The 288,358-nt window shown below is 35.9% G+C and overlaps 1 protein-coding gene across 5 annotated transcripts; it reads right to left on the minus strand.

Moving 5' to 3' along the window:
• Positions 1-908: 908 nt before the first annotated feature.
• Positions 909-123,555, minus strand: CABCOCO1 (ciliary associated calcium binding coiled-coil 1). Of its 5 annotated transcripts, none has more exons than XM_045842118.1 (8): positions 123,360-123,555; positions 110,877-110,983; positions 104,956-105,125; positions 92,930-93,074; positions 88,153-88,225; positions 16,197-16,319; positions 15,635-15,775; positions 909-1,004 (listed from the first exon to the last, which is right to left on the minus strand). In XM_045842118.1, the coding sequence occupies exons 1-8, from the start codon at positions 123,438-123,440 to the stop codon at positions 990-992; spliced, it is 855 nt and encodes a 284-aa protein (XP_045698074.1). In that variant the 5' UTR covers positions 123,441-123,555; the 3' UTR covers positions 909-989. The 5 variants fall into 5 exon arrangements, with proteins under 5 accessions (XP_045698074.1, XP_045698070.1, XP_045698072.1 ...); XM_045842114.1 differs by lacking the exon at positions 909-1,004 and adding an exon at positions 3,472-4,811; XM_045842119.1 differs by lacking the exon at positions 909-1,004 and adding an exon at positions 6,755-6,929.
• Positions 123,556-288,358: the final 164,803 nt, after the last annotated feature.

Consider the following 288,358-nt stretch of genomic DNA (forward strand, 5'->3'; position numbering starts at 1 on the left):
GGTAAATAATTTTTACTTTTAAAGATTTTATTTATTTATTTTTTAGACAGAGGGGAAGGGAGGGAGAAAGAGAGGGAGAGAAACATCAATGTGTGGTTGCCTCTCACACGCCCCACACCAGGGAACCTGGCTCGCAACCCAGGCATGTGCCCCAACTGGGAATTGAACCAGCCACTTTTGGTTTGCAGGCCAGCGCAATCCACTAAGCCACACCAGCCGGGGCTAAATAATTTTTATTGAATTAAGGAATATTTCAGCTGAGGAAATAGCCTTGGCCTAAGGGAAAAACTATTAGCAAATTAATTATTTAGAACATTGTTTATACTTTTCTTATTATATTAGAGAAGCCCCAAACCAACCACAGACATTTAAAAAATTACTAGCCTCATTTGAAGTAGAAAGTATGTAAGGTGTGTCCTCTCATGGGAAATCCCTGAGTGTACAATTCATCATACTTACATGGCTCAGTCAATTATTTCATAGAATGTCAGTTTAGGAGGGACTGTAGGCTTATATAAACTAAGAAGTAATTACCTTATGCAATAAAACTATAAGTAGGTCCCTAGTAAATGAATTTGCTAGTTGTTTTCCAAGTTTATAGACATTGACCCACATGGGACATGTTACATATGCATAAACACAGACAGACATATTCTTGCATTAATTAGGGCAGGCTAAATTGCGGTAACAGACAGACCCAAAGATGATGTCACCCCAAGAAATGGAAGCTCATTTCCCCCTCATAAGACAATCTGGAAGAGTCATCCAGGTTGGTAAGTGTCTCCTGACACGTGGTTATACAGGAACCATGGCAGACAATTGTTCTATTGTCCTCAGATTGCCACTCTCCTTCCTGCTGTCCAGTCCCCAGAAAGGAAGAGGAGAGAACAGGAAAGAGGTGCTGTATAGTCTTGAGCAACACCCTCCAAGCAGCACATTTCACTTCTGCTCATATTCCACTGGCTGAACCTTGGTCATATGGTCACACATCATTGCAAAGGGATCTGTGAAATAAAATCCAGGCATGTGCTCAGGAATAATGGGAGCCTGGATTTTGATGGACAGCTTCTGACACATGTGCAGTGTAACAGAAAGAGAATCAAGCTGGAAAAATCTCCTAACTGGGGTGATCCCTCCTCTCTGGTCCCTTTTCCCTTCTCCCCACTGCAATTAGAGTCATCTCTGTCCAGTGCGCATGTGCCTGTCCTTCAGCAATCACCTCCATGTCTCTGCTTAAAGCTTTTCAATAACTTTTCACTGTATTTAGGACAAGGATAAAACGCTTTATCCTGACATGCAAGTCTCTGCATAATCTAGTATTCATTTACCTATTCATTTTCAATTTTGGAAAGTGCTCCTTCTCTCTTTTGAGGCTCCACACCCCTACACCCCCTTTCCTCATTCTCTGCTTTCCACCTTTTCTCTCCATAGGCACTTTGCACTTGCTGCTCCTGTGCCTGAAAACTCTTTTCTCCCCTCTCTGCCTAGTTGGCACCTATTCATCCTTTAAGTATGACTCTCCCAGTGGAACCTTCTTCGATTTAGTCAGGTTCTTCTAAATAAGCTCTCACTGTAGAGCATAATTTTTCTTTTATCATAGCACTAGTTGCACTTACTCTTTTATAATTGTGTGATTGATTAAAACCTGACTCTCCCACTAGACTCCTACGATGTCAGTGATTGTTTTTGCTTATGAACATTAGCATAGCTTCTGATCCACAAAAGATGCTCAGTAAACATTTGTTAAATCTAAGCATGTTTGAAGGAAGGAAGGAAGGAAGGAAGGAAGGAAGGAAGGAAGGAAGGAAGGAAGGAAAAGAAAGAAGGAAGGAAGGAAGGGAGGGAGGGAGGGTGGCAGGGACAGAGGGAGGCGGGGAGGGAGGGAGGCAGGGAGGGAGGAAAGGAGGAAGGAAAGGAGGAAGGGAGGGAGGACAATCTGGGTTCTATTTCTTGCCACAAAAAAGCAGAGTGATCACAAAGTCTTCATTTTCTTGGGCCTCAGTTCCTTCATCATGAAAGGATTCAATTAAATGATATTTCAGACTTTTAGCACCATGATTCTATGCTATTACTATTTTAGAATTGAATCTTCTGGGTCATTATGTTTGTTCACTCACTCATTTGTTTTCTAAGCAGAAGTAACAAGTTGTGGATCAAACAAGGTTGAGTGAGAACACTTTTCGTTCTTTAATTTTGAATTTTTTACTATTACATTCAGTGCAGACTTTAACTTAATCTTAATCCATAGGTCCAGTAACAACCCAAAAGGAGATTGGATGAAAAATAATGACATCAATTATTATACGGCAAAAGATAAAAAATAAAATCCAGAACCATTTTTGTTGGTCATTGTATGGGACTGGAAGATAAGGATTATGTTCATTTTATTCTGGTTAAATTTGGGCCCTGGTATTATGAGAACCATGTACTGACAGTGCATTAACATAAAATTTCACCAGTGAAAGAACAGGGGCTATATTTTCCCCATTTAATTTTGAGATTTATATTGAGTTAAAAGATTAATAACCAGGCTATTTTAACTTTTTTTTTTTCATAATAGGATGGCAGGTAATCACTACCAAGCCTAATTTCAAGTTTCTGGATCTCTCTTTCTCTCTCTCAGTCTATCCATCCACCCACCCGCCCACTTATCAATTTAAGAAGCAACTTTGATGTAATATAAGACAAGGAATGCTTGTTTAGAGAAGTCTTAGTAGGATCCCAAGGAGACTTACCTCACTGAGAGCAGCTTCATAGACCATTCTACCACACAGTGATTGGTCTTGTTTCTTTAGCTGATAGACCATATTATCATGTTATATTGAGAGAGTTAGGTATTTAAAGGAAACCATCTACTCTCTGCTTTTATGAGCTATACAGGCTCATAGAAAGCTCAAATTTCTACCATGGAACTGAGAAAATAAGGAGTGGCCCAGGACTGATGAGGTTAGCAATTTCCTCTTTTAAAAGGTGAAGGGAGTAGCCAAAGAACACGTGTGCATGACCCACGGCCATGGACAATGCTGTGGGGATTGCCTGAGGGAGTAGGGGGGCTGGGTGGAGGGGGCAAAAGGAAAAAAAGGACAATTATAATAGTGTAAACAGTAAAATACAATTTAAATAAATAAATAAATAAATAAATGGAATTATTTATCACTTTATCCTTCTTCATAAGCATATCTTTTCTACTCTAGTGTTCAAAATGGCTATATCTGATTTTTCATGTGTCGTTTATAAGGGGGTGGCATTCCATCAATGGCAAAATCTGATGGTGGGTATCTTCCCTTCTAACTAATTTTGGTTTGTTTTCATCAAGATATTTAGAAATTCATAACTATTTTTAGAACAGTTTTAGATTTACAAAAGGATTGAATAGATGGTACAGAATTCACATTTATTGTCCCCCTCCCCCCCACTACAGTTTCCCCTATTATTACTAATTGCTACTATTACTATTCTTATATTAATATAGTACATTTGGTATAGCTAATGAACCAGTTTGAATGCATTTTTATTAACATTTATAATTTATACATATTTCTTTAGATTTCCTTTTTTTCTTCCAGAATTACACCCAGGATTTTTTATTCCATTAGTTGTCATGTCTCTTTAAGCTTCTCTTGGCTGCAACACATTCTCATCCTTGATTTGTTTTTGATGACCTTGACAGTTTTGAGGAGTGCTGATCTGGTATATATTAGGATGCTCCTCCACTGGAATTTGCCAGATGTTTTTCCTCATGATTAGACTGGGGGTATGATTTCTGGTAGGAAGATCACAGAGCTAAAGCACTATTTTCATGATCTCATATCAAGTGGACATGCCATCAACATGATTTATGACTATTGATATTGACCTTGATCATCTGGCAGTAGTAGTGTTGATCAGGTTTCTTAACTGTGAAGGCACTCTTCCCCTCCGCCTTCCCATACTGTATTTGGTGAGAAGTCGCTATGCACAGCCCACATATAATGAGTGGGAGTTATTTTCCTCCTTTTCTGGAGTGGAGTACCTACATAATTTGTTTGGAATTCTCCTGTAAAAGAGATTTGGACCAAGATTCTCTTTTAAGCAGGTGGGCTTATTTAGGATTGGGAGTTATACTGATAAGCATTTTATTGCTATAATTCTGCATTTTTCTGGGGGGGAAAAGGCAATATGACCATGCCAAAACAATAGAATGGCAACAGCACTAGATTAGGAATGTGAAGGTCTGGAGATAAAAACCTGTCTGGTTATTTTCCAGGAGTCAGGCCCTTTTCCCTGAAAGCTGCTTTGAGTGATCACAAGCTCTACTTGGCAACGTCACTTTACTTGCCATTTTCATTAGCTGGAACATGGTGTACCATGGTGTGGCCCATGGCTAGTTCCTTCCATTCTGGTCAACTTGAAGTCATCTCTTACAAGAAGGGTTCTTGGAGGACCCTAGGTAAAGTAGCCCTTCCACATCCCAGAACCTTTTACCCCATTGGCTTTGTGTTGATCATTGGCATTATTTGTTATCTAAGATCACATTATTGATTCACTTGCTTATCATCTGACCCTAGACTATGAACTTTATCAATTCCATGAGCTTCATGAAGTCAAGAACCATATCTTATTTCATCTCACTGCCTAGAAAATATCCAGAATAAACTGCACACTAGATTAAAAAGGAGATACAAACATCAAAATGACCATTGGAGATATATACACTGAACATTGTCTGGAGCCAAATATAAAATAAAATAACACAACATTCTTTGGCAGTTCTGACAAAAAATGTTAAGCTGATGTCCACTGCTGGTATTTCCATGAAAACGGGTGGAATCCTAAAAGCAAAAGAGATTTTTAGTATTCTCTCTCTGTTTCAGAATTGGATTTCCAACAAGATGGTATTATTCGGGTCTAGAATATTTTTTGCTTAAGAAACTTGAATTAAGAGGTATTTTGGCTGCCACAGACGGGTCATGACTTTTCTTATTTAACAAATCAATATCCAGAAAAAAAAAGACTTTGATGTCTAGAAGAGGGACGTCTTCTTGAAACTCTGAAATTTGAGATGTCAGAAGCATTTCTCCTCTACAATTGTTGGAAAAGGAGCGAGTTTATTCTCTAGGGGAACTGAAGCATAATGAAATGCAATCTAAGAACATGCAAACTTATTATCTACCAGGATGGTTGAATGGTTCCAATCAAATGGAGGATAGAAATAGGGGTTTTATATTTGGATTTTGGGAAAATGACTCCTTAGCTATATTTAGGTGCAATAGTGCCTGCAAATACCTGTAATGGTGGCAGGCTGTGGCTTGTTCATAACATAATGAATATACTTACTCTTTGAAATTTACCCTGAGGGTGAGAACAAAAAACACCCTAAATTATTCCTGCAAATGGAAGAAAGATGTCTTACTGTGGATGATAAGTGAAAGGTTGCTACTTGTCTAGGAGATAGGTTGGTATTGTTTTTTAATCGGCCCTTCAGAGGGCTGTCTTTGTGCCAGAGACCCGATCCTGTGACTTTAACAAAGTCAACATTTTTCTTTATTTCTCCTGCTCTTGGAATTGCTAAGGTGTACAACTATAGCACCATTAACAGTAGAAATCCTTTAATGGGAATATTTTTTCCCACATCTCTATGGATAGACATCCTGGCACCAGGGAGATGGCCTTTTTAAAAATGCTAATCTGGTGTCACTTGCTACTTAAAATTCACCAACAAATTCCCATTGTTTTTAGGGTAAAAATAAAACCTGTGTGTGGTCTACAACACCTTACAAAAGCTCTGGCCGTGGGCAATTGTTCGGACTCATTTTGTGTCCCAGGGACTTTGCACATGCTCTTCTTGCTGCCTGAAATCCATCTTCCTTCACCTTTTTCTGTCTAAATTTTACCTATCCCTCAGATCACAGCCCCGTTTCAAAACTCATAGGCTGCTTCCCTGATATTCTAGACCAGATCCATCTTCTTTGTTCAACACTTAAATTCCCTGAAACTTGTGCTGTCACTCCCACTAGATTAGTAGGTAGAGATCATTTCTATTGGGCTCACTACTAAATGCCATGGAACATAGTAGGTATTCAATGAATACATAGTGTAAAAATAAATAAATGAATGAGTGAAGTTGGGTGATACATTCCATCCTTGCACACATTTTCTGAATAATATGTTAACAATTTAAATAAGTTTGTTCCCTTATTATAACTAATAACAAAAAGGTCAGTTTTCACTTTGTTTCATATTGACTATGAGGTAGCTAGATGAAGATAAAAGTTAAGTAAGTGGATTTTGTGATCATACAGATCTAAATTCCAAATCTGGTTCCACTATTTACTGGCTTTGTGATCATGGACAAATTACTTAAATTTCTGGGTTCCAGTTTCCTCATCTGTAAAATGGGTCAGACCTGGCTTTCAAGACCTGATCCATCAATTAGTAATTGTGTAACTTGGTCCAAGTTAATAATCTCTTTAAGCTTAAGGCTCCATAATTTATAAATAAAATGAATCTAATAATATCTATCTCTTAGGGTTATTAGGAAAATTAATATATATAATTTAAGTATACATATAAATGATTTGCTTATAAACATATGAAAGGTGCTCAGTCCATGTACAGTAAAACAATAAAAGCAAATTAAAACAACAGTGTGACATTATTTTTATCTATCTGAACATTAAATATAAAAAACTGAGTAATGCATGAAATTGGTAACAATGTAGACAAAGAAGGATTTTTTTCACAAATTATTGGTAAAGCAACTTTGGAAGGCACTTTGACAATATCTATCAAAATTGGAAACACAAATAAAATTTGACCTAGAAATTTATTCCTCTGGGAATTCATCATACAGGTATAATCATGCTCACAAAAGTGGCAATGTAGCATTGTGAGAGCGAAGTACTGGAAACGATGAAATTTTCATCAATAGGACTGGCTAGTTAAGAAAGCTGTGGGAGTTAAAAAATACATGGTCATTAATATATTGATGGAGAATTATCTCTAAGGTGCATTATTTGATTTTAAAAAGGCAATGTAAATAATAATTTAAGTTGTGTTAAAAAGAAATAGACCATGATGTACAAGCATCCACTTGTTTAAACAGGCAAAAAATACTTTTCTAAGAACTTACAGGAAGCTATAGGTGCCTTGTAGGGAGAGAAATGAGGGTAGCTAGCTAGGGTAAGTTATTTTCCATTGTATACACTTTTTAAAAAATTTAATTGTTGTTCAAGTACAGTTGCTTCCATTTTAACCCCACCACTCCCCCCACCCCAGCCACCCCCACTCCCCACCCTGATCCTACCCCTCTTTGGTTTTGTCCATGGGTCCTTTATAGTTGTTCCTGAAAACCCTTCCCATTATCCCGTCCCACCCCTTCTCTGGTTACTGTCAGTTTGTCCTTAATTTCAAAGTCTTTGGTTATATTTTGCTTGCCTGTTTGTTTTTTTGATTAGTTTCCACTTGTAGGTGAGAGAACTTTTTTAACCCAGCAATTCCACCGTGTACACTCTTTTTTTACATAAATGAGAGGAGGTGCATACATTTCTTTATCAATTTGAAATTAATTTAAAAGAGCAAAGACTGTGAATTAAAACTTGTAGCTACTGCCACTATGATTATTCTTTCCCTTTTTATTATTAGATATTAAAGTTAGGCTCCCACAGTCAGCCCTGGGCTGCGCCAACGTGAAAGGTGAAGGCCAGCTGGGTGGCCATGTGGGTACTGTGGGAAGTCATGGAGAAGCCAGTGGAGCAACAGGGAAGACCAGGAATTCTGGCACAGAGGCTGTTCAACAACTGGGCAGTGGGTATTAGAGATGCACAGTGGCTTTTTAGGTATCCTAGGAGGTAAATAGAAACCAAACCTTACGAGAAAACATCAGTTCAATTATAGTTATTGGATCCTCATAACTATCACAAAAATAAGTATTATGCCCATTTCCTAGATGAGCAAATAGAGGCTCAGTAGCCTGTCCAAAGACACAGCCTAGTCACAGGGAAAGCCAGTATCAGACTTGGAGGCATGCCTTAGGCATGATCATGTGCTTCAGGCACACATATATTGTCTCTGTGTAGTGTTTAGGGATTCTACTGTATTTCTTATTCAGTTTTGGACTATTGGTACCTTTGTTCACAATAAGCACTCTTTATTAGAAATGCAGGTCCACTCTGTGCCAATGACTTCATTTGAAGTCACTGTTTGGTGATTTCTAGAAGCTCTTTTATTCCGGTTTGTGGTTTCTCTAATTTCACCTGCTTTCCCTGGAGAACAGACTGATGGAATCAGGACAAGAGAGCCCTCCTAGTGCTCTCCTATGGCCATGAGCATTTTCAATTAGCAGGACAGTTCAAGGGAAAAACCCATCTCGGCACAACTCCAGACATTCCAGACTTGAAACTGCGTGACCAATAAACACGGTTTTATCTTAAGAGCCCCTCTTACATTGCTGATCAGTGTAGTCCGAAAATCACCAAATGCTGTCATATCTGTCTGTGCCCCAAATAAACACATTTTGGGTAATCTCTTTGGCACTGATGGAGAGGGTAAGGTTATAGCCGGAGGTTAGCACATAGACACGACATATTCGATCAAGTGTCTCCAAGATGCAAGTGCATTTGGTTCCAGTATGAACTGGAAACTTTTTGAAGGAACTGTCCCTTCTAGCAACACTCTCCCTTGTAGAATACTCTGAAGTCTAAGACATTTGGAAAGGGCCTAAGTTGTAATTGGTTTAATTTTTCCAACTAGGGACAATCCGTTAGTAAATGGTTATTTTTCTTTTGAAATTGTATTTTAATAAATGTACTTAAGGGCTTGAGATGTTTTCAACCACTCTACTGCAATACAATGGTTAACTTTAAGAGCTCTGTGAGTTTGATTTATATTTAAGATTTTTACAATCTATATATAGGTTGGTCTTTAATAACCATTTATACACTGCTTCTTTTTATATAGGTCATGTATTCTCCTGGGAGAGTAACAAGATTAGAAATAACAAATACAGTGCAGAATAAATTAAAGTGCTTCAAACTGCATTATATAATTTCAGAAAATTGGTTTCACACTGAAACGTTTAAATAAGAAAACCAAACGATTTAAGGAAAAAACCCTAATATATGCATTTGAATAGCTGTTGTTTAGCAAGTTTTATCCTCAGTGATGTGGTTAGTGGTATCTGTTCATGGTGCTCCATTAACATGGCAGTTCATTTGGGTCAATATGGATAAAATCATTATTATTTTTTCTTTATTTAAAAATGTTGGCTTCATTCTCCTTGAAGATGGATAACATTTATTAGTCAAAATGTCAAAGGAGGATTGTAAAAGTAATTGTGTTTTTATATATAATTCTCCAAACTCTTGTAGACAAAATGTTCTTATTACACTCAGTGCAATAAATTCAGAGGCTGTTATGAGACAGGAGATAGCAAAATTGGGGCCAATACTTTTCTAATTACTTAGGATAATAAAAAGTGGGGTTTGGTTTTCCTCTCTAAACTAAATATAGGAGATACGATGCTCTAGAGGGTCTATTATTCTGACTGGTTTTGTTTGTTTCTGTGAAGTTTAGCATCACTCTCTTTGTACCGAGTCCTCAGGCCTTTTTCAATTTTTCTATTCGTGCATTAAAGGCCTCTTCCTGTATTTGCAGCTTTTCGTTTATCTCGGTCTGTGAAGACAATCATAAAAAAGTGGTTATGATGGAGCTATCTTTTGCTGCACATTGTCTTTGTGGTTTTGACATACTATAGTGCCTAAAGACAGACATTATCCCTCACACACCTTCCTGTTTTGCAGACATAGCTGTGTTTCAGCCTGTAGTGATGTGATAACACTTTATCATATTTCTCTGCACATTCCCAATGTATAGCATGTCTGCTATGAACAGGAAGTGGTATTTGGACAGCCATTTTTCACATAGGCTTGTGTTGGAAGATAGGATAATTTATCTGTATTTTCAGACAGACTTTACCAATAGGCACCGAGTCAGAATAACTGCTCAGGGCTCAGTTATTGCAATGTTGTTGGTCTCCCCACCCCTTTGCAATAAATGTTTTTGTCTCCTGTGTAATGCATTCTAAATGGGGTCCCAGACAGCTTCTGTTGTGAAATAACAACACAAATAATCTTACAATTAGAACAATTTTCATAATTAAAAGTATTCATCAAACAATATAACTCCTGGAATTATGCCACTTTGTAGTACAGATTTGGTAAAAAAAAAAAAGTAAGTGATTGCTGACAGGTTTTAGTGTTTGCTACAGCTGCGATAGTGTTTAGCTTCTGGCAGTGATGATCTGTGGGCTAACATTGCTACCTGCACAGCTCCTGAAATATTTTCACATTAACTGAACGTACTAGCTCTGGAAATGTCTTCTCTTCTTCATGATGGATAATAGAATTATGTATAGAGAAACCAGTTGTGAGTGATGTGGTAAAATTGATGTTTTTGTTTAGATGATTTTTAAAAAATCTACAAATATATGTAGAGTAGTTTATACATATATGTTTATAACTAATTTGAAATTTAGAATGTGCATGTCTATAACATAATTTGAAGTGTTCAGGGTAACTGTATTTGGAAAAAGTTATTTTAATTTATACAGAAGAAATTTAAAAAATCAAATACTGTTTTGGTCTAGATATAACTTTTCATTCTTATTTATTTCTTTATGACTGTAATAGATAGTTTTGAAATTTTCATCCTAGTTGCTCAATCTGATGAGATTTTGTTTTACCTTCACAGTAAGAATTGATATTTTTGAAAAGATCACATTGGTGTAAATAATTCTGGATTCTCATTTCAGTACCAGGTTTTTTGTTTGTTTGTTTGTTTAAGTTTTATGAAGCCTTGGATCAAACTCTGTCCTCTGGTTTTTCATTTTTTCCTTTCTTTGGTGGTTGGGTGGAGGAGGCAAGGAGGGATGAACATGCTTTTCCAGGTTACAAAGAAACTGTCATTTTTTAGGAATCTCTAATCCCTCGGGCATGATTCTGGGAGAGCTGAAAAGAGTGCACCCGTCTAGGAGTATGGAGACCTCGGGATTGGGTTAGCTCTGCAGCCGTGGGCGAGACACTTAACTGCCTAGGGTCTTAGTTCTTACCTGAAACAGGAAGCAGTTAAAAATTATTTGGTTAATATTACATGCTAGCTTTTAAACTCATAATTCCAACTCCTACTTTTGTGATATATTCACCAATGTTATATTTCAGTGGTATGATGTTGTGAAGTATTTTAAAAGTATGCTTTACAAGGATTTAAGATCACACCGTCCCATGCCATGAAGACTGCCTATGCTGAGAAATAACATTGGGGATAGTTGTCTTTAAAGGACTTGATGTATTTATAGTGTTTGTTTTGATAACATTTGGTCAGACCATTTTAATAGTTGGAGGTGGGAGGAAGTGAAAATGAAATTTTTGTGTAGGTTTTTAAAAATTACCTAGTATTTCTTTAGCTTACTAGTGAAATATGAACTATGAAGGCCTTAATCTTGTACAATAAACTTTTACTTGTACTCTATATATAATACTTCATTTATTGGCCCATTGTCCTATCATCAAACATGCTAGTCTAGAACACACACAGAAAATAAAACTGCGAAGATGCTTTCCTAGTATTATTTTGGAGCAGCCAATGTAGAGAAACAGTGAACTATTTTAATAAAAGCAAAGAAGAATTAAATAAAAAAATATGTTACTCCTGTTTCTTTATGTCATGCAACATATTAGACCATATCAGTATGAAATGGTTGGAAGAAATAATCTTGTCACAATTCCAAAGGCTTGGGAAGCACTGCTCTCACTAAAGTGACTCTTCCCACTTGCAATCATGTGCCACACAAGGATGTTTTGGCCCCAGACAGATCACGTATATGACTGTGGCCCTATTAATATTATAATGGAGCTGGAAAATTCCCATTGCCTAGTGATGTCATGGCCATTGTAATGTCCTAGCATAGCACATTACTCACGCATTTGTGGTGGTGCTGGTGTAAACAAACACACTGTGCTACCAATCACATGAAAGTACAGCACGTACCAATTATGTACTGTGCACACTACTTGATAACGATAATAAACAACTATTTTACTGGTTTATGTATTCAATATACTACATTTTTTAACATTATAGTGCAGCCTTTCTACTTATTAAAAAAGTTTGCTGTAAAACAGTATGCTGTGTTATGTAGGCAACAGACTCACGCACCTCAGGTTTACTGCGTTTCTGGATTGCATCATTCTCCCTTGTGCTTCATTTAGTTTCATGTTGTTTTGCACAGCAACATGCTGTAGAGGCTTACAGCCTAAGGACATAGGCTGTACCACAGAGCATTGGTGTGTAGTGGGCTCAGTGATGTTCAATGTTAAGTACACTCTGTGGTGTTGGCACAATATTGCCTAATGACACATTTCCCAGAATCTATCTCTGTCATTAAGCAGTGCCTGACTATTGTGTGTTCTATGTCCATCAATAATCTCATCTCTTTTCAACTAAGGACAGAGGTACTATCATCTTCCAGCTTCTGTTTCACTGTCTCACCAGGGTTTTCTCACATTCACCTGGAGACCTTTCTGGTATTTCACTGAAATGGAATTCATCTGTGTAAGTGCGGGCTTTGGGGAAAGGATCTGTGATGGTATGGTGCCCATCCAACAGCGTGGAGTGATGTTTAAGATCTCCAGGCCACCGTGGGGATGATCAGTACTCCAGACACGACTGGCAGAGCTAGGTGGAAACACTCCCTGTCTGGTCCAGAGCACACTGTCATTAGCTTCACCACCTCTCCTTGCTATTCCCAGAGCCCTGCTGATGAGACAAGCTGCTCGGCGACAACCAGGATTGGGACACTCTGTTTCCTCGTAGGAAGAATGGGAAACACGTGGCCTGGGCTCAGTATCCTCTCAGTGGTCTCCACCTTGATCTCACGCTCAGGGTTTCTAACCTGGAAATTCAAGTTGACCTAAAAATACCTGTAGGCCCAAGATGGCAAGCTTCCCTCAACATCTTCATTTGATTTTACCCTATTGTTTAGACAGGGCCAACAGCCAACATTTAATAGCAAGAATCTAGTGTTAGCATTCATATTTTTCTGAAATGTAATTCTTTAAATATATTAAAGTTTGCTCCACTGGGTATAATCTTTTATTATACAATTCAGGGCCAAAATAATTTCATTTTGAATGTATCTTTAAAATTAAAATAACTAAACTATAGAACCTTAAAATGTTTGCTCTATTCAGTATAATTTTAATTAACGACTCAGGGCCAAGATAACTTCAATCTCATAAATCTCTAAAACTATAAAGTGAGTCAATGGGAAAGTAAGCAGATTAGTGTAAAAGAATTTAAGGATTCACACTACATTTTTAGAAATTTCTGAATTATATAAAGTGGAATATGCCTCTAACCACATTGGAGAAGGAGCTCTGAAAAAAAACTACACTTAAAACATGATCTCTCTACTGCCTTTTCCTCCAAAAATATAATAACAGTATGATTTTTAAATAAATGAGAAGAAAAACTTTTGGAACACTTTACACATCTTACAAATAATAATGTATTAAATGTTGCTACAGCAGGCCATTGTACTCAGACGGCTCATATCCACTGACCACTGGCATGTGGGCACCTTTGAAAAGGGATGCGGCAGTTTTAAGAGCCAGGAACATTGGAAAGCAGATTTTAGAATTGGAAAATAACTTCCCCATCTAAAACAAGGGGAGAAATTTAGGTAAGCGGAGAGTAATTACCCAACTTGGAATCTGACCAAGACACAGGGCAAACACTGAAAGAGTGCCACACCACGGGGGTATTAAAATTCAAAGTAGTCTGGTCGTGATATTAGAGGTTATGTGTTTTTTTGTGGATACCTCTGGAATTTGAACTAGAACCCAGTTTACAGCTCTCATTCAGAGTCTTTCATCAGTTTCTGATCTTGGAAACTCTGGAAGAATGACTCAGTCTTCTTGTGTCTCTCATTTCTCAATTGATTTGCCAGAGAAGTGTCTGCCTAATATGCTCAGAGTATACTAGGATTATTGGAAGAAAATACATAAGGGGGTTTACTATCTTGAAACACTGAATAAATCTACATCATCATGTCATTTGATTGAAATATTGGCAGTGATTTGGCCCAAGCTAATCCGTGAATCCACTTAATATGGAAATGATTGTAGCACCTAAAGGATCTATATCCTTCACCCCTGGTCTCAGTTCTTTCTATGTCGAATTATATTTAGATGAACCAGCTAATGAACTTCCAAGCCCAGTTAAGGATAACTACAGGCCGGTAGGACAATCATGAACATATATAGCAATTGTATTCTTCCTGTTGTAGAGTAGTGTTATAAATGCTGCAGACTATAATATTTTTTTAAAAAATCAATGAATAGTTAAAAATATACTCACTACATGGAACATAGCCTTGGTAAAATGTTTTCAATTTTGGGAGCCTGCAAACAATTCTATTACTGTCTAGTAGTTCCTCAGCAATAATTTCAGAGCCACAGGATTGCAAAGGAGCCCAGAGCCATGATTATACATAAACTATATTTAGATGAAATGTTATCAAATCTAAAAAGGAGATATGTTCTGAACTCAGCTTAATTCACTGCACTCTGCCCTTCCACACAGTAACCAGTTATTACATTCATGGGGTTGTTAACAATAAAGCTTTGTGTAAAACGTGTTCTTCCACTATTTCTGGTAAACACTAAATACTCCTTATTAAGCCAAGGACTTTGGCTGATTCTGTTGGCATCAAATCATTAAATGTTCGTGTAAATAGTGCATTAACATTTGATGATTCAACAAGTAACAAGCTATGCTTATGCCAGGCTAATCTTTGCTCTTTCTAAATTAGTTGTTAATACAGTGAGCTTCTTATATACAGTCTCATGTTTAGACATCAACTAAATCTTTCCCTAAGATGCATTAATATTTTAAACATGCTGTAAACTGTCTTATTGATTCATGGTCATTTCTGCAAGAAATTATAAGTCCTCTCAAAATATGCAATTCACTTATTTCATCACTTTGCCTGGGCAATGATGCAAGTCTTTGTGTAAGTAGAAATGTTTGTTGTTGTTTTTTTATGGAAAAAAATGAGCATAAAGTCAAGCCAACAGATCTATCATTGGCAATTGCTGTTGAGATGGCTGTTGCCGTTGCTGGGTTCGCACAACAGTTGTTGGTGTGAACTGCTTAGCTGTTAGTAATATGTGAGAAGAAACAAACTATCTGGGAGGGAGTTCGAAGACTTGAAAATCTTTTTGGAAATTTGGTGAGAAAACAACTGAAAATTATACTTTAATCATCAGTGTTTACTGTTTTCAGAAATGTACTGTAATCTTGTATAAGCAATTTTAGTGTGACAAGACACAAAGTCTTTATTTTTTTTTGGTTTTAATGCTGAATGATTTTTTAAACTGGAAGCACACATGACTCTATGTGCTCTTAGTGGATCTATTTTGTGGTCTCATTGGGTCTCAGATGACTCAACTGAGAATAACATGGAGATGTAAAATTGAACTCCATTATAAGCACCGCTCTTGCTGACTGAATGTAGGTATTACTTACGGACATTAAGGATGAGGTTGGCTAATTAACCAGTAATGAAGTAAGTGAGCACACTATCAAGGCTCAGTACCTGAATGCCGATTAAAATGTCATCTGTGACTTGAGCCAGCACTGATTTTACATCTTCAATAGTGAAACCAACCAAATCATCTGTGTCTGAAGCACTGGCTTTTGGCTGGGAGTCCTCAGGGCCTTGTTCTTGGTCCAGTCCCTAGAATATGGAAAGTAAACAAAGCTCAGGTGATTTCTGGAGCACTCAAGGATTGCTATGAGGCCTCAAACTTCTCCTGGGTGATTCTCTACCAGGAAAACGGTCCATCTGTCAGGAGGTTGTAATTTGACATCATCCTGCATTTTCATTATTTATAAGTATCCTGACAGATCATGTCATGGTGCTAACAGTGCTTACTTTTGGGAAAGTGAAGGCAGAGATTGGGGAAAATGGAGTGGGAAAGATTAAAATTGCTGAGCCACCCTTGACTGGCCCACCTGTGAATCAATGGCAAAACAAATACATTTAGCTGGGAAAAATCAGAGTGAGAGAAAATAGAAAAGTAATTGCATCCTTTCCTCTCAGCCATAGGGAATACTATGCTGAGAGAGGGTGAATTAAGACACAAAAGGAAACATACCTTCATTTCTGTATCCAGTGTTGGGGGTGGCTCTATGAATGCTGAATAAATATCAAAAGAGATTCCTTCTTCTAGAGGGTTGGGGAAAAGGCCACCTGAAGGCTTGACAGTTTCTATCATTTGCTGAAGGGGAAGAAAAGAGCTGTACTATGATAAAGCCTTTTGTGTGTAACCACAATTTACCATTTCAGCTCTGTATCAGATAATTAGCATTTTCTTCTACCCACTGTTTAATTCCTTTTCTATACTAATGGGTTAGGACTTCATTCTGTACTTCTCTGAGCTTTAATTGTTCATGAGTCAGTGTCCCCTTCTTAAGCTTGCTGCTTACAAGCTCTGTAGGTAGAGACAGTGTTTTAGATATCCTGTACATTTTCTCCAATTTCAGCAGAAGGTTATATGTTTAAAACATTCAATAACAGCCTGATGATTTTCAATATTACTCAGCAAGATATACAAGTAACTTCTCGGAGGCAATAGTAAAGTGCTCATCAAGAACTTGATAATGAACTTGATAACATCACTAAAGGTGAATGTATGAAACTGGCACACAGTAAATCAGAGATTCTTATAAAACCAACCAGAAACACTGAGGGCAAGGCAAGATTTCACTGGGAGCATTTCATAATTCTGCAGCAAGAGTGTGTCAAACAGAAGAAGGGTGATGATGGTTGGTTAACAGTGGAAAGCAGAAACAGGAGTTGAAGAAGTCAACTTAAGTGGTGTCCATCTCACCAGAGAGAAAGAGGAGATGATTGCACAATGTCATTAAACATCTGAATCATTTTATTAGCTCCTCTTGTTCTAATTCCACATTGAACAATCAACATTTTGATCATAATCTGACTGTGTATCTCTCAAATGATCTGTAAAGATATATCCACTTCAGTGCTCTGATTCTCATGCTTATTGCATTTCTTACCATAAATCCATAAATTGATGTTCTAGTTTATATAGTAAGCTCCATAAGCCCGTTTTTGTAGCTTGAGATGAGCACACTAACTCCATGCTGACAAAGTCAACTCTGAGCCTACAGGTTTGAAGACAGTATTATGAAAATGTATATATTCAAATCATTACCATTCCATGAGGCCTGAAAAAACCCTAAAAATATCATACATTCATTTCTAATTTCACATAAACTTACACATTATAATATTTCATCATTTAAATGTTAATATTTATTTTCACCTAGAGAAGTTTTGAAATGCACTGGAGGCTCAGTTACTGCTTGGCCATACCAATGTATTTTACATTGAATTTATACTTTATTTTATTTTATTTTATTTTACTTTAATTTTTTAAATGGTAATATGATTCATTAATATTTAAAGATTTTATTTATTTATTTTTAGAGATGGGGGAGAGAGGGAGAAAGAGAAGGAGAGAAACATCAATGTGTGATTGCTTGTTGCACGTCCCCTACTGGGGACCTGTCCTGCAACCTAGGCATGTGCCCTGACTGGGAATTGAACTGGCAGCCCTTTGGTTTTCAGGCCAGTACTCAATCCACTGAGACACACCAGTCAGAGCCATATTTTTAATTTTAATTTGATTTTATAAAAAGTTGCTGTTTAGTATATATACATAGAAGAACTGAAGTGTCTTAACTTTACAATCAAGTAACTTCGGAAACCAAGAGGTTAAACAACTGGCTTAGACAAATAGTTACTTAGTGACAGGTCTGGGAGTTAAACCCCGGTGTGCCGACTTCTCGGCCTATCCAGTTTTCAGTAAACTGTAATATGTCATCATGTTGCCATACTTGGAAACTATTGATATTATTAAGCACTTAATCTCTATTCTGTTAGATGACATCATGCCAGATTGTTTATCTTAAGTTGACTAAATACTAATCAAAATAGAATATCAAGAAACATATCAGAATGGTTCTTTTCTCTCATCACATTCATAAGCCTCTTTTTTTTTTCCTAGATGGAACATACAAGCATTTGCAGCTTCCTACCAAATTATTTGCACCTTTTTTTTTTCACCATGATTGTTTCTTCATTCTCCACCTTATCTTGCTCTTTATTTTACCAAGCTAGGGAAATGGAACAGCTAAATATATTTTAGCGTCCTCTGAAACACTGCAGGTAAAATAAATAGGCTACACAAGGGAATACAGAGACAAAGGAAGATGATCGGTGGTACAGGCTGTAAAATAGGGTGAGAAATAGAAATTTAGGGGGAATGGTGGTGAGTGACACATTGAAAAAAGAATAGAGAAAGGAACTGAATGGAGGTTACTGACTTTACTGCAGGTATTGAGCAAGCAAGCGAGAGCCCATCTACAAGGTACAAGTATGTCCTCTTAATGAAGCCAAATTTTCTTAGTTGCTTTTGCCATGTTTGTCTTGCTGCTATGCTTTTCCATGCACCAGCTGGGCCTTTCTGGTGCTTTTCTCTCACCTCTTGGTGGAAGTTCTCAATAAATTCCCTCTCCATCCTGTCAGGAGCAGATTATACCATCTGCCCATCTAACTGCACCTCTTCTTCCATCGGAGTATACACGTAAGTGTAAACAGATATTTGTGTTCAAATCTCTTATTTTATCCTGCATACCCCTGTGGACTGGATTTCTTTATAAGGCTAATCTGAATTACTTGCCAATTACCCAGTTTTCCTGGCCTTTGGCACTGGGGTGTGTGTGTGTGCACTGGGCACACACTCGGAACTTGGAGTGCCTCACTAGGGCCATGGCACTTTGGTGAAATGAAGCTCCGTTTATCTTCCAGACCTGAAGCTCTGACTAAGAGTCAGCTTTTCTTTTCCTTGACTTTTATGAGTTTAGCTTATATAGCTGGCCACTTGATTTAATTTGTGCGCAAAGCTGAGGGTGACCACTTCTTTTCTTCAGGGTGTCTGGCACACCATCAGTGAACTAAGCCGTGGCTACACTTTTCTCTTTCAGGAAGAGCTACATTTGTCTGAGTTAGGAAGATACTGAAAGGGGAAAAAAGGACCCTAATTTCAGATGAGAGTAAATATAAAGTCATTTCATTAATAATATGAAGGTATACAGTCAAATATATAGATTGAAATAAACATAGTTCCCAGAAGCATAACAGTAATTTTTCCCCATGAAGTAGTATTTTTAAAAAAACAAGTTTAAGAAAAATTAGAATCAATAATTGTGGTGAGAGCACAGAGCCAGCAAATATGTTTAAATGAAACCGTCTGATGCAATACTTTCTTTAAAAAAATACAATTAGGCCTTTGTATTTTTTTAACAAAACCTCATGTTTTACAACATCACTGGTTCTGTAATAAAATCTATTTAAAACAGAGAGACATGGTCAGCTTTATTAAGTTAGATTTTCTGAAAGAACGTTATAATTTCCTCAAGTCTATGAATAGTTGAAGCAAATTAAATAAAGCTAGTTTTATAACTATTTTTATACATTCTTGTAGAATTGTAATTGTCTCATATTTTTTCCTCTAAAGTCTAATATGTTACCTTTTAAATCTAGAAAAATAAAAACAGAAAGAGGATCAAGTATGTTTATTAAAACAACACTCCTATTTGGAACCGTGATTTAGCAACCCTCCCTTCTTCTGTAAGAGAATAGCACCCATAATCTTCAGATCGAGAAACAAAGGGAAGACTTTAAGTGACTTGCCTGAGGCCTAGTGCTGAGATTAAAACTCAGGAGTTTCTGATTATACACATACATCCATTTGGCCAAATGATTGGTTTTGCTTGACTTTCAAATACCCCCTAAATATTACTTTGAATGTAAAGCAATAAATGTGTTTCTCTTGCCATTTTTGAATGCTTGCACACAAATGGATATAATAAAAAACAATCATGTTGTTCCATGTGAATGCCGTTTATATTTTTTCAGATAATGAGCAGACCATTTGAACCAAGGTGAGTACATTAAAAGCTATAATAAAGAAGAGAATAGATTTCTAAACTGAATAATTGGCTGTTAAGGGAACATACAATAAATAACATCTACAGATGTGGTCACTTGAAAATTAGTTTTAGATAACTTACCGATATACCTTCCCCCAGATGTTATCTGTTACATGAAAATTAACTTAATTTAGTTATATTGTTCATTATGTGTACATTTCATTAGTGTTATTTAAGACAGTTTACAATCTGAGCTTTAGCTGAGGCATGCTATGGTATTTAAAGAATATCAAGTAAATAGATTTTTGGCATAATTTAATACCCATAAGAACCAAGTTTCATTATCAACCATTATGTAGCTTTAAAAAAATTCAAGATCTTTACTAGCCAAATAAAGTTACTAGAAATCTTTTGAGTTTATATCTTCAGTATGAAATGGACCTCTAGTGTGGGAATAAGTGATAAGAATTTTGAAGCCTTCTGGAACAAAGTACAGGGTCAGTTTAGGTCTAAAACCATACTTATAGGAATTAAAATCTGCTTTCAGATCTTACTGTGTCAAAGAATTATAAAGCTTTTATCTGAAAAATATGTTACTTCATGCTTTCTTTTTCTACTTTATATGATAACATTATTAATCCTATTAACTCTGACTTATTGTTTCCTTTTGTTGTTATTTGGTTTCTGTTTTTTGTTTTTGGGGTTTTTTTTTTTGCTATTTATCTTGTTTATTATTTTCTCTGGAGAAAGTATAGGTGATTTGTGGGTAGTGTTTGTACTGCTGAAATCTATGATTAAAGTGTCAATTACTAAATTATTCGAGACATTAAAAATGTCATTCAGATGACAACTTTCCACTGTTTTGAATGGCAGACAGCAAGATAAATCTGTTAAACCCTTTTGGAGCTACAGGAACACATACAAAACTCTGGTTTGCTTTAAAAAGACATTTGTTTGGAATTGTCAAAAGATGACTTCATATGTAAATCAGAACTTACTAAAAAATGTCAAAAGTTTCAAAAAGTAAACTTTATTACAAACTTTTCCCAATACCAAGGAAAAAAGGAACAGAATTCCTGCAATGATTTAAGTATTTTTCCCCCACAAGAGAAAGGCATTGCTGATTTGCAAGTCTAATTAAGAAGTACTTGAGTGGTTCTGGAAATTTTTAACAAAAAATTGTAATCCACTGCCCACAATATACTGCACATAAAGTAACAACATATGAATGCCACCTGCAAAATGCAGTAAGCCCTGGTAATGTTATACCGAGGCCATAAATTTAAAATCAAAAGAGTAAATTCAAAAGCTAAGATTATCAGAGAAACTAAATTAATTCATTTCTGAAGTGTTTTTCTTTTGTGTTCAGGCCATTACAAACTTCTTAATATACCCTTCTACATTCATAAATGTAGAATATCAATTCTGCTACGAGATCCTCCTCCTCCTTTGCATTTTTGACTTGGAAATAAATTTGCAAATGCAGCACATTAATTTTCTTTCCTATGCTTAATATGCAGTATTTACATTCTGAAAAGGTTCAGAATGTTGCCAGGCTTCTGCAGGGTATGAATAGACATCTAATAGCAACTTCTATTTTTACTCTAGCATACTGGTAGTTTGAACATTTATAACTTAATAGAGCTTTGAGACCATCAGATCCACATGCTAATCACCTGCACAGTGAACGGTAACACAGTACAAGTCAGGACAGGAAATGAAGACTACTCATTCCAGCTGAAGCTGCAAGGAGGAATTTCAGTTGGCAGGCCGCAGTGCACCCATCTGCAATCTGGCAGGACACTCCAGTTAGCACCTCGTGCCCATTTTTATTTATATGTCTTGATTTGATCTTGTTTAACTTGGGCTTGACATTTAAAAAAAATAAAGTTAGATAGTTAAAGAAACTGATTCCAGAGTATTTTAGACATCTTTAGTATTTCAGGCATACTTCTGCTTCAGGCCAACACAATTTGAAAAGAAATCTGAGTACTCCTACCTTAATGACCTCAGAAAACAAAATCCTCTCTAATGAATTTGAAAAAGAGTGCCTTCTTAGAGTAAATGCAATTTAAAAGGGCAAGATCTGGCTCTGGTACAAATATTTCCTGAGGGACAGAACCGTTCTTCAGATATCCAGATACTTGCAAAAATGGCAGTAATCTGGAAGATAGAGCACTGAATTACAGGCTTTAGCTTTGGCTCTATTCCTAGTTGTGTGATGCTAAGAAAATTCATAGGCCTCAGTTTATTTATTTGTAAAAGGAGGATAATGATAATTGCCACCTGGCTACTTCTTTGAATTGTTTCAAGCACAAATTAGATAATGCGAATAAAAATGATGGGAGCTCTTCAAAGGGAAAGTATTATTAAACCCAAAGGTGTATTATTATTATTATTATTATTACTATTATTTATAATTACTGTTATTACTAAAAGGGTCTTTTCTCTAATGCTGAGCACTGGAAGACACATTGGAGTGGCCATACTGAGGACACTGCCCCATATTATTTCCATATGGAAGTGTTAATATTGCCCAAGCAATCTAACGAACTCAGGAGAATGTAATGAAAACATGCCATCACCCTATTTCTATATAGTCGCAGTCTTGGTAATACCAAACACGTACCCAATGTCACTTTATTTGGAGAACTCCATGGACTCAAATAACTTCTCTTTCGAGACCTATAGAGCATGGCATAACTAGGCAGCATGGTCAGTACTAAGGCAAATCTCCTACTTCGAAAAGGGGAGTATTTACATCTAACTTTCAGATGAGAAAATCTGACTTTCCTGCACCCCCAGCTCAATTTATTACTCCTTTTATCTTTTGTTTTTCAGCATCCAGTGTGGTCTGTGGTTGTCCAGATTCAGTTCATTTCAAAAAGATTTCCTTCAACAAATTTCATCAAAAGTAAAGACTTAGGGCATATAGGGCAAACTTTCAACAAGTCTTTCTTTTGAAAATTGAAATAGTAGAGCTCTTGGAATTACTAAATTCAAGATTATATTTTTGACTGATCTTATCCTCCAACTTCTTCAATGTGAGAGACGGAAAGTATGGTTGGTTCCATTACAAACTGTTAGAAAATAACTAATGCTTTTCAAAAGTATTTTTAGGAGCCACTCAGTGTATATTTGTTTAGCTTACTAAGTTATACTCTAAAAGGCATATCCTTGAATTCATTTGTAAATTTTTTCAAATAGTTCTGATCATGGATAAACTTTTGTTTGATTCCATTTAGGGTGTTTTATTTATTTTTAATTAATTAATTAATTGTTTATTATTGTTGTTCAGTTACAGTCGTCCTACCCTTTTCCTTGTTGCTCTCCCCTAACTGCTGCCCCCACAGTAAACTGCCACCCCATTGTCCATGCCCATGAGTCCACTATTCATGTTCCTTGACTTGCCCCTTCCCCTTCTTTGCCCCCATAAAAGTTGTTTTTAAAGATGTGTTTATTTACTTATTTATTTTAGAGATGGGGAAGGGAGGGAGAAAGAAAGGGAGAGAAACATTGATGTGAGAGAGAAACATTGATTGGGTGCCTCCAGCATGTGCCTTGACCTGGGACCAAAGCTGCAACCCAGGCATGTGCCCTGACCAGGAGCTGAACCAGTGACCTTTCGCTTTGAGGGATGATACCCAAGCAACTGAGCCATATTGGTTAGGGCTGAGGTTTTTAGTATTTAAAATATTAACAGGAAATACTCTACATTATCTCGTTTTAAGAATTAGAATTAAATATCAGTATCTGTCAATTAGTCAGAGTAATAAAGATGAGTTATGTACTTATCTTTGTGTAAAGCCTGTTTTGAATTATCAAATATAAATCTAAATATTTTATTGTATATATGTTGCACTTTAATTACATCCTAAGGTAACTTAAATAAAGATGAAGCTATTTTATGGCCTTTGTATTTGAGAATATTCTTTTTGAACAAGTGTCCATAATTTGCAGAAATCACATGAGATAATAAATCACAGCAGTTAGAAGAGAAACTGTAATGGAAGAACCCTAAGTCTGAGATTCTAGTCTTTCTCTTTTCACGGGCTTTCTGTTACTTTTCACGGTGTAAGCTACCTGAGTAAGAGGAGGCTGAAACCTTTTTTGGATCAAGTTGTACATGTAATTTACTTAATTTCAAAGCATACTGAGTGAACTGCCTTTCAGTCCTGAAGTCATCAGTTAGAATAACAATAATTTAAAAAACTCTTAAAACTCTATTGAAACTAATTTCATTTAGAAACATAAAGCGTTTTTAGGCAAAACAAGAATGTTTGGAAAGTGCTATGAAACTTTTAGAGAAGTCAACATAATATTATTATTCCTGCTCTCTTAGACCCAAGATATCTATTTTAAGTAATCTGACATTAAAAATGTGCTGACAAATATAGATTAAAAAACAACACAGGAAGTTGTAAATCAGTTGGTAACCCTTAGCATCAAGGAAATAAGAGACCACGAAAATATAGTCATTTACTTTAGTCAACCTCAACCTTAATTTTTAACTAAAGAAAATTTGCAGAAGGCATGATGTTTACATTTTGGATATTTTACTCATAGTTTCTGTGTTTCCTTTTTCTTCAGTGGGCTCATAAATTATTACAGGGAAACATGTTGTCACAGTTATAAATATTTCCCTCTGCTTAGCTCCCCTCCACCACACCTCCCCCTCCTTTTTCAAATCTCCACTAACTGGTTCTGGGACTATGAGGCCCTCCTCCTTGGTCAGCAGCAGGGCACGGGCTTTCTTCCTTCAGAGGAGGAAACTGCTGTCAGTGACCCTTATGTGCCTGGCATTCTAGAGACAGGGCTCTTTCAGGAAGCAACCAACCCTTTCCTCCTGTGCATCCCCTTATTATGTGCATGGGGGTGTCAATTATTTTAATGACCTAAGAACAGTGATGTCTTCCCAAGCAAGAAACAGCTCTAGGTACTCTAAGCTTCTGAGGCTTTTTATGGAATGTGAATTCTTGGAAATTAAATTCAAAAGTAGTTTTGTAGACAATGGTTTATATAACAATAAATTTTCTCAAAAAGGACTTTTCATCTGTAATCTGTAAATCATGCTAGTTTAGTTAATAACAAACTAAAATAACAACAACTCTGAAAGATTTAGATGGTATCTTTATTCCAGATTTGAATGATTTAGAAATCTGGATTTTTTCCCTTAAATGTGTAGAGTCCTGGATTGGTCCTCCCACTCTAGTAGAGAGTATGTCTGAGATGTGGTTTCTTTGCTTGTAAAATTAGGGGGTTGGACTAGGTCATCTCTAGTCTGGTCACAGATGTTATATCTTAATTTACTAAATTTCAAGTGGCTTCCTCTCTATTTATACAAGACTCAAAGTTGCCGGTCTATGAGGATCCTCAGACTCAGTATGTGTCTGCAGTGATGTAGAAGAATACTTGGACTACACACCCAGTGCTTACTGGAATCTTTTACAGGCTGAAGCTTGTCCACTCATTCCTTAATTATCCTCTTTAAAGCTGCTCCTCCTCCATTCCCTTATCTCTCAGTGGCATCAACGGCTTCTTAGTGACCAGACTCAAAACCTTGCAGTTGTCTTCAGTTGTCTCCGTTTCCTTGTTCCTAACATTAAATCAACCACAAAACATTTGGGGGGCATCTCTGTGATGTCCGTCACACCTGCCCCCTTTTTTTTCCTCACAATGCCCATTGTGTAATCTGCAGATCCAACTTCTTGTCTTGTGCTCCAGTCATACTGGTCTACTTACTCATTCCCAATCACACAGTGCCTGGAACAGAGTGGGAGCTCAATAAAAATTTGGTGTATAAAGAAAGAAAAGAAAAAAATAGGAAAGAAATCACAGATGGAGGTGCACCCCAGCCCTGAGTCCTGCCTGTGCTACTCACTTTGCTGTGAGGGTGTTCCTCCCTCATCCCTGCCAGCTGATATTCCATTTGGCCTTCTAGCCAGCTCATGCACCTCAGTGAAGTTGCTCTTGATCGCCCTTGTGCTTTAGAGTATTTTGTTTGTTCCTGTTGTGCAGTACTTGTTACATTGGGCCCTGAGTTATAGCCATGCATGAATGATCTCCCACCACTTTGTGGAAACAATGTGAGGGCAGTGACGGTGTCTTACTCATGTTGAGGGGCCCTAGCTCAGGTTGGTCTTTGTGCATAGGAGGCATTCATTAGGTGTTGAGTAGTCCATTAGGGTAATCATTCATGTAAAAACGTCCAGGGCTGCCAGTTTGATCAGCTATGATTCAGTTTAAAAACTTTATCATGAAAAATAATACCACCTGGAGGAGAAAACCTAATGATTGATTACATCAGGGCAATACCTGCATTTCTTAGTTATGAATGGAGTCCTAAAGTATTTGTGTGATTAGCATAATGCCAAAGGACTAAACAGCTTCTTACTGATTTGGCTGCATTGCTCAAACTAACAGCTGTTTTGTAGACACAGGACAGTTTGAAATTCTAATTCCTCAGAGATACCGGTCCCCCCTCACAGGCCCTGACGGAAGTCCCTACATTAGAAAATCTCTAGACTTTCAGAGTTGCCTGGTCCAGGGGCCAAGATTCACACTGTTTCCCATAAGCCGTCCCCTTCAGCCCTGGTACCCTCAACTCCCACAATGCAAATGATGCCCATTGAACTCCGGGCAGTACTTGCCACCATCCAGGGGAATGGAAAAAAAATAAAACAACCCATCTTTTATTTACTGAGAACCTATTCTGAGTTTGTCATTGGGCTAGTGAGAAAGCAGATTATAAATTAGGTCCTTTAATTCATACTGAATTGTGAGGAGAGGTTTTATTGACCTCATTGTTTGAATGAAGAACCTAAAGCTCAAAGAGGTTAAGTAACTTAGTTAAGGTCACACAACTGGAAAACAGCAACCCTGTCAGAACTTGAACCCAGATCTATCTGACTCCGAAGCCCATGTACCTAGTCTGTAGGGGTGAATGGAACCTCACTGGGTCTTTATGATCCCCTAGAATATGCCTTTTCACTTTACAGGTGAGGAAACAGAGGTTCAGGAAAGTAAAACGCTAGATGCACACTAGGGCTCTGAAGGCACAAGTTCTCTGGGAATTTCAGAGAGAGAATTTGCTGGTTTCTCACGGCACTGTAGAACATTGCTCCAAAATCAGTCAATGAAAGGAAAGGAAGAGGCATGGGGGAATTTTTTTTTTTACAGATGGCAAGATATAAAAGTATTTGGTTTAGAACGAAGTCTGAGAACATGCTAATTCATTCATGTAAACAGGAAACACAGGAGTGTCAGTTTGACTTTGGTGACTAAAGCTGTGTGCTCCTGCTCGAGCAGCACTATGTCCTATTTGTTGTGATTGTAATGACTGTTTTCATTGGAATAACAGTTTTTTTTTTCTAGGGACAGGCATGCAGAAAAACAACCAATAACCTAGGCAGTTAAAAAACACACTGGAAAAAGGGTATGGCTGCGTGAGCACATCTCCGGTGGCTGTCCGTCCACTGTGTGCCACGCCGTGCTTGGAATCCATTTCCATAGTTTTAATTAATGCTTACTCCCAAAAACTTTCTGGAGGCCATTAAAATCACAAATGGGGGAAAAAAACAAATTTACTTTATCAGAAAATTGACTATAGACTATTTTGGTGGCATTTTAAATTATTTTTACATTTTAATGATTAAAATTAAAATAGCTCAATTACTCATGACAGAGGACAGCGAAATAATTTTAATGACTGATATAATTTTAACGTCAAACCTGGGTTTGACTTTATTAGTTCTGCTGTGGACCAGTTTCACCATCCACCCTGCAGCTCTAATTCCTGATCACTTCCACCCATTTCATAAAAGGAGTGAGACAGCTGTACCAACTGACGGTTCCAGCAACGGCATAGTGGTGCCATGGCTTTATTTCAACAGCTTTTCTTTAGGGACTATTGTGTTATTTCTGTCCTATGGGTTTTAGGCACCAATTTTCATAGTTTGAATCATTCGTTTCTTTGATGGGGAAACAGGGAATGAATGAGTATTATCTGAAAAATCTCTGTACCAACAAATCTGTGTCATCTGCGAGTTTGAAACACTGTCATTGTTGCAAGTAGAAGGCAGAGCTGTGAGGACACGTACCCATTCGCGGTCCCACAGCAAGGACCGCCATTTCCTCATCTGGAACATGGGGACAGCACTGGTCACCCCCCAAATAGGTTTTGTGAGGATGAAATCAACATGCATACAACTCTCAATCCCGTGCCTGGCATGTAGGAAGAGCTTAAAAGTATGAAGCTTGTTTCTCTTCACATTTTCATCTCACATGTTCATGTCTGTGACACTGCTAAACAGAACTCTCCAAGGACAGGGAGCTGGTCTCTTTTGTCCCCCACCTCACTACTGGCAGGTGGCTGGTAAATGTGGGAAAGTACTAAATATTTATTGTATAACTAAATGTAAGAAATCACTGTGGTCTCAGATGGTCAATAGATCATCTTACCACTACTTTTCACCCTGTTATATAGTCTAATGAGATACAGGGCACTAAGTTTTAAGCTTCTTTTTTCAGTCCCACCCTTTTCCCCCTTTAAGACCTATAACACAAGACACTTCTCATCTGGGTGTCCCGCCAAGCTCTTTGATTTCTCCCCTATTTCTCTCCTGCTAGTGGTCAGGTCCTTCCTGTCTATGCGAGATGGAGTTTTAGAAAATGAACAGATTGTGGTGGCCAGGAAAACCCTTGAATTCTGATTTTCACACTTGTATGAACACAGTGTTGGTGTAAGGGGTTGCTAATGAAGCCAGAGAATCTGGCCCAGCATGTTAATTTCAATTCAGGGGACTTCCTGGTATTTATAAATGAATTCTGTACACTAGGCAACTGATATTTAGATAAGAAAATCAGAAAACAGCACATGCTGTAATACATTGCTTCAACAGATTATAATATCAATTCATTCTAGCAAAGCTAACATTATTTAAGTAATCAAAAACAAGCAAGGACAATGAGCTACTGTTTCGAAATTCTTCTGCTGGAAATAAGAAACCAGGACTAAAACCATCAAATAACAAAGGTACATTGCAAAATTAAGCCATAATATTAATTGGGTTTATCTAATTACACAATCTACAATGAAGCCTTAACAGAATTCAGGCTGGAGTATCATTGGAAACACCAGTCACCTGGTTATCATCATTGCCTGAGGGGAAGATGAAGGTTTTTACCTTTGAAGGATCCAGTGTTCAAGGCATGTTTTGAAGAACAGATAGAGTATCAAAATATTATGAAAAGACACATTCAATTTCTGCAGCTTCTGTTTCTATCTGAAACATTTTATTTTGTTTAGCTCAGCAATAATGGTAAACACTAAGAAATGACTGGGAAGATAATATTTTACAGTAATTCTTTATTCTAAAAATATTATTTTCCTTACATTTTATTTTGCTATAACTAGTTTATTTATTTGCTTATTGGTAAATACTTTTACTTTGATTTGAGACACAGAAATACAATATTGTAACTGATTTATTCTTTTATGAGACTGAATTTTCTACTGGTAGGTGATATTATTTTAACAAGAATTTTTTAAGAATTTGCCGTTACATCTCAGAACTTCACCATCTCACTAACATCTGTCAGATTTAATCACCTACAGAACTACCTCATAAAGATTACTTTATCAGAAAAAGTGTCATCTTGTGAGCTTAGGTGTGAGAATTGCAAAATAAAGCTGAGCTACACTAACAACTGCTTTGCTAATTTATTGTAAATTATGTTTTTTTGTTTGCAGATATAAGACATGAGAAATGTTTCTATTTTAAATTCATTTCCTATTATTTCAACATAAATACCAAACAACTTGACAAAAAGAAGTGAGAGCAGACGATTCCTTAAATAGGTTCTAGGGACAGTGAGGTTTATTTTCTGAGCTATCGGTACCAGTCACGTCACACGGTTCTAGGTGCAAAGTCAGACAGCACAATTATGACAGCATGTATGCTTAGAATGCTAGCTGGAAATTGCTGATTGTCACATGAAGAGTGATGATTTATAGGATATGAACTGGAAATAATTGCATAGCAAACTGGTCTACAACAAAGCTTTAATTCACTGGGCTGACACTGTAAACTCATAACGTGTCGACCTGGCACCAGCCATGATAGATTACAGCTGTTCAGAACACATAAAGCTTGTCCCTTTCATGAACATTCTGGGAACTGTAGTTCAGATGACCCCAGTAAAAACAACTGCAATGGTTTCAACCGCACTGGTTCACTAAGAAATGTAAAAACCATGATGAATCATTGTATTATTAAAATTCAGAACTAGGTGGCAATGAATCACATGAAGTTATCACCTCTAAATCATCAAAGAGAGTATAAATTGGTTTCTATAAAGTATCAGGAGCCTCAATGCATTTTAACAAGTTGAACCTCTTATATAAACAAGATTTTATTTTTATATTTATTCTTCTTATTATTAAAACAAGAGAGAAATTTAGTGGCCATAAAAATGAAGAGCTAATGCTCCTAGCTTGAGCCAGGAGTATAGGCCTGTGTTTGTAGACTGCTTTGTGTAGCTCTGCCAATACCTTTTGACCTATTTTTGTTCTTATGAGTCAATGCCAAACATGGGAATTTGTGTGATTCTTAAAAAAATGCATTAGTGGATTGGACATGTGGCAAGAAGTCCTCAAATCTATTTTGTTTTTTAATATAAACTAGAATTTGAACTCTAGTTTCAAGAACCAGTTGTAGGTCAACCCAACTACTTCACAGACACCCAATCCACCACTTTTTAAAAATATATTGGATTTTTCAAAGAAAACAGAGTGGACATACCATTTATGAAAAAGTTAAAATAAAAAAAAAACATTTTACTGGATTTGCTATGAGCTAGTAAGATTTATGTTCTACCAGATCACACATTTAAAGAAGAGTTTTGCCTCTTATGTAAGATTTAGATATCAGCTCAGTTTAATTGGTCTGGGTGTATTCCATCCAGGTATACCTTCACAGGCAGGATTTCTGCCTTCACAAGTGAAACAGTCTGGAGGCAAAGTCAGAAGACAGGGATACAGATACCTGTACAATAAATTATAATAATTTGTGAAATTGGCTACACGTGGGCTAGAATAGGATATTTTGGGGTCATTCACCCTTTATTTAGCTGACGACTGAATGATGTGGCTGTTATGGAATCAGACAGACAAGGAGAGGAGCAATGAAGGGAAGGGCATGGTGGGCCATGTGTCAGCTAGCTAATTTTTATAATAATTACTTGAAGCAGAGGAGTAAGTGACATTAAATCATTTGAATATAAAAGCCATGCTAAAATAAACTCAGTTAAGCATAATTGTCAACGCTGAAATATTGCCTTCTTACAGCGATTTTCAACCTTTTTTTAATCTTACGACACACCTAAACTAATCATGAAAATTCTGCAGCACACCAAAAAACATATTATTTGCCGACCTGACAAAAAAGTAGCTATAATTTTGATTCATTCACACTGGGCGGCTATTGTTGTGTTGGCTGTTGTCATTTTTTATGTGACAGTCTAAGGAAAAACAAGTCAGTGCCCCTGAGTAAATAGTCAGGCATTGGATATTTTAAAAATTTTTGCAGAACACCAGTGTGCCGTGGTACATCAGTTGAAAATCGCTGTTTTAGCATTAAGAAGGATAGAAGAAAGATTGTTGGTTAATGGTTATTTTTGCTTAAAATATTTATAGTTGGAGGGACACAAATATACTTCTGGTCACAGATTATGGAAAACACATTTGATAGCTAAATATAAAAAATCCAAATATTAATAACTACTGACATTTATGTAGTCGTTTTTTCTCCTAAAGCTCTTGACAAACATTACTGACTGTATACACACAGGAATAGCAGCAAAATGCTGCTACTCTTTCAAAAGACTAGACATTAGTCCAAGCAAAGAGTAGCAAATGCCTGATCTACTTAAATATGTCTGTACAATACAGGCATGCGTTTGGAATTAAAATGCACAGGGCAGCACCTCCTTTCCAGTGTTTGCTGTATTTTAACTTCAGTGAATAACTGGTCTTACCTAACTCTATTCTCCTACTGAGACAACTGTGGTGCTTGTATTTTTTTCTTAGATGGGGCCTGAGCTTGTGTATGATGTGCAGCACTGAGTAAATACCAGCACTGATGGCACCTCCTTTCCAAGGATATCCGAGCTGGCTCCTTAGCGCCTCCCCGTGGGCGGAGGGCTGATATGCCAGTGCAACACAAGAAGTGCCTCCTGCTACAGAGCTAGTTGTTTTGTCACCAACCCAGTTATTGGAGACAAATTATCTGGCTCAAACAAGTTTCATTTATGAAATATTAGATCAGATGAATTGTTGCCAGGCTGCTTGGTAACACTGATTAAAAAGATGCCATGTTTGTTGTACTTGCTTGAACAAAGTGTAAATTACATGGCAGTAATCATTTGTAAAGGGCAGAAAACAGAAAATGTTTAATGTATACTCTTAGGGTTCTTACTGTAAAATATTAATTATTTTAAATTATTCTCACAGTATGACTGGTAATGACAAATATAATTGAAGTTTCTTTACATTTCCTGTAATGATGTTATACTTTGGAAATTTTCAATTCAGGCCTTATTATAAACACCTTGCTTTAAATTTTAACATTCTTTCCTCTCCTCTATAAATCCCATGTCTTAAAAAGTTCAGTTAAACTCCAAGCTCCTCCTTAAAGCTTTTGCAGATTTTTCAGAAAACAAGGCCCTCTGTGTTTTTAAAACTCTCATTTATACAGTCGTTATCAGGGTATCTTCACTAAGCATGCACTACAAGCCATGCACCATTAGGTCCTGGGGATTCATGGGCTACCAACACACATTCATGGACTCTCAAGGCAGGCTATGATCCATTGTGTGTGTTTGGAGGTGGGGCTTGGTAGGAATGACACACAGGGAATTTGCAGAATAAAATAGTAATTCGAATTATAGGTAGGGTGTCCTAGAAATAAAGAGGAAAGACAGCTGTTTCATTCTAGTGGGAAGGATGACAGGAAGCGATTCAGGGAAAGCATAAAGGAGAGATGGTTCCTGAGTTGAGTCTTCAAGGATAAATAGGGGTTAGTATGCAGACAGGGCTAGATAGAAAGAAAAAACCCCAGACAGGAAGACAGAGAGGGGAAATGGGAGGTACAAAAGCAGAGAGACACAAAAAGAGCATTCCAGGGCAAGAGATGCAGATGGTGTTGGTGAAGAGCTGGGGTCAGACAGGCCTGGGTTTGGTTCTAGTTCTGGTGTTTATTTAGTAACTGCACAACCTTTGGGCAAGTCATTTATTTTCCTATAAGCGTTAGGTTTCTCACCTGTCAAATGGGTCAAGTAACCTGACAAATATCAAACTGGCAGAGCCCATTTACCTGGACATTTTGTGAGAACATATTTCAAAAATTTAAAAATCAGAAAAATAGAAATCAAAATTAGGGTGTTAAAGTCTAACAACAAAAATAAAATTCTATTTTAGGAGTGCTAATGTTTTAAATATTTAAATATTGTGAATGTTTTAAGCTTAAAATGTGATTTCTAGTCTTTTAGAGTAAGTTATGCCTGGAAGTAAGTGTATGTTTGCCATTTGCTATAGTTCCATAGAAATGATAAAAAAATGAATAAAAATTTATTTTCCATATGTCCAAATAACATCCAGCAATTTTAAAAACAAGTTTTAGCAGAAGTTAGAACAATGTATTTCCTTCATCATTTGCTGAGAGGAAGCCTACTTGATTAATGTAATTAAAGGGTTGCTTGTAACTCAAGACTCAATTAAAAAAATAAATTTGGCCTCATTACTTTACTTCCAACTGGTGGTTTTCCTAGTGTGATTTTTGAGCTACAATCTGTGGCTGCTTTGTTCATGACACATGAATTGTTTTAGCACATCCTTTCCCCTGCTGTGCATATGATTAAGAAAGCAGAGGTTAAATAGTGCAGTAAAGAATTGGATAAATTCATTCTATTTTTGCTCATAGAGCGTTTTAGTCCCCCTCCTCCTTTCCAGGACTTGAAGAGTGCAGAAATCTATTATCTTCTCCTGAAATTGTTTAAGATATGTTCTTAAACCAAAAATGCAACTTCTCTCGCAGCATTTTTCAGTACACTGATTTTGTCATGTTTGTGATATAGATATTACCTGTATTGGCATGAAAACTAAATGCAAGTGCATCCTATCACTTAAGTAGTTTAAATATGTTGTTTTATTTTTACTTTGTGATAACCCTATGGGCATTTTCATTTTTAGATGAGACAGGAGCTTTGAGAGGTTATATTATTGTTTCAAGATCCTATAGTTATCAGGTGACAGAATGAAGGTGGTAACGCAATACTTCATTCTATATTTCATGGTCGTATTTCACTGTAAATCTGGGTTTCTATCCATTTGCATTCTTTTGTAGGTATAGTTTAATTCAAAAGATTTACTGGTAGAGTATGTTATATGCAGTTGGTGCAAGTTGGACATGTTAAATTCAATTGAATGAAAACTGTATGCTCAGAGGGTGAAGAGCAGTCAGTTGCCCTCTTTGAGTGTATAGTTTAAAGTGGGTATGACTGTAACAGAAGGTGTAATAGGAAAGCATGGAAGGCATTGTAGTATAGTGGGAGAATCATGACAAACTCAATATGTCCAAAGAAACTCTTTGTTTCTTCCCTTAAACCTGTTCCTTCCCCAGTCTTCTAGGTCATGGTGCTAATACCCACCCAGATGTTCAAATTAGACTCCCAGGAATATCCTTGACTGCTCCCTTTCCCTCACATAAAATTCTTGATCAAGTCCTGCCACATCTGCTCTGACATATATACAAAATCTACCTCTCTCTACCTCCCTGCCACCATCCTGTCCAAACTACCCTATTATTCCCTTCTAACTGGTTTCCCCATTTCCTCTACTCAGTCAGAACCATGTACAAAGAACACCCAGAGTAGGTTTTGTGAAGCCTGAAGTCAATTATGATATAATAATACATACAAAACTGAATATATAGAAATTTCAAAAGTATGTAGAATGATAAATTATTTAACAAAATATTGTACATTACAAAGATGACAAATTCCACAAATATCACAGAAAATAAATTAAAAATTAATCATTGCTTGGACTATATGTTTTGATTTACTTTCTGGGTTTTATAATCTAATGAGTTCTTCAGATACCAACAATTTTGCAACATTATTTTCCGCATAAAGAATAGAAAGATTATTTAGTGTTTCCTCTAGCTTGGTTGAGGAAAATTGTTTTTATTAGTAATATAGTTTTAACTCAGTCTCACAACTCATTATTGGAAATATCTCATACATTTTAAAATTGATATCAACTTTCAGAGAACCTATACAAGTTTCCTTCATATACGAACTGCAAGATTAAATGTTCTTTTATGCAGCAAACAATTTAAAATATTCTTTCCTCCTTGAATGGATGACACTCATTAACCAATTTGTGTCAATGTCTTCACTGTAGAGGCATATTATACATTCGGTATTCTCTTCAAGGAGGTTAGCATTTTTTTATAACAATGCAAGAAATTTAACTCTTTTTACAAGGTGTTCATATGATTCACTCCTCTTCACTAACTGTTCTATCAAGCAACCTGGAAGCCTATTATTGCTTCTATTTAAAATGTATTTCTTCTTATTGATCTGACTCATGGGCTTACAATTTACTCACTGATGTCAGAATAATTTCTATTGAATTTAATTGCTCATCTGTATTGCTCTTATTTTATATTCCATGATATTTGGACTTTTTCTCAATTCTTTAACAAATCAATTTGAAGATGACAAAAGAAGGCACTCTGAATGTAAGTCCAAATCAGAAGTTATAATTTCTCACTTGTTGAACTAAAACATTGCAAATGTCTGCCGAAATTGCAGTTAAAATGGTATATTCAAAATCTATTGAATAAAATGTTAGCATTTCATTTGCACTTGGGTTTTCATTCCAAGTCTTCAAAAATATATTTTAGAGTTCTTAAAATGTCATTTAGCTCTTATTGCAAGACTTGAATAACATTTTACACAGCTGATGATTATTAGAATTTTCCATAGACTAGCATCTAGCTCCATACATTTCATACCTGGTTTGTCCTCCACCACTTAACCATGTCCAGGTCTGGCCCTAAAGGACACACTCACACTGCAACATGACCTTGGACCAAGAACCTCTGTATCATGATATCCTAGTGGGTGGTAGAAGCTATATCTTTATAGCTGCACAAAGATAGCTATAGTTTATTACACAAGAGTTCCCTTTTCCAATTCAACCAGTGACCCTTCTTATATACTTACCTAGCACTATATTTCCAACTTATGTTGGAAGTTTATATCTTGTCCAGTAATACATTAAGCTTAATGTATTTAACACTAAGGACACCATTGCAACTTTTCCTATCATTATGAAAAATAGTTTTTTCTAATTATGTGAATGGCATAATTACTTTCAGATCCTCTTGATCAAATTTGTGTAAGATTAAAAAAAACATTTATTTTTAGAGAGAGGGAGTGGGAGGGAGAAAAAGAGGGACAGAAACATCATTGTCAGGGAGAAACATCGATTGCTTGCCACTCATATGCAGGGGACCGAACCAGCACCCCAGGCATGGGCCCTGGCTGGGTACCCTTCACTGTGAGGGACCACACCCAACCCATTGGGTTACACTGGTCAGGGAAAAGTTGTGTAAGCTTTGATTGACCCTAACTTCTTAGTCTTTCTTTACCAAATGATCATAATTTCTGTTACATTTTCTTTAGAATATTTCGGACATATGCCCATTCCTTTCCATTCCCATCACTGTATTCTGGTCCTGTTTTTTACAATTTCTTAATTCCCTAACTTATCTTTCTGTCCTTAATCATTTCAAAATCTTGTATATAACATTGCCAAGTTACTTTGCTCAAAATACTTCTTTTATCATACCAGTCATATGCTTAAAAACTGCAATCTAGAATTGCTTTTTATAATGGTATTTAAAAAATGAGCTCAAATTTCTGGAGTTAAAGTTACTTATGTATCATTTTCTAGAGGTCTTAGTTCTCTTGCAGAACTCCTGTTAAAAACATTGGTATAGTAACTGGAATAAAGTGTTAATGAAATGCTATAAGTAGAGATTCTGGATCTACTTTAATGACTAAAAAAATCCCCCACTTCATTTATAATTAGCAACGTCTATTTGCATATAAACAGTGGATGCTGCCAAATTCAAACCCTGTCTCACTGCAGAGAGCAAGGGGCTGTTTTTAAACAGCCTTCATGTAATGTTGTCTACATTGTGTCTCTGTTCTTTTACAGACTAAAGTTTTACTATTAGTGCAGACCAGAATGATATGTCTGAAATTCGAAGTTTTTTGTGTTAGAATTAATGAGGTCTGTACTCTTCATAATTTGCAAAAATGTTCAGGCTGCAACTTCTATTGTCCAATATAATAGTTAACATATAATACCAATTTTTATGTTAGTATTACATAAAAATATAAATATTCTGAGGGAGACACTATGAGATAATGTTTGATTCAGGAGTTATTATTGTGCTTTTCATGTAATAAAAATTAAACCTTTGTTCATAATACAAAGTAGTGACATTGGTGTATTCAGTTAGCATTTGGCTGTTAAAGGTACAGAAAACCAAAATTCAGAACTCATAAGGGTAAAGACCATAGGAAAGGTTAAGTTGGAATTGTTAGTTGGAATCTCTTCAAATGTTCCTTTCTTCCCTAATTTATCTGACTTGGTTACCCATTCTTCTTACTCCCACCTTCCATCAAGCCTTCAGAGTGGTTTGGCTACAGCCCACCTGACTAAGTAAAGATGGTGAAAGAAATCTAGGATTAAAAAAGGAAAAGTTTTCTGCAAGGAACTTAGGTGGTAGATAGTAACACTGACAGCTGTAAAGTAAACTTCTAGCAGGCAAGGCCTGCATCTTTTCAAGAGGAACTCCAGGGTCTATGGCATGGTAGAAGCTCAAGAAACGTCAATGTGGAGGAGCTACTAAGCTGTCTTGGCTAAGTCTGGCTGCTCCTGGACTTTGGATGGGAAGCTAAGACTCAAAATTTAAGGATCACCATTACCTAGCATTAGATGATTTCACCTCCTTGACTTCCCCTGATTTTATTGACAGAAAACTGCTCTCAGGCCAGCCTAGAGTTTAGAAAGAGATACAGAGTTTCCGCTGATTCTGGATTAGCTTTGCGAGGAGGTTGTGTTCTGAGGCCTACACATTATATTTTGACTATGGACCCATGTGATGCTCATTTTATAAATGACTTTGGGATTTATCCTGGATCCCTTCAAGGGACATTTTCTGGCTGGGCCCCAATTTTATTCCATTGATTTTACTGTTCTACAAAGATACTTTAGATTTCATCATTGTTTGACAATGGAAATCCCTATATTCTTGGCCTTAGAAAATTCTATTCTTCTGGATTCTTTTTAGAACATAGAACAAGGATGCTCAGTGCTAAGCATTCTTCGGCTAAAATATTAAGGCTGCTTTTAGGTTAGATTTAGTTTCTCAACCATGGCTCTGATCTCACCTGGCCTAACTAATTAAGCTATTTTTTATGGAAGGAAACAAACTCTGTCCTCCACTCTGTTCTATATTATCTTATCCTATTTTTTTCTCCCAACACTTCTAATTTAGATGAGCTTACTCATAATCTCTTTGATCACAGTTATTGCTTCAGAAAGAGCTCCACTTACTTCTTTAGTTATGAATGCTCCCAGTTACCTAATAGTCTGTAATTATAGATGTTTAAACTTTGAAAAACCAGTGTTTTTCCCTTTCCATTTGCAGAAGACAGACCAAGATTTATATGAAGGGACAAAAATCCATTGTATTTATTGTTGACATAAAATGCTACAGATAGCTTTCTGGTTTTGTCTCAACTCTTTGCAGTGTTTTTTCTCTTCTACTTCTTCAAGAAAGTCTTAACTGGGTTCTAGTGGTTCTTAACACCTGTCTATTTCCCATTTCAGAAGGAAGGTGGCCTTTAGGTTTATGAGTAGTTAGCGAGCTTCTTAGCCTTAGCAAATGAAAAGGTCTGGGTAGTAACGTAGTGGGCCACTGGAGGAGAAGACTAAACCCGACAGGAACTACTAGACACTCAAATCCCCTGACCTGAGAACTTTATGTACATTGCACTGGATTATCAATGTGCACCAAGAGTAAAATGTCGTGTGTGCGTGGGCATCAGTGTGTGTGTGCACGTCTGCATGGCACATATGGTAATTAACTACACATTTCCACATCCCTGAAACTAAGAGTAAAAGAAAACTTAGAGATGAGAGGAAAAACAGAGTATTTTGAAATAGATATCTAATATGTAACATTAATTTATCCCTAGAAAGACAGTTTAAATTTTGATCTGGGGAAAAAAGCTTGAGTTTGAAAATGATCACCTTTTATATATTTTATTTACAAATATAAATGAGTGCATATTCTAGATTAAACTTACTCATTTTTTCTTTAATAATTTAGAAATATGATCTTAAAGACTCATGGACATGGACAACAGTTGGGGATGGGAGTATAAAGGGAGTAAATGGTAATGGAAAACATATAATAAAGATTACATTGAAAAATTCAAAAATAAAAATATAATCTTTATGCTTCTAACAATAAAACTGTTATTACATAAATCTGAAAATATCTTAGCCAAAGAGTTTATCTTTCTAGTTAAGGATTTTATTATGCTCTTTCCTCTTTATTAATTAATTATTTATGGAAAAATCAAGGAAGAAATCATTTTAATGAAACAATTTAAAAATGTACATAAAAAAGACAATATGCCTCAGTTTGTATTTTGAACTGCAAATCTTCTAAACTGTCAATGCTTTTGCATGTTAAAAGTAATTTAACATCTAGTTACAAATGAAAAAGAATGACTAAACTATATCAAACTTCAGTCATTTGAATGCAATGATTTTGTCACTTAGTTTGAAAATCATTTTCATGGGCACAAAAATGAAGTTTTAACCAAACCTCCACAGGAGGGCACTATAGTGCGACTCTGGTATAAATTGAAACTACAGCAATCCAGTCTGTCATTATCTGGCCCTTGATTCAACATCTAAAACAGTGCATCCTTCTCCTGAATGAGAAAATTCTGGTTTTTCAGAACTCAAGATAGGTAGATCTCACATGCGGTAAATATTTTTTATTGTAAAAAGGTATATAGGTAAATTAATCTTTGATTTTTGACATTTATTCAACATAAAATCATATCTCAAAATAGTATCAAAATCTGTAAGATCCATGGAGTGGGTGAAACAAAATCTAAATAGTTTAAAATTATGTAATATTTTAACAAATATCAGGAATATTTTAGAACCATCATATTAAGCAATCAAAATGGAAAGATATTATAACTGATAAATGTATTTACTACTGATAAGTGGTATGTATTTATAGATAGTATGTGTAAATGGTCCATATAAATATTACTTATAATGGTATGTCTAGATAACTAGACAGTAGATAAGTAAATCAATCTTAGTGAATGCAGAAATATAATCAAAATATATATATATATACCAAAGCATTTCCAAATTGGTTCACCTTGTCCCAATAATGTTCTAAAAACATTCACTGTAATGATAAAGATGGAGATTTGGTCCAAATTAAGGTTCTTAAAATGCCTTTGGTCCTAACTTCAACTTCATTGGCGTGTTTTCAAGTTGTTCTTTAGGAGATAAAATATTCTGATATTTTACTAGAGTTGAATCAATGTAAAAAAAAGTAATTGTGATCTTGTCAGTTGCCATGTGTCTTTGGGTCTTTGGGAACCTTGCCTTGAGTGTTTGAGGACTAACAGAAAGCTTACAAGCCCAAGAAAGCTATATTAAATAGAGTTGCATTACATCTGAAGAGTAACAAGAGCAGAGGTTATAGACATAATTGCACAGTTCTATAACTTTATATAACAAATGTGTTTTGACTGAGGAAATTGCTCATTTCATTACAGTTTCACCCCAAAAAAGGCATTTAGGTAAATTCTAGTAACAGAGGAAAGGAGTGGTAGAAAGTGAAAATGGTGAAAATCCCTATTTATATCAACAGGGCTTAACTTTGGGGTGGTACATATACCGTTTTATAGTCTAATATTGATAGCTTTAATATGATGGAATTTACAGTTAAATCAAAATAATGTAACCACTGTACAAATCTGACAGCTTTTTGAATCCGCATTCTATATTGATGGCATCATATTTTCATACAAATGCAAACACTGAAGTTAAAACAGAGTTCTCTAAACTTTTGATGGTTCACACCTGGGTTGAATAATTAAATTTGCTGATAATTAAAATACTAGTTCATCACTCCCCCGGGGATTTAAGCAGCTGGTTCTAATTTAAATATCTTTTCTTTTAACTCATACTTACAGATTCTTTAGCCAATAAAGAATTCAAAAAGTAGATTTAAAAGTAATAAAAATAACAAAGTAAGACTTGGATAATCTGCTTGCACATAATAAAAATTATTTAAAATATTATTCTTATGTAATATTGGCAAATTATATAGTCAGATACTTAAATAATAAAATCATACACAATCCAAGTTTTCCTTTGCTTTTTTAATCTGGAATCAAAACTAACCAGAACATTCAATTTACTGGATTTTTTTGTTTTTTTAAGAACTTCTATATTTAAAATGTTTCCCTAGCTTTATGGAGGTATACTTTTATATGTAAAAAATTGCACATATTTAATGGATGATTTTGATGAGCTGGAACATATGTACATGTATACCCATTACATCATCACTACAGTCAAGGTCATAAACATATCCATTGCCTCCAAAAGATTTTGTGTCCCCATTTGTTTGACATATTTATTTTTGTGGTAATAACAGTTTATCGGCCCTCTTAACAAGTTTTCGAGTGCAGAACACCCTATTGTTCACTACAGACACGATACAGCAGATCTCAAGAACTTACTCATCTTGCAGACCTGAAGTGTTATACCCATTGAACAACTTCATTCCTTGGCAATTATCATTCTATGTTTGCTTTGACTATTTTATATACCCCATATACATGGAATCACGCAGTACTTGTCCTTCTGTCACTGGCTTATTTGACTTAGCATAATGTCTTTCAGGTCCATCTATATGTTGTTGTAAATGGTAGGATTTCCTTCCTTTTTTAAGACTGAATAATATTTCATTATATATAGATGACACATTATCTTTATCCATTCATTGCTGATGGACTTTAAACTCTTTTCTTATCTTGGATATTGTGAATAATGCTACAATAAACATGAGCGTGCAGATAGCTCTTCGAGATCCTGATTTCAATTCTTTTGGTTATATATCTAGAGTGGGATTGCTGGATCATACAGTAGTTCCATTTTTAATTTTTTTGAGGAACTTCCTTACTATTTTTCATTGTAACTGCATCATTTTACATCCCAGCAATAGCATATCAGAGCTCCAATTTCTCCACCAACACTTTTCTTTTTTCTTTATTTCTTTTTAATAATAACCACTCTCAGAGGCATGAGGTGATACCTCTTTGTGGTTTTAATCTGCACTTCTTTGATGATTGGTGATGTTGAGTAACTTTCATATATTTGTAATCCATTTGTATTATACAGAATTATGTAACAAATTCTAATAGAAACAGGATCTAGCAAATGTGGAAGTAGTTTCTCCTAAAGGCCCACATGAATATTGCCAGCATTCCTAACAATTCAGACCTTAAAATTTTTAAAAGATTACAAAAAAATTTGGTCAAAATCATCTTTTTCTGTTGTTTAATTCTTTTCTTTTGAAATAACTTCTAATTTACATATGCTATAGAAATAATACAGCATTCCTGAATGACCATTGAGACTAAATTGCAGACTAATATGCATTTCTCATCAGATTTCAATGTGCATTTAGATACAATGACACTAACCACAGAACAGTTATGAAAATTAACTTTGATCTAATATTGCCATGTAATCCCTGGGCTCCAATGGAGTTTTGACAATTATCATATGCTGTTTATAAGTCCAGGCACCAATCCAGAAGCATGTTTTATATTTAAATATTTCTTTAGTTTCTTTCAATTTATGAGTTCCTCAGTCTTTGCTTATTTTCCTTGACCTTGACATTTTAAAAGAGCCTAGAATAGTTACTTTTTAGAATATTCCTCTTTTGGAGTTTATCTGATGTTCCTCATGATTTATGTATTTTTGACAGGAGTACCCTAGAAGTGATGTGATATTCTTCCCTCTGCAGCATATCAAAAAGCACCAGTGTTGACTTGCATCATTTCTCATATTAATGTTTATTACATGAATGACATTATATGGATCAAGATTCTCTGCTGTGAAGTTAATTATTCACTATGTTTTACTTATTATTTGATAAAAATAATTTCTATGAGAAGATAGACTATGTAAATATTCAGTTTCTCATCACACACCTTCACTTTTAAGCACTCTTGAATCATTCACAGCTAAATCAGTTATTATTGTAATAATTATCAAATGATAATATTTTAATTTAATTATTCTTTTTGGATTGTTCATTTCTCTTACATATCTATTTTTTAAATTCATGTATTTATAGCACTAATGCTTCATGGATATGCTATTTTATTTAAATAATTATAGCCCATTACTATCATAATTTATTTTGACATTAAAAGTGGTTAATAAGAGACCATTCAAGGTGACCTTGTGTCTTTGGTTTTCTTTTTTTCAAAAATTGTCCTTTTTGTTTTTTCAATCCTCACCGGAGGATATGTTTATTGATTTTAGGGAGAGAGGGAAGGAGAAAGAAACATCGATGTGAAAGAGAAACATCGGTTGGTTGCCTCCCACATGCACCCTGACCAGAGAGTGAATCCGCAACATTTTGGTGGGTGGGACGACACTTCAGCCAGCTGAGCCACCTTCCCAGGGCAATCCTGTGTCCTGTGGATAAGATCCCATCACTCTTTGTACACTTCTCTACTGTCTAGCACAATGACATATTCCAGGCCCATCCTATGCTTTCCTTCCCTAAACCCAGTCAATCATTTCTTTATGGAGACCCAGTCCGTTGCGTTGGACAGCAGTATTCAAAAAGCGAGAGCGGGGTGCATGTGCTTAGTGCGCATGTTACCAAGATATCGTTGCTCTGGGTCATTGCAGCAGACAAAATTAGAAAAAGGCTTTACGTTATATTTTATTATGATTATGATCATCCATCTTTCTAATCTATCATCTATCTTAAAATCCATTAGTTCACATTGATAAACACCAACAGCATAGAGTTAATAGTATTCTTTCCCCTTACCAAATATTTAACTCTCTTCTGTAGTGACAAAGCCTATTGTTCTTGATATATTTACTTATTTGCTCAGCACCCCAACCCCAATATGGAACCGATTTTCAAAGCTGTGCCAGAAAAGTTCAGCCCTAGGCATATGCTGCCCTTCCCCCTCCCAGTTGCCCCCAGCCAGGCTCCAAGAAGGGAAATGGCAAGTGGATGAAGAAAGCAAGGACGTGGAAAGGCTTAAGAATCTTGGCTCAGGCCGTGTAGCCAGCCCCCCATACTGCTCTAGTTGTGTTAACTGCAAGCTAGACCCTGGATGTATACACTGTATCTCCCCAGGCCCTTGCTGGGTGTGTGGCAGGCTAAGCTTGGTCAAAATTTTTGAAAACCCGAATTCTGAAATCATCTTTTGCAGTCTATTCAATATTAATTGAAACGACTGGGTTAGCTATCTAAGCATATAAAAGAAACTAATATTGTTACATTCCTTGTAACCTCAAGTGTTCAGTAGATTCTTTCGCCTTGGAAGCAAGGTAAAAAATACATCAGAATATTATAAATTATTCTTTCTTTTTAATTGAAAAAGGATGAATTTACTTCTGAGGCTAGCTCCCTACCCATAGGGTTTTGCTCGGAGACCTGCATGTGCCTGGTAACATTTGGTGCTGCCTTGTAGACACTGACAGGCCAGTTGCAGCACCGACGGAGCTCTCTCACTCTGCCACCTTTCCAGAAAGATATTTTTATTGCCAAACACCTAAGAACTGATATGCCAAGTGTTAAAGGCCCTAAAAATAAACATGAGAGCAAAAACTAACTTTGCATATTTAAAAGAAAAATAAACAATAAAAATAGAAAAAATCCAATAATACAAAAGAAGATTTACAAAGCTAAAAGACTCTAAACAAATTAGACAGAAAGATAAAATAGCCATACCTTCGGGTACATTCAAAAGGATGTTGAAACAAAGAAAGGTGGAAAAAGCAGTTTTAGTCCCATGACATTATAGTCTAAAAACACTGAATGTTTGTGACCTACAGATTTTAAGTCTCTGGAATACAATTTAAAACAATTCTGAAACAGATGCTAATGTAAATGATGCTTATAGGCATTGATAAAACACTTTGCCTTCCTTCCACTAACATATTCCATAATTATACTGTGATTTAAATAGTTTATATATAGAGAGATGAATGTGGAACAGGAGAAAATATTCATGCATTAGCATTCAGAGTATGTAATTCAAACATTTAATTGTTCCAGCTCAAGGAATATTTGAAAATATTACCATTTAGGTGTTCAAAATTATTTTGGTTTGTTTTTTATTGAGTCATGCTGATCATTTATAAAATTAGAAAATGTCCTGGATCATCATACATTCACATTACAGAAAATACAGAAAAGGAACAGAATGACAGACAAGTATCAGAAAAGCATTGTTTTCCTTATATTCTAGATGCATTAAAAATCATTTTTTAAAAAAACACAGCTTCTTCTAATTGAAGACAGTGATGGTGAAAACAGAATTAGATGAAAGCCAACTAATTCTGGGCAATTATATATGATTTCATAAAAATAGTACTTTCTAACTATTAAGCATGAGTAACATAGCCTCTATCATACTATTTCCCCATCAATGAAAATGATTTTATTGTTTTTGGATTGTAAAAACATACAGAATCATTGTGAAAGAGATCAAGAGACCAATAAAATAGCAAAAATATAAAACAGTGAAGACTCATCCAAATCCCATAAATCACTAGCATTTAAACATTTCCTTAGATATTTTTCTATGTAATCAAATATTCACATACAAATAAACCCATATCTTTCATATTGCTATGTTTAATATTATATGTATATATTTATTTAAAAAATAAGATATAGGTATTTTGTAATCTTTCCTTTTTAATTTCATGTAAAAATGAATGAGTCCACCACTTTTAATGGATCTGTAGTCTTAAATTAGATGGATGTGCCAATATGTGCTTAATCAAGTTCCTATGGAAGACACTACTCTCCAAATTGTCATGACTGTAAAAAACTACATCAGGGTGAAAATCCTCATAAACATACTCACACACACTGGATTTTCTTCTTGGAAAAAAGTCTTTAAGTTAGAATTGCCAGATCGAAGGTATGCCTTTCTAAAGTTTTGATACAAATAAAACTCTAGAAGAATACCAATTGAAGTTTCCACAAACAATGCAGGAGTTTCTCACACATAGGCTAACACTCAGGACTTCCAATTGAATAAAGGCAGACTAGTATCAAATTATTTTATTTGTATTTTTCTATTTTTAGTGAGCCTAAATATTTTTTTGTATTTTTTGGCCATTTTGTTTCTTCTGTTGTAAAATTCTATTTATGTTGTTTATTTTATTGTTGGGTCGTTTTTATTTTTCTTATTCCCCTGTAAAATGCTAGGGATATTATTGGTCCTTTGTTTAACATGCATTACAAATGATATTTCTGTTTAAAAAACTTCTCCAAACTGATTTTTGGCCCCTCTTTCTATTAAAATATAATTTTTATATTTTACAAGTATCAATCTTTTCCTATATGGTTTATTTGATATGATCAGAAAAGTTGCCCCACACAAAGTTATAAACAAATTAATTCACTCATATTTTCATTTAGTTCTAGTATGGTTTGATTTTTTAACTTTAAATATGTATCTGGCATTTTTTTTATATAACAAGTAAGCCAATAATGAACATTTTCCCACTTTCCATATTTCAACCATTCATTTGGATGTTATCTTGGTCACATATTAAGATGCTCTACAGGCTCACAGCTGTTTCTAAACTTCTCACTGTGCCACACTGGTCTGTTGGTCTCGTCCAGATCCTGTAACATTGTGTGTGGTTGAATAAGTTTCTCTTCTTTCCATCACAGTTTTATGGTTCCAGGTGAAGAATAGTTTTTTTTTCTTTTATATTCTACCATCAGTCTACATATCACACATTGAAGGTATGTTAGCCACAAAATTTTGATAGGCTTTTTAATGGCATTGCATTGGATTTAAACATTAATAGTTTAAATTTTTACAGTATTAAGGTTTTCTGCAAAGAAACTATGCCTCTTCTTTCGTGATAGCCTTCCTTTATGTTCTTCAGTAAAGTTCATAATTTATTCTTTTGGGTTTTGCATATTATTTTCACTTTTTCATACACATCTAAAATGTTTCTTTCTTTTGTAAACACTTTATTCCAACATATTTTTTAGTTATGTTGCTTAATATGTCATTAAAATGTTAAATAATCATAGAACCCTTTGTATTGTCACCATGTTTTAATGAGAATATTTGTAGTACTTCTTATTTCAGCTTTTGCTTCAGGAAATGCATGTTTTTATTTGTTAAATATATTATTTTTAAATTGAGGTAACATTAATTCACAAGATTATGTGTTTCAGGTATACAACATTATACTTCGAAGTCTGAATCCATCAAGAGTCTCGTTTCCATCCGTCGCCATTCATTTGACCCCCTTTACCCATTGTGCCCTTCTCTGCTCCCCTCCCCCTTTGGTGGCTACCAAATGTTTGGTAGTCTGCATGAGTGAAATCATATGATTTCCTTCTTTTATTTTTGACTTATTTCACATAACATAACTCTCAAGGTCCATCCATGTTGTCACAAATACCAATACTTCATCTTTTTTATGGCTGAGTAGTACTCCATTACATATATATGTATGTGTATATATGTATATTCCATTGTGTATATATATATATTCTATTATATGTATTCTTCTGCAAGATGCTCTATAATGAAAAATAAACATATTTTCCATATTCCTTTATATATCATATATATGCTATTATGCACAGTCTGGCAGAAGTAAGGCCTACTTCAGTGTGGTTGCTAGGGTAATAATATGGGTGTGATAACTTACAGTTTTAATTTACACATTTCACCTAAAATGTCATATGGTGTGCTTGAGAGTGACATTGTTATGTTACAGAATTACATTCTTATGATTTTATAATAAAAGATTTGTAATAAAAGTGGTGTTATTTATGCTGGACTCTGTATATATGTAACATATTCTTTATCCATTCTTTTATGCCTGTTTTAACAAGTTCTAACAGCAAAGTGGTAAATATTAAATGCTATCAAATGCTTTTTAATATCTTGCAAGAAGATAATGTAGTCCTTTCTCCTTCTCTGCTCAGGGACGACTTGTGTCAGTGGACCATCCCTGCATTCCTGCAATGACTCTACTTGATCATAGTGTGTTATTTTTTTAAAGTATCACTGAATTCTATTTACTAAAATTATATTTAGGTCATTAACATCAATATTCATGAGTGAACTGCTTTGTAGTTTTTTTTCTTTTTTAGATTACTTTTTTTAGAGTTTCTTTCTTTATTTTTTTAAATTTTATTTTAATCTTTGTTCAAGTACAGCTTTCTCCCTTTTACTCCCAATCCAGCCCACCCACCCAACCCTCCCCACTTCCCTCCCATTACCACCCTCCCCCTAGTTTTTATCCATGTGTCCTTTAAATTTGTTCCCGTGAACACTTCCCATTGTCCCCTCTTTTAACAAAATTTGGAATCAATATTTTGTCATGATAAAAAATATATGATATAGCCCTGGAAGTTTAAATACATGTCAACTATCACTTGAAGATTAAAAAATTTTATCTCTGAAGACTTTTGTTTTCAGTTTTTACTCTAAAGTTATTGGTTGGTTTAGGCTTTCAATGTTATCTTGTGTCTATTTTGACATGTTTTTCTTCCCTTTCAATCACATTTCTCCACACTGATGTATGCACAATTCTGCTTTCTGATTCGTATTCACTTTTGTATCAGTGCTGTCCCTTTTTAAAATTTAAGCTTGCTAGTATTTTACCCAGTATATTTTCCTTTTGAAGAAACAATGATTAAATTTTTTTATTCTACTCTTATCTTTTAAAAATTCATTAATTTCTTCCTTTACCTTAATTAATGATTTTCTTCTGATTTCTTTGGTGTTAACTGTTTATATTCTAAACTCCCCTAGTTTTGGCAATTAGTGTTTAGATTGCTATTTTTCTAGAAACTTTGGTTTAGATTTACCCTTTGGCTAGAGTAATTCCAGGGAAATTTTAACTTACGAGAGCAGCTGTTGTATTATTTCTTTATACATTTGTTTTTCATTCCTAATTTTAATGCATTATTGTCAGACAGTATATTTATTATGTACTATTTATAATACAGGAATTTGTGCAGGCTTTCTTTGGGGACACAAAAAATAAGAATATATTTTATATTCTTATATATAAATATTTTATATATATTTACATTTTGATGACTGCTTAAAATAATGTCTTCTCTGTAGACAACAGATGAAATACAAATATAGTTTTGTGTGTATATATGTATCACATGGTAATGCCCACTGGAGGCCATCCAGCATGGATGAACTGAAACAAAAGACTCAGCCAGTTGACATCAATCAGCTTCTGCCATCAGCCTTCTCAGTGGTGGCATGATGGGCACAGGGCTGGCTGTTTGGGCCTTATTTGGGATATACAGATGCATAATTCTCACTCCATAGCTCTCTGATGGATTGTCTGAGGCTTTGTAGCTCATTGTCTATGATGATTTGCCACGTCTCTGTCTAATCTTCCTTTATCCCTCTTCCCTTCACAGGTGTTGATCCCTAGTAAAGATTTTGTACTCAAACCTCTATCTTATCATCTGATTACTGGATATCCAACTTGGACTCTGAATTCTATGTAATACATCTGTCCTTAGTCCTCTGCTTCCAGTTGGATTTGACCAAATGGAAACACAAGCAGGATGTAAGAGAGACGGCAGGAGGAAAGGGAAGTCAGGGTATTTATTACCCCATTCCCTATGGTTCTGGCCTACACTGTGCTCTTTTTTAAAGTATATTTTATTGATTATGTTATTACAGTTGTCCCAGTTTTTCCCCCTTTTCCATCTTCTTCTCAGTACCCTCTTTCTGCTGCCCCCCCACCCCCGCAATCCCTCCCTGTTTAGTTCATGTCCATGGGTTGTACATATAAGTTCTTTGGTTTCTCCATTTCCTGTACTATTCTTAACATCCCCCCATTGCATTTTGTACCTACCAGTTATGTTTCTTATTCCCTGTACCTTTTCTTCCATTCTTTCCCTTCCACATCCTAGATGATAACCCTCCAAATGATCTCCATATTTGTGCTTCTGTTCCTGTTCTGGTTGTTTGCTTAGGTTTTTATTTTTTAGGTTCAGTTGTTGATAGTTGTGAATTCACCACCTTTTTCAATGTTCATAGTTTTGATCTTCTTTATCTTAAATAAGTCCCTTTAACATTTCATGTAATAATGGCTTGTGATTCTATACTACTTCAGTTCAAGCTTTGTGGCTCCTCTTGCACGATCCCATCCCTTATTAGACTGTAGCGACACCTTGCCATTCCTTTTCCCTGTCATGCTTAGGGGTAGTATATATTAGTAAGAGAAGACTAGATGTGCTGTTGTAAAAACTTACTCCCAAATCTCAGTCACTTACAACTACAAAGGTAATTTCTTGTTCATTGGTTGTAGTGCTGCTTCCTAATGTCCAGTCTGAGATCCAAGTGATGGAAAAGCACACACACTGGCTTTAAAAGTTTCTTCCCATTCATTTCATGACATTTCAGCTCCCATTTTATTGGCTCAGACAGGTAATGACCAAGTCTAACTTCAGTGATCAGGGAAGTACAAAGCTCCTCAGGAAGAAGCAGAAATGGGTGAACAGTAATATAATCTAGCAAAGTATTCATTCTTTCCCTACTGTTGTTTGGGTGTGTATTTGTACCCCATTTTCCCTTTGCCTCCCTCCGCCCATCCCCCCCACCCTCCAGCCTTCACCACATTGTTGTCTGTGTCCATGGGCTATGCATATATGTACATATGTTCTTTGGCTAATCTCTTCCAGTGCCCACCAGCCCCCTTGCCTCTGAGATCTGTCAGTCTATTCCATGTATCCATGCCTCTGCTCCTAGTTTGTTTTCAGTTTATTTTGTTCATAGATTCCATGTAGAAGTTAGATCATATGGTATTTGTCTTTTTCTGATTGGCTTATTTCACTTAGCATAATGTTCTCCAGGTCCATCCATGCTGTCCCACATCTTTTTTATTCACTCATCTACTGATGGGCACTTGGGCTATTTCCAGATCTTGGCTATTGTAAATAATGCTGCCCTGGACATAGGGGTGCATATATTCTTTCTGATTGGTGCTTCTGGATTCTCACATACCCAAAAGTAGGATTGCTGGGGCAAATGGCAGTTCCATTTCTAATTTTTTTAGAGCACTCCATACAGTTTTCCACAGTGGCTGCACCAGACTGCATTCCCACCAGCAGTCAACTAGGTTCCCTGTTCTCCACAACTTCTCCAGCACTTGAGTCTTTTATCAACATTTCCCTTCAACATCATTGTAGCTTTTCTTTCAGGAATTATAAAAATTACATTGTCTTATACTTTGTTAATTAGTAATTTGGCCTTTATGCTCAACTGAATTTAATACTCACTAACCAACTCTCATCCTGTGACTTTGCCATTTCTGTAGTTTTTATCTGGATGAATCTCTATATTGGTTGGTTTGTATTGAAAAATAAATTTTTCAGAATTCTTATCTTAATAGCTGGGAGATATACTTCCTCAAACTCTCTACAATTTGAGATTATTTCATATCATTTGGACATTTGAATACAATTTGGCTGAGTAAGCAATTCAAATATTTTTTCTCCCAAAACTCCGCTTACATTATTTCACAATTTTCTTATATCTAAAGGTGCTAAAGACAATTTTTAAGTTTGTGGGTTTTTTCCTTTATTTTTATCTCTTCCTTTGGTGGTAATTTATTTTTATTGTTTGAATGCTTTAACCTTGAAGTTCAATAACTTCACTTGGATATGTGCCAGTTTGTTATTTTTTTTTACCTTTCTCTTCTAGAACAGGGACTCCTTTTGTTCTTTGTATTCTGTCTTCCTTCACTTCAGAAACATTATCTCAATTATATCATTGATTTCTTTATTCCATTGACTCTGCTGTGTCCTTTCCCTCACAATTTCTTGTGTGATTTTTTTTAAAGCTTGTCCTCCATGTCATAGGTTGGTTTCTTTAGTGTCATTTTCTATTCTTCATTATTTCTAAATATTTTAAAGTTCTTCAATATCATCATTTTTCTCTCTCTTTAGTAGTTCCTTTTTCATTTTATTCTGTTATATCTTTATAGGTCATAAGTCTTTTCTTAAAATCTTTGAGGGTACATAGCACTAATAGTTTAAAATCTTTTTTTCTCAAGTAAATCTTCATCTATATTTAGTGAGCCAATTTGGTTTTTATTAAATTATTTTTTCCTCCCTTCTCTTTCCTCTTCTTTCCTTTTGTCTTTTCTTTCTCTCTTTCCTGCTTCTCTTCTTTTTTCTGCTGTTTTTAGATGTTGTTTTTAATTATGGATCCATTTTTTAAAAAATTGCTTACTAGTACTTATTTTTGATTGAAGGAATCTCTTTCTGGTACCACTAATGTTGCCCCAAGTCAATAACTGGAAATTAAAGGGGCAAACCACAAAACAGAACAAACTCCTAATGTAGAGAAGCACTCTCTAGTTTTGAAGTTTCAAAAAATCTAGGGGATAAACACCGAATGAAGCCCCTCATAATTCCACTGCTCAATGTTTGCCCTAACGTGGCACCATTTTGGTTAAAAGGACAGGTCAGAGATAACAGAATGCTGCTTGGAGAAATGACTTCCCACCTACTTGCCAGTGTTGCCCAACAGTGGTGGAAGAGTAGGCACTATGCCGAGTATTTTCTAGCCTTTTTAAAGCAAAAAACAACAAAAAAGTGAGAATCTTTGATTTACTATCATATGTCACCTGTAAGTCTGCACTGTGTTCATAAACTGGAGAATTTAAACGTGGCTCTCATTATCCTCTTTCAGTGTGGCCTAAATAGTATTGAACCTAATAGTTGTTCCAGGGCATTTATTGTAGAGGCCTAACCTTCCCAAGTTTAAGTTGGAAATCAAAGAAAAAAGTTTTAGAAGCATGCTCATATCATTACTTTTCCAAGAAGCCCATTGTAACTTTCATGATTTGTTTTACTGAGACCCGGGAAAGCAATGATCGGATTTAATGTTTGGTTTAAGATACAGGAAGTCAGGGCTTTATTAATACTTCCTGAAACTCTAGGCACTTAGAGGCAAGTTATATATTGGAATTATTTTACCCCATCAGTAAGTGTGTTCAAAAGGTAATTTATTTAAATTAATGACTTTTTTTTATAAAATTAACGAAATGTTTTCAAAGCATATTTATGAAATGAAAAGTAATTGATGAAAATTTTCCATTTGGCAATTTTGCTGGACTTTTTTATTATTAACTGGAAATCAAGTTCTGAGCACCTAGAAGATCTAGGCATTTGGTAAAAATTAACATTTTTTTTTCTGAGAAATGTTTCTCATGAAATTAATCAAATTTACTTCTATGATAGAGTGACAAGCTGTTAGATCTCATAAAATAATACCTGCATTAATACTTTTCATAATAAATTGGTAAATACTTTTTAAACTTAGTTTTTTGAACTTTTTCCTTTCAATTGTCTATTTGTGAATTGAAATGACCAACTTGGTTGGTGGGCTTCACATGTAGTACTAATCTGCCTTTACACTCCCCACTTTGGACACTGAAACACAAGTACACACACACAAACACCCAAACTCTGAACTTTGCTTTATATTTAAACAATGATTTATGGAAAAATATAATTTTTATACCTTTCTTTAAACAAACCAAGGTTATCTTTCATAAAAAAATGTAATTAGTTTAATTTAAACTCAGTGTTTTCCAGTGAACTGACTACCTTTTGGACTGACGGAACAGCTCGCTCAGTTGCTGAGACAGTGCATAGCCCTAACCTGACCCCGACACTTTGGAAATTAAAACACCTACACACATCATCGTGTTCATGGGCACAAGTACACACCCAAACACTGACCTTTAACTTCATGTCAAAAATAATAATCTCTTTGTGGAAAATCATGCTGCACTCATGCCAAACAAGTAGGGAGATTTCATTCCAACTATGCGTCAGGAAGAATTTTCCTATGTTAAGACTCAGTAAAGTTTCATTTAGTTCATAAACACTCTCATAGTCCAGTATGTAAACGGCTTCAGGTTGCTTATTGCGCCAAGCCTGAACCACACTGACTAGCATCCATTTCAAGCTTGTTATAATATAGCCTTTTACCTATTAAGTTATACTTTCCAATACTCTCCATTACATAGCCCTGCTCAAGATGAGTATAGTCTCTTCCCTGTTTGCTGGTTCAAATGTAATAATCATTCCTGTCCCCATGACCTTGCTCATACTGTTAACAATTTCCACCTTCTCCAGTCTGAAATGTTCTCTGCTAACTTTTCTACATTCTTCCCTTTTTTGTAGGCCTACTTCCATTCCCAACTCCTGAAACAAAGTTTTAATTTGCGGTCAAATTCCATGGTGATTCTTCCCTTTTCTGATCTTTTCTTATTTTTTAAACTAAAGCTTTCTTGTTAATGCCCTAAGTGTTTAATTTTTGTCTTTTCAGGTAGACTGAATATTCTCTGATGTCAGGTGCTGTATGCTACACCTTTTTTATTTTCAACAGACATAAAGCGTAGCACTGAGCACATAATAGTTTTGGGTTGTTTATCCAAATATATCAGAAATGTGTTTAATTTTCTCTGTAAGGTAGATTTTTGCTTCTGGGTAGAACTCAAGTTAAAAAAAAAACAAAGTTATTGTTAGGCTCTGCTTTTCTTGTGTAAGTGCTTAAAGGATTTAACACTATATTGAAAACAACACTAAGGTAATTTGAAGCCTTCAAAGTTCCAATAAGGTAGAAAATCAATGATTTTGTTTTTTAAAAAATAAGAATTCACAAGATAAACTATACTCCATATAAACATGGGAATGGTGGAGTCTAATTCAGAGGAAAGATGTCCTCATTTATTCCGAAAGTCATCTCCTGAATATGTTCTTAGAGTCTGGGCATCGTCCTGGAGCCAACTAGGTCAGATTTTCAGAAGTCTTAGAACCTTTCAGAGTTCTATAGGATACACTTTTCTCTGGTTCTTTCCTTTCCTTTGTTCCTTACTTCTTGGTTATTTCTTCATTTTCTTCAAAACACTCCAGGGCTGTCAGGAGAATAACATTCTCAGAGCTGTGCCTGGCACATGGTTAAGATCTCAGTAAGTGTTAGCTGTTGTGTTATTTTCTTTTGTTTCTTTTATTATGACATTATCCACCTTCATCCCTACAATATGAACCTGGTAAAATATGTAAATTATTTAATATTATTTTGCCTATTTGTGTCTGAAAATATGATTAAGGATGAAAAACTAAAGTAGCAAGCTTATTGCCCTCAGAAGTACCTAGTATTTGCCTGTGAGAAAGTTTGGATTTTATTCCTACCTTCCTCAATAAGTGTTTATTAATCATCTCATATGTATAAAGCAGTGTGGAAAGGGACAGATTATTCAGAAATAGATCCATATAATTTTTTACAATATGAATATCTTATTCAGCAACTAGAAATAATGTTATTTAAAATGTAGAGGAGATAAGACATAAATAATTCAAGGTTGAAAGTTAAAAGTGCCCCAAGAAAGGTACAGATAAAACGAGAGTTCACAGGGGGAAATGGAGGAGCTATTTTCAGTTTAGGGGGTTAATAATTCATAAAAGAGAGAGGATTTGAAATGAACCTTGATGGTAGAGCTAGTTTTGGACAAGTACATATTTGAGGGAGGTGGGAAGATGTGATGGATTATGGATGGCTGCAAATTCTCTGTCACTCCCCACATTGAGGGGTGACATATTTTCCCCTTCCTTAGAATGCTAGCTAGTTCTCTGTTTTTTGCAAGGCAGTGTGGGCATGGTTAAAATGACACCATGCCAGTTCTGAGCTCAGCCTCAAAAGGGACTGGAAGCTTCTGCTTCCTCCTTCCTGTTAACTCCCACTTTTAGGATCCAAGCAGTGTAACTAGCCCAGGTAGCCACACAGAAAGATTCTGTGCGGAACCATGTAGAGAGAGGTCAGCTTCCAGTGTTTTGCATATTCCTGATGACTAATAAAATTGGACACATCTTTTAATTTGGGTATCTTCTTTTGTGATGTGTATATTCAAGTTTTTGCCCATTTTTTTCCCCTATTGGTTTTGTAGTTCTTTATCTACTGTGGATATATCGTTTATCACCTACATTTTACAGCAATTTTTTTTTCAGATCTACTTGAACTTTTGCTCTAATTGTGCCTGTTGTTTAAAAGAAGTCCTTAATATTAATGTGGTAGTTTATCAGCGTTTCCTTTTATGGTTAGTGTTTGTTGAGACCTGTTTAAGACCATGATGATATTCTTCTGGTTTCTTTTGTAAGCTTAAAAGTTTTACCTTCATGTTTATATCTACAGTACATTTCGAACTGACCTTTGTTTACATTGTATGCTAAGATTCCAGATTCATTATTTGCCTTATGGAATGTACACTTGACCCATCATCATTCATTGAAAAGGCCACACTTTCCCCTCTGCACTGCATTGCCACTTTGGTCATAAACTAAGTGCGCAACTCTGGGTCTCATTCTGCACTCTTTTTTTCTCTTCTAGTGGTCTACTTGTCTATCATGAAGCCAAACACATGTTTTAAGTCTGATAAATTTATAAGTCTTGACACATGGTAGTATAAACCCTTTAATTTTCTTCAAGATTGTTTTATCTCTTTTTTGCCTTTTGCAATTTTTTACACATTTTATAATTAGGTTGTCAATTACATGCACAAAACCTGCTGGGATTTTTAATGAGATTATGTTGAATATGTAGATCAAATTAGAAATAATAGACATTTTTATTATATTGATTCCTACAATACCTGTCTATTATGTATTTCTACATTATTTCTATCTTCTTTACTTTCATTCAATTACGTTTTGTGTGTGTGTATATTTTACACATTTCCAGTAAAGTATCCCATGCTTTTGATGCTATTGTAAATGTTGTCATTCTATTTTTATTTCCTAATTGTTTTTTGCTAGTATATAGACTTTTTAAAATATTTGTCAGCTGTCTATCAGTTTACAAATTTGTTTGAACAATTTTTTCATAGATTCTTCTGCATTCTTAATATATGATCAGGTCAAATGTGAAAAATGAAAGTTTTAAATCTTATTTTCCCACATCTGTGGTCCTATATTTTTCCCTACCATATTGCGCTGGCTAAGATTGCCAGTGCATACTGAATAAAATTAGTGACAGCACATACCCTTATTCCCATTCTCAGGAGAAAAGATTTCAATATTTGACCATTAATTATAATTACTATTATTAATTCATCTATTCCAGGTTTGCTAACAAATTTATAATGGTTGGGTGTTAAATTTATGAAATGATTGCTCAGCTTCTAATAAGAAGGTCATATGATTGCCCTCTTTTATTCTAATGTGGTAAATTACATTAATTGATTCTGAAATATTAAGTAAACCTTGAATTTGTGAGATAAATTTAACTATGTTTTATCTTTTCATATGCCATTTGCTTTGATTTGTTAACATCTTGCTTAGAATTTTTATATGTTGGTTCATAAGGGAAACACATGAAGAATTTTCCTTTCTTATAAGGTCCTTGTCAAGTTTAGGTAGTAAGGTTATGTTGTTATTTTTCTTAACTTGAAAGTTTATATAAGATTAGTTTCATTTCTTTCCTAAATATGAAGATATATGGCCTTGGAAAGGTCTTTGTGGAAAACATTTTAAATTAATTTTTAAAATATTTTAAGTTCAATTTCTTTCCCATAGTAATATTAGAATTTTCCAAATTTCATCATTTAATCTAGTATAAAATTTAGATAAAATGTTGCTTATCTTATCTTATCTTTTAATGTCTGTGTGATATATTAAGATGCCCCAATTTGTTACTGATATTGTATTTTGTGCCATCTCTCTCTTCTTTTCTTAAACAGCCTTGCTAGAACATTATCAATTTTATTAGTCTTTCTAAAGAATGACCAAATAGGCTTGCTAATTTTCTCTATTGGTTGTATGCTTTGTTTCATTAATTTATGCTCTTGGCTTTTTAGTGTCCTTCTTTATCCTTTCTTTGAGTGCTTTTTTAATCTTTTTTATTACTCTGACTTGATCTCTGGCTCACAAGTCTGGGGTCTTTTGCTCGCATCCATAAAACTGAATGATAACTTGAAAAGTTATTTCAGACCCTTCACAGTTTCTGACAATAATATTCCCTTACTTTCTTTCTAATATGTGTAGAAATTTTAGTGATGTCTTAAGAATCAGCCCATGCCTGGAGTAGAGAGCTATCTTTGAGTGTCAGGCTCACTTCTCTACACCCACCTGCTTCCTGTGATCTCCATCTCTTAATCCTGGCTGCCTTGGCATGTCCATGCTCTAATTTTGTTTTCCTAGTGTTATGAAATTGCCAAAAGTTTGCCTGGCTTCTCTGCTTCTTAGGGGCAGCCCTCTACCTTCTTCTAGACTTCTTGTCTCATATCTCTTAAAACAAATTCTCCACCCTGGCTGCTGTGGCTCAGTGGATTGAGTAGTGGCCTGTGAACCAAGGGGTCACTGGTTTGTTTCCCAGTTGAAGAGCATGCTTGGGTTGCGGGCCAGGTCCCAGTAGGGGTGGTTCAGGAAGCAACCACATACTGATGTTTCTCTCCCTCTCTTTCTCCTTCCTTTCTCCTCTGTCTAAAAAGTAAATAAATAAAATCTTAAAAACAAAACAAAACAAAACAAAAACAAATTCCCCTACAGGAAAAGCAACACACAAATATTGGTCTGACTTTAAAATATTTGGCTGGCTTCTCCCTGGGACCATGGCCTCCTAAGTCCTTACTTCTTTGGAAGATCTCAAAAGTCTTCAAATGGATTTTGAAAAATGTATCCACTATTCTATTTGTTCTTGATGAGAGCATGATCTGTTACAAGATACTCCTCCAGAGCTGGAAACATGTGCAGGAATGATTGCTTTTTGAATGAAGTATTTTTCACATGGAAAGATATGTAATTATTTGTAAATTTTATGTTTTACTGTTCAATGCTCCCACAACATATTTCCACTGTTTTGAACAACGAGAATATTTTAGAGTTCACTGTATATTCAGGGAATGTCAATAGCATCACGACTACTTTTAGGATACAAACTGTGATCAGCAGAAATGTAGTGTTTCTTCAGTCACACTGTAAGAGCTCTTTAGAGAAGCTGTTAGAATGAAGCTTCTATCATTACCTCTTTCTTTGTATCTTTGTCTACACACACTCCTGTATGCACACACTCACACACACACACACACACACACACACACATTCAGCATCTCAAGCCTCCAATCAAGATGCTGAGTTAGGAATTAACAATCTGTGGCATAGAACAAAAGGTTATCATTGCCTATAAAAAGCTCACCAATATATTATTTAAAATAGTGATTAGATAGGTTTCTTCTTATTTTCAGCAAATAAATACAAAATGTTCTTAAATCATTGTCTTCATTTTGGATACAAAAACTTAAACTTACACATTATGTAAAACATTCATTTTATGAAGTTGCTCATGCTTTAATTCATGTCCTTCACCCTTTAATTCATTTTATAATTTTGAAATGGCAAGTGGAGCTTATGTTACCACAAACATTTCCTTTAATCTGAAAAATATGTTTTTTAAATACACCACTCAACTCAAATAAAGCTCTAAGTAAAGCTTCTTTCTCTAAATCAGTTTAAATTAGTTATATTTTAGATAGTGATGCAGTGCTGGAGCCCTAAGAAAAATGAGGGAAATAGAATTAAGTTTGTCATTTATGTACGTTTTTTCTATTTGTGGGGAAGAATGGAAGTCAGGCCGATAGAGACTTAAATAACTTTTAAAAAATCTTTTCTCTTTTTGTATTTGTTTTTAGTGGTTGTTGAAGTAAGTCCTTTTTAGTATGTAAAATGACTTTGCGTGAAGGCACTGACTTTGTGTATTTGTGAGTTTGTATAGATGCACTATGCATTTACTGTGAAAATTTAACTGAATGTTTATGCTATGGCAGAGAACTAATAAAACAATCCAAATATTTTAGCCATGTTAATCAAAGGTGACTATCTTAAACTAACTTAATTCCAAATGTCTGGCCTTATTTTAACTTAATGGGTCTATGTCTTAGCAATAATCTAATTTTAAGATTTTTGTTTATTCCAAGTAAAGTCAAACAGTATGCACATTTGTTAAGAATAATCATTGGGCAACACTTGAGTTAACGTATCCCATCAGAAATGTTTTGGGAGCCTCTTTTAAGTAACTTATCCAAATTGTTTTTCTTATGCTTTGTAGAAGAGAGATAAAATTAACTATGTCTTCTATTCAAAATTAACTGCTGAATGTTAAATATTTTCCCACTCCTATTCATTTTGGATTTATTGAAATAAGTTTCAGAAGTGGGGCCTCTTCCAAATTCTTAGAGCATTTTAACCATAAATGGCTAAAAAATATTTTCCAATCCCATAGGCAGTAATCTGATATTTAAAAGAGTTTTTTTAAAGGAATTAATGGACTATAAGCTTTAAACATTAGAATTCTATGTGCGAACCATCATAGACAGCATTATTTCAATGCCTATAATGTTCCAGGCACTTGAGATACAAAAGGGACAAGAGAAAAAAAATAAAATTTATGGAGTACCCCCTATTTTCCAGATATTTTAACTGTTACCTAATTTATTCTTATAGCACTCCTATAAGGATAGGAGGTACCATCTCAGTGTTAAAAATGAGGAGCTCACAGCTAGTAGAGTTAAGAAGTTTGTTCACAATTATAAAGGCAGCAGATGGAGACAGGTAGAGGAATGAATGGAAAAGATGGTAAATCATAAACTGACCACTTCCATTTCATTATAAAAGTAAGACATTTTCTCATTCATTTAATTACTCATACAGTTGTGTCTGTTTATGTGTTGAGCACTGCAAATATACTGGTAAAATGAAATAAGTGAACATGGATCCTGAACTTAAGGAATTTGTAGTACATACAGTATGTGGTATTAGATTGCAAGTGCTATGAGAGAGGAAAGCCCAAGATGCTGAGCCCAGAAAACGGGAAACTTAATTAGCTTGTTAGTTGAGCTACTCTCCTCTATCCTGCTTATCCTTGCAAGTATGGAAAGCAGATATTACTAACCTCATTTTATCAATGAAGAAATTGAGATTCATAGAGATTAAAAGAATTGTCAATGATAACCCAACTAGTAAGTGGGGAGGGCTTACCTTTGAACCAAGTTCATGCATCAGCTTCTGTTTTCACCTTGTGCTAAACTTGAAATAGGACTTGGTACTTTTTTGTATCAGTTATACAGAGTATATTCATTAAAGCATTAGTGTCCAGTGTAGATTTTACTGGGGAATTTTGTAAAACATTTCATTCAGCATTCTTTCCCTGCTAATACTATTAAAAATTCATTTTGTGGTTAAGTAAGTATAAATATGCCATAGGAATGGCAAATGTAATCTACATCTCAAACATGGTCCCCAGCACCCTACTCCCATGCTCAGAAGTCAGACTACAGAGAACGGCCGCCACCAAATGACCAGTGTTGGTGATGACCCCCTCACCAGTGAATTTGAATGCCTTGATAAAAGGAGTGTGTCCTCCTGACAATCCCGGGATAATGGTTAGCAAGTAGCTGAACATGCACATTATTTCATCTTCTTGAACTACCTGAATCCTTCCTCTACCTATGGCAGGGAGGTTCTGGCACAGCATCCTAACTGACTGTAGGCCACCACTGAGTTCACTCTTCAGTTATCTGGTCTAGCAGACTAATGAAGCACTCTTGGGCACCAGAGCCACCCTTCCAAGTCCTGAATTCTGAATGAGTGCATCTACATGAGTACATTCATCCTGTTCGATCTCTATTATTTTATCATTAGTCTCATCCTCTTTTGTCTGATATCCTTAAAGTCAACTCAATCATGTTCCTTAGTGTTCCATCTCCACTTCCCTCTATTCTTGCCCAGTAAGTTATCTGGATACCACACACATATGTGGACAGTCCAGTTCAGAATACCTTTTGTGGGTGAGTTTCCTGTGGCCACTCCTGTTATCAATTACTATACAGTCAAAGTTCTATGAGAAAAATAGCATACTGATGCTGAGGCATGGAAGAGGGCTTAATAAAGGGGCTATGTACAAACATGCAGGGAGGTTTAGGGGAAAGTAACAAGGGTGGTTTGGTACCCTATCTGTTCTCCCTGCTGAGACTAATGGGAAGGTGAGGAGATAGTTTCCAGAATGAAGAAAGTAGAGCTGTAGAGACAGGACAGAAAGTAACTTTCTGTAGAAGACACATCCAATATACAGTGACCCAACTGGAAAAGAGCTGGGAATAAAAACACGTCAACCTCACCCTTTTCTCACCCATTTCACCAAATGGTCCAGCTAGAAGTCAGGGGGTAAAGGAGGGTATTGGTAATTTCCATAAACTGGCCTTCTGAGCACAGAGTGGGCTAGAAAGGGTAGAAAGTAGATCTGAAGGGGCAAATGGAAGATAACCACTGTACAGTACACTACGGAGAATATAATCAATAACATTGCAATAAGTAAGTATGGTGCCAGCTAGGTACTAGACTTATCAGGGTGATCACGTCATAAGCCATATGTAAATACCTAACTGCTATGTTGTATACCTGAAACTAATAGAACATTGTATGTCAATTGTAACTGAAAAATAAATTTAAGAAATTATATCCAAGCAATAGACCAAATATTTAACTTGCGATTGTTTGTTTACAGTATTTAAAATGTATTTAGGAACTAGTTATGCTCAATTATAATTGTTTTTTCCTAGATAACTAATTATGTTGAATAGGCGACTGCACACATTTTGTGTAAATGGAAAGATTAAATATTCAGAACTTCAGCCAAAGAGTTTATCTTAAGAAATATTTCTAGTTTTAAAAAATTTACATTTGTACCACATTTATGCTCATTTGTATTTAATGACCATATTACTTTAAAACATTCATTATTTAACAAAGAATAATGAAGTACTTTCCCTTCTCTTTTCTCAGTTTTGGCTGTTACTGAATATATAGGAGAGTGTCCGTTTTCATAAACTAAGAGGAAGCATACATATCTGGTTAGCAGTATTTATTATATAAAAAAGGACATCATGGGGTCCTTAGGTAGAAAGCATAAAGAAATTGCAAAGGTTGTAGAAATGATGAGTAAGTTAAAATTACTTATAATGTTATTTATATCATCCTTTATTTTTTTAGAGACCATGTTTGGAGGCTAATAAAGTTTAAACTCTGTCCTCTTTTATTTGGGTTTTAATTGTTGAAATTTCTGTGGCTAATCAATATTATGACGTGGTACTTAACTTAAAAGTGGTCTACACAGTCTCTTTCATTCAAGACTGTCTTTGGTGCCCCCAGGGACGAATTCAAAGCCTTTGCAGAGGAAATCTGGGACAGTAGTTAATTACACATGTGGACATTAGGCCTCAGGTTTCATTTCTTTAAAATGTGGTTAAAGTGGTGCCTACATCCTGTGGTTGTGAAGGTGACATGTGTTGATACTTCAAGTGCATTGACAGCTCCTGGCATATAGTAAATGCTGAACTAATTTAACTTCCCTCCTTTGTACTTGAGCCCAGACAACTCCTATCATCCCTAGATCTCCACACCTAGCTCAGAGGAGCCTTCCAATCCACTAATCCCCAGGCTAGAGAAAGCCTTCTAATACGCCTCTTTAGAGTAACCATTTTTTTTTCTTTACAATACTTGGCTTGTAATTATATGCCTGTGGGTTTATTAAATTAATGTCCATTTCTCTCACCAGATTGTTCAGCATTCTTAGAAACTATATTTATTTTGCTACCTGATGTCATATACAGGTTGTACAAGTAATATTTACATACAAACTAACAGTAAGTTCTCAGAGTCTGGTACATATACCACATTTGTTTAATAAATATCTTGATTATTAAAGGTGGAAATAGACACCGACCTGAAAATTATAAGCAACACTTAGAACTAGATTCACATTTAGAAGACAGTGATCTTGAATCTGTAATTGCTTCTTAGGGCAAAGCTTGTTGAACATTAACTGCATGGCATCTTTGCCCACCTGGAGCTGAACTGCATATCTATCCCTGTTCCTGAAGCCAAAGAGTGCACTGAATCCAATACCTGCCTAGCCCAGGGGCCAGATGAAGTTGTATAGTTATCAGTAGTAAGCTTTGCTTATAAAGAGACTTAGCTTTACATACTTAAATACTTCTCTTTGTAACTCTAGTATGAGGTAGGAAGAATATATTGTTTTTCCAAATGAATGACTTTTGTTTGCATGAGTCAAAAGAAATAGAAATTTGGTTATATGAAGAACAGATATTTATTAAGAACCTTTTATGAGCAATCTAGTTTAGGAAATGAGCCACTCATGTGGAGAATTTGAGTTTTCAAAAGAATTACAGGGGGCTTCTTTGGGAGTGACGAGCAGGCCAGAGTGGGTTGTATAGAAGCAGCCTGACATAGGGGGGCAGAAAATGAAAGATGAAGTGTGCATTTGGAGGGGGACTAAAACGTGGCATGAAAGAGAGATTTCAGCTACTGTTGTGAATAAGTAGTGTATTAGTTATCTGTTGCTATGTAACAAATGTCCCCAAATTTGGCATTTTAAAACAACACGCATTTAGAATCACCCTTCTATGTGTCAGGAACCTGGGAATGCCTCAGCTGGGTGGTTCTGGCTCAATTTCTGTCACCAGGTTGCAGTCAAGCTGTTGGTCCGGTTGCAGAGATACCAAAGCTAGTGTTGGGGAAGATCTTAGCTCATGCAAGTGGCTGTTGGCAGTCTACAGGACCTTGCCCAGCGGACCTCTCCAGAAGTTTCTTGTATGCCCTTACCACATAGCAACTGGCTTCCCAGAGTGCAAATGATTCAAAAGGGAGAGATAACAGAAGAGTACAAGCCTCAAAGAAACCACAAGGTGGAAGCCACGGTTTTTTTTATAACCTAAGCTTGGATGTGACATCCCATTACTTCTACTGTGTTCTATTCTCTAGAAGCCAGTAACTAAGTCCACCCTACATTCAAAGAGAGGGAAATTAAGCTCCATCCCTTGAGAGGAGAAGTGTTCAATTTGTGTACATATTTTCAAAAGTGATAGAGGAACCATGGAGGACATAGAAATACACAAATCTCTTTGTAATGCCTTATGTACTATGTCTGGGCTGACCCTTTGAAGAAAACTAAAGCTATAAAGAGTCACAGTTGATTCTAGCTCCTAGGAATCAACTGTTTGTGTGTGTATATGTATGCGTGCTTGAGTGTGCATGTTTCAACGTCAAAGCAACCCACCCATAGTCACATGACATGCAAACCAACATGCAAGGCATCATGCCCTAGTGTTGAATCCCAGTGGCGATTTGCAGAGGAAGAATTCAGCATGGTCTAGAAAGTCAGGAGTGGCTTTGTAGAAGAAGCACAAGTTGCTTCAGATTTTAAATATTGCTATGTGGTATTTATTTAATATATTTTGCATTTTATTGACAAAAGATAATTCAAGTCAGATTTTCACTGCTTAAATAGAACAAAAATATCTGCATTCATTTGTTAGCTGTATGTGTCATTTTTTCCCCATCTAAAATACTTACTTCTTTAGTTGAAAGCCCCTAATTCTTTAAGTCGCTACATATTAAATATGTAGGTCATGCAGACTGGTGCAGCCACTGTGGAAAATGGTATGGAATTTTCTCAAAAAACTAAAAATGGAACTGCCTTTTGATCTGGCAATTCCACTGTTGGGATTATACCCTAAGAATCCTGAATCACCAATTCAAAAGAACCTATGCACCCCAATGTTCACAGCAGTGTTATTTACAATGGCCAAGTACTGAAAGCAACCTAAGTGCACATCAGGAAATAAGTGGATCAAAAAAACCTGTGGTACATTTACACAATGGAATACTACACAGCAGAAAGAAAGAACTTCTGCCCTTCGTGATAGCACAGATGGAACTGGAGAGCATTATGCTAAGTGAAATAAGCCAGGTGGTGAAGGACAAATACCATATGATCTCACCTAAAAGTGGCACCTAATCAACAAAACAAACAAGCAAGCACAATAGAACCAGAGACTTGGAAATAAAGAACAAACTGATAGTGACCAAAGGAGTGGGGGAGGGGGATAATGGGGGAAAGAAGGAGAAGGGCAAGTCAAGAAACACATATGAAGAACCCATGGACAGGGACAATGGGGTGGGTGAAGGACTGAATGTGGGAGAGAGGCGGTGGTCAGGGCAGGGAAGAGCAATGGGGGAAAAATGGGGACAACTGTAATTGAATAATAAAAAATTTAAAATATGTAGGACAGAAAAACTTTCTCTGAATAATGGAGAGTATCTCCCCCTAAGCAGTGGCACACGTATCTGATTCTGTGTGTACCAGCAGGCATGCAAATCCTGAAACAAGGGAAAGTAGGTTGCTGTTCCCATCTAAGTTCTTATTAGTCCAAAGTCATGCTCTGGGAGCTATGAAACTCCATATTCATCAGTTAAACTTGCCATGTTTGCTATGGTCATTAGCGCTTTAAGCAAAGGGAAGAAATAAGCAACTTCAAAACAAAACAAAATAAAACAAAGCAAAACAAAAAACAATCTACCTCATCTACCCTTACTTTATTTTCTTGATCAAGCACAGAGCTAGTTTGCCACAGAAAACTTTGGTTTCTTCCCCCTCTTCATTCCTATAGTGTCAATGGCGCTGATGCAGCTGCTTAATTTGCATAGGAAGTTGCTCGATTCTGTAGTCAGAATACTAAAAAGGTGGCCTATTTCTAAGCATGTTTATTCTCTTGTGATTGACTCTTCACTTTTCTGCACAATGCACACTTACTTGCATATTCTCAGCCATCTGTCAAACACTCACCAAGCCTTAAGGATGGCCTAGTAATCAATCTTGAACATTATAGAAATACTGGTATATGGCCTAATATTGTAAAACTGATCAAAATTCTTTTAAAGAAAGTAATCAATAAAAATATATCACACTACAGTCTTGCTTGACTTACATTTGATTACATAAATTTATTAACATTTAAGTCTGCATTCCCCAAGACAGAGTTAGCTATATATTTATAGTAAATGACTTCCTAGTTATAAACAACTGTAGTTCTCCATCCACACCACTATTGCACTCCAAACATGATTTCCAGGCTGTAGAATGGAATCTATTTTGTCATTCAACTCGTTATGCTACCCAGAGTAAGACAGGTTCATCATAAATTGTGGGCTTTACTACCAAGAAGAACATTTGGAAGCATACTTATGGGAAGGATAGGGCAAAATAATTTCAATCGGAATTGTCTTAGAAAACCCTAGAAAAATCTGGGATAGATGGTCACATATTTATAGAGGACCTGGCTCAATCTCATAACCAATGCTTAAACAACTTTACAAAATATCTTTCAACAAAAATCATGTAATTAAATTTAAAATATGAAGGTATAACCTATTACCTCTCAATTCATTCAATACCATGTATTAAGTGCCTTCTGTTTGCCAGGGCCTGTGCTAAGAGCTGGTAGTATAAAAGTGAGGAAGGCACTTCATAACCTTGCCATTTCTGGATACATCCATTATTTAGAAAGTGACTGCATATACTAGTCAAAATTTTCCCCCAGAAGAGCCAGCCTTTGGTATTTGGTATGCCATCTGGGAATTATACAGACAAGACAAATCTTTTTTATTTTGCCAGACCTTTAGATTTGAAGACAGTAATTAAATCTTCTCTGAATTTTTTCTTCTTCAGGGGCCCCTGGTCCTGGAAAATCCAGGTTATTTTCCTGTGAACACATTCTGATTTGAGTATGTCCCTTTTCAAATGTGGGTTGTTGAAGCTTATTTATTTAGTCTATTTAGACATGTCTGGACTTTTTCTTTAAACTAGAAGCTTGGATTATTAAGAGATTCTGTTGAGTATGTAATCTATGTAATCACAGAATAGAGATATATTGATTTTTCTTAGACTCCTTTCATTTCCCTATTTCTTGCCACCTATTAGTCACATAGTACCTTAAATAATGGAGTACAGCCTTGTAGCTAGAGTCCTTGTTTTTTAGGTTTTATTGTGATCATCCTGAACATTTTGGCGATTTATATAACTCATGAATAATAAAATGCTCATCCTCAAGTAACAATTAAACCTTCATTTACAATAAAACCTTTTGCTGTAGGGAAAAAGAATACAGCCTAATCACATAAACATGAAATGCACCTCTTCAAAATAAAACAGACATTTTCATAATGTTATACAATCTTTTAAAGTTAAATAAGCCAAAAAAATAATGCTGCATAAGGAAAATAAAAGGAAATGGAATAAAACTCTGATAGCTTGCCTTTACTCTTAGAAACAACTGCATACTATGATACATGATGATTATAAAAATAGTTTCAGGATATGCAGACAAGCATAAAGAGAAAGCAAAGGTTACCTGGTACACTATCAACATCGAGTGACTACTGCCAACAATTTGATGTATGTATGTCCTTCAGGACCGATTCTCTATGTCTATAAACATGTGGATGTGAAAGTATAAACTGTAATCACAATAGACACATTTAATAGTCTGTTTTTTTTACTTAATTAACACTGTGAATAATGTTGCACCATAAGTACAATACTATATGAGTATTCAATGATGACAGAATTATAATGAGGCACCACAAGTTTTTAAGACTTTTTTCTAATGATAGATATTTGGGTACTTCATCATTTGAGGTTCTTGCTTCTATTATAAACAAATGTATGCACCCATACTTCTGTTCATTTTTCTGATTATCTCCTTGATTATCTCCTCAGGAGATAATAAAAAAGAAGTATATTTGTATAAAAAAACCACATTTTAAAATTTGATATATCATGCCTAACTGTTCTTGAAAAGTTTACTAAATTTAGATTCTTACCATCAGTACATGAGAGTGCCAGTTCACCATATTTTCACAAGACAATGTGTCATTTTAATTTCTGAGAATGTGATAATTTTAATTTATTGAATAGTTTGCATTTCTTTGAGTACTATAAAGAGTGAAAATCTTTGCACAAGTTTATTGGCTATTTATATATCTTCTCTTCTAAGTATGCTTTGTTAAATTTTCTACTAGCATAGTCAACTTTTTCTCAGTGATTTGTAAGAAACCATTATATAGAGTATTAAAACTATTGATATTATGCCTGTCATTTATACTGCAAATTTTGTTTTTACAATTTGTTTGATTTTTTTATGGTACTCTGTTCCTCAAAAATAGAAGTTTTACATTTTGATGTGGTCAAAAATATTAGTGGCTTCTGATAGTTTAGTCTCAATTTATAATAGGCATATCCTTTATACATTAAACATTCCCAAGGTGGTCCATATAAAGAACATAATTAAAAATGACTAATCTAAGCATATTTTATTATCACATCACCTTTTAAATTTCCAGTAATGGGTTTAGTAATTGATATTTTAAAAGGTTAATTTAGATATTCAATCTATACACCAAAATAATATTCTCCAAATATAATGTTTTGGAAGTAATCACTGAAATAAAATTTTCTTGTTTTCACATTGATTTAGTAAACAATTATTGAAAACTGGGTGATGTACGTAAAGTTGACTCTTGAACAACATGCAAGATTGGTTCCTAGACCCCTGAGGATACCAAAAGCCATAGAGGCTCAAGTCTCTTACATAAAATGGTGCAGAAGAACGCATATAGTTTGCCCTCTCCTTCGGGATTCCCAATCATGAGCAGAAAGTACTCTTTTATCTGTGATTAGTTGAATCTTTAGTTGCAAAACCCAGAAATACAGAGGGTTAACTGTGTATTTATTTTTATTTTTACTTATTTATATATTTTTAAAGATTTTATTTATTTATTTTTAGAGAGGGGAAGGGAGGGAGAGAGGGAGAGAAACATCAATGTGTTGCCTCTCATGTGTCCCCTACTGGGGACATGGCCTGCAACCCAGGCATGTGCCCTGACTGGGGATCAAACAGTAACCCTTTGGTTTGCAGCCCCATGCTTAATCCACTGAGCCACAACAGCCAGGGCTGTTTATTTATTTTTAAAAGTCCATGTATGTGGGCCCACACAGTTCAAACTCATGCTGCTCAAGAGTCAACTGTTGTTTCTCTACAGAAAACACACACACACACACACACACACACACACACAAATATCAGTAACCCAGATTTCAGAGAACTTTGTGATTAATCCCACCAGATGTAACTCTATAAATAGGAGGTATATAATACTGAAGAAGTAAGTAGAAAGTAATATTAGAGGAAGTACTTTTCCCACTCTCTTTCCCTCCCTTCTTTCCTTATTTCTTTCTTTCTTTGATTCCTTAGAGAGGTATTCCTCAAATGGAGCTGTGAGGGAATAATAGATTTTGGTTGGCAGAAAAAAGGAGGGATAGCCTTTCAGGTAGTAGGTAGAGCTTACTTCAAGGCAGAAATAAGCAGGAAACCTGGAATTATGAAAAGACCAACACAAAACTCAATCAGAGAACTGGTCACAGAGGAGCTGAGATTAATCCTAGTGGGCCAACTGATGGAAAGATTTGAGTGACAGGTTCAAGAGTTTAGGTGCCATATGATCTGTGATGGAAACCATCTTTAAATTATGCTCCTGCCATTTATCAATTATTTTACTGGAGAAAGATTCCTTGAATTTCTCTTAAAAGATTTATATTTAGGGAGGGATGATTATTTTTCTGTGCTTTGGAGAAAAAGGACTAGGTTGAAGTTTGATAAATTGTACACCCAAGTGTCAACCATTTTCTTTAAATGATAGATTCTAAAGTCAGTTAGTCACACATGCCAGGGAAAGCAGATAGAGTTATTTTAACACAACAATTTTTGATTCATTTTCTTTAGCAATACCCAGTGTGAGTAGGTCAAACTACAAATTATGTTCTGTATGATTTTCCCTTCCAGCAGTTTGCTAATACAATCATCCAACAAGAAAAAAAAAGCTGTTTCAAGATTAAAAACATCATCCGGATAAGGTTAGATTATTTTGATAGGTACATCTCAAGGGTAAACTGAAGAGGAAAAAAGATATCTTTATAGCTATGCTTCAGTTGCCTTCCTCCTCTCCAAAATATGATCAGACATGCAATATATGTTTTTTTTTCCCATAAAAGGGTGTTTACATAAGTCTCATTTTTGTTTATTCAGGAAACCAAGACTTTATAGTTTAAAGAAATAAAATAAAATTTATATTTCTACCTGATTATTTTCCTCTCAAAACCTAACAATTTTTAAGTACAGTGTCATTAACACCCATAATCTGTGTCGGTTTTGCAATAGAAAAAAAGTGTTTTCTTTATTTTGTTTTCACTTTAGGAATAAGTGCTCAGAACATAAAATTATATACAATTGACATTCACTGCTTTTAGAGAGGACTGCATTTTCTGTATTTGCTGACTTTAAGTGGTATTATTTTGGGTTATGAAAGGCTGCCAAAATATGACTCTAGGCAAGGTAACTACTTAGGTATATTTATCATTCTCTTTAAATATCTAAGTTTATCACATTTATAGCAATCAACTTCTGCTACAGTACCACTTGTGAAAACAGGGCCTCCATCAATGGCTGCACAGGCCGCACAATGGACCTCTCCATTAACCACATAGGCTGCAATGTGAGTAGTGCCCCCTGGAATTGTGCAAAGGAAGTTTGTGAGAAAATGCTCATGTCATAAAGTAAAATTCTGACACATGTTAAGTATACTGGCTTAAACAAGAATGAAACTACATCTGTTACACTTTGTAAATTAAGGAAACTATTAAAGCAGACAATCTTATGAGGTTTTTTTACATCCAAACAAAAATATGTGTATATGTGTGAGTGTGTGTATTTAAATACTTAAAACCTTTGAAAATACAAATTATTCAAGATATGATATGTTGTCACATTGGTGAAATTAAACTGAATAAATATTTTTAAATGTGCTATATATACATAATTCATGATTTCAATTTTATTTTCTTAGGGAAAATTTGGGAGGTTATAGCACAACACCAGATTTTTACTCTATAAATGACTTTTCAGCTAAACCCAGTTTATACTTAAAATTAAAATATGGCATCAACATAGCTGTAAAGGATTTAATTTTATGGATCAAAAGTTCACCTATTTTTTTCTATTTGGTCTTTCATTTTCTAAACACCCAGATAATATCTCTCTGCCTGTCTGTCAATACATTAGTACAGAGGCTTGTTTATATGCCTACAACTAATGTACAAAATGTGCCACAATACTTTTGGAATGAACTACGGATCATTTTTACTATTGTATAAGTAGTACACTGAGATATTCACATTATAAAAGATTAACATAAAAATGAAATATATAGAATAATATGTCTCTCTTCACAACTATTCAACTATTACTTTTAGTCCATTACCCAATGGTATACCATGGTAATTAGTATAAACCCTCTTATTCCTTTTATTATCACTTAAATACATATACTTGTCTATATGTTTTCCTGTTTATCTGCATTTAAAAATAAATGGAAAACCTACTCATATTATTCTTCTATACTCTTTTCATTAAGAATATGTTTAAGATCTTAACATAATCATTCATTGGGATCTACTGAAATCCTTTTAAAGGCTGGATAATTTTCTATAGTGTAATTATACTTTATAATTGACCTTCCACAATTATTAGTTGTTATGAATCATGTTTTGACAAATATTTGTGTGTAAATAGCTTTATATAATGTTGGTATATCCACAGGCAAGATTATTATAATTAGAATTTGAGGAGCAAAGTATATTCACATTTTGCTAATCTGCTATCCAAAGTGGCTTTATAAATTTAATCTCCCACCAACCACTCAACATGAGCTGAATTTCCTTGCATCCTCATTACTATTAGGTATTAATCAATATTTTTGCTATTAGCCAATGTTATATTTAAAAATACTTTTTCTTCTTTTTGAAATAAGGAAGACACAAATGAATGGAAGCATATACCGTGTTCATGGGTTGGAAGGATTAATATCATCAAAATGTCCATACCACCCAAAGCAATTTATAGATTCAATACAATCCCTATTAAATACCAATGTCATATTTCACAAATATAGAACATTTCAAAAATTTATATGGAACCATAAATGACCCTGAATAGCCACAGCAATTTTGAGAAAGAACAAAGTAGAAGGGATGACAATACCTGATATAAAACTATATTACAAGGCCACTGTAATCAAAATAGTCTGGTACTGGCATAAGAACAAACACATAGACCACAGGTGGTACATACAAGACCCATGGGCTGAATCTGACCCTCCATCTTGTTTTATCCAGACAGCACCTTGTTTCTACCTGGAAGTAGTGCTGAGCTCCTTGTCGCCAGTTAAGGAGTGGTTACATTTGTACAGTCCTAAAATTACATTTGGCCCTTTGAAGGCAATCGTGAGGTTGATGTGGCCCCCAGTGAAAATGAGTTTGACACCGCTGCTAGAGCCAGGAACATAAAAGAAAGAATAAACAAATGGGTATTTATCAAAATAAAAAGCTTCTGCATGGCTAAAGAAAACATGAGCAAAATGAGAAGGGAACCAACCATATGGAAAATATATTTGCAAATGATACCTCAGACAAGGGTTTGATCTCCAAAATATATAAAGAATGCACATGACTCCACTCCAGGAAGACTAACAACCCAATAAAAAAATGAGCAAAGGACCTGAAGAGACACTTCTCCAAGGAGGACATACAGAGGGCCCAGAGACATATGAAAAGATTCTCAGCATCACTAGCCATTAGAGAAATGCAAATTAAAACCACAATGAGATACCACTTCACACCAGTCAGAATGATCATCATAAACAAATCAACAAACAAGTGCTGGCAGGGCTGTGGAGAAAAGGGAACCCTAGTGCACTGTTGGTGGGAATGTAGACTGGTGCAGCCACTATGGAAAACTGTATGGAATTTCCTCTGAAAAGTAAATATGGAACTGCCTTTTGACCCACTGCGGGGATTATGCCCTAAGAACCCTGAAACACCAATCCAGAAGAACCTATGCACCCCAATGTTCATAGCAGCACAATTCACAATAGCCAAGTGGTGGAAGCAACCTAAGTGCCCATCAGTAAATGAATAAAGATACCTCTCTAAAATTTTTCACTCTGAAGAAAATTTCTGCTTTGATTAGAATTCTGCCTCGACAGTTATTTTCTTAGAACAGTTTGAAGTTTCCTTACTGTCTTTTGGCTTTCAATGTTTCTGTCGAAGAGTCAGTTGTAAATCTTACTCTACTTTGAAGGAAAAATACATTGTTTTCCTCACCAAAGCTGGTATTAAGAGATTTTCTACACTTTTTTAATTAAAAATTTTTAAGGCTTTATTATTTTAGAGCAATTTGTTTTGCAGCAAAATTGAGGAGAAAATAAAGAGATTTCCCAAATGTCCTTTGCATCCACACATGGCTTTCATCCTCCATTATTAACATCTTTCACGAGAGTGGTATATTTGTTATAACTGAGAAACCTATGCTCACACATCAGTCACCCAAAGTCCACAGGTTACATTAGGGTGACTCTAGGTGTTGTATATCCTATGGGTTAGGACAAAAGTGTAATGACAAGTATCCATATCATTATAGTACCATAAAAATTATTTTCACTGATGTCAAAAATCCTTCCTGCTCCTCCTATTTATCCTATTAACCTCTTTCCCCCTCCCTGAACCACTGGCACACAACTAATCTTTTTACTGTCTCCATAGATTTGTCTTTTCCAGAGTGTCACATAAGGAATCACACAGCATGTTGTCTTTTAAGGTTGGCTTCTTTCACTTGATAATATGTATTTCAGGTTCCTTCATGTCTTTTTATGGTTTTATAGCTCATTTCTTTTTAGCACTGAATAACATTCCATTGTCTGCATGCATCTCACATTATTCATCCGTTCATGCACTGATGGACCTCATGGTTGCTTCCAAGTTTTGGTAAGTTTGAATAAAGCTTCTGTAAACATCTGTGTGCAGGTTTTTGTAAGGACATGCGTTTTCACCATTTTTCAGTAAATATCAAGAAGCAGGACTACTGGATTATATGGTAAGAGTATGTTTAATTTTGTAAGAAACTGTCTTACAAAGCCGCTGTTCCATTTTGCAGTTCCTACTGGCAATGAATGAGAGTTCCTGTTACTCCACATCCTTACCACCATTTGGTGGTGTCACTGTTTCAGATTTTGGCCATTCTAATAGGTGCATAGCTGCATCCCATTGTTGCTTTAAATTGTATTTCTTGGATGACGTATGATGTGGTGCATTTATTCAAATGCTTTCTTGGCTATCTATACAGCCAAAGAGGTGAGGTGTCTGTTAAGGTCTTTGGTCTATCTTATAATCAAGTTGTTTCTTTTTAAAAAATGATTTTATTTATTTATTTTTAGACAGAGGGGAAAGAAGGGAGGAAAAGAGGGAGAGAAACATCAATGTGTGGTTGCCTCTCATGCTTCCCCTACTGTGGACCTGGCCCGCAACCCAGGCATGTGCCCTGACTGGGAATTGAACCATGACCCATTGGTTTGCAGGCTGGCACTCAATCCACTGAGCTACACCAGCTGGGGCTGTTTGATTCTTATTTGTTGAGTTTTAAGAGCTCATTGTGTATTCTGGATAACAGTTCTTTATCATACGTGACTTTTGTAAATATTTGCTCCCAGTTTGTGGCTTGTCTTTACATTCTCATGATATTCACTTGCCCATCAGAGAAGTTTATGATTTTATTGACTTTTTTCTTTCATGGATTGTGCCATTGGCATTGTATCTTAAAAGTCATTCTCATACGCAAGGTCATCTAGGTTTTATCCTATGTCATATTTTAGGAGTTTAATAGTTTTGTATTTTACAATTAGGTTTGTGATCCATTTGGAGTTAACTTTTGTGAAAGCTGTAAGATCTGTCTCTAGATTTATTTTTTTGCATGTTGATGTCCAGTTGTTCCAGCATCGCTGGTTAAAAAGGCTATATTTGATTCATTGTATTGCATTTGCTCCTTTGTCAAAGATCCATTGAGTATACAGAGGTGGGCAATAGTAGGTTTACTACTGTGAGTATGCAAAACAAATTTATTCTTATATTGTTATTAATTATTGTATTATATATTTGTATTACAACTGTACACCTACTTTTGTCCACCCCTGTATTTATGGATTTATGGGGGCATATTTCTGGATTCTTTATTCTATTCTATTGATTTGTTGATTTTTGTTTTTTTCCCAGTACCACACTGTCTTGATTATTGTAGCTTATAGTAAGTCTTGAAGTTGGGTACTATATCAGTCCTTCAACTTTTTCTTCTTCAATATTGTGTTGGCTGTTCTGAGCCTTTTGTCTCTCCATATAAGCTTAAGAATGAGTTTTTCAATACCTATAAAATTACTTACTGGAATTTTTATTGTGATTGCATTGAGCTTAGGTGTCAAACTGGTGAGAACTGTCACCTTGACAATATTGAGTCTTTCTATCCATGAACATGTAACAGCTCTCTATTTATATAGATCTTGTTTCATTTTGTTCATCAGAGTTTTGTAGTTTTCATATAGATACTATACATATTTTATTAGATTTATAACTAAGTACTTCATTTTGGGAGTGCTACTGTAAATGGTAAAGTGTTTTTAATATGAAATTCTATTTTTTCATTGCAGTATACAGGACAGCAACTGACTTTTGGTATATTAACCTTGTATATCATGCAACTTTGCTATAGTCACTAATTCATTCCAGTTTTTATTTCTTTTGTAAGTTCTTTCAGGTTTTCTACATAGACAGTCATGTCATCAGCAAAGACAGTTTGATTTCTTCCTTCCAAATTTATATAACTTCTATTTCCTTTTCTTATGTTATTAAATAAGCTAAGACTTCCAGTATGATGTTGAAAAGGAGAGGTAGAGGAGACATCCCTTCCTCGTACCTGATCTTACTAGGAGAACTTTGGGTTTCTCATTGTTAAGTAAAATGTTAATGGCAGGGTTTTTTTTCATCAATATTCTTCACTAGCTGAGAACGTTTCCCTTTATACCTAATATATTCTGGGAGGGTTTTTTTTTCATAAATAGGTGTTGGATTTTGTCAAATGCTTTTTCTGTAGTACTGATATGATCATATGATTTTTATTTTTTCACCTGTTGTGAAAAATTGCATTAATTGAATTTTGAATGTTGAACAAGCCTTGCATACCTAGAATAAATCCCCCTTGGTCACAGTGAATAAATACATTGTTGGATGCAGCTTGCTAATTTTTGTTGAACATTTTTGCATATATGTTCATGGGAGAGATTGTTCTACAGTTTTCTTGAAATGGTTTTGTCTGATTTTAGTATAAGGGTAATGTTGGCCCCATAGATTGAGTTCAAAATTATTTACTCTGCTTTTATCTTTTGAAAAAGATTGTAGAGACTAGAATAATTTCCTCTTTATATGTTTGTTAGAATTTACCAGTGAACCCACCTGAGCCCCCTGCTTTCCCTTTTGAATGTTAATAATCATTTGTTTAACTTCCTTAGTATATATAGGCCTTTTTACATTATTTATTTCTTCTGTGAGTTTTGGCAAGATTTATCCTTAGAATTGGTCCATTTCATATAGGTTATCAAATTTGTGGACATAGAGTTGCTCACAGTATTCTTTTATTATCTTTTAATATCCATAGGATCTGTAGTGATGACCCCTCTTTCATTATTGATATTATTAATTTGTGTACTCTGTTTTTTCAGTCATCCTTGCTAGAAGCTTATCAATTTTTTCAAAGAACAAGCTTTTGATTTCATTGCTCTTCTCTACTGATTTCCTATTTTCAATTTTATTGATTTCTGCTCTAATTCAAATTATTGCTTTTCTTCTGCTTACTTTGAATTCAATTTGCTCTTTTTTTTCTAGTTTTATTTAAGGTATAAACTTAGATTATTGATTTTAGATTTTTCTTGTTTTTTAATACACACATTCTATGCTATAAATTTTCCTCTATGCCCTATTGCTATATTCTACAAATTTTGATAAGCTGTGTTTTCATTTTTATTCAGTTCAAAATATTTAACATATTTCTTGAGATGTCTGATTTGACCCAGTGTTATCAGAAGTGTATTGTTAAATCTCTGTGCACTGTGGGTTTTTCCAGTTATATTGCTGGTATTGATTTTTAATTTAATTCCATTGTGGTCTGAGAACAGTGTATGATTTCAGTTCTTTTAAATTTGTCAAGGTGTGTTTTATGGCCAAGAATGTCTTGGTGAATGTTCCATGTGAGCTTGAGAAGAGTATGTATTCTGCAGGTTTGGTTGGACTAAGTAGTCTATAGATGTCAATTATACTCAGTTGATTGATGGTGCTGTTGAGTTCAACTATGTCCTTACTGATTTACTGCCAGCTAAATCTGTGCACTTCTGATAGAGGGGGACCAATATCTCCAACAATGACAGGGGATTCTTCTATTTCTCTTTGCAATTTTGCCTCACATAGTATGATGCCCTGCTATTAGTCACGTACATGTAACACTTGTTTCTTCTTGGAGAATTAACCCTTTCGTCCTTATGTAATGTCCTTCTTTATATCAGATAATTTCCTTTGCTAAAGTTTGCTCTGTCTGAAATCGACATAGTACTCCTGTTTTCTTTAGATTAATGTCAGTATTGTGTAATTTCCTCCATTCACTTACTTGTACTCCACAAGTGTCTTTATATGTAAGTGGATTCCTTGCAGACAACTTATAGTTGAGTTTTGCTTTTGGATGCACACTTACAATTTCTTTTTATTGATGCACTTAAACCATTGGCTTTGAAAGTGATTATTCTTATAGTTGGATTAGTATCCACCATATTTATTAGTTTTCTGTTTGTTGTCCTTTGTTATTGTTTTTGTCTTTTACTCTTGTTCTGCCTTTTGTAGTTTCAATTGAACATTTTATAGGATTCCATTTTTTCCTTTCTTAGTGTATCAGTTATACATCTTTTTAGTGGTTTCTCTAGAGTTTGCAATATCAATTTACAGATAATCCAAATCCAATTTCCAATAACACTTTATTGCTTCATGGGTAGTATAATATTTTGTTATTTTATAACAAAATAATCCTATTTCCCCTCTTCTCTGTTGTATCATTGCTGCCATTTATTTCACTTACACATTTTATATATACATATACACATACATACATATATACATATTCGTATTAATATTTTGAACTGTTACGTGTAATATAATTTAGGAATAAGAAAAATAACAGTTTTAAATGTACCATCAGTTATTCCTTCTTTGATGTGTTTTCTTACTTTACATATATCCTAGTGTCTCATTTATATTATTTTCTTTCTTCCTAAACAACTTGTTTTAACATGTCTTGCAATGCAAGTGTACTGGCAACAAATTACTTCAAGCTTTGTTTGTCTGAGAAAATATTTCTGTTTCACTTTTAAAGAGTAATTTTGGAGGGTACAGAATTATAGATGATGTCTTATATTTTCCTCTCAAAACTAAGTTCATTCCACTCCCTTCTTGCTTACATGGTTATTGAAAAGAATTGGGATGTAATTCATATACTAGTTCCTCTATATCTTTTTACTTCCTCTTGCTTCTTTCAGAACTTTTAATCTTTGCTTTTGTACAGTTTGATATACCTAGGTGTAATTTTGGGGGACATTTATCTTCCCTGGTGTTCTCTAAGTTTTCTGGATCTGTGGCTTGGTGTCTGACATAAATTTGGGGCAATTTTCAGTTATTATTGCTTCAAATATTTTTTGTTTCTTTCGTTCTGCTTCTGACATTCCCAATATATGTATGTAAAACACCTGTTATAATTGTCCCACAGTCCTTAATAGTCTGTTTTGTTTTTTTTCCAGTGTTGTTCTTTGTTTCTTTGTTTGAGAGTTCAATTAATAATATCCTCTAGCCTAGAGATTCTTTCCTCAGCTGTGTCCATTCTACTAATAAGTCCATGAAAGTCATTCTTCATTACTCTTACTGATTTTTTTAAATCTTTAGCATTTCTTTTCAGTTTTTTCTTAGGATTTCCATTTCTCAGCTTACATTTGCCTTCTTTTCTTCTATGATGTCTACTTTACTCATTAGAATTTTTAGCTTATTAATCATAATTGTTTTAAATCTCTCCTCTTACAATTCCAAGATTCTTGGCAGGGTCATTTTTTGACCCATAAATTGCTTTAAGCTTTACTAGTTATAATACTTTCAAATATTTAAGTCTTTAAAAAAATTGCCCAATTTTTCTAGCTGTTTTCAATGGAAGTTTGGGACAAAATTATAGTTTTCTACTATTGGATATGTCTGTGATTAGGAGAAATGAATCTCTTAATGAATTAGAATTATTTTCAAGTTTGGTATGAGGTAGAAATTTAACTTTTTTTCATCAAACATGTAGCCAATTATCCCAACTTGCTTTTAAATGCCAATTTTCTAAATACTTATAAATGTTATATGCAAGAAACACACATATTCATGAGTTTAATTCTAAAATTTGTATGGAAGAAAAAATGATGTATTACATATAAACTATATAATCAACCAAATATTGAAGAAGAAAACAACAATGAGAAGGCATAGCCATATCAGATAACAAGACATTCTACAAAGCTATGGTAATTAAAACAGAATGGTATTCAGACAGGAACTGGCAAATAGACCAATGGGGTAACTGATCAAAGATAAGACAACCTGAGCATTAATAAGAATAGCAATTAAAAAAATGTGTGCCATTAGTCAAAATCTGTATTAGTTTCTTATTCTTGCTATAACAAATTATCACAAACTTGGTGACTTAAAATAACACAAATTTAATATCTTACAGTACTGCAAGTCAGAAGACCTTCACTTAACATGTTGACAGGCCTGCATTCATTCTAGAGGCTCTAGAGAATCTGTTTCCTTGCCCTATCCACTGCCTGGACGTGACCAGGATTCTTTGGCACCTGGCCTATTCCTCCATCCTGAAGCCAAGCCGTATAGCAAATTCAAATTACTTTCCCTATCTCTGACTGAATCTCCTTTCTTGCCTTTTCTCTTATGAGTCTTATGATTAAACTGAGCCCACCTGGATAGCATAAAATAATCTCCCCATCTTGAATCTTTTAATTTAGTCACACCTGCATACCTTTTACCCTGTAAGGTTACATATTCACAGGTTCCAAGAACTGGTATGTAGGCACCTTGAGGTGGAAGAGTCACTTTTGGAGGATACTAAAAATCCAACTTATTACTTGAAAACTATTTTTTTAAAAGAAGAATCAAGCATTTATCCTGTCTTTTCTATATGAAGTATATCTCAGTTTACTAAAAGCATGAAGAGTAAAAGTTTTTATTCATTAAAGTGTCTACCTCATAAATTAAAAAAATTAACTAAATAGAATATCGCCACTTTTTAACCCTTAATGAAATGATAGATCTAGCCAATGATGATCAGTGCTAGTCACATCACACAGCAAAAGAGAAAAATCACACATTGCTTCCTCCTAATAAAATTGTACAAAACCACCTATAGATTGTTCTTGCTAAACATCTGAACTGAAATCTGGTCAATCTTTAAACCTTAACAACCCATTTACTAGAAATATGGAAGACAGAGGAACATGTGAATGACACCATTGGAATGCAATTAGCAAAGCAAGCCACGAGAAATTCTAGAGGATAGAAGATGTGGTTTCTTCAGCAAATAAATTCTAAGGAAAGAATAAAAACAAATAGTAACCCTATACATTAAAAAAATATTCAAGAAACTAATTGCAATGTTATTTGGATGCTACTTCAAACAAAGAAACCAAAACACAAATACAATCCAGTTTTAAGATAATCAGGGACTTTTGATCATTGGTTGCACATTTGATGATATTAAAGAGTTAATTTAAAATTACTATATTCTAGTTATATTAAAATGTTTAACAATTATTGCCATTAGTTCAAAACTGGAGAATGTAGGTAATGGATAGATGAGAGTTAATACTATTTCTTCTATTTTGCATATGGTCCACAATAAATTTTTTTAAAAAAATTTACTTGGAGCCCTGGCTGGGGTAGCTCAGTGAATTGAGCATGGGCTGAGAACCAAAGTGTCACAGGTTTGATTCCCAGTCAGGGTACATGCCTGGGTTGCAGGCCATGACCCCCAGCCACATTGATGTTTCTCTCTCTTTCTCCCTCCCTTCCCTCTCTAAAAATAAATAAATAAAAATCTTATTTTAAAAAATTTACTTGGTAAAGTGCCATAATTATAACATTTTGATTGTAGCCACGTTGAGTTTACAGGTTAATTTAGAGTGACATGATATCTTCCTAAAACTGAATATTTTTAACTGGGAACATGTTTGTCTCTCCATTCACTCAGAATTTAAGAAAAATATTTTCTTTACTAAAACTACTGAATTTTCAATGCAACATTCTTTCACATTTTTGTTAGGTTCATACCTATTTCATAGATTTCCCCATTATCAATATGATCCTTTTCTAGTGGGTTATTACTAAAATATAGAGAAATTATATTTTTTATTTTTGTTTTCATATAATACAACCCACAAACAACGGCAGGTTTGTGTGCTATTTTGCAGTAACTTTCCTTGTCTTCTACTTTTGACTTCTTTTTTGTTTTATTACATTGGCTAGAAACTAAACAGCAATATTGGGTAATAATAATTAGCATTGTCTTGTTCAAGTAGTTATTTTAAGGTTTTCATTCAAACATTTCTAATGAGTTTCTTGAGTTGATATATTTTATGACTCAAGAGTGTAATTCTATATACTGATTAGTCTTTTTAAAATCAGAAATTAATGTTGAATTTTATTAAATCTCTTCCATATCTATTGAGATGATCACTTGTTTTTTCATTTATAAATGAAAAACATTTATAAATGTCCCAATGTTAAACCATCCTCCCATATCTGGAATACACCCTATATGAACATCTAATCCTCTGCTATGTTTCATTTTCTAATATTTTATCTAAGATTGTTGCATCTATTTTCATAACTGAGATTGCCCATAACTTTGCAGTATTTTTTTCCATTTTTCATTATAATTCAGTATCAATTTATAGCCTTTCTCAGGATTATACTAACTTCAAATGAGTTGAAAGCTTTCTATCTCCTATCTTCCATTGCAATTCATAAAAGGGAATTATCTATGAAATTTTGGTAAAAGTGGCCTATAAAACCTTCTGGGTCTGATGCCATTTCTATGCACAGATTTTTCAGTATTTTATATGGTTATCATTCATTCTATTAAGATTTTCTGCATTTTCTCAAGAAAATGCTGGTAATTTATGACTCCTTGATATCATTTTTTTTTACATTTTCAAATCTATCAACATAAAATTGTACCTATTTATTAAATGTTTCAACTCATATTTTAAATTTCTAAGATCTCTATTAGTTCAGTTTTTCAAGAATATAATAAAATTTCAAATTTTTCTGAAAATATTAATTGGTCATTGACCATTTGCTCACTTAACTCTTCCTTAGCTATTACCTGATCTGTTTGTAAAGTTTCATGCATCTGTATGTTTTTACTTTCCTCAACTGTTAGATGATTTTGGGGCTTCCATCTTATTTTTACATTAGCTGACTCCAGTCCATGTGTCTGGGCATGTTTGTTTGCAGTAGCTTGCCTCCAGAGACCGCAGGAGGGGCAAACGATGATGGTAGTTAGGTGTGTCGGTAGCATACATGTAGCTCTATTTGTTGTCTTTCCTGAAGGTCAGTAACCACTACAGAGCTGCTCTCCTGTTGGATGTCAGTGTCTGCACTAGTTTCATTAGCTTGTAGCAAATACTGTGGAGTTCCAGTGCTCTGCTCAAGCACCAGAGGGTGAGGGGCTGAATAATGCAGTTGCTCTGAAAGTAGTCTCCTACTTACTTTCATTTTTCCCTCTAAAGCTTTCTCCCATTTCCATATCAATTGAGGCTGCCTAAGAAACCTTCATTAACTCTGCATCATCTTCTTTGTACATATGAGACTATGGATTCATCTAATCAATAATCTATAATGTTAGATATCATAAGGTGTCTCATCCATAGCACTATGGATTTTGAAAATTTTGATCTCATAGGGTTATGGATGGAAGAAGAATTGTGTACACATGTTTACTTCACTCTTTTGATAAAATCACTCTTCCATTCTGCAAAATTTCTTTCTGCTTCTTTTAGGTATGTATATACATCCTGTTAGCCATTCAATATGGCCTAGTTTGGTATTCTAATAACATTAATCAGGTGTGGACTCAGGGGTTACTCAGGTGTGGACACAGGACACAAGCATAGCCAGTAATATCAACATTGTGAGGAAGGACTTTTCTTCTGGAGCTGTCAAACCAGAGCTGACTGTGCCATGTCTCCTGCCAGTTGGAGGAAGCCTGTCTGCAGTCGAAGGGAATGAGGCCAAAACAGAGAGAATCATAGAGGTGAAAGGAAACTAGGATGTGAGAATGAGACACATGCATTTGTAATAGACCCACTCTCATGTACATACACACTTAATAACTTTGTTTCACTACTTAGGTTTAGTTAACCTTGGTCTAGCTTACCACATGTGCTTACCAGGTATTTTTAGTGGAATTTCTCTCATTCCCACCACTCCAAATTATAATACATTGTCTGGCTAACTCATTTAAGAACTTGAGGTCTCCTATTAGATTCCATTTATTCTTAGAAGCTCCCATGAACCTTAAATCTATAGGTTAGATATTCCCTCTTTGTCTTCTATTTGTTTCCATGGGATCATAACATTTGGGGTCCTATATTGTAATTACCTATTTATTCTTCTCTCTCTTTTCATCAGAGTGTGAACTCCTTGAGGACAAGCATTGCTGCTTGTCACTGTGTACACCTGAAACTCAGTGCAAGGCTTAAACATAATAGGAGCTTGATAACATATGCTGAAACAATAAATACACAATTGTATAGCTGCAGCATCTAATTTTAGTTGGTATCTGGCAGTAGACACTGGGCTGGAACAATGACTTTGGGTGTCTGCTCTGAGTTTTTGATCATCACCATTGTTAACATCCAATAGAGTTCTTTGTGTGAAGTTATTAAATATTTCTTACAGTTTTTACTTAACAAAAACAATAGACAGCAGTTTTCAGGTTTCTGGGCGGAGGGCTCAGGCCAAGGAAAATATATATCCTCTAAAGAGATTTTGGTTTACTTTCAATTCTTAGGGAGTCTGTAAGCTAACTGCATTGTCAAAACAGTAGACTTGGAGAGCTCCTGATTTGGGTGACTGAAAGGTAGACCTCATCTCTTTAAATAAAGTGAGTGACGTTCACATACTTTATCTACTCTGGTGGCTACAAATATAGGCATTTGCTGCTTCCATATTCTGATACATTGTATCACTATCCCAGCTCATTCTGGTTGTTTACCGCCTTTTTCAACATGTATAAACTGTAAACCACTGAATAAATGACAAACATGTTGATCATAAAATTATGTCTATTAAAAAAGATTTCTAAATTACAAAAAATTCTCAGGTTAAGAATAATGATTTACTGAAATGTGCCTGCTTTGATCTAAGAATAACATGAAATTTATTTTAAAAAGAGTAGAAATAAAGCCCTGGCTGGTGCAGCTCAGTGGATTGAGCATCCCAGGTTCGATTCCCAGTCAGGGCACATGCCTGGGTTGCAGGCCATGGCCCCCAGCAACCACATATTGATGTTTCTCTCTCTCTTTCTCCCTCCATTCCCTCTCTAAAAATAAATGAATAAAATCTTTTTTAAAAAGAGTAGAAATAGCTAGAAACTATCATTCAATTTAAAAAAATCAATTTAAACTAAAACCAAACTAGGAGCATTATTTATATTCTTTATTAATTTTAAAATTAATATTTATCATGTATTCTTAGAGGTGATTTATGTATTTTGTTCTAATCTTCCATCCACAATTTAAAAACGAAATTCCATCAGTTACTTAACTTGAATACTTGCCTGACACTCAAATTTGGACCGTTCATGCGGTCATCACCTGGCCCTTGTTGGGTCCCAGAGCACTGAGGTCGGAAAGAATGATCACATTAGTAGGCAAAGCTCCTGCCTCTTCCACGAAAGGTTTTTAATTTAATTAAGACAGATGTTTGCACCAACAGTTACCAGGCAATTCTAAAATGCCACAAAATATTGTATTACAGTAACTGCTTTAGTTAATCCTTTAAAATTCCATGAGAGGTCTAATACAGGAAGACCCAATATCTTTTCCTTCAAGATGATTTTTATAGTTCAGATGAGCTTGGGGAAAATACAAAAGACAATGGCAAATAAGGGAGCCAATCCCTGTCTATTTTTCCATTTTATCTTTCCAGAAGAATAAATGTCACCTAAATATATCCTTACAACAGAGAAGAAAGGCATGATTGTGCAATTAACAAAGCAAAAAGGGAGTTCTTTATGACATTTTTCTTGATAATTCTAAATCTCTGCTTATGCTTCTGTTGAAGCCACCACCACTTTCCCAAAGTTGTCCTGAGCGGATGAGGGGGACTGCATGCCCTGCCGACAACCACTGCAATGCTGCCGCACTGGATGATGCAATTCTCAATGGAAACGTTCCCAGTGAAACTTTGTCAAGTGACATTTAACTTAGGCTACAAGGACACTGCAAAGAAAAAATTTAAAGGAAACTCAAGAGCAAAACAGTTGCTGGTTTTCCTTCAGCTCATTTTTAAAAGGGCACCATTAAAAACAAACACCCAACTGGAGGGTAACGTGGCTGACGTGTTTATGAAGTGAGCAATTTGTAAACACCAAAACAACGATCCTCTGGAAGGCCAAATAGCTGGCACATTCCATCTGGTTCTTACTATCGGTAAAATATAAAGATACCATAATATCCCCTTGTTTACTGTTCTGAACAGTTCTGACTGTTCTGTCCCCTTGTTCTGAACATAGCCACTCCTATCCCTTATACTTCTAAGCAATGTAGCCTCCTAAAATACTAGAATACCTAAGAAAATCTGTTTTATGGCATTTTTAGCCTCCCCAAAGGTATTGCCTTACACATAATTCATTTCTGGTCCTTCCAGATATGTGATTATTTGTAAGGCTGTTCAAAAGTGTGTCCAGGTAGACCACTGACCACAGAAAGGCTATTCTATACATCATCACTGAATCACTTATGCAGTGTTAGTTGAGGGATTACTATGTCCTGCATTATACTGTACGCTGTGGTAGATCCTTTTCTTCAAGGAAACAATAGTCAGGTTGTATTGACTATATTATCAATGCACATAACACAATAATATGTATGTGCTTATTGGTGTGGAAAAGTAGCCAGTTTTCAGCAGAAAGAAGTAATTGGAATAAAATAATGGAATGTGATTGAAGAGTTTGCCTAAACCCTTCCTTTGAGATGTGATGCAATTAAAGAAGGTTTGTTTCATTGAGGAAGTGGGATTTGAATTAGGCCTTAAACGTGTAGACTGAAAATAAATGTGAAATTAGAAGAGATTTAACTGAATTAATTTATCTCACTTTTCCTGATTTTATTTCTATGAAGATATACTAACCTTATCCAATTGAGCTTTGCCGAATAATCAATCCATAAATATCTAAAGTATACATGATTAACAATGCTTTTAATGCCAAAAGACAGCTTATTTTCTTAATCCGAAGCTCACTTTATGTAATTATTCTTTTTGTAAACCACTAGTTGGTTATATTAACACTTGAGTAATCTTGACAAGAACTTGCTTTAAGCAGTTAAAGATCCAGATGCTGATCAGCATGCATTAAGTGATTCAGCTTAATTAGTACCGTCTAGATAAATTACTTACCTCAGTTCCTATCACAATTTCTTCCCTGGTAGAGTAGAACAGAAATTCATATAGCTTGTAGTGTTGAAATAAGCTGAAATATAAAATGAATGTGCAACTGTGATAAATTTATTTCAAGAAAAAAGCAAATATGTAAGAGTGTTTATTAAAGGTAAGCTCTCCATATTGACCAAGCTAAAGACATTAAACACTACCATGGAGTTAGCCAGCTCCTTTATTACAAAATAAATTTGGAATAAATTAATTTTATTTATAAATACTAATAAATTAAAGGTTTACTTTTTGAGACATTGACAATATAGCACAGTATCTAAAATAATATCAGCAAATTAATCATGATAAGTAGATAGGTTGGGGATAAGGGAGTAATTATAATTCAACTTGACATTCCCTGGCTTACAACGAAATAATACACTGTCCCTAAATAACACAGAAACTTCACATTATTTTTCATATTTGCTCCAAACTGGAGTCAGTTTCTTCTGGTATGAATGGCACTGAATTCTATATCAGTTATTTCTTCTCCCCTTCTAAAACTGTTTCAAGATTAAATTAATCTCAATAACTACTGAAATATGATACAATGTGAATTGAAATCTACTTAGAAGATGTCTGATTTTCTTGTAGAATATTTGATCACATATCAAAGAGAGGAATTAATTTCAGAAAGATAATTTTTTCAATTCCTACCCTAAAGACCAAGTGGTCAGTGTATAAAAATTATAAAGAGCCAAAAAATATGAGTCTCTTAAACACATATTTCTAGTAAATTTAAAGATCTCAGCAATGTATTATTAAAAGTTAAAATTTTACTGAAGGGCTGACTTCTAATATCCTGTTTGTGATAATATTTGAATATTTCTAATTCTCTTCCTGCTGGTTGGGAAAATTAATAGACTCATAATACAGCAAAGTGCCCAAGAACAAAAAATTGTCTTAGTGGTTTCTCTTTCACTCTGGTGCCTCTTGCTATTTAAGAAAATTGATTTTAATATAACTGAGAAATTAACATTTGCAAAATGTAGCTACAGAGCATGTATAATAATGACTTCTTCTGAATGCTGTAATGGATCAAAGTTTCAATTCATTTGAAATCAATGAAGAAATCCTCAGGCAGCTGAGTCTCCCTGAGTTATATTTGCAGTTGATCTCACTACTAACATATTCCATTAAAAAGTGTTGGGTGTGCAGACTCACTTATTGTACTTTTGGGGAGGGGGCAAGAACCTAATACATTCAAATTAGTCATCAACATTCAGAAAATTAACTTAGCTTTTTACATTACTTTGATTTGTTGGCTAAAAATACATCAAGATTAGTGAGGTTTGATAATTCCATGAAACAAAATAAATTCAAATTCTCCCTTCCTTACATTGCTTACCTAGAGAAAGTTTTAAAGTTAAAAAGATTACATTGACAATAACTGATTTTGAGCAGAAAAATTAAAAACTGTAAAGTATTTTGTAAATAGTTTGGCTTCCTCTCAGAGAATTAGTATAAAATTTTTCTTTCTACATCTTGAAATTAATTCATAAGTCTTCCTTCCTGAAACTTCATAATCCTTCAGACTTATTCTCCTCATTGCATATAGTAATTAGACTTTCCCATGCCAACAGGGAAATTCATGACTTAGATGCCATGGTCAAAGACGCAAGGTTGGGGCAAGGCCAGGATGAGAGTGAGAGAGAGGAGGGGTGAGAGGCACATCACTCAGGGGCAGGTCAGTTACCTCCATTGCCCCACACTGGTCTGCACCTTGGCTGGGGTTCTTTAAGTTCCCCAAGGCAAATTAGCTGGCCTTCCCTGGGAGCCCAGGGATACCTCTGCTTTGAGGGTACATTTCCTTCCTCTTCCTTTAGACTGCTGGCTGACTCAAACCCATAGACTATTTTTGTTAACCATGTTGACTTACACATATATCAAAAGGAAAATACCCAGAATGAGAATGGGTCAAGACATCTGGCTCCATGCCAGAAAGCGTGCTACCTTGTTGTGCACAAAGGAGCAGTGTCCATTTTCTTATATTGTGCATATGCCTCTGCACATTGCTTCACCCAGTGCCCACGGACTGGGTAGAATACACAATGGCAGAAGCGTACTTGGACCAGATACACGTGCATATCTAAATGATGTCTTATAATCAAGAGCTGAAGGAGTATTTATATTTGTATTTGTATGTTATCCAACATTTACAACTGTATATATTGCCTAAGAAGATCCATCAGTACTTACAGTAATGTTGGGGAGGAATTTTGGTATTAGTTCTTTTTCAAATCATAGACACATAACAGAATATACAATTTAGACCAGCAATTTTCAAACTTTTTCATCTCAAAACACACATAAACTACTAAAATTCTGTGGCACACCAAAAATATATATATTTTTTGCTGATCTAACAAAAATAGGTATAATTTTGATCCATTTATACTAGGCAGCTATTGTTCTGTTGGCTGTTGTCATGTTATATTAGACAATCTATGGGAAAAGAGGTCGGTGCCCCTGACTAAATAGTCAGATATTGCATGTTTTAAACATTCTTGTGGCACACCAGTTGAAAATCACTGATTTAGACTCTATTAACAGTATCAAATGAGATTTCAATTTTATTGCCAATTAAGTTTCATATGCTGTGGGGTCATGTTCCAAAAACTACTCTCCCTAAAGTGAAGAGTGCTTTCACTGGTTGAGTAAATTTATGTTAGGTTAAATTGAAGCATGCTTATACTTTCAGTAATTGAGTTAGCTTCATATTTATCACATTCTTTTGTAGTCATTAAAATAAAAAGTATTATGTGACTTAATTGCTATTAAATTAACATTTGTGGATCTATGAGGCATTCTGAACAGGTGTTATAGAAAAGCACATTTCTCTTTATACAATTTCAGTATCGATCCCAGATCTACTACTAACTGATACTTTATTTTTCGTAGCAGGTACATTTAAAATGTATAATTTCTTTGAAATCACAGTATAAAGATTTGACAGCATCAAAATAGTTCTGATTTACTTTATATGACTAATATCTCAAAAATATTACTCTTTTTTAGGAGACTGGGGATTTTTGGTATGTGGTTACCCTGGTTAGGATCTAACAGTGACTAACACTGACACTGCCTCTTAACCATTTGCTGAAATAAAATGTTAAGGAGTACACTGATGAGAGAGATGAGATGAAGGAGAAAAGAGCCACATCTTTCACCATCTAGCAGCTGTCATTACAGCACCTGCACTGGTTTTGCTGCTATGGTTCACCGTCAGTCCCAGTGCCCATTATAAACCTCCTGGGCTTAGAACTTAGCGGTAAAAGTATGCTCTGCAAAAGAGACCTAGCAGTTTTAAACAGAGAGAAAGGGAAAGAAGAATGCTATACAAATGTGATGAGGATGCCCTTTGCCCAATGATTCTCAAACCCTGAGATGCAGGAAGAACTTGGGGATCAGGTTCTCCTTCAATTCTGGATTCTCACTCCCTCCTCTTCCCCTACACAAGGATCTGGCTTTATTAATTGATATGAAGACTACTGTGGCTTTCAGTGGGAGACACACATCAGAGGTGTGCTTCTATGTTAAGAAATCAAATGCTGCCCTGGCTGCTGCAGCTCAGTGGATTGTGTGTGGGCCTGCTAACGAAAGGGTTGCTGGCTCGATTCCCAGTCAGGGCACATGCCTGGGTCGCCGGCCAGGTCCCCAGTTGGGGACACGTGAGGGGCAACCACACATTGATGTTTCTCTCCTTCTTTCTCCTTCCCTTCCCCTCTCTCTAAATAAAATCTCAAAAAAAGAAATCAAATGCTATTATATAAAAACATATCATGTACCATTATTAATTCATGCCAGAAACCAGTATATAAACCTCATCATATTAAACACATTAATATTTAAAAAGCTTCCAGATACAACCAGGATCCTTGCCAAGCAAACCATGAGCATATCTAGAACATCATGAAGCACCCTTTATTTTGGAATTTTAAATTTTAAAGTTGGAAAACACTGTAGTACACAGTATTAGAGGATCAAAGATATTCTGCAGAAGCTTTTAGCTAGACAAAGGAAAGATTTTTACCAACTCTTGTTTAAACATTTGCAAACTCTAAAAATGTCCCCTGGGAGAGATGCATGACTCTAATGCAGACCTTGTGACAGATTAAATAAAAAGACAGATTTCTTAGTTCACCAATAATCACTGTAATAAAAATACTTTCCCTCCATATACCATCATTTTCTAAGCAGAAAGAAAAATTTACTGAGTTTAATTGGTCAATACTACAAAATATTTCCAGACACATAATAAATTTGAGTAAGTATATACATAAATCTTTTTAATTTCTAGTACAAATCATTTAAAATAAATATTTAAGTGGAAATTAATGTTGCTCTTTGAAATGTAAAATTTTGATGTCAAGGCCAACTACCTAAAATATAAATTCTATTGTAATCCAGTCTGAAAAATCTGAAAGAATCATTTTATTTATAAAATGGTATTAGAGATTTAGAGGAAAAAGAAATACTTAGATAATTTATTACAATCCTAAATAAAATCATACTTATCAAACACAAACCTTATTTTCAGAGTGTGAGGTTAGCTTAATCATTCAATGTCCTGACTTTTATTTATTAATGGAAGATTAAAATATTATCATTCTTTGTTGGGTTAATTACTGCATAAATTCTGTAAATGTCAAACTTTGCTAAAAATTTAATTAGTTTCTACTTAGTAGACATTTTCTAGAAGACATGAACTAAAATATAAATGCTACTGAAAAGACATCCATACCTGATTTTTAAGTAATCAATAATAGCATTGGCTTGTTTTGTATCAAAGATACTCCATTTCTCATTCTTCTGCAAATTGGATGGTCCTATTTCAGCCATAACCTCTCCAAGCCATTTTAAGCTATCTTCTAAGGACATGTGCAGTGCTGAAATACAACCCAGGAAAGGCTAAGGCATTATTTTGATAGATATTTTCGAACAAAGTAATCCAAGAGGTCTTTAGGGTAGAAAATATACTTTTTCATTATTTGTGAGGGCAAATTTTAAGACTATTGTTTCTTTATGATAAATTAGTAATTATATTTTGAGTAAACTAATAGCAGTTGACACACCAAATAACTGTAAATTTCTATAACACTACACAATTGTCTGAAGAATTTTTTTATTTTAAGACACAAAAATTGAAATCCATCCAAAGATTACTTTGAAATAGAAAACAAATATTTTTATGATATTCAAATAACAGTACATACGTAAATGACACAGAAGTTGGTTGGATTAGCTGGTGAGGAAAGCTGGTTATGAGGTGGATTCAGTCACTGTAGACAGTGGAGCTGAACTCAGAGCTGAGGATGTTGTGCATAGTTGACCAACACTTGGCTTTAGCTGATTGTTACCATGTGGAAATTTGGGCTGGAAGATTTTCAATGGATGTCAAAAATGTGCATTTTTATGTAAAACATCAAGATTATTTTTCTTTTCCAAGGCGTAGACTTGTTACTTCTGTAAACTGTTCTCAAATTATGCACAATGGTGGTGGTGGTGGTGGTGGTGGTGGTGAGAGTCAGATGACAGTGCGGTAAGAGTGACAGGGACACCACTGTGCCACCGTTACCAAAATAAACAAGTCAATGATGTGGTCTATTATTCTGCAACTTTCTAGAAAAAAGCAAATAACAGAGCGACACTATCTTTTATGGCATTTGTTCACGTGAGAAAGAAGTAAATGTCAAAAGCCTTAGACAACTTTTATAGTGTCTATAATATAAGTATTAACATCTATCTTCTTTTCATGTTTGGTTATATCATGCTGAGTTTCACTTGTGGCAGGCAAATATCATGCGCAATCCACACACACACCCAGTGCTCCCATGTCTGGAGGTGAACCCAGGTAACTGAGCTGTCCAGAATGTCCTTTGCTGACAAGTGATGGTTGGTTGTACAGAAGGAAAACTGAAGAGGCTTAAGGTGAAGAGTTGAAAAGCTCCAGCAAAAGCAAGGTGGAACCAGCCGCTTGGGAGAGGTGGATGGGATCTCAGGAGTACTGTGCTGCTCAATGCGAACCCCGCCCTCCCAGTGCTAACCGCACCCCTATCTCTCTTAGGAAACCATCAACACACTTTCTACTTTCTGCCACTGGAGTGAATTTTTCAGGGAGGTAGGAATGGAGCACGCAGAGGAGTTATGAGAACAGAGGCGGGTTGTTGGATGCTGCCATTTCTGGGTTTTGCAGTTACTTTTTCTATTTGGTGCTACGTCCCCCAAAGTATGTATAAAATGATAGTAATTTATGATTTTAGGAAGATATTATAAATACTAACTTATAATTTGTTTAATTTAGATTCTTTTATACTTATAGAAATTAGAAAGAAGCAAAAAATATATAACAATTAAAATCTGGTTTAATGAATGAAAACTGGTCTGTTTCTCATAGGCTCCCTCTAGATCATCTTTCCTGAATGTCAGATACACAAATTATTGCCACTAGGCTTCCCTATATCATCCTGAGTGGAGTTCAATTATTATTTCATATTTTTTCCATAACAAATTTCTTTTGAAAATAGTGGGAGTCACTTCAGATATGAAAAATCTATTGACTAAAAGCAATTTAAAAAAGAATGGATTAAAATGTGAATTGTTTTATTAATAAAATGGTTTTAATTAGAGATGCAAAAATTATTAGATAATTGATTATAATTCTACATGTAATTATACTTATTAAGCACAAAATACATTTATATGACTATTACCTTATGCTGAAATATAACTGACTCTTTAAAACTGTTTTTTTATTTCTAATGTCTTTTTATAGATAATGGTTTTAAAAATTAAGAAAGTTATCATTTCACTTACCTAACTGAAATGTTTGCTCTTTTAAAAATTACATTTAGCGATGCAGTTGAAATATGAAAGATTAAACTATTTAAATAATAAGGGCTGTTAGAAATAAAATTTGTCTTTGAAAATTCAGGGTAATGAAAGAGCACAGTAAGTAGACGCGGATTAGTTGGAAGATTTGTGTTGGTACCTCATAACTGCCACTGACTAGCTAGGTGATCTGAGTTTCATTTTCCTTATCTGTAAATGAAAGTAGTATCAATATTCAAAGTTATAGTGCTGCTGTGAGGGTCAAATAACAAGAAAGCAAAATAAAAACAGAAACCTTGAATTAAAGAAGAAACTGATGTTAACCAGAGGGGAGAGAGAGAGAGAAAATGGGGGAAAGCAGGGGAAGGGCCATCAAAGAACATGTATGCAGGCACACGGACAAGGCCAAAGCGGGTAGTTGGAGGGTGAGAATCAGGGATGGGCAGGGTGGGGGGTGAGGTGGGGTGAAAATGGAGACAACTGTACTTGAACTACAACAATAAAAAAAGAAATGTATCTGAAACTCTTGGTATATTGTTTCACTAGTAACATACACTAGTATATTACATGTATATAGTGCTTTCTAGAACTCAGCCCAAAGCCAGGCACATTTGGTAAAGTATTCAGGAGGATGGTCTCTCACCCACTGGGCTTAGGAGTTATTTAACCTCTCTGAATCTTATTTATGTTTTTCTCCTTTTCAAAATGGAGAGAATAATAGAACTATCTCATAAAATTATGTGTGAATTAAATGACACAAGGCAAATGACACTGTGATGGGCACAAGTCAATCATATTTAATTTTAGCTATTACTATTATTATTATCATTCTTATTTTGGGAAAAACAAGTCAACTTTATAGAACTAAAAAGTATTCTATGGTTATTTACTAATATTCATGTTATATACAGGGGAATCAATCTAGGCCCATGGGTCTAGAGAGAGGCCAAATATCCAACCTCTCAAATACTTTACAGCTTATCCTTGGTCAGGCCCTGGAAAAACTAGACCCTGAAATATATATTGTTAAGACAACTGGACAAATCCTATATATTTCACAATCACTGAGCTGATCCAGGTGGGTTGTCTGCAGAATGCCTTGTAGTTAACACAGTGACAGTTTGAAACAGATCAAAAACTGAGCCAGTAGGAAATGCAGTTCCCACACTGGAATTGCATTAATAATGATCGACCACACTACAGCCAGCAGCGCGCCTGGGCTCTTCAGTGCACTTTTTCTATTAAGATGTTGCTGGGTGGGCATGCGCACTGGTGCTCAGGACTCCACCAGCTCTTGGTCTAAGTGTAAACAGTTTACCTCTTCCCTTGGCTAAGATTACATCTGTTCCTGATGATTACTGTAACCTTGCTGGGTTTAAATGTTTGAGGGGATTTTTTTTTCTTGCCAGAAGGAAAAACTAGGTCTCTTGCTTTTTTTTTCTGGTTAGGTTTTACATATGTACTTTCACTCTCTCATAGTTTATGAGAAGTTGGATGGAACCTACTCAAGTTTAAAAATTCATTTTTGAACTGATATCAACAATATAAAGTTTCACATAAAAGAAATATTCTTGGGCCAGTTATAAGTTATGGAAAAAGCTTAAAATGGAAATATCTTGTCAGATTTGGAATTGAGGTTCATGAAAATTTTTTACTCCCCTTTATTCTGTTTCTAGTTTGTGAATACTCAGCTCAGGGGTTGCAATGGTTAGGACTGTTTATGTCCTATATTCCTTTTACAGGTGAATTTTTGTATAGGTGCTCTATTCACATGATTCAAAAAATGCATGGGAAAATATAGTATGGAAAGACTTCTGTCAATTCCCTTGCCCAATATGCTCAGTTCCCACACCCTTCCCTATAGAAAATTTTGATAATGTTTTTTCTGTATTCTCTTAGAATTCCTTTGCACATATAACAAAAGCATATATATCCTCATTGTCTTTTTATAAACAAAAGCACACAATTCTGCACCATACTTTTTCAATAACAATATACAGTTTCCAATACAATTCTTAAAAAGCTTCCTCTTTCCTTTTTATAGCTGTATTGTAGTTCATTTTAGGGATAGACTAATCCCTACTAATTACCTTTAATTTCAGATTAGTCTTAGATTTACAGAAAGGTTGCAATAATATCACAAAGAGTCCCCAAATACCACATAGACAGTTTTCCCTATTGTTAATATTGCTGTGGTGCATTTGGCACAACTAATGAACAAATACTTTTGAGGGGTTTCTTTGTTTCTATTAAAGCCTTTTTTAGCTTCCAGGGTCCTATCCAGAATACCCTATTACCTTTAGTTCTCAAGTCTTCTTGGGCTGTATGGTTTCTTGTTTTGATGGCCTGGACAGTTTCAAGAAGGACTAGTCAGGTATTTTGTAGTGTGTTGTTCAATTTGCATTTGTCTGCCATTTTTGTCATAATTAGACAGGGGTTACTGGTTTCAGGAGGAAGACCACAGTGCCATTCTCATCACAATATGGGAGGATCTATACTATTAGACCTGGCTCATCAGTAATGGTGTTGGCCTTAATCACCTGGCTGAGGCAGTCTCTGTCAGGTTTCTCTATTGTAAAGCTACTGTCCTTCCCCTCTCTGTACTGTCTTCTTAAGAAGGAAGTCACTGTGCAGCCCACACCTCAGGGGTGGGGAGTTGTGCTTCAACTTCTGGAGGGTGAATTATCTACATAAATTATTGAGAATTCTGTGTGGGAGATTTGTCTATGTACCCCAGGTTATTATTTATTCAATCATTACTTTATACCACTGTGGGTTCATGGATGTTAATTTTCCAGTTAGACTATAATTCAACATGTATTATTTTGTTCAAATTGTTCCAACTTTAGGGATTTTCACTTTCATTTTGAGTACATACTTTTGGCCATTAACATTGCCCCAGGATCATCTTTTATGACCCTTACTCCAGGTCTGCAGACATTTTTCTCAGGAGCCCTGGTTCCTTTTATTAAAGAATGAAATTATAAACCTAGACCTGGCCCTGGCTGGTGTGGCTCAGTAGACTGAGTGCCCGCCTGTGAACCAAAGTGTCACTAGTTCGATTCCCAGTCAGGGCACATGCCTGCATTGTGGGCCAGGTCCCCAGTAGGGTGTGCGTGAGAGGAAATCACATGCTGATGTTTCTCTCCCTCTCTGTCTCCCTCCCCTCCCCTCTCTAAAAAATAAATAGATAAAATCTTAAAAAAAAACAACAACTAGACCTGGGTTCTGGGTATGCTCATTGCTACTGAGATGTCATTGCTTGTAGGCCCTCTCTGTGGACTGAACTAAGAAATGTATGTGTATATGTGTACTTAACTATATAACTATACATCTGTATCTATATTAAGTTAAACATAAATTCACACTGATGTTTCCAGGTAAAACTCCTAATCTTTTGCTTTTACAAACATTACTGTAATTAATGACTTTACATACATATATCCGATTACATGCATGCGAGTGGATATGTAGGATAAAATCCCTAAAGTGGAATTGCTGGGTCAAAGGGATAATACATTTGTAAATTTGATAGATAGCCACTAACCTACACTCCATAGGGGGGTTTAATGTATACTTTATTAGCAGTATAGTAGCCCATCTGTTTTCTTCCAGCTTTGACAACTGAGAACGCTACCAAAATTTTATGGTTTTGTCCATCTGATAGATGAGAAATGACATTTCTGTGTAGTTTTAATTAGCATTTTTCTTATTAACTTTATGGATGAACTTTTGCTTAAAAGTCATTTGCACTTATTTAGTCACATCCTAGGTATCCTCTTCTATTGCATTATTGGACTTTTTTTTCCTGCTTTTGCATGCTCTTTTTATAATTCAGAACTAAACTGTTTGATGGTATGCAAGATGCAATAATTTTCCCAGTTTGTTATTCTTCTTTTGATTTTTCTTTTAAGAAATTACTTGTATATTTTTGTTACAGACTTTTGACTTTTATATATCAAATTTAACTACCTTTGTCTTTATGGCTTTATAGCTTAGAGGCATAATTATAAATGTCTTTCTCATAAGGCTGTAAAAAAACCGTATTTCCCTCTAACATTTTTATAGTTCCACTTATTTTACATTTAAGTCTTTGATCCATTTGGAATGTATTCTGGTTTATGAACAGAGAGAAGTTTGGATACAATTTTATTTTATTTTCTTCTAGATGGATCTCTAGTTGTCTAGATGAAAAAGTACATTTTTTTCCACCGCAGATGCGAGATGCCATTTTATCAAATACTGAATTCCAATACTTGCTTGGATCTGTTTCTAAACTTTTGGTCTGTCTGTTTGGTCACTCACCATTGTGTTTAAATATCTGAGATTTTATAAACACTACTACATACTAATACTTCTAATAACAATATATTCTATAGCTTACTACACTTTTTAAAGACAGCTTTTACAGTTTTAAAGACAGTTTTTCTGGCTATTTGTATTTGTTTACTTTCGATATTTTTGTGAGAATCACCTTGCCTAGTAACCCACTCCTTGGCAAAAATATCAACAAAAAATCTGTTATTTTTATTGGAATACTAATATTTTAAATTAACTTGAGATTTAGCATCTTCATGCTGTTGAGTTAGAGGATGCAGTGAGTTTCTTCTAAATGTTGAAAAACTTCCTTTGTGGCCTTTCCTATTCCCAACAAATTTATGTTTTATTAGTTGCAACCCTTTCTAATAAAAATGTTTATTCTGTTTCCAGAAGTTTTCTTTCTATAGCGCCTGCACATGTGATTTTTAAATTTATTCCTTAGTAGTTTTTCTTTCTTGTTAAAGCAAATTTGCTTTCCTTAAAACTTTTATATTTGTTTTTATATACACATATTTAAAAAATTATTATACAGGGAAATTGACTTTTCCTTTTGCTGTATAGTTTCACAAACTTAAGCACTTGGATAGATCAGGTAACTACCATGACCACAACCAGCGTACAGACAATGACATCACATCGAAAAACTCCCTCCAGAGCCATAATGGGGGGGAAATGGGAAGGGTCATCAAGGAACATGTGTAAAGGACACATGGACAAAACCAAAGAGGGTAGGTTCAAGGGTACTGGTGAGAATGGGGGCGGGAATGGGTGGGGCAGGGGCCATGGTGGGGTGAAAATGAAGACAACTGTACTTGAACAACAATTAAAAAAACAAACAAAAAAATAAAAACTCCCTCACGCTGTCCTTTCAAGTACTCTTCCCATCCCAATCTCTGATTTGTTCTCCATCACTATAGATGTTAACCATTTTGAGAATATCCTACAAATGTAATCACACAGTGTACAATCTTTGGAGACTGATTTCCTTAAATCTGGATGATGCTATTGAGATTCATCCAAACTATTGTGTGTGTAATGGTTCATTGATTCTTGTTGTCACGTAGTTTCAGTGTATGAACATGGTTTGTTTAGTTGTTCACCTACTGATAGTCATCAAGACTGTTTTCAGTTTGGGGTACTTATGTGTAGAGTGACTACAAAAATCTCCTGTATCCGTTTTTGTGGGAACACATGTTTTTCTTTCATTAGGATAATGCCTAAGAGTGCATCATATGATTTTACAAGACACTGCAAACAATTTTCTACAGCGTCTGTGCCATCCTGCATTGACAAAACTCTTGCTCTAGTTGCTCTGTATACTTTGAACTTGGATTGTATTTTTTTTTTAATTTTCACCATTCTAATAGGTGTGTAATGCTACCAGAGTGGTTTTAATTTACATTTCCCCAAAGGCTAATGATGCTGAAAATTTTTATGTGTATATTTGCATCCTTTTATCTCCCATGGTACAGAATTCTATTAAAATTCTTTGTCATTTTTTAAATTTTATTTTAAAATAAATTTATATTTATAGAAAGTTACAAAAATAGTGCTGAGAATTCTCACATACCTTATACACATTTTTAACATCTCACATTCAGGCACATTTATCATAACTAATAAGCTAATATTTATACATCATAATGAATTGAAGTCCATGTTTGTTAGATATACTCAATTTTTACTTAATGTCCTGTTTTTGTTCCAGGATCTCATCCAGGATGGCATTTTAGTTATTAGTGACATCTCCTGGCATGCCCTTAGACTGACAGTTTTTCAGGCTTTTCTTGTTTTTGGAAACCTTGTCAGTTTGAGGAATACTGCTCGGATATTTTGTGCAATATCTTCAATTTGCTTTTGTCTGATATTTTTCTCAAGTTAGACAGAAGTTATGGGTTTTGATGGCTTTGCTTATTTTTAATAGGATTGTTTTCTTATTGTTGAGTTTTGAGAGTTCTTTATATATTATGAACACAAGTCTTTGGCAGAGATATCATTTGCAAATGTTTTTTCCCTGCTTGTTTTTTCATTCTCTTAACAGTGATATTCTTGAGCAAGCATTTGATCTGCAAAATATATACAAAGAACTCACATGACTCAACACAAGGAAAACAAACAATCCAATTGAAAAATGGACAAAGGACCTGAACAGACACTTCTTCGAGGAGAACATAGAGCGGGCCCAGAGATGTATTAAAGGATGCTCAGCATCACTAGCCATTAGAGAGATGCAAAATAAAACCACAATGAAATACCACTTCACACTGGCCATCATAAACAAATCAACAAACAATTGCTGGTGAGGCTGTGGAGAAAAGGGAATCCTAGTGCACTATATGCAGACTGGTGCAAGCACTGTGGAAAACAGTAAGAGATTTCCTCAGAAAACTAAAAATGGATCTGCCTTTTGACCCAGCAATTCCACTACTGGGATTATACCCCAAGAATCCTGAAACACAAATTCAAAAGAACCTCTGCACCCCTATGTTCATGGTACCACAATTTATAATAGCCTAGCTTTGGAAGCAACCTAAGTGCCCATCAGTAAATGAGTGGATCAAAAAACTATGGAACATTTACACAAGGGAATACTACACAGCAGAAAGAAAGAAGGAGCTCCTACCCTTTGCGATAGCATGGATGGAACTGGAGAGCATTATGCTAAGTGAAATGAGTCAGGCAGTGAAAGACAAATACCATATGATCTCACCTTTAAGTGGAACCTAATCAGCAAAACCAGCAAGCAAGCACAACAGAACCAGGGACATGGAAATAAAGAACAATTATGACAGTAACCCGGGGTGGGGGGGAGAGAAAGAGTTACCAAAGAACCTATATAAAGGATATATGGACAAAGCCAAAGGGGGGTAGGATGGAGGGTGGCAGGAGGGAATGACTGGGGTAGGGGGCAGTTGTGGTGGGGAAATTGAGACAACTGTACATGAACAACAATAAAAAAAATTTTAATTAAAAAAATAAGGTGTAGTTAAGATAAAGGTTTAAAATTTGATGTAATCCAATTTATAATTTTTTTTATTTTATGGGTCATGGTTTATTGGTCATTTTTAGGAACTTCTTAAATAACCCCAGGTTGTGAAGATTTCCTCCCAATGTTTTCTTCTAAAATATTTATAGTTTTAGATGGATTGTTCTGTAAATGCCAATTAGACCCAGCTAGTTGATGATGTTTTTCTTTTGGTTTGGCTTGTTTGTGGCCCACTAGAATTTATAGGTTTATGTCTTTTGCCAAGTTTGGGAAGTTTTCAGCAATTATTTCTTCAAATGTTTGTTCAGCACTGTGCTTTCTCCTGTCCTTCTGGTACTCTGATGGTGATATGCATACTAGAAGTTCTGTTGTCCCATAGGTTCCTTGAGGTCTGTTCACGTTTTCTCTGTATTGATCAGGCTGGATAATTTCTGTCACTCTGTCTTCAAATTCACTGATTTTCCCCTCCGTGTCTCCTCTCCATTCTTTTACTGACTTCATCCAGTGAGATATTAATTATGGTTATTATATACTTTGGTTCTTAAATTTCCATTTGCTTTATATCTTCCATTACTTTCATGATTCTTTATAGTTTAATATTTGTTTCAAGAATGTTCACTATTGTTCATTTAAGCACTTTTATAATAGCTCTTTTGAAGTCTTTGGCATATAATCTAAATATTCATTTCATCTTATTGTTGGCTTCTATTTATAATTTTCCATGCAAGTTCAGATTTACATGGTTCTTAGTTTACTGAATAACTTTGGCAGTGCTGTTGAAAGAACATGTTTAGAGAAACATGTAGTACTCAAAGATTCTATAAATATTTGTGTCACAAGGGAAAAAACAGCTAAAGTCTGTCTTTTTGATGATTTACTAAAAATTCCTTTTTGGAAGGTTGTAGTTTAACAATTGAAATTGAAACAATATCATATTATTCATTATATATTTTAATTACAAGATATGTTTCTTGAATGGTAGTAATAGGAAAGACTGAATTCTCAAGACTAACTACGTGAGACTTCAGGTTTTGTTTTTGCCTTATACCATATTTCCTATGCACAGAATAATGTGAAATCAACCAGTTATTATCATATTTTTTCATTATCAAGTATAATTATTTTATCTTCTATAGGCATAGTTATTTTTCTTTAGCATGGCAATACATACTTAAGTAAAAGCAAAGATGAAATTATCCCACTTGAAGAGAAGGAAAATAATAATTTCTTCTCCCCACATATAAGACTACCAATCCTTCCCATGTAAAGCAGGATTGGAAGCAGGGAGAGCACACAGGACACACATGGCTCCTCTACAGTCTTGCTAACTTACTAAATCTGCCTTTGCAGCAGTGTAGTTAGAAATTGCTACAAAGAACAGACCAGGCTCTGTGTGACCACAAGGCATCCACACATTTTGCTACGATAATGGTGACAATTCTTTAGGGAAATTCTACTTGCCTTGTTGAAAACAACAAAAAATAGAAACAAAACTTAAATAAAGGCAAATAACTACAAATAGAGAGAAAGCAAATAAAGAAAAGAAGGGGAGATGGAGGGAGGAAGAGAGAGAAGGGGAGGGAAGGAAGAAGGGGAGGAGGGAGAGAAAGAAGAAGGAAGAAAGAAATGCCTCTCAACTGCTACAAGCATGTCTTTCGATTGAGACACAAACATCTTTACATTTATTGTATTCGTGGCACTTTGGTTTTTATAGTCTGAGATCCAAACTCTAGTTCTGCCATTTCCTAGCTCTATGCCTTCATTCTCTGGGCTGCTTGCTCAACTCTCAGACAGTGGGTACAACACCTCCCCGCAGGAGATGCTCTGAGGTTCAATAATGTGTGTTAAAGGTTAGATCCAAACATAGTGCCTGGAATGCAGAGTTGGCATTAAATAAATTATAATCTCTTTCTTTTCCTCTTTCCAAGAAACAATTTTGTTTATTCTCAAACAAAACTTATCACATTTAAAATTTCTCTAAGGAAGAATTTGCAAATTTCCTGTCATAACTGATTGCAATGTTAGATAAGAAAAAAGTTACAAAATCTAAGTGTATGTGAGTAATGTCTATTTAATGGGGGTTTGAGATTGACCAAAGTACCTCCTCTCTCAGTCATCCTGAGGTATTCCAGTAACACTTCTAGGTAAGATGAGATGAAAACAGCTCAATGAAAAAAATGCCTAAATAAATCCAAACTATTTGACATTTTTGAGGGATGGATAGCACTGATAAGATTTTAAAATAAAATTAACATATCTTTGGTAAATTAATTTTTTTGAAAAAGCCTAAATCATGTACTTTATTTTTTTCCCATTACCATTTAGTATCCTTATACCCCTCTCCCCCACTGCAACTACCACCCTGTTGTCCATGTCCATGAGTCCTTTTCCCTTTTTGTTTGGCCCTTCTACCTTCTAACCCTACCCTCCATTATCATGAGATGTTTAGTATTAAGCATTATTTGAAGTTTTACAACTTAATGAAGATATAGACTATATTTTCTGCTACACCCAGGAAAAATGTAATTTTCATTGAAGGAATCATAATACAATTAGGAACTTTTGCTTAACAACACAATTTAAATGGTGGACTAAATTTTCTTTTCTTTAAAAGAACAGAAGAAAGAACTTACTTCTAAGATTGTGAAGCAGCATATCTAGTAAAGTCATAAATTTTGAATACTGAATAATAGAAAAGTCCATGCCTTTAGCCCACAAAAATCCAGATACATAATAATCTAGTAGAATGGCTTCTTTAAAACAGGTTTGAAGGTTTTTGAAATTCAAAAACATGGCCAATTTCCTGTAACAAAAAGAAAAATTCAGGTATTAAAATCAGATGAAATATCGAACATTTGCTTTTCTGTTTTGAAAATGTAAATATTTTTCTTGAATGAAAATTTATTAATGTTCATAATCTATAAATATTTATAGCTATATCTAAATTAAGTCCAAAATGACATTCAAAAGAGAAAGAGAGAGGAGAGAAAGAAAGAGAGAAAAACCCTTTTTGGTCTTCTTCCTCTACTTCACTCATTTCTAATTCTCTTCCTTCTAGGCCTCCTTTCTCTTTTTCCATCTTTGAAGTATAGTAATGACTATGATTTTTTTCTTTGAAATTCAATGTCTTTTTCTATTATACAATCAAGTTTCTTTTCCTCCTGACAATTTTCTGAAGCTAGATTGTTAAATATTTGTTCTTTTTAAAAAGAATTCCAATTATGTATATTTGCTCCTTTTTTCTATAGCTATAATTTTCTCTTTAACCTTCAAATTTTTTTCTAATCAATTTCCTTTTAATTTTACATACTTTTCTCATTACTGTCTTCTGTGTCCCTCTGTGTTTTCGGAATGTTAATTCTCCCTTGAGCTGCTTACAAATTTTACCTCTGCAAGACTGTTCCTTTTCTACTCTGTTTTACACATTTATTATCTTTTATTTCTTATTACCTCTTTCTTGAGTTTGTATATCTCTGTTTCATGTTCTTGCAGTAATCGCTTCATAAGTTTTTTATTAAATTCAAGATAAATATTTGACCTTATTTTTTTAACTGCTCATGGCTGTATTTTTCTGGTGTATTTAATTTGCATATGAGTTCTTTTTCCTTGTAATATCTTTGTATGCATATTTCTTGTTAAGTACTCAGACCTGGCCATGTTACAAGCTATTTTCTGTATGAAATAAGTTGCTGTCAATGAGTCTAGTTTTACATGTTTTAATTAGTGGGGAAAAAAGAAAAAAAGTAAGACAGGTTTTCTTTACTATGACATAAACAATCTATTTCTTGTGAACATGGGAAGGACCCGCTCCAAGCCTTTACCACCTGGTCCTGCTGCTGCAAACACAAGTTCTTGGAATGGCACTTCAGGGTTGTATCTTCAGCTGGGAGAGTAAGTATATTTTTACCTCATCCTAGGATCTTCAAATACGTATATCCCCCTAGTCCTCTCTCCTGCACTTTTGCTTTATCTAAATGCTTCTGGCATCCATCCATGTATTTTGTGGTTTGGGCCTTCAGCACGCTTCTTGTTGGAACAAAGATGTAATTAGTATTTCCTCATTGCTTATATGTGATTTCTGAAAGAGTATGTGACAACTTTATACTGCTTTTCACAAAAAGGGAAGTACTTACTAATCACAGTATTAAAATAAATTACATGATCAGAATAATAAATGCAGCAGGATTGAACAAGTCTCAGAATAAATAAAGCTGAAATTGTGTTTAACTCTCTTAACATCCACTTCATCTACAGTCAGATCAGGGTAGACTTCAACTCCAAAAGTGAGTTCTGACTCTTCTAAGCCAATCGTCGTAGTCTTATCCCCTTCCCATAATGCCATATAACGCCATTCAGTACATGGCATTCTCTGTAATAACTATTGGTCCATGTTGGGCACTCTCCTAAATTGTTCTAATTAATTCATAACTAAGGATAAAGTTCATTTTTTTTCCTGTAGAACAAAAATACAAAAGGGTAAATAACTAGGTGTTTTTGCTACTGACAACCATAAGATTGTGCCTCATTTCTTAACACTATTGAGGCCTTGTGTTAATTAACTCTGGAGTCAGACTATCTCTGAATGTCTTGTTATGTGACAGTATACATATACACGTGTGTATTTTTTTACTTTTTAAGTCAATAGGATCAGTTTTTCATGTTACATGCAACTGAAAGCATCCTAATTGACACATTTCATCAAGCACACCACTCAGTTGGTGGATACATGTATGAACAGACAAGCACTAGAAAAGAGGAGAGATTGCCTTAGCAGCCAGGCATCTTCCATTTGCATTGGCTATCAGTCGGCAAGATTTATTTTTCCATGTTGAAGGTATAAAATCATTTAGTCTTAATCGAAAGTCAGTAAGGAAACATCTACAGTAATAAAATCTTCTAGTATTTTAATAGAATCAATAAATGGGCCAATGGAACAGGTAGAAAGCCCCAAAATGGGCCCAATATATAATGGGAGCTTGGTATATGACAGAATGTATTTCAAACCAGTGAGGGAAATATGAACTCTTCAGAAATGGTGCTGGGAACAATGACTAGCCATATCGAGAATAAAATGCTACCTCACCCAATAAACTAAAGTAAAATCCAGGTGGTTTAACTAAAGCAGCACCGCAAATTAGTACTTTATTCTGGAGTCACATTCTTTTTACTCCCTAAATTTGGTTACTTGTCACTCCATTGATTTCTGCTACCTATTATTGTTAAGGAAAAGTCAGAGGCTTGCCTAATTATTTTCCTGTCTAGGTTACTCCCCTTATACCAGAGATAAGGTCATGTATAAAGTTTTAACAGTATTTAAAGTATTATTAAAATATTAAAATCAAAGCTTATATTTTATGAAGTTCAAATTTTTTTTCTGATTCACTGTGTCGGCTGTATATTCAAACACCTCCTAATTGTTTTAATCTGCATTTTGTATGTGTTTTCTCAAATATGTTTTCCACATTACTGCCTTAATTTTCAGCAAGGTAAAAGTTCTGCATTGGTTTTACTCTCTAGTTTCTTAACCTAGTTCTACAAGCTTTTTATTTACATATTTCATCAACTTTTCTTTAACCTGTAGTTTTACAGAACCAATGTCCTCTTTAGTCACCAGCTTTTGTCTGGTGCTTTCTTCTGTTTCTAGCAGTTAATATTCCTTCTAAGTGTACTCTTCATCTGCCATCTCCATGCTATGCATTTTAAAAAACTAAATACTTGGCCTGAATAGTTACATTTTTTCTTTGCTTTTTATTTTTATTTTTTCAGTGTTTGATCGTATGTGCATGAAGGTAACTGCTTGCATAAGAGTATTTTGGTGCAATTTCTTTGACATCCTCCACCTTTACTCTCCTCAAATTCCCTCCACCTCTTTCCCTAGTACCAGGATCTTAACCTTCAACTTGAAGTGCAAGGCTAAATATTTACTGTTTTTATTTTCCATTCAGTCATTTCACCCCAAAGGAAATTATGCAAGGAGGAATTTGGAGCAAGTGGTTCGAATTCAGTTTCCATACGCTGCTGGCAAATCTGTAAGCTGTTCCTCTGGGGACAAGGAGACAAGAGATGGGGGAAGGGGAGAGGCAGTCACAGCAGTAGAATGAGAAAATGCAGGGAAAGAGAAAGATGCTTCATAGTGACTCAGGAAGTTTTGCTACAGTGATAGGTGATGTAATTATCTCACCAAGAATTTAGTGAAAATATTACATTATTTTTGTATGTTCTTTAAATTTTTGCATGCTCATTTTATTTTTTAAGATATGATGGCATGCAGAAATAAGGCTTAAGGCAAGAACTGAACAGTTCATGAAAGCACGGTTATAGAAAGGTTATTGAAAGATTTCTTAGTGCTATTTCTGTGTTTAAATAGTTATTTTTAATTTTGTTGCTATCATTTTTTTCAAAAAAGATTTGGGTAGATCTATAGATAAAATCAGGGATACATTAAAACATAATCGATACTGGTTAGGAGATGATAAGAAATGTACCTAGATATTTAACTTTACTTGCAGTGTAGTCCACAGATATGTTTTAATGGTACTTTAATGTTTTATTTGGTTGGCTGCTTTTATGGAGTATAATTTTTCTAATTATAAAAGGTAGAAAAATATGCTAATTTCCTATAATTAATTTAAATAGGTTTATAGCTTTGTAGACCACGTGCTTTTGGCATACTTCTGTCACTTAGTGACAGGGTACTTAAATTATATCTCTGTTATGTTGAAAGGTATTTAATCCCCATTTATAATAATGTTATTTTAAATAGAAAGTGAATGGATGATTGCAAATATTTCAGGATTACCATTACAAAAATCATATTAAAAACCTCAAGAAAATTACTTTGCAAAGAAATGGCTCCTGACATAACACTGCTATCATTTATCCAAAATTGATGTCCTAAAATTTGAGATTACTTCAGGTGAATTCTATTAATGACACAGTTTAAAAGGTCAGACTATGTTGAACTTGCTTGTTTCTATACCGCTAACTTCACCCTCTGTATCATCTCCTTTGTCCTAGACTTCACCTCTTAAAGATTAAAATACTTTTAGAATTTATATACTTAATGACAAAGACAACCAATAATTGAAAAAAAAGATTGTCACAGAAGGTATGATATACAGTACAACTTAGGATGTGGTAATAAATAAATCTAAAAAGCATTTGTCCACAATACCTTTTATTTGATATTAACTGCATTTAATATAAAATCTTTTATTTATAATATTTAATAAAAATAAATTTAAACTATATTAAATATCTGTCAGTTGCATTAAATTATTTTGCCTAGTATTAAATACCTAGCTCTTGCTTTTCTATGACCAACAACATTTGGGATTATGTAGAAATGGAAAGCAATATTTTACTTCAATTGTAAATAATCAGTGATATTAATACAATGGGCTTTATTAATCAATTCTGACACTAAAAGTTAGAATTCACAATGTGCATTCATGTCTACAAAAATGGTAAAATCACCATGAAATACTTGTTTTAAAATCAGTAAAATTTTTTATTGACTAATACTCATCAAGATGCAGATAACAGTATGGCCAAATCACAAATCACCTGCATTTCCTGCAGGATTTGCAGGCACTAGGGGTGAACAGCATCTTGGGAAAGGCCTGTCAATGTCATTCACCTGCTCTTAATATGCCTTCCCTTCTTAGATTTCTCTTCCAGCCAGTACATCTGTCATATTTCCTTCTCAGTAGTAAATCACCTCTATTCCATAATATTTCCGAGATTTGCAAATGATAACCACTGACAGAGTCATTTTCTATTTGTCCATTATAGTCCACAATATCCTGCTAAAATCTGGAGGACTGGCCTGCAGAAATCTTACACTGGGACATTAATGTCTAGGACATCACATTGTCCCACACATTACAGCCAATCAAGATTCCATTATTAGAGCCAGATGATTTTTAAAATGAGTGATTACTAAAATCACCATTTAGGAATTTGTGTGTGGGATACATCTGACTAGAGTTCTAAGTATGTGTTCTATTATAGAAATCAATGGTCTTAAAAATAAGATGTACATATGTTACAATTATTGCTTATAAACTCAGTTATACTCACATTTTTAAGCAAATGTATGAAATCAGAGTACTCAGTATAGCTCCATATCCAATAAAAATCACAGGTGAATGGCTAATAGTCAGAATTTCCAAAATAATAAAATATATTTATTATTCATATTACAGAAAATACAACATACTCTTTTCATGATGAACAGAAGACGTAAACATTCTTGTGAATATTGACAGTTTTATGAATAAAAGGGAAAAGAAACAGAAAACAGCATATGGTAAAGGCTGCTTTTAACTCATAAATCCTTACCCTCAGTTAATATTAACAAGTTGGTTTGAAATGCATATCTCCCATAAAGAAGACTGCTGAGCATTGCAAAGTTAGTTGTTTGAGAATTTTTGTATACCAGAGTCTGGAGATATTTAGAAAAAAGTTTAAAATACGTAATAGAATATCATGCTCATTTATAGATGCAAAACTACAACTGTTCTATATTTGGTTGTAATACTGAAGAGCTTACTTTTGAACTCCATCTACATCCTCTGCTTGCATTTCTGTGATTTGGGCAACTGAAAGAAAATCTGGAGACAGAATCTCTTCATGTTCCTGGAATTCAGCAGCATCTTTCTACAAAAACAAACACAAAACAAAACAAAAACAAAAACAAAACAAAACTGTTCTGACTTATCTCAACATATGTTTTACATATTAATCCCAACAATATCAAAATTTGTTCTTATTGTACTCTAGTTGCTATCACGGTTTTGTTTTAATCTTAGCCCAAGGATATGTTTATTGATCTTAGAGAGACAGGAAGAGGAAAAGAGAGAGGTAGAGAGAAAAACATTGATAAAACATCGATGTGAGAAACACTGGTCAGTTGTCTCCCGAACACATCACAACTGGAGATCGCACATACAACCTAGGTATGCGCCCTGACCCAGGATCGAACCCACAGTCTTTTGGTGTATTGGATGATGCTTCAACTAACTGAGCTACTAAGCCAGTGCAGGAAAAAAAATTTTAAGACAACAGTCTCCTAGATTATCCTTTTTTAAAAAATTATTTATTTAGCTTTAGAGAGAGGGGAAGGGAGGGAGAAGGAGAGAAACATCAATGTGTGGTTGCCTCTCACATGGCCCCCACTGGTGACCAGGCCCACAACCCAGGCATGTGTTCTGACTGGGAATTGAACTGGTGACCCTTTGATCTGCAGCCCATGCTCAATCCACTTAGCTACACCAGCCAGGGCTAGATAATCCTTTTTATTTTCTGTTTTTAAGTAAAAGTTGAATGGCTACTCAATCTATCTTTTGTACACATGTAAAACTGAATGATAGTTTTCAATTAATAAATATTTTTAATATCCACATATTCCTCATTGAATTTCAGATTCAGGAGGAGACAAATACAAGTAAGACTTGCTAGCCTCAAGAACCTTAACATCTAGTGGGAGGAGCAAACCAAGGTTGACTTTAAAACAAGAAAATGAAATCGTAGACCATTAGAAATGTGGCATGCAGTCTAAATGAAGGGACAAGAACCAGGATAGGACTAGGAAAGTCTACAGACAGAAGGTCCAGGAGTGGACTTTGTGAGATTAGGCATGGATAGTGCCCCAGGTGAATCAATCAGCAATGCCAATGTGACAAAGAAGTGACAGTTGGGCATTAGTTCTGTAAATATCAAGTAATTCACAATGGTGCCTAGGGTACAAGTAGGGGACTAGTTGGATCTAAGTGGGAAGTCACCAATAGGAACCTATTGAGGGAGATCTTAAATTTAATAATTCAATAAATATTTATTGAGTGATTACAAGATACAAGATACTGTACAAAGAACCATAAACATTTTACACCCTGGCTGGTTAAAGAATGACAGGCTAAAGGGTTTGTTCTTATTAATAGAGTAGTGCCTATCAACCTTTTTCATCTCATGGCACACCTAAGCTAATTACTAAAATTTTGTGACACACCAAAAAATGTATTGTTTGCTGATGTGACAAAAAATAGGCATATTTTGATTCATTCACACTGATAGCTATTGGTGGCTGTCATTTTTTTATTTGACAATCTAAGAGAAAAGAGGTCAGTGCCCCTGACTAAATGGCCAGGTTTTGTATGTTCTAAAAATTCTTGCAGTACGCCAGTTGAAAATCACTGTAATGGGGCAATAGGACACCCGTGAAGTTTTTGAGCAGTGGAATGGCAAGGTAAAACTGTGCTTCAAGGAAGGGTAGTCTGTAGCAGGGTGAAGTTAAGGCAGGAGCAGAGAAAGGACACAGAGGAAGAGTTAAATGAAAAGGTTGTTAAAACAGTTCAGGAACGAGGCATGGGGCAGTAGGACTAGACTCCATACAGTGTGCATGAAAAGAAAGGGGTGAATGCAACATACAATATATGGGGGACTAAAAGAGGGAAGAACGAATAGAGACTCTGAGTTTCTGAAATAGAGGACTAAAAGCAAAAGGGCCTCCATCAGCATGTGTGCCACCTCTGTGTGACCTAGACAAAGGCATCCTCTCTAAGTGCAGGAAATGCTAAAAGTCTTAAGGCTGGCGCAGCCCTGGGCCCAAGTGCACCACTTGTGAAGTCAGTATAGTTGCAGCTTCTGCTCAACCCTCAGCCGAGTTCTTTTGTCCAGAGTACAATCTGAGAAACTGTACATGGTACGCTCATTATACAGAATAGAAATTGGAGTCCTGGAAGATGATGCTAGTTTCAAAAAGGCAAGATAATGAGTTTGGTTTCAGTCACTGAGTTTAAGATGGACTATGCCTATTAAGGAAGAAATGTTTCAAGGTTAATTAGGAATGCTAGACTCAAAAGGGTAAAGTTTGAAGATCCTGGCTTAGGAATCACTGCAAGTGTGAGAATGGATGAAACTGCCCAAAGCCAGAGCAGGAAAAGAAGGGCTGTGAATGGGATGGAAGAGGAGACACAGACACGAGTAAGAGCAGCAGCCCTGCAAAATCAAGGATTGTGAGGTTTTGGGGAGAGAGGCTGCAAGAGGTTTTCAAGTCACCAAACAGCGATGTATCCTTCTATGTGAATAGGCTCCAATATATAAGAAAGCAGAGAAATGCTTTGCTATACTGAATGAGATGTCCCAAATTTTCCTTATTCTTTTCCCAGAGTAAAAAAAACTCAAAGCTAGCAGTTATTGGTAATGGCAATCAGCTTAATGCTTATATTTAAATTAGGTTGTTTTATTTTCATTTTAAAAAATCTAATTTAGAAATAAGATATACTACTTCAATAGCTATATTATTGCAATGTAGGGTTAGCAAATAACCTAAACAACATCATTCTAGTAGATTAAAATCTCAATAAGACAAAAATACTTGAGTACCTAATATAGGCACTCAGATACTTGGGAATTAAATTAAATGCACTCAGTTTTTAGATAGGATAGTATTTTAGTCCACAATACTTAAATATATATTTGGTTAAATGTTTGTCTTTTATAAATATTTTTATTAGTAGCAGTAAAGTATAATTATCCCTGTACTATCAATCCCATTAGGTTATAAATTCCCCAGGGACAGTTATTCAATCTTTTATCTCTTTTAGAATTGTACAAATCCTAGTCATGTCCACATAGGTTGTTAATAGGCTGCCTGAATTCATCTCCATCATAGGGTGGCACTGCTAGATGATGCAGCGCGATGAACAGCAGGACTTGGATCTGAAAATCTCATGAGGTCTGACTACTGATTAATTTTGAGACTTCCAGCAAGCCATATGAACCTAAATTTGGATTCATGTTGAAAAATCATTTTTGATATGTTTTAATACATACAAGATTGCTATCATTATTAATAATGAATAAAGATATTCATGAAAGGTACATTATACAGACATTCAGATCAATTTTATTATATTTAAATTTTTTCTGGATTGGAAAAAATAGGTCATGCAAGAACTATATGAAAAAAATACAATAATCTTAAATTTTTATATAATAATAATTCTACTTAAAATGCCTATGATTACTGCTTCATTTTTCTTCCACTAAAACTTGAGAGCTTAAGATAATCATCTTGTAGGAGGGTTTGTCTCTGGTGTCTTTTTTTCATTGTTTTAAATGGAATTCCTGGACCTATTTTAAACTAGAGCTCTTCTTATGTGTTTGTTTATAGAGTGGTTAAAATCTTTAATCTTTTAACACATGTATTCTAATTTGCACAAATTGAAGATACAATAGAAAATTCATGAATAGCCTAATAAAAATGTGGCTATGTAATTGTGGCTTTCTCTGTAAAATTACATCTCTGACTAGGAAAATCTGTAAGCTAAACTGCAGTATAACTCATTTTACTCCACCAGCTGGTGGATTTTAGCAGTTTTTCCAGAAGCAATAAAATTGAAAGCCTGATATTATTTGACAGATAATCTTTTCTCTGAATTTTTTCTCTAATGTCACCTAAACCTTCCACATTGTATATACGTCTTCCTTGTAGAATCTAAGGTTTCTGGGGGCATCTTTGTATCCATCACTGGTAGTGCCTTAAAAGATTCTTAATGTATATTCCTTAAAAGAAAAACACATTTCACCAAAGATGACTAAAGAGGGGTTTCACAGTCATAGAGAACATGGAGTGATCTACAACTTCCACACTTGAAAAGACTTTCTTTATGCCTGAAAATAAATGAACTAAGAAGCAACACTGTGTTGAACCATGTTGGAGCCTGAGGCAAAACGGGAAAAAAATCAGTCATACCAAGGCTGTCTTTATTTAACACTTTGATCCACGGGGACTTTTTTGCAATAATTTTGATTTTTTAAATATTGTATTAAAATATAGTTTATTTTTACTGCTGCATTTTTGACATCCCTTAAATTTTGTGCTCAAGGGGAGTGCCTCACTCACCTCACTACAGTCCTGACAGTGCTAAACAGCTAATTTAAGAAAAAGAGAGTTGAAAGAAGGCTAAGTTAAAGCAAGAGCTAGTTCTTTAAAATAATGAATAAAATAGGAAAACTTTTGGCAGATGTGATTAAAAATAGACAAGAAATAAATATATGCCACATAAGTGGGAATACACTTCAAATTAACAAGGAAATGTGTGATTTTGTAGGAACATGTAAATTATCAAAAGTGACCAGGGGAAAGGAAAAAACGGAACTGACCAAACATAAACTATGCTGAAAGTCTACTTTTTAAAAAGTCACTGTGCCCAACATGTGAAGTCCTACCTAACAAACAAGAACACAAATTCTGTTAAGTGTAATAATTATAGACTGTAGATAATCCATTTTTAAGAAGCCAAAATAATCTACACACAAAAACCTGGATAGCATGAGAAGAAAATTATAAACCAAAATCATTAACAAATTCAGATGCTAAAATTCGAATTAAAATATTGTCTTAGTGAATGGGTAAACAATGAGATCAAGGAAGAAATCAAAAAGTTTTTGGAAACAAATGAAAATGAATACACAGCAACCTAAAACCTACAGGACACAATGAAGGCAGTCCTAAGAGGGAAGTTCATAGCAAAGCAGGCCTATCTAAAAAAGATACAAAAAATTCAAATAAATGACCTAACCCTACATCTACAAAAACTTGAGGAACAACAACAAACAAAGCCCAGAGTGAGTAGAAGGAAGGAAATAATTAAGATCAGAGCAGAATTAAATGATATAGGGACTAACAATACAATTCAAGGGATTAACAAATCCAGGAGCTTGTTCTTTCAAAAGATAAACAAAATCAACAGGCCTTTAACCTGGCTCATCAAGAAAAAAAGAGAGAGGACCCAAATAAATAAAATCAGAAACAAAAGAGGCAAAATCATAACTGATACCACAGAAATACAAAGAATCATAAGAAATTACTATGAACAACTATATGCCAAGAAATTTGAAAACCTGGGGGAAATGGACAAATTTCTAGAAACATATAATCCTCTAAAACAGAGCTGAGAAGAAATGGAAGACCTGTATAGACCTATTACAGCTAGTGAAATTGAAGCAGTAATTAAAAAAAAAAACAAAACCTCCCAACACACAAAAGCCCTGAGCCAGACAGGTTCACAGGAGAATTTTACCAAACATTTAGGGAAGAACTAACCCAGATTCTTCTCAAACTATTTCAAAAAACCTAAAAAGACAGAAGACTCCCAAACTGTTTTTATAAGAGCAGTATTATCCTAATTCCAAAACCAGATAAAGACACAACAAAGAAAGAAAACTTCAGGCCAATATTGCTGATGAACATAGATGCTAAAATCCTCAACAATATATTGGCAAACTGCATCCAGCAACAAATTTGTGAGATTATACACCATGACCAGGTGGGATTCATCCCAGGGATGCAAGGATGTAACATTACATGCAAATCAATAAATGTAATATATCACATAAATAAAAGGAAAGGCAAAAACTACATAACATATGAACAGATGTGGAAAAAGCATTTGATAAAGTACAGCACCCTTTTATGATAACAACATTCAGCATAGTGGGAATAGAGGGAGCATTCCTCAACATAATAAAGGCCTTATATGAGAGACCTGCAGCCAACATCACACTCAACAGGCAAAAACTGAAAGATTTCCCCCTAAGAGTAGGCACAAGACAAGGGTATCTGCTTTTACCATTTCTGTTCAACATAATATTAGAAGTACTGGCCACAGTGATCAGACAAGAAAAAGAAATAAAAGGCATCCAAATTGGAAAGGAGGAAGTAAAGCGGTCACTATTTGCAGATGACATGATAGTGTACATAGAAATCCCTATAGACTCCACCAAAAAGCTACTCAGCCTAATAAATGGATTTGGCAAAATGGCAGGGTACAAATATTCAGAAATCAAAGGCATTTTTGTACACCAGCTATGAAATATCAGAAACAGAAATTAGGGAAAAAAATCCCATTTACTATAGCAATAAGAAAAATAAAATACTTAGGAATAAACTTAACCAAGGAAGTAAAAGACCTCATCAGAAAACTACACAACACTGAGAAATAAATTAAGGAAGGCACAGATAAATGGAAGCAACTATCATGATCATGGACTGGAAGAATTAATATCATTAAAATGTCCATACTACGCAAAGCAATCTATAGATTCAATGCAATCCCTGTCAAAATACCAATGATGTATTTCACAGATACAGACCAAATATTTCAAAAATTATATGGAACCATAAATGACTCCAAATAGCTTCAGCAAATTTTGAGAAAGAAGAACAAGGCAGAAGAGATGACAATACCTGAAACAAACTATATTACAAGTCCACTGTAATCAAAACATCCTGGTACCAGCATACAAACAGATACATAGACCAATGCAACAAAATAGAGAGCCTAGAAATAAACCCATGTCAATGCAGTCAGTTAATATTTGACAAAGGTGTGGGGGACATAAAATGGAGTAAAAATAGCCCCTTCAATAAATGTTGTTGGGAGATTTGGACAAGTACATGCAAAATAATGAAACGAGACCACCAATTTACACCACATACCTAAATAAACTCAAGATGGATAAAATACTTAAATATAAGTCACAATACCATAAAAATCCTAGAGGGAAACACAGGCAGAAAAATTTCAGATATCCTACATAATATTTTCACCTATACATCCCCTAGGACAAGGGATATAAAGGAAAAAATAAATGGGACTATATCAGACTAAAAAGCTTCTGTACAGCTAAAAAAAATCAGTAAAATGGAAAGGGAACCAACCACATGGGAAAACATGTTTGCCAACATTACCTTTGATAAGGGTTTCATCTCCAAAATACACAAAAAATTCATACAACTCCATACCAGGAAAACAAACAATTCAATTAAAAAATGGGCAAAGGACCTGAACAGACACTTCTCCAAGGAGGACATAGAGAGGGCCCACAGACACATGAAAAAATGCTCAACATCACTAGTCATTAGAGAGATGCAAATTAAAACCACAATGAGATACCACTTGACACTGGTCGGAATGGCCATCATTAATAAATAAATAACAAGTGTTGGTGAAGTTGTGGAGAAAAAGGAACCCTAGTACACTGTTGGTGGGAATGCAGACTGGTGCAGCCACTGTGGAAAACAGTATGGAATTTCCACAAAAAAACTAAAGATGGAACCAGTGATCCCACTACTGGGATTATACCCTAAGGACCCTGAATCAACCAATGCAAAAGAATCTATGCACCCCAATGTTCACAGCAGCACAATTTACAAGAGATAAGTACTGGAAACAGCCTAAGTGCCCATCAGTAAATAAATGGATCAAAAAACTATGGTACATTTACACAATGGAATACTATGCAGCAGAAAGACAAAAGAAACTCCTCCTCTTCACAAGAGCATAGATGGAACTGGAGAGCATTATGCTAAGTAAAATAAGCCAGAAGATGAAAGACAAATACCATATGATCTCACCTATAAGGGGAACTTAATCAATGAAACAAAAGAAATGAGCAAAATAGAACCAGATACTTGGAAATAAAGAACAAACTGAACACCAAGGAGAGAGGAGGAGGATAACTGGGGAAAGAAGGGGAAGGGGCAAGAGAAGAAACATGGACAGAGGACTCATGGGCACCGACAATGCGAGGGGACTGACTGTGGGAGTAGAGGGGGGTAGGGTAGGGGAGAGCAATGGGGGAAAAGGAAGGACAATTGTAACTGAGCAAAAATAACAAAATTACAAAAAAATAATAAAATAAAATACTGTCTTAGAAAACTGAATCCAGAAATGTAATAAAAGAATATTAAGCTGTCATTGTGACCAAATTAGGTTAAATTCAGAAATGCAAGGATGAATCATCATAAACAACTCTAACATAACTTTGTAAGTATACAATTGTATGTAGGAACTAACTCTTTAGTCCCACTGCATTGCATTTATATATAATGTAGGAAGGATTTAATTTTTTAAATTTAAAAGTTTCCAATAAATCTTTTCTATCAATTCCTGTTATTAAACTTTTGATAGTTTTTAATTTATGTCCCATGCCTTTCTTATTATGTTTATAACCAAGTACAGTTTAATCAACTTTTTGCCATTTCCATTTATAATTAATTTCTAATATAGAGAAAAGCAATTGGTCTCATATATTCATGTTATATGTAACCACCTTATCAAATTTCTTATTAGCTCAAATCATGTAAATACAATGCCAGGTTCCTTAGGTATGCAATCATGTAATCTCCAAATAAAGTTTTTTTTATTGCCTCATTTCTAAGATTTAAACCACATATTTAGTTTTCTTATTTTATTAGAACCTCTACAATATGTTGGATTATAAAAATGTTACTAGCCTGAAACCCTTTTTTTAGTTCCTGGTTTTAATACAAATAGTTTCAGTATTTCACCATTCAATATGGTGATGTTTGGCAAATAATTTTTTCATGTTCAGCTTTTCTTTTTCTATGCATGCTTTACTGAGAGTTTGCTGCTGAGTTCTAGCAATGTCTGTTATACATTTGACTTATCTATTCTGTCCCCCTGACTATTTTGTTCATTCTTGTACCCATTCAGGAATACACATAATGGCATAATGTGATAGCAGCAGTCAATCCATTCTCTGTAAGAGCAGAGAGGATAGTTTATTTAGTAAATGAAGGTATCATAATTGATGGTTCACATCTAGAAGAAAACAAAATGAGATCCTCATGTCAAATAAACAATACACATCTATCACACATTAAGTTTAGCAGTTAAAAACCTTAGTATATTAAAACTTTAAATATTAGAAAAAGATTGAAGATTATATTTGTGTAGCCTGAAAGGGCTGGAGGAGGGAGATGACTTTTAAAATAACACAGGAGACCCAAAGACCAATAGTAAGAAGAAAGGCAACCCCAAATGTTCGTCAGTATCTCCACACCCAAAGCCAATATTCCCAGAGGTTCTCAGTGTCTGATAAGTCATACTACTATACATTAACATTTTGAGGTACATTAGTACTTTTCCTTAACAATATTTTAAACAACATTTTGGCATCTTTCCCTCAGCCTTGCACAGGTTGATTCACACTATGTGCTGTGAATAGCTTCAAAAGATACCTCTTGAGTAACACTGAAATCGCAGAAACCTCATCATTTTGCTGTTCAAGCTGAGCCCCAAGTGCTTCTCTCTAACTTGCTGATAACAGAGTGGGGGCTGTTTTCAAGGTCCCTAGAGACCACCTAATATACAGAGAATCATCAATGGTCTCCTCCAGGACATGCTGAGGATCTCTAAGACAAATGACAGTCATCTTCCCACTCAAGACTATGTAGGTGTCCTCTTGTGCTGACCAAGCCCTGAATGCACAGAGGAAATGTTATCTATCAGGGGTTGTGGTAACGCTAAGGGACATAATCCAGAAGGAGCATTTACATTTTCCTTTAAGTCTCTGACGTGAGTTGAAGTGTAGTCCTTTCAAGTTTACTACTTAAAGGATTGTATTTCCCAAACAGTATTCTTGAAGACAGTAAGAAAGTCAGTTTATGAACAAACTAATGATAAAAGATTGATGATTGAATTCTTGGTGTTCACTTATAAACTCATTTACAAATTCACTTATAAGCTCTTTTCACTTACACATATGACTACAGCAAATATTTATTTTTGGATTTTTGTTATTTTTCTATTCTTGTGCATTTATACAGATGTCTTGCTAAAAAAGTTTAGTCTTACCTTTTAGAGACATTTACTCCAATGTTACTAAAGAACCTGGAATGTTAAATTCAGAGAGTTGGCAAGAAGAGTTTATGCAATGTCATAGGAAAAATATTTTCCTGGACCTGCATTTCACGCCTGCTTGTTCACAGTATCTCACAGACTACATTTTAATCTATGATAAGTACCCCTACTGGCATATGTCAGATCACCTATGATTTTAATTAGTTATATTTTATTGAGTGCCTACTATGTGATTGGGATAATTGGATGTTTTTATTTTAGGTGTTGGCAACAAACAACAAATGGGAAGCCTCAGACTACTGGAAGCTTATGCTTTATTTCCAATAGACTTGGCAAGAAAAGAAATATTTCACTACTGCTTGGCTCAAATGACTACCTGGTCTTTTGGCTAAGTCAAATTTGGATGCTGAATTTATTAGAAATGACACCATAAGGGACCAGGTCTCAGGGGTTCAACTCTGGACAGAATCTGATCTGAGAAGAACCTTTCAGTAACTAACTGAAAAGCTGTGGCCTTGGGAACAGACTCCAAGAGAGAGAGATTTTGCCATCTTTTCCATCTAACCCCTGACCCTCCTGTCAGCACAAATGGGTAGCTGGCAGAAGCTGTCACTCTAATGAATGACACAGCTCTATGAATCAAGCCTATTCTCTGTGAGCTACAGCAACTCTGCTTTTATTAGAAAGGAAACATGGAATTTCCACCATGCAGCATATTAACCTGTACTCTTAGTAACTGAGCACAGCTAAGTGAGACCAAGTTCCAACTGGATTTCTTTCGTTCGTTACTAACGAACATATTGAGCATATCCGGAATCATCATAGGGAAAGCTACTCCTCCAAGCGAACAAGTGCGCCTACTGACAGTGCTAACACAGCAGATAGTCATCTACAGTCTGCACCTAGCTCATTGACCTGACTCATCACCCAGTATAAAAACCGAATGATTTTTCCCGCAGAGCATGGCATTTCTTTGCATCTTTAAAAAAATTGTGGGGTCTTTCTTTCTTTCTTTCTTTAAGTACACGTGCATTAACACTTCAAATTATCAGCCTTCTTAGAAAGAGTATTATCTACATGGATAAGTACATGTAAGTATACACAGACAATTGTGCACTGCCGTAAGTAAATTTTTGTATATATTTAAATAAAGCAACTTTATTGGGAAATTTCCTATGCCATTTTTGAAATTGTATTACTTACTTCGAGATAACAAGGGAGTAATGTGTTTATCACATTAACATGTACTTTTTAAAGCATGCTAGTTTCAAAGGCTCTGAGCAGAGACAGCATAGCAGGCCTTCGCAGTCTGCCTAGAGAAATGGGAAGAATCTGGATGGTGAACGACTTTGTATATTTCCGAGCAAGCAAATGAATTATTGGCTCATTTATAATATTGCAGCTAATACTTCCTTCTACACAGAGAACGTTGTTTAGACTAAGGTAGTCGAGTACACAATGTTAATATAACATTATTTACCTCTGGGGACTTAAAAACAAACAAAAACCCTTCAATAGTAACAATATGGTGGACTCAGTGTTTGAAGACTTAAACATTTTTTAGCAATATTTGCCAGAGCAGATATGTTCTTAATAAATATCTCAGAATACTAAGCTTATGCGTAATTAAAGTTACCTAAAGCCCATTTATCATTGAGAGCTGACGCTAAAGATATGTCTTTATTGTACAAAGGAAACCACTTGGGGCTCAAGGAGGTTAAATAACTTTCCGTGAGACAAGCTGGTGATGAGCAACTAAGCCACAATCAGAACGTCGATTTCCCAGGCGTTCCTCCTTTGTCCAACCTCTTACGTATTTATTTGTAGAAATGGTAAAATAATAAGGGAAAAACCAAGCCCTGGCCTTCAAATATAACCCAGTACCAATGAAGAGGTATTTTCTGACACCTTTTCATAAATCGGAATTGTGATCGTTGAAAAAAAATTAGTAGAATTTCCAAAAGGGATTGACTGGCTCATTTAAAATTCCCTTTTTAAGTTCATCAAAACCCGGAAGAAGCTCCTAGCTGTAAGGTCATTTAGGCCTGAAACCGAAGGGTCCAGTCAATGGGGGAATTGCTACAGTGTAACAGTTTACACTCCTGAGCACGAGGGGCGGGCGGCGGACCCAGGCGGCTTGGAAAAGGCTGGCGGAAAGGCACCGGGAGCGCGGGGCGGGGCCTCCGCGACCCTAACACCGCCCCCTGGCCCCTACGCACCGCCCCAACTCTTCAGCCCTCAACTACGCGGCGCCCCCCACCTGGGCCTAGGACACCGCCCCCGCAGGGGCCTGGGCCGCGGATCCTATGGACCGAAGGCTTGCGTTCGAGGGTTGTAGGTACCGACAGGGGGGGGTGACGTACCTCCGAGTCGGGCGAAGTTCCCGCCGGGGTGATTGCCACAGGGGTCGTCACCCCGAGAGGTAACCCCAAAGAAGACGCCATGATCTTGCCGCTGCAAAGCGGCCCTTCATCGCCTAGGCAACCGGGGCGGGGCCGGGGTCCCGAACCTGGGGAGGATCCTAGCGCCAAGCAGCTTCCGGGCCAGGGGCCTAGGCTGCACTAGGGGTAGTACGGGACTGGCTGGCACTAGCCGCAGGAGACCCGGAGGAGGCCGCTGCGGGAGGGGCGAGGGGTGGCTGGGGGCGAGGGGTGGCTGGGGGCGGGGCGGGGGTGGGTACTGCTTAGAAGGCCTTTTAAATCTTTGGGTAGGGACCTACCGGTTTTTTTTTTTTTTAGTAAGAGTGAAAGCAGGAAGAAAAAAGAAAGCCTATTTAAATAAGAGCAATTTAAATGAGCTAGTATGTGGAAGTTTCTAATGCTAACACATAAGTTCTCAATAAATATTTAAGTGAGATATATTATTGGAACTTTACCATCGATTGACACTTGATATTGAGGAATTATTGCAATTTTAAGGTGCTGTGATGTTATATTTAGAAAGAAAATAATTTCCTTATCTTTGAGATTAACTGAAAGATGTATTGATGATGAAATGATATAATGTATGGATTTACTCCAAAATAATAAGGGGAGTAGAGGTATAATAGAGGAATCAAGATTGGGTACATGGTGTGAGAGTAGTTATTATATTATTTGTATGTTTGAAATTTTCCATAATAAAAACATTTAAAAACAATATAGTTGGTGGCTGTATGAGTATTCCTTTCTGCTTTGAAAGTAAATTGTACTTTGCTTGTAATCACCTGCATGGGGGTTTGCTGTGTAGGAAGCTTACTGTAAAGATCAAAATTAGACATTTAAGTGTTTCAATTCTCCCATCTGTAAAATGGCATAATAACTGCCTTATAACATTACTGTGAGGATTTTTAAAAAATTCTCACCCCAGGATATATTTTGCTGTTTTTTCTTTGTTTGTTTGTTTGTTTGTTTTTTAAGAGAAAGGGGACAGGGAGAGAGAGACATGGATTTATTACTTCGCCTATCCATGTATTCATTGGTTGCCTCCCATATGTACCCGGACCCGGGATGGAACCTGCAACCTTGGTTTGTGCTCTGACCAGGGATTGACCCCGCAGCCTTTTTGGTGCGCAGGATGCCTTCCCAACCAACCTAGCAACCCGGCCAGGGCTAGTGTGAAAATTTAACCTGTTAATATATGGGATTGTTTAGAACAGTGTCTGGTGTCTGTAAATGTTAGATATTGTTAAGGTTAGTTTTAGTTTGTATTGTTTCTCCTAACTTGAATCCATCCTGTATACATATGCTAGGATAGTATTTTGTCATGAACCACTTCTTATGTCTGTCTTCCCATTGTCTTTCAGACCAAATGGAACACTTGGCTTTAAATAACCTCATGAGAACAGTGCCTTTCCTTCACATTGTCCCCCAGTTCAAATTATGCACACAGTTTGTACTGTCAACTTGTGTTCAAGCAGTGTCTCTGGTTTGGTGTTTGGATAATTTTTCAAGTAGGTTGTAATGGTGTTTTTCCTCCTAAAGGCACTGGTTTAGTTCTTAACACTCAGTATTCATTCAACAATGCATTTATGATTTCCAAGCCTATTTTAAAAAGACTACGTTAGAACTTTCTCAATCAGTGGAAATATAGTCAATCTGTAGTGATTGCCAGAGTTGATACAAGAGCTACCGCCTTACAAACTCATTATAATGTGTAACTATTTGTTTCCTTCTAATCACTACTTCAAATACATTGAAAATAGCAAGTCACCTGCTAGCTAAGAACTCTACACATTCCTTAAAGTTAGCATTTGTTTCTCTAACCTACAGTTCTAATTTCCTCAAAAATCTAATGTATTTTTCTGGCCTTTACTTGTCATGTCATTTCTTTGGCAGTTTTCAGATTTCTGCTCCCCTAATTTGAACCCCAGAACTAGATGGTATACTCCATTAAACATAAAGTCAATTTTCATAGTGATGGGAAGCTTACCTCAGGGAGAGGGGCATTGTTTTGTAGGAATTCTAATTTTACTGTATTTAATGTAATTTATTGGAGATGTCAGTTTTAAGGAGGTAGTGTAATATTATGGGGCACAATTAATTTTTGCCCAGAAAGAAGTGATGTTGAAAACACATTAGCCTGAAGGTTACTTCTCATTTCCACAAGTCAAAGCTAATTTTAGTCTCCCTTTTCTTTCATAGGGAGGTGCAACAAAGAAGACACATCTCAGTAGATGATGTGCTTTCTTACATGGGAAGGTCAGTAAACTCTTCCTTCTCAGGTCTCTTGAAGATAAAGGCTTCTAACCAAAGCCTGCAAAATTCCATTTGTTATCTTAGTTTATTGTTTCAGGCTGGATGAGAAAAGGAAACATATGGGTCTTTTTAAAACAGATTTCGGACTTGTACCACATTACAGCTTGACATTGCTGTCTGACCAAGTGGACCAGCCTCCGTGCAGGCAAAAGCACCCCAGCCTCCACACCTATGTGACTATGAGGGGTTAACAATGGATTCAACTTTGCTAGAAGAGGGGCATTTTCATTTTACCAGTTGTAGTATTGGATGTTTAAAAAGGCCATACTTTTAAATACAAGAGAAGCATTTAAGAAAAGGCTACGTAATTGAGTGAGGGATACGGATGGGCTAGGGCGGCAACAGATAGCAATGAACACTGGGAGATTCCAGCTGTCTTGTAGCATGAAAAAACATTTCCGCTCCACTCCTCAGAGTTCCTGTGTTGTTGGCTCATTGTAAGTACGAACAAAGTACTTTAACAATACATGAAACAATGTCCCTAATGGGATAAATTACCTATTAGTAGTTCAAACAATGATTCCAGAGGTTTTTAATCTATTAAGTAACACCCAGTATAGTCTTAAGTGGATCAGGCTGGAGATATCCCAATTTGTCCTACAAATGTTACTAAGAGACCACAAAATTCTGGAGGTGGAATTTAGATAACGTATTGTATCTTAGCCTGCAAATATCTTGAAAGTGTTGGATGTAGAAGAATATATAAAAAGCATTTTAATTTGTGATTAAAATTTATTCTTTATTTTGTATTTAATTTTTAGCAAAACAAGTACTCCAATGGCTAATCAATCTTAAAATACGTTTGGTTTTCTTAAATCTTTACCTAATCCTTAAATCTGGTCTTCTCATTTCAATCAAGTGCCTTAATCCACTCAAGTCATATGTGAGAACATTTTAAAGTCTAACCTTAATAAACCACTTTCAGGAGATGGCATAGTAAATCTACTATAGCACAATGCATCTAAGACTAATTCATTGTTATTGGGGGAGTGAATGATTTCCAATAAAGGGTACGATTTTGACAGTGTCCATGTAATACTCCAACTTATCTTCAAAACTCCACTCTCCCATTGTGGGGATATTTGTTTTCCTCTCTCCAGGTATTTCTTTTGCAGTAGGTCCTTATGCTCTTCCTACAAAAATTTAAAGCTTTTCTCCCAAATCAGAAAATAACTCTCTTCCTAATCCAGATACCTCTCTAAGAGTTTTGTAATTTGTTCATTGATGCCGACCCCAGCCAGCGGAGTCTGTGTGTTGTGGCAGTGACGAACACATTCACATGGACTACAGAAGTCCTGTGGAGAAAAGGGCGCGGCACAGCCACTCTCTGAGAGAGAGGGCCCTGACCCCTGCCTAGACAGGCTTTTATTGCTTTCCTGGGTACATTACATCGAGGATGGTCCTCGTTTACTGTGCATAGGTTTGCTTTAGGTGATTATCTTTTACAGATAACAAAGAAAAGAATGTTGCTAATTACTTCAAAGAAAAGGATGTTTTGCAAATGCAAGGGGAAAAGTGGTTGAACTGGTTACACTGCATACTTGGGAGGTTTAGCACAGATTTTAGCAAGTTCCTTTAAAGATATGCAGTAAACATTTGCTGCCTCAATTCAGGGTAAGGGAGTTTTAGCAAAAGGCAAGCCTCAAAGCAGTGTAGGTACAATGCAGGCCTGATTCCCCACAGGAGAACTAATCCATGGACTTGGTTCCTGTGTGCTGACTTGCTCCCTGCCAGTTTTCCAAATCAGAGGCTGGGCTACATTCACCATTGCCATGCGGATAGGTTTCCTATAGTTCATTTTCTCCCTGATCAACATATTGAAAAAGTGACCCTTTATTTATCAATTTCATGCCTTTCCATCCATTTCTTACTTCTGTTGCTCTCCTAAAGCTTTCCTCTCAAGGGTTGCCACTGGGCCCTGTCTTCCTGGGTGTGTGGACATTCTCTGTTTGCCCCTCTTACCCACTTTCTGCCTTCTCCACTTGACAATGTGCCCTGGAAGGCGTATCCTTGCCTGAAATCAGCAAACATGAATTCCAAAATGTTTAACACAGAAGACTAAGTCTGGCTTGTGTAACACCATTGTCCACCACTTAGTTGTTTGGCAATGAACAAGTTCAAATAACCTTGAACAATAATCTAGGTAGAACTGCACCCCACGCATTTTCACCTGGAGGGGCTGCCCCCAAGTTCCACTACCCTCAGCACTGATGGCAGGTAGAGGGGAACTAACTATTCATGGGACCTGCCCACGTCCTGGGCAGCTGTCCCAGACAACCTGTGTAAGCTACTGGTTCCCCAAGTCCTCATTTTCTGATGCCAGGCAGCCTGTGTAGTTATTGTGTTGGCAAGACTATAAAACTTGACCTATAAAAAGGCAAAATAGCAGATCACTTGGGCCCTGACACTACTCTCCATGAATGATGGGGAGTGTGGGGAAGGAAGAGTACTTTCCTCTTCTCTTTCTTGCTGATCCTGGCCTAAAGATTAGACCTTTCCCAATAAAACTTTATCCTGTGCCAGGTGAGGTTGTGCTATTCATCTGAAAACCAGGAGGGACTTGCCAGGCAGAGGAGGTTGCTTGTGAAAATGCATGTTGTTCACAGATTCGCTTGTCCCAGCACATTGAACATTATAATCTGTATTTGTACAGCAATGAATTACTTTCACTTAGAAACTGTTCTTTATTGTCGTATTTGCCTTAGCATTTTATTATTCCTTTTATGCCTCAGTGAACTACTGTTGAGTCATCGATTCGTATTTGTGGATTGGTAATTTAATGCAAAATGCAAGTTTAAATACCTAAGCAATGGCATATTTATTAAGTGAAAATGCTTCAGCTGACCAAAAAAAACCCACACAAAACAAAGCTGTACCTTGTTTCCAGAGTATTGTCCAAGGCAGACTGATGCAAGTTGAAGTGCAAGCACAATCTTTAAAAACATGATCTGAGTTACCCATAAAGAAGTTTGTAAAAATCAAAATCCATTCTACCCTTTATATGTGTAAAATATGTATAACCAAAATAGTTTCGTTGATTTTTTTTTTCCTTCTAAAACTACCTAAAAGTGACTGGGTGCCACCTAATGATTAGCAGGGCACTCCCATGCCCTTTGAATACATTTTTGAGAATACTTATCATGGGTACCTGGAAAGTGTCTTCACTGAGTAGCATTGCCTGTGTGTGTATTACCTCCCACCTCACTCCACTTTTAAATATTGCAAGTCTATTTTACCTGTTTCACAGGTAAATTTTGTTACAAGGAAGGATTTTGAGTTTTAAAAAGTTCAAAAGCCACTGGATAATCTCTAAGAAAACTGTCTCTGAAAATTCTATTACAGTATAATTTCCCAAAGCATTCTTTGTCCAAAACATTCACTTTGACAAGCACACCATATTACTGTTATTAAACATTTCTGAGGCATATGCATGTTTATGATTCTAGGGAAATAAAATAACATACATTCTTTTATTTGCTTAGAACTTCATGGTATTCCATGCAGTGTTGCTTTTGATCAAAGAAATTTTTTCACAGCAAAAGAAGCATGGTGATGGGTTCACTGGTCTTACCATGTTCACCCCATCTGGAAGTAGACTTGATGGACCAGTGGGATGGCCTTTCAAGCACTCAGTTACAGCACCAGCTAGGTGGCAATACCTGGCAGGGCTATGGCAGGGTCCTCCAGAAGGCTGTATATACTCTGAATCAGCATCCAGTGTGTGTATTCTTTCTTCCACAGCCGGGATTCACTCACTGGTTTAGGAACTGAGGAGCAGAAATGAGAGAGACCGCTCACTACTACTGAGCTAATGACCCACTAGCAACATGTTTGCTTCCTGTTCCCATGACTTCATGCTCTGCGTGCCTAAAGGTCTTTGTTCCAGAGAGAGAGGGGCCTCTATCAGGAGACAAAAATAATCCCATTGGACTGGAAGTTGAGACTGCCACCTGATCACTTTGGGTTTCTCATGCATCTGAATCAACAGGTAACGAAGGGAATTATGGTGTTGGTTTGGGTGACTGATCCCAGCCAGTGAGTGGAAATTGGGCTACTGCTCTGCACTGGGGGTAATGAAGATTATGTCTGATATACAGGAGATACAGGACCCTTTAGGTCCTGTCTTAGTTTTATCATGCCCTGTGCTTGAGATCAGTGGAAAACTACATTAACCCAGGCAACTCATTATGATAGGCAGGGTGACTCAGGGTACCCTGAGTAACTACAAACTCAGGCAGGGTAACTAATGGCCCAGACCCTCCAGGAATGAAGGTTTATGTCACTGTGCCAGGTAAACAACCACAACCAGCTGAGGTGCTTGCTGAAGACCAAGGGAATACAGAATGGGTAGTGGAAGAAAGTAGTTATAAATACTATGACCACTAACCAGTTATAGAAACAGACCATAATTGTCACAAGTACTTTCTCCTTATTTTGTTAAGAATACATGTGTGCTTTCTTCTTGTTTACCCTTATATAACATGAAATGTATTGACCTTATGTCATAGTATTTAGGTATTATTATTAAGTTTACATCACAGTAATTTAAGTTATAGGATATCACGGAGAAGACAAAACATCACTCAAGGACTTGAACTTCTGGGGAAGCAGTTACTGTGTTTTCAGTTGGACAGAGAATGGTTGTTGCATGTCAGGTGGAATTATGGCCATGTTACTTTCTTTGTTTGGAGATGAAGTATGGTTCAAGGAAATGCATATGGGTGTGAAATTGCCAAGAATGGACTTGTGATGGTTAATTTTATGTGACAACTTGACTAGGCCATAGGCTGCCCAGATATTTGGCTAAACATTATTTCTGGGTATGTCTGTGAGGGTGTTTCTTAATAAGATTAGTATTTGAACCAGTAGACTGAGTGAAGCAGATTGCCCTCCCGTAAGTACCCAAATAGAACAAAACTATAGAGGAAAATAAAATCCATTTTCTATGCCTGAGTGTTGAGCTGGAACATAATCTTCTTTTGCCCTCAGACTCAGAGTGGGCATTACACCGTCAGCTCCCCTGGTTCTCAAGCCTTCAGACTCGGCTTGGAATTCTATTATTGGCTTTCCTAGGTCTGCATCTTGCTGAAGGCAGACCATAGGTATCTCAGCCTCCATAATCATGAAAGCCAATTCCTTGAAGTAGATCCCTATGTTTTAAACACATATCCTATCAATTCTGTTTCTCTGGAGAACCCTGACAAATACAATGGCCTTATTTTGTTTTACAGATGAGGACCCTGAGGCTCAAAGGGCCCAGGTAACATCTTATGTCTCATGGCTAAGTAGATAGCAGGCAAACCCAGGTGTGGACTAGCTCCTGTGATTCCACGGCCCGCTCGCTCTGCCCCACTGCATGATACTGCCTCAGCTGTGCACTCCAGAGCCTGGTGGGTTGATGAAGGCTATCACTGGAATCTTTCCATTTTCCCCTCAATGTCTCTCCCCTTGTCCCCTGCCCCTCTTCCCCAGTGCCTTGGCAATAATTGCTAATTCATTTAGTGTTTTCCTCAGGGAAAGTTATCCACCACAGTACATAGTAATAACTAAAGTGTGAGACGATACAGCTTAGCGCCTAACGGGGTATTTGTATTTCAGATTCTTGAAGATGGAAAATTCTTTTGCAGCTCAGATGAATGAGGTTTTAGTATAGGATCTCAAGTTTGGGAGCATGCATTTTGGAAATAGGAGGTCTTTTCTGAAACCTTCTCACCTCAGAGACAGCTTTTCTCTATCTGCTAGTGTCATAAGGTGTTATGATTTCTTCTGCCTTTCATAGCTTCTGTCTAGTAAGCATTCAGTTAAGAGGCAGAGCATGATGATGAAAAAGTAAATCAATCAATAGAAAATATTCTCATAGCTATGGTTATTCTCAATTCTAGTACAATAGATGACATAATTTGCTATATTTGTTTTGTAGATGAAGTTACTTTATATTTTTCCCAGTCTTATGGGGATATAAATTGACACTCATCACTGCATGAGTTTAAGGTATATGTGCAGCATAATGGTTTGACTTACATATACTGTGAAATGATTAACACGGTAAGTTCAATTAGCATCCAACATCTCATATACATTCAGTAAGAAGAAAACACAAAAAGGGAAAAGGAGTTTCCTTATGATGAACACTTTTAGAACTGACTCTCCAAACAACTTTCATCCAGCAGGGTTAACTACAGTCATCATGCTGTACATTGTATCTCCAGTACTTGTTTATCTTACAACTACAAGTTTGTACCCCTTGGCTACCTTCCTCCCATTTGCCCTCTTTCCACACCCCCACCTCTGCTAACCACAAATCTGATTTTTTAAATGAGTTTGGTTTTTGTGTTTTGTATTTTGTTTGTTTTTAGATTTCACTTGTAAGTGAAATAACCCAATATTTGTCTTTCTCTTTCTGGCATTTCACTTAGCAAAATGCCCTCCAGGTCCACCCCTATTGTTGCAAAGGGCAGAATTCCCTTTTTATGACTAAATAATATTCATACATATATAATATTCATATATATACATATCTCAAAACTTCTTTATCCTTCATCCATCAGTGGACACTTAAATTGTCTCCAGGTCTTGGTTGTTATAAATAATGCTGCTGTGAACAAGGGGATACAGATATCTTTTCGGGTTATTGTTTTTGTTTCCTTGGGCTTTATCCCCCATGGTGAAATTGCTGGATTATCACAGTTCTATTTTTCAGTTTTTGAGGAACCTCTCTACTATTTTCCATATAAAACTGGCTACACCAGTTTACAATCCCACTAGCAGTGCACGAGGGTTCCCTTCCTCCATACCCTTGCCAGTACTGTTATTCCTTGTCATTTTTATGATGCCCTTTCTAGCAGGCTCAAAATGACATTTCCTTGTGGTTTTGATTTGCATTTCCCTATGACTAGTAATAAGAATCTTCCCGTGTACCTGCTGGTCATCTGTATATCTTCTTTGGGAAATGTCTATTTAGGTTGTTGTCAGTGGCATAATTTTAAACATTATTTTCAATATCACCAAAAGGCTCAAGTGTATCTTTTGCAGATGAAATGCATTTTTGTGTGCTTCCAACTGGGTTAACTATCTATACTCAGGAATTCACATTTTCATTGTGCTGTTTTCAGAGGAGTACATCGAAGTAGCACATAATTTACTATGCCATTTTCTGTTTCATTTTATAAGAAGAGAAATCACTAATTTTTTTTGGAATGGCTGAGTGTCTATATTTTCTGGAAGGTTAAGTCAGTAAAGATTATATGGGGTATTTCTCAAACTAGATATTATGCTGATTGGTGATTAATGGTTGACTTCATGCTGCTATTATGATAGTCCCACATGCCTCTTACGGTGTCACCTCATGGCCACCAGTATCCTGATAGGCATAGCTTGGCTGCAAGGCAGCACAGTAAATCCGTCTGATAGACAGAGCTTAAGTACAAGGTAGCACAGTAAATCCTGTCAAGGGAGACTTTGGACCAGCTGGGCAACCTGAAAAAAGTTATTTTCATGTAATATTGATGATTCTTCTCAGGAAATCATTAAATAATTCCTCATATTAAGTCATCTAAACTTAGAATACTTGCATAGAAAAATAAAAATATAAGATTATAAAAAGAAGGGGAGGGGAAGTGGATGGCAGAACAGAAGTAATAATTACAGTTTGGAAAGAGAAAAATGGACTCAAATGAAAACGCTGAGTTGAAACCACCATGATATTGAGTCACACTTTATTTGTTAGGAGTGAGCCCATCTGAGTTTAGGCCAGAATGTTCTGGTAGGTCCAGCTTTGCCCTGACATCACCCTAGTAATTTGTGGGAGGGTTGTTAGGACAATCCTTTCTTTGGGATCTAGATCCTCTAAACAAATGATACACTGGAATGAGACCATTTTTTTCTTTCCATTATTAGACCCTCTGAAGATGGTTGATGCCACGGCTGTAGATACAAAGCTAACTGATGCAAGTTGATTAAAATTCAGCAGCTGAATTAAGTATTCAAGATACATTGAAAATGTAAATTTTGAAAGGATCAGGGGGCTACTCTTGGTGGGCAGCCCCCTCCTGAATGTCTGGCCATTGTTGATGTGGCAGCCTTCTCACTGAATCTTGACTATGCTCAAAAAGAGTCAGACTACACACACAGGACTCCAAAACTGTTACTGCCCAATGGTCATAGGTCCAGCGTTCAAGGACATCGTAAGACAGTGGGGAAGGACATTATTCTAGTTTCCTGGCTGCTGTTGTGTTATTTGGAACCCATTGGCAGAATTACTGCTCCTCCCTTCATTGCACAAGGAAAGGCACATTTATGTTTTGAACACAGGTTATCGGAACAATTCTACCTAAACTTCTCTGGCAGCAGTAGGTGCTCTGCTGTGCCTGGAGTGGTGAGGCAAACTTGAACTTCCCTGTTTGCCTGAGGAGCCCTTCCCTACTGGAACCTAGATTGTGGGGGTGCCAATGAAACTGGCTTGGGCCATATCCACACATTGAGAGATAAAGCCATATTAGAGCCCTGCTTCTAATTACACATTCGGTGACTAGAGCTTAATTAAATGATTACACTGAATATTAGGAATATAAAATGAAGTAAAAGAAATTTTCTCTCCAATGTAAACCATCTAAAATTAATAACGTGCTATAAGGCATTTTCTTATTATTATTCATTCATCAAGTTTTTACTGACTGTTAACTATGTGTCCGTCACTATACTAAATATTTGGTAAAAAAAAAAAAAGACAAAAACTCTCTGTCCTCTCAGAAACTCCATTCTAGTGCATTCACAATCCTAGAATCCTAGAATCTATTTCAAGATACAAGAACCTACTAATTAGTATTCTGAAAGGCTTTTTCTCTATGTGAATCTGAAAAGTTAAGATCAGCAAAGAGACTGATAATATATGTAATGTGAGTTTTCTTTAATTGGAAATCATATCCTACTGGTTGATGTTTAATAGTTTGGCAAAAGGTGTTATATGCTATGGGAAAAAATAGAGCGATTGGATGGAGGATCCAAAATGTGGGGCCGGGAGCCTCTGGACATGCTGCAGCTCTAAGTGGGATGGCCAGGATAGACCGTAGAGAAAAAAAGATGACACCTGCACAAACCTTCTTATCACCATCACCATAACCAACCTTCGGATAACTGCTTTCAGGGCATAACTTTTCTTATATCTCACAACAGGTGTGGTATGAAGCTAAAAGAAGCTGGTTATTTACCCAGTGTTACTTATCTATTTAGTAGAAGTGATTGAATTTAAACTCAGGACTGTCTGAGTAAGGGCCTGAGTTGCATGCACCCTGTACTGTGTCTGAAAGTGGTGGTTTACAAAAATGTGTTTGGAGTTGCACTGAAACCTGATGACATTAGTTTTGCCAAGCATCTATTACTAGCCATATTTTAAAAGCTATGTGTAAAAACATGGAGTCAGATCTACCATATTCCACATGTTAACATATTGGAGGACTCGGCCTGTTCGATTGTCAGGCACTTTTTGCAGGCATGCAATTTCTACCTCGGTGCACATATTTGGATGTCGTATTAATGTTTTATTGGCTAGAAATGTTTAAATATTTTGTGATTTTAAAGAAACTCATGTCTTAGTATGCTGTTCAAAATAAAAAGTTTCAGTAGTTCATGTGTTGCACAGGGTAGAATCAGGAATGTGTCTGCTGGTTCCATGTTCTCGTCAGAGTGGAATTGTCGACAGCTCATTAACAAGGAAACCCACCACATGTTTATGTAATGCCATGAAAAGTAATTCTAGAGCTGTTTTTTAGCGTTAGATGCTTTTTAAGAAAAGCTGAAATACAATTAGTGACTGACCTTGATTTTATTTTAAGCTCTGAATTGCTTAATTATAGAATATCCTGAGAGTACAGGGAATTTTTGTGTTTTTTTGCAACCTACCATTTGCAATTACTTATGCAGATCAGATATCCTTTTTTTAATACAACTAGATCAAGTCAGAACATTAAATATTAAATGTTGAATAAATTAAATATTGAAACTGACCTGGCTGGAAAAGTCTCACTATGCTTTTTAAAAAATAGTTATAAACAAATATATTTTACAGAAACTAAATATGTTTATACTTATAATACATGTGTTAAAATGGACTATGGAGAATATAGTTATATGAGTAATATCAAACTTTCATCTGTGTATTTACATATTGAAGCTTAATTTTTAAAAAGTAGCAAGAGAGGGTTGTAAGTTGATATTCACTGATAATAAGCATGAAAGTAGATTCTAAAATGGCAATACGAAATGACATAGATTGTGCCCATAGTTGCCTTAAATGAAACTAGAAAATAGTGCTCCAGTTTGTGAATATAAATATTCCAATGACCAAAATAATTTGTGTTCTCTTTCACCTATTTTAATTTATATAATGTACCATTAAGGAAGTGGAATAGCACAAAAACCTCATAGTTGTATCACTCAGTCATTGACTTTAGATGACTGCACTTGGAGGGAGGTTAGTGCTGGGGTGTTGAGGGCAAAGGGACGATTCACTAGAGCTTAAGATTGCTGCTGCTATGTCCACAGGCTTCTAAGTGTTGTACCTCACCCCTCAACTCACCCGTAGAATTACACCTAAATTTCACCTTATCTAGGCAGAATATACATTGTTTTCTGTCAGTGAGATGAGAAGTGGGTATTCATAGTTTCACTCCCATAATTGTTACTTTGGTTGTGTTCAGTGGTTGATTAATATGTTGAGAATGGTCTCATGTATGTGGAAACCATGTCTTAAGATGGAAAAAATGAAAACATAAAATATTAACTCAAAACTTATTTTGTGCAGAATTAGTAGAATTATTTAAATGGATGTGAGATAATAAGAAAACAAAAAATTATCTTCCCTCCCCCCAGTAGAAAAATAAAGTGTGTATATGAACACACCTCAAAAGGAGACATATTAATGAACAGATACACGTGAAAGAGGTTAAATCTCACTAATGATACAAGAAATGCAAATTAAAACAATCATAATATCTCTTGCCTATCATGATTCTTAGGATACTTTTTGCAGACATGTAAATTAATAGCATTTCTGGAAGTTCATATGACAATGTACATAAAAATATAAAAGTTTCCATACTCCTTGACTTGGAAATAACATTTCTAGAAATGTATCCCAAGGGCATAACACAAATGTCTGCAAAAATCATCTGTAATCTTTGGTACAACATTGTTTATAATCTTGGAGTGGGGAAAAAAGAAATAATGTTTGATGATAGGAGAAAGTTAAAACAAACCATGTTAGATCCATAAAGTGAAATTTTATATGCTTACAAAAATTGTGTTTGAGAAATTGTTCATGATAAATTAAGAGATTACAGAACAAATTGAGATATAAACAACATGATGCTCATATATAATCTATGTGTAATTATATTATATATTATATGTGTATTTAACAAAAGAACTGGAGGAATGTTCACTAAAATATTTAATGCCATTGCATTTCTTTTTTTTTTGCTTTTTTTTACTTTATAAATTTTCCATAATAAGTCTACAGTGTTGTTTTTTACTTTTAATGGGAAATTTCAAATTTATACAAAGTACAGAGACTACTATAATAAACCTTCACTTAACTATAACTTCATTTCAACAACTATCAACCAAAGTCCTTTAAAAACATTTTTGTCATCCACAGATGGGTAGCCAGTTGGTTAGGGTCTTTATCCCAATATACCAAGGTTGTGGGTTCGATCCCCAGACAAGACACATACAAAAATATCAACCAATGAATGCATGAATAAGTGGAATAAGAAACTGATGTTTCTCTCTCTCTCCCCCTTTCTCTCTCTGAAAATAAATAAATTTTAAAAATGTATTAAAAACATTTTTTAAAAGGTTCAATTACCCACAAAACATTGTGCTCAAACCTCCTGGAATTAATTGTAATTCTTCATAAAGAATTTTCCTATCTTCCCTTGAAAAAATATTTTGTTTCTACTTCCCAAATTCTGTTTCCAGAACATTGGTTTCATCACCCAAAATTTTTTTGTAAGAGAAAACTAAAAGCTTTTCAGTGCTGTTAATGAAAATAGCAAACCAATAATGTGACATTTTTTAATTAAAAAAAAAGATATGTTTAATTTCTGGAAGTTTATCATTGTTTCTTTGACTACACAAATGAGAAGCTTATGAACAATGAGATCTAAAACTCAAAATGGCCCCTTGTGTGTGGTTCTTACTGTCTCTTTCCTCTAGTTTAGGAATGAGGCAGAATGATAAAGCACATTTAGGTAAAAGGGTCTGTACACTCTGCAGTCAGTTTGGGGAACACTTTCATTCTTGAATTCAGAATGAAGTCAAAATCTGAACTATAGAACATACTGTGCAAACAGATGTTTTTAAGAAGTGTCTAGAGAAGTTAAGAGCCATGTATGCTCCAAAAGATTAGGTGCTTACATGCAAAAAGGAGACTCCCAGGAGTCTGAATATTCTCCCCAATGAAAAATAAAAGAGACGAAGAAGTACAACAGCCACCATCTTATGGTATGTTTGTAACTAAAAGCCTTTCCTCTAGACTCCTCATCTTTTACAGGCTCATCTTCACACTGTGTGTTAGGAACGTGTGCATTTTGATGGACTAACGCTCCTGGTGAACTTTAATATGTGTTATTTTTTTTTAAATTCTGGCTAAGTTCATTTTGGAAAATGGAAAATTGTTTATTTTATTCCCATAAGGCCCAATATTGTGGTTTCAATGCACTCAGTATAATTGGACCATAAAAATAACAAATGTTTGACAACATGAGCATAAACATAATAAATGTCATGCTTTCACATGGCGAATTGTCAATATCTATTGACATTTGTTCTTATGGCATCTATTAAGGCCACACCATATATATTAACTCTAGTTTGATTACACTACTCCATTAACTTGCTAATTTCATTACAGTTTAAGAGGGATTTTAGCTGCTGGATTTAGTTTAAATTTTATGCACAAGCCCAGAAGTCCTTGGGCAGTAAATACATTTCATATATATCAAACAAGTAATTAACAAATAACACGAAGCAAAAAACAACAGAATCAGGATCAGATAACTTTTTAATGACACAATCTGAGAAAATGCTCATCCAGAGTATAGTCATAAACTGTGTCAGGTGTATTCATGTGCTCGTTAGTGAAATACTTGGGAGGAGAAATACCCACATTGGAGTGAAACATTACTTCTGTCAGAAAATTGATGTTAAGCCCACATAGTGTGAACAGTAAGGAGGATACTTTCATGGGGCTAAGAGGCTGAGTACATTGGTTTGTTTCTGAACCAATTTCAAACATGACATTGCACATACTCAATGATAAAAATGTCCCCCTTCTGACAAATACCACAGAAATTCCCAAAAACACAAGTTAAGAGAGACTATAATAGCTAAGGCATCTCTGGTCTGTAGTTAATCTCACTTGCAAAATATGTAGAGTATTAGTCTGTGTTATTTTAGCTACTATCTATTAACAAGTCATAGAGTACATTTGGGTTTGACCTTTCAGTTCTCAGCCCACTAATTTGTTCAATTTATTATCTTTTCTAAAGGCACTTAGAACATCAAAAAATGTTTTAAAAGCCTTGAAAACAAATGAGTAAACACATGTTGTACTTATCATTTTGTCAGACTGAACAAAGCTCTTTGGATGTGCTCAACAGCTCTTGGATGAAGACAAACACAATCAGTTAAATAAATGAGTGATTTCATTAGGATCGAAAGTTTCAGCAGAGGCCATTCGTTGTGATGAGCACCAATGGACAAAAATCTACCCACCTGACATAACCTGTGTATCTGCAGAGCACTCCCTCCATGTTAGCATCAGGAATAGTGAATCAGGCAATTCAGATAAAAATTGTAGCATGTGGTAGAATCTTTACAATAGTGGGACGATAGGCTAAAAATTATGTTTGTAAATTTCTGAAATGATTTCCAGAAATGCATTACAGGCTAAGTGCTTTATACAGTATATATTGTTAGCAGGTGTTGTGAGTACTTTATTTCTTACACGCAATGCTGACATTTTTACTCCTTTATACTCTTTAAGGGAACAAGCAGCATAATTGGAATTCCTTTGAGGATGATTTGTTAGTTATTTTGGACCTTTAGAGGGAGTAAATGGTAAATAAGAGCTGAGTTTTTGGACATTAGTGTCTATTGGTTGAGCAGATTATACTGTAAATTTTAAAAAGGAAGGGCAATTTAGGCAATGATACTAACAGCTGCACAGTTATTGTGTAATAGTGGCCCACCTGGGCTGAATTGTGAATTGCAAAACAACACTGAATGCTTTCAATTCCGTGATGTATTATGCTACACGGGAAGCTCTCAGCTGAGCAGACTACAGAGCTACTGTCAGACCATCTCTCTGCCAAATTACCACTGCACTGAAAAATGACTACAGTGATATCACTTGGTGAGATCATCACAGTCTACTCCTCTTAATGTTTCCATCATTTCTGATCCCAATTTTACATCTCGGTAATTTATTTTTGGTAATAAAGTGTTTTCTCCACCTTCATGTTGGTAAATCTTATATTCAAAAAGTTCTTCAGCCCTTTGAAAATGAAATCACATGTTTTTTCCCTCCATCATGAAGAACATAATAGGTGAACAGTATCAGGGCAATGACCCCCATGCTATGATTTATATGTGCAATGTGCAATCACTTTAAATACAGAGGAATGTTCCTAAAATGGGTTATAGTCAGCCAAAGAAGCCTTTTTGCACTTAAGAATTTACTACAAAATGGTGTGATTGATTGGTTTTCTACAACTTAAAGGAGAAGAAAAAGTGTTTTCTATATCTCCATCAGGACCCCGGCTCTGCATCCCTCTGAGTTTCCTCTATACATCCTAGTGTTGGAGAGAATAATGTAGACTTCTAGAAGCATGAATTCTTAGAAAAAAGGACTTGAGACATAGGGAGACCATGTGCTCTTGCTATGAATCATCACAAATAGGAGCCAAAGAAAAGTTGGGCATTCTACCAAGCATTGTTTTCTTTCCAGGTTTTGTTGAATCTGGCGGAGTCTTACAAACACTTTAGGGGAAGTTCAGAGTTCTGCATCTTATTCCTAGGAAGCCACTTCAGTTCACAGATGTGTTTGAGATGGATTTTAAACCACCTTTATATATATATGATTTTCATTTGGATGTTTTCTCCTCACATACACTCAGACAAAAGCATGGGAACCGTTATTATATTTTGATGCAAAGAATAATCCAAATGTTTAATAAAGCCAAATGGCTGCCTGGATAAATCTGTTAATCAGTGTTCTCTTTCCTTATTTTCTGTCAGTAATGTGGTTTCCATTAGACATTTCAATTCTGTCTCATTGCTGGTAAGCATCTGTTTTAAAATACAGTAAAGAATTGGCACTCTTGGTCGAATTCCAAGGGGCAAAATCATCAGGAATAAGTAATCCCACATCCTTAAGAAGAAACTTCTAAACCATGAAAAAAGTAATAAGTACTAAACTTTGAATAAAAGAACCATAAATGAGTCTGGAAGCCTCATTTACATTGTAATGTGCATACCAGCATGATGTCATTATCAATTAGTATATTTTCTAACAGCCATCTATTCCGAGTATGAAGTCATTTAGTTTATGGTTATAATTGTGTGTGGGGGGGGGTGTGTTGATATCAGAGAGTGAACACAAAAGCAGCAATGTCCATGCAAAGTAGTAATACAGAGAAATTTATGCCAGCCATGAATCAGTCCTCCTTCATGTAATGTTATTTATTGGTATGATGTAGATACAGTACCTCAATAATCTATGCATATCAGATAATAAAATAATAGAATCTGGCTGTAATATAATCTTTCTATGGTATGAAAGCAAAAAGTATCCATCTATATACGTGTGTGTGTGTGTTCTCTTTTTGACAGTCACATCACACTGTGGATTTTCCTTTTTGAGTTTTGGAATGCTGTAGGTATTGTCAAGACTCATATTTCATCCTCTGTGTTTTAATGTCTAGCTCAGTTTCTCTGTCTTGATTATGTTTGAAGAATCCCTATGCCCTGATTAGGGAAGTGGTATCTGAAGTGTGAAGTGAGGCTGTCCTCTGGAGTTTATTGTCTGTTCTTCGTAACTCAGGCTGTCTGGGAGAGTGTAGGGGAATCTAGAGCAGCTTTCATGGACACTGATGTTATGAGCAAAGCAATCTTGATGAGACAGTGCTTTTTAGGCCTGCTTTCCTAATTTGGGGCTGGCTTTTAAAATTTAATTTGTTTCTATTTATTTCTGCATGCTCTGAAATATTCCATAGCTTCCATAAAAATTATTATTACTAACCTTTTCTGCTTTGCTGCATTTCCACATACTAACTCATCCCAGTCATTAGGAACTTGGTTCAGTTTTTTATTTTAGAACATAAATACTTAGGACGAGTGAGAGTCACCAGTGAAAGACATCCAGGTAGTTCATACATACATGGAGAGCGTTTCTCAATAATATTGATGAAAAATGTATATCTTGTTTCAAAAAGTGACTTAAAATGATGCTTGATTTACCTGTGTGATAAAGGAAAATAGTAATTAAACAAAACAAAAAAGCAACAACAACACTGTTTCTGGACTCTGCGTGAAGTGAGCCTTTTACAGGAGAGGCAGGGTGTCCTCTGGCCGGTGGTGCACATTGCTGTCTGTGCTCTTAGGCCAGGGCTGTGGTGCTTTGCTCTGAGCTAGCTGCGGCTTAGTGATCTGTTTAGTGATCTGTGTAATGCTCTGTGTCTTTGTTAATCACACAATGGAAGGCTTTAACTGACTGAATCATTTGCTTTATTGCAACTCCAGAACAGCACTGTAACTGCCCTGTGGGAACTTTCTTCCAGCGAGTTATTCTGGAGGCAGTCACTATGTAACTACATCTCTTCAATTCCTGTAAATGGCACCAAGACATTCTGCAACGACTCAATTAGAAAACAAAATAAGCTTTTTGATAAGCTTCCCTAGTGGAAGTTTTTTAATGCTGCATTTAGTAACTTCATGGTGTTAGCATGCTAAATTGCTACGGTGGTAATTGAATGGGATAATGTATGTAAGAGTGCTTTGCTACAGCACCTGATGGATGAGGAGAATTCAACACATGCTACATGTCCAGCAATGCTGCTGGCCGTGGACCATGCTTCTTACATTATGTTTCAAATGGGCATTCATTTAAACTGTTTTGTTTGAACACTTGGGTGTGACCTCCTCATTTTTTCCCCAGTGCACAAACGTGTATTTTTAAAAGGAATACAGAATTCTTTCACCTGATCCCATCCTCTCTCACTGTTTCTTAGACTTTGCTCCATCTGGCATCACTTCAGTCTTTCTTGTTCCACCATCCTCTTTTCTGCAAACCTGTGCACTCAAGTCTCCCTCTAAGACCTGTCCATAAAGCATAATACCTTTCCCTGATCCAAGCTTCTGTTATGTAATTGGCATAGGCTTATTTTTTCTTTATAGTCAAACTTCTTAAAAGAGCCATCTACTGGGTGTTTCCTCCCAACTCCCTACATGAGGTGCAAAGCAACAAGTAGTATATCAGAGCAGATACTGTATATAGTGCTGTGCCCAGTCTATCTAGGACTGACTGCAAACTGAGTGTTAATCAGAAAAAGATGCTGCTGCCTCTCTTAAATCAGCTTCCCAGTATCTATATTGGGCCCAGATTGTAAAAAATTGTCTTACATAGTGTGGGGTATGCCAAGAAAGGCAAGTCATGGTTTCTCTCTCTAAGCTAATTATGAACTAATTGTGGAGAGGACTACATGCATAGAAAGAAAACAGAAGAAAGGGGAGGACTTTTGGTGAGGAGAGCTCAAGAAAAAGATCAAGGCTAAATCTAAAGGGTGGAATGAATGTGGCAAGGTTGAGGCAATACATTTCCTGGTGTAAATATGGTTAGTGATGGAAAGGTAAAATGTGTTTGGTAGATAGAAAGGAACAATCTATCTAGGAAAGAAAATCTGTCTTATGGGACAATGGTGCAAGTCAAAAATATTAGTCAATTTCCTCTTTAGTCAATAAATATGTTCTTCAAAAATGGGAGAAAATAGGACTAATATATCTAGTTTTATAAGAAATAATAACTGGCTTTCTCAGCAATGAAAGGATGCTAAAGAACCAGGTTCACATAGTCTCCAGTCTTACCTTAGTGTAAATGAGACAACTGCATTAATTCTTTCAGGCCTTCGCTGTGTCAGTGATTAACTGGCACTTGTCATTTAATATAATATTGAATAATAGTGAGTATGCAATGCTACACGCAATGCAGAGTGTCATGGATCTCTTGGCTGTTATTTTAATAAATATTTCAATGTTTTCTGCCAACCCAACTTTCACTGTTAACTATCTCAATAAATCTCTGTGTTAATAGTAAAAGTTGGGTTGACAGGTAGTAACTGTGGGGCAAATTTAGGAAAGAATTACAGCAAATTTATAAATTACTAGGGTTGTCACAGGTGCTGGGTCATTTTCAAATCCCACAAAATTCATTAAATTGATAAGGATAGAGCTATAAAGGAGTTCAATTAGCCAAACCTTCCCAAGACATAATGTACTCTTTGAAGCCACATACCAGGTTTTAAGGTGGCTGGATGTCCATTTAATAAATGACTTCTTCTGTGCACTAGACAGGACCCAAGAGACCTGAAATTGTTCATGTGGCTTCTAGTCATCCACAGACTTTCAATGCTTATTTACTACTCTCTGGCAATATTTTGTTGCTATACTATATGCCAATTTGTCAGATTGGATCATTCTGTGTAATGCTGCAAACTATTCTGAGTTTTTTCCATTCTGAAAGACTGTGTTCCTCTAAAAGCTTAGGTGTAACATCTATCCATTAGTAAGACTGAGAAGTGATGAGGGTGATGGGCTAGAGTGCTGGGGGGAGGTAAAGATGCAGCCAGGTTTTTATTAAAACTGTTAGATGTCTAAGAAAGATGAAGTATTATTATTGAAAACATTAAATTAGGTCTTAATTCAGTGACTTGATATTAGCGTTTCATCTAAAACAGCATCATCAAAGGAATACTATGAAACATTTATCCAACTCAGATCCTTTGAAAGCAATCAATCCGAGTAGAGCATTCCTTTAACATCTGAATTTGATCTATAGTTCTTGAGCCAATTTGGAAAACAGTGTGTTAAGCTGAAAATAATAAGACTCAACAACAAACTCTCACCTTCCTGTTTTTTCTATTAGAAGTTCAAAATTGTGAAGTTATTGGCAGGAAAACTCCTAGTGTTATGAGTTATATATTTTAAAGATCTACATAATGTAATATAACAGAAACAGCCAGCAACTGATCAGAAAACATCAGAGCTAGACCAAGCAATGTTACATACATGGAAGAGCATCAGCCACATGTTTTTTAACAGAATTTGAACAGAATCCTATTTCTTTGTTGTATTACTTCTTTGACTAATCTGGGCATTCAAATTGTCTAGCCATGACTCAGAATCCCTTTAATGAAGTTATTAAAAGCATATCTACTTAATTATCACTCAAAAAGATGAATTTAGTTCCATATGTAAAGAATGAAAATGCAACTTCACATGAGGTGGCTCAGAAATCTTTACTGGACAAGGCTAATCAGACACGGCCAAGCAGAAAGGCATTTGAAAATTATTCAGCCCACCAGGTCATTTACAAGACGAGCTTGAGACCCAGAAAGTGGCTCAATCACTCACCTTCCTGCATTGAGGCCTGTCTTTCCCTGGCACCCCACTGTCACTTGCTTCAGGATGTGGCAAATCTGAAAAATTCTCTGAGATTTTATATGTTCATTCTTTTTTTGTGCTTTGGTATGATTTGATTGTTGATTTTTCTTGTGAGTGAAGAAAATATGTCCCTCAGGATGCACAGTACTCTTAAACAGTAGTTATATTTAGTTTACTGAAGTTTGACTCCACGATGGGTTTGGAGCCCGAGCTTTGCCTTCTGGTAGACGTGGGTTCCAGTCCTGGCTCGCTGACACTTGAGAAGTTACCTAATCCAGGCCTCAATTTCCTCATAAAGAAAAAAGCTTTCATTTATTATTTTGAACAAAGTGAGTAGTCAATAAATATTGCTCTCATTTATTGCTATTCAATAAATGCTTTTTGGTCAATTGAATGTAGGAAAAGTTTGTGATGCCTCATCACTACCTTTAATAATATTTCTTTTTTGTATTATTAAAAAAGTAATAACGATAATATTTAGAAATAAAATTTGTGAATGTGTTCAACTGTGTTCCTTGTTAGTAGTATTTTTAGATTTATCGACTTTGTGACCTCATTTGTATAATACAGGAAAAGAAAAACAGCCAAAAATGTAATTTATTGATTGCTGGTGAGTCAAAGGTAGGTCAGAGTTTAAGCAAGGTTTGATTCAGAAGGTGATAGAGGATGGATTATGAAGTTTCCTAAAAATATTAAAAATAGAACTACCATATGATCCAGCAATCTCATTTCTGTGTATTTATCTGAAGAAAATGAAAATATTGACTCAAAAAGATATATGTGCTCTCATGTCTATTGTAACATTATTTATAATGGTCAAAATATGGAAACAACCTAAGTGTCCATTGATGAATGAATGGATAAAGAAAATGTGGCATAGATATAGATATAGAAATACATATTCCAAACATTAAAAAACAATGAAACCTTGCCATCTGTGACAACATGGATAGATATTGAGGGCTTATAACTAACTATGTATGTTAACAAATGTTTACTTATTTTACTGATAATTTTGCAATATATAAAATATCAAATTATTTTGTTGTACGCCTGAAACTAGTATAATGTTATATGTCAATTATACCTCAATAAAAATAAATTAATATCTATCAACAATAGAATCTAAATAACAAACTAAGAAAACAAGAACAGAGACAGAATCATAGATAAGGAAAGCATCGTGATGGTTACCAGATGGGAGAGGTTTGGGGGAATGAGTGAAGTGATGAGGGGATTAAGAAGTACAAATAGGTAGTCACAGAATAACCATGGGATGTAAAGTGCAGTGTAGGAAGTGGAGTAGCCGAAGAACTTATATGCATGATCCATGGACATGAACAATGGTGTGAGGATTGCCTGAGGGAGTGGGGAGAGCTGGGTGGAATGGAGGAAGTGGGGAAAAATTGGGACAACTGTAATAGAGTAATCAATCAAATAGAATTAAAAAAATAAAAAGAAATCAAACCATGTTATGAAAGATCCCATTTTATCCTTTCTGCCTGCCAAAGTGTCTGCTTCATCCAAGAAAGGCTCAGCTTTGGGGAACTATATGCTTCCTAATTCACATTTAGCAGTCAAGAGAGAAAATCTCTTTTGGTAGCTCTCAAAGAAGAGGGTGGAAATTTATTTCTTCAGAAACTCTCAGCAAAGATTTTGTGTTTCAATGACTCTCGCTAGACTCTGGTCATTATATCAGAGATTAGACTTGTTGACTGGTTTTAGCCGGTCAGGATCTGCCTCTGGTGTTAGGGAGAAGTCAGCTTCTTATCACTAAATATGCTGCGTTGGAGAGGGAAGGCTACTCAGAAGGAAATTAGAATAATCTTACTAAAAGAAAAAATACAATAAACAATGGGTAGACCAACATGCTTGCTATAGCTCCCCAAAATAAACAGTGTTTCCCATGCTTGAGATCAAATGTTAGATATAACCACAGTTCTTCACTTTATACATCTTTGAATTGTTCGCTTTTGCAAAGATTAATAACTATTATGCACAAAAGCATGTTAGTATAGAGACGTTTAAAGAATTACTTCTATTTTTATTAAAATTTTCTCAATCTCCTCCCAAAGCAGTGGCTTATAGAAGAGTTTACTACTGTTGGACAGGAAGTCTAAATTAATTGCATCCAATATAGCACTTTACAGAATCTCTGGAGGGTGGTGTTTGAAGCTTTGAACCCAAAGACAAATTATTTGCATTATTTCGTATTATCATGTAACTGGATTTTCTCCTTTAGAAAAAATCCTTATTATGCAAGATAAAAATGAGAGTGGAATGAATTCATTTTAATCATTTGGCTGGATTATTTCCACTTTCAGCAAATCATAGTGTTATCCACATGTAATCCTTCTTATTTTCACACACAGTATTTACCAAAATATTGGTCAAGTTGGAAATTCTTTTCTAACAAGGAAATTTGTACTCTCAATTCTGACATGCTCTAAACACTATGGATCACACTGCATGAATGTCTGAGGCTACGATATGTATCCAAGCTGCAGTACACTAAAAATAGAATTATGGCTCAAGAGTAATTTGCATCCCCAAGAGTATATACCTCATTCACAGGAAAAACAATCACAGAACTGCATCATGCCAAGTACAACAAAACGATGCAACTATACACTCAGAGAACTTTCAGAATAAGAAATCTGACTTATTTTGGACTTCATGGCTTTTGAGTGCACCAGGGCCTTGTGATAGTTACTAAGTGGCCTGCAAGAAGGCATTTTTGGGCAATGTATTAGGGCTTAGAACCATAGGTTCCTTGGGAATCAGACAATAGCTACAATGCTCACATCAGGGAAATGCTCCTCCATTCCAAATTTCACATGCAATTTGGGGGGTTCAGGAACTCCCTAAAGTTCATTTCCAGACCCAAGAATATACAAACAATTTTTATCAGAATGGAAACACTAACTCCTCTTTTTTTGAATTTTTAAATTTAATATCTGGCTTATCATGAGCATAGCTTTAAGAAGTTGAAAGAACTGAGTTTATTGTTTCTTAAAATACATTTCTAGTAGTCCAGTGCAGCAGAACCAAAAACATGTAAGGGAGTAAGAACTATGGAGCATCACTGAATTCTTCCACTGTGTCACACACAGTGGGTAAAATGAATTTTGTAGAAATAAACAATCAGTCTTAGAATTCTGCCTGAGGTAGTAGCTCACTCGTCCAATGTCATAAAAGTAAAACTAGGTGAATACTTATTTAAATAATTATTTATTTTGTCATAAACACACTATATTACGATTATATAATTTTTAGGCTTCTAAATAGAACTGGCTTAATGTGTGAATTCATTAGATTATACAAAGCTGTTAAAGTGCCTGGCTGCTTTCCTTCAATTTCTTGCTTTTATCACTTCTATGAAATGTTTTTTCAGAGTAAATAATTGTGTTTATGGGTGAATTCAAATAGTTCCATGAAGAATGTTCCTTACTGTTTGCATTTTCAGGGCTATTTGAATTCTGTCTTTTGATCTTTGTAATCTCTAATAAGCTGTTTTCCAAAATCAGTGTTCTCACTGGAGATAATCCAACATGTCGACTCAAATGACTGAAAAAACACGATTGGTACTAACACTGACTGAAACTATGTGGAAAATTTGTAATGATTTGTAAACATTTTCACACTTATTATGATTCAGATATGGACTGTGGCCCAGAAAAGATTTGGATTTATTTTGATAGTCCCTGTAATTAGCTCGGCAATGTTTTTCTAAGTTATGATTTCATGCTGACTATTAGAAATTGCACATTGTTGAGATGCCACATACAAAGGAGGTATGGTATTATATGACACCAATTAAAAACACTGTAAAGTAAATTAAACAGGATTTCAAACCAAGAAAACATAAATGTGGCATAAATAGAATTGAAAAGAAAAATATCTAGCCTTATATTTTAGTTAAAATTCTAAGCACATAACCCAATTTAGTTTCGAACAAGTAGAGCAAAACTGGAGTTCTGATGAGACGCAGAAAATGTGGACTCAACTCCTATATCATTGGCATTAGCATGGAGATCAAGGAAATATTTCCTGGCCTTGACATTATGCTCCTGATGTCTTTTTCTCCTAGGATGCATGACAGGCAGAATTGGCTACACAATCGATGGGTCCCCAATACAAAATGAAAATACAGGACTCCTTGTTCAATATTCAGTTTAAAAAATCAAGATGACAACAAAAGTGCATTAAACCACGCACAAGTCCCAGTGACAGGAAAAAGAAGTTGTAGAGACACTTGAATCCTGTCGATCCAGTCCCAGCTCCCCCTGAGCTCTATGGGGATGGGTAGTCAGCCAAGCCCAGGGGAATGGCCAGGCACAGTTTGGGGCAAGTTTTGAAGGTGATTGAGATGACAGGTCTCTACTCCTTCCTGACATCTATCCTCTTGATAGGTTGTGAGGATTAATGCGTTAATATCAGAAATTGCTCCAGGGCAAATCTTCACTTGCCTAAAAGAGCATAAAATTTTTATTTTGCCTTTTATGCTTTCTGACAATCCCTTCAGTCTGCCACTAGGCTTTTAGTGGTGCGTGTAGAGAATTTAGGACAAGATGATGAATCTTACTCAAGGGCATCTTGATTGCTTTGCAAACTTAATGCAATAATGTAGGTCTTGGGCCCTGTGTCATGGAGTACAGGAAGGCAGCCGAAATTTCATATAAGAGAGGCTATTGCTCATCTATTGTTATTATTTAGGAGACAAATTACGGCAATGAATTTCTATTTATCTTAGAATCCTTTTTATCATTGCATGTCTACCTAATTTTATTTTAAGCAACTACAAAGCTAAAAAGATATTTAAGTATTTAACGTCATATTTTTAAAAATAGTTCATAAAGGATATGCTTTGGTAAATGAAGGAAGGAAGGAAGGAAGGAAGGAAGGAAGGAAGGAAGGAAGGAGGGAAGGGAGGAAAAGAAAGAGAAAAAGAAAGAAAGAAAAAGAAAGAAAGAAAGAAAGAAAGAAAGAGAGAAAGAAAAGAAAAGAAAAGAAAAAAGAAAAGAAAAGAGAAAGAAAAAGAAGAAGCTGGGTTGTAAGACTGGAGACTGGGTACAGACCCAAATGAAAGCTGTTGGGACAGCCAGGGCAGAAACAAAGTTTTATCCTTTGCTTTTGCACACACATTTGGGCTGAGAGCCAGGCTGAGAGCAAATTCCTGCCCCAGGGCCACAGCCTGGCCTGTAACTATAGTCTTCAGAGCCACTGGAGGTCATCTACGCTTTCAAGTCATTATAAAAAAGGAGCTGGTGAGGTATTTAACACTTGTACTCCAAGAACTGAGCTGAAAAAAAAGTAGGCTGACTACAAGCAGAGAAAATAGCCAGGGATGCCAAGGGGAAAAGGAGGAGGAAGAGGAAGCTGGAGTGCAGCAAATGGGAAAAGTGTAGCCATGTTAATGTTTCCACTTGGAAGTAGCTCTCTCCTCCTGTTTGCTTTGCCTGGATTTCTCAGTTTATGAGTAGGAGTTAGGTGTCTTTGGCTCAAGAAACCATTGGGGGTGGAACGATTCAGTCCCTGCCTTCAAAAAGCTTTCACACTGGTGGCTGAATCAAAGATACCAGGAACTGCAGACAATGACTTGGAACATTGCAAGGCAATTGAAGTGGTGGCAAAGAACGGGGAGATGAAGAAAGGTTTACTGAGAGAAGCTTTCAGGGGCCAAACCCTGAGGGCTGAGATGGGAAAAATGGGAAGGGAATGCAGACTACCTTAAGGAGAACTATTATGGGATACCTATAAGTGCCAGAATGGAGCTGAGAACTTTCGATAAATTCGTCACTTCTGATCCTCATGATGCCTCTGTGAACCCAGTGATAACAGTTTCATTTAATTTTTTTTTCTCATTGGAGATTTTAAAAAAACCAAACCCCCAAACACAACATGTTTTATTTTTTTAAAAAGAGGTAATACATTACACAATACATTCACATATATACTGGAGTTAAAATAGCTGATTTTCCAATTTTCTCATGACTAAACCCTGGGTAAGTTAATCAAAGGTACACTTGTTTGAGGGGGCCTTGTTCTGCTGAACCTTAATTCTGTGCTCTTAACTGGCTTATTAGATAAAACAGCACTGTGCCCACGTGCGATCGAGTCAGTAAGTGGCAGAGGAAGGATTCAGACTTAGGTCTGCCTGTTGCCAAAGACCAGGCTTTGAATAACATGGCTGTCCCAGCTGGCCAGGCCTGAGCTATGGCCAACTCACAGCTGTGTGCTCGCTGCCTGGGGACCTGATTCCCATGAGGAGCAGCCATGTACTCAGAGACAAAACCTCTATGAAGAGGTATAAGGACTCTCAGGACACTCTGTGAGACTTTGTCACTGTTTTGAGTGACATAAATCTCCCCTCTATTCATGGTATGTTATTAAGTGAGAAAAGCACATTACAGAGAAAGGTACATAGCATGATCTTTTTCCCCTAACAAAATGCTCCCATATTTATGTTTATAGATATATGTTTGTATCGTTACCCTAGGTACTGAGGATGTTAAGAAAAAAAGGAAGGTAACAGTAAGTAGGTTCCTAGTGTAATGTAATAGGAACATACATATAATAACACAGGTCAGTCAAGGTGCCTAGGAATGAGGTCTCTGGATGAAACTGAAAGACAGCACTGATTTATTTAGGTAATGGGTCTGTGGATAGTTTGGTCCATGGATCCCTTCCTTTTATTTTAATGTAGTTTTTGCCCTAAGGTAAAATAACAAAACAAACACAAAAGATTTCCTCTAATTTGCAAGTACTTGGTTGTATCCATAGGTGATGTACAGCCCATAATGACACATCTTCTGTCCACAGAGGCCATTGCCCCGGGCCTCTCAACAGCCCTCTGTATTTCTGGATGGGGAGTTACCCACTCTTCTTCCAGGGGTAGAAGATGCTGGCAGTAATAGAAGTACCTAACCACCCATCCTACCCCATAGTAAACAGTTAGAAGGGTGGAGGGCACCCTCTGGGAGCTTGAGAAACTATCTTATGCTTGTCTTTTTTCACAGGGCCAGCCTTTGCTGTAGTCTTAGAGATTGTTGTGTTATGGGATGACGATCCCAGTATTTTTTAATCATCCCATTCTTCTGGGAAATTAAAATATAAAATTCAGATTTATATGTGAACACTCTGAGAAGGTGCGAGGCAAGCCGCAATAGACACATTTGCAATCACATGTCATTGTGCCTTGAAAAGAATAGAGTCTAGTTCAATATTTTGACAAGAGCTCAGGAAAGTTCTGGCATATGGCTCCTGGGTGGAACACAACATTGTGTGAGTGGGGTGGTAAGCTGGGGTGGTTGGGATGCAGAAATTTGAACATAAAGGGAATCACAAAGTCACGTATTCTGGTACCACAGAAAGACATCAGTGATAACTTCCGCTGATTTCCCAGGTTTGCTGAGTGTCTATCTTTTCCCAGCTCTTTATCCTCCCTTAGATCAGTTGTTAAAATGGAACTATGTAGCTCAAACACTGAGAGGGTCACATCAACAAGGAGGGAAAACTTTCTCTCTCCAACCGTAACCACATACACACATACATCCCACGCTTCTCAAAGCATGTAGAAACATGGAGTGCTGTTTTACACATTTGCATTATACTTAAGAGTCAGGGATAGGAATGAACTGTTGTAAAATATTATAGTGCGTCATTGCATGTTCTGAATTTCAGCATAATTCAAACACCTCCCACTAAGACTTGTCATTCTGCCTCCAGGCATGACCATTCTTAAAATTTTCTTGACACATGAGCACCTGCGGTATTCATTAGGCCTTCCCAGGACTAAGATCTCCTTAAAAATACTCAAGTATCTCTTCTTAAAGAATGAAGTTCTATATCTCTGTCAGAAAGATGAAGGTTTAAGGGCAAGAGAAGTAGGTTAGCAAGCAGTGAGTAAAATTAAGTCTGTGCAGGCATTATTTAAGTATGCCTCGTATAGCTCGTGACTTAATTTCAGTGAAACCCTCCTCCCCACTCTGCCACTCAGAAAAGGGGTTCAAGAATTTTGGAACATCATACTTTATTACTTTTTAAATGCCATGAGATATGACTGCATTTAAACATGGAAATATTAAGAATTGTTCTGTACCCAAAATGGATATTCTTATTTTAGAAAGTGCTTCTTCACCAACGAGCACAACATCCTTTTGCAAGAAGCTAGCTAAAAGGGAGTGAAGTTTTCTCTGCATTATAAGTCTGTCTTCTCTGTTTTGGTTCAAGCCAATAACTAATTTTATGCAGCTACAGAATGAGAATTTTGAAATTTCTGAGACATTGTTGGAGTAGCACATTCTCCATGATCCCAAAGACACATTTCTCTATGACACATGGATTACTATATCCCTAAATGGGTACTTCTGGTACATTGTCTAGCAACCATATATTTCCACTTATTTGCCTGATAATTTGTGGCTCCAGAAGAACATATGGACCATATTCACAACTTCTACCATTTTTAGTGTTTATCTTTATTCCATCAAATTTCTTGAGTTCTTTCCATTTCCCTTCTGTTTCGTTATTCTCTTCATTTTTCTTGAATGTGCTGATTAGTGATTCATTTTCATAAAGCTCCAAAGTTTGTGGGATAGGCAAGCTCAGTGATAAGAAAATGTCAAATCCACAGCTAAAGTTTTAGTCCTCACTTTGTTCTTATTTATATTAGCAACTTGTATGGTCATTTCACAACCTCATGCCTAGAGCCCCCACTTATCAAATGCAATAAAGGCAGTTTCCTCTTTAAAGGAAATTGAGGCAGTTTCCTCAATAAAGGCAGCTTAGCAAAAATACAGTGACAATAAATAATGTACATGAATTACTTTGAGAGTCTTTGGAAAAATCTGAGTTCTTGACCTTACTGCCAACAGCTCTGTTTGCAACCTGTGTGAGTCACTTTGAGTGTTCTTTGCTTTGGTTTCTCCATTTGAAAAATTTGAGTGATAATTTCTTTCTCTACCTATTTCACTTCTCTGTTTCACAGAGATGCCTGAGTCTTGACAGGCATTGTGATACTTTGAAAAGACAGCCCACTAAGAATTTAAGGCAATGTGGTCTAGCTACTGTAACAAAAATAGTAATAAGTACTATGGTAATCATGCCCTATTAAGTGCAGGCTCCTGTGCTTTGTGTTAAGTACATGACCTTTTTTATTGTCTCTTCAATGTGGCTACAATTATCTCTGTTTTTATAGGCAGATCAGGAACCTAAGACTTGGTGTGTGAAAAACTAATTGGAGACACAAAACTAATAAGAGACAAAACCAGAATTTGAATGTAGATTTTTCGTTTTTGAGTATTATCTTACCTTAATTAGTGATGGCTACTTATTTATCTCTATCATTGTTATTTATCTATATTCATGTTTACACAATTATTTTTATTATAAAAGTTTTGGACTATATAAAATTTTTATTTAAAGTTCTGAATGCCACGTGTTCATGCATCAAAGAATACTTCAGAAATGGCTTTAGGGCCAAAGCAACTGAGTGTGATTTCTGACGTGGGTTTAAATATGGAAGAGGCTTGCATCTAATCTATATTGATAGAAAGCAGATCATTGGCTGCCAGGGGCCAGGGTGAGTAGGGGGTTAGCTCGGAAAAGGCACAAGGGAACCCTTCGGGGTGACTGCAATGTTCTGTGTCTTAATTGTGGTTGTGGTTACAAAGGTACATACATTTATCAAAACCCAATCTCTACACTTAAAATGGGAATATTTTACTATGGATAAATTATGTCTCAATAGACTTGAGTTTTAAAATACAGATACCATCATCTACTTGCTTTCTGAGTGGGCAAGTTATGTAACCTATCTAAGTCTCATATTCCTTTTGTGAAAATGGGGATACTAATTGTACCACCTCTAAAACGTGAGGACTCTAAAGTAAGATAATCCATATAAAGAGCTTACCATCAAACTTCTCCAGGGTAAGCACTCAACATAAGCTTATTTTACTATGTCAGACAGTGTTCTAGGTATGGAAGAATCAGTGGTAAGAGAAAGTTTCTGCCCTCACAGTGCTTATATTTTGAACTGGGAAGGCAGACAATAAGCAAGTTGACAAACAGATGACCAAAATATTGTCACATAGCTATGAAGAAAGTAAAACAGTGGTAGATGATGACTGTGAGGATGATGGCGATTTCCATGAGTGGTTAGTGAAGAACCCTGTGAGAAAGCCTCATTTCAAATGAGATCTAGATAATATCACAAAGACGGCCACAGGAAATTTTGGGGGCAAGTGTTCCAGGCAGCAGTGACAGAATGTACCAAGTACCCAATGTGGGAGCCAGTTCACTCTTGCAGGAACCAAAGGCTAGGAGAGACAAGGAAGATGTGAGTTTGAAAAGCTCAGCAGCAGGGCAGTATACCTGTGGGGAGAGACTGGAGGAAACTAAGCAGGGGGTGATGGGTTCTGATTTAATTTACAATGGTTTCTTTGATCTGTGTGTAAGGTACGGATTCTAAAAGGGTGAGAGCGAGAATCAACAGGGACACCAGACAAGAAATAGTGGTGTTTGGATGAGAATGGTGGGAATTAGAGATGGTGAAACATGGCCAGATTCAGGATATATTTTAGAGCAGAAAACCAGAATTGCCATCAGTTTGGATGTGACAATGAAGAGAGAAATCACTTCTTTCTTTTTGGCTTGAACAACTAGGTGCTATTCACTGGATTAACATTTACTGATACTTAGTTATAATTACAATAATTTTTCTGAGAAGCCATTTGGTGAGCTGTTAAGTATTATATCTAAGGCATTTCTGGATTAACTACTGATATTAAAGTGTTTGTGTGCTAAGTGCTAGTTGGGTCCAAAATCTTAGCTTTAAGTCATAAACTGTCTATTAGGTAATTAAATGATTGTGCTGAAACCATTTCTGAAATCAAGAGGCTATTTGTGCTTGTGTTGCATAAGTAAGCCTAAGTGTGTGTGTGTGTGTGTGTGTGTGTGTGTGTGTGTGTGTGTGTGTGTGCAATGTTTTCTTGAGGCTACGGAGCACAGTTTGCAGGAATTACATTCAAGGGCAGAGCCTAGAATTCCTTGTCAGTAGGGGTTTTGAAGTCACCCCTCACTCACCTCACTCGTACCACATCCTACACTCTGCAGAGTCCTATGGAGCCAAGGCTTTGCTGAGCTGTGGTTCCCTCATTACTGTTTATGTTTCTAAAGCACCTGGAGTTGCCCAGTATCTGCCGTGGCAAGTGGGAGAATATCCAGGACACTCCCATAATTTCCCTCACAGTTTGGAATTCAAAAGCTGAAGCTTAAAGCTACAGTCTCTCTTTGTGGACAGGTTCTTATCAACATCACATCGGTAGATTAGTAGTGCCTTTCCTCCCACCTCCACTTCTTCCCCACTGGCTATTCTCCCTGCCTCCCTCTGCTTTTGCTTCCTCCTCTAGGAACCTCTGGAAGTTTCACTCAGTGTGAAGGATTAGTAATACTCAGTAGCACTCTGGGATAAGTCAGTAAACCACAGTCCCAGGGGTCCAGTGCAACTAGATAGAAGCTTTAATTCAGTAATAATAGAATAAAGTTGTTGCCCTCCGTTGAGCACCTACGAGCATACCTTGCAGTTCCAGACCACCACAATACAGCCACAATGAAGCGAGTTGTAATCTTTTTGCTGGTGGAGGGTCTTGTCTTCAATTTGTATAAAACGAAACATCTGTGAAGTACAATACAACGAAGCATGATAAAAATGTGATATGCCTGTATTACCTGCCAGTGCTTTATAGGAATTTTCTTTTAATCCTTCCAGCAAATCCAAAAGCTCTCTTGTACAAACTTGTAAAGCTCTCATATTTTCCACTTTTAATGGTTGTGTACACAGTCTCAGAGAGTAAAGTAATTTGCCTAAGGCCACACAGCCAGTAAGTGGCAGAATTGCGGCTTTGACTCAGGTCCATCTGGCTCCAGATTCCAAATTTGTAACTCCTAACCTATAGGGCCTCCATCAATCTAAACCTGTAAGTACAGGATGCTATGGCAAGATATCCCAGAATCTTGCTGGTTACTAAATCAGCTATTGTGATGCTGACTATGAGTGATTCTGAAGCCTAGAGAACATTACCATAAACACAGCAGCTGCCATCTTTATCACAGGTGCGTTTCCGTGTTACTTACACAGAAGGATCCGTGTATTCTGTTTTTGGCCTTTCATCAAGGCATGGAAATAGCATCATCTTAATTTTCAGACCCAGGTTCCCTGATGTTTTTCTGGGCAGTTTTTTTTTAAATAAACTTTTAATTCATTGGTATTAATTTACTAAAAAAAACTATTCATACATTATTAACCTTGAAATGTTATGTGCTCCAAATCTCAGTCACACTGTATACTAGTCATATATACTAGTCATACTTCCTATGCTTACGTGAGGGAATTCAGACGTGATGCTCAGCAAGGTAAGTTCAAATGGAAGTAGCGTTGATTAACAAAAGCACAAAAGAATATTTTTCAGGTTCATGTTGCTTTAAGGTCTGGTCAGAACTTGCGAAAGGAAACACACCCACACAACCCCCCCCACCCCCGACACACACACAGAGAAAGGGCATTCATATAGTATTTCTGGCCTGTTAGAAAGCAAGAAGTACTAGAAATACTGTTAAAAGCACGATCTTATGAGATTTCTGCCCCTTTTTAGCAGGATGAAATATTTGGTTTATATAGATAACAAACATTGGAAGCTGCCTCTAGAACTAGTCCAAACAAAAACCTGCAATTTTTCCATTGGTACTTGCAAATTTTATATGCTGGAATGGCGGAGGCCAAAAATTATTTACCCTCTTATGACAACTTGCTATTCAGAAACAATGTGTGTGTGTGTGACTCAGATGTACTTCATCCCAACGATGGAGACATAAAAGTCAGAATCACAGATTGCTAACAAAGGGATGCAGATGAAGCTATTAAAGTATGTCTCCTCACTGTTTTGTTTTTTACTTCCAATTGTCACTTTTTCTTGCCTCTCAGTTTTGAAACTTGAGAATACAATGCCTCTGGAAACAAAGCAAAGTGAGCGGAAGTGTGTGTGTATCACACAGAAGACCGTGAGTGATCTCTGTGCTGCACACAGCTACAGCTGTCACCCATTTCTCATCTACAGTAAGGTCAGCCAGATGGAAAGACCTAAGGCAACATATTCGGTAGCATCTTTGTTCTCATCTCAGTATAAAAGAGGTAACTTGTAGTGACTTCCAATTATGGTCATAGGAATTTTTTCCGCACACCATTGGCTTGGATATTAGTTGTTGGTCAGATGGGGGAGTTCTTTCAAGCTCCTCATATAAAATAAATGTAGCTTTCATGAAAGAGGTTCACCCTAAACCTCTAGATATACCATATTTTGCCATGCATATTGTGCACCCACATTTTTATGTGCATCACACACAGGGTTGTTATACTCATGTATAATACTCATCCTTATTTTTCCCTCAAGAAACTGGTGGGGGGTATACATGGCAAAATATGGTAAATGACTTAACTCTCCATGCCGAAAACTGATGGTTTGCATCCAGATTGTTTTGGGGGGATAAGGATTAGTTGTGAATTCAAAATGGTTTGCAATGGTAAAGAGACTACTCTGTTATTTAGAATTTGATCATGCACATTATTATTGAGATCCTTTTCTCTACCTTGCTGTCTTCCACATGAAATGACTAGATGAGATCATTGTCTTACTTATTAGGTATCTCAGGAATAGCTAATAAAATGAGATGCATAAATTGTTCAATGATCAATGCTCTCCATCTCCTAATTATCTGTGGCTGTTGAAATGTAAAAAGTTTTTCAGTTATTCTTTTTATTAATATTTATTGTTAAAATAACACTACCTAAATTTAAAAAATTAGGGAGTTTTTATCTTGGTCTTCAAATTTTATGATTTCAAAGACATGATTTGGAAAGAATCTTCCTCTTTTTTAAAGTATTGTTTTCATGATAAGGATGCTTATTCTTGGAGATTAAACAAAATGAAGAGTACCAGGGTAATTTTTTCTACTAGATGATTCTTTTTAATGTCAAAATTTAGCTTGAATGGAACTCCATATCTTCTCCATTTTATTCCTAAAAGTTTGTTTTATGTTCTGTGTACTTCCAGAGTATACAATTTTATAAAATGTTCTAAGGGAAATATTGCACACCATCATACCGGGACCAATGCAAAACATTATTTTCCTTGTACTATTATTTACCTTTCTTTACTCTGGTGGTTATGTAGTGAATGGAAGGAAGTAACACAAGCCTTCACAAACCTGTAAATCTATAATTAAGAACTGTATTTGACAAGGGTTTTTTTTTTGCCTGACAAATAAATGTCACATTTAAAAGGAATATTACAGGAAAAGTGATAAAAAATAGGCAAAAGGGCAAAAATTGTTCCTTCTCTTCTTTGTGACAAAATACAGAGGGTTTCCTTTTTTCCTCTTTTTTTTTTTTGATAAGTACTTACAATGACTACACTGTTGACTTGGCATGCAGATCAAAAGACTGCCAGATTTAATTCATGTTTCTGTGCTATACAAACAATGACATGTACAAACCAATCCGTGCTGCTTTCAGCAAGTAATTGAAGGTAGTGCAAACACAGACTTTAAAAGATCAGTGGTTCCCAACTGAACTGCTGGACAAAAAGGACCCGACAGTGTGTATTCGTTTTACTGTTTCGATGGGGGATTCTGCTTTGCCTGCCCCCTGCCCTGCCCTCACTCTCCTGGAATTAATAGCGACTGATAGTCTGTGCATTGTGTCAATAGGAATGGATACACACACTGTATATTAACTCACTTGTCTGCTGCTGGGTGAAGAGATAAACTCCAAGAGTGCACAAAAATAATCTGAAGACGTTTGGAAGTTAACCACAAGAAATCAATGTTTGCATAAGCTTCCATTACACAGGCAGCTTTTGGTCTATAATGCCAGCTGGTCTGGGTAATGAAGTAATAAATTCATCCACAAATGTATAAAGGATGACCCTGCAGGATTTTTGACATGACATTTTCTGCACATCTAACTTGGTTGGAAACTACAGGCGGTATTTTTCTCCAGTAATTTGTGTACTTGATGCATTTTTTTTCAAATTGCATGGTGCCAGCAATTTGGGTTTTAAATACAATAGTCTTTTGAAAAGTACTGAAGAAAATGAATAGAAAATCACCAGCATCATAGCAAATTATCCTAGGTCAACATATAATGCCTTCATTTTCCAGATGTCTCAATTCAGGCAGCTACTTTGAGCATTTTTGTCTAAGGATGCTTTTAAGTATTCCAAGTTTAATAATACATTTTCTGTTGTGTGTTACCATAGGCTAACATCATTGTATGTGTCTTCACATTAAGGGTCCAAAAAATGAATTTAAATCAATGTACCCAGAAGCAGTGCTTTTGCTTGAATGTTTCCAATGAATTCTTTGTTCAAAAGTCTTGCCTTAACTTAAGGGTCATGTAATTTTTTTATGATTCTGCCTCAATTACAAGACTGTAATTGTTTTATGCTAAAAGGTCTTAAAATAAAATTTCCAATTTTTTTAATGTACAAAGTTTAAGCACTTGAGAGTTATCTATGCCATAATAATTAATTGATAAATCATTCTAAGAATATTGGGTCTCTGTTAATTGTCTTAAAAAGAGTTTCAGAGAAAATACTGGCTTATTGTAGGAAAATCAGAAATTTCAAAGAAGCAAAAACAACAAAAAGTATAATACTTTTACCTCAGCATAATTATTATAATTTGGATTCTATCCTGTCAAACTTTAAAAAATGTTGTTCCCATTCCTTTAGGAAGTAATAGGAACCTCAGTCAGTTAGTTATTGTGGAATACATATTTTATATTATATACATAATTTTCATAATTTATTCTTCTATAGAGTTGTACAGAGTGCTTTGTTTGCTAAGTCTTTTTTTAATTTGGTTTCTTCTGTAGATTTCTTAGACTCTAAAGATTTTGATAAAGGTGCAACTTATTTGTATTTGCTATAATACAAGTTAGGCAATAGTTAAGTAATATTACCAAGATCACTTGAGCTGGTTAGTGGCAGGGAGAGAACTGAGAATGACAAGTGATTGCTAAAAACTTGAACAGAAGGGTGAAATATTTGAAAACTATGATTGTGAGGGATAGCAAAAGAAGTTGGGCATGTTTTGTTTAAGAGAAATGTGGTAACTGCCTTTTTATTTGAATGGTTGTCATGTGAAACTCTTTATGAATACTGTCTTATTTTGAGCTGCTATAACAATAATGCCACACAGACTGTGTGGCTTAAACAGCAAACATTTATTTCTTACAGTTTTGGAAGCTAGAATTCAGAGGCAAGAGTGCCAGTATGGTGGAGTTCTTGGAGAAGGCCCTCTTCTGGGTTTACAAAAGACTGTCTCCTGCATTCTTGCTTGGTAGAGAGAGAGAGAAAGGAAAGTAGCTCTCTTCTGTCTCTTCTCAAAAGACAGGAGACATTTCCTAATCTCATCATAAGGGCTCAATGCTCATGACCTAATTTCTTCCCAAAAGTCCCATTTCCAAATACCACCACACTGGGCATTAGAGTTTTCAATATATGAAACTGGTGAAACAAACACCCAGTTGATGGCAAGTGCTTTGGATAAAAGAAAAATAAAACTAGGATACAGGGTAGGGATCACCATATGGGAAGGAGGCTTGGGATCCTATCAAAAAGGAAGAAGGAATTAGCAACTAGAAGTATTCAACAGTGGTATCAGATGTATTTCAAGTACTGAACCCCTCATTATCAAAAGGATGCTGAATGGCTATTGGTCAGGGATGCTGGATAAGGATTACCTGCAGGAGGAGAAATGTTAGAGCATGTGAGAAACCCTTTCTTTCTCCAGGAACTTATTTCTTTCATGCCAGGCAATCCAAAGGATTCAACTCAGTAAGGATAAGGTTGTGTGTATACATCATGTCGAAACTTAGATGACAACTCAATAAAAACTAAAAGCAGAAACAAAATCAATTTTGGTGTGAATAGCTATTTGGATTAAACTTTCAATTACCAAAATATCAGCAGCTCTTTTGTTTTGGCAGATGTTAGGGGTTCTTTCAGTCCTAGAAACATAAGGTCTGTAAGCTTCAAAGTTATCCATAGGAATGTTGAGGTTTTGACTTTGGTGCTATGGACTCCATATCCCACCTTCTTCCATGAGGAAGCCTAAGAAAGCAGGGAATTTTTGTGTAACACACTTCATTAAGTGAACTGTGTTCCTTTCTTTCTGTGCAGAGTCTAATCAGTCTGTACATGTAAGCATTGCTGTAATATAGTCTGGAAGCAAGCAAACATACATCACCACTTTGGCAACAAACCAAACTGATAGGGAACGAAGCATACAGATAATTCTTAGGTGGTAGAATAATAGCATAATGCAAGAAGACTTTATGTTATTTAGAGGCAGAACAGGGCCAAGCATTATTCCTGAATACTGTAATATCTGCAAAGGTGAGATGATCATTATAAATCAGGATGTTACAAAAAGAAGAAAAAAGCTGTAGCTAGAAACAGATGCTGCAATTAGCAAGGTATCCATTTCCAAATTATTATGTTTTCAAATAAATTCTGACATGCAATTTTGGAACATTGGAAAATAATACTAAGCCAGCCCAAGTAGAAACAGGAAGTAAATCTTGGCAAAGCTGTATGTCCTCAGCATATTACTAACAATTCATTCCGTTGCTGAGAAGGGGTGGGGGGATCGTGGTGAATAGAATGATTTTAAAAACCAGCCTTTAACTTGAGATGGTTTTTCCAAACTTTGAGTTACAAATCAAAACTGGGAAAGTCAGGAAAAAAACCTTGTAATTACTAAAGCAGATAGTTCAACCAGATAGTGTAAATTGATCTATAAGGACCCTCGTTGTTCCAAAGTATCAAATACAGCTGAAAAGTCTTATGAGCTTAATTTTACCCTCTGGTACATGGCATGCATCATTATGCATCTCAGAAAATCTATATTCTTCCTACACACAGACATAAAATTCTGTTTTCTTTTCAGTAAGGCCATTTATGCTATCCTGTTGGGACCAATGTAAGCCCATAAAAATATTAACCCCACTCCCACCCTTCCCAGCCCCCAATACATATACACCTTTTTTTTTTTTTTTCAGAAAAAGGGAACATGGTGATACATGCATTGGCTTGACAAGCTGTTCTCTTGATAAGTAGGGGAAAGAGGAGTAGGGTTTACAAAGTATGAGCCTATGTAAGAATCAGCTGCATTGCTTCCTACTAAAGCAGTTTTCTAGAAACATCCCAGCCCTATGAAATAAGATTCTGTGGGGGTTGCACCTGCATTTTAAATAATTGCACTAGGGATTTCAGCACATTATCTTTTGAGTATCGTTGGCTTAAGTGAAACTGTGAGGGTTCTCTCCAGCATCCTCCATACCTTCTAGAATTTGTGGACATTATGAAATCAGTACTAAGAAATGAGTGCTGGGAGTGAAAAAAAGAGCCAAGGGAGATTAGATGAGAAAGAAAAACATGAAAAATGACAAGTTTGAAGATCAAATAATTTGAAGTCTGAATGTCTGAGTATGACATATGTAGACATACGCTACTGAAATCAAAAGCAATGGTTTGGGGATAGAATGAGGGAAGGATAAAAAAGGGCTGTGTTCTTAAGCTGTCATTTATGTCAGCCTTTTGCTTGTCACTGGAAATAAGCTAAGAATCCCCTTTTGTATAACACAGCCATGAATCTTGGAAATTCTTACAAGCATGTTTAAGGACCATTTGAAACTCAGCTGAAGCTTTTCTGTTGGAGCTCAGTTTATACAGCTGTTGCCAATGCAATACCCACGCTGATGTCTTATGCCAGGCAATATTCAAAACCCTTTAGATGTATTATCTCAATTAATCTTTCCCATGCTTCTCTGAGGTAGTTGCTATTGATCTTCCTGATTTACAGATAACGACACTGGGGAAGTCGAGTTCTTTGTATAAGGTGCCAGTTACTCAACACCAGGAGCGGGCTGTAAACAGAAAACTGAATTCTGAGCCTGTGCTTTACAGCAGGATATTATTCTGTCTCAAATTTGGGGCCCACATTATGTAGTAGGGGTCAGCAAACTTTTTCTGTGAAAGGCACATAATAAATATTTTAGGCTTTGCAGGCCATGTAGTCTCTGCCATTACAGCATGAAAGTCCCATACAAACTATAAATCCATGGGCATGGCTATGTTCCAAAAAAGCTTTATTTACAAAAACAGATGGCTGGCAGAGGTTAGTTTTTTATCTTACTTTAAAAATGTCCCCCTCATGGTGATGCAAAAGAACTACAAATTTCATTTTTCTGTAAACAAAGATTTTACAACCTCCTCTAGTGTAAAGTTTTGTCCCCTCTAATAGCCAAGAGGCAAAAGGGCGTAAGCTTAGATGAGACTTTCAGAAGGGAAGAGTTTGCTTTGAAGCAGTCACAGTGTCTCACCTAGTTGTTCCTAGAAACATGGGCTTATGAAACAGTAAGCTGGGCCCAAAGTGGGGAGGGGGACTTTCTCAAAGAGAAACGGATTTGCACTTGGAGAATGTATTTCACCTGGGGGAGCACCACTCCTGTGATCCAGCCTGCTTTGTCTTCGTACTCTAATCCCAAACCAGACAAAATATCAATGATTCTGAGAACTAAACTAGTCCACGTGCTGTGAATTTTTTTGTTTTTTGAGCACGTATCCCAACTGAACATTACTTGAAAACATTTGCTTCCTATTTCATCAAAATGAGAAGACCATTCCAGTCTAAACTCTTTCAGATGGCCTGTTAATGAGTGACTTGCAAATAGTAAATATTATTGATAGTGGTTTTCAAAAATTCCCTAAAGACTCTAGAATTTGCTTTCTCTCCATCTGTGAATTGGGGCTATGACAGCTGCCATACTCCACAGAACTGGGGAGACTGAATAAATAGACATCTAAAAGCTTTGATAAGCTTACAGAACTAAATAACTCTTGTTGGGAAGGGTATTATTTAAGTCATTTGGGGTCAAGTGAAGTATACCCACTCCCTATGTTATATGTGGGCTTTGGTAAGTGGATAGCAGTAAAGTAGGATTCTCATTATATATAAAAATAGCACTGGACAATATTTTCAACAGTTCATATAAGAGTCTGTTTGTCACAGTTATTGTAGAAAACTCTAAAAATTTTTAAGGATGAAGCTGTGTGTACTGTGAAAGGAGAGCGAAGACCTTCAGACACACTGTGATGAAATATGGCAAGAGTGGATGTTGGCTTTGAATCCAAATGCCTCACAGTGATAATTGCCACCTTTTTAATGCAAATGATTATCCATGATTTTTTTTAAAAAATTGCATGTTTATTTTTTATTTTTATTATTGTTCAATTACTGTTGTCCCCATTTTCTCCTGTTACTCTTCTCTACCCTGCTCAGTCCCCACCTTCCACTTTCAATCCCCACATTGTCTTTGTCCATGGGTCCTTTGTACATGTTCCTTGACAACCCTTGCCCTTTCTAAAGAAAAATGTGAAAGAAGGAGTTACCATTCTAAAAAACCTGGAAGAAGCTAAGCTGTTCTCTCATGAAAAGTGTTGGCAGAGAGAATGATTCCTTTCCATTACTTTTCACAGGCTTTGCTTTTCAAAACTTTAGCATTTATGTGGACAACAACATGGGTTGTTCTTGTGACCGGCAACTACTTGGTGACACTTGGGAGGCCACATAAAGGGGACAAAGTAGGTAAGATCTGCATTGCTCCTTGAGGTGTCCACAAACTAAATTGATAGCTAAGCAACTTGATGAATATTTACTTGCATGAGTTTTGATCATTTTTTCTTTCTTTTGGAGGGGAAGAGTTGTTTGGAGTAATGAAGGTGAAATACATATTATCAGGAATAATGCAATGAGTGATATGACCACAGTTCTTCAGCAATAAACCCCCTGAAATGTTCTGAATGATCTGAAATGTCTAACATTAGTGTATATTATTATACATACACTAATTATTGAGCACTTACTGTGTCTGTAACTGTGATAAAGGCATTACATAAATTATTTCATTCATCTAATCCCATCACAGAAAGTAGTCAATTTTATTTTCCACTTTGTTACCAGTGAAGAAAATGTCCAGGGGCATACAGCTCATAAGTAAAATTTCAACTCAGATCTGTCTGATGCTAAAAACCATAGCACTTTATCACTAGTTAGGAAAAAAAAAAAACAGAGTGGTAACTGAGAACTGAGCTTGGTTTATATAGAATTGTAACTAAAGGAATAGAGCTCACCAATAATTTAGTGACATAATTAAACAAGGGGAGAAAACAGCATTTTTCTTTTTTCTTCCTTTTTTTTCTTTTTTGGAAAAGGAGCACAAGACGGCAGGGCAGAAGACACCTTTCCAGCTGAGGTCCCCACACCAGTGTGATGGCCTATCCTCTGACCTTCCCTTGTCACTCTATTAAAAGGGGAGATTGCACATATTTTTTTCTCCAAGAATTCTGTTTGTTTTTATTATATGGCCTCTCAGAATTTGAAAATTTTTGTTTACATGTATGTTTGCTTCATGTTTATTTTGCTCAGTATGCTGTGAGTTGCGTGAGTACTGGTTCCTTGTACCCTGTGTTCCCCTTGTATTCCCAGCACCTCATAGTTCCAGCCACATAGGAAGCACCAAAATCCAATAGCAAGAATCATCTTTACTGAGCACTCACTAGAGGCTGGGTGCTCTTCCAAACACTCGCCATGTATTATCTCCTTTAACCCTCACTAGGTCCCTCCACACACATTAGACTATGCTCTCTGTGGGTTTTTTTGCTCATCATTAGTTCTTTTCATTCCCCCATTCTATAGCTCCACTGCCTGTCATTTAAATGTCTTCTTCACTAAATCTACCACAAAACTGTTCTTTGTTTATTTTGGATTGTTTATTTGCTTACTATATATGCATATTTCATGTAACGTATAATGTATTATATACAATACACACATACATGCAGATGTACATTCACACATGCACAAAGGGATTTATCTTTTCTCTTGTGAAGCTCAGCTATTTTTGTTGGACAAGTGTCAGATAATACCACCCATGAAGTGGAATTAAAATAACTTCTTGTACCAGTTAAAAAAGAGAGAATAGGAACCCAACTTTGGAAAAAGAAAAACATCAAGGAGAGGAATGAATAAAGTCCATTTAATATGCATCTACTGAACTTCTGGTTTATTTATACCCCTGTGCTTATAAAGAATAGAAGTGAAACTCAAGACCCAGTCTCACCATTAAGGACTATACAATTTTTAAATTTCTGGAGGTTTGGGAATTCTTGAGAACAATCTTTTGAGCAGATGAGTCACGTGTCCCTTGAGGCTCACACAGAGCTCCTGACTCACACGTACGTCTAGCTTGCTGATGAAAGGGATGTGCTAGGAACTTGGTAAGTATGTGCCACAACAACTACCCAGTGTCACAGGGGTGGAAAAAGGGAGCTTTGGTGACTAACAGCAAAATGTTAATGTAATCTTACGTTATCTTAGCATTAAATGGGAGAGTAGGAGCTGAACAAGATTCTAGGTTGGAAGATCCAGGAGGGATTTGAAGAAAGGCAAAAAGTTAGCTAAACATGAGACAAAGCAAAAATAGTTCAAGAATAGAAGGTAAAATTATTGTCTTGTACATAGTAAATATTCAATAAACATTTGACTAATTTGATTTTAAGAGTGCTTATGAAAAGAAATGGCTTCCCTCTTTACCCACAAGTCAGTACAAGTCTTTCACTCAAGCAGAAGGAAAGAATAGCTGTTTGTTTTTAATCATCTTGAGAACAAGGCACATGCAAGAGATTGCTTTATTCTCTTATCTGGACCATCCCACGCTTTGACCATCATAAATCATTTTCTCTCCCTTCCTCTGTTCTCTGCCCATGGGACCTTCGACTTCCATTCTTAGACACAGTTATGCCATATGGGTAAAAGAACAAAGTGAGGAGTCATTTCCTTTATCTGTTTTTATAAACAGCCCAGGAACATGAGACAGGATCTAGGGAAGTTTATTCAGGAAAATGAATGACGTATTTGAGTGGGGGGCTAACACAGGGTGTGAGGCTAAAGGAGATTAGAGGTATGACCTTAAGAGAGTGCTTAAAAGGAGAATCTTGTTATTAAGGGATAATAATTAGACTTTGTTTAAAAGTTAAATTAGTCTGCTTTGTTTTTAATTTGTTTACAGAGAACCAATTAAAAGCATGTCCAGGAGCCTGTAAAGACATGAATCTAAGAGTCAGAATGCCCTCACTGAAAAAAGTCTGGTGGTCATTGGCGGATGCTGTGCCCAAAAGATACCCCCTACAATATTTCTGTCATGCTGGAATGGGGGACCCCTGACAGGGCTTGCCACACAGGAGGGGATCTCACTGCCTTCCTGTGATGGAAATCTGGAGTGGCAGCTTGTGGGGAAGTTTTATTTACTACAATGTGCATTGGACAAGAGGCAATATCTTTGATCACTGGTTTCCAAATTATCTAAGCAGGGCTGTAGAGATTTAGTTGCTCAGATTAGCTGTAGAACAGATAAGGAAGTTGGCAGGTGGTCATTGTCTTCATAGGACTACTAACCTGAATGTTTGCCCCTAGGCACACACCACCACTCTGCACCTGTAGGATGGACAGAGGAAAGGAAGCAAAGTAATTCCAAGGACAAGCTCTTTCAGAGTGAATCATTTGCCTGCATTACTTCCTTGATAGCTGTGATCTCAGGGTATTCTACATTACCTAGTATAATGTGTTCTCTCTGCCTCTCCTCCTCCCTCTTTTTGTCATTCTCACCCTACCACTTTAGAAGAGTTATGAAGGCTCTACATTTCTACAATATATATTTAAATTTTTCCCTCCATTCCTCCCCATTGCTTCCCTCTTCCTATTTTTGGGCTAGCAACTGATAAAATTTATGTATATTTGGCATGCTTAAACTTATAGTGAAAGATATTACTATTTTTTGGAATTGAGCAGGGCCTAAAAGATATATAGATATATAAAAGATATTTTGGAAAGGGTCAGAAAAATATGACACTAAGCAGATTTATAAATTAGGCATCTGCCAATATTGCAATATGGTTTTAGTCAACAACCATTGGAACAAGAGTGTTTTCTTAAATAGTTGGATTCTTTAGTAGGTTGGAAAGGGAAATAGTATTTTGGGGGTGGGTACAGTGTGTTGCAATTACTTTAGAGTTAATCTGTTCCTAATCTGGGAGAAATGGATTGACCTTACTTTATTAAGAAAAAAAATCCTCAAAGACAAAAAGCCCCCACACACTAAAATATAATTATTCCAATGGAAACTTTAGTTCTTCCCGTCCCTGGTAGACAGCTGAAAGGCTTGGAAAATTCTTTCCTTGATTCTCTGATATTTTCTAGAGCATGTGGAAGGGACCTTGGTAATTTCAGAGCATTGGAATTAAAGGGAATTTGAGCAACCTAGCTTGAGGCAGAGAGCAGAGGCTCTGATGCTGGGGGTGCTTTGCCTGGTGGCACACTACCCTAGATGTCACACTGGAAAAGGAAGAAGACTAGATATGAAGTGTAGACTGGGAGATAGCTCAGCTTTCACTTTAGCTGAGTGCTTACATGAGATAACTACTCTCTCTGAGCCCGTTTCCTCTTGTGCAAAATCAGAGATTCTAGCAAGGCATAGGCGAAGATGAGAAAAGAACTCTATACATTTTAAAGTACTTAAAGTTCTGTGCACATATAAAATATGCTGAGGGGATCATATATGAAAGATAGGAATTTCTAGCTCTCCTATCTTTTCCACGAATGAAATACTCAGCCAGGATCCGCTGGATTCACTGCTGGAGTTCTTAACTCTTTTGGGCTCAAGTACTTCTACAAGTTGATCCATACAATGGACTCTGGTTACAGAGGAATAGGCCTGTGCTCATGCACACATGTGCATACAACACATGTGCACACATTTTGCATGCACATATGACTTTATGTCCTGCCTGCCTCTGTCAATTCCAGCATGTCTTAGAGGAGTGAGCATGGGCTCTAGAGATTGCTAGACCTGAGTTCAAATTCTAGCCCTGCTACTTGCCCGGTCAATAACTTTAGATAAGTTACTTAACATATTTGAGCTTCAATCTAGTGTCTTCCACTGTAGAGTTAACACCCACATAATTCATCTAAGTAACTCATTGGCTCATATTTGGGGTTCTTAATAAATGGTAAAAGTGGTAGTTATTATCACTATTTTTATTATTACTGGGATTTCACATAGTCCTGAGCTTTTAACTTGGCATGTGCCTCACAAGATTCTGCTGTTGTGGAACTTTGAGTGATATTGTCACATTAGAGAAAAGAAAATTTTAGCATGTATTTAAACCCACCAGTGAAAATGTTTCCATCTAACATGGGAACATTTAGTAGCCATAACCACTAAAAATGTTGTTACTAGAAAAATGTTTAACAGATTGACAAATGCAGCTATAAATCTAATTTAACAATTTCAAGACAAAACTCTTGTCTGGGAAATGCCTATCATGTAGACTTTCAATGAGATGTAAATTTGCATTTATTTAGAATAAAATACTCTGAAGTTAATTAGGCCAACATAAAAGATTATATTGATAGAATATTTTATTTTCCTGGTTTTATTAGTTTCCTTGACTTTGGTATCTTTTAATTTCCCTGGTTTTAAATATTCCCTAGTCTATAGTAACCACTCTTTTCTTATGAATCATTCCTGTCTTGTTTTTACTTTTAAATGTTTCTTTTCCCAGGGTTCTGCCATTAGTCAGTGTAACATCTAACATAATCTGGATTCCCCTTTTGCATTTGGTTTTGAACAATCACATCCAGATGTTGTTTGCATTATAGCCCGATTCCCAACATCCAGGTTTAGATGTTTCAGAATATTTTTCCATCAGAAGTCCCTTCACATTCTTTTCAGTTTACGGTGATTTAGATTTTCCCATAACCTATTTGGTTCCTACACGGGGTCATAGCACTGAAGGGGACTTGAGAGATCATTTAGTCCGATCCCCTTTGCTAGAGCTGAGGAAAATGAACCCTTGGGAGACTTTGGGACCAATGCTAGTAATATAGCTAATATTTGGCAAATCTAGGAAAAAAACCATGGATCTCATTTCCCCCTGGCCACTCCAAGCTCAAATACTACATGGTTGACCACTAAAATATTTCTGAACTTTTTAAAGAACCATTTCTCTCATTTATCTGTTATATTTGAAATTCAACCCAGAAATCCCCAGCCCATGTGGCTCATTTGGTTAGACATTGGCCCACAAATGAAAAGGTCATCAATTTGGTTCTTGGTCATGCATGGGTGGCATGTCCACAGGTTCAGTTCCTAGTCGGGGAGCATACGGAAGGCAGCCAGTTGATGTTTCCTCTCCTTCTCTTTCTCCCTCCCTTCCCCTCTCTCTAAAATCAAAAATAAAATATATATATAATAAATAAGAAAATATGTTTAGAAATCCTTAAGAATGAGTGCATACTAAACATGTTATATTGTGATTTTTCTTGAAATATGTAACTTTTAAAGCAAGTCATTACATTTGGACCTCTGAATATGAAACAAACTGTACGTCAGTTTCTATATTCTTCGAACATTTTAAACAAGAAGGTCAGTTTTTAAGCAATAAGCCTTCTCCATTGAAGTAGTTTCTGAATGTAAAGTCTGAAAATGAAGCAGAGTGAAGTCATCAGTAGATCATATGTTATTTAGGGGCATATATAGAGCTTTAATATTTTTCTCACTAGAAAAAGAAAGGTTTAAAATTCAATTCAGGTGGAAAGAAAAATCCAAGAAGAACTAAACCTTTGGTTAAACAAGACCCCAAAAATATAATTTAGAAAATGTATCTGTAAATGCTAGTCCATGAAAATTCCTCCATTTAAATCACAATCCACTTTTGATTTAACTGGTATTGAAATGAGGAATACAAAACCAAGTTTAAAGTTTTCTCTTTTTTTAATGGGATATCTGCCAACTACTAGCAATTGAGTAATTATTTCCCCCACAGAACACCCTGGGTTCATTGGAATGCAGCTTAAGATAATAATCAGATTCAAAGATTCTGATGCTAACATAACATGCACTCTAGATACTCAGTGAGATGAGGCGAGGCTTCCTTTCTTCTACCCACTCAAAAACTCCGTTATGACTTTCATTTATAGGCTTAGAAGACTCTGATTTAATCATTCATCCTCACCTTCGGTAATAAACTTTTGAGCACCCACCATATAAGGTTTACTGTTCTCAACACTGAGGACAGAAGTTGATTCTGTTTAAATCAATGTTATCCCCAAGTGTGTTTAGTGGAATACTAATTTTCTGAGAAAAATAAAATAAATGTAGAAATTTATAGAAAAACCAATAATGACAGCTAACATTTAAACATACCATGTACAAACACTATCACATATTATCTATTTCATATAATTTTGTTTAGTCCTCATAAAAAAGTCAAGTATTGACTTTTAGGGCTTTATATCCCCTGCAAGGGTCATTAAGGATTAGAAAGGTTAACTAAGGTGTTCTAGGTCCTGTGCATCTGAACTTCAAACATAGTCTGATTTTAGAGCTGATACTTTCAACCCTGTAACACAACATTCTGTCTAGAGGGCCTCAACAATTATTTACCATAATGGGCTAGTTTAGGTGATGCTAAGTTTTAGTGTGAAAGTGGAATTGTTTATACCTATTCTTGAAATCACCTTGAAGTGAATTTTACTGTGCCAAAGATTTAGTGTCTTTTAGATATATTTTATTACATCTGAGCTCACTGTAGCAGCCAGAACTGTGACAACTAATTTGCAATTCAAGTTCTGCGATTCTTCTGCAAAAAGGTTTGAATTCTAAGGGAGTCACCAAAAGATCCAGGAGGCTGAAGGCAAAAGTGTGATTCATAGAATAGCACTTCAAGCTCTTCATCCCATGATTGACAGGATAATTTCTAACATAAGGTGATGATGAAATTTCCAGGGAGTTATGCACATCGAACTTGTTCCATGTGTCTGTGCCATGAATATGCACTGTGCTCTCTGAGGGACTGGAATGACTTAGAGCACTGAAGTTGTGAGGCATAAATCTCTGGTTTGGTCGAACAACACCAGGTACTTCTCCAACATCACAAAATTTCAGCTTATGGAACCCATGCAGTTAGGCAGAACTTAAGGAATTTGATAAAGTTCAAGTTCTGCAGTGTTCAATTTGTGGTTCAAACCTTGCACATTGGTTTGCACTATGGCTTGCTCTGGGCCATAGAGAAATTTTCAAACAAATGGGGATTTGAGAAATTTGAAAACAAACTGAACTAGTCTATAATTAGTCCCTTGTCGTTAAATTGAAGTATTGGTACTAGTATGAAATTGGGCTGCATACAAAAAGATAAGTCATGGTTGTCAAAAATGATGGTCTGCATTTTATAGATGATCTTGCCTTACTGTTTCTGTTATCTAATAAAGAGCATGGATATGGAAAAGAACTTCTGAGATAACATTATATATATATAATCTCCTCAGTCTTAGAGATTCACCTTGTATCTTCACATGGTAAAGATACTGAAAAGCCTTATTTAACATCATGTTTCTCAAGTTTATTTAACCACATACTATTGTTTCAGTAATCATTATTGACATGAAAGTAATAATGTTTTGTGGAAAATGGCAAGGTCTGCATGGGAATGAGCATTTTGGTACAAAATGTCTCCTCTCCACATATTCCATTGATTTATTTTTGTGCCCTAATATTTTATTTTACAAAATTTCAAGCATACAGAGGAAGAAAAGTATAATGAATCCCATATACATGTCACTTTGATATAACAACTATTTCAATTTCACCATATTGCCTTACTTTTTTTTGAGGTGATTTAAAGCAAATCCTAGACATCATAAAGTTTACATTTTATCCTTAAATACTTCAGTATGTTATTATAAAAAATACACATTTTCTTTACATATCTACCATGCCCTTATATCCTCTAACAAAATTATCACTACCTCTTTAAGGTGTCTAACATGCAGCTGATATTCAAATTTCCTAAACTGTTCCCCACGTCTGCTTTTTTAAATATACAATTCAATGGCTTTCAGTATACCCATAGAGTTGTGTGTCTTTCACCACAATTGATTCTAGAATATTTTCATTGGCACTGCAAGAAACCCTACTTCTCTTAGCCATCACTCCCAAATCACCACATCTTCCTTCCCACTTAGCAGCCAATAATGTACTTATTTTTTCTGAAGGTTTGCCTATTCTAGACATTTTATACAAATAGAATCATGAAGTATGTGGTCCTTTATGTCTGGCTCCTATCACTTAGCATCACGTGTTCAAGGTTCATCTGTGCTGTAACATGTGTTGGTACTTCATTCCTTTTTATGGTTAAATGATATTCCATTGTATGGATATATCACATATTATTTATCCATTTGCCAGTTGAGGGGCATTTGGGTTGTTTCTACTTTTTTCATTATTTCTTTTAAAATAAAGAACATTTTTTTGTTATGAAAACTGTCAAAGCTATGGAAAAAGAATGATTAATAATAATAAAAATTCAAGTAGCATCACATAGTTTCCGCATTATTAATTTCCGATCCATCTGACTTCATCCACACTTCAGTACTTCCTTGCTGTCTAGGTTGTTTAAAGCAAATCAAGAGAGCTTATCATTTTATCCATAAGTATTTTAGTAGGTTTGTAAATGGTAAGAACTACTTAAAAATAACACCATTATTAGACCTAAAAAATAAACAATTGTTCTCTTATATCTTAATGTTTGCTAAGATGCTTGTCTTCATATATTAGATTTGGTTTATTTAATGGATATTGAAATTATCAAAGTCAATTGATTTATATATAGGATCATTTAATGTGCTAAAGGAAAATTCTTATGTCTTTGGAATTGCAAGACCTGAAGACTTTCGTGGTGAGAACTATCACAAGCAGAACTATCACTGCTTCTGCCTGTCACTCTTGGGTCCCCCAGATGGCAAAATGTCTGGGACTGCTTGATTTTATCAATGTATGATTATGCTGATATCCTTTTATTCTTCTTCTCCTTAAAAAAAAGCTTGTACTATTTGTCATTAAAATCATAATATAGTCTTTAAAATATTTTTTAAAGACCTGTAAAATTCTTTTCAACACCCTAAAAATTTGTTTTTGTAATCTATACAAATAGAGGAACTACCTTCTCCCACTCTTTTTACTGAATGGTTAATAGTTTTTGAGAATGCATAAGTAAACATTTAATGAGTGGCTAATTCAGCAAATATTGGGTATGTGTGTATGTGTGCATGTGTGTGTGTATGTATGTTACACCAATTAGTGTTTTCACTTCTCAGTTCTGTAACACCGACATGTGCAGTGTTAAAGTGAATGCTCGGATAAGAAAAGCACGACACTGGCCAGGTGTGGCCTCTGAACAGCTAATTAAATAGGGGGATTTTGATACAGGGCCATGGTCCTTAAGCACGTGTCCTTAGGCAAACTTTAGGGACATTTAAAAGCCTTAAAAGTAGCGTGTGATATTTGTGTGTTTGGACATAGTTGGAGTCTTTCTTTTCTTTTTGATAGATAACAATTTCTTTAAGGAGTCCCTTGTGTTTCTCCTCCAAAATGTTACAAACTAGTGATTTGAGGATTTGACTAGTGGAACCAAAAAGTTCTTTGGAAATAATGTTATTTTTCCATATCTTCTTTTGTGATTAGAAACTTTAAAAGGCCAGGCATAGTCAATATTTGTTGAATGAATAAATGAATAAGTAAACAAATAACTACTTCTCTTAATTTAATCATGTTTTTGAGATTTTAGAGAAACCAAATAGTGATTATTTACTGATTGCTCCATTGAAGGCCCCATAAATACTGTTAAGTTTTCAATAAAAGGCATAGGTGTAGGCAGAAGACTGTATGTCCCATATGGACTCAATACTTTGAGAGGTTCCTTGTCCTAGTAGACTATTACTAATGTGGAAATGCTTAAGTAGCAGATTTAAGTGATAGATTTTATAGTTACTTTAAAAAAATTATGTTTTATTGTTTATGCTGTTATAGTTGTTCCAATTATCTTCCCCTTCACCCCCTCCACCCAGTCCGAACTCCACTTCCAAGGTCAATACCCAGCCCGTTGCCCATGTCCATGGGTCCTTCATATATGTTCCTTGACTAATCCCTTCACTTTGTTTCAGACAGTCCCCTCTTGGGTCCTCCCTTATTTCAGTTGTCAGTCTGTTCCATGATTCCATGCCTCTGGTTCTATTTTGCTCATTAGTTTATTTTGTTCATTAGATTCCTCTTATATTTAAAGATACAGTTCTGTGGCTCTATATCTATATCTGGGGAAAACGCTGGAGATAATTTAAATTCACACAAAAAGGTGTGTTTGGTATGCTGGATACAGCCTGGACCCATTCATCCACTTTCCATAAACCTTCTTAGATGAATCAGTGCAAATGCAAAGTATTTTTTGATCTAATAAGCTGTTATTTGGAGAAACTCAGAATAGAGTCAAATTCTGGAGCTGGCAGTTCCTTTGAGATTGTTGCTTTTTGTGTAATTCTGTGCTTTATGAATTCTAGTCTCTTAATTCATTAGAAAGAAATTCCTATAACCTCCAAACCAAAATGTGATACCATTAAAGACAGAAGAGTATACATATCAGGAGATTAACAGTGGCCATCTCAGGAGATTGACCCGACTTTTCACATTGATGCTGAAAACGTACCTGAACAATAATCCTTTTACTTCTCATCAATATCAGTTGTGTTCAGGGTGTCCAGCCTCTGAATGAAGCATAGTTGCAGAGGCCCTGTGATACTCGAAACTACCCCAAGAGAACATGTAACTGTCCTGCCTAATTCAAACCATAATGTAGTTTCCTTAACTAGAATTCAACATTTATTCATAATACTTACAGGAACAGTGACCTGAAGTTCTTGAAGGCCCTTGTGCATGGCAAAATAGATATACATCTTACATGAAAAAGGCAGTCTAAAAACAAGGGAATAATCTTTCCTGAGTGCTGCCTCAATTTGCATTTTGGAACCAAGAGGAGGAAAATTCATTTAAAATAGATTATCTGATGACAAGGAGTCAGACTTTTGAAAAGAATATCTAAGCTTTATACCAAAGGAAGGAAGAATAAAATACATTTCTTAGTGGAGCATAATCTTTGCAAAATTAAACATGTATAGTAATTATACTTTAAACATGCCAAGAATCCTTATAATAACAATGAGTTCATGTATGGGAAAGACAGGGAGAACATGATCTCATCAAGAGGATATATGCATTCATGTACTTTGGATTTTTGTCCTACTAAATTAATAAATATATTATGTCATCATATAGATAAGTAGGATTAATATTAAGGAAACATTAGTTCCATATTACTACTCCTGAATGAATTTCAGATTTAGCATTCTCTTTTGCAAGTAAATTCAGCTCCCTAAAATTCTGTTTTCTGCTTATGTTTAGATATGTCTTTATAAATATGGTTGCCCAAAGAAATTATAATAGGCATAGAAATCATGTCAAGTATAGCGTGCTGGAAAAAAACAGTTGACTATGAGTTTGGCATCCTTGATATTTTTTCTTCCTCTACAGCTAAACTTGTGTTGTGATATAGGGCAGGCAGCTAAATTGCCTTTGAACTTGGATTGTTTAAGCTCTACAATGAATTGGTTAGTGTAGACTTTTAAAGTGTTCTTTTGGTTCTCATAAAAATAAAATTCTAAATTGCTCTGTTAATTAAATCAACATTGTCAATCTGGTGAATTTTGAGCCTCCAGCCTCTTTAAAATGGAGAATAGTTTATGTGAATTATACGAAAAATTGATTCATCTCTTCTCCTTTCCACTCTGCCTTTGAACACACGGTCTCAGGTTTTTCAACTGTATGGTAGCATTGTGGGCCTATTTATTTTTCCAAAGACCTTTTACTCTGATTATTTGATAAGAAACAATATATTTTTTCAAAGGTATTGAGTTATTCCCTTGGTTTATATTAGGGTAGATAAGTCCTTCGAGTTTTTAAATGAGTTTACATTTTCATTCCATCTCTTTGATTCAAGTTTGAAGGGATTCTATTTTGGCTATTTTATCTCTCTGCCCCTAGTAAAGCCAGACTTTAAGTTATCCCCAAGGTATCACTGGCAGCATTCCACACCATCTGTAATGTATAAATATATTCAGTTATTCAGTATATTCCAACTTAGCTAGCTCTAGTAATTTTATATTATTGGAGTCTTTGAGGAGAAAGGCATTCACTCTCTACTGATTTATTCCTTACTGTTAGTCTTGAACTTTTGATTCATCTGACAAGTAATCTAATACAGAAACAAAACCCTAAAATTTTTCACAATGAGTTAAGTAACAGAAAGTTCTGGAGCCCATTCATTGTCTTTATTGCAGTTGACTAGCTGAATACATTTGAGCACTGCTGGTAGATTCCAGATTTGAATTTAGGTGACTTGAGGCAGGTCAAATCATTCTCCATAAAGGTTACTTGTCTTTGGATCTCCTCACTTGATAAAGCTTTTTGTTCACTTTCTTGACACAGTATCACATTAGATTCTTTGACTACTTTTTCTGCATTTAAAAATTTCTCTTTTTTCCCTTTTCCTGTTACCATAATGAAAGAAAACATATCTACTTCCCACCAGTGTATGATTATAAAATTTTATTTTTTAAAATAAAATATTGCATATGAATTATTTGGACTTTCATGGATGCATAGCTCCATGTGCATGGGAACTTGTAAGTATGGAAACACGTGGTTACTGCGGATGACCTCCTGCAGTATCAGATATTAGCCAGGGACAAAGTGAAAAGGAGAATGAGGTCATAACAAACATCAGTGAGAGCGAACAACAGGATTTTTAAAAAAGATTTTATTTATTTATTTTTAGAGAGAGGGGAGGGGGAGGAGAAAGAGAGGGAGTAAAACATCAACATGCGGTTGCCTTTCACATTCCCCCTACTGGGGACCTGGCCTGCAAAACAGGCATGTGCCCTGAGTGGGAGTTGAACCAGTGGCCCTTTGATTCACAGGCCTGTGTTCAATCCACTGAGCCACAACAGCCAAGGCCAAACAACAGTTGTAATACCAGATCTCTCATTCCAAATTATATGACATTGAGAATGGCTTAATGTTTTTCAGCATCAGTTTTCTTATCATCTGTTGTAAAGACTAAATTATGTTAATTAGTAAAATTTACTGTGCAAGGTAGGTTTTCAATTGTTAGAAGTTATTATTTTTAAGAACTTCTTGTATGTTTCACATGGTGCTTGACTTTGGATAGGATACAGAAAACACATGATGTGTAACTATCCCAGGAGTTTACATTTTAGTTGGAGTTTAAAGATTGTTTAGGTATTTACAGCAAGCTTCATATACCATTCATTCATTTTTTTCACTCCTTCATTAACTCATTCATTTAACAAATGCTTCTTATATGCCAAATACTGTTCCTTAGAGTCTAGGGGTAAATCAATGAGAAGAACATAGCTGAAATCTACAAAAATTTACAGTTGTAACTGACTTTTTTTCTACTTAGATATGACAACTAGAATGACATTCTAGCTTCACACTACTTGGGTTCAAATCTCAACTCTATCAGGAGCTATCTCGGTAATTTGGACAAGTTATGTTTAACTGCCTTGAGTCTCTATCTCCTTATCTGTGAAATGAGATAATAATTACATAAACCAGGGTGTGAAGATTAAATGAGTTAGTATATACATGAAGTACATAGATTAATTCATGGCATACAGTAGACAGAAAGGACCAAAATACTAGGTTTATTATTGCTGTTGTTACTCACATTTTCCAGTTATAAGATTCTTAAATTTCCTTTAAGGAACAATCTCCTCTTTTTTCTCAGTCCATGCTTTGGCCTTTATGTGCAGCTGAGACTTAAGCTTAAGCTAATTAATATAGTCCTTTCTCCCCTGTCACAGTGATTGGTCGAGTTAGGACAAAAGCAAGTCGGTGAAGTTCAAAGTCCTTTCTAGGATATTTGAGATGCTTTTTTAGTAGACTGAACCTGATTTGATATAATGCTAGAGTTCCTGGCAACTTTTTTTGTCACCATTTGGACCCTGATAATAAAAGCATCAAGGAAGAGGGCAGAACAAGAAGCTGGAGAGATATTGGACTCTATGGATAGCATATGAACTTGTAGATCAAACAATGCCAAGACATTACTCCTGAGCTTTTTAGTTTGATGTGGCAACAACTTGCAGTTTCCCCATTCTGTTTGTGTGTATGTGTGTGTTTGGCTAAGTTAGCCAGAATTGGTTTCTGTTCCTTGCAAGTGAAGAATTCTGAGTGATAAACAACTTTGTTATTTAGAAGTTGATGCAGATTTCTGATTATGAAATCTCTTTCCTTCCTTCCTTTCTCCATCCATCCACTGTAGAATCACATGCCACTTTATCAATGTTTGCAGAAGTTTCCCCTTGGGGTAGAAGCCCATGATTATCTTTTTTCAGAACTAGAGAATTTCTGGAATCTATTTGAGATAACCAGAGTATGATAAGGAGAAATAACAAGGTAAAGAAAGCTGTAAATTGATTCAATTATGGTAAAATGGTATGTTTTCTTGCCTTGCAAAGAGGAGAATTGTAGTACAAGTTTGTTCCTGTATATGCAGCAATGTAAGAGGTCTTACATATTTATTCTAGAAAAACCACAACCAGGTTAGAGGACAATTAATTAGGTTATAAAAATAAGTAATGGTTACAAATTTTGGTAAGTGCTATTAGGGGGAAATATAGGTTGCATATATTACAGCAAATAACCAAAAATTGGCTCTTATTCTTTTGTGGTTAGGATATAGGAAAAGTTAGCAATTTTTAAAAAGTGTAATGTGATGTGCCCAGTCTATGACTCACTTCATCATTACTACAACCACCCAAAATCAAAACAAAGAAAACCATCATGAAGAGGATAGCTGACACTGAGCACTCAAGCTTGCTGAATATGTACTTGCCACACAAAGTTCACCTGACTTCCCATTCCACATATGGAGGTGAAATTCAAGAATCCTTCCTAATTTCTCCAAAAATTATTGGGGTTGGGGCCTCATGTTTCTCTGGATCACATAATTTTCAGTCATCAAATTAGCTTTCTTTTAAAAAATATCTGTCTCTGAGCTTGTTGCCATTGATTTGTCATCTCTACCCTATGTTCTGCTTTGGTCTCATCCATCCAAGGAACCAATGTCACAAAATTCAGTGTGTAAGAAATTTGTACAAAAGTTGGGTGTGGGGCATAATTGAGCCAGATGCATATAGCAGGGAGAGTTTTAAATTTGCTTATTTTTCTATTTTTTAAATATATTTTATTGATTATGCTATTACAGTTGTCCCATTCTTTTCCTCCTCTTTATTCCCCTCTGCCCTTCATACAACATTTCCCCACCTTAGCTCATGTCCATGGTCCCTGGGTCATACATATGTTATTTGGCTTCTCTATTTCCTATACTATTTTTAACCTCCTCCTGTCTATCTTGTACCTACCATTTATGCTTCTTATTACCTGTCGTTTTCCCCCATTCTCCCCTCTCCCTCTCCCCACTGATAACCCTCCACATGATCTTTATTTCTGTGATTCAGTTCCTTTTCTAGTTGTTTGGTTTGCTTTTGTTTGTTTGTTTTTTTTTTGGTTCAGTTGTTGATAGTTGTGTTTATTGTCATTTTATTGTTCACATTTTTGATCATCTTCTTTTTCTTAGATAAGTCCCTTTAGCATTTCATATAATAAGGGCTTGGTGATGATGAACTCCTTTAACTTGACCTTATCTGGGAAGCACTTTATATGCCCTTCCATTCTAAATGATAGCTTTGCTGGATAGAGTAATCGTGGACATAGGTCCTCTCCTGTCATGGAGAAGAATATTTTTTTCCAGTCCCTCCTTGCCAGTAAAGTTTCTTTTGAGAAATCAGCTGATAGTCTAATGGGAACTCCTTTGTAAATTAGATCTCTTGTTGCTTTTAAGATTCTCTCCTTACCTTTAATCTTGGGTAATATAATTATGATGTGCCTTGGTGTGTGCTTCCTTGGGTCCAAATTCTTTGGGATTCTCTGAGCTTTCTGGAATTCTGGGAAGTCTATTTCCTTTGCCAGATTGGGGAAGTTCCCCTTCATTACGTTTTCAAATAAATTTTCAATTCCTTGCTCTTCTTCTCCTTCTGGTGCCCCTATGATTCAGATATTGGAATATTTAAAGTTGTCCTGGAGGTTCCTAAACCTCTCCTCATTTTTTGAATTCTTGTTTCTTCATTCTATTGTAGTCGAGTGTTTATTTCTTCCTCTGCTCCAAACCACTTGATTTGAGTCCCGGTTTCCTTTCCATGACTCCTGGTTCCCTGTACATTTTCCTTTATTTCACTTTTCATAGCCTTCACTTTTTTCTCTATTTTGTGACCATACTCAACCAATTCTGTGAGCAACCTGATTTCCAGTGTTTTGAACTCTGCATCAGATAGACTGGCAGTCTCTTCATTACTAAGTTCTATTTTTGGAGCTTTGATCTGTTCTTCCACTTGGGCCATATTTTCTTGTCTGGGAGTGCCTCTTATGTGGTAAGAGGTTGAGCCTTAGGTATTTGTGGAGTAGGGGGGCAGCCCATGTCACTGTGCTGTGGCGCTATGTGTGGGGGAGGGGTCAAAGAGGGAACAATCCTACTTGCTTGGCTCTTGGCTGGCTTTCAGTCACTTTCCCCCCTACCCAGAAGCAAATTGGGCCCTTCTGGTGCTGATTCCTGGATGAATGATTTTGTGTACCTTCTAGGACCATGTGGATCTCTTCAACAAACTCTCTTGTGAGGCTGGGAGTTTTTCCTGCTGGCTCTGCAACCCTCACATATTTTTATAGCCAGAGGTTTTGAGGCTTTATTTCCCCACACTGGAGCCCTGGATTGTGCGTTCTGTCTCACTCCAAATGTGGGACTTCCCAGGTCCTTCAGCCACTGCCTTGCTGTGAGTCCTCTCCACCCTGGCTGCCCATCTCTACCCCTCTTACCAGTCAGAGTGAATATTTCTTCTGTAACTCCTTGGTTGTTGGACTTCTATACAGTTTGATTTTCTGGCAGTTCTGGTTATTTTTTTTTAATCTGTTTTGCCCTTCTTTTGGTTGTTCAAAGTATATCTATCTATGCCTCCATCTTGGCTGGAAGTCTTACATTTGCATATTATGCAAGAGAAATTTCTTTAATATGGACATACAGCATCCATGGTCCCATGAAATTCTCTCATCCTTATTGGGCACTGTGCTTCCTGTTGCATGACTTCTAAACCTCCATTTTACTACATATTTCTCTCCCCTTCATCCCAGGCATCTTCCTTTCCTGAGCTAAAAATTTATTATTGTATTTAACACTTACAACCATCTATGAGCCACCTCTACACTAATGCTAGGTGAATAAATTTGTCCCACTCAAATAATTTGAGGTTAAAAACTACCAGTGCAGGTTGCAGCTAGGGAAATTCATTGATATAATAAGTCAACATGTGACAGAAGAAACAAGAAAACATCTGTCTCCTAAGTAAGCTAGTAGAAATCAGTATGTGTGTATAAAAAGAAGGGTGAGTGGATAGGGAAAAGTGGAGGTTATCACAAATATAAAAAACATTTTAAAACTTTGGAGTTTTTAATAAAGTCTAATTAGTGGGTTAGAAATACAAAGAACTAATTAGCTGGGGAAATAATTAAAAACTTAGGGACAAATGCCAAGAGATAGAAAGAAAATTCTTCTTCCTCCATCTTTTTTCATAGCAGAGCCTAGCTTGCAAATTCCTTTTTTATGAGTGTGAAATCAAGGTGCCTCACTTTCTTATTTGTATGACTCCTTTATTATTTATAAGGAAAGAGTTAAAGGGTTTCTCTTACCAAATCTCTCCTGTCTAATGTTAAATTGTAATGTTCACTTTGAAGTGGAATGTTCTACTCATTCAAATTTATTCTCCAAATGGTGATCACAAATGAAAGTTTATCTGTAATAATTCTGATGATAATGTTAAAAGTGGGAATTATTTATTGAGCTTTTATTGTATTGCATGCACTTGGGTTTATATATGCATTACCTCAATTTAGTCTGTCAACAGTTCCGGGACAGATACTGTTATTATCTCCATTTTGTATCTGAAGAAAAGGAAACAGACACAGAACAGTTAAATGACACACCCAAGGTTATACCAAGCAAATGTGTAAAACAGTTATTTTTGTGGACAATGTAGCATCTTGGTGATTTTTTCCCCTTGGATGCTTTATGCTTGCTTGGATGGTTCATTCTGGATGCTTCCACAGTTGATTCTATTGCTTTTTGGCATTTATATCATCAACTGGTGAGCCGATCATTACCAAACCTTTCTTTTCAATTTTATAATTAATGATTGCATTTTGAATAAATTAGATGAATAAAGGACAAGGGAACATCCCATCATCACAAAGTTATAATCACAGAAATTTTAGAAAAAGTTTTCTTAAGGATGAATAATAAAACATGAAAAAATGTGAGTCACAGAAATATGACTGACTTCCTCAAGGTCAAACAAATAGTTACATAATCACATTTTATGTCATCAAAGAAGTTAAGTGTTTTTTGGTAACTAATTTATTTTAATGTTGGGAGAGCTCTATAAATCATCCCGTATTACTTAGATAAATAATTTGCCACTAAAATTGTTTCCCAGTAATTTTGTTTGGCTATTTTAGTGTGTGTTTTTCATAATCTCTAATGCTGAATTTCTCATCAATTCAGCTCTCCAGATTTTATTAGGTTTTGTGTGCTCAGGAAATAACACCATCAAAGCAGAGTTATCATCACATACGCAGGACAATTATATTGATATATCATGTGCTATATTTTAATTTCAAAATTATTGCCTCATTGTTTTCTCCAGGAGCCCAGTTTTATTTCTTTCTTCTTATTGTTAAAGGTACAGTGACAAGTAATTCACCCTTAAAAAAAAGAAGAGAAAGAAAAGGTTTGCTTAAGAAATGTAGCTAGAAAAATCTCCCACAGAGTGAATTCCCACAGTGTTATGGAGAATGTAAATTTAGCCCAGTGTGATTCAAACAATCAAGTTAGGAATTTTAATTTAATGGTTTGTTCCTTTGAATTGTTAGACGCTCACCTCATTGTGCAAGTTGTGTTTGAATAGAAGAAAATTAAACTTAAATGTGTTGAATTTGCCTCAGTCAGGTTATTCTGAGAGGTCTGATTCACAGGCTGAGTGATGGACTAGAAAGAATGAATCAACAAAAGAAAGAAAAGGAGGCTTAAACCATTTTGCTTTAAAAATAATAACTCTATTATCCCTCAATATTTTTTAGAATTTAAATGTTTGGTTTTTGTGATGACTGTATCATTAGCAGTTTTAATAGGCTTGGGGAATTATCTTATTTTTATTTCAACCTAACCCAGAATTTCATATTTTTGGTATGTTGGTTAGAAACCTCAGTGCCTCAGAGATTAGAGAGTTTGTGAATCAGTTCCTGCCCAACTGGCTCGGTTGTGGCAAATAAAGTGCTGGAGAAGAAAAAAGAAATTGTTGGATAAAACAACAGACGAGAATAAGAACTAAGTATTTTTTATAATATCTTAGGGAGTAGTCCAATAAGCCAAGCCAAATGGGTCTAGACAATAGTGGCTCATGTTTGGAATTACAATAGTAGATTTGGTAAAATACAGCACTTTTCTTGGAAAGTAAGAAAACATATAAAAAGCCACTCAAGTGGAAAGTGATTTCGTTATAAGCCTTTTTACATGTTTACTCATAAAGAAAGAAATGTTAATAAAGGGAGCTCTTTGACAGTAAAATGTAATTCTTACCACTTAGAGGCTTTAAAATTAGACCTTGTAGGGAATTTAGAGACACATGTATTGTTCAACTCCATTTCAAAGACATTGAGATTAAAACTCAGAGGTAGAGTGTATAATGTCAAGGGTCACACTGGTACTGGCTGTTAGAAAAGGTGTTTCTTTTCTTTTTATGCCATTGAGGAAAGCTAAGTTTGCCATCCCAAAATATGACTTTTGAAATATTTAAGTTGGTTATTTAAAAAAATAAAGAGACTCAGGAGAAAACTTTGACCTTCATCCTAACTGCCTGAAAGAACTGACATAGGGAACCTGCTCCAGAAAGGCAGCTATCATCATAGATTGCTATAGTTTAATATGAATGAGGTATGGTAGACAGGGATGAACCTAGCAAAGCCCATTTGATCACAGTCCTCTCTTTGCCCCAGTGTTAAAGATGGCCCAACAAACCCTTGTTTACCCAATATTTACATTTCTAACTCTACGGGAACTGCCTCCATGCCCTTTGCAATCCCAAACCACATCTTCCCCACCTCCCTTCTCCTTAGCTCGAGATGTCATATAAGCCCTAAGGGCCAGTCTGTTCACAGGTCTCATATTCTAATGGAACCCCTGTGTGTACATACATAATTATTTTGGTCTTTTTCTCCCATTAATCTGTTTCATGTTAATTTGATTATTTCTCCAGTCAGAAGATATTAGAAAATAGGAAGGAAAATTACTTTTCCTCCTCCACATCATCATGAGTCCTGGCCTTCTTTTGGGAGCAGTTATGTCTCAAATAGTTGTCATTGCTTCTGAGTCTCTTCCCTTGAATTTAGTTTTGTATAGCATGTGCCTCTGCCCTTTTGAATGACCACAGCCATGTCACACATATGGTGGCATAATTATTCCACCCACAAGTGCTGATAACATAGTGGCTCAGAATCTTTTCACTGCCATGGTGATTCTGAAAGCCTCAATCCCCTCGCAGGCTGGACTATACTATAGTAACTGAGTACTATAGTAACTGAGCCCCAAAGTATTCCTCAAAGCTGGAAGGATGGAACTGACGAAGGTTAGCAAAGACAGAAAGTTCTACTTACCTCATTTCAGCTTTTATAAAAGGCATTTCTGATGTGTTAATGAAACATGTTAATGTAAAACAATTAGGCCATGTGGAACAAAATGACACTGTGAGAAAGTCATCATTTGAATAAAGATGGAATATTTAGTCTACTGTACTGATCTCACCAAGAGCCCCAGAAGCCAGGAAACCCGTCCCAGTAAAGAGCCAGCATGGCTTCAAGCCCCTTGACTTCTCCAAGTCTGTTTTTTCACCTGTAAACAAAGGGTTTGGATTAGGTTATTGCTAAATTCCCATTGTGTTCTAGCAAGCTCCTTTAAAACACAGACATTCTTGTCATCATCTCTGAGTCAAGAGAAGAATTAATACAATGATCTACACTGATAATCTTTTTTTTTTATTCTGATTGCAAAATTGCTCTCAGCTAGGATTAACCTCATTTATTTGGTTTCCCATTGGGCCTTAGTCACTTCCAAAAATCTGGATGCTTTTCAGTTTAATGTGTCAACAACGTATTTGTTCAGGGCTTAGAACAGTAAATTCAAGAATACTTTATTCTCCAGAATCCTCAATAAGGAATGCTTAAGTACCAACTGAGTGCAGGGTACCCTTGGCATTGAGAGTTCAAAGAACCATAGACTTTGGATGGAATCCTCGGGGGGACTTATAGTGCTATGGAAGAGAACAGAATAATGATTGAGGACACCTTTAATTATGTGAAAAATGAGTGATCTAGAGAATAATTATAGTTTGTAGCCTGTTTTTATTTAACCACCTAATTTTCCTATATGAGGATTTCTGATCTTTAAACTCTATCATGTTTAAAATAAATCTATTAAGAGTTGACTCATCTAGCAGAGAATAACTTTCTTGTTTTCTTTGAGATAATTCTCAGATTAAACATTTTTTTTCTTAGCATTTGAGTCTAATGATGAAGGCTGTGGGAAAGAAACAATCCCAATGATTATGCCTAAAAATATGTGTTATATGTAGCTTATTTTCATTATGCTAACATTATCCTCAAACCACATACTAAGAAAACAGCATTGAGAAATGATTAGTCAAGTATTGAATGCATAACATTCCAGACACTGCAGGGCTACTAGTGACCTATGTCATCCCCTTTTTACTAATGAAGTGATCTCTAATTTCACTTCATGTGGCAATGTACAGGGCTTTAAAGTTTACATTTACCAACTTCTCCTGTAGCCGGGATAGCCATGTGACACAATCCTATCAATGAGATATGAAGGTAAGTCACGGGATGGGTTCCCATAGAGCTCATTAAGGTTAAGGAAAAGGCTGAGACAAATGGCAAATGCTCTTTACCTTAATCTTTCCTCTTCTCTGGGATGTGGGTACAATGCTAGATACAGAACAGCCATGCTGAGTTTACAAGAAGGTTCTGTGAATTACACATCCTAAGTGTGACAGTGCACAGAATTGGATAGAGCTTAGGCTCCAAGTGACATTGTGAGATGTCAGGCCAACCATAGATGGACTGCCTGCCTCTAGGCTTCTCATTCAGTGAAGAAAATATAACTCCTCATTTGTTTAAGACATGTGGGGAACATTGCCTCTATCACATGTTGCTGAACATGTCTTAAGGGATATGAGTGCATACTCAGTGTAAAGTGCTAAATCTTGCTGGGTATATAGAAAACCTTCTAGGAGATTTTAAGTCTCATGAAGGACACACACACACATACACACACACCCCTATAAACCATATATACATATATACATATATGTATATGTAATATGTATGACTTAAATTTTATATTTATGTATATGTATGTACATATATAAATATAAATATAAATATAAATTTTTAATTCTATTAATAGTAGTCTTAAAAATCTCCATGAATTCTGAAGAAGAGAGTAATCTGCTTGATGATATCTGAAAAGGATTCTTGGGAGAGGGGTTGTTAGGCCTTTTGTTTTTCTCTATAAGGTTGACTATGACATTGCAGGTGAATGGAGATCAGAAAGATACGTGGAGGAGAGAACTAACTTGAGTGACACTGCAGAGATTCTCTGGTTTGGTCTTGTCAGCCAATCAATGATATATAAGCAGTATAGAATGTTTGTCAATTGTCTTGGTTTGTCATGGTGCAGATTGCAGAGTTAGTTTGAACCAGAAGTTGCAACTCAAGTTGCAGTTTTCATGTGATTTCCATATTGGCTTGTTTCTTGATCTACCTCATAAGTGGGTATAGGATCCTCCTTGCTTTGTTGTTGTTTTTGTTGTTTAGTTCATATACTGCAGTCTTCAGGGAAAGCCCTGGTGGAGCGATATTGGGAAAAGAGAACCAAATACCCATTTCTATTCTTGGTACTTTGGCTTGTAGTACTTACTAACTTTTAATCCCATAGGAAGTTACTATGAGCTTCAGAGTTAAAATAGACTTGATAAAAAATTCTGATAAAATGTGTTCCTTTAGGCATGACTCAGCCCTTCACCTCTTCTGTCCCCAAAATGGCGGTCATCAGGAATTCCTAAGATAAATGAGGATGAAAGTTGATACTAAATTAATTGACATGGTCTATGGATTTTCATATTTATAGATGTTATTTAACTATGTAGAGTCATTTAGATACAAGCTATGTTAATTTGGATGTCACAGAGACAAACACATATTCAGATGCTGCCTGGAATCTGTATAAATGAGTGGTTAAATTCCAAATATGAGTTTTCTATTCTTCTGACCTGAAAGTCTTCTTCAGGAAACTTCTGATTTCCATAGCCAGTTTTCTGGTTTCTGTCTTATATTAATCTGACTTTACAAGATAAATGCTTATATATGCAAACTATCACATGAGTCTGAAACAAGAATGCTAAGTGCATGGCAGGTACTGGCCCACTTACCCCCTTACTCCCTTTCCACACATATTTACGTTGTGTATCCCCATGGACTCAGGGCACTTTCCCACTGAAGTCAGGCTGTCTTAGGATCTTCTGTAACATAGTGCTCCAAATGGTGTCAACCATTTAGAAATATTAGACTTGAACTCAAGATGAAAGTCATTTTCAACCACTGAATTGGTAGGAATGGTTATACCATTCCTGGGAAACAAGTCTTGGCTAAAGTCTCATGCATCCAAAGGGACACCCTTGTCTTCAAGAAGCCTGAGTTTTTCTTTAAAAGACATGAGAAATGTTCTTCCAGGAGATGGCTTCACAAAATAAATTCTATCTAGCAATAGTCTGAAACTTGTCGCTCATCCACAATCCATGCATTCTCCTCGACACTAGTATTGATCTGGTAACTTTGTTTGACTTTCTTATCTCATAAGAGGAAGCTATTTCCCTTAAAAATTTGAGGGAACTGCTGAAATTCCCCCAGAAAAATGCTACTTCATATGTATCTATTGCTGCTGTAACAAAAGACTACAAGTACAGTGGGTTAAAACAACAAAGAGGCATTTTCTTATAGTCCTGAAGATCAGAAGTCCTAAAATTAAAGTGTTGTCAGAGTTGCATTCCTTCCAGAGGCTCTGGGCGAGAATTCATATGCTTGCCTTTTCTAAATACCAGAGGTCACCTTCATTCTTTGGAACATCTCTGTGAATGGAACAGCTCACTAATTTGTGAGGACATCTTCAACGTTTTCTCTGAAACAGACTCTCCTGCCTTCCTCTTATAAGGATCCTTGTGATTAGATTGAGCTCACTGAGTAGTCCAAGATAATTTTTTCTTCTCAAGGTTCTTAAGTTCATCATATCTGTAAAGTGACTTTTGCCGTGTAAGGTGACACATTCACAAGTTCTTAGGTTATGATGTGGACATCTTTGGGGAGCTATTATTTTACCTACTACCCATAGCTAATCAAGTGACTTTTGGTCACTTGATTGCTAACTCACCTTTACTATTTCACATTGATACTCATTGTGCATAATATCATCCCGACACACAACCAGGGAAGGTAGATGTAAACTCTTTGAGAGAGGAAATGAGACTCTGAAAGATGAAATTAGTTGTCCATGAACATGGAAGGGGAAGATGGGATTCAAATATTGGGCATCTGACATGAAATCTGAAGTTTCACATAGTGTACAATAAAGTCCTTAGCTTTCATTCACAACAAAGCAGTGATTTTTCCACACCTACTTAGCAGTAAAACTTTATGTTAAATGAAATGGTACGCATGTAACCAATATGTCCCACTTCACCACCTAAGGATTCAAAACAAGATCATCTTTCTTTGAATATTTAAAGAAATGACTCCAAGTCCCATCATGCTGTCATAAAAATGTCTCTTTCTTCCTTGGACTCTCCTTCTTATAACAAGCTGAAGAACTCTAGAAGTGTGGATTTAGTTGATGACACAACATGGGGAAAAAACCAAAATAGTCTAATGCGCTGGCCAGGAGCCAAGATCTCTACTGCTGTTGTTGCTGTTGCTGTCACATGGTGTCACTGCTAGAGACAGCAGTAGAGTGTGTCCACTGGAACAAGTGTGGCAGAGACCTGCATACACACACTGACATCTTTGGTGGGTGGTAGACCCTGGATACATGGATACATCTCTTGCACTGTGCTAGGCAGAGCTCTGCTTACCCATGCCCCTGCTCTTAGAGCACCACCACCAAGTTGCTTTTTCACTATATAATTTATAGCTGTTTTCCCTGGTCAGTCCCTCCCTCAGTGTTTGGGGAGCTGGGGCATGAGAGTTTCCCTGCCTTAGAAACAGCTGAACCAACATCCAGAACCAACTTCCTTTAGAACAAAGCATTCTAGCCCATGACATTACAGAAAGTCCTCTCTTGGTCCCAAGGTCTATCTCATTTGATGCATCCAAACGAGTAGTATTTCTTTGCAGGTGTTAAATTAAATTAGATGGCAAGAAAATAAAGTAAAAAAAAAACAAATGGTAGTGACCCGAATGAGACACAAATTACTTCTTGCTCATGTTCTATTCTGTTATTCTACCATGTGTTCCTGGCTTTCCCAAGGTCAACTCATATACCAAGGTGGTCACTAAGTCTGGAAACAGGACTCAGCACATCCATATTCCAACCAACAAGAAGGGGGAAGGGGAAAGATAAAGAATAATCCTTTCTTTAAGGACACTTTCTTTATCTCAAAGTGTCCAGAATTTCAATGGCCAGATGGGCATACCTGTATTCAAGTGACCATGGGCAATGTGATTAGTATTCCGGGTGTCCATATGTCCTGCTAAAATGCAAAGATGCTATTCCTAAGGGGAAAAAAAAAACCCGTAATAACTAACAGTCTCTCATCTAAGGGAAACATCATAACTCATTAAACAGTTTCCCCATTTTACAAAACATATCAAAAGGACTGGTCTGGTTGAAGTGGAAGTGGTTTCCTAGAGCCCAATACACTCAGCTTTCTGCATCTTTGCCGAGGTTCCTGAGGCAGAGCTGAGGAGTACAGGCCTGCAGACCTCAGTACGAAAACCATTGTTCAGAGATGACAACTCGTAACTCAAGGGGTCACTGGCTCCCTGCTTTGGACAAATATGTCCTTATTTTTCCTGATGAATTTAAAACACATAGAAAAAAATAAAAAGAATAATATACAGTACTAATATACCTACCACCCAGATTAACCTCCATTACATATGGCCTCAGTCTTATTTACAGAAATGAAGCCTGTTGGATTCAGCTTGAATTCCTTTAAAATATCACATAGCCTCATTCCCCTCTTTCTTCATTCCTCGCCCGACCCGGCCCTCCATAGCCTGTATCATAACATTGGCGTGTATCCTTCTGGTTTGTTTGAGAAAAACAAACAACTAAAGTCCATGCTTTAGTGAGATTTGCTTTATTTTTATCTAATGTTCCCGTTCCAGGACTTCATCAGGATACCACATTACATTTAGTCCTTTATCTCCTCGGGCTCCTCTGGGCTGTGACATTCTCATACCTTTTTTGTCTTTAAGGACTTGGACACTTCTGAGGAGTATTGGTCAGGTATTTTGTAAGATATCCTTCCATTAGAATTCGTCTGCTATTTTCTCATGATTAGACTAGGGTTATGGGTTTGGGGGAAGAAGACCACAGAGATAAAGTGCTGTTTTCATTGTATCATATCAGGGTTCCATGCTGTGTCATGATCTGTCAGTGTTGATACTGACCTTAATCACCTGGCTGATAATGCTTGTCAGGTTTCTGTGAGGGAACATTACTATCTTCTTCTCCTTTCTGTATTGTGCTCTTCAGAAGAATGTCACTAATGCACCACTCATGCTTAAGGATTAGGGAATTAGGTTCCCCCTCTTGAGGATGGCGTAGTTACATAGACTATTTGAAATTATTCTATATGGAAAATTTGTCTCTTCTCATTCATTTATTTATTCAATAATGTATGTCAGTATGGTTTCATTGATATTTATTTTATACTTTGGGTTATAGCCCAATACTATTTTTATTTATTTTCTGCACACATTGTTTCATCTTTGGTCATTGGTAGCTCTTTCAGTTCGTTTTTATGTCTCTTTGACATCCTGTGTGTTTGTTTGTTTTAGCACATCCTTATTTCCTGGTACTACCACATGCTCCACACTCATCATTCCCCAGTCCTAGAGTCAGCTATTCTTCAAAGAGCACTGGTTCCTCTCATTGAATGGCATTAAAATCCAAAAGCTGGTCTCTAAGCATGCTTGCAATCTAACATAGGTATATGTGCATATATATACATATATGTAGGCACATACACACATATATGCCCTTTAACAAAATTTAGTGGCAAGCAAACAAAATAAAGTTCTAACTTAGGGATTTTTAGCATTAAAGGAACAGGTGTCAGAATTTTTAGTGTGTGGTCCTTGGGGTTCCTTGCTCTCAGTCATCACATAGTGAAAGCAGTCACTTACTCATATTAGAACTTAGTATTAACCTTTTTTGAGTCACAAACTTCGTTTGCTATGTTGCTGAAAGGTCAACAGACATTTTTTCCAGGAAAGAAAATGTGTAATACAGAATTTAGTCCAGGATTCCTGATGGCCATGGGCTGCCTGAAGTTCTCGCCTAGAGCATCAGTGACCCCTGAACAGGGGACCATGGTGCCACAGGAAAGGCCAGGGAGGCGCCCTGTCACTCGTTTGCTCAAGTGCCAAGCCCCACTTCCATTGTGACCTCTTTTCTGGCCAAGAAAATGGTGTCATTTAATAAATAAATCAGAAAAGTTTGATCCAATAATACAGTTTAATGACAAACATTTTATTTTAAGCTCTTCCTTTCTATGTAAAATGATTAAGTTGTTTGGGGTTGTTTTTGGTTTCTATGATTTAAATAAAAAAGTCAGAGTTAATTTGCATGGATTTTTTAATTCAAATCTCTTACAGTTTTGAGTCACTTACCCTTTGCATTAATGGCTCCTATTTAAAACTGGTGCAGTGAAAAGAAGGGTATATTTAGCATAATGTTGTGTCTATGAAAATTGACATAGATGTAGGACTGAAAGAGTTAATTGAGTTAAATCTCAGTACATTTTTCTGAAGCTGTGTTTAACACTGATTATTTCAAGGTGGTTTTTATAATCACTTCCAAATGTTTTAATGAGGCTGTTTTTCATTTTTCTCAAGACTTCTTTAAAATTTTTTTTCCTTTCCATATTGATTTTCCAGCCACTTTCCTTAATGCCGCCGTTGGCAGGCCTAGTTATGCACTTTTACGGTTTGTTCCGGAAGCTTCCCTCCACCTCCCAACCCCATTTCTCTTCCTGTCTCCTGGGTGCTCTTTATCTGAGGAGAAGGCTCTTCTGGTCTGATTCCTTGCAGTTTCTCTTACAGTATGTGTCCTAGGTCCTGCACAGTTTTTATTTCATTCTGTCATATTAGTTGTAGCTACCTCCTGTTGTCATCTCATTTTTTTAAAATCCTCTGAAATACAGGCTACAAAATTTTCTATTTTACTGAATTGATTTTGGGTGTTGGAAATCTGTTTAGTTCATGTTTGTTTGCATTCCACTGGTTTCAGACATAGTCTTAGGAGCACTTCCTTTTCCCCTTCTGGGTTCCTCCAGCCTGGCAAGGGGCCTCATCCCTACTGTATCAGGTAGTGATAGGCAATTAGGCTGCCCTAGGAAAGCAGGGCTGTGACACTCGTCATGTGCCACAGCTTTTGGACAGCTCTGTGTAACTCACATTACCAGCCGGCCCAGACTGATGTCAGAGATTAGAGTCAGAATGCGCCTGCCATCCCTCTAGACAGAGGTCCTGTTCGGTTCACAATAAACAGCTGCAAGATTTATGGCTTCCCAAGGGAAAAACCAAGTCCCTAGACTATTGCTGGGAGTGCTGTTGGCAGTCCGGACCTCTCCTTGCAAATGTCATGACACCAGAACAAGATGGCTCATCAAAATGTTCTTATATGTTGGTGCAAAGGATGCTGGGCATTTTCTAAAAGGTAGTGATGATAAATAGATCTGTTTTCTCTAATTTCTTTGCTTTACTTGTCGATTTGAGTCCAGAAGCCTACTGTCAATTTAGTCCAGTCTTTATAAATATAGCTCCCCCTCACCTCCCCCCGCCACCAACTGTATTACTCACACAGGCTTATTGAGTGATTCTGCATTTTTATTTTAAAGTTAAAGTGGTCAGGGTACATCTGTTTTTAATGGAGAGAGGGTGTGTCTCAGGTTAATGTCAAGATCTCTGCCAAGGTTAGCAGAGCTGAAAGCATTAATATAGGGTCCCCTATGTACATGCTCAAATATTGCAGCTTGCTCATTGGTTATTCCACCAGGAAGAGAGATTATTTCTCTGCGAATGATGATAAAATGGCTTTATACTCAGTGGGGAGAAGGCAAATTAGGTAACTGGTTTGAGAAAAGCTTTTTAAAATTTGGATTGTGGTACAATGTTAACATTAATTTTCAAGACTAAACTACCATTTTTCAATGTAGTAATACTAAAATAATAATAAATTATAGGCAAATAAGAACCCACATTTACTTAGGATCATTCAAATGGAACAGTAAAAATTGTCACATCATTTGGATACACACTATCCTAAAAACCCAGATGTATTATTCTTCCACATATCCAGACTCCCAAGTAAGTATTTGAAAATGTCAACTGGGAGCTGATGTTTTCTCCTCTCAGGCAGACGTTCAGCACCCTGTGAACAGGGCAGTGTCTCTGGCTGTGAGGTTAAAAATTCTGTGCTGAGCGAATTCATCATCAGCGGGCATTGAAGGACAAAGGCCCATGTGAAAAAATCTTTAGAAAATCCTGGGGCCAGGGCCCCTGTAACATGAACTGGGCTCAGAGGCAACACCCTTTCATGGTTTCTTCATTAATGCCCGGGGAAGTAATTGATTAGACTCTAGTCTTAGTCTGCTTAAGCTATTCCAAACCCAAGGAAAAGAAAATATTACTTGAATCTGGGGTCTTTTATTAATAAGATGAATTGGCATAACATTTAGTAATTGAGAAAGGATACCACGAAGGAAGATAAAGTAGGGGTTCTAATGAGAAACAGATACCCCTCCCCAAGGGAACAAACGTGAGCCTGGACGTGAAGTTAACGTAAGAAAAGGAAACAATATGGAGCTCCCGCTCCCCTCCCAGGGCTACCTCCGGCTCTCAATTCTGTTTCCCCTGTTATCTACAACGGAAAAATCCTGCTTTTGGAGTTGAAATTCTCCATGCTTTGTTTTACCCTAAGGGAATGCAGTTTTCCCGGAAGTTTTTATCTGGTGAAAACTACATGTCTTTTGCTTTTATCTGGGCAATTATGTATTTTAACAAACCCGGGGCTGGCAGTCCCTGCGACCATTAGTCCAGTCCCTGCGTTGCCCATGAAGGGTCGGGAGAGACCCGCTTGCTCCTGCTGGCATTTGCACCCTTGTTCATGTTTTATCCTTTCTGGCGTGCCTTTCCTTCTTTATGTTACTCTCACTGTGACCAAGCACAGTGTCAGCCCAAGTTCCATTTGTTCCTCGAAATCTTTCTGAAGTATTCTGGTCCCCTTGATCTCCCTTTCCTTCGGTGCTGATTGACACTGACTCATGATTTAGCCCTCGGTTACAGACTATCTTTTATTTCTGTCTCTCACCTGACACATGTTAGCCTCGGTCTCATCAAGCTAGCTGCAGTGTGGGCTGCGTGAGACCAGATACCACATCTCCCATGGGGGTCTCGTCATGAGAGCAGCAGTGGGTGAGTTTGGTGAATGTGAGTGACCAAGAGAAGTTCTTTCTTCTTGAGAGAAAGGAGGCCCCTGAAAAATGTATTTGAAAATATTTCCTAATATGGTTGTTAACATATTATAAGAGATGGCTGTCATTTCTCTTATAATAAGTTTATAAGAAAGTTGTCAGAAGTTAGTGAATGTCCACTTATTGTGGATATATTTTAAAAATTCTTAAGGCCAATTATTTTAGACAAAACTATTCCTAACATCACTGTTTTAGCTGACAAATGCTATTTTTTCCTAAGTTCTTGGGAGACCCAAAGTGAGTCAAATTAGCACTTTGAGGGTTGTTTTCCATGTGTTAAAATCAGTTATATCTGCATTTTAAAAATATCACTTAAAAGTATTCATAATGCCATTTTCCCAATTGGGACAGATCCCATATTGCAGTAAATCAATGTTTTACTAGGAATGAGTCTCACATTTGTAGGGTAAAGTGGGTGAAATATTGTAGAGAGGTACACTAGTGGATATTATGGATTTTAATACAAATACCTTGTAGTATGTAGTAGAAAATATATAGTAGGCAGCCCTGGCTGGTGTGGCTCAGTGGACTGAGCACAGGCCTTGGAACCAAAGGGTCACTGGTTCAATACCCAGTAAGGCCACATGTCTGGGTTGCAGGCCAGGTTCCCAGTGGGGGGGTGTGCGAGAAGCAACCACACACTTATGCTTTTTGTCCCTCTCTTTTTCCCTTCCTTCCCCTCTCTCTAAAAATAAATAAATAAAATCTTTTTTAAAAAAGAAAATATATAGCAGCACAAACATTGATTCATTGGTATTATTGCTTAGGATAAAGTATGTAAATATTGTGACCTAGGGTAAAGAAAACTATCAAGCATTTAAGTATTTACTTTTTATGTTGGTGCATAGATATAGCAAAAACAAAAAACGAACAAATGAAAAAACCTGTGAATTTGCTAGAAGAGATGGACTTAAAGGAAACACAACTTCAAATTAAGACCAGACCTTCTATTAATAGAGAAGAGATGGGTTTTTAGCACCCATCCAATGAGAGAGACATCGTCCTAACTGAAGCTGGCCACCCTGGCTCTCTGTGCCTTTCTAACAAGAGCACTCTGGGTGAATACACCCACGGTGCTCACCTCGAGATGGACGCAGCCCGCATCTGCTGACGACCCAGTCACCCACTGGGCAGTGTGGCTTGAAGAGAGAGTTCATCTATTTCCAAGTTCTAAACCTTGGTATCACCACACTCTGATGTGTTCCATAAAGAATATCTCAAACAATTGCAAATGACAAGAATTTATTGTACCAAAGTGCACAACATTTTCTTGTAGTCATAAAATAAAGGAGATCTTACGGCAACAATATATTATTCAATATTTTCACTTGCATCCAATGCATTTTCTAGATTGGGAGAGAAACGTTAGGGAGATACTAGGGACAGCTGAAGTTGCTTCTCTCTCTGGGTTCAAACTTGGGTTAGTGTCATACTTGGGGCAATCATCCATCCTTCATGGTCATCATTTTAAAGCATCTTATCATAAACATTAGCTCTTTTTCAGCTATGCCTGGAAATATGACGTATTTCTATACTTTAAACCAAAATGTATTTTTAAAGGTTGACTCCAGCTAAACCCTATCTTTGGCTTTTTTACAATGGTCATAAAACTTGGGACATTAAAGGAATACCCTTTGCTCTTTGTGAGTATCAATTTTAATGGCTAAGGATACAGGGTGCTGATACAGAACAAGTCACACCTGGTGAATGACTTGGCCAGCATCACACAAAGCAGTCATCCTTTACAAGGCACAGAATTCAGTGGCCGTTTTACTGAGACTCATTATGGATTTAGTTTTTGCTCAACATGGGAAATATCCTTTCAGAATGTCTGTGTGAGGAATTAATAGCTGCCATCCCTTTGCTCTAATGAGACTACCAGTAGAAATAGGAATACTTAGTGGGGATTCTAAATTCTCAGCTCCTCCAATGAGGTACCATATCCATATCTTATTCATGGAAGAATCCTTGGGGTTAAACACTGAGCCTGAAAGGACAGTTATTGTTACTCATAATTTTTATATTTTTTCATTCATACATTTATGAACTTATAGTCAATGTTATCAGAGACTAATTATGTATTGATAAGTAGTCATGTCACTAATTAAAAGAAGAAGGGAGAGCAGGAGAAGAATTAGAAGGGCAGAGGAAGTACCATCTAATTTATTAATCATTTATTAATGAGATTCAAACATACTTTTATTATTGGAGAAATAGTCTTTATATATTAGACAGAAATTAAAACATTGTTATATAATTGTGTAAAATTGGTTTCTTTTTGCTAACTTTGTAGATCATAATTATATTCCATACTCTGGTACTAAAGGGGAACATTTACTCAAAATTTTAGTAACTTTTTAAGCAAAGAACAACATTGATTTAGGCTGACACAAGAACTTTTATTCCCATTCACTATGAACTCTCCATTAAGCACGATTGGATAATAATGTAGTGTGACCACTGCTGATCTCTCTCTCCCTTTGCTTCCACATCAAGACAGTGGTTCTCATGGTTACAAATGTGCTCATTTGAAATCAGGAATGCTACAGAATCTCGAAAACTAACAGTTTTAAAGTTTACAGATCATTAATGTGACTTAAATTGATTTAGTGGCTCAAACATTGCAATTATCCTATACTAAACCCCTCAGTGGGATGTTTGAAAATATTGTAAAGCTAAAGTGCTGGTTTAGAACTGGAATCCAACACATGTCGTCTTTTTCCTCCCTCCCTTCCTCTCTCCTTCCTTCCTCTTTTTTTTTAAATTACTTTTTTTCTCTCTACCTTTCAGCTAAACTGGATTCTGCATTACTTCATCCATTGACTGCTCTGGCTTCAACAGCTGAGGAAATGAAAACAATATTTCTGGCTACTCTTCTTAATACCAGAACCGGGTGTATAATGACAAACATTTCTTCTAATGATAAACACTCTACATTAAATGTTTATTAAACTACCTATAAGCTTTAAATCTTAATTTATATGTATAAAGTTGAAACAATACAAAGGGAAACCAAAGGAATTTGATTATGAAGATACATTTTAATTTATGAAAACTCTTAGAAACTGGCCAAGGATGTTTGTGTTAAAGGTTATTTTATTTACTACTGTATTACCTGAGTGAATTTAATGAATCAGTAATTTAGATACCTGGGTTCCTCTAAGACTGTTGTTTTGGGGAGTTCTCATTACATATAAAGGCATCCTGCAGTGTTCTTTGCTTAGGGAAACCAACCTGTGTCTCTAAACCTTTGCAAGATTTTTCTTAGTTCACTGCAGGGGGCTGAAACAGGTAAAGAGATGTTTTAAAATGAAGAAAAGAAAATAATTAATTCTGTCATAATGGCAATTCTATAATACTTCTGAGGAATAATGTTAACAATCAACAATGGCCAGAGAGAGGACAATTTCATGTGTGCATGTTTATGTATAAATGTTTTCTGTTTGCAAGGGCATTTAATAACTGCTGTGCTGACTCGAAAAACTAAAGACATTGAGGCCAGCATGTAAAGTGATGCTTCTCCTCCACTCACGGGTTCTGGGACAGTCAGAGCATACAGACCTTCTAGCATGGCCGGGGGGAGCACCGACACAGCTACAGAGATTCTCTAGGGATGGTCAGGAAGTTCCCTCCTTCAACCTTCTACCTCATTAGATTCTCTTTGTGTTTTGTTCTTTTTAAAATTTGGAATAGTAAAGTGCTCTTTCCCCTGTTGATTCTTATTCAGAACCCCAACATGAAGTAAGAGAAAGCAGATCAGCTGTTTCTGAAATGGTGCTAAAAGCTTTGGAGCTTTTCTGGCCAGGGAAGTTCTCTCCTGTCCAAGGCTCCACCTAGAATCAGTTCCTCTGTGGACTCTTCCAGAGGACAGGGACTATTCTAGTCATTCATTCACTTGGGTTAAGACTCAAAAGGCCCTGGCTACAATGTAAACATCTGGGAGGCTTTCAGATTCTGCTGTTACTAACCAATCATTCCTACCTTTATTCTCTTCTGTTAGATAGTAACCAGCAAAGCCCAGAGTGGCTAGGACAGAGAAAACAATGGGTTCTAATTTGAGGAGAAATTGAGGAGGAATGTAAAACATATTGGGCTGTGTCAGAAAGAGGAACGCAGTAAGAGGAATGGAGCACGTAGGAAGAAGTCTTAGTACACTGATTGTCTGGCAGAAGGAAATGCATAGGCCAAAGGGAGGGACATATTGTAGAAAAAGAGAAAGTTAATTTAAAATAAGACTGGTACCTGCCTCTACTTTTAGGCTTCACAGAGTTTGCCAATCTGGTACAGAATTTGCTCCCTTTAGTGAGAGTCCTCATTGAAATCGAAAGGTCTCTAAAAGCTCATTTTACCTGGTCAATGGCCTGAGGTTTAGCTTAAGACATGAAGACGTTTTCCAACCTCATGTATCGACTTTTTATTTTTTTTTATTTTTTAAAAAGATTTTATTTTATTTATTTTTAGAGAGGGAAGGGAGGGAGAAAGAGAAAGAGAGAGAAACATCAATGTGCGTTTGCTGGGGGCCGTGGTCTGCAACCCAGGCATGTGCCCTGACTGGGAATCGAACCTGCAACACTTTGGTTCTCAGTCTGCGCTCAATCCACTGAGCTACGCCAGCCAGGTAGACTTTTTATTTAAATATATGCTTTTTTTTTCTCTTTCATTCTGTCTCTCCTCTCCTTCTGGAACTCCAAATATACATCTGTTAGACAATTTGCTATTGTCCTACTGGTCTTTAAAGTTCTGTTCCTTTTTGCCCCTGAATTTTTTTTCTCTCCCACCTTCAGTTTGAATAATTTCTATTTGCCAATCTTCTCTTCCTCTGTCATTTTCATTCTGATGTTAAACTAGCCACTGACATTTTTATTTTAGATATTATATTTTTCAGTGCTAGAATCTCCATTAATTTCTGGCTAGCATTTCTATTTCTGTGCTAAGAATTTTTATCTTTTCATGCATTCTAAGCAGTTTTTACATCATTGAGCATCATTAAATAAATATTTAAAAATTCTTCCTTAGCCCTGGCTGGCGTAGCTCAGTGGATTGAGCGTAGGCTGCAAACCAAAGTGTCGTAGGTTCGATTCCCAGTCAGGGTACATGCCTGGGTTGCAGGCCATGACCCCCAGCAACCACACACTGATGTTTCTCTTTCTCTTTCTATCTCCCTCCCTTCCCTCTCTAAAAAAATAAATAAATAAAATCTTTAAAAAAAAATTCTTCCTTGATAATTCCAACATCTGACTTATCTCATCTTTCATCTCCATTAAATGTTTTTTCTATTGAGAATAGTAGCATTTTGTTTTATTGTTTAAGGAATTTTGAACTGTATCCTTGACAGTAAGAATGATATGTTGTAGACTCTGGGTTATGTTACATTCCCCACAAAGAATGCTGATTCTTATTCTTTTGCTTTTAGCAATTAAATGAGGTGAACACAAACTGCAAAAGTCTGCATGCCTTCCAGGGGATAGCAGCCAAAACTTCAGTTCTTTTATCATTCATTATGCTACTAAATGGACTCCATTCAAGTGTTCAGTTATCAGCCAAAGGTCTGAACAAAGTTTATAAAAAGAATTTGGGGCTTTCTCTCCAATTTCTACATTGTGGAATTTTCTTCTCACTTTCCTATTGTGGTTGTTGCTCTGCACTCTGCCCTTTGGTTCTTCAAGTCAGCTAATCTGCATGTTTTGCATTATAGTTTTAGCTAGTTCATATAATCCTGATGGATTCACCCTCAGGTTAAAAAAAAATTAAAAAAAGGAGAAAACTCACTTAATGCTATTTCCAGCTACAAAGTGTTTAACTCCCTCTGGCATTTTCCTGCTTATTCACTCTCTAGTTAGTGCCTTTGGCAGTTTTTTGTTCCTGGAGTTTATAATTGTTTTGACTTGCTGGTTTTATCTTTGTGGACAAAAAGAGGCCATATACTAAACCTGACAAGGTCAGGGTAGGCCTGCCTGGCAGCCTTAGAAATCCAGAGACCTAAAGTAACCACATAGGATGGTTTGAAATGAAAACTTCCTAACTAAAGTGAGTCATGTTTTAGGGCAGAATCTTTGACAAAGCTTAGTCTTTACCTTAATTAAGCCTATTGCCTTTCTGGATCTATGATAACAAAGCTTTGTTGTGTCAGACTAATCCCCTTTTACCACATCCCTCAGGGCACAGTCTTGCACCAGAACAGGAGACCACAGAGCCCCTCATTGTTACCCTGTTTTCCCAAATACTGTCTCTATGTGCTGTAAATGTTCATTGTTAATTATCCTATACCCGCCAATGTAGAAGAAGTATGTATCTATTCATTTTACTTTTTATCCAATGTCAGAGAATTTTCTGATTTGCTCTTTGACTCCCTAATCTACCACCAATGAATTTCATGTAACCCTTCTTACACCTCCTCCTTTGACTGTAACATATAAAATAAGGTGCAAAACTGGCGTTCTCTGGAGCATTCTCTCAATCTGTTGAGATTTTGCTTCTTGGCAATGATCAGTTTGGCTCAAGTTACTCATAAAAATTCTCTACAGGTTTGAATGTTTCTTATGTTGACACCTTTCATATTTGTGTTTTTAATCCACCCCTTATCTCCTCTTTGTGATGGCATTAAGTGAAAGGCCAGTTTTAGTTTAGCCATATAATGAGCCACTTTCTCCCCACATCAAGTAGCCTGTCTCTCCCCACCTTCCCCATTGACCTGTAGTACAAATTTTATCATAAAAAATGCTTTATCTCTGAGTTCTTTATTATTTTATGATTTGTCTATTCCTATAAGAGTAATTTTTTCATTATAATGTATTTGTAGCATGTCATTATTGGGTAAGGTGGGTGTCCTTTTTGAGGATTTTATTTTATTTTATTTTATTTTATTTTATTTTATTTTATTTTATTTTATTCTATTCTATTCTATTCTATTCTATTCTATTCTATTCTATTTTTTAAATTAAGACTTTATCTCTTTAGTGCCCTATTAGGTTCACAGCACATTGAGAGGAAGGTACAGAGGTTACCCATATACCTCCTGAACCCACACAGCATTATCAACATCCCCCAGGAGAATGATACATTTGTTACAATTGATGAACCTACATTAACACCTCATATTTACCAAAGTCTGTGGTTGACATTGAGATTTACTCTTGGTATTGTACATTCTGTGAGCTTGGACAAACATATAATGACATGTACCCATCATTATGGCATCACACAGAATATTTTTATGGCCATAAAAGTTCTCCATGTTCCACCTATTTATCTTATTCATCTATCCCCACCCCTCTTCCTACCCACTGGTAATCAGTGAACTTTTCTTTTTATGTTTACATTATACAGTATTTCAAAAAAATGGAAATTTGTATTATTTTTAAATTATAGTTGACGTACAATATTATGTTAGTTTTAGGTGTACAATAGTGATTAGACATTTATACACCTAATAAAGTGATCGACCTAATAAGTACAGTACCTATTTGACACCACACATACTTATTACAATATTATTAACTATATTCCCTATGTTGTACTTTACAGCCCTATGACTATTTTTATAACTGGCAATTTATACTTTTTAATTCCTTTCACCTTTTCTGCCTGTCCCACCAACCCCCCTCTCATTTGGCAATGATTAGTTTGTTCTCTGTATCAATTAGTTTGTTTCTGTTTTATTTTGTTTATTGATTTATTTTGTGTTTTTGATTGCACATATAAGTGGAATCATATGGTGTTTGTCTTTCTCTGTCTGATTTATTTCACTTAGTATAATATCTTCTAGGTCCATCCATATTGTCACAAATGGTAAGAATTCATTCTTTCTAATGGTTGTGTAATACCCCATTGTATGTATGTACTACATCTTCTTTATCTATCAGTCTATTGATGGACACTTAGGTTGTTTCCACATCTTGGCTATTTCAAATAATGCTGCAATGAATATAAAGGTTCATATATCTTTTTGAATTAGTGTTTTTGATTTCTTCACATAAATGCCCAGAAGCAGAATTGCTAGGTCATATAGTAATTCTGTTTTTAATTTTTTGAGAAACCTCTGTTTTCTGTAGTAGCTGAACCAACTTACAATCCCATCCACAGTGCATGAGGGTTCTCTTTTTTTCACATCCTCACCAGCAGTTGCTCTTTGTCAATTTATTGGTGACAGTCGTTCTGACAGGTGTGAGGTGATATCTCATTATGGTTTTAACTTGCATTTCCCTGGTGATAAGTGATGCTGATCATCTTTTCATGTGGCTGCTGGCCATCTCTACATCCTCTTTAGAGAAAGGTCTATTCATGTTCTCTGCCCATTTTTTATTCTGGTTGTTTTATTGTACTGAGTTGCATGAGTTATTAATATATTTGGATATTGACCCCTTATCAAATACAACATTTGCAAATATGTCTCCCATTTAGTAAGTTGTCTTTTTATTTTGTTTATGGTTTTCTTTGCAGTACAAAACTTTTCAGTTCAACATAACCACATACGTTTATTTTTGCTTTTGTTGCCTCTGCCCTGGGGGACAAATCCAAAAAAATATTGCTAAGACCAATGTTACCTATGTCTCCAAGTTCTATGGTTTCAGGTCTTCCATTTAAACCTCTAATCCATTTTGAGTTTATTTTTCTATATGAGGTAAGGAAGTGGTCTAATTTCTGGGTTTGTTGCTTGGCTACTTTTGATATACCTTCAATTTTGTTCTTCTTTCTAAACTTGCTTTGGCTATTTGGGGTCTTTTTGGTTCCATATAAATTTAGGATTATTCATTCTAGTTGTGTAAAAAATGCCATCAGTATTTTGATAGAGATTGCATTGAATCTATAGATTGCTTTGGCTGATATGTACAGTTTAATGATGTGAATTCTTCTTATCTACAAGTGTGATACATCCTTCTATTTATTTATGTCTTTTTCAATTTCTTTCTTCAATGTCTTATACTTTTCTAAGTGCAGGTCATTTACCTTGTTGGTTAAGTTTATCCCTAGCTATTTTATTCTTTGTAATTCAATTATAAATGGGACTGCTTTTTAAAATTTCTCTTTCTGATAGTATGTTATTGGTGTATAAAAATGCAACCATTTCTCAATATTAATTTTGTATCTTCCTACTTTACTAAATCCATTTATTAATTCTAATATATTTTGGTAAATTCTTTAGGTAACCACTGAATTTTTTACTATCTTCATAGCTTTACTTTTTCCAGAATGTCATAGAGTTGGATTCAGATTGACTTTTTTCACTTAATATGCATTTTTTCTTTCCATGTCTTTTGATGGCTTGATAGTTCATTTCTTTTTAGAGCCGAATGATATTACATTGTATAGGTGAACTACTGTTTATTTATCCACTCACCTACTGAAGACATCTTGTTTGTTTCCAAGTTTTGGTCATTATGAACACAGGTGTTACAAGTGTGCAGGTTTTTATGTGGACAGTGAATTTTCAACACCTTGGGTCAAATAGAAGAGTGTGATTGCTGGATCATATTGTAAGTGTGTGCTTAGTTTTGTAAGCAACTTCCAGACTATCTTCCAAAGTGGCTGTATCATTTTGCATTCCCACCAACAATGAGTGAGAGTTTCTGTTACTCCACACCTTTGTCAGCTTTTGGTAATTTCAGTGTTATGGATTTTGGCTATCCTGATAGGCATGTAGTGGTATCTCTTACCTTATGTACATCTGGAGTTTGGATTGTGTTCAGGTATACATTTTTTAAAAAGAATTCCATCAATGATAGTATGTATTTCCAGGAGATAATGTCTGATTGTCTCTCTTTTTGTGATGTTTGTCAACTTTGTTACCCTAAGGTACAGATCATATCAGGAAAATAGAATAAATTCTTGATTCTTTCACTTTGTCTGTTTTCCAATAATAAAACTGCTCAACGGCATCTGCTAACAGGGCCCCCTAAATTTTGGGTTTGTATTGTTTTGTTTGCTTTTATTCCTTTCATACATTCATTTATTCATTCATTTTTGAAATCATTACTCATGGATTTAAACATATTTGATCTGTTTCGATCAATTTCTGTTACTAACCTTATTGATACTCAAATTTCCCCATCTCAGACCAGGTTGGCTTCTTAATCCTTTTGGTTTGAATTTAGTAGGCTTTTGTAACTTCTCTACTTTTTTGGTATAATAATCTTTCTAGTATGTTAATCTTGTATCCTATTTATACCAGACAACTAGCCATTTCTACAATGAATCTTGTTCCTTTTGGTGTGGTGTGGTATTAGAGAGGCTCACTGATAAAGTCATTGTTGCTTAATATAGTGAATCCCATGAAATATAGGAAAGACCCATATGTTTTTTGAAAATGTTATACCAACAGAGACATTGCAAACTTGGGCTGAAAGTGACAGAGAGAGGGCTAAATAAAAGATGGTTTTTGGGTTCTCAGGGTTCTACAGGCAGGAAAGAGGTTGATAAAATTACTCAGATGCAAACATATGCTATCCTTCATGAGAAGAAAAAGTGATTATTAGGGCAGAGCTGTGAGTTTAGAAGGTGGAGATGTCAACCACAAAGGATTATTCCCAGGACTTGAAAATCAAAGGAGTTTGCCCAGTTAGATTAAAATTATTTTTAGAATCAATGACTCCCTTTTGCTTTTCATTTTCCCCCTTTTTAAATGGGAATATCTATCACTGTGATCAAATGCCTGCACCACTATTGTATTTTGGGGGAAGATAACTTGTTTCTTGAGTTTCACAGGTTCACATGGGGAGAGAAATTTTGCTACAAGATAAATCATACCCAGAGTCTCATCCATTCCTAGTTTATTTTGATTTTTTTTGTATTTTTAAATTTTATTTATTTTTATTGTTGTTCATTTACAGTCATCTCAATATTCCCCCCAGGGCTCTCTCACCTGTCCAACCTTCGCTGCTCCCTCAGTCAGTCCCCACCCTGTTGTGCATTACCATAGATGCTTCATACATGTTCCTTCACTAGATCCTTCCCCTTCTTTCCTCTGTTTTCCCTCTGCCCTCTCCTCTCTAGTAACTGTCAGTTTATTCCTTATTTCCATGTTTCTGTTTCTATTTTGCTCATTTGTTTCTGTCCATTAGGATCCACATGTACTTGAGATCATGTGGTATTTGTCTTTTGCTGCCTGGCTTATTTCACTGGAATTTCCTAAAAAAAAAAACCCTAAAGATCAAACTGCCTTTTGATCCAGTGATCCCACTGCTGGGATTATACCCTAAGAATCCTGAATCACCAATTCAAAAGAACTTACATACCCCATTGTTTATAGCAGCATTATTTACAACAGCCAAGTGTTAGAAACAGCCTAAGTGCCCATCAGTAAATGAATGGATCAAAAAACTGGTACATTTACAAATCTACTATGCAGCAGAAAGTAAGAAAGAAGGAGCTTCTACCCTTCACAATAGCATGGATGGAACTGGAGAGTATCATCCATGCCTAGTTTAGATGAGGAGATATTTAATATTTGATCTGATGATACTTAGATGAGATTTGGGACTTGAGTTGTTGCTGCAGTGGGTTGAGACTTTTGGGGATGTTGGCATGAGGTGCACATATTTTGATATGGAAGGAATGTAAGTCCTTGGGGACTGGAAAACAGACTATAATAGACTGAATAATGGCTCCTCAAAGATATTCATACCCTAATACCCATAACCTGCAGATATATTACCTTAAATAGTAAAAGAATCTTTGCAGATGTGTTTAACTTAGGATCTTGAGATGAAATTACTCTGGATTATGCAGCTGGGTGCACTGTCATTGCAACGGTCTTCATCAGAGGAAGGCAACATGGTCAGAATTAGTAGTAGATGCAATCATGAAAGAGAGATTAGAATGATGCAAAAAAAAAAAAAAAGGAGCCAAAAATCCAGTTATACAGGCAACTTCTAAAAGAAGGAAAGGCAAAGAAGTTGATCCTATCCTACACCCTCCAGAAGGAACCAACCCTGCTGACACTTTGAATTGAGCTCAGTCACACTAATTTTGCATTTCTAACATCCAGAACTGTAAGAGAATAAATCTGTGCTATTTTAAAGCCACTAAGTGTGTAGTAATTTGTTACAGCAGCAATAGAACTCTAATACATTGCTGACACTGGTCATTGTTACTAGGACTTTTCATGGCTAGGGCAGGGAAAGATTTTTATGTTTAGAAGATAAACTATACCATGTGTTTTACTGTTACTTCCACATTGAATTCAGAACTACTGAGTATATTACTTATCCTCATTAAGTTTATGACAGTATCATTTTCTCCCATGCTGAAAACCTCAGTTCTCAGTGACAAAAAAAAAAAATTACTCATTTACTCTATCATGGATTACAAATACAACATTTTTTGAATAATAATACCGTTATTACCACCAAAACTATGATTACCAAAAATGATTTATGATTTCTTCTTAGATTATTTCCCACTGAGAGTGTAAAATGAAATTACTGCATCTTAAAGTCTTTTGGAATAGATCTTCTCTGCATGCTTATGCCACCAGCTGGAGATGGAGTTAGTTCCATTTGTTCCATTTTTAGATTTTTAATGATCTTTTTTGATTGAATTTTATTTTATAATATGTAAAATATTTTTATGGTTCCAACATTAAATCTACAAATCAAAGAAGTTTGGCTTCTATTCCTGTTTTTTCCACTGTTCTCTCTTTTTTATAAGTACATCCTTTTTAAAATCACTGGACAAATGTTATTGATTTATTTTTAAAAATAGTTCAGAGAACACTTGTTCTATACTATGCATTAGTAATATAAATAAAAATATGTGATCATGGAAATTTTAAAACATATTAAAAGCAGGCAGAAAAAAATTTACAGAGTTCTCTGGACTTACTACCAACCATACAATGATCAGCTAGTGGCTCCTGTTTGTGCATCTCTACCCCCCACTAATGTTTTCCTTTCTTCCATTATTTTGAAGAAAAACCCCAAACATTAAATCACTTTATCCATAAATATTTTAGTATCTTTAAAAGGATAAGGAATCTCAAAAAACAATTATTATATCAGCAAATATAAAAGGTTTAAACTTGCAAGTTAATCATTTATTTTTATAGTTCTCATTTTTTTCTCATTTTTGAACTAGAATCCAGGTAAGGTCCACCTAGTACATTTTATTTCTTTAAATTTTTAAAAAAATGTATGGGGTTATACAAAATAGTTTTACTACCCTAAAAATCTCCTGTGCTCTATATTTTATCCCTCTCTCTCCTCCAAATCCTGGCAAACACTGACTGATCTTTTACTGTCTCTACAGTTTTACTTTTTCTAAAATGTCATATTGTGGGAATCACATGGTAATACCCTTTTCAGACTGGCTTCTTAGATTTAACAGTACATGTTTCGGTTCTTTCATACCTTTTCACGACTTGATAACTCATTTATTTTTTATTAGTGAACAACGCTCTATTGTATGTACTACCACAGTTTATCTAGTTTGCTTACTCATTTAAATATTGGTTGCTCTCAGTTTTTTGGCAGTTGTGAATACATCTACTATACACATTTGTGTGCCAATTTGTGTGTATGGATGCAAGTTTTAAACTTACTTGGGTAAACACATAGCAGGGCAATGGTTGGGTTGCATGGTAAACCTTTATTTAGTTAATTTATGTGAAAGGAGTAAGGATTGTATTCAGATTAATCTTTTTGTATATTAATATCTAATAATTATAGCACCTTTTGTTGAAAAAGAGTATCTTTCCTTCATTGAATTGTATTTGCTCCTTTGTCAAAAATCACTTGACTATATTTGGCCAGTCTAGCTTTTACCTTAAACCCTCCATCCTTTTCTCTCCACTCCCTCATAGTTAACTACTTCAAACACTGTGTGTCCATCCACTTTCTCATATAAGAGGCAGCCTAGTACACACACTGTCTTAGTTCAGGCTGTTGTAACAAGATACCATAGATGACAGAAATTTATTTTTCACAGTTTTGGAGCTAGTCCAAGATCAAGATGTCAACATATTTGGCTCCTGGCGAGGGCCCTCTTCCCAGTTGTTTGCTCATTTGGTAGAGAGAAAGTAAGCAAGCTTCTTAGTAGACAAGAAGCAAGCTCTCTCCCCTCTGTTCTTAAAAAGGCACTAATCCTATCATGAAGACTGAATCCTCATGACCTAATTGCCTACCAAAGTCTCTGTCTTCAAATGTTGGGGAATAGAGTTTCAACATAGGAATTTTGGGGAGACACAAGTGCTTAGTCCATAATAAATACTTTTGTCTAATTGCATTGGTTAGTAACTCCAATACAATGTTCAATAGCAGGGTAACTAGTGGCTTGACTTTTCTTTTTCTGACTTTTGTAGCACAGCTTCTAGCCTTTTCCCATTAAGCGAGATACATGCACTTGGATAGGTATATAGGTAGGTAGACAGGTAGATAAACTATTGTTAAGAACATCCCCATCAATTCCTATTTACTGTTTTAAAAATAAATAGATATTGAATTTGTCCAGTGCCTTTTCTCTATCTATGAAGATAATATTATTTTCCTCCTTTACTTGATTATAATGATAAATTACATGAATGACTTCCTAATGTTGAAACACATGTGCATTCCTTGAGTTAACCCTACTTAGTCACAGTAATCATGCTTTAGTATCGTTGGATTCTGTTTTCTAATATGTATAAAATTTGTATAAAAATTCTGCAGCATTACTTGTAAGTGAGAATAGTCTGACTTTTTTGGGGGGGAGCAAACTTTTTCAGGTATTGGGATCATGTACTTGTTTCATAAAAGTAGAGCTGGTAGAATTCTCCTGTGAAATCTTCTGGGCCTAGTGCTTTTGTGTGTGGGATCTCTTTAACTACTACTTTGGTTTTTTTCAATAGAAAATTATCTGTTTAGATACTTTCTTTATCTCCACTGGGGTTATTTTTTGTAAGTTGTAGTATTCTAAAATGCCATTCATTTTATATTGATTTCTTGAACATCTCTATGTTCCTGCCAAAAGATAATAATTACTCATGCATTTTTCCTCTCTTGTTGATCTTTTTCTAGAATTTTAGTTCCAGTTTGTTTTAGATTCATTTTTATTTATGTTGTTCTTATGTTTTTAGATGCCAACACATTATAAAAAAATATAGCCCGACTACTTTTATTTCCCAATATCTTCATTTTTTCTACTGGATTCAGCTCTATTCTTGTTTGAGTACTTTGTCTAGAGTTTTAAGGTGAGACTTTGTCAAACTTTGTGAGGCCTGATAAATTCAGGGATATTTTTTCCATCAGATTTAAATGACGTATTAGAAACGTAAAATTTTACAATCACACCTTTTCTTTCTACAGCTTAGAAATAATATAATATTGTCTTCTTGCTTTTTCTTTTCAGTGTAATTCTTGTTTCTTTTTAATATAGCTGCTCTTTCATTGGAAGCTTTTTTTTGGATATTGTTACATTTTACTACAATATGGCCAGGTGTAGGGTTTTTATCTATTATTTTGTGCTCTCTAAAAACTATTTTCAATCTCTTCATCCTTCTTTAAATTGAGCAAATCTATTATTCTTATTTCATCAAATATTTCTTCATCTACATTTAAAATATATCCACCTTGTATTCCTACTAGCCATATGTTTTTTGCTTATTCTTCCAATCTCCACAAGTCTTGTTTTCTTTACATGTCTGTCCCATCATTTTCTTTTCTTGCTGCCTTTTGGGAAAGTTTCTCAATGTGATATTTTAGTTCACTAACTTGTTTTACAAACAGGTGTTCCTTGTTCATCTATCATACTTTTCATATTTCATCTTGCTCTTTTTTCTTTCTTCTTGCTACTACTTAAAACTACACAATATCCTCCATTTTCTGAGAATATTCATTATAGTTATTTAGATTATCTATTCCAACAGTTTTTCATCATGCAGTATTTTCATTCTGTTTATTATCTTTATATTATAGTTCACATCTCACAGCTGTCTGTGAAGATGGGAAGTAATACTTCCCTAGGGATATCAGCCATGCAGGGCTTTTAAAATTTTTCTTTTTACCTTATTCTATGACAGAAATATATTTTACCTCATGACCCACTTTAAATATATTTATAAAATAATATTTGTAAATATATTTTATACATATTACAAAACAATATTTGCTTTATGATGAGCAATGCACTCTGGTATTTCCTGCTCAATTAGACTTTATTGAAAAAGTACTACTCACCATTCACTATATTGATTTAATCATCCCCCTAATGGCTCAACACCCACAGTTTGAAAACTCTATACGTACAAAAGAAGTACTTAAGAACAGGCAATGGTAAAGAGGGGGAGATTAGAGGAATCCCTAGGCACCACAAAACCCTTCAGATTAATCTAGTTTGCTCCCTTCCACTGGGCAATAACTCTGTTTTGGCATTCACTTCTAATTGATAGACATGATGAGGTGACAATCTCTTTGGGTTATAAATTTCTAATCCTGGAGGTTTGGTGGTAAAGTGTTTGGATCAATGACTTGGGTGATTTGGTCAGCTTACACCTACATCAGTTCTTCGTCCCCAAAAGGCTGCTCTGAGAATATCCACATCCCATCGGCATTAGTAGTTACTGCTGATTGCTGATGCAAAGGAGTAGGCAGTGATTATTCCAAGGCAATGAGGGGTGAGACTAGAGCCAAACCAAGTCCCTTCAGGATTCTTCAAAATATACAGGCTCCAATGTCACACTTTTCCTGGTAAAAGCCTCAGTGATCCATCTGAGATGAGCCTATCTCAGAACAGGAATCAGGGTAATTGAAAGAAGACATATAGTTTTTTACTTTTTTCAGAACCACTTTTGCCTTTATTATCCCCTGTGTTGCCTGAGTAGCATTTATTCTTACAAGTTCCAGGTTGGGCTTCAGTGATGCAGTTCAGCAGTGTTTGCACAACCAAAGCCAAACAGGGGAATTCAGTCACTAATGCGCTGGAAATGCAGTCAATCAGAGCAGCCCAGGGAAAATAGTCTTTGCATTTGTTTGAATCATGTGGCTCATTAAAAATAATTTAGGTCACTGCCTTTTTCGAGGGTACCTCATGGCCCATTTGTGAGTGTAAGTATACCCTGGGGTTATCCAGCACTCAGATGAGGTGGGCCTCTAACTCCGGAGGACGTCATGAGGAGCTCCAAATATTCGCTCTCCCTCCAGAAGTACCCCACATCTGTGCTGACATTTTCTTTGAGTTGGTCTTAAATTCTCCATCCTGGTTTGAAATTTCTGTTATTCCTAAGTGCTTTGTACTTGACAACAAAGACCACAGAATTGTTTCTAAACCCCACCTATAAAAGTTCTTTGGGAGAGTAGCACACATTATACGTAGTATCAGTGTTCATTAGTGATCACCCCTTCATTCCAGTTAAACAGGTAACCGGACCACTTCACCATCTTTGTCCACAGAGGTGCTTTCCCCTCCCACATTCCTTAGATCGGTGTCTGCTGCCCCCTTCATGGAGTCTTTCTCCGCACTGTCCTTGCTCTCACCAATCCACAATTGACTTCTTAATTTTAACTTCTAAGTTTCTCGGGAGTCCACACACTTCTCTTCATTCCTGCGACTGCTGTCCTAGGCAGCTGGCGCTAGGTATCTCCCACAGCTTTGTGACTAGTCTCCATGTTTTCAATCTTGGGTTTTTCTAATCCATCCTTAATATGGCAGCCATAATGTTTTCATCATGTCAGTACCTTGCTGAAACTCTTCAGTGTGGCCCAGCTGCCCTCAGGGGAGGGGGTTTGCAAATGTTTCCCTCCACTAAAATATACCCAAGAAATCCAATGCACTTTAATAGTATCAGCAACTAATGCAATTGATCTCCTGATCATGTCATGTGCCCAAGTTGGTAGAGGAAGACCTGGGGGGAGGGGTATGTTTGAATTTCTGGAATGAGAAGCACATTCCTATACACTGTAAGTATTCAATAAGTCATTTCTTGAGTGAGTGGATGATGAATATGACATAATGAAGGTAAATTTGGAAGCAAGAAGCAGTTGAAGTTCAGGACATAAAATTTTGTGAGTGGAGTGCAGGAGTGAGTGCTGGGAACCTAATTTGTGAGTGTGTATGTATCGCTCTGCGTGTGCATTCACACATGTGTGCACAGGTGAGACAACTAAAATGTTATTTTCATATGGTAGGGTCTTTATCAGTGCCTGCCAAAGAGGAAGACTTTTTAAAAAAGTGTATTAAGCTTGTTGAGGTGACATTGACTAATAGGAATGTATGTGTTAGGTACAATTCTACAACACATCATCTGTATATTGCATTGTATTTACCACTCAAATTTAAGTATTTACCACTCAAATTTAAGTATTTACCACTCAAATTTAAGTCTCCATCCATATATTTGCCTCCCTTTATTTATTTGCCTCCCTGTATTTACCACTCAAATTTAAGTCTCCATCCATATATTTGCCTCCCTTTACCTTTTTATGCCTCCTCCACCTCCTTTCCTTTCTGGGAAGCACCATACTGTTGTCTGTGTCTATGAGCATTTTATTTGTTCATTTGTTGCTGTTTTATATCCCTCATGTAAGTAAAATCATGTGGTTCTTGTCCTTTTCTATCTGACTTCATTTGTTTAACACAATACACTGAAGATCCATCTGTGCTGTTGAAAATGGCAGTATTTTATCTTTTTATGGCTGAGTAGTATTCCATCGTACATATGTTCCACATCTCTTTCATCCAATCATCCATTGAAGGACATTTAAGCGTTTCTATGTCTTGGCCACTGTGAATAATGCTGTAATAACATAGGATTACATATATATTTACAAATAAATATTTCTAATTATTTTTGGATAAAACCCAGAAGAAGAGTTGCTGGGTCATATGGTAGCTCTATTCTTAATTTTTGAGGAACCTCCATGCTGTTTTCTATAGTGGCTATACCAATTTACATTTTCACCACCAGTGTATGAGGGTTACTTTTTCTCCACATCCTCTCTGACATCTGCTGTTACTCATCTTGTTGATAATAGCCATTCTAACAGGAGTAAGGTGATATCATTGTGGTATTGATTCGCGTTTCCCTCATAGCTAATTTTAAAGATAAAATTGTAACACAATTTTTGCCTAGGCCAATCTAGATTTGGGGGACCCTGGTTAATAAATGAAAAACTCAAATGAATCCAAATGAAAGCATACTTTAATACAATGTTTCCCACTACATTATTCATGGAATGATTTAAAAAAAAAAAGATTTCCATAGTATATTAATTTTCTATAGCTGATGGAACAACTTGCCTCAATCTTTCAAGCTTAAAACAACACAAATTTATTGTTTAACTGTTCTGGAGGTGAGAAACCTGATGCAACCTCACTGGGCTGCAGTCAAGGTGTAAGCAGGTCTGTTTTCCTTCTAGAGGCTCTGGGGTACAATCCCTTTCCATTCACTTTCCAGCTTTTAGAGTTTGCTGACATTCTTTGGTTCACTCTCTCTTTCCATCTCCAAAGTCAGCAATGGCCATTTGGCTCCTTTTCATTCTGCATTACCACATCGACTCTCCTGCCACCTGCTTTTACTTACAAGGATGCCTGTGATAGTGTGGTCCTTCCTAGATAAGGATAATCAACCCATCTTAAAGCTAGCTGATTAGCAACTTAATTATATCTGCATTTTTAAGTCCCCTTTGCCATGCAATGTAACAGATTCACAGAATTGGGGAATTAGGATGTGGACATCTTGCAGGAAAAGCATTATTCTGTGTACCATCCATAGTTGTACTCCCTCTTAGGGAGTCTTAGAAACTATTATGCACATTAGCATAGTGAACCATAAAGCACCACTGCCCAACGTGACTATTCTAACTATAACCTACAGAAGGGTGCCCAGCTGGGGAGATGAAAGTAAAGAGATAAAGTCCTGGCTTAGCTCCTTAGATGACCTCCACCAGATATTAAAATATATACAAAGTTACAATATTTAAAAGAGTGTGGTATCAGCAACAGAATAGATAGTACAATGAGACACAAGAAAAAGTCTGAAAATAGATCCACATATTTTTAAGAATTTAACATAGTCAGTTTTCAATGTTCATGTGACACATTTTTCTGTACTTTGTGCACTAACATCCCTAAGTCAGCCAAATCTGGGTTTATATATATATATATGCAGATGACTAAATATGTTGATCTAGAGCATGCCTTTAACTCATAGTAGAGATTTGGAAACACTGTCATCATGTTTGCATGTGGAATTCTGATGTTTGGAGTGTTTTTAAAAATAATTATCCCTAACCTATTATAATAAAGTGCAAGTAGAAAAGTACAAGTGCCATAATAGTGATAATATATTTATGATGTAATTGGAAATTATCAGATAAGTCAAAAGTGTTGCACCATTAATTTCTATGGTATGTTTATTGGGCTTAAATTCATCAGCTGTCTGTTTGGTTGTTAACATAATAAAATTAAATGGTAATATACTGAATTATGGAGTTATATTAAAGAGCATGTTATTCTTTTTCTTAGTCGTAAAAGAAAAGGTATAGTGGAGAAATGGAGAAGATAGAGAGACCTTTAAAATTGTAGATTGCGTATCACAAAATATTATTTCATGGACAAATATGGTGGAATGAAAAGAACTTTACAGCACTATGAGTACTAGAAGAAAACACAAATGAATTTCTCTGTAATCTGGACTTTTAGTAACCTAGGAACAATAAAAAAATGAAAAGTAAATTTGATTCCAGAAAACTAAAAGTTTGTGTAACTAATTAAATAGGGTAAAAAGACAAATGAAAAACTTAGGGAAAATATTTGCAGTTAATCACAGGCAAGGACTAATAGTCCCTAACATATAAAGAGTTTCTGAAAATAGAGAAAAATGATCCATAGGAAAATGTTAGCAACATGAACATAAAATTCACAGAAAAGAAAAATCAAATGGCTCCTGACCATGTGGAAAGTTGCTTAAGCTCATGTAAAACAAAAGAAATGCAAATTGAAAGTATTGTTAGAAACTTTTCTCAGCCATCAGATGGGCAGATATCAGAAGTCTGATAACAGAGCTGGTTGAGAAAGCTGGGGACAGACACTTGTGCAAACCATTGGTGAGAATTACATTGTATAGTGTCTATGGAGGGGATCTTCCAATATCTAGGAAAATTGCATACCTCTTGATCCAGAAAGTACACTTGTAGGAATATATAATGAGTGAACACTGGCTGATATTTGAAAAGATGCACACAACTATTACAGAAATAGAAGTCATAGAAAAGACTAGAAATAATCCAAATGTCTATCAATAAGGAACTAATTAATTATTTTATATCTATATTATAGAGTGCTGTGACAGAATGAAAAATATATCTATATACTACTATGGAACAATCATTAGGACATGAAGACTAAACCATTATAAGAGTATGCTATTTTTTTTTAAATGTGGATTTCTTATTAACAAAACAATGAAAGAATAATCATATAATTTTTAAAAATTTAAAGTATACCTATAGTAGGAGGGAGGGAATAGGGTAGAAGACACAGATATCTTCAAATATACTTTGTTTTGAAGATTTGACTTTGGAACCTTAAAAACTGTTATATTATGACAAAAGAAAACTTAATGAAAAATCAATCTTTTAAAATCTTAGATAAAATAAAACAAATGAACCTAAATGTATTATCCAGTTAACCTAATCTCATAGAGACAACTATCCCAAATAACTTTAATATTCAGAAGTTTTGACCATATTTTGCTAGTTGCATGAAATCCAAGGAGAGAAAGAACTGCAAAAAAGTTTAAAAATTGTTTTAAATAATCACTTCATTGATGGCAGTGCTATAGCTTTTCTGAGACTATTTTATGTGCAGTGTGGGATAGAGCAAGTAAGTACCTATATTGATGTCATTGAAAGCCAAACTTTTCTGGATGGAGAAAAGGAGATACAGATGTACACTATAGTTTTGAATTTGAAATGGAAGAACCAGTGTGACCTATCAATTTATTTTTAAATAAAATGCATCTTTCCTAGGACGGTCCTCTGAAAGAAAAGCCAAGGAAAGATGGCCAATCCAGTTCAGTCACATCAGCACTCAGAATGGGTCTTGAAATATAATTTTTCACCTAAAGAAATCAAGGCTTTTAGGGAAATGACCAAATTCTGGGTCTGGTTTAGGAAACATACCAGGAAAATTTGGCACATCTTGTAGCAGATAGAAAGCAAGCCACCAAATAGGCTCTATTCAAAAGCACTCAATAGTTAGCCTGAATTAGCTCCCACTGGACAAAGATGAGAAAAAACAGTGGAAACTGAAACATCTAAAATATTAAAAATCAGAATTCATTGTGATTTTTGGATGCTAGAAAATAGCTCATTATTTTAAAAACTGTAAGAGAGATCCAAATATTTACCTTGACTTTCCAGTATATCTAAATGGTATGGTACCCAAATTTCTTTTTATGTATTCTAGCTCATAAATGAAGAAGAAATGGTATATTTAGAATGCTACTAGTACTGAATTGGTAATGATCATCAATGGCTAACACATTAAAAAATTAGAGATAATAGAGCCCTGGCTGGTGTAGCTCAGTGGATTGAGTGCCAGCTGCGAACCAAAGGGTGACGAGTTTGATTCCCAGTCAGGGCTCATGCCTGGGTTGCAAGCCAGGTCCCCAGTATGGGGCGAGTGAAAAGCAACCACACATTGATGTTTGTCTCCCTCTCTTTCTCCTTCTCTTCCCCTATCTCTAAAAATGAATAAATAAAATTTAAAAACATTAGAAATAATAGAGATCATGCATCTTCAGGTGGAAACACATAAAACAACCTATAAAATAGTTATGTCACACATAAAAATGTTTGAATTCATACATTCTTCTTCTTCTATATCTTACCATGGAGATGCAATCAGCAAAATTCAGACTATGGGGGAATTCTATATGACAAAGAGCAAGTTATATCAACAATAATGAAAACAATATACAAAAATTAAAAATCCCAAATATTAAAGGGAATCTGTGAAGAGACAAGCTGTTGCCAATAACTGCAATGTATGCATCTTATCAGAATCACCAATCAACTAGGTAAATTTTTCAAAAAGAGACAAAAAGACAATTAAGAACCTGTGAAGAATGATGTATATTTGAAGAGTTTAAAATAATGGTTTTGTGGTTAAAGTAACCACATGAGCCCTAACCAGGAGTTTAAAGTTTCTGAAGGTGGGTGGTGGGTATGTCAAGTTTACCATATTATTCTATTTCTGTTTGTTTTTAAATTTCTATAATAAAAAATTTAAAATGTTCCTATTAATTCAAGTTTGCATAGTCACTAAGAGCAACTGTGAGAACTCCTTTATTAGGGGAAGAATTTTGGTGTTCAACCTTTCTTGATTAATATTTCAAGAAAGTTGATAAGATATCATTAAACATAGAACCTCAATTACCTGCTCAATCTTAACACTAACAAATTCTCTTCCCACTTAATTTCCTTTGCTTCATAAAAGTTGTTTCAAGTAAACTGAGAGAGCAAGAATTATAACTGAGAGATGAAAAATAGCACTGAAAATTTATTTTATGGCTTAATTTTATATTTAATCTAGGCTTTCAGCAATTGCATATACATCACCTACTACTCAAAATTTTGGAAAAATTAGACCTCTTTTCATATTTAGAGCTCTTTCTACTATTTTTGGCTTCCTGTTAAAGTATCCTCTTTTTTTAACTCAATCTTATACTGCTTCTTACTGAGTAGAATGTTTTTGCAGAGTAAAGTTAGAAAATCATACCAATGAACAAAGATTTCATGATAGCTTTAGTATGGTGTTCTGATTGGCTAACCATTTGGAAAAACAAAGAAATTTTACATTTAATATATACCAAATTTAGGTCTGTATGGATTAAATATTCAAATATTAAAAATAAAACCATAAAAGTAATTATAATAGAAAATATTGATAAATGCTTATGTAACCTAGTTGAGGAATGACTTGCTCATGTATACTAAGACAGAGGCTACATAAAAAAGATTGATAGACTTGAAAACAAAAAGTTAAACCAACATATAACAAAAAAACTCCTTTTCCCCAGTTAATGACCAATACTTAAAACATTTTCTTTAAATATGTAATATTTAAATGTTTAAAATGTGCTATAAGAAATTAATATTTCTAATATATTAAAAGATTAAGAAAAATTATCTCTCTGAGAGAAAAATGGACTAGAGACATAAGTAAAAGATGCACAGGTAAAGACAAATCACCAACATACACATGAATAAAAATTCATACAGACTTGCTAGTAATAAAATAAATGCAAATTAATATGAAGATGAGATGACACTTCCGTCTATCAAATTGGCGAAGACAAAGAGCTTGATTGGACAGGTGTGTGGTTTTGGCGCTCCAGTGCTGTTTGCTGCTGGGGGAAGTAGAAGCTGGCACAACCTCTCTCAAAGCAGGTTGGCAGTATTAAGACCCTTAACATTTGCATAACCTTTAATGTGAAAATTTTTCTCTAGAAATTGTGGAAACACTAACATAAATGCTCGACAACACTAACAAAAGTGTGGAAACCCTGACATAAATGTTTATACAGCATTGTTTATAATAGCAAAAAAAGCTGTAAGCAATCTTAAAATCCAAGGATGGGGGACTTAGACCCTTGGTAGATACATACAGATGCCAAAGAGCACTTTATTAAATAGAAAGATGGTGATAGCTATTGTAAAGTGGGGAAAGAAGCATTTGGAGCAATTTATATTCTGTCACCCATTTTATTCCTTCATATATATATTTAGTATATCTGCATTTTATATGTATAAACCTTCTGTAATAAATCAATTTAAAAATATGTTTTGTTTCCTATTTGTATCTGAAGAGTGTCTGGTAAGAATCTATGCTGTAACAATAGGAAAGATCATTCAAGACATTGAAATGCTTGGTCTTGTGGAGATAAAGTGACTGATGGGTGAACCTTAGCTCCAGAAGCAGAGCCCAGAGTGTCCAGGAAATCTGCATGGTGTACACTCCCATGTGATTTTAACACATCACAAAGAAATGTCATACTTTTTGTATCTAGTGGGTAGAACATGGATAGATTTTTTAAGTCCACAACACACACACACACACACACACACACACACACACACACAGAGCAAATAATTGCCTGCTTGGGCAGATGATGAGAAAAGATTAATTACTGCCTTTATGCTGATACATACCAGCACCCAGTCACTAAGGGATTTTTAACTCGGTGGTCCAATCATGGTATCAAGTGATACATAATGGTTGCAGGTTGAAATGATCTACTAGGTTAAATAAAACATAATAATAAAATTGATTTTACCCATTTCTTTCTATCTTTTTAAATGATGAAGGTAGTAGAAAATGTAACATTAGTTACGTGACATGTATTATATTTCCGTTGGTCATCACTCCTGTACACTGTAATCCAAGTCTAATCATGTCAAGCCCTGCTCACAATCTTCCAGTGTCTTTCTATTACTCTTAGGATAAAGACCAAAATCCCTAACATGCCCTTTATGTCCCTGAGGATCTTACCCCTGCCTGCCTCCCATTTCTACCACTTCCCAAACTTCCTCTTGATTTCTGAGTACCAGCCAGTCGCTTTCATTTAGGTCCTTCATCATAGGATTTTTCTAACTGCTGATTGAGACTTAACAGTATGTCATGAAAACAGCATTAAAAATCAATAGAATAGAATAGAATAAAATAGAATAGAAAACAAAGTACATCACAAGCAAAAGGGTAAATATTATTTTATGCAACTGCTTTTTAGTTTGTGTGTTTATTAATGGAATTAGGCTGTAACATATATTTCTTACTGAAGTGAAAGTGTTTGAGAAGCAATGCTCTAATGCAGGGTTTCTCAGCTGTGGCATTATTGACATTCTGGATGGATAACTCGGTGGAGAGCTGTCCTGTTCTTATTTATTGATTGATTTGTTTATTTCATTGTTGTTCAATTACAGTTGTCTGCATTTTCTCCCCCCCCCCACCTCCCCCCAGCCCAGCCAAACCCACCTTTATCGGGTGTTGACCAGCATCATTGGCCTCTATCCACTAGATGCCAGTAGCACATCCCTCCTCCATATGACAACTCACAATACCTCCAGACTTTGCCAAGTTCCCAGTTGAGAAGTGTTGATCTAACTCATCATGTTCAATCTCACAACAAATCTTAAGGAATAACAGGGTGTTATTCCTTACTGAAAGGTGCTTCTCACCTTTCATCTTCTGGTAACTCTTGCTCACCCTTCAGATCTTAGCTCATTGCACTCTCCTTTGGACTTTCCTGAGTCCTCTAGGTAGGTCTCATCTTTCTATTATATGTTCTCTAAAATCATGTGCTATATTTTAAGTGCTTATCAATTTATAATTGCCTATTTACTTCTGTGATCATTTGATTAATATCCACCTCACTCATAGGCTGTTAGTTCCATGAAGTTAGGAATTACGTCTGATTTTTCCTATGATACAATGCTAAATAATATTTATTCAGTGTCTACAATGTATTGGCTCCATGCTAGATGCTAGGTGTACATCTGGCAGCCAAAAATGCAAAATTCCTGTCCTTGAGCAACCTATTGTCTTGTAGAAGAGACCTAAAATACAGAAACAGACCAATATTTAAGTACACATCCAAAATGGAAACGGTGCCAAAATAAGGATGTGTTTTGAGTTGGGAAGACCAATTTAGATAGAGTTGCCAGGAGAAGGAAGCATGAGGATGGGAATGCTAAATAAATATGAAGTACTGGAAGGATACATCCATATAAAAGCAGGGGTAGAACATTCCAAGAACAAGCATCAGCTTACTTAATGGTCTTATAACATGTTTCTAGCAGTTTTTTCAAAGGTCATTCTGTGCTGAAGAGACTGCATTGGAGAATACTAGAATAAAAGAAGGGGAATCCACTTAGGAAGTCACTCCATCCAGGTAGAAGACCATTGGTGACTTGGACTGGGAGTTGTTGTAGTGGAAATGGTGTATTAAATGTATTTACTAAGTACCTAGTATGTCAATTTTCAGCTTTGCCATACTAGGTCCTTAGCATATGTTTGTTGGTTGAATATTTACTGTGTGAATTCATTTAACATTTTCACATAATTAATCAAAGCTTTAAGAAATTAGGACAATGTTGAAGTAAATTTTGAGTAATTGACTTTTATTTTGTCACCATATCTGCCTGTTAAAATTCAGTTCAAATTCCATATTGTCTCAGAACAATTTTCCTAACTTCTCAGATAAATTAATCTTTCCTTCCACCGCTATCTTCTCATAGCAAATTCATTCTATATCCATTATATCATTTATCATTGTCTACCTTAGGTAAGATATTTGTGTTCATTTTCCCAACTATGGTATGGGTGCAGCAAAGTCTGGTAATTTTTAACATTTGAACTCTGATGCAATAGACTGCACATAGGAGACATTAAATAATGTTGGTAGAATAGAATGAACCCCAGGAAAAATTACTTGGGAAAAATTCAGCCTTTGAAATTTTTGCTTTGATGATTCTTTCAGTCAGAAATAATTTCCCAATGGACAGGAAATTATTTATACTTCTTATTTCAAGTTAAAGTTTGCTTTGAAAAAGCAGTGTTTTAAAACATGTCTTAATCCCAGACATACCAAAGTCAGGTCTCACTACTACAAACAGTTTTTGATGATTAATTTTGCCATGAATATAAGGCAAGGTATATTTTCTATACTCTCTGATTAGCTAGGCAAGGAATTACTGGGCTATAGGGTAGGTATGTTTAACTTTATAAGAGTTAAATTAAACTACCTAATTTTTCCAAGGATATTTAGTATTTTATGCTCTTACCAGCCATATACGAAAGTTCTTGTTTCTCTATGTTTTTGTTAACTTTCACTATGCTAGTAATTTTAATTTCAGCCACTTTGCTGATTGTGGAATGGTATCTCATTGAGGTTTTAATCTGAAGTTTCCTGATGACTAATGATGTTGAACACTTTGGCATATCTTATTAGCCATTCATTTATCTTTCTTTTTGAAGTGCCTGAGTTTTTCACTGAAATAAAAATCATTTTCCAGCTTTGAGATATAATTGACATATAATATGCAAGTTTAAGACATACAACATGATGATTTGATACACATATATTGCAAAATGATTTCCACAATAAGGCTAGTTAACAGCCTCACCTCACATGATTACCATATTTCATACATGGTGGCGACAAGAACATTTAAGATCTACTTTCTTAACAACCTTCAAGATATAGTACAGTGTTGTTAACTATGGCCAACATGCTGTACATTAGAGCCCCAGAACTTATTCATCTTATAGCTGAAAGTTTGTACCCTTTGACCAACCCCTCCTCATTTAGGCCAACAATCAATTTCTTCTCTATTTCTATGAGTTTGGATTTTAAAAATTTTTAAAGATTTTATTTATTTTTAGAGAGAGGGGAAAGGAGGGAGAAAGAGGGAGAGAAACATCAATGTGTGGTTGCCACTCTCATGCCCCCTAGTGGGGAACTGGCCTGTAACCCAGGCATGTGCCATGACTGGGAATTGAACCGGCAACCCTTTGAATTGCAGGCCAGCATTCAATCCACTGAGCCACACTAGCTAGGACAACTTTAGCCTTCTTAGATTCCACATATAAATAAGATCATGCAGTATTTGTCTTTTTCTTTCTAACATTTCACTTGGCACAGTGCTTTCAAGTTCATTCCATATTGTCACAAATGTCAGGATTTCTTTCTTTTTATAGTTAAGTAATTAATATATATATATATATATATATCACATTTTCTTTATCCATTCATCTGTCAAAAGATACTTAAGTTGTTTCCATAACATGAGGATACAGATATCTCTTCAATATAGTGATTTTATTTTGTTCAGATAAATACCCAGAAGTGCAACTGCCAAATCATATGGTAGTTCTATTTGTAATTTTTTTGACAAAAGTCCATACTGTTTGCACTTTACAATTCCACTAGTAGTGCACAAGGGTTCCCTTTTCTACACATTCCTCACTAGAACTTGTTATGTTGTCTTACTGATAATAGCTATTTAACAGGTGTGAAGTGGTATCTCACTGTGGTTTGGACTTGCATTTTCCTGATGATTAGCAATGTATTTTTTGGCCATTTGTATGACTGCTTTGGAAAAATGTCTGTTCATGTTCTGCTTTCATTTTATAATCATATTTCTTGTTGTTATTTGAGTTATAGCAGCTCCTTATATATTTTGCACATTAAAACCCTTCTTTTGTATATATGACTTGTATATATATATATATATATTTCCCCCATTCTATAGGTCCCCTTTTTATTGTACTGATTCTTTCTTTTGTTATGCAGAAGTTTTTAGTTTGATGTAATTCTACTTGTTTACTTTTGCTTTTGTTTCTTGTGCTTTTGATGTCCAGGAGCTTTTTCCCTATATTTTCTTCTAGATGTTTTATGGTTTCAGGTCTTATGTTTAAGTCTTTACCATTTAAAGTTCATTTTTGTGAGTGGTTTAAGATCAGGGTCCAATTTCATTATTTTCCACTGGTTATCTCCTTGCTAAATTTTTAAAGAGTTTGTGTTGCATGCCTTTTTATTATTAAATTTTAGATGTTCTTTATAGATTATAGATTTATGTATAGCATATATAGATATATGTACTGTAACTACTTTCTCCCAGCATATGATTTACCTATTCATTTTCAAATTATTTTTATTTTTCAATTACAATGAGCATACAATATTACCATATATTAGTTCCAGGTGTACAACATAATGATTAGATATTTATATAATTTACAAAGTGATCACGCTAATAAGTATATTACCATATGGCACCATACGTAGTTATTGCAATATTATTGACTATATTCCCTATGCTGTATTTTACATCTCTGTGACTGTTTTTATAACTGGCTATTTGCACATTTGAATCCCTGCCCTCTTTTCACCCATGCCTGCCACCCACTTTCAGTCTGGCAGCCATCAAAATGTTCCTTGTAATCTGTTAGGTTTGTTTCCATTTTGCTTATTTAATTTTTTAGATTCCATACACATATAAGTGAAGTCATATGGGCATTTGTCTTTCTGTATCTGACTTATTTCACTTCTCTTCTTGGCACTGGAACCCTGGGCTAGGGAGCCCAGTGTGGGGCTGGGACCTCTCCTTTGTCAGGAAGAACCTCCAAAGCTGAGGATTCCTCCCAATTCTCAACAGCCATATGTGGTTGTAAAACCAGCTCATTTGGCATCTCTGACCCTCTTACCAGTCTCCATGTGACTTCTGTGTATCCCCAGTAAGAGGACTTCTGTTCAGCTAGTTTTTCTAGAAGTTGTTGTTGACAGTTTTTCTGTAGTTTAGTTGTAATTTAGATGTGGTCATGGGAGGAGGCAAGCACAGTGTTAACTTTCTCTGCCATCTTGACTGGAAGTCTACCTATTAATTTTCTTAATGGTAGTTTTTAATGAGCAGGAGCTTTTCATTTTTGATAAAGTTCAATTGCACAGGTTCTGCTATTTATGTTTAATGTTTTTTTGTGGTCTAAGAAATCTTTGTTGAATCCAATTTATGGAAATATTATTCTGTGTACTTCTAGGAGCTTTATGATTGTAGCTTTTGTGTTTAAATCTATGGTTCATCTGAAATTATTTTCTGTATGTGATATGATATAGGAATAGTGGTTGATTTATTTTTCCTTATGGATACCCAGATTTCCCATAACCATTTGCTGAAAAGACTTCTCTTATTAACTTCTATGATGTTTCTGTAAAAATTTAACTGACCATATATAAGCGAATGAATTTCTGGACTCCATTTGTTGTTATTTTGATCTATGTCATTTATGCTTAATTCAATACCACATTGAATTGGTTACTGTGGTATCATCAGAAGTGTTGGAATGAAGTATTTATAATTTACTTAACAGTTTTTTAAGTATTTTGGCTATTTTAGGTCTTTTGCATTTCTTACATTTTAGAATTTGCTTGACAATATATTAAACAAATTCTTACGGGGATTTTGAATAAGATTGTGTTGAATCTTTAAATTAACTTGGGGAGAATTAACATCTTAATGATATTGACTCTTCTAATCCATGAACACAATGTAATTTACCATTTATTTAGGTCTGCTTTAATTTTTATTAACAATTTTATGTAGTTTTCATTTTTGAAGTCTTATATTTTTACTTTTTGACAAAGCATTTTTAATGATACTGTTCATAAAGTTTTTTCAATTATCTTTTTAGAAGTTATTTCTATGATCTGTAGTGATGTCCCTTTTTTCATTCTCGACATTGATAACTTGTATCCTTGTTTTCTCTGTTTCTCCTAATCATTTCAGCTAGAGGTTATTCAACTATGTTCATCTTTTTGCAGAATTAATGTTTGTGCTTATTTATTGTTACTCGTTTATTTTTAATTTCACTTATCTCTGCAAGTTATTTATTGTTTCCATTATTTTACTTACTTGGGGTTTACTTTTTAAAAGCTCCCCCAATTTTTTGCTCCCTTTCTCCACCATTAGAGAAGAAGCTATTTGAGGGCAGGGATGATATCTAATACCTAGCACGTGGAATCTCAAATATTAATTAAATCAATTATGAGAAGCAGAAATGGGAGGGTTTCAGTTCTCCAGCATGTCACTTGGTTAGTAGTTGTATTCATCATTTATTTTTTAGTAATAAATTATAACAAAGCTTCCTGTCTGGTGGACAAGGGGAAGAAATATAAGAAAATGATTGAAAATAAAAAAAAACATTCAAAAAAGCTGAAGAAATATAAAGATATAGAAGGAATAAAGATATGGAAAAAGTGGGTCAAATGTGTTTCTGGATTTGGGGCAAAAAAATTCTCTGAGCTTCAATTTCCTCAGCTGAAAATATGGTGATACTACCCCTGAAAAATTGGAAGGATCATGAAATAGCATATGTAAAACTTGTAACAATACCTCCTAGCATATATTATGGAGTCAATGAATGCCATTTCTTTGAGTTTCAGTATCCTTATTTGTAATAGGCTCTCAAAGCAGGGTTGTTGAGTATGCGGAAAGAGATATATAACAAACCTGCTTAGCACAGGGCATGGTCCATTTCAGATAGACCAAGCATGTAAACTCCACTTAGTGTCTGTAATTCATGTTATGCTTATATGAAATGGAAAGAAATCTCTAGATAGCCTTTGAGGGGTTCCAATTTTTGCTTAAAATCTATAATTCGCTTCTTTAATGGAAGATTTCATTTTTTTCCCCAAAAGCCTGGTTTTTAGCTAATGCTCTATTACAAGGAGATGGGAAAGAAAGACAAGATGGGACACCTGAAACAGCCTTTGAACCACCATATTCAACAAAGTAGGTGAGTGAGAGCTGGCAACTGGGAATCAAGAATTTTGAATTCTCTCTTTGTATCTGAGTGACAACCAAAGGGGGGGGTTAAATAGTTTTACTCTTAGAAATTTTATATATTAAATGAATAAATGATTCCATAATATATAATTTATAAATGGTTCCCAAAATAAATATTTGATAAACATATTTCTATTACAACATCAAGTGTTAGTGTTCATTATGATTTTCCCAGAATTTGATGAATACCCATCACAATGAATATTACTAAGAAAGATCCAAGAATAGAAAGATATACTCTTACACTTTTCACTTCTGTTCACATATAATTGGCCAAAAGGTCATGTGTATTGATAACTTCAAATAGTAGAAAGTACAGTCCTTCTGTCAATAGCAGTGATATGTGTCACATAGAATAGAAACCAGACACATCATAATTATGTTACCAAAGATTAAAGATAAAGAGAGAATCTTAAAAGCAGCAAGAGGAAAGCAGAGAGTTACTTACAAAGGAGTTCCCATAACACTATCAGCTGATTTCTCAAAAGAAATCTTGCAGGCAAGAAGGGGCTGGAAAGAAGTATCTGAAGTCATGAAAGGCAAGGACCTACATCCAAGATTACTCTATCCTGCAAAGCTATCATTTAGAATGGAAGGGCACATAAAGTGCTTCCCAGATAAGGTCAAGTTAAAGGAGTTTACCATCACCAAGCCCTTATTATATGAAATGTTAAAAGGACTTATCTAAGAAATAGAAGATCAAGAGCTGTGAACAGTAAAATGACAACAAACTCACAACTATCAACAACTGAACTTAAAAAACAAAACAAACTAAGCAAACAACTAGAACAGGAACAGAACCACAGAAATGGAGATCACATGGAGGGTTTTCAGTGGGGAGGGGGAGGGGTTAGTTGGGGGAGAAGGTACAGGGAATAAGAAGCATAAACGGTAGGCACAAAATAGACAGAGGGAGGTTAAGAATAGTATAGAAATGGAGAAGCCAAAGAACTTATGTGTACAACCCATGGACATGAACTGTGGTGGGGGTAGTGGTGCAGGGAGGAGGGGGATAAAGGAAAAAAAAACTGGGACAACTGTAATAGCATAATCCATAAAAGATATTTAAAAAATGAAAAGCATAGATATGCATCACACAGTTTCCTTATTCTCTTTACTTATAAGCCATAAAAGAACTTCCAGCTTCAAAATTATAGACTGACACCTAGTTGATATAAATGCCTTCCACACATATTTTCCCAACTACACACCAGTGTCTCTAAGCATTTTATACATATTTACTCATTTATTCCTCCAGAGAAACATAGATTAGTTGCCTTTTGTATGCACCCTGACTAGGAACTGAACCCACCTGGAACTGAACACACAACCTAGGCATGTGCCCCACCTGGAATCAAACTACCCTCCTTTCGCTTTGCAGGACATCACCCAACTGAGCCACAGTGGTCAGGGCCCTCAAGGTAACCTCAAGAAGTTGCTCTTATTATCCCTGTTTTAGATGAAGAAATGAAGGTACAGACAGGTTACTCTTTGCCTAGTGTCGTACAACTGTGATTTACAACCACACTCCAGAATCCATACTCTGAACCAGTGTACATGGCCTCTCAGAGTAGCCCCTTAATGGTTATTATTTTGAAAACTGTGTGCCAGGCTTTGATCTGGGTATTCCACGACTACTCTTCAATCCTCATGAAATGTTACCTGTCAGTGTGCAGCCATGAGGCAAGAAGACCCTGCTGGACTTGAAAAAATTCTCTACAATGCCCCCAAATATTTCAATTCTTCATGTATTAGGAAATAGCATTCTATGCCTTTCATATTTTTTTAAAGTTTTTATTTATTTATTTTTTAGAGAGAGAAGGGAGGGAGATAGAGAGAGAGAGAGAAACATCAATGTGTGGTTGCTGGGGGTTATGGCCTGCAACCCAGGAATGTACCCTGGCTGGGAATTGAACCTGCGACACTTCGGTTCACAGCCCACGCTCAATCCACTGAGCTATGCCAGCCAGGGCGCCTTTCATATTTTTTGCCATATTTCTACATAGGCCCTAAATATAAAAGTAAATTCTATTGTTCAATATTTGACCCTTGTCCAACAAAGTTTGAGCCCCAAACTCAAGAATGTATTATTTTCCTCTTTTGAGAAGAAGGAAATGTTAACTTTGCATAGTTCCATGGGAAATGAAAATGAAAATGTATAAATCAGTTACATATATGTATTTAGCTGACCGATTTGTCCTATAATATGGCCTTCTATTTTTAAAAATCTTTTACACTTTATACTAGTAGCTAATAAGAATTAACTTATAAAGAAGAAAAATGGAAAATCACAAGTAATTTATTATCCTCTGAAAATAATTTATCTTAACTTCTTAAATTCTGCTGTTTCAGGAACCAAATTCTGTGTCAGGTGCCATCTGCTAATTGAGTGATTCGATCATCTGTGATAGGGGTTGGCAAACCACAGCTTGCAAGTCAGTTCTGGACTGCTCCCTATTTTTATAAATGGAGTTTGATTGGAGCGCAACCATACCCCCCCATTCATGTATTGTCTATGCTGCTTTTGCACTACATGGCAGAGTTGAGTAGTTGTGACAGAGACAGTCTAGCTCACAAAGTCTCAATTATTTACTATGTGGCCCTTTCCAGAAAAAGAAAAGAAAAATTTCCAATCTCTGGTCTATGAAGATGATACCAGTTGCTGAACCATTGATAACAAGTAAGTTATTTTGAATATTCTTTATCCTGTGGTCAATATTTGTTTCTCCTTGCAAATCACTACTCATACATGCTCAGAAAAGGGTCAACTGAAAATACAGTGAAAGAGCTCCCAGTCCAATTAGATCGTCAAGGCCCACATCCATGATGTAATTGACACCACTTTCAAATAATGACCATCAATAAGCAACCTACTATTAAGTATCTCATTTTTATTGTGGTCTGCCTAGTGCTAGTCTTATTTATACTTAATCCTGCTTTGTAGTAGTTCCCAATCTAATACTCACTAATATTAGTATTACTGAGACAGAGTTCCAAGTTACAGTCTAAATGAAATATTTAAACTGCTAATCATAAAAGAAGGAATAAGAATTCCTTTTCAGCTAGATATTTTGTCATTTATTTGCCCTAAAATTTTAATGGAAATTACAAATAGTAAAACTTTAAAAAGGAGAACTATAATGAAACTTGCTTACCAGGAATTTGTGTCAAAGAGCTTGCTTTAAGATATCCTGTTTAATTTTAAGTGGGGGAGTGGAAAGGGGTGAATAATTTTAGAAATTCTTAATAGTCACAAGCCAAGCTTAATTAAGGAGACAAAACATTGGTTTGCAAAGGCGAACAGAGTTGATGCTTAATGTCATCTTTTATCCTCTGAGTTCAACATGCCAGCTGGCTTGAACTGTGGGTGACATACACAATTAAAACTGAATAAAAGACTTGAGAATCTTAATTATCTGGCTTCCTATTCCTTTTATGTTGCCCAAACCACAACCCTGCCGTCATCTGTGCATAATAAATCAAGCACAAATTCCTGTTGATATAATGAATATTTTAATTTTTCAGACATGGCCATTGCTGTATCTTCTGCAAGTATAGGGTAAATTAATAAAACAAATCACTAAAGTAGCATGTCCTATTAACTAATTAGATGATCAGAAAGAGAAGAAAATTCCGTATCTCAAGTTGATGTACTATCATTTTGGCCCTTTTGACTGAACTGATAAATTTCCAGTCAAGGCAATACTATCAAATAAATGGATTGTTTTTTAATAATTTTTTTATTATAAAAAATTCCACTTTAAGTTTTCTGAGGAAACTCCATACTGTTTTTCACAGTGGCTGCACCAGTCTGCATCCCCACCAACAGTGCACTAGGGTTCCCTTTTCTCTAGAACCTCAACAGCACTAACAAGTGATTTGTTGATTTGTTTATGATGGCCATTCTCACCAGTGTGAGGTGGTTTCTCATTGTGGTTTTAATTTGCTTCTCTCTGATGGCTAGTGATGCAGGGCACCCTTTCATATGTCTCTGGGCCCTCTGTATGTCCTCCTTGGAGAAGTGTCTGTTCAGATCCTTTGCCCATTTTTTAATTGGGTTGTCTTCCTGAAGTGGAGTAATGTGAGTTCTTCATATATTTTGAAGATCAAACCCTTGTCCGAGGTATCATTGGCAAATATGTTTTCCCATACGGTTGGTTCTCTTTTCATTTTAATGCTGTTTTCTTTAGCCATGTAGAAGCTTTTTATTTTTATGAGATCCCATTTGTTTATTCTTTCCTTTATGTCCCTTGCTCTTGGGGGCATATTATTAAAAATTGCTGCATGGAATATCTGAGATTTTCCTGCCAATGTTCTCCTCTAGGACTTTTGCAGTGTCACGACTTATATTTAAGTCCTTTATCCATCTTGAGTGTATTTTGTGTATGGTGTAAGTTAGTGATTGACTTCCTTTTGTTTTCATGTAGCTGGAGAGAATTATGCTAAGTGAAATAAGCTAGGCGGTAAAAGACAAATAACATATGATCTTCACCTGTAAGTGGAATCTAATCAACCAAACAAGTAAGTAAGCAAAATATAACTAGAGTCATTGAAATAAAGAACAAACTGACAGTAACCAGAGAGGAGGAGGAGGGACTAATGGAGGGCAAAGGGGAAGGGTTTTCAGGAACATGTATAAAGGACATATGGACAAAACCAAAGTGGGTAGGGTCAAGAGTGGGAAGTGGAAATGGCTGGGGTGGAGGAAGTGTTGGGGGGAAATGGAGACAATAGTACTTGAACAACAATAAAAAATGTGAAAAAATAAATAAAATATGTAAATATAAACACTAAAAAAATTCAAACATGCAGTAAAATTGAACAAAAGTGAATATTCACCATCACCACTCAGCAATAGGTAATGGCCATATTTCCATTTGCTTGCTTTGTCCCTAGTACATATGTTTAAATCTAGACCAACCTCATAGCTTTTAATTTGTTTGTGTATTTAATTATACTGACTTAAAAAATGTCAGTTTTCTCATGGATTGTCCCATATTTTGAGTGTCTTTACTTTTTTTTGTATCCCTTATTTCTATGAAACTAGAAGATGGGTCTAAAGATTTACAGAAAACATTCTGGCAAACAAAACTTCATAGGTGATGCTGTGTGCTTGGTTTTTACATCATATCATATGATGCTAAGTTCGATCACACTGTCGATCTGAGCACCAGCAGACCTTTCCATCAGTAAGGAGTATTTTCTTTTGGCAGCGCGTGTACATCTTATCTTCCAGCAACATTTTACCTAATGACTTTAACCTTCATAAGTGATCTTTGCCCAAATCACTGATTTCATGGCGGGGGGCGGGGGGTGGTCATAAAATGATAATTTTTTAATACTACTATCCTTTCTATATTTATTAACTGATGCTTTTTGTAAAAAAAAAGGTACTCTTCCATCTAAAAATTACTCATTTCCTTTCCTTTAATTACCAGCTGTCAGAGTAAGGAATTGGTTTAATAGTAAGATGATATTATATTCCATTTTGTCCAGGACAGTGCTAGTTATGTCTTTTTCCCCAGCATAAATATTACTGTGCTCCTGTTCACTCTCAAAAATTTAACAGATTGCATAGTAAATCATAAAATAATTCCATGTATTAGTCACCTCAAATTTCTTTCTTTGCTCTTTCATTTTGAGAATCTTGTGTTATTAATTCAGTATTTCACAATTAATTATGCCTTTTGCTATTAAATTTCATATACTCAGACAACTACAATAATTACCCATTTTGATGCTTAAATCTCAATACTCAAGTATTCAAGTCACAGAATTGGCTAGTGTAAGTCCCTTAAACATGCCTTATTGTGTCCTCTTGGCATTCCGCTTATGGTCTCTGACTAAGTGTGTTCTTTATGGCATCAGAAGATATTACAGCCTCACCTTGCATCTTCTGTGCTCTGTTTCTCAATTCATGCATTTCTCCAGGGACCTCTGATTTCTTTTAGTGGGATTTGGTGATTAGAAACTAAGATATGTATGTCAAGAGTATTGTTTTTATTGAGGTATTATTGCCTCCAGATAATTACAGTGGATAAAACCAGGCTATATATAAATATAAACATAAATATATTTAAATACTAAGTTTATTTCCAATTCAAATTTAGCATTAGAGTAGTTTTCTTAATTTCTTTTATTTCATATTTAGAGTGTTGAAATTCTTAGTTTTTAATTAGCGCATTTACTTTATTCTACAATACACATAAAATAGTTACAAAATGAAAAATTCTAACATTTGCCAACAACAAAACTCTAAGTATGGTTTAAAATTTTGTTTCAGTTCTCTTTTCTCTTTAGAATATGGTCAGAATACTGGGTCAAAAGTAATTTGAACATGTCTGGCAAAAAAAACACCACAAGCAAAGTAGAAACAAATGGTAAACAGGGAAAAAATGCCTGCTGTTTGTATCACAGGCAAGTGATTGATATCTCAAACTGCGAGAGCTACTAGAATGACAAAATATAAAAGATAACAAGAACAGTTCACCTAGAAAAGAAATGCAAATAACTCATAATATGAACTCAGGATTAAGTTGATCACGATAAATTAAATGTACATTAAAACTCTGTTGAGGTACAAATTTTTATTTGCCATACTGACACTAATTTAAAAATTTGAAAAGCTGTTAGCTAGCCTGCAGAAATGGGGACAATCACATGTGTCGCCAGTGACAATATAAAGTAGTATAATTCTTTATGGAGAGGAATGGGGAATGTATAGCAAAACTCCACATGTATTTCTACTTCCACACAGATAATGCAGAATCTTCTTAATGAAAGATCTTTAATTTAATCATCTCTGCAAAATTCCTTTTGATGTGCCAGTTCTAGGATTCTCAGGTTCTGGAGATTCTGATGGGGACATCCTGGGCGTCAACTTTCTGTCTGCCCAACATTGTCACAAAATAAGTGGATGAATTTAATTTATGCTAAATTATTTAATTAATTAACAAATTAAAACTGAATTTGAGGAGGTAGAAGTCATACAGAATATATTCTCTGATTATAACAGAATAAGCAAAAAATCAGTGAGTGGAAGGTAACTGAAAAATCTTCAACCATTAAGAAAATAATCAATGTACTTCTAAATTGCCCTTAGGTCAAAGAAGAAATCACAAGGGAAATTAGGAAAAGTATAGAGAAACCAACTCCATTTCAGAATTTGTGGGATATATTTAACTATATTTTTTACAGAGAAATTTATATCTTTTAAGGTTTATGTTAATCGAGTAGGAGAATAAACATTAAGTGATCTAAGCTTCCATCATTAGAAACTAAAAAAAAGAAAAGAGAAAGCAAATAAAACCTAAGTTAAAGTAAGTGATAAATATGAGAATGAAAACACACCTAAAGAGAAAATTTTTAAAAATACAGATCAACAAAGCTCAAAGCTGGTTCTTTAAAAAGGTCGACAAAACTGATATACTTTTAAGTAGATGGATCAAGAGAAAAGAAAAGGGAAGGTGCAAGTTATCATTATCGAGAATGAAATAAGAAATGACATTATTAATCTGAAAGTTATCAAACGGATAATAAAGGAATGTGATAAACAGCTTTATTCCAATAAATTTGAGAACTTAAATGAATTGGACAAATTCCTTGAAGGGCATAAATTAAAAATGGATGGAGAAACAAAGAGTTGAATCATTCTATATTCATTAATGAAATTAAATTCATTACTTAAAAGCTCTCATAACAGAAAATTCTAGGCCCAGATGGATTCACAGGATAATTGTATTGAATATTCAAGGAAAAAATACCAATCCTACACACACTCTTTAAAAACTAGAAAAGGATCATTTTCCAAAGAGTCCAGCATTAGCCTTATACCATACCAAGACAAAGACATCATAAAGAAAAGGCTAAGACCAATATCCCTCTTAAAAATGGATTATAAAATCTTTAACAGATATCAGAAAACTAAATTAAGCAATATAAAATAACAGATAATAAACAATGACCAACTATTGGGTTGGTCAGAAAGTTCGTTTTTGTGTGTGTGTGTGTGTGTAAGATGGCTATAGTAACACTTAGTTGTCTTTAACTTCATTTGAAACAATTTTGTTAGATTGAATTGTGACAGCTGTCATATCAGTGTGCATTTAAAAAATGCTTACAAAAATTGATAATTTTTTGTATAACCATACTAATATTGAAGATGGAAGAAAATATGCAACACTTTTGGCATATTATGCTTTATTACTTCAAGAAAGGTAAAAATGCAACTGAAATGCAAAAATAAAATTGTGCAGTGTATGGAGAAGGTGCTGTGACTGACTGAATGTGACAAAAGTGGTTTGTGAAGTTTCATACTGGAGATTTCTCACTGGATTATGCTACACGGTCAGGTACATCAGGTGAAGTTGGTGGCGATCAAATAGAGACATTCACTGAGAACAGTCAATGTTATGCCATGTGGGAGACAGCGACATACTCAAAATATTCAAATCAATAAAGTCCAGCATTAGCCTGATACCAAACCGAGACATGGAGTGAAAAGGAAAACTGTGTCTTTTTTTTAAGATTTTATTCATTTATTTTTATAGAGGGAAGAGAGGGAGAAAGAGAGAGAGAGAGAGAAACATCAATGTGCTAATGCTGAGGGCCTATCCTGCAACCCAGGCATGTGCCCTGACTGGGATCGAACCTGCGACTCTTTGGTTCTCAGCCTGCGCTCAATCTACTGAGCTACGCCAGCCAGGGCAAAAACTGTGTCTTTTACGAAAAAACCATATGGGCTTTTTGGCCAACCCAATATTATTATCCCAGGATTTTAAGACTGGTTTAACATCCTAAAGCCTCCATGTACAGAGAATAATGGAGAAGAGCAAATGACTATAGATGTAGTAATAACATTTTATAAAATGTATCATCCACTAATTCTAAAAGCTGTCAGCCAAATGTAAATATTAGGGTAAGAGAAGAAAACATTCAACTAACATCTTACTGATGAAAGACCAAATATTTCCTGCTCCAAAACTGGGAACAAGGTGAGAATTTTGTTTGTACTTATTGCATTCTACATTGTGTTGGAATCCTAGCCTGTACAATAAAAAAACACACACAGACTCATGTGGAAAGAGGAGGTGAAACTGTTTTTATTTTCTAGATATCATCATGAAGTACCATACATAGAACTTCCTAAGGATGACCATAAAAAGCTACCCTAAACAGTAAGTGAATGTAACAGCATCGCATGACACAAGACTAGTACACCAAACTCAATTAATTGTGTTTCTAGATACTAGCAAGAAACAATTATAATAACATCAAAAAGTGGAAAGTGCTTAGAGATAAGTTTAACAATATGTATAATTTCTGTGTGCTGAAAAGTACCAAAGATTGTGGAATGAAGTTAAAGAAGACAAATAATTTGAGAGCCATCCAATGTTCATGATTCAGAAGACTGAATATTGTTAAGGTATCGATTCTCTCTAAGTTTAACACAACCCCTATGAAAATCCCAAATAATATTTATAAATTGTCAAACTGTTTCTACAGTTTATGTGGGAATACCAAAAATACAGAATATAGAATTGTGTGAAAGAGGAATGCATTTAAAGGACTTACATTCCCTGATTTTAAGACTTACTATCAATGCACAGTCAACAAGATAGTGTGTTATTTGCATAAATATAGACATTTAGGTTAATGGAACAGAAATGAGAATTCAGAAATAGATATATGATTATATGATCAATTATTTTTGATGAATTATCAAGATGGTTCAATTGGCCCTGGCTGGCGTAGCTCAATGGATTGAGCACGGGCTGGGAACAAAAGTGTCCCAGGTTCGATTCCCAGCCAGGGTACATTCCTGGGTTGCAGGCCATAACCCCCAGCAACCACACATTGTTTCTCTCTATCTCTCCCTCCTTTCCCTCTCTAAAAATAAATAAATAAAATATTAAAAAAAAAAAGATGATTCAATTGAAATAGAATTGTCTTTTCAATAAATGTTGCTGAAATAACTGGGTATCTATATGGAAAATAAAAAAAGTTTTGGCATTTTCCTTACACCAAATACAAAATTTGATCCAAAATTGATTACACAGGAGGATGTTAAGAACAGTATAGGAAATGGAGTAGCCAAATAACTTATATGCATGATCCATGGACATGAATTAAGGGAGAAGTTTGCTGGAGTCAATAGGTGTACCAAGTGGAGGGGAGCAAAGGGAGGAAAATTGGGACAACTGTAATAGCATAATCAATAAAATATATCTTAAAAATGAATTATGGACCCCAACAAGAGTTAAGGCCACAAAACTTCTAGAAGAAAACATATGAGAAAGTCTGTTTGACCCTGGGTGAAGCAAAAATTGACTAAGTAAGATACAAAATGCATGAATCAAAAAATAAAATATAATTTGTAATTGAATTTTACCAAAAATAAAAACTTTGTTTTTCAGAAAATACCATTAAGAAAATTAAGTGACAAGTCACAGATGAAGAGAACATATTTGCAAAACATATGTGTTACAAAGAACTTGGATTCAGACTATACAAAGAAATCCTGCAACTCAATAATAAAAGACAACCAAATAAAAAGCGTACAAATGCTTTGCAAATGAACAAGTCCAGGAAAAGTTATTCAGCATCATTTATTGGTCACTAAAGAAATGCAAATTAAAACCATAATGCTATACTACTACACACCCATGAGAAAACTAAAATTAAAAACAAGTGATGGCAAAGATGCGGAACCGCTGGGACCCTCATGAACCACAGGTGGGGGTGATGAAGGACACCAAGAGAACAGCAGTGATGCATCCTGAAGGTCACAGCCCTTCCAGAGTTGCTCAGCCAGGCAAATGAGAAGTAAACCTTTGCTGTTACCATCCACTGAGATCCTGAGATTATTTGCTACACGGCATAGCCTTACAGAAGTTGGTAAGTAGAGCTGTATTTTGACTTGTATAAGGTGTTATTTTTCTTTATTTGTCTGAAAAAGGTTTCTTTATTTCTCTTTTGTTGTTGTTGAATTTATATTTTCTGTAACCACTTCACAATTGGTTTACCCATATTTTTCCCATTATATGTAATATTCTCTTTTTTATAACAGTGAGAGGTATGGGTTCAATTGTATATTTTTTTCCAAATGGTTATCCTACTGTCCTGTGATCATTTACTTAAAAGCCCATCTTTTTTCTCCAGTAATATGAAATGTCACCTGTATTATATATCAAATATCCACATACACTTTTTAAATTTTTGTACTTTCTACTCTATTCCATTGTTTCATCTTTCTATTCATTGAGTAATATCACACTGTTTAAATATAGAGGCTTTATAGTATGATTTAAGATACTTTTTATTGCTCTTCTTTTGCAAAATTTTCCTGACTATTTGCTTGTGCATGTTAAGAATTAAATTTTATAGCTTCACAAAAACACTAGTATTTTTATTGAGATCATATTTTTCATGTCATTTTTAATATTAACTTTAACAATACTGATTCTTTATGAATACCATCAACTGATCCAAGAATATAGGATATCTTTCTATCTGTTCAAGTTTATTTTGTATCTTTCAATAGTGTTTTATTTTCCATGTACACTTGACCCTTGAGCAACATGGTAGTTAGGGGTGCCGACCCCTGCACAGTATAAAATCCACATATAACTTTGACTCCCCCAAAACACAATTACAGTCCTCCCTCAGTATCTGCTGGAGATTGCTTCTGAGACTCTCACAGATACCAACATCCATGGGTATTCAAGTCCCTAAAATGAAATAATGTAGGAAAATGCATGCAGTAGGCCCTGCCCATCCTGGGTTTCCAACCACAGATCATGAAAATAGTGTTTCTCATCCATGGTGGGTTGAATCTGCAAATGTGAAGCCCTAGTAACAGGGGAGAACAATTGCATGTTTACTGGAGAACTCCACACATGAGTGGACCCAGTTCAATGACTTGTTCAAGAATCATCTGTGTGGATTTTATAAGTTTATTGTTTATTTTATTTCTCTTTCTCCCCTGTTTTTTTCTCTCCCAAAAAATTGTTTATTTTTTTGTTGGGCCACCCTTTCTTATATCATATTTTTAAACCAATAATTCCTGCATATATGAAATGTTAATTTTACATGGTAATTTTATATTTTGATAGCTCATGGAATTATATTATTATTTATAATCATATTTTATTGGATTTTTAAAGGTACACTACCATGATTCATACATATATATTTTTATCTTTTGTAATTATTATACTCTTAAATTTTTTAATAATTACATTAGAAATACCTCTAAAACAAGAGTATACAGTAATGCAAGTGATAGGCATTCTTATTTTATTCCTGTGTTGGTGTGAGTTCATCCAGCATTTCTTCATAAATAAATGTTACATTTTGGCTTGAGAAATAGACACACACACATCTTCTCAAGGATAAATTCCTTAACTCTTATTTCAGAAAGTTTTTTTAATTTAGAAATTGATATTAAATTTCCAAGTGCCTCTTAATCATTTAGGGAGGTATATGATATTGTTTCCTTAAACCTATTAATGTGCTGAATGACATTAATGACTTTTTAAAATGTTGAACTATTCTTGAATTATTTAATACATCCCACTTGGTCAGGGCATATTATTTTTTAATGCCCTATTTGATTTTGCTTGCTAATATTTTATTTCACATTTTAGCATTGATATTCACAAGTAAAATCACCTGTAGTTTTACTTGTTTGAGTTTCCAGATTTATTGTTTCAATTTTATACTTACCTCACAATAATAATTTGAATATTTTCCTTCTTTCAGTATCCTCTGTGATTTTATTGTTATTTGCTATTTGCTTGCCTCCTTAAATTGCATATTTGGGGGAGAATATGTATAAAGAAACTAGAATTTGTTAGTGGTCATTACATAATGGAAACTTGGAATTTTTATCTTACTGTAAAGCCAGTGCATGTTTATTGAAGAAATCTTACAGAGTACAAATGAGAAAAAAAAAATACAATAAAATAGTAATGTTAATAAAAGCAATAGTGTTTTACTACTTTAATTAATCATTTTACCAGATGGTTAAAATATATAATAGTGAGCAGCATAAAAAATGTACCTTAAATATCTTTTTTTGGCAAAATGTTGGTCTGAGAAACTTAGCTTTCAATGTTTTTAAAAGATTTTATTTATTTATAGACAGAGGGGAAGGGAGGGAGAAGGAGAAGAAGAGAAACATCAATGTGTGGCTGCCTCTCACATGCCCTGCACTGGAGACCTGGCCCACAACCCAGGCATGGGCCCTGATTGGGAATAGAACCAGCGGCCCTTTGCTTCGCAGTCCAGTGCTCAATCCACTGAGCCACACCAGCCAGGGAGCTTTCAATTTATTAATACATTTTATTTCATCCAGGGAGCTTTCAATTTATTAATACATTTTATTTCTCCCATATAAAAATATTTTTAAAGATTTCGGTATATGTGGCTCTTCTAATAAGCTAATGATTTGATAATGTTGGAAAAGTAAAAGGTAGCCCTTTAAAAAATGGAAAATAATTTAGTCCAATCATGTGGGACTACTTTTAATATGAGTTATGTGAACACCAAAAAATTGACCAAAATGAATGCTACAATTTTGAGAGCAGAAAAGAAAATTTGAGTGCTGTTTTTAACCCCTCATTCTAAAAAAGTCATTTATACACTTGCTGAAATTAGACCTTCAGTAATAGTAACAGTGTCTCAGATTCTTCTTTACCAGTGGAGCCTACTCCTACATTCTCATGTGGACACTTGATATCTTTTTTTAAGACAGAAAAAAAAATCTTGTTTTCTCCCTTTCTCTTTCCCTCCCTCCCTGTGTGTCCCTCTTTCTCCACCTCCATGGTCTATTACAACACCTTTTAAGGATTCCCTCTAAACTTCATGAGAGGGGATAATGGGGGAGAAGGGGGAAGGGTTTTCAGGAAACACTATAAAGGACACAGGGACAAAACCAAGGTGGGGTGGCATCAGGGAGGAAGGTGGGGATGGATGGGGTGGGGGAATGGTGGGGGGAAAAGGCAGACAACTATACTTGAACAACAATAAAAAAATAGTATAGGGAAGGGAGAAGCCAAAGAACTTCTATATATGACCTATGGACATGAACTAAGGGAGGGGGTTGCTGGAGGGTGAGGGGTGCAGGGTGGAGAGAGATAAAGGGGAGAAAAAATGGGACAACTGTAATAGCATAATCAATAAAATATACTTAAAAATATTTTTTAGATTTAGTAGTGAGTGTCCTGAGTGCAACAACATAAATATGTGACTTGTCACAGTCTGCTATTATCAACATGTTACCACCTTGAGTGAAGTTGAGAAAGTTTACTTCCATTTAGATTCTTTTAATCTCTCCACCCTTTACATAAAATTGCCTTAAGTATTTGCTCCACATACACTGAGTACCACATTACATGGTATAATAATTTTTGCTTTAATCATCAGAATAAAAACTTCATAAGTAGTAGGATAGTCTATTATTTTTATACCTATTTTTACCTATTCTGAGTTAATTTCCTTCTGAAGTTCAAAGCCTTCTATTGCCATTTACTTTCTGTTAAAGAAGTTCATTTAGTCATTCTTTTACAGTAGATTTGCTAACAAAGTCTCTTAGTTTTCCTTCTCTTGAGAGTGTTTTTATTTCCCCTTTATTTTTGAAGGATATTTTCACCAGGCATATAATTTGTGCCTGTGTTTCTTGCTTCCAGTACTTGAAAAATGTGTCATTTTCTACTGGCCTCCATGGTTTTAGATGAGAAATGGGCTTTTATTCAAATTGGCGTCTTCCTATAAGTAATATGTTGTTTCTCTGTAGCTGCTTTGACAATTTCTTCTTTGTCTTCAGTTTTCTAAAGTTTAGTTATGATGTCTTGGCATGGATTTCTTATTTTTGGTGATTATTTTTATTTTTATTAATATTTTTAAGGGAAATGAGTTACCATTACATGTAATAGTGTATCTTTGTTTTACAATATGCCCACCAAGATAGGTTTTGATGTAATAATAATTTGATGTAACTATTCTTTCTTTCCTTCATTAATAAAATAAGTTATGTTTATATCTTCCCAGTGTTATATCAGCTTGCCATTTCTAGAACAAGTAAAGTTTTTTAAAATTTTATTTTAATTATTGTTCAAGTGCAATTTTCTATCTTTTACTCCCATCCCAGCCCATCCACCCAGCCCTCCCCACCTCCTCCCCATTTCCACCTGCCCCTAGTTTTTGTCCATGGATTTCTTTGTGTATATTTTATTTGTGCTTTGTTCAGCTTCTTGAATCTCTATATTTATGTGGGCTATTGTCCCACAGGTCCCTAAGACTCAAACCTATTTAGATAAATAGGTTAAGATATCCTATCTTAAGATATATAGGTTTATCTTAACCTATTTCCTCAATGTTCAGATTGGGTAAATTCTACTGATCTGTGTTAATTCTCATCACCCTCCATTCTACTCTTGAGGACATTCAAGAGTTTTTTTACTTCACTTACTGTATTTTCCAGCTCTATAATCTTCATTTGGTTCCTTTTTTGTTTTTAATAGCTTCCCTTTTTGCTGAAAATTTTTATTTTTTTCATTTCACGAGAATTTGAAACTGCTCACTGAAGCATTTTTTATGGTGGTTGCTTTCCACATTGTTCTGCCATCTGATTCATCTTGGTACTGGTGTCTGTTGGTCACTTTTCTAATTCATGTCAAGATTTTCCTCATTCTTGATATGATGCATCATTTCTACTGTACCCTAGATATTTTGGACTCTGATATTTTGGACTTAGGTATTATGAGACTCTGGTCCTTTTTAATCACCTATTTTGCACAGGCCACGTTCTTGTTAAAGTGCACCACAGGGTATGTTCAGCTCTTCGCAGGGCCTAGTCTACCTACCTTGGCAAAAGTGGGCACTGCAATGTGTGGTTGGAAGCCTGGCTCCACACAGAGTCCCTAAGACACCAGGCGAGGAGGAGTGGAGCTCCACTTATCCTTGCTTTCTACTGCCTCTTCTGTCTCTTTGACACCAGGCAGGGTTGGGGGGTTGGCTCCACATGGGCCCCCTGACACCAAGGAAGAGAGCCCAAGCGGTAGGGGGACTATTTAGACTGTCTCCTCTCCAGCCTCACACCACTATTCCACCTCCTGGATGCTAGGTGGGTGTGGAGGCTGGCCTCCTCACTAAGTCTTGCTGAATCCGGGAGAGGCGGAGGTGAAAATAAATCATGTATTAGCTCCAACTGGCACCTCCTTCTGCAGTTCCCTTTATTCATGTAGGTGTATGCTCAGGTCCTCAGTGGGTCCCACTATCCTGGTGGGAAAATTGGAGCACTCCCTACTTGCATCTGGCAGAGGTGAGAAAATCAGCATTCTTCTCAGTCCCTCACACATCAAACCATGATGGGGGCCAGGGTCAGAACATTGCCTACTTTTGCCTGGGCAGGGCATTGGAGATGAAGATCAATTTCCACCTCAGGGCTAAGTCCTCGGGGGTGTGGGGTGTGCTTTGTTTTCCCTCAGTGTTGGCTAGAGTAGGGTGGGCTTTGCCCACAAGGTTTCCTAATATTAGGCCAGGAGATCTCCATTTCCTTGGCTTAGGATGGGTAGGCTTCTCTTGGAATTGTTTTTGCTCTGTGCCTGCTGGAGGCTTCTGCAGTGCCCTGCCTGGGATATGTGGGTGGCCATAGGAGACCAGGGGAAGTCACTGCCATGTTGTTCCTTGGATCCTGAGCATCCTGCTCAGCCAGCCTTCCTTCCACCATCCACAGATCTCCTTTTGTGCTTGTGTTATGTTCAGTGTTTTTTCACTGTGATGAGCAGGGCCTGGGAAGAACAGGGCTTCTTCACCTTGGCCGAGTCAGAGCTCCCTCTCATAGAAAGATTTCAAATATGTAAAAACCACAGTTGGCCTTTATTATTTTTTACTTCACATGTTGCAAACAAACCTGGTCAGGGATTCATTTGGCTGCCCAGCCCTTCTTGTCGAATCAGACCCTAGAAGATCAAGGGCAGAGCAGGTTTAAATAATCATTAATCTGTTAAAAGGAAGTGAGGGGAGAAAACTTTGCCCTGAATAACTAAGGCAGAATTTTTTAATATGTGTGTAGATGATAAATAAGTGAGACTATTTGATCTAGGGACAAGTGTAATATTTCCTCTGGATTTATATATACCATTTAGCACCACCAAGTTCAGTTCATGAACACATCCCATGATAAATATCCCTTTTAGGTTAATTTTTCTGTATCTGAAATAGTGGCCCAGTAGGGAACAATGACCAATCCATAGCCCAGTGGCTTCAGGTAGGGAAATTACTGAGTTTATCATTAATCTCACCTTTCAGTCTTCCAGGGAAGATTATCTTTGTAGAACATTGTAAAGCTAAATAAATTTAAAAGGTTATCAAAGAGAGATTATAAACCTAAGTAGAAGTTCTCAATTCTGGGCACCCATTAGAATCACTTCAGGATGTAGGAAAAAATAATACTAATGAATTTGCATTGCTCCAGATCAATTAAATAAGAATATCTTTATGGGGCTTGGACATCAGTATTTTCTAAAGTTGTACTTAGAAATCAGTGTTTTCTAAAGGTGATTCTAATGTGCAGCCAAGATTGAAAATAACACATATAGGCAGGTGCGGTTTTCCTTGATGAGAAAATTTAGCTATTATACCAAATGGCATCTATCATACCAGATAAAAACTCACACTGAATAGATGTTCTGAATATAAAAGGTAGGCAGCTTGAAGCTGTTTTTCACATTGTTCTTCCCAATTTTGCTACTGGCTTATTTTGCTACCAGGAAGTCTTTTCCAACCAGGGAAAAAATGGACAAAGCTCTAAAAATATTTTGCCCCAACAGGTAAAGAATCAAACAGTTCTGGAGAAATCAGTGCCTTAAAGTTTAAATATATTGTACATAAATTGTGTTAATAACCATCAAGTTCAGCCTATTGGGTTCCTTAACTTTGGGACTCACAGCATGCTGACTTCCATAACAGAAACTACTTTCACAAAGCACCTACAAGTGAGCCCAGAAGATGCAGAGCATTGAAACGGTTGGACTGACTGTGTAGAAAGCATTCCCTGCGTCTGCTGTTCCTGGGGGAGCTCATCTGGGACCTGGCAAAACAATCTCATTTTACTCACAGGGACCATTTCTAAGCAAGAGTTTTCATTTTTGAAATGTTAGGACTTCTGAGGCAGTTACCTATACTGGTGAGTTAGTCACGCCTAGAAAATGCTGAAGGATTTTCACCCAGGGCAGAGATGTAGGCTCAGGTGGGAATAACAGCAAGAATATTCCATTCCTCAGCCTGGAAAAGAAGGGAGGATGCCAGTTCCCGATGCCGGGTGCAGGCCCACAGGCTAGATAATACTGTGTCAGGGCTTTCAGGGGAACAAGCAAGCCTCTGTCATGGAATCTTACAAGGAGCCATGAGAGAAGTGACTGGATGAGATGAGTAGTGCTATTAGGGCAGAGGCATCAAAGACTGTTTGAATTGCCCTGTAGGGAACACAGCTTCTGTGGGTCATTAACTGCTTCTCCTAAAGATAATAGAAAAGGGATTGTAGAATGATCACAACCATCTCCTTTTCCTTAGAGAAGAAAGCCTGTTGACTATGATACAATGGATTTCTCCTCCTTGAGGTGATCATTTGGGGTTCCCTGAGTGGACTATCAAGGGTTCTGACAAGTTAAAAGGGCCCCCACAACTGATCTCACTTACAAAATTCTACCAGGATTTTACTCCATCCAGGTTCTCTTTAATTTTTATTAATACTGCTGAGACACCGGCAGCAATTGGCCATGGTATCCAGGTTTCTCTTTATTTAGGATTGAAGATTTGGGATTTTCTATTTAAATAGGTCATTTTTCTTGGCAAAGAAAGGAAGGAAGAAGGAAAGAAGGAAGGAAGGAAGGGAGGGAGGGTGGGTGGGCGGGAGGGAAAGAAAGAAAAGAGAGAGAGAGAGAAAACAGTCTCAAGCCTGACCCAGGTTTAGCCAACTTAACTTCTAGAAACATTACAGGTAAATTTAGCAATCAGTTAGCATCCATACAAGTAACCAATATGGATAAACCTAGTTGTGTATGTAGGTGCAAGTAGAAGATTCCTGGGAAGTTGTGCTATCCTTAGATTTCAGAGGCAGACTAACAGTTGACGAGATTCTAAAGACAGCATTGGTTTGGTCTTTAGATACCTACTGTGTGCTCACACACATTGAAATGGATACAATGTGATCTCAGTCCCTTAGGAGTTCAAAATTAATCGCAAAAATTGTGATGAATTATTATCAGCCAAACTTGACCATAAGAAGTGCTTCCCATTTCAGAAAGCATTAGAAAGAAGTTTAACTTTTTTAATAGTTTAACAATGATTACAAAACTCACGAAGGCCCTCAATTCTAGCCTTTAGTGCAATTTCTGCTTGTTGTCTCGCTCATCTTTCATTTGACATAATTATTATGAAAGGTTTTCTAGATAAAGAACTCTATAAACATTCAAATTATATGAAGATGTCTCACCAGACCAAGTGCATAAAAATAGTTGGTGCTCTTTAAATTTTCCCATATTTTCAATATTTATTGACCACCTCTTTACATGTCTGTGTCCAAAAAACTAAGAGACTCATTGTCTAAATCTATGAAGAGCTACATCACAAAAGCACCATACAAAGTTTTTTGCATAATTAATCCAATCTCCAAAAATATCAAGTAAATGTGAAATGCAAATAAAAGTTCATGATGGGTACATAAAATGCTTGAAAATAGTGATTTGTTTTCTCCTAATGAAGACAGTTACCTCAGTGTATATTAGATGTTAAAGCAGAAATTGAGGAGAAAAAAATTCCATTTGGACTTCATAAGCAAATGACTGGTGAAGGGATGTCAGCTGCATTACATTACTACTTTTCATATTGCTAACTAAATTATGTGCTCATTAGTTTATGGGTTAATAAATGAGAAGCTAAAAAATTTACATGCTCTTGCAAGTGAAATATTTTCATGGAGCCAAAGGAAGCCTGACTAATTTGAGTTAGATTTAAATCCTCTGCGTTTTGTAATGATTAATACCATGAGACAATGAAAGAGTAATCAGCTTCTAATTCTGACTTGGCCAGTGATTCACCAACAGAACTTGGGAAATTCTCTTACTCTATGGGTCTTTGTTTCCTCATCTGTAAATGGATAAGACAATATTGGTTCTTGGGATTCTACCCACTTCCAGGACTCTGTACCATCAAATAAAGATTCTAAGGGGTTTTATATTTGTAACTTAATCTTATATGTATTAAAAATTGCTCTGATATTATTAAAGCACATTTTTATAGGCTCACGGTCATTTAAAGACTGAAGTATATCCTAGGCTGAGACACTGCAGGGCCAAGACCTATGCAACAGCTGCAGGAATTAAATTGCTGAGCTCACAGGGGAGAATGGGCTGATGATATATTATCATGAGATATGATAATGCAAATGAAAATGCTTTGCAAACTATATGGGGCTACATAAATGTCAGATATTAGGCATAATTATTATCTTCTCCACTTTTTGAGAGACTAACTTACATAACTGACTTCAACAAGACCATGTAATAAGTCAGAGACAATTTGGAAGAAATTGCATTTTTTCTCCTGACATTCCTCCATTCCTTCATCTCACCATTATGTATGGAGATGCTTCTAAAGTACCAGTGGGGGAAGTAAGGGGCAAGTAAGGGGTGTCTAAGACACTACGACTGTCCTCACCAAGTTTGCAATCCAGTAAATATGTACGAAAGAGCACCATCTGTTTTCTTTAATGATTTTATGGGTTAAAGATTAATTTTCCTGACCAGGTTTTAAGTTTTTTGAAGCCCCAAACTAGACTTTTATTTCTTTTTACCTCTTTCACTGGATTCAATAGACAATTGGGCATATTGATCTTAAATATATAGTCTTTGTTGAAAAATAAAAAATAAATTGTGTGATAGGATTTAGGCCTCTTACAGGGCTAAACAGATATGTTATTACCATTATTGAGCTATGAAACTTTCTCTACTGCAACTCTAGACACTTAAGACTCCATAGCTTTAGAAATGATACTGGACGAATAACAACCAAAAATAATACCAAAGTAACAACAAACTTTTAGTGAGGGCTAATGATGTACCAGGCACTGCGTTATGTATTTATATTCATTCTTATTTTCTCTTCACAATAATCCTATTAAGTTGAAACTTATTATCCCCATTTTACAGATGAACAGACAGACTGAGGTCTAGATATGATAACCAAAGTCAAAAGGATAGTGAGAGGCAGAACTAGACACTGAATCCAGGCAGTATAGCTGCCAACACTGAAAGGGGATACCATGACCTGATTTACCACATTTTTAAATATCTAGAATTTTAGATCAGACAAAACTACTAGCTCTCAACGGAAAACAATTTTGCCACCCAGGGAATATTTGACGATGTCTGGAGATATTTGTGAATGCCATAACTGCAGTGGGGCTACGGAAGCCGCAGGTGCTGAATAACATCTTCCACTACAGACAGTCCCCAACAACAAAAAGGATCTGGCCCAAAATGTCAGTAGAGAAACCTTATCTAGACTTGTCTTTTCATGCCAGGACTGTATTGTCATAAATCAGTGACTTATTTCTAATGGCTCAGGCGGTGATGAACAAGCATGATCTGGGAGGCCAGTGCAAGAGCTTAGGTAAATGTAAGGGTTCAGTTTGTGATTCCAGAGCTTCTGTGGGAGCCAATGCTAAGTGGGATATTTTTTCCCAGAAGGTAGGGAGGCATTCTCCTTTGACATTTATTACTGTTTGGTTGAATTGGGAGTTTGTAAAGATTTGGTTTATACTTCTATCTCCCCACCCCCACACTTCTTAATTTAGACCAATGTCCTATACTTTTTAATATAGAAGATATAGCAGAAGTCTTTCCTATATTTGAGACTCTTTCTATCTAACAGTTAGACAGCTTTATCTATGAGCAGCTAAGATAAATAGCCATAGCAATTTCAGAGTAGTTGAAGTCACATTTCTTGATAATCTCTGGATTTTCAGGGACCATTAGAGATCCCTGCGTGAATCTTGGAATAATGAAAAGTACATTCTAGCAAATACTTTAGGTACTCTGCCATTGCTGCATTGATTTAGAAACACAGTTCTAAATCAATTTTTTCTCACAATTTTAACTTGTAATAAAATGAGTCTTAACAAAAGTGCCCTTTACAATCTAACTGCTTAGGTTTGAGAACAGCAGGCCAAATCGAGAATTAATTAACATTTCAAAGCCATGGTGCTATATTGCTTAATCTTAAATTGTGCTTAAAATAGGGATTGATTTCTACACCATAGGAGAACAACTTGTCCCTCTTCCTATGCTCTTTACAATAAAAAATATGGATAGTGTATATTTAGATAATAAGATTTAATAATGCAACCATTAAATGGTTTTGATGGAGCCATAATAATATCCTATTACACAATCCATGTTCTTCAAGTCATCTTTAAAACTTTGAGAAAACAGTTATTACTGAATAAGACAGAAAAACCAACCAATACTCAACACATTAGTGTAATTTATGTATTCATAAAACTGATAATAGACACTTATTTTTAAAAATCTTTAAAGCACAGGTAATAATGGAGCCAGTCAGCAATTTGCCACTTACAATTAATCATTCTCTTCATATTCACAACATTCAATTTTTCTTGCTTTTTGAGGGAGTAATGATTAATTGATAAAAGTTTAACAAGTGCACTAATAGCAGGTGCTCCTAATTGCAAAGTCTTTAGAATGATTCTCCCCAAATCTACTTTATGCTAATTTGTACAGCATTAGTCATAACACTTTATAATTTTACTTTTAAAATGACTTTTCTTTTAGTCACCCTAATTTAATTAAGAATTTTAACTAGTTACATGTATCAAGAACACCAATGAATTTTAAATTTGTGAGTTTGATTACCATAAGAGATTAACAAGAAGACTCATAAAAATGCACGTCTGCCAATTAGAAACATCAACACTGTGTAAATTAGAATTTGTTAATTGGCTTAGCAAATGTAAATTCAAATTTTTGAAATTTTATGAACTGAAAAATTGATTATATTTTTGTGAGCCTCCAGAAATATCTTATTAGTGATATTTGTTTCAGTAGTATCTGAGATTATACTTGTATTTTAGTTATAAACATTTCTATTTCACTTAGTTCAAAAATATTTAATTATAGAATTCATTTTTCATTCACACATGTTTGCCCCTCACCATCCACACTATTAAATGAATACTTAAGTACACATTTTTCTTTCATCTGTTTTTCCTCTCAGCAAGACAGATAAAATATGCATTCTAGGTAGGGTTTGTTATTTTGTACTTTCAATATTAAAGTGCATGTAATTAATTTAGTTTCCTTAAACAGTATGGGTTTATGACAAAACCTACAGATGCTTTTATAAAGATGAATACTGAAACAGCATTTCAGGTATTAATCCTGTTTGCCTCTAGGAAATAGTCCCAGCAATGTTGCATTTTATGAGAAGCAGATGCTATATTTTAGTATGTATCGGGGAATGGGGAAGCCTATTAGCAATGTAAGATCAAAATCTATCCTCAAGGAAGCACATACCTGGCCCAATCACTAACAACATCAGTTACTCCCCTGATGAGTTTCAGCCAAGAAACTGAGGGCATAATTGAGGACAAGTCTAAAATATCCTCCTGGCTAAGTCTCCATACTGTAAGTCAGGAGCTGGGGCAATAAGGCATTGGATTGCTCTGTGAACCCAGTATTCTATTTTCTAGATAATGTGATTCATTTGACAGTAGCCACTAACACCCTCAATTTGCCCCCTAACTTCTCCTACCCTGCCTACAACTGTTTTTGAAAATCACAATGCTTGATGAGCTCTCCCAAAGGCTTCAAATTCAGCAGATAATTATTTGGCTATTCTAAACCTCTTGCATTAATACATTATCCTAAATTTGTGTAATTAGATTACTCTATCTTTGATTAGCTCCTAAAAGGATAAGACACAGGATAAGAGCACAGGCTAAAGGAATCAAGAACTTGTGCCTTTCCCTTGGATCAATGCGGATAGGAAAGGAACTGTCACTGCAGAGAATATACTTCACGCATATAGTTCCATACGTCATCATCTTTACACAGGAACTGGGGCCCAAACAAGTAGACAGCGAACCTAGTAGCAGCAGGAAGACATCCAACCTGAGAAAGCAACTGAAGGAAGTCTGGGTTAACAGAGATGAAGCGGCTAGAAATCAGCTGAGTCAGGGGGAGCAGAGCAGCCCTGGACTACCAAGAAACAGGGTGGCTTTGTTTTTTCTTCTTCTTTTTTATATTCTTCTTTCCCCACTGTGATTTCATGTCACACTAGTTTAAAAGAAAAAAAAAAGTGGAAAAAAACTCAATTTTCAAAAATAAATGATGATTTAGTAAAAACAAAAGATGGTAGATATTAGTAGAATATTATGCAGCTATTAAAATAATAATGTAGATGATATAAGTATTGATATGGAACTATGTTCACAATTTAGTGATTCATTGATTCACCAAATAGTGTTTCCTGCCTATTGTGTATCATATGCTGATCTAAGTGCTGTGGCAATAAATACAACACACATGTCCTTAAGAAGCTTGCATTCTAGTGAAAAGTCAGAAAATTAAAAACTAACTAAACCAACAAATATACATATAATTGCAGGAGAGAAAATTGGAAGGAAGCAGGTAAGGGATGGGGTGGGGATGACATTTAAGTAGATAGAGGGGTAAGATAGAAAGAGGAAAAACATTTCTAGCAGAGGAAAAAGTCACTGTGGAAGCCCTGAATTGGGAGTAAGAAGACTGGACATGGGGTTAAAAAGAAAGACAAAGGCTGAAAAGGAAGGAAAATAAGAGGTGGGAGAAAGAATGAAGAGAAAATACTGCAATGATGACAAGTTGGAGATGCTCTAGTGCCTTCTTCACTCACTATCCTTTCCAAGGATGCTTCCAAGAAATGTGGCATTCTCTGCTCTGAGCTGGTGGTGGTGCTGAGTGTAAGAAGGCACACGGTGTGCTCTACACATGTTAATAGTTGGGGTGTCAAAGGCATTGTCTCATATCCAATGGAGAGAGTGCAAGCGTTCCTGCCCTGAAATGTTTGATTAAAAATAAAACAATCTGTGGGCCAGTCAGTTACATCTGTGGGCTCAGTTTGGCTGGAAGTTTTTACCCCCTATTTTAAACCCATTTGATGAAAATTCCAGGACTGACTGAAGGAGTTGGGAAAACATGCATTGAGGTCAAGGGAAACTCCCTGAGCTAGAGACTTTATTCGGAATCATACTGACTTTCTGATTCACTGCCCTTTTTCCTCTTTTCTAGATGTACCTAAGACATTTTCTCCAGTAATAGAAGCCTTCTGTAAGTTTTACCACCTTGAATCTCCTCTGGTAATGTGGAACTGGTAACCTTTCTGGTCTGGTCCTAGTTAATTTGGGGACTCTAACTCTCCACTCTCCTGTTGGGGTATTTAGGGGAATCCTGGGCAAAACCATTCCACTTGAAACTCAATTTCTCAGGCTATGTATAAGGAGAATAATATTTATCTTTCCCACAGGGTGATGTATGATGGTTGATTAATAAATGCTTGAAGGACATTTTGAAGATTACTAGGGTCAGCAATTACTGTGATGATTATTAGCTGATCCCACAATCTAGATTTAGAATGAGCACTAGGTTACAGCTGACTCTTTCATCATCTGCACACACGTTCTATCCACTGGAGGAATTAAATTTAAGCCCAGCATAATTAATTAATGTTCATGAAGCATGTTGTGAGTTTCAACTGCTCTGAGTGCCAAGTGCAGTTATGAGAAACATCATAGCTTTGGTTTGAAACTTGCAATAATATTACATTCTGATTGGCTTCATTTACATTACATATCAAGTACTCAGGGTCTCATTTGTATATTCCATGCAGAACCTGGTAGCCTGCTGGCATCGTAACTACCCAATAAAAGCAGTAATAAAGTTGTAATATCCTTTTCTTTTTTCTTGATTTGCCTCCATATTTTTTAAAAAGTAGACTAGACAGAAAGATGTTCTTTTATTTTTGGCAGAAGATGATTCAAAATTTTGCTAAAGGGAGTATGGAATCTTCTTTCTCCTGCTTACCAATCAGGAAAATAAAAACTATTTACTCTGGGAAGTCTGGTTGTATCACACTTAAATCATTTATAGTCTACTAAGTGCTTTGAATAATGGAGGAGCTAGGAGGGCCCCTGATTTAATTTTGTCTCCTGTATTTCTTTAGTATCTTTGTGCTTTCTGGCATTTAGGAGAACAGCACAGAAGAGAGAGTTAAGGATGATTTTTTTTAAAGAAAGCTATTAAAAGCTTTTACAAGGGAATTGAGCTTTAATAAAACCTCTCTGTATGCAGGAAGGCCAGATCTCCAGGGATTTGGAAAGAGGCACCCTCAAAGTTAAACATTTAAAGAGCAAACTAAATTCATGACTTTAACATCACTTTCTTTTTCTCTCACCCTTATTCTCTTTATAATAAATACAGTATTTGGTCAGTGCATTCTTTAACCCCAACTCTCCAATATCACAGTATGAAATTATAAAGTCTGTCTGATATTTTAGTTTATAAAAATCCTATATTACATATCTGTTAGTTTTCTATTGCTGTCATAACAAATGATCATAAATTTAGTGGTTTAAAACAAGAGCTCTATATTATTTCACAGTTCTGTAGATCAAAAATGCCAGCTCAGATTGGACTAGCTGGTTCTCTACATCAGGTTTCACAAGGGTGAAATCAAGGTATCCATCAAGCTGTAGTCCTCTCTTGGAACTCTAGGCATGGATTCGCTTGCAAGCTCATTCATGCTGTTGGCAGAATTCAGTTCTATGAATCGTGGGACTGTGATCCCTGTTTCTTTGTGATTGTTGGCCAGGGATTATTCTCAACTTTTACAGGCTACCCACATTCATTCTTTCACCAATGGTCTTCTTTCTCCTTCTGCAAAGCCAGCAATGGTAGATCAAGTCCTTTTCAAGCTTTGAATTTTTTTGCCCCCCCACCTTCTGCTTTTTACCTGAAAAAAATCTACTCTTTAAGGGCCCATATGAGTAGATTGGACACAGCTGGAGAATCCAGAATCTTACCACATCAAAGTCCGTACTCTTCATTATACCTACAAAGTTGCTTTTGCCATGTAACAAAACATATTCACAAGTTCCAGAGATTAATTCATGGACATAATTTTTCTGCCTATTCTTCCATGGAATCATCTTGCTAGGTGAGGAGGACAATATCATCCCAGCTTTATAGATGAAGAAAACTAGGTTCTCAGTAGCATAACTGATTTAACCCATGTTGCAGAGCAAATAAATGGCAGAGTCCAAGAGTAATGACTAAAATCATTTTGCTACCTGTTACTTTTATTCTTTGCTTTTAATAAACATTCAGAAAATGCTTAGTAAGTGTCAGGCTCTGACCAATGCATGATGTTACAAAATAATGCATGGGTGGAAAATCCATTGAAAATGCAAGACAGTCCTATAAATATCACTATATGTACAAAAAGCTCAATTTTATCATTTCAGATTCCACATTGCAACTAACCTTTAAGTTTGAGTGTAATATCAAAGAATATCCAAAATTGTCTTAGATGGCTATTAAAATACTCTTGACATTCCAAATACATATCTGTGAGGGCCAGATTGTCTTCACATACTTCAACCCAAATATATCACTGCAGATTAAATGTAGTAGGTGATAAGAGAACTCAACTGTATTCTCAGAAGCCAGACATTGAAAGGATTTGTAAAAATGTGAAACAATGGCACCCTCTCACTAATGATTTTTCTTCTTTTTGGCTTTAGCAAATATAGTTATTTTTAAATAAAAGTATGTATTTGATTTTAGCATGCATTTGATTTAATGTTTTAATGGCATTAAAATAGAAATATTTAAAATTTTTATTTAAAATATTCCAAATCTGTAAATCTTCATTGATATAATATACATAGTTAGAAGCTCTGTGGGGTTCATAATAATTTTTAAGAGTATAACATGGTTGTAAGACCAAATTGCTTAAAAACTATAAGGCAAAGCTCATCAGAAAACTTGAGGTTGGTATGTTTTTATTTCCATTTAACTGTGAAGTATATTACAATAGAGTGAAACATCAGTCCTTACTCTTAGAATGTTATCTAGTTGGGTATAGTTAATGTTTTGAATATGGCTTTTGGAATACAATCGATCAAACAAAAACCAAAACACAGTCCACCACCCTACCCCACCACATGCCCAAATACCCACAAGTGTATATAGTTGGTTTTATTAAAATACCTCTGAATATAATAAGTTAATAAATGTTTATCTCTATGGACAACAGTGAGGTGATTGCTGGGGGGAGGTGAGTATAAGGGGACTAAAAGGTAATAGAAAAATATAATAAAGATTATATATTAAAAATGTGATTCTTCAAAATAAATTTTAGAGATCAACTCTCTCATATTTCTGAAATAAATGCTATTTGGCTGCACTTCAAAAGTCCCAGTTTTCTATTGCTTTGGGGGATGTCAAAACACACTTAAAGAGCTGGTTGGAGTTAGAGGTTCTCATTTTTTGGCACATTGCCTTCCCTTCCAATACTACTAAAGGTATGATCACTAGAGAATTCACTGATAACTATAGTCCACTTAAGTTTACCACCATAGGATGAGGTTATGAAGCTCCTAACAGAAAAGGAACATTCCGTCTACCTGAAAATAAAATTTTAGAAAAATAAAACTTCAGTGTTCCCCACAATAAGGTTTTCACCCCTTATTATGTTCCAAGCAGTTTTCTAGATGCCTTACAAATGCTGAGACATTCAAATCTTATAACAATCTTATGGAGAACTGATGAAATTGAAGACCATAGAGATTAAGTTATTCATTATATCCACCCCCCTACTGCGTGTAGAAAGCCTGGGCAATCTGAGTCGAGATGATTCAGTCGAGATGATTAACCCAGGCATTTTAATAGACTGGTGCTTTAGTTGGAGATACTATTGAAAAATAACATTTCAAGTTGAGGATTACTTATTTTTTTGTAGTAATAATTTTAATTAGGATTTACTTGTGCTTTGAACATATACACTTATGCTTATAAGAATTCCAATAAGAGATTCAGAAGATGCTGAGGCCACAGTGGGTAGAAGTTGCAATGACTGAACGTCAGCAGAAATCTAGACTTGCTCTTCAACTCTGCCAATGAAATACCTACCAATGGCTGAAGTATGCGAGCCTGGTTCTCTGTTCCTAGTGACAAATGGGTTTGCAATTTTGTGCTTTGTCTTGTAAATGTTCTTGAATTCTGTATAATACACTATATTTTAATATAAACATCGTCTTCCTTGAATCAAATAATCGTCTAAGAAGAAACAGTCAGCATGGTTCTCTGTGGCTTGCAGTGGCTCCTCCCACACTGCCTCAACCTTGGAGAAGCCTGGCTTCACAGAATACTTTTGGAAGACCCAGGCGGATTATCTCCTTTCTGTATCTCCTCTCCACGTACCCAGGACTCTCTCCTAGTTGGAAGTCAGTTTTGCACAGTTCTAAATAAAATGATGGCAAGAGGGTACGAGGGGGCAACTTTGTAAGGTAGCTAGGTTTGGCAGTCATTGAATGGCCCTCCTTTCACTGCTCCTTTGAATTTATACTAAAGACTATGGAGTCACAAGTCTAAAGACACTAGGCTTGTAGCGAGAATGAGCAAAATAAGCCTGATATGAGTACTGTTGGGCATGGCGGGGACTCAGGCACCCTGGAGGGCACAGGTACTATTTAACATGGGCTGCACTACACATCTCCAGCACTGAATAGGACCAGATCGGCCATGTGTTCTGATTGTTTAGAAATTAGAGAAATAAGAGCTTTCTATTTTCTCAAAGAAAAATATTTTTATTTTACTAAATAGTTCAATTTTATTAAATATGTGGCCAACCAAAAGAAGTTCAAATCTCTGGCCTAGGCTTTACATTCTTTCAGGAAAGAGGACAATAATCAGGGTGCATGACTGTTGATGTCTTCAATTGGCAGGTGAATATTTTGGCTTGGTGTGTGGGGAATGGTGTGAGGAGAGAAACTTTCATCCTCTGGCCATTTTAAAGTTTTGTTTCTGCCTACTCACAAGCCTCTACAGGGAGAATTGAGATGACTCCTCTTAAATAGGATAAAGAATGACCTCTTTATTACTTTTATGGTATTATCCTCTGAGGAACCCACATTTCTTTTCTTCTCTCTTTAATGAAAAAGGGGAACAACTACTTCCCATCCTTTGAAAAATTCTTTATTTTAAATTTTCAAATAGGTATTAAGGTTCTCCTTGCTCATATCTTTGCTCTCTTCAGACAGAATAACCTCAAATCTTTAAATATTTCCTCAAGGACTTCTTTTTCTCTTAAGTTTTAATTATTTTCATTTTAGACCTCTGGACCCTCTCTAAGTTTTTCATATCTTATAATGTGGTCACACTGGAACAACTTGTTCTCATAAAAGCTCAGCCAAAGCTAGATGCAGATAGAAGATTATTTGCAAATACTACATGTATGTCTCTGCATTATTTTCAGACAGTACTGCATTTCTAACTCATAGTGCAGTCTGCTACAAGCCCTGTGTCATTTCCTCTATTTTTATGTATAATCAGTCCTTTCTGATTCTTGTGCCATATTGGTGACTTTCACTGCATTATAATTCAACCTATGTAATTTCTTTGTGTCTACTTTTTTCCTCTATATCCAGAATGCTGAAACTTTTATGCCAGGACCTATATAATGTCCACTACACAGTAGACATCTAAGATATATTACTGAGTGAAATAGCTATAATCTAATTTAGGTACTATGTAGCCCCCCAAAAAAATGATTGACTCTAGTAGAAGCTTCTGGTACTTTTCTCCAGACTTGACTAAAGGTTTGGATTCTATCTAGAGAAAGATCTGTTAAGTCTTGCCTCTTACTTCTTATTAGCTATTGATTTTGATGCTATTTAAATTCACTAAGTCTTTTTCTAATCTATAAAATGTACATTATAACATCTATATTTAAAGTTATTGTGATATTTATATGACACAGTACATGTAAAATGCTTGGAAGTGTGCTTGGTATATAATTAATCCCCCCAAACATACTAGATTAAGAAAAATAATATCCAAAATATAGAGCACTACATCTGAATGTTAGAGTGGGGGTGTATTTTCTCATCACATATTTTCACTTCTAATAGGTCTTATGCTGAAAATTATTTCTGGACTCTAAGAATTCTTGTTCATGGTACTCTCTAAGCTCCATGTTCTCATCCTTCTGCCCCAATGAAACGCCCAGCATAGAAGTTTAGTCCCAGTCCCAGATGTTTAGTACACAGCCTTAGTATTTCAAGATCATTAGTAACAACATCAGTTTCATCTTTTCCTATATCTTCATGACATAAGAATATAAATAGAGCCCTGGCTTGTGTGGCTTAGTGAACTGAGTGCCAGACTGAGAAGCAAAGTGTCACTGGTTCAATTCCCAGTCAGGGCACATGCCTGGGTTGTGGGCCAGGTCCCCAGTATGGGGTGAGTGAAAGGCAACCACACATTGCTGTTCCTCTCCCTCTCTTTTTCCCTCCCTTTCCCTCTCTCTAAAAATAAAATAAATAAAATATTTTAAAAAATAAAATAAAATAATTTTTAAAAAAGAATATAAATATAAAATATAGCCAGCCAACTGGTACAAAGAAGAAATATAAAACTGCTATTTATGTACTTTAAAGAAGAAAAATATTTGAACACTTCGAGAAGACTACTTCCTTTGCAATGGAAGGCGCAGGTCTTACCCAGATTGTACTCTGGAGGCACTGCTGGGCAGGGGTCTCTTGACTGGCAGTGGTGGTGGTGTAGGAGGTAGTGGAGGCCCAGACAAGTTCCCCTGTCACAGAAAAGAGGGCCTGGCCACTAGAGAAACAATAAAGCATTAAGTATGCCAGTGAGTATCAGATTATGGCAAAGCTTAAGAATGACAGGAAAAGTTAGAGGAAATGACAATTTAGAAGTGACTCACAGCAACATGGAAATAAACTGGGAGACTTCATGGAGGGTAAAATTCACAGTTTTAAAATGGTCACCAATTTAACTCCTGAAGTGTCTGTCTCAGCAGAAATTGTAGTTTAAAGTAAAGATTTACAGGGTTTGTGTTGTTGTTGTTGTTTTTAGCAAGGGGTGAGTTGCTCAGAAACAAAATTTTTATAAAGCTTATTTATTGTCATCAAAGGATAGTATTTAGGGATGGTGTCTGTTAGCACAAATTACTATAAGGTGATAACTCATATAAAGTTTATATTAAGCTTGGAATTCATTAGAATAATTTTGAAGTCCAGATGACCTTGCAGAAATTTTCATTTTCTACCACTATAGTAAATCATTTCCTACGCAGACCTACTTCAAATTAGTATGTGTCCCAAGGACACACTGAACTTTATAATTTAAACTTGGCCAGTTTTACCTTCTCTGGGGAAAAGGTCATTAACAATGAAATAAATAAAATGAGAAGATCCTGTAATCATCCCTATTTCTCTTAGATTTACTGATTAGAATAAATCAATTAAATAATTTAAAATTATTAGATAACATTTCTTTCATATTGAAAACTATAACACTCCTGAAATTATAATATATTGCTAGCCCAAATATTTGTGCCGATTAGTTATGTTTATTGATTTGGGATGATTGAATATAAAAATGCCTAGAAAAATAGTGATGCGAATGCAGGTCTAGGAATCAAATGACAGAATTTTGTAGTAGTTTTACCATTTGCTAGCTGTGTACCATTTGTCAGGCAAAAAAAAAGATTATTTTTCTTTTTAGTTAAATGGGAATGATTTCACAATGACTTCGCAGTGCTGTTTAATAGGACAAAGGTGTTAATAAAAGTCATTTAAACCCACAAGGCTGAACTAACATCCATGAGACTCTATTGCTCTTCCTACAGCTGCTAATACCAAGTGCACTTCTATCACTGCTGTGACAGCGGCTACCACCACTGCCAGAAGCATTTTTCTTGTCTTGGGTTTGATTCACTCAACTATTTCTCATCTTGGGTTTGGTATGATTAATATAGAGGTAAACTACATACATACATTCCTCTAACACCTATATAATCAAAAACAATGAAAGATTATATAAAATACAGTAACATGCATTTATGTATTTCCCTTTAATATGATCTATATATAAATTATAAGAATGTCAAAAGGTAATTCCAAATTATAATGTAAAAATGAAATATTGGAATAAATGAAAAAATGACTGTCTCCTATTTTCCTTTCCCATTCCTGTTCCCCAGAGATTACTCAGTCTATGCTTTAATAGGCTGCTGCTTTCAAGGATAGCTGTTTTAGGAATAGAATAAATACATTTTGAATGTATACTGTTCTATATTGTGCAAGTTTTAAATAAGTAATTTAGCAGGTAAGAACCTTAAAATATCTTGCCTTCTAGTGTGAAGAAAAAACTAACTTAAAACATTGTCATTAACAGATAGGTTTTGAATGCTTGTTAGCCACAAGGCAGAGTGTCTAAAGCAAGGGTGTCAAACTCATTTTCACGGGGGGGCCACATCAGCCTCACTGTTGCTTACAGAGGACCAAATGTAATTTTAGGACTGTATAAATGTAACTACTCCTTAACTAGGGGCAAGGAGCTCGGTGCTGCCACCAGGTAGAAACAAGGTGCTGGGCAGATAAAACAAGGTGGAGGGCCGGATTCGGCCCACTGGCCTTGTGTTTGCCACCTGTGGTCTAATACAGCAACAAGTATGAATTCTTAGCCCTTCTTTTTTTGCTAAGCTTCAAGCAGGTTGTTCTTCTCTTTCATCTACATTGACCATGGTTAACATCCTTCTTTATATTTTTAATAGATTTTCAGTTTCTCCCACAGTTCTAACTTCTAATTTATGTTTTCTGGAATGTGTTTCTTATTACATATAGGAAGTCAGTCTAATTGCACCAATCAATTGTACCTGAATCCTACTGCAGGTTTCCTCAAGACAGTGAGTGTCATCCATCTTAAACAGGGTGGCTGGAGATCTGAGAGACCAGATCAGGGAGACAGGAATGTAAGTGGATCTGCGAAGACTGCCCAAGGTTCACACGCAGTGGCTATCCTGAGGTAGAGTCTGGTTGCTGCTTTTGGCAGAACTAAGGCTAGGGATGGTCTGCCCAGTCAGGAATCGTAGAAGGGTAATGCATCAAGCAGACATAAAAGTATGCTTTCATGCTTTATGCATGAAAAGTATGCTTTAAATTATAGCTTAAGCATTTCTTCGTGTAAATTTAAATAACTATAGGATAGTCATGGATATAACTTTTACCATAATTGTACATTATTCTTTCCAATGTTGTTTTATGAATAAAGGCTACATGGAATGCATAAAGTCTCTTTATATTTGTGCTCATTTCATTAGAATACAGTCCCTGAGGTAAAAGTTCAAGTCAAAGAATATGAACATTTTAATGACATACACACAATGTTACATAACTGCCAAACTCAAAACTATCTAACTTGCAACACTAAAGCTTAAGATGGCCCATTGCACTGCTTCCTACACCTCCCCTCTGACCACTCACCACAGTTTGGTCAATATCCAAGAACTCATACAAATCAATAGCAAAAAGACTAAACAATGTGATCAAAAATGGGCAGAGGAACTGGACATTTTTCCAAAGAAGACATGAATGGCGGGTACATAAAAAGGTGTTCAACATTACTAATCATCAGAAAAATTCAAATCAAAACCAAAATGAGATACATTTTTTACCTCTTAAGATGGTTGTTATAAAAAAATGCAAGAAATGATGAGCATTGGCAAGAATGTGGAGAAAAGGGAACCCTCTGTGCTATTGGTAGAACTATAATTTGGTACAGCTACTATGAAAAACTTTAAGGAGTTTTCTCCAAAATTTTTTTTAAAGAACTACCATATGATTCAGCAATCCATATGATCCAGTAATTCAGAAGTTTTGGATATACAACTTCTGGCTGTATATCCAAAGAAAATGAAAACAAGCTATCAAAAAGATGTCTTCACTCCTGTGTTCACTGCAGCATTATTCACAGTAGCCAAGATATAAAAACATCCTAAGCATCCAACAATGAATGAATGGAAATAATTATGCAAGGTCATTTAAATAGTTCCAAAGAATACTACTACCATTTCCAGAACCACTACCACATTATTTTAGTTTGGAGTTTACAGCATTTAAAAGTCAAAATCTGTCTCTATCCTCCCCCTCACCCAAACCCAGAGCAGAGATAAAAGCCAGCAGTTTGATATATATCCTTCAGAGCTTTCCTTTTACATAAATATGCAACCTCATTTGGCCTCATCCTTATCCTATCAGTCACTGAGCTCAGTAGATGCAACTTTCTGAATACATTTTGAATTCTCCATTTTTTTTGTTCCCAAGCCACTTTACTGGTTTGAGTCATCATCTCTTGCAATAACCTAATACATGGTCTCCCAGTTTTCACACTATCTTCTCACAATCTGTGTCTTCACAGTAGCCCAAAATATTTTAAAATGTACTTTCCTTTAAAACCATTGAGTGGTTTTGAATTAAAATAATGTTAAAATATACATCTTTAACCAGATTATAATCCCTTGCAGGGAGTGGCTCTTGCCTCTTTCTCCAGCCTCTTGCCTTGACTCTCTTCTGCTAACCAACACTACTTTTATTTTCAGGCCCTTGAAGCTCTTTCAGGACACTGTTCCCCTCCTTTGTGTGCTGTTCCCTTTCACTCTTTTCCTGCATAATTACTGCTCATTCTTCACTATAAATATTACTCCTGACTTATCTTCCTCCTTCTTCCCCAATCTAAATATTATTTCGCTTTTCACACTTTTACTTGCTTATTTATTTACTTATTATTTATTTATTTTTAATCCTTACCCAAGGATATGTTTTTATTGATTTGTGAGAGAGAAAGACAGAGAGGGAGAGAGAGAGAGAGAGAGAGTGAGAGAGAACCGTGCACTGGTTGCTCCGCTTACACACCCAGGCTGGGCATGGAACCTGCTGCCTTTTGGTGTACGGGGCAATGCTCCAACCAAATGAACCACCAGCCAGGGCAACACTTTTAATTTTTCATTTTTAAATTAATAATTAATAAATAATCATTGTGTAATTACTTAATGTTTGCCTGTCCTAGTACACCATCCATGAGAGGAGATGGTCTGTCTCAGTTGCTTGTTGAGAGGGGGATAGTCCTAGGATAAAACAGCAGGGAAACTTCTAAGGTTCTCAAAACACTTCCTATTTGAATAGGGATGATGGTTATATTACAGTAGGTAGTTAGCTAGTTAGATATTAATGAAAAAGAAGGGAGCCAGACATCTAATTAAGCTGGATTAACTAGGAAGGGGCAGCTTCACAGACACCCCAGTGGAAAGCGACATCCTCCACCAAGTGGCTGATGTGAGAATAAGCAGGAAGTGTTGGCTTTCTAGTCTCCTCAGGGAACATCTGACCCTTTCCCATAGATTACAGGGGAGAGGGATAAAACAGTAAAGAAGAAATTCCTCTGCTGAAGCATGGGTAGGAGGAGCCAAAATGGGACCATAAAGGGGAGGAATATAGCCTCAGAAAATCTGGGAAGAGACCAGGTAGGATAAGAGCTTGGAACACAGGAGGACCCAGGGAAAGGACTGGATTGTGGGATGGCCCTGTACAAACTCACAAAGAATGAGGAAGGTTGGTTAGTTTCAAAGAAAGTTTACCCCTTCCCAAACCCAAGGAGATAAAATCAAAGTTTAACAAAGGCCCTGAGCAGCTTTCTCGCCTTATCTCTCCTTTGCAGCTGGGGGCCTGGGTGTGGCTGCTGTGGGGGCCAAAGCTCAGTGTAGAAGCAGACTGGATGGGAACAAAGACTGAGATAGACTACTAAAGCTTCAGATATTGATACTGGGGTAATGGCACATCTTCACTGGGTCCTGGACCTCCTCCTTGGGTAGGGACAGCCCCAGAGGCTGAACCTTTTCTGTGGGAAGGTAGAGTTGGTGGTTGATGAGACATTTGCCACCTGGGGCCAGTCTTTTGTTTTGTCTCCAATAAACCTTGCCACTATACCTCAGTCTTCTTAGGCGTGAGTCCCTGGAATTCATCCCCTATGACTCCACGTAAGAATCCTATTTCCACCAGCATTATATGTGTGTGTGTATAAAACATACCTACTAGTGTATAAATGTGTAGGAACCTTTAAGATATGTAAAGTGTATTATAGGTACATATGTTACTCTTAATATAGTATATTATTCTTCAATTTAAAAGTTTAATACATTAAATCAAAATTATACATTTAAAATATTTTCATAGTAAATGTCACACTGTCCATTAAAACCTAACAATTTGCACTTTCACTTACAGCACATTAGGGTGCCCTTCTATCCCTGCGCCCTCATCAATGCACTCATTCCGCCATCATGAGAAGTAAAAGATAGTATCTTCTTAATATCTTAATATTTAAATTTTCTTCCTTGATTATTAGTGACATTGGACTAACATTTTAAATTCATCTGGGATTTATTTCAATACTTGACATAAGAATTAAATTCACTTTCCCATCCTATTGTCCCAGTACCACTTATTGAATAATCTTTCCCTTCCTCTTTGATTTGTTATGCCATTAATCTTTATCATACTTTTGTGATGTCAGTGGCAATGATAATATAATAAATTCTTGTATATAGTAGGATCTGTTTCTGAGATATCTATTCTCATCTATTAATTTGTCTTTTTATTGTTGCACCAGTGCCATACTGATGAAATTAACATAACTTTAGAAAAGTTATCTCCCTTAATCTTCTTTTTCAAATGTAAGAAGTATTCTGGTACTTTAAATGATGCCTAAAATGGTTTTGTCAAGACAAAAAAATTCATTTTAGGTTGTGTTCCTCTGGGGAAACAGGCATTGAGATGGAGATTTGTCTGCAGGTAATTAATTGGGAGAGCCTGTGGGACTAACACCTTTGAGAGAGAGAGGGATGCAAACGAAAAGTTGCACTGCAGCTGTGATGCAGTTGCAACAGAGACCTCAGCTGATCACAGGGGGCTATAGAGCTATGATGATTCTTCTAAATTGACCAGAATTAAAACAGAGGAATACTTGACTGGATGGCTTGGTTGGTTGGGGCATTGTTTTGTACACCAAAAGGTTGTGAGTTCAATTCCCAGTTAGAGCACATATCCTCGTTGTAGTTTTGATCCTCAGTCAGGGCATGTGGGAGGCAACTGATCTATGTTTCTTCCTCATATTGATGTTTCTCTCTCTCTCTTTTTCTCTTCCTTCCTCTCTCTCTAAAATCAATCAATAAACAGTTAAACTAAAAAATAAATAAAAGTAAAATAAAACAAAGGGGCTACATCTACCAATCAATGGATACAAGCTGCCTCCAGGGAGGAGACAGTGTGATGAACAGGACCACAGACAATTCTTGGAGGAAGACTCAGTTGTGTGCTGTCAGTAGCGAACACTCTCAACATCTAGCACTGAGAGTCTTGGTCCTGAATGGGAACATGGGTATCCACTACATAATTTTATATAATATTGCATCCATTTCCAGGAAAATTATTAGTCTTTCCTTTTATTCAATTATTTTATATCTTAAAATAAATTAGGCAAATGACACAAAAGAAGAAAATTGAAAAAACTGAGTACCTGCTCTGTGCAATTACTGGTAGTCAAGAAAGAGTACTTGTCACATTGAATAATGAGCCTAAATCAAGAAGTGACCTTATAGCAGGCAGGCATTAGCAGAGCATGGACAGTGGGCCAGGTATGGAAGGTCACCAGAGCAGAAAGCCTACTGTGCCTAGCAATGGGCAATCTTAGGGTGGGACTTTGCCCCCAGGGTGGCCATTCCTCCCCTAGCATGTTGCTGATCATGTGTCTTAGACCCCCCTGAATTTTCATATGGCTGGTCATATGGTTCAGACTCTCCCCTGACTTTTCCTCTCCTAGTATGTCACAAGTCACACGGGAGACTGCCTTAGAGGAGCAAGAAGAAGGCCAGAAAATAGCCTCATAGACTCCCATACAAGCCCTTGCTCAACCATTCCCTTCAGCATTAAGCCCCTGGGACAGTGAGGTGCTGACACTTCAAATAATATTAGGAACAAAGTCTTGGGTCTGTTGACATCAGAGACAGTGTTTTGGTCAAACTAGAGATAACATCTAGGCCTCAGTTGTGTCTCAGCTGCAGGCCCAAAAAAGCAGTAAGGCCAGGTGGTGTGTCTCCATGGCTGACATCAGGTCCAGCTTTAACGACTAATAAGCCCATACCCTTGTGCCAACGAATCAGTGGAAACCACAACCCTTAAAGGACACACCTGGAAGGCTACTGGATATCCTATTGAGATCCTCTTCTGGGACCTCCCTAAAATCCCCACCCTTAAAAGCCTTAAAACAGAAGACCCAGTGAATGCCCACACCTTTTCCCACCGGCTTCTTTCCCCAGCTAATGATCTCTGTACAGCATGCCCAAGCCTTTCCTGCTCTTCATCCCCCTAGGGACATATATTCTTGCTTTCTTTCTCCTAAGCTGCAAGTGCCTTTCTTTGGCCTCTGTAACTTTTTTCCTAGGCCACAAAGCCTCACTCCTTGCAAGGCCCACTTCTACCTCTGTGACTTTCTAAATAAACTTGTGCTCGTATTGGAATCTTGGCTCTGAATTCTTTCCTAGTCAGAAACAAAGTGCCAAGGTTGCTGAACTGAGGCCCAGTCTCTAGTAACAGTCTGGTGCCTTTTCACTGATAACAAACTTAACAGGAATAAATAACCATATTTTACTCAATATTAGCTGAAAGGATAATGTGGCTCTCTTCCCTTTCCTTTGTTTCACTTGGTTTTCCCAAAGTTTTCATCCTCCTTGAGCTATAAATAAACTTCAAGATCCTTCTTTTGTTCTGCATCCTTTTCAAGCTCTGCTTCTTTAGACATACCTGACCACCATCACCTGGTATTTGCGCATCCAAATGTCTTCTGATCATTTCTCTCATGTCAATATATCTCCCTCCCTGAAACCTACTCCTTCATTATTCTCTTGGGGCCATCTCCAACTCTTCTCTCTTATAGGTTACTTTCATGTCGGCACCTACCATGTCAACCTGTGAGGCATAGTCAAACCTGCCTCTTTTTATTCTTAATGCTGTGGACAAAGTTTCCATCAATATTATTTGTTACATTGACTAACGTTATAAATTTCTAACTGATTTCTGTCTCTAACTCCTATCCATAACCAGTCCTGGCACTGACAATTCCATCATCACCAAGCTCAACCATTTGAATGACTCTCTGTCACTCATACAGTAATAAAACTAACAGTGTTAACACAGAAACCAAAGCTCTGTGTACTCTTGACTTTACCTAGAACTTTTTTTCTACAGCCCAGCTTTATTGTATCGCTTGAATCCTTGTTTATATGGCTTCCCTAGTACTCCTTTTCTATCTATATATAAACGTAATTATCCCTCTGTCCTTTCCTAAAGATACTGTATTCATCCTCAAACCTCAGTTCAAATGCTACCTCAGTATTCTTAGATTCCCACAGCAGAAATTAATTGTGCATCATTTTATTTCCCACTGTGCTTTGTTTATACCACTCTAGCAATATGTGCCCTGCTTTTGTATATTTATATGTATGTGTATTTCCCTGGCCAAGTTGAGTTTTGGAAGGTCAGGGGAATCTAGAAAAAAATGACATGATTTCCAAAGCCTGCAAACTGAATCCTATTTTGAGCACATAGCAGTACTAGGCACAATCCAGAGCTCCAAATTCATTAAACAGCTCAATGAACTGACCCTTGAATTTTTCTCTCTAATATAAAAATAGAAAACTTCAAAGGTATTATGATTGCTATCCTTAAATATCTGAAGAAATGCCATTGCATAGTAGATTAAATTTAATTCTGACGCACCAGGGGATATAGCTAGGACTATATAAATGTAATATGTATGTGAAAATTAGATTTTTTTTTATGTTCGACAGACATTCTCCCTTTAACAATTAAAGCTATTCATAAATAATATGGTAGTGATATCCTCACCAATGGAAAATCAAGCAAAAGCGAATGATGTTAATAATTTACATTTCAATAATGCTTTATGTTTTAAAGTATAGTTTCATTTGACTACTCTTAACATCCTACAAGGTTGTACGTGTCGATACTATTCTTCATTATGCAAAGAATGAGGCTCAAGATCATGGGCTAACAAATGGCATAGATGAGATTCACATTCAAAGTTTTTACTTAAAAATATTGGAAATTCCTAAAACTTCAAAAACAATCAGGCTATTTAAAATGTGTATGTGACTCACATACAAATTTTTTGACTTAAAAATACTGGAAATTCCTAAAAATTTATAATTATCAGGCTATTTAAAGTATGTATATGATTGAAAGTAGTTTTGTAATAGGCCTAGGTTTGATTCTGTTTTTACTGCTTTATTTCTTATTACTGGCAATCTTGTCCCCAGTAATTTCCATATTAGCCACTCTATTCTTCTCTCCTCTTTTAACTTAAAACCACAATTCTTAAAGGCCCTGCTGCTATAGTTTTAAGTTTTGTAGATTCTTCCCATATTTCCCTTTAGTTAAAGATCCTTTATTTGGTATTAGTTATTATGTAGTATATTTTCACCCTTTCCCAGTATTCTGTAGAGTCAAGTTCAAGAATAAATAAAAACTTAGCTAGAGAAAATTAATCTTGTTTCTCTCCTTGATCAATTTGAAATTTCTTTTGTTCATGGAGTGTTCTGATTTATTTCATGATTCATGGGAATATAATAAATTCTCTCTTCCCTTTCCTTTGTATTATATATTAAGGGTTAGAATTGTTGCTCCCTCCTTACTGGGAGGGTAACTTCCTCCCTGGGTGGAGACCAGTGCCTGCTACACTACCAGCACACAGTGAAGTCTCTTCAAGTCAATTAGAAAATTCTAATCTGAGTTTTGAGATCCATTGATTTGGCTCTGGATCTGGATTTACAGTTCTAGTTTTTACATTAATGCAAACATACTATTTCTCTAGTCCTCGATCTGAAATTTTTAACAGCCACAACAGCTTGAAACTTTGCCAAATTTAAAGCAGATACAAACAAAAAAGAGTTTCCATCTCAAATATGTTTAGTGCAGGGTTTCCCTTCAACTCCTCATTACTTTTGAGCAAGGAGGAATGATTGTTGATAAAGAGCTAAAAAGAATGATTGTTGATGGTGTTGATAATGTTCAGTATGTGTTACTAGGGGGCTACTCCACTGAATACCTAAGAATTTTCAACTTCACAAATATAGCAAAAAACATGTCAAAAGATATGGATTAGGTAAATGGCTATACAGTTACTACAGTGATTCTTGTTTGTTTCTTAATGTTCACTTTGATCTGCTGTTTCCTATCATAGTTGACCTTGAACAACACAGGTGTAAACTGCACTGGTCCACTTACAGTTGAATTTATTTCAATAAATACTGTGAATGTACTTTCCCCATCCTTGTAATTTTCTTAATAACATTTTCTTTTCTCTAGCCTACTTTATTATAGAAATAGAGTATATAATATATAACCCAAAATAGGTGTTATTTGACTGTTTATGTATAGGTAAATCTTCCAGTGAACAGTAGGGTATTAGTAATTAAGTTTTCGGGGAGTCAAAAGTTATATGCAGGTTTTTGGCTGCATAGTGGGTTGGTGCCCATTAACCCTGAGTTGTTCAAGAGGCAACTGTAATTGGTGCTCTATTTCACAGTAGCAATAACAAATATAATAGTAAATAACAATATCTAACAGTTGCTGAGCGTTTACAATGTCCAAGGCATGATTCGAAGCATTTTACAAATATTATTAACACAACTCTATCACAGAATAGTATTGTTATTCTCATTTTACAGATTTAAAAACTGAGGCACAAATAGGTTAAGTAAGTTATCCAAAGTCACACAACTATAAAGTAATGAAGCCAAGATTGATTGCCAGCCAATCTACTTTCAGAATCCATATTCGATCACTATGTTTTATTATTATTATTATTTTATTATCATCATCATATTATTGTTATGATCATCAGTTTGGTAACGTTAGAGGGCTGCAGGAAAGCACCACAGAAACTCATGTCAGAATGTATTATGCATTTTTTTATATCTTCCAAACAAACTCCTGGGGTTCCAACTTGTATGTTTAATTGTTGACCAACTTTAAATATTTGTTTTATTAACTTCTACTCTTTGATAGCTACCTAAGGAAATATAATATAAATTGTTAAAATAGGTATTCCTAGTAAGTCCTTTTTTCAGACCTCTAAACTCTTTGAAGTTAGAGATTATGCCTTGTGAATTTTCTGAAGGGCTAACTTAACCTGTCTTTGAAAGCAGCCCAAATTAGGAGGTAAAAGCAAGTGAAAGGAACCAACTGAACCAGAATAGTGGTGGAAAGGATTCTAAGAAGTTGTAAGGACAACAAAAGGCATGTAAATAAAAGATATAAAAGGTTTAAATCTCAAGTACTAAAAGAGAGAGCTGTTTAAGTAGTGTAAATATTCTTGCATAGGGAGAAAAAATTAAGAATGTTTAGAAATAAGAGTTAGCCTATAGGATCAGAAATTTAGGATTAATTTTTATACATCAGAGAAAAAAATTAAATATATACATATATTTTAAGTAGGAATCATTACCACGCTACAGAACATCAGAAAAATGAAGGGAAACAGTCAAGGAGAAGGATTGGAAAAAATGTGACAAAACAATGAAAGAAAAACAAGAAAAAAATACTGAGGGGGCAACACTTACAGAAAAATTCCCATGATTTTTAATGACTAAAAGTCAGAGATACATAAAATGTGAGAGAAAGGCAGAGTTGAGTCATTCCCACAGCTGGCTGCCGAAGTAAAAGCTGCAATGTTTCTTTATTATGACAATTGACCGGCCAGATAAATTATGATTCAGAAGTTACAGGTGTGGGAAATGAAGTGGAAATGTACAAGGGACTCAGCAAACTGTAAAACTGCATTGGCTTTATCAGTGGACTCATGCTGAGTCCATCTAGTTGATGAACATCCTTATCAGCCAGCAAATATAAATGACTTATGGGAATAATTTTTCAAGGCATAATGACACAGCTATAGCTAGTATTCTTCTAAGATCTGGGTTATTAAATATTAAATATCAAAGCTGTAAATTATAGTAGCAGCTTTATATAACTAAATTAAATTCAAACAAAACCTAATTTCCTTAATCATTGGCTGTAATCCTCCAGGAACATATGCTATTAACTCAACTACAAATGGCACAGAAATTGTATGACTTCAGTTAAGTTATTTGATATCAAATTCTAATCCATGGCAGACTTCTCTGTAAATCTCCTACAGGGATTTTAATACTTCTACAATCATATTGGCTTTTTACAGAGTAACTAATCTTTTCATACTCTTATTTCTCACTCCTTTATCCAATTTCTCTTTATTTTTTTAATCTCTTTTTTTCTCTCAAAGCATATTCTAGGTCAATTTTTTAAAACAACCTTCCTGTGGAATTTTAAAAATTACCCAAAATTATCACCAGAGTTATCATAACCGGAGGTTCTGCATGGAGAACTAATTAATCTTAACAGGGAGTATTTATAGATTTAATTAACTGTGTATAGCCATGTATGTCAGTGCAAACACAAAACAGCAAAGAAATGATCAGTGTAATTTTGCCCATTGTCCCCATGGCCAAGTGTTTATCATGGAGTTTGTTCAATGATGAAGTATATTGTGTCTATTATAATTATGAACGAATGGCTTAATTGAATTTATTTTGTTCTCATCTTGAACAAACATTGCCATTTTTTGAATAGTCTATTATGGGCATAGACTAAATAATATATGACTAAGAATCTAAAATTGCTTAAAGTAAAAGAGTTTGGAAGGGAGGAAAGAATGAGTTCATATTATAGGAATGTACACAGTGGTAAGAAGATGAGAGTCCTGGTAAAAATGGAAGACCAGGGAGTTTGGATTTCAGTTCATAACCAAGGTAAATAGTGATTCAAGGCATGGGGAGGTTGGTCTTGATAGACACTTAAAAGAAGGGGGATAATTGGTTCAGGTTTTAATCAGAGATGGCAGGCTTCCTGAATGTGAAGATGGGACAGTCCAGGACTGCCTTAAATCCAACAAGATGGTAATTCAAGATGGTGGGCAGGTCAGCAAGAAGAGATGGTTAGTTTCCTGGGGAGCAAAATGTCATAACTATTCCCTTTGACATCTCTGTGCTGAAGACTTTTAAATGTTATTTTCTGTATCCCAGAAATTCCCAGCCTTAGGACTTCTCTAAACACAATGTAATTGCCTTTCTGTATCTTCATTTGGATGTCTGATAGGGAGATCAATGTGGATTAGGTTCTTGTCACAGTCAGGGTCTCATCGTGGGACAGCCAGCACTCTCAAAAGGTTAACTGAGACTGTTTAATGAGAAACAGTTTATAAAGCTGTGGGTAGAAAGAAATGAACCAATAGAGGGTGCTGAAACACGTAGGTATTGATAACATTGTGAAGCTGTTACCTCCTTTAAGCCTACAGGTGGGAACAAGGGCAAGGAGTCCACACTAAGCTTTGAGCCATGAAATAAGGTTCATCCAACAGAAGCAGCAATCCCAAAATGCAGTCACTGGCAGAAATGGGGTGACACAAGAAGGAATCAGAAGGAAAAAATTCTCCTACCTTTCTCCTTCTTATTGCTGTCACTTCATATATATACATCTATGGTTTACATACATCTATATACAGGAGTGAGCAAAAGTAGGTTTACAGTTGTGAATATGAAAAACACAGAGTTGAATCTTGTATTATTATTTATCAATTATTGCATTATTTGTATTATAACTGTAAACCATTTCCCCACCTCGGTATATATCTATATGTATACATCCATATATACATATCTCTCTATACACACTCTATATACATCTCTCTTATATAGAAATCTCTCATTCATATGCATGTATATATGTACACATGTATGTATAAGTCAACTTTGTTTCATATTTAAAATAAACATAAATATCAATGTTTTTACTAGTTATCATAGATTTCTGGGTTGGTTAATCTTTGAGGCAACTGGCTTTGAACTCTTGCTTCTCCTAAGGCTCCTCCACATCCCCAAAAGTTGAGTTCTAACCCTCACTCTTTCTCCTTATCTTCTATTCCCAGAATTCAACTGTTGCCTTTATACTACTATGGGTTCTTACCTCAAAGCACAAATCATGATTCATGTGGACAGTATTTGATTACTACAACATTTAAAAATAAGGCATCTTTTTTGCTATGAAAAGATTTAGAATTAAATATGAAATAGACATACTTTTGCCCTTTATTGATTAAAAATGAAGCAACCCAGTCCAGCTAGTGTGGATTGGTTGGGTGGAGCATTGCCCCATATACTGAAAGGTCATGGGTTCGATTCCTAGTCAGGGCACATACCTAGGTTGCAGGTTCATTCCCCAGTCTGCAAACATGAGGGAGGCATTCCATGTTCCTCTCATATCGATGTTTCTTTCTTTTCTCTCCCTTCCTCTCTCTCTAGCATCAATAAATATAAATTTTTAAAAAATTTAAATGAAGCAATCCAAACAAAACAAACATAAAAGATAAAAGAAGCTGGTGGTCCATCAAGCTAGAAGGAAAGGGTCACAATTACATGCCTAACACTTGGTTTGCTCTATACACATAAACATATCTTGATTTAATACAGTTTTAGGACAAAAGTAACTCAAATGTTCTCAGGTCTCTTCAGCTTGTGGCTCTCCAGCATGTAGATAAAGCCAGCAAAATAGCCTTTCCTCAAGTCTCTGAGGGCAGATGGTTGTCCTGCATATAATTAATAGTCTTTCTGCCTATTTGAGGATCAGTGCTCTTGTGACAGGTGACCACCTCTGGAATGGTCAGGACTGCAGACTTGAGGCTCTTGCTCTGTTTACTCTCTTGGTGACATTGGTCCACTATTGACACCTCCCTCTGGAGCATCATTAAGGTCACATTGCATTTAGAGCTCCATCACCACTTGCCTTTGGTTCCTTGTTTCTCTTCTGTAAGACAATAGAAAATGCTTTTCCCTTTCCACACCCTGAATTTATAGAGTATGTCCCATGGTGGGTGATCTGGTTCCTACTGACAGCTGGTTATAATGCTCACCCAATGCATGTAGGTGTCACAGGGCTGGAGAAGTCACAGAAAGACCTCACAGAGCTCACACGGCCACTTTTTCCTCACCTAGTTAGGCTGCTCAGGTGAGTTTGACTTAGAGACCAAGAATCCTTCATCAGTTTGGGCAGGTGATTTCTATTAGGGGCCCTGTTTACAGTGGACCTTACAATGTCTCTCCCCTTTTACACTCAGCCTCCATCAGTCTGCATCTGCACTGTGGGTAGAATTTAAGTTCTTTGAAACTTATGTTTCCATAGAAGCCTGGTGCATGGCTAGGTCTAGTTTGGAATGTGCAGAGTAGGGGGTAGGGATGGTACGTGAAGAATAAACAGCCTCTTTATCTCTGCATGCAGAAGAGCAAGTGTTGGTAGCACTATACAGGGTGGGATTGGGAGTGTGTGGGGAGGGGAGCAGAGGGGTAGAGAAGGAGTTTGAAGTGTGGGGGGGAAGGGAACTCTCACCTACCTTCCACACCAGCATGTCCAAGCCTTAATCCTGAGCTCAATATTCCTTGATAGGTTTATGTGGTCAGCCATACCAAGACTTTCAGTTATTATAATTGAGTTTTAGCTAATTTCATTAAGGATATCTTCATCTGTGACTATATTTTCAACTTTTAGTAGTTTTAGAAAATGACAAAAATGTTCTTGAAAGCCCTTGACTCAAAATTGGATTGAATTGATTATGAGACTATTTTTTAAGTTTCTTGAATTTCTTAAGAAAAGTATCACTGTCTATTAGCCCACTTCCTACTGTTTCCATTCATCCTTCATCACTCATTTCACCACCACAACATTGGAACTTTGTTACAGTTTTTGTTAGAAAGGCAGCAACTTGATACAAGTCAGTAACTTAGCATTTACAATATAAGATTTTTCACAAGGCTCTATGGGAAACAAAGGCAGCATTGGTGTAATTCTTGGATCAAAACAAAACATAAGCTGAAAAGTTCTGTAACAGAGGCTTCAAAGGAACACACACACACACACACACACACACACATTTTCAACAGAGAAAAAAGCTTTTTAAGTATATTTATTGATTATGCTATTATAATTGTTCCCACTTTTTCCTCCTCTTTATTTCCCTCTTCCTTGTACTCCTCCACCCTCCAACATTCCCTCACCCTGCTTAGTTCATGTCCATGGGTTGTACATATAAGTCTTTTGGCTCCTCCATTTCCTGTACTATTCTTAACTTCCCCCTATTTTCTACTTACCTATCATGCTTCTTATTTCCTGTACCATTTACCCGCATTCTCTCCCTCTCCACTGATGATCCTTCATGTGATCTCCATTTCTGTGATTCTGTTCCTATTCTAGTTGTTTGCTCAGTTTTTGTTTTTGTTTTAGGTTCAGTTGTTGATAATTGTGAGTTTGCTGTCATTTTACTGTTCATAGTTTTTAACCTTCAATTTCTTAGATGAGTCCCTTAACATTTCATATAAGGGCTTAGTGATGATGAATTCCTTTAACTTTACCTTATCTGATAAGCACTTTATCTGCCCTTCCATTCTAAATGATAGCCTTCCTGGATAGAGTAATCTTAGATGTAGGTCCTTGCCTTTTATAACTTTGAATACTTCTTTCCAGCCCCTTCTTGCCTACAAAGTTTCTTTTGAGAAATCAGCTGACAGTCTTAAGGGAACTCCTTTGTAGATAACTCTCTGTTTTCCTCTTGCTGCTTTTAAGATTCTCTCCTTATCTTTAATCTTGGGTAATACAATTATTATGTGTCTTGGTGTGTGCTTCCTTGGGTCCAATTTCTTTGGGACTCTCTGGGATTTCTGGACTTCCTGGAAGTCTACTTCTTTTGCCAGATTGTAGAGGTTTTCCTGCATTATTTCTTCAAATAAGTTTTCAATTTCTTCCTCTTCCTCTTCTCCTTCAGGCATCCCTATGATTCAGATGTTGGAATCTTTGAAGTTGTCCCACAGGTTCCTAAACCTTTCCTCATTTTTTTGAATTCTTGTTTCTTCATTCTGTTCTGGTTGGATGTTTATTTCTTCCTTTTGTTCCAAGTAGTTGATTTGAGTCCCAGTTTCCTTTCCTTCACTGTTGGTTTTCTGTATATTTTGCCTTATTTCTCTTTGTGTAGCCTTGATTCCTTCCTTCATTTTGTGACTGAGCTCAATCAATTCTGTGAGCATCCTGATTAACAGTGTTGTGAACTCTGCGTCTGGTAGGTTATCTATTTCCTTGTCACTTAAATTTTTTTTGGAGCTTTACCCATTTTTTCATTTAGGCTATATTTCTTTGTCTCAGGCACCTATTACATGGTAAGTGGCAGAGCCCTAGGTATTTGTCAGGGTGGGGCAACCCTCTCCACTGCTGCATTGTAGCACTATATGTGGGGGAGAGGTCAGAGAGAGAACAATGTCACTTGCTTGGCTCTCATCCCATTTTTCATCACTTTCCTTGCTTTCCACAAGCAGATTGTGCCTTTTTGGTGCCGATTAGAAGTTGGGTGGGTTTGCAGACATTTTAGAACCCTGTGGGCCTCTCCAATGGACTCTCATGTGAGACTGGGAGTTTTCCTCACTGCCCTAACACCCACAGAATTTTTACGGCCAGGGGTTTTGATTCTCTAGTTACCTGTGTTGAAACTCTTGGTTTCGAGGTCTGTCTTGCTTCCCTGTTGTTTCTCCTGGTTTACCTGAGCATGAATGTGGGATTTCCTGTGCAGTCCACTGCCTTGCTGCACATCCTCTCTGCCTGGCTGCCTGTCTCCACCCCTCCTACCAGTCAGGATAAATATTTCTTTAACTCCTTGATTGTTGGACTTACATGTGGTTTGATTTTCTGGCAGTTCTGGTTGTTCTTTTTTTTTTTTCAATTGGTTGTTATGCTTTTTTTGGTTGTGCAAGGAAGAAAATCCTTTCAGACTACACCATAGGTGGCAAATACAAGGCCCTTGGGCTGAATCCAGTCCTCCACCTTATTTTATCTGGCCCAGCACCTTGTTTCTAACCCGAGCTATCACTTAACTGTTAAGGAGCAGTTACATTTATACAGCCCTAAAATTTCATTTGGCCCTTTAAAGATAACCATGGGTTTGATGTGGCCCCTGGTGAAAATGAGTTTGACACCCCTGGCTACACCTCCATCTTGGCCAGCACCTATACACACACACACACACACACACACACACACACACACACATATTTTAATATATTTGACATATATATATAATAGGTATTATATATATATATATATGGCTTATTTTAAGTGAAAGAAGCTTACCTGTTCCATTAGGTAATTTGGAGATCCCAAATAGCTACAGCCATTGCTATGAAGCCTCCACAATTGTCTGAAGAAAGTTACCCTTCAAACCACAACTGCTATTCAATAAAAAGAAAAGATGCTATGGTCATATTTGTTACAATATTTCTACATTTTCAACTTTTGATTCAGAAAGTGAAAAAAACCCTTAGTTTCCCTGAAGAATGTCTGTATTGATCTATTAAATGATCAAATACTGCACCTATTAGGGAGTTTAGAAATTGTTTCACAGGAAAAAAAAGTATTGCCCTTATTTATAGCTACATAGGTCATCTCCAAAATCCATGAATGCAGTACAGTGAAAAATTGGAATACCTACTGTTGTTACAAACCACCCTTTGTTTGCCTTTTCTTTAGGACTTCCAGCATAAAGGTATTATATTAATGTTGAAACTATTTCAGGAGCTCTCTTTTACTTGGTGTAAAAAAACAGTCTTACCCAAAGAATGAAAAACCACATCCTTAAAAATATGGGCCTTGCAACAAATTAGGGTCCCAGAAGTAGGTTGTGTAATATGACTTTTTAAAAATTTTATTGTATTTTTCATTACTATTTATCCCCCTTTTATTGTCTTCCACCTCCACAGTCTGCCTCCATGCAATCACCACACTGTTGTCCATATCCGTGAGTCCCTTTTCTTCTTTGCTTAATCCCTGCCCTGGCCTCCAATACCCCTACCAGAGCTGTCAGCCTGCTCTCTATGAGTCTGTCTCTGTTTTTCTTGTTAGTTCAGTTTGTTTATTAGATTTCACATATGAGTGGAATCATATGGTATTTATATTTTTCTGACTGGCTTATTTCACTTAGCATAATGCTCTCCATGTCCATCCATACTGTCACAAAGGGTAAAATTTTCTTTTTCTTTTTTTGTTATAGCCAAGTAGTATTCCATTGTGTAAATGTACCATGGTTGTTTTATCCACTCATCTACTGATGGACACTTGGGCCACTTCCAAATCTTGGTGATTGTAAGTAATGCTGCAATGAACATAGGACTGCTTACCTTCTTTTGAATTAGTATTTAGGGTTTCTTTGAATAAATTCCCAGACATGGAATTTCTGGGTCATAGGCAGTTTCATTTTTAATTTTTTGAGGTAACTCTATACTGGTTTCCAGAGTGGCTACATCAGTCTGCATTCCCACCAACAGTGCAAAAGGGTTCCACTTTCTACACATTCTCACTAGCACTTGTTGTTTGTTGATTTGTTGTTGATAGCCATTCTGACAGGTATGGTTTTAATATGCATCTCTCTAATTATTAGTGCCATTGAGCATCTTTTCCTATGTCTATTTGCCATCTGTATGTCCTCTTTGGAGAAGTGTCTATTTGGGTCCTTTGCACATTTTTAAATTGGATTGTTTGGTTTTTTGGTTGGAGTTTTATAAGTTCTTTATAAATTTTGGATATTAACCCTTCACAAGGTACCAATGATGTATTTCACAGGACTAGAACAAATATTTCAAAAATTTATATGGAACCACAAAAGACCCCAAATAGTAACAGTGATCTTGAGAAAGAAGAACAAAATTGGAGGAATCATGCTACCTAATATCAAAAAATATTATAAGGCCATAGTGATCAAAAGAGCATGGTACTGGCATAAAAACAACATATAAATCAATGGAACAGAATAGAAAGTACAGAAATAAACCCCTGATTTTAGAGTCAATTAATATTTGACAGAGGAAGCAAATAGATACAATGGGCTAAAGATAGTTTATTCAATGGTGTTGGGAAAATTGGACAAATACTTGCAGAAAAATGAAACTAGGTCACCTTCTTATAACACACACAAGAGTAAATTCAAAATGGATTAAAGACTTAAATGTTAGACTGAAAACCATAAAAATTCTAGAGGAAAACATAGGCAGTAAAATCTTGGACATTGCTTATAGCAATATTTTTTCTGATATATCCCCTCAGTTAAGGGAAACAAAAGAAAAAACAAGCAATGGGACTACATCAAACTAAAAAGTGTTTGCACAACAAAGGAAACCATCAACAAAATAAAAAGATGGCCCACTGAATGGTAGGGCACATTTGCTGATACATCTGATAAGGGGCTGTGTGGTATGATTTAAAACACACCACACACACACACACATACCAGATGCTGTCTTTGTTAGTCTAGTTGATCTTCTAGGCAGGCTTTGATTGCATACTCCTCAGACCTAAATCAAGTCTTCTAAAACTTAAATGGTAGCACAGTTTCCACATGTCAGGAGACCAGGACATGGCATGTGCTAATAGCCAAAGACAGTAAATGAAAAGGCAAATATTTTCCCTAGTCAGGGAGAAGTAACCTCAAGTTAACCCCTACACATACATAGCTGGGGTTTCTGCTAGAACCTCCCAGTAAACTTTTTAAAATCAATTTTTTAGCACTACAACCTTAAACTTTCTGAGGAAGAAATAGTCTACCCGACCCTAAAACTTAAGTAGAATAGTGCCTGTGGGTAGGGACCATGTGTTGTTTCCCCATTGCATCTCCAATGCTCAGCACATGGCAGACACTCATTATAATTGAAAGACTGTCTCCTCTCTCTTTCAGTCACCCCCTACAATTGGCAGCTCCACCATACTGCTTTTAAAACAGCATGGGAAGGCAGAGTAGTTCATAATTTTTATCCAGACCTCAAAATACCAGGAAAGTATGTCTTCTGATTTCCTTTAAAAAGGAGCCTCATTTAGAGTCTATGCCCAGCCTGGAAGTTTAACATAATGGTTTAGACAATTATTAGACTGACATGCTTAAATGAATTCACTCTTCGGTGATAGTGGCAAACACCTCAGGTAAGACTTTTGTCTTTGTGTTAGTCAGCTTGGGATGCCATGACCAGATAACACACTCTGGGTGGCTTAAACAACAGACACTTATTGTCTCACAGTCCTGGAGACTGGAAGTTCATGAGCAAGGCACCCCCAGGATTGATTTTTGGTAAGACCTCTCTTCCTGGCTTGAGAATGGCCACCTTCTTGCTGCGTCCTCAGTGGCCTTGCATCTGTGTGTGTGCTGATTGAGAGAGACATCTCTGGTGTCTCTTTCTCTTCTTTCAAGATCGTGAGTCATATGGGATTAGAGCCCTACCCTTAGGACTGCATTTAACCCTAGTTACGTCTTTGAAAGCCCTATCTCCAAACACAGGCACAGGCACAGGGGGGTTAGGGTTTCAATATATGAATTTTAGGGGGACACAATTCTCTCCGTAACTTCCCATCCTCACAGTATTTAAGGTATGAGATACTAAGGAGAAAAGTAAGTATCATTCAAAAATATGGTGTCTTCTTCTGAGAAAAGGGTTGATTTATTTTTTTGTTATATACAGGGCAGTTGTATCATGTTAGGTAGGAGAATAACCTTGTTATTTGCCTTGTTTTGAAATTAAGTATGGCTCAAGAAGTATATGGGTGACAAGTTGACATAGGTTAGACTTGTGATGATTAATTTCATGTGTTAACTTCATTGGGCCATGGGTTGCTCAGGCACTTGATTAATCACGATTGTGGGTTTTTCTATGAGGGCATTTTTGAATGAAATTTTTTGTTTATTTATTTATTTTAAAGATTTTATTCATTTATTTTCAAAGAAAGGGGAAGGGAAGGAAAAAGAGAGGGAGAGAAACATCAATGTGTGGTTGCCTCTCACGTGGCCCCCACTAGGGACCTGGCCCACAACCCAAGCATATGCCCTGACTGGGAATCAAACCGGAGACCCCTTGGTTTGAAACCCATGCTCAATCCACTGAGCTACATACACCAGCCAGGGCTGAACAAGATTTATATTTAAATTGATAGTTTGAATAAAGCAGATTGCCCTCTGTAATGTGGGTTAGCCTCATTCTATGAGTTGAAGGCCTGACTAGAATAAAAGGCTGATCCTCCCTTGAGTATGAGAGAATCCTCCTGCCTGATAGCCTTCAACCTGGGATGTCTGCTCTTATGGGTTCTACTGCGCAGCCTGTCCTTCAGACTTTGACTGGGACATGGATCATGCAGATTTGGGACTTACCAGTATCCATGATCACATAAACCAAGTCTTTATACTAAATCTTTATACACACACACAACACACACACATATACACACATATATGTATACACACACAATTATATTTTTCTGAAGAACTCTGAGTAACACAATTTCTCACGTACATCAAAGGCCAGCTATCCCCCACTTGTTTCTTATTGTAAATGTTTTCTGTGTAGTCATGTTTATATTTTATTGTTGCAAAATTTAGGCATCGGAAAATCCCAGCCATTGTTTCTACAGTTTCTGACTCCTAATTTGAGTCAGAAATTTGAGTGAGTACAAAATATTCAAATGACAACAAAATTTATTTCCTAAACTCTCTACTTACTAGCTGTATGACTTAGAATAGATCACTTATCTTCTCTGAAATCCAGTTTCTCCTTTGGAAATAGGGAAAAATATACATCCCCTTATTGAGTCACTTCAGAATCTCATGAGATGACACATGTAAAAGTTATTCTAAAGATACAGAGCAGCATCCTATGGTTTGTTTTGTTACTATCAATGCATAATATACATATGTGTTTCTTACTACAGGTTTACCTTAATTTAAAAATTCCCAAACCTTAGGAAGCAGGTTCTTTTCATGACACACCTTTGGTTAAACCAGGAATGATAACTAAGTAGTTCAAGTGCTGCTACCATCCCTGACCACAGCCCTGGCAGACATCCAAAATCTACCAATGAGGCACATTCCCACTGAGCTTATGAAGAGTTTTAGAATTCTTGTAAAGCCTCATATTCTTAGCAGGCACTACCAGTGGACCTGAGTAGGCACACAAGTTAATACCTTGTTGTCATCTCTGAGTTAGTGAGTAATCAATCAATACTCTGGGCCAGCCTGTTCTGCCAAAGAATATCTAAATTAAAGTTAACTGATATAATGCAACATGAATCTGTGAATGGGGTGAAGAACATATGTCTAATTTTAATTGCTGCATTTAGCAATGGAAATCATCGCTTCCTCTTCATCAGCTTTGCAGCATGTCCCTCAGTATATTAGACCTTTGTGGTCAGAAATACAGACATACCCGCTCTCCTCTGCAAATCTTCTCACAAATTCTGCCATTTGTGGGAATTGTCTTTGCAGAGGGAAGTAATTTTAAAGGGAACAAGAATTCAGACAGACCGTGTACCAAGAGAATAAAATAGGTTAAATTATCCACCTTCTTCAACACCCCTTTCTCGCTTTCTTCCCCTGTTACAGGCACAACTAGTCCTTCTGAGGAAATGTTCCCAGTGCTTTTTCAGAAGAAAGCAGAGTTCTGTGATTAAAGTAAATAAAAGGTTTTATGTCTCTTTTGTCACTAAATCATAGTGAAGAAACAAAACAAAACATGTTCAGTTCAGCACAGTTCAATCAAAATCTAACCAATCACATAGGTTTACTAAACATATAGCATCACAGAAAGAAAATATGAAGTCCTTGCCCAGGAAGGATGGATGCCAAGAACAGAATGATTTTCTGACTTTGTCTTTGATATCTATAAATTTTATATTTTATGCAAGTCACTATGTTCCTGGATAGCTGTTGATATTAAGCACTGGGGGAAACTTACAAATGGACAGTGAGATTCATTAGGGACTTCCAGATGTTAGCTAGCCACACTCCATGAAAACACTATTCACATCTGTTTTTGACCTCTAGAGTACATAAAACACTTTATTTTCTCTTCAATGATTTGATCTCTGTATTTTTGTGGCCAAGTATATATTGAATTCAAAAACTTTTTCAGACCAAAACTTGGCATGTGAACTCTTGATTTGGCTGCATTTGGGTTACCACCAATTTGCAAAACGAAGTATGAATAATAATCCAAGCTGTAAGAGTGCAAAGTAAAATAAATCTTTACTTGACCATCTTATCAGGGAATATAAATCAATCTGGCACATACGTCAACCTTAATTTCTGTGTAAAAGTTCCAGATGCAGTTATGACTCTATTTTTATAAATACAACCAGCATGTTAGCTATAATGAGAATTAAAGACCCCATGGATTTCATGAATAGCCCTTTCCTCATAAACACAACCTAAGCCCAGAGCCGTCGAATTTGATTGCGTTCCCCTGACAATGTTGCCTCTGTACTGATTTTCCTCATCTCTTCCTGTTCCTTACGCCACTCCTTTCCCTCTCCTTACTTTCTGCCATGCATATGCCTCTTCCACACCTATAGACAATAGAATGGCCCTTTGAGGAGCAATAGAAACTGAAAAGGGAATTGATTTTAGGACATGTGTTTGCAGGAGTGACTTGGGATGTTGACCTCCACCCATTATCTTTTGTATCTGTAAGTAGGTGTCCATAGTTAATTCCTGCTACTGGTTTTCAAACCAAAGCCCTTAGTCCTCTCAGACCCCACCGCTACTCTGCCCGACTGGCACCAGGGCACTGCTACCTCTCTGTGCATTGTGAGCATAGGTAGGCCAGACCACTTAGGACTCTCAGTCACAGTCAGAACTGAGGAAAAAACTACTGGCTGTCACTTGTTGTGCACCACTTACAATGGTAAAGGTGTATCACCTTCTTTAGTGCCACAACAGCCGGTACAAACAATATTCTTATGAATGAGGAAAGGGAGGCTTAGAGAGATTAATGTGCTCACCTGTAGTTACATAGTTAGGTTGGTCTGATATCAAAGTCCATGCCTTCTCTGTGAGCTGCTTCTCTCCCAACCATACTAGAAACAATCTATTCTCAACATTCCTCCTATTTCTGCAATCTTGAGTCACCAAACAAAAGTCATCTCCTCTCCTTGGTGTGTGTCCATCCCGTACTGCTTTGCAATTCTGTACCCTGACAACTCCAACACTCTAGAGTGCATCCCCTAGACACCCTGCTGAGTTCCTACCCTCTTGTGAGTGTCATCCTCCATTGAAATCAATGTCATCTGGGTTTAGTGTCCTCTGCCCCTTTAGCCCTCTGGGCATTTCCTTTGATTTACTCAGAAGTTTGACACATGGCTCAGCCTGTTTTCCTACCACAGTTTTAAGGGATTTTTGCTTTTCCTTATCCTTACAGAGACATCAAATTCCGTGCTATCTTTATTTCCTTCCAGTGTATTGACTTCCTCCTTTTCATTTCTGCCCTACCCATCCTGGATGTTACAGCTGATATCTGAACAGTTGGTATCAGTTACCCTTGGTTTCCTTAGATCTCTATTCTCAGCTGACCCTGCCTGGGAAAACTGAACCCAAGATGAATGCTATAATCTCTATTCTTTCTCAACACTTGGACAGCTGATGGCTGCCAGAAGAATTTGCATATTCCTATATGTCTGTGCTAATATCAGCTCATAATTGTTCAATAACCACTTATTTCCTTTTGCTTAGATTTTATTCTCTTTTCCCTCAGATTCAGGCCCAAATCTTGACCACTTTCCTCAAATTCCCTCCACCCAGTGCCCACGCCTCACTATCAGTACAGGGCTTCATATCCAACCTCACTGTGACCACTGAGGTCCTCAGATCTGATCTCTGTTGACTTCCTGTCTCCCTTCAGCCCTTGCCTTATCTACACCCACACACTTCCTGCCCTCCTTGCAATCTCAGAGAATAAGAAGTCCCTTCTCCTGCCTGGAATCCCTTTCCCCTTCCTTCTCTATTTGGCCTTCTCCTCACTCATCTTTTAAGGTATCTCAGGTAGTCACTACATCAACAAGGGTTCTTTAAAAAGCTAGCACCATAGTTGAGTCAGGTGATTCTTATCAGAGCTTCCCCACCACACACAAGCTTTACCCTGTGCCTACTGTGGCATTTTATTGTAAAGCACCTGAGTTGTTTGCCTCCTAGACAATGCCAAGAGGCCCACTAGGTAGGGACCAGATCCTGCTCATGTTTAAATCCTCAATACCTAGGACAGGCCCATCACATAGAAGGACACAGTTTTACTTAGTTGTTTTTGTTATACAATTTCCTGACCTTGAAAAAAGTACAAGATTTCAGCAGCATTGGGACGGGCTAAACTCGCCCC

Source organism: Phyllostomus hastatus, unplaced genomic scaffold, assembly GCF_019186645.2.
Source record: "Phyllostomus hastatus isolate PE091 unplaced genomic scaffold, TTU_PhHast_1.1 phas_contig_38, whole genome shotgun sequence".
Lineage (NCBI taxonomy): Eukaryota > Metazoa > Chordata > Mammalia > Chiroptera > Phyllostomidae > Phyllostomus > Phyllostomus hastatus.

Excerpts from the sequence above, each read along its gene's own strand:
- CABCOCO1 (XM_045842114.1), bottom strand. The coding sequence starts at position 123,440 with ATGGCGTCTTCTTTGGGGTTACCTCTCGGGGTGACGACCCCTGTGGCA. Across the intron at positions 110,984-123,359 it reads GAACTTCGCCCGACTCGGAG|AAAGATGCTGCTGAATTCCA; the intron begins GTACGTCACCCC and ends TTGTTTTTGTAG. Across the intron at positions 88,226-92,929 it reads ATTGATTACTTAAAAATCAG|CTTATTTCAACACTACAAGC; the intron begins GTATGGATGTCT and ends TTTATATTTCAG.